Here is a 286425-nt window from a genome sequence, read left to right as displayed (position 1 = left end):
AACAGTGTGCTTTGAATGCACTTTATAGTATGGTGTGGACACAACCTTCATCACACTGGATACAGAGGGACTTACTTCTGAGGAGACGAGGATTGTGCTACAAGTTACATCAATGACCTCCCAGGATGTTTTTCTGTGGGCCACTTAGAAACCTCAGTGATTTAAGTAGTATATAAATAGCTTAAATAAAGAAATAAATAGGCATGCCATCATTGGATGTAGAAGCTTCACAGAAAGTAACATCCTATGCAAAGATAAGATAAAGCTACCAGGATTATTCCCAATGAGGCCATGGCTCAGTTATTCACACAACTTTCCATTAGGGTCCTCATCCACAATTATCTCTCAAATTGGAGTGGCTTTGTACACACCACCAAAAAGAGGCAATGTATTACTAAAACAAAAAAGACATTGATTTGAACAAAATTTGCCTGTGCTGATTTTATATATATATATATATATATAAACAATTACTATAATGTACCTAGAAGTGCATCTCACCACAGTGCAGCAGAAAAGGCTGTGACCAGGTGAGCTATGTGCCTGCAAGGTCCTCACTTTTCCTTCTTATGGCTTTTTATCTTTAAACCAGACTTGGATCAGACAGGCCTTCAAACAGAGGACTGTTCTCTGTCAAGTAGGACACACGGGCAGCCTACCTCAAATCTGAAGGCTCTGCTGTCCCCCCCCCATGTAACAGACCAATAGGGGTACTGTTCCAGAATCCGAAACAAAGAACACTTTTATTTTCCTTTTTTGATATGGATTATCTCAACTGTGGTTTTTTTATGGCATAGTACCTAAAGCTGTTTTGGTAAAGACAGGAATCTTTTAAATATATATTTATATTTTATGCATTTGAACCCAAATCTTGTGGCATCATGCTAGCAGTTAAGTAAAGAAAGATTAAGTGTGTATGTGTGAAAGGGTCCTGAAGCTTATTCACCCTCAAATCAGTGGCGACCATATAGGGGGCATGGGGTGTGTGGTGCATCAGGGCCCACAGGCTCACCAAACCCAGAAATCTTCTTACGTTTCTTTTTGAGAAAAGTTTAACGTTGTTAATGTTAAAAAATTAAATTGTTGTAATATTATAATATAACTTTTTCATGTCAGTTATAATTATGTATAAAGGTGCATCTTTAATTTCTATACTTTCTGAAGATATGTGCTTCATACTTAATTAAATGTCTTATAACAATAATGTTTCATCTTCAGCCAGAAGGTATGTAATTGGATATAGATGTATAATCAAACTGTGGCCCTATCTGCACTATACTTTTAAAGCAGCATTATACTGCTTCAGATAGGCATGGCTTTCCCCAAAGAATCCTGGTGGTGAGAGTTGTTAGGAGAGACCCTATTCCCCTCACAGAGCTACAGTTCCCAAAGTGGTTTAACAATCAATCCCTCGTTCCAGGGAACACAATTGCTTATAGGGGCCACTTCAACAAACATCATTTGTTGGTTAACAAATGATGTTCCTTTTCCCAGATTCAAACAGCAAAAGAAACCTCACCTGGATTTCTCTAAAAGATATAGCAACAAGAGACAAAGCAAGTTTAATATTTTCATTTTTCTTCCAGAGTAATGTATAACATGGGGAAGGTTGGGTTGTGGCGAACTTCATATTCTATTGTAAGCTAAGTCATTTAAAATGAGGTACCTTTTTGATTCAAGAAACAAATGTATAAGTAATATGTACATGCCGGTAGATTCACAGTAATAGGGATTTGCCCAAATTAATTAGTTTTTGGCTGACAAATGCTATATTGCTGTTTTGTACTCTTTTTTTAAAAAAAATCTGATTAAATTTATATTAAAATATACAACATGGTAAATCAGCAATTTATCCTATAATAAATATGAATACATAATTTTAATGATTTCTTTTTAAAAATCTTGTAAATATTAATATTGATGTCATTTATTGGTTTTCAAAAGTTAACAAGTGATTGACACTATTTTGCCTTCCCATCCCCACCCTGCCCCACTGTGTTGTTGCTATTTGCCATATATTGGCAACCCATTTCTTGATTGTGGGCACTTCAGGACTATGCCAACATTTTGCAATTATCATTTTTGCAGCCATCAACAATTCTGACAATGCAGGAGAGTGCATATTTGATTCATAGTCATTTATGAATCCAGGCAATAATGCTTTGGGAGTTAATGGCAAATTATAGTTTGTCATTCTATTGATTTCTGTTAAAATTCTTTCCCAAACTGTTTGGACAACAGGATGTGACCACTTGCATTTGTAAATAATCTGCAGTCTGCAAGTCACATTTTCAGTAGTTATAATTGTCAACATGATATATTCTGTTCAACATATAATGAGTCAAATACCAGCAGCATGAAATTTTTACAATTATTTTTATTTTAGGTTAATACAAATAGCTGTATAGTTGCTAAGAATGTCTTATTCCAACTGGATTCCTTAATTAATGACTTAATTCTCCACCTCACCATCAGGATTTGAAATGATTTTGTGAATTCAAATATTTCATTATAACTAAGTGGTAGTATTTTTGTTGCTGTTAGTGATATCCCTTTTGAGATTTTATTTGTGGAAAACTTTTTATAGCCATGTTGCTTTTCTATTGGCAGGCCTGTTGCATGGGGGGGGAGGGGTGTCAGAATGGATATGGTAATTTCACATGAGTTACTTTCATCACTGCACAACCCTTTGCATGTTTACCAAAGCAAATCTCACTAAGTTTAATCATATTTACTCCTTAGTGCAAGGGGTGGACAACCTTTTGTTTGTCAAGGGCCACATTCCTTTGGGGATAAACTGTAGGGAGGTGTATACCAATGGTTGGCAGGGCAAGAGCCAAAAGCAGGCAGGGCCACTCCCCCTTTTTTGTCTTTCTGCCATCACCCCTTATTCCTCTTTCTCTTCACCCCCTTCTTTCTCTGTCCTTGCCTGTGGTATGGGGTGGGGTGGAGAGATATTAAGCTATTGGTCTAGCCACGGTATATGTACAAAAAACAATAGCCTAGGTCAAAAGCCTTCTGCAACCTATTGGTTGCAAGATTGCTTGCTTCTGCTTCCCTAATCAATGGATTGGGGATTGCAGCTTCATTGTCTGCAATGGGTCTGCAGTGAAACTGCTTCAGCCCATCTGCACTTGGACTGCAGTTGCTGTATTGCAATGTATGGTGTCAAAAATAAAATGTATCATCTTCCGTTTTGTCCACACAGCAACCCTTTGATATAGGCTAGGCCCAAGGCCATCTAGAGAACAGGGATCTGAACATGGATCTCCCTGGCTCTCGTCAAAGAGTCTAACTACTACACCACACTGGCTCTCAGTTACATAGTAGGAAGCTGCCTGATATCAGGTCAAACTATTTTTATCCAGCCCAGAATTATCTACTCTGCCTGACAGCAGTTCTGCAGGGTATCAGGCAGAAGACTTCCACATCACTGACCCTTTCACAGGTGGAGACACCAAGGATCAAACCTAGGATTTTCTGCATACAAAGCAGTGCTCTATCACTGAGCTTTGGCTCCTCTCACATTTCTCCCTGTTCTATCCCTTCATGTTCTTTTTTTCAAATGTATGTGATATTTAACAGTTGCAAATGATCTAAAAGGAAAAGGAAGATTTTAAAAGATATGGTTAGAATTTGAGACTTGCTAGAATGAGACTATCAGTCGGTACAGCTGAATCTTGTCAGTGTTGATTTCTCCATTTCTCATTTTTCCAGTCTTAAATTTAGTTCTCTACATTTGCATATCAGTTTGCAATTTTTTTAACAAAGAAAGCTCTCATGAATATACACATTTATATGCAATTTTACCCAACATACAATTTTTTGCAAAGAAATTGCCCAAGATAAAATGCATTTTTGTATGTTATTTTCATCAATGTACACATTTTATGTACATTTTACACTAGTATATGCATTTTTTATATTACTTGCTGAAGAACTGCACTGCAAAATTTGAAGAGCTGCAAAAATTTTAAAGATGGTTGTGTTTTGGTTCCCTTATTATTTCAGAAAGTACAGATTAGGTAGGTTCACCTTTAAATGCAAACTGAATCAAATTCCTCCCCCATCCTTAAATGTCAGTACTATAGAAAATCACCTTGTGGAAACCTTGCCTATGAGTCAGGTACCAGCTGTTGGGCCTTATTCAAGACTTGCTGCACTTTCACAAAACTGTTTGAGATGGACTGTACCTACAGTTATGCAAGCATTATGTCCCAAAACATGTTACATTCATAAAGCATAGTGAAGCACTGTTACAGGTTTAAGATCTTCAGTCTTATTGCCATATATTAAAAATGGTAATCAATTTCTGGACTGGTGTTCACAATGAGTATACCTCAAATATACTTCATGGTTTATACTAAGTGTTCCCATAGGCACTATTGTGACTGTCAATACCTCCAACGGCACTTGCAAAAGATCTCAGTAAATATCCCCTCAAAAATCCACAATGCATGAGAGTCTGCGCTTCCTGTTTAGTTCCTATTTGTATTTGTACATGCCCCATTAAGCATAACCCACATTTAATTATATGCTTGGATACCACACACCCCATGGCATCCATTTTGTGAGTGGCACTTGACTCAAAATTCTAAATGTGCCTACTGGCTCTAAAAGGCTGGTGGCCTCTGCTTTATACCAGTGATGTATGTTCAGTAACATGATGTAACATTTATTTTATAATAGTTAAAATAATAAAAATACAATCATAAAAAGAAGAAGTTTTGTAAAAAGAATTTACATTCAGTCATAAGCACATATACAAACAATAGTTCACATTTAAAAATGACTACATTTTTTCTCTATGTCATTGGTTTAACGTGTTGGGAAAATAAATTGCATTTAAAATTATCAAAGGGGAAAGAAAATGTTGGTGAAATTCTTATGGCTTGGCTGTAGGTTTTTATTGTTCTCACCTTACTTTTGAGGTGGCTGAAGGTTTTGTGAATGTCCTTTCTTTCACACTATAAGACATCTCTCTGGTGGTCTGCATTCTGCAGCCTTCCTCAGTGCCTGCACTTCCTGAAAACCCTGTGATGTCCTTGGCTGTGCTTTCCTGTAAGTGCAGGAAGGCAGTGAGGCTGTCAACTGTGCTCCTGACATCTGTTCATTTTTTTTTTTAAAGTTAAGGTAGGGAGGTTGAATACTGAGCATCTGAGAATGGCGGGCTCACTGATTTTGTTTTTAAAGGAAGTCCATCCTTTGACCTTTTTTAAAAAAAAAACCGTTCAACACTGATTTCTTTTAAAGTAAAATCTGTGTAGTTTTCTTTAAAGGTAAAAGGAGTGACTTCCCTCAAAAACAAAACCAGTGAGCGCATCAATCTTAGGTGCTTGGTAGCCAGCCTCCCTCTCATCCTGCACTTTAACTAAAGCCCAAAGGAAGATGTCATGAGGGAACATCTCCATGAGGTTTTTTTTTAGATCAGAAAGCAGGGGCAGCTAGGAGGCTGCAGTGCTTTAAAAATGTTTAATGGAAGGAAAATGCACACACCACTCTCAGCTGCCTTGCAATGATAAGGTAAGGTGAAGGCCTTCCCCACTGAAATTCTGAAGTGCCCTGTCAATGAGGCAGAGATACAGAAACCTTTCCTGCAGGGGAATAAAACTGCAGATTTTCAACCTATATTAAAGCTGCAAACATATATAAGCATATTTGTTCAGGTCATAAACTTTTCCTGAAAATTTCATACCATCATAAAGTGGAAGGAAACAAAATATATTTAGTCCCCTGCTCCCAAAAATGGGGTTATCCATCAACCATTTCTCTTCCCCTTCCTGTTCCAATCCATCTACATAATCCCAATTACAGTGGCTCATAAACTAGAGGGTGCTTGAGAGGCATATAGCTCTGGAAATTAACGCAAGCTAGTGAAATCACGCACTGCAGGGGAAAGCACTATCAACCCACTTGTTCAGAGTTCTTTGGACAAGCCAAAATATTTAAGAGAGGAAAGGAGGGCATCCTCTTTCTCACTGTTGCCTGTAACCTCCGGCAGAATTTGTTAGTATTTGGGTGGACTGTATTGTTAAGGTCTTTCACAAACATGCAGGGTGTGGGATAAGCCCTTTTGATTACTATCATTAAGAGATAAAAAGGAAACAAAAAAAATTCACTCCATACATTTAAATTATAGCAATTAACTTTCACCTCCAGCCTATCCCTGAAGTTCACATTATTGAGTGTTGTTTCCAGGTGTGAAAATAAGGACAGAAGGGAACTTTGAGCATAAGGGCACATACTGAGTTGGCTGCAAAGTTTGGAATGGAATCTAAAGACTGTAGAAAGTCTTAGTAGCAAGAATGTATGTAGTATTAAAGGTACACTCCTATAATGACTTTCCTGTGAGTACGTCTCTGTGCAAGCCTTTGGTTTACTACCCATAGCTCTAGATCACCTGACTGGCATCCTTAGGGACTAGAGATGGAAAGATCTGTCCATTTCGGTTTTCTCAGTTTCTCCTTTTTCCAATCTTAAATACAGTTCTCTATATTTCTGCAGCAATTTGCAAATTTATCTTTTAAAAATCCTCATGAAAATTCTCCAGCATTTTAATGCAAATTTCTCCTAATAAACATTTTTTGCACATTTTTACCAGCTATTTCTCCCAATATAATGCATTTTTGCATGTTTCACTCATATATTCATTTTTATGCAAACTTTCTCCTAATACATGCCTTTTTGTAAACACTGTTTGGTTGGCGAACTGCATCACAAAATTCAAGTAAGTGCAAATTTTGAAGGATGGCTGTGTTTCAGTTCTCACATTGTTTTGGAAAGATTGAACATGAAATGCCATCGTGGGCACCTACTGGGAGGAAGGGTGGGATATAAATCTAATAAATACAATAAATAAATAAATGTGAACTGAATTGAAATTCTCACCTATCCCTACTAGGGACAGATGGTGACAGAAACTGCACACTTCCTATTATACTTTGTATGCAGTGAAAAGCCACTGTGATCCCTTTACCCAATTTTCTAAACAGAAAATTTTGAGGGCAAAGGACCCCAAGTGTAACTTTCAGAAACATCATTAATGCAACTTAGCATTTGTTGAATTTTTGTCTCTAATTTGCTGAAGCTTTGTCCCTTGCTGCTATATCTGTAAGGGAGAGTGAGGTAGCTACCTCATGGAGCAGATGCCGAAGAGAGGAGAGGGGCCATAAGTGTGTCAGTCATCCTGTCCTGCTAGCCTGCTGCCCTTCAGTGTGGAGGAAGACTCTGTCCCATTGCCAGTATTGATGTAAGAGTCAATTACAAGATTTGGTTGGCTTTTGTTCATGGAATAGGAGAGGTGCTCTCTTGTCCTTTTCCTCAAGCAGCAAAATGTTTTGGACTGGCCCTATGTTGGATTATCCCCATGCACTACCAAAAGGTAAAGCATGCTTACATATCACCTACTGGCCAAGAATTAATCAACCAAGGAGTAACAACTAAAGGATCAGCCTTTAGTTGAGCAAAAGATACCCAGGTTACATATTGCAAGAATGTTATTTTTCGCACATGAGCAGAAAGAGGCTTAGGATAAACTCTACCAAAAAAAGGGCCAGCCTTTCCAAAGGGATAAACAAATGCACAAGAATGGGACTTAAATAAACTTTTTTGACTTGTATTGGAAGTAGGAAAGATAAATTGCTGTATAATACTTGTGTTCTGCAATGGAAATACATGAAAGCAATAGAGCTGACTGTTTTTAGGCTTCACTTTTTAAAAAAAGCAATATACTGGATAAAGGGAAATAATTCTGTGCCCATCTTTGCTTCAACTGAAATACCAAGAAACAATCGATCAAATGGAATTTAAATTATATTTCTCTGGTTCTGTTTGGTTTCAGGTTACGGTCATATCTACCCTGTGACAAGACTTGGGAAATACTTGTGTATGCTGTATGCTTTATTTGGCATACCTCTAATGTTCTTGGTTCTCACCGATCTGGGCGACATCCTCTCAGATATACTGTCCACATCTTACAATAAAGGCAGACAACTACAGTCAAACATATTAGCCAGACTTTCTCTTGGATCCTGTTGTAAGAAAAAGAGAGAATCAAAATCTGGATCATCATCATTCAGTCAAAACAAAATAGTCCTTCGTGAACCTTTAAACATTAAACAAGTGCTAAGACACCATTCTTCTCTGAAAAGAAAGACTGGACAATGCCGGAATGTTGAAATATTTGAAAAGCTTATTGCCAGGGAAAATCAGTTCCTTGCACCACCAAAACTTACCAGATTTGAACGATGGAGTTCGTGTCCTGAACTAGACACAGGGACGATAATGAATCACATGATTGACAATATAGACAATATAGGGAAAAGAGTAGAAAAGCTAGATGTGCCCTTTTGGTTGATGACTCTTATTGTCTTTGTGTACATTTCTTGTGCTGCTGCTATTCTTCCGCATTGGGAAAGCCGTTTAAATTTTGAGGGTGCTTTCTATTTCTGCTTCATCACCTTAACAACAATTGGCTTTGGCGACGTTGACCTGGATCATCCCAACTTTTTCTTGTTTTTGTCATTTTATATTGTGGTCGGCATGGAAATTGTCATCATTGCTTTCAAGCTGGGACAAGATAGGCTCATTTGTCTGTACAAAAAGCTGATCTTCTGCATCGGACGGAAAAATGTTCCACAGAAAATGGTATGAACAATATTCATCTAAAAAGAGACAGTAACATCAGTTCCAAAGTCACACTCACAGGGAGCTGCTGAAATGGATACTTTGCTTTTCCATCTTGGTTTCACTAATGGGAAATCATGATGGGGTGGATTTCTTCATTGAAGTGGGAATTTGTTGTAAACTAGTGGAGTGGTTATGTAGCTGCCAAACACAAATGGTTAGCAAGGGCTTTCCTCCATTTAAGGAGTAAAACTGATGGAATAAAACTATTTTTTTGAACACTAGACACTGAGATGGTACCTCTATATTGAACATGACTACTGTATTTACATTTGTGTGGATATATCCACCATTTGACTTTCTCCCCATTGGCAATGACAGATGTTAGCTAAAATAACTGAGAACAGCAGCCACACATTTAAAATATTCATATACCGCCCATTACTGGAATTGGCTCCAGAGCAGTTTACACAATTAAAATTAAAAAACAAAACAATAAAAACTGCAAGATAAAAACCCAGCAGATTAGACAATCAGCAAGATTTTTAAACGTCTAAAATTTAAAAGCCTGGGAGAATAAAAAGGGGTTTGCCTGTCACCTAAAATATTAGTATTATTAATAATTATTATTTAATTTATATACTGCTTAATACCAAAATAGGCTTCTATGCAGTTTACAAGTATAAAAAACAAATACAGAAACATTAAAATATAAACATCCATAATTAAAATACACAACAAAACAATCCCACTAAAAGATATAGACAATTTACTCTCTAATTAAGGTGTGATCCATAGCAGCAGAGACTTGTTGGCAGACATGAGTGGATAAAGAGGTTCATATGAGAGTTGGTTTTCCCTTTGCTATCCCTGATCTAAGCATGGCTAATGACACTAAAAGCCACTAAGAGGACCAGGAAAATTTACAGCATCAATTCCCCTAAGCTCTTCTATAGGTGGTTATCAGCCAGGGCAACCAAGGCAGTTTCAGACTGCAATGTTACCATCAAGTGAACTTCCTTGGGGATGGCATGCCACAAATGGCTCCCTGGCCATAAAGGCCCCTCTATAGTTATCTCATTCTTCACTAACAAAAACGGAACAAACAAGCTGATGATGCCCAGCTCTGTTTCTTTGTAACGCCTGAACCAGGAGTGGCTGTACAAGGCCTGGACAAGTGCCTGGATGCAGTGGTGGGTTGGATGAGGGCCAATAAACTGAGTTTGAATTCTGGCAAGACAGGGGCTCTGGGGGTGAGTGGTTTCTGTGGCCGGGAGATAGGCCAGTTATCTGTTCTGGACAGGATTGCTACTCAGAAGGTGTGCAGTCTGGAAGATGCTCTTACAAGTATCTCTGTGGCTGGAGGCTAAGGCACCTTTAGCAGCTAGAAGCACTTTCTACCAGCTCAGGCTGGTATGACAACACAGATGAAGCCATTCCTGGACCTGGATAGCTTAGCCACAATGGTCCCAATACTGGCAACCTTGAAACTGGATTATTGCAATGTGCTCTATGTGGAGCTGCCCTAAGATTGGTCTGGAAGCTGCAGCTAGTACAGAATGTGGTCGCTCATTTGCTGAGAAATGCTGAGCCTGTCAGTAACCTGCATCTAATGCATTTGCTGAAAGATCTGCCAATAAACCAATATGCTACCAGACCAAATCTAATATCTTCACATTATAAGAATCCAGTTGGGAGGTTACCAGGGCATGGGTAACTATGGCCAGACTATTCCTGTCCAGGGGAATCCACAGATGACAAATCAGCCAAAGCTGATAAAAGGCATGGGACCAGCCCAGGGAAGGCAGGCAGGCAGGCAGGCAGGCAGGCAACTAAATCAGCCCAACCAACCCCTTCTTGATAACTTTACCATAGCCACCAAGTGGATATCATTAGTCTTCTTTAGCTGTCTACACTAAAGAGCCCTTTAACTGGCACCGCTTACTCCTAATACCGGGTAGAATGGTATGGCACTTTGGGTCCAATCCTAAATCCTGGCTGCCAACTGGCAGGGCTCTGTGGAGCAACAGGGCCACTGCCACAGCTGCAACCTTGCTGCACATGGCAGCTGAGATAGAAGGGGGTGGGATGGCAAGCAAGATCAATGTGTCAGCCTAGAGCTGGTGCAGTGGCTGGGCATAATGCCATTGCACAATGGCAGTGAGACTGGCATGGGATCCAACATCCCCTTCCTAGAACATCCAGTTTCAGGGCCTTCCATTGGCTATTGCCAGAGAAGATCCTACTGGTAGCACTCCTGCCTGCCCACACATTCAGTAGGAGGAAGGGGGAGTGCTGCACTGACAATAATACTTGTGTCACTCTGTCAGTGGCAGCAGGTAGGAGGTTGGCTTAGGTAGGAGAGTTGAATGGAGGGACTTCCTAGCTGAGTGCAAGGAAGGTTTGGGTTACTCTGCCAGGCATCGAGTGAATAACAAAGATCACATCCTCACCATACATTGAAAACACTCTTATACTGCTTTTACTGTCACAGGTTCCCACAAAGAATTCTGTGAACTGTAGTTTCTTAAAGGTGCTGTGAACTGTAGCTCTGTGATGGGTCTCCTAATAACTTTTAGCACGCTTAACAAGCTGCAATTACCAGGATTATTTGGAGAAAGCGATGGCTGGTAAAGTGGCTTAAGAGTGCTTTCTTTTTTTTTTTTTTTTTTTTTTTTCAATAATTTTTATTCAGATTTTCATAAAACATACAAGACAAAATCATAAAACATTCAAAGACAAAAAACAAAATCAAAAATAGTTAAACAAAAAGAAAAAAAGAAAAAAAAAAACAAAAATAAAAAATAAAGAGTAAAATATTGACTTCCCATTTGTCAAAGATCAAATCAGTTATAAGTCTATAATATATAACAATCCTGTCTCTTAAGTCATATTATAAAATCACTTTCCTCCAGTAGTTATCTTACTTAATCATCAAATCTCATAAACATTACTTTATTCTTTCCACAAAAAGTCAAAGAGAGGTTTCAATTCTTTAAGAAATATATCTATCAATTTTTTTTTCCAGATAAGCATATCGATTAATCCATCTCATTACTAATTATGATAATCTTATTGTCATAACCATAGTCAAAATAAACATTTCAATTAATCCATCACATCAGAATCTGTTAGGTTCAATAATTTCAGTAGCCATTGTTCTATTATCTCTATTAGTTCCATTTTCCATCTTCCATCTTCAGTAGTCTTGTTAAGTCCAGTAATTTCAATATCCAATCTTCCATTATCAGTATTCCATAATAATCTTGCTGTCAAAGCCATAGTCATATAGTAAGAGTCTGATGGGGATTACCTCTATCCCAAATATTTTCTTGCCATCCATTCTGAATAGGTTGCTGAAATACTGCTGTAAAATCATATCTCTGTTCTTTTTTTCAAAATACACTGGGTCATCTCTTAAAAGTTTTTCCATTGTCACATGGCTGCAGATAATTCCATAGATTTTCTCTATATTGGGCTCCATCACATCATTCCAGTCCAGAAGATTATCCATGCCATTGATAACTTTATCTCTAGAATCTTCATTCATTTCTTCAGAGATAACATTGAGTTCCAAACAATAGATTTTATTTCTAAAGTCCATAGACTCCAAATCTTGTTCCTGTTCCACGTTGGTTCCAATCTCCGGGATCTCCTCTCTCACAGGGACCCCTATTCCAGTCTCCAGGGTCGCCTCTCTCACAGGGACCCCTGTTCCAATCTCCGGGGTCTCCTCTCTCACAGGGACCCCTTCCAGGGTCACCTCTCTCACAGGGACCCTTATATCTTTAATCTCCTGCTTCATTTTACTCAATTCAATTTTCATTATCTCAATCTCATCCATTATTTTCTGAAACATAGTTATTTCCAGATTTTCAGCCACTTTCTTAATTGCCATTTTAAAAGAAAAATATAGGAAAACCACTTCTTATTTCAGCAACAATTGGGTTAATACTCCAAACTTGGTGACATCACAGTATAAACAGAGCAGACAGCCTTATCTCTCCAATAGTTAAGTAAACAAAATGCAGTTCCCAGGATCGAAACAATTAATGGCAATCGTCAAGAAACAGATTCGTCAAAATAAAATAGACCAAAAAGAGAGTAGTCTCAAAACAGTATAATATTTTTCAAAATAAAAATCTGGAATAGAAATCCCTCTTCTGTGTATATCTTTAGAATGCAAATCCAGGACAGCTTTTTGCAACAAAAACAGAGATAAGCTATTAATTAGTGCGTAGCAGAGAGAAGTTATGGCTCCCCAGTGAGATGTCAAAAACTGATCAATCTGGCAAATCTCTTTTAAACAGCAACAATTTAAGTCAAGTAAAAGAAAAATATAGAAAGAAGGGTGCTTGCCTGTTAATGCGTTCTCTCTTAGAAGATAAGGTGAACGTTCGCTTTATCAGATAGAGCTTGCTGTTAAAAATCCGTCCCACCTTCGTCGGCTGGACCTCGTCCCATAAATTAATGAGATCTGGTCGTCCCAACAAAAATAGGCTTTGAGGTTAATCTCTTCGTTTCTCCCTACCCGGGAGAAGTTTAATCAGTCAAAAAAAAAAGAAAAAACTGACTGATATATCTGAATAAGCTTCTTTTGAGGCAGGAGCCCGTCTCAAAAGCAGGCACAGGCTAAGTCACCCTTCCCGGAAGTCCGCTTAAGAGTGCTTTCAATGTATGGTGTGGATATCACCACCAAGCTTTCCAAAACAGAGCACGGATTACTTAAGGTTTTAAGTAAGGCAACAAGGTAAGCAGTTTGAGGAAATTATTTTATTTATTTATTTATTAAACTTGTATACCGCCCCACAGCCGAAGCTCTCTGGGCAGTTTACAATAACTAAAAACAAATACAATTTAAAATACATCTTTTAAAAACAATTTAAAACCCAATTTAAAAATTTAAAACAATATAGATTTTTTAAAATGTTTGAATAACAAGTTACCCATAAGAATAAAAATAATCAGAGATAAACACATCCAGCTATATCTATTCTAAACTATTTTCCTAACCAAGCCAATACTTAACAATTTCATCCCTCATCTCAGCTTTTGGGTCTCTTCATGGTCCTCTCCTACTCTCTTAACAGCAGCGTTTCAGCCCTCTTGCAAATCTCCAATTCCAGTACTATAGTTTCTGACTTCACAGCTCTTTTCCTCTTTAGTTCTGCAACTAACTACCCTGTTTTCCAACTTAAATTGTATACAATTTTTTTTACTCCCCCCTCCCAACCTTTTAGCCAATCAGAACAAGAGTAGACTCCTAGTTAAGATTCTATTTCCGAACGTCCTGAGCACAATATCTCCTTTAACTTTTAACCTTCCTTTGAACTTTTGATGTTTCTATGCACAAGAGCCTTAAAAGAAAAAAAAATTGTTTTAAAACCAAAAATCTACAACCAGCACAAAGTGGCTGAGTCCTATTCCGTCAGAGGCGCTATATGCCACTGAGGCAAACTGAGTCTTAAGTGGCAAAGCTAGATTCAGGAGAGTCTCTGAACCCCTATTCTCATCTCACAAGGTGAGTGCAACCCCATCCAGAATGTCATCTTCCTGAACCGACAATTTCCCCACAGCACCTCTGTCTCTTCAGGATTGAACTAAATCTATGCCATCACCCATTTCACACATCTGTTGCTCATTTCTAGAGTTTTACCTGACCCAGATGACAAGGAAGAACGGAGTTCATTAAACAGACTTGAAGCTTCAAAGTAGAACTTGATTTTTTTAAAAAAACACATGAATAACCATCCACAAGCTATTACATTATACCAAGGATAGCCAATGTGATGCTCTCCAGTTGTTGTTGGACTACAACTCCCATCAGCCCCAGCCCATATAGCAATAGTCAGGGATGAGTATTGTAGTCCACAGCATCTGGAGGGCACCACATTGGCTACCCCTGCCTATAACTTTATTCAAAGCAGTTAAGCGCAGATTCGTTAAAGAGACTATGATGGAGCTTATTCCCCTGATCAATAGGGATCCTTCAGGAGAAGCAGTGTGTAGGAAACTGGTAAGAAAGCAAGCAGAAAACAATATAGGTTCAGGACCACAGATGAATAATTTAAAGACCCTAGAAGATTTTTTGAATGCTTTTCATAACGTGTTCCTTGGGCAGTATATATAGCTGAGAAGGATATGTCAGATCTATATGAGTCCGATAGGAATAGGTCCCCACAAAGTGGCAATATTGGATTTGTTTTTGTGTAGAGAAACCCTGTAGAGATTATAGCCATTTCTTATACTTCCTGGTCTTTTCCCATTTCTGGCATAGAGTCTTCGCTTCATTGTCTTTTCTGCCCTTTGTATGTGTGTTACTAATAACAAAGGGGAAGGGCCAACTGACCCTAATGCTTCCGGAGTCGGAGAAATGAAACATGGCTGAGAGCCAAAAAATAATAATTTGTCACGCCGTCATGAGCAATTAAAAACATTGAAAGTTTTCTTATGAAGCATAGTGAATGCATTTCTCCTATTTCCTGCAGTAGCATCACTAGAAACTTTATTTCATAATGATATACTCCAGTTTTAAAGCATATAATGAAAGCTCACCTTTGTATTTGCAAACAAGCAAATACTTTGCACCTGCTGCCAAAGATTTTAGCTTTGTATTAGCAGTCATTGTGAGTGTATGAGACTAATCTGAGATAATGTTCTGAATTGTAATTGCTAAAATATTTTTAGAGAGACAGACCTGACCATACACTGTCAGTGTTTATGTGAAACCAGAATCCATGAAGTGCTTTAAATTCTTATTCCATTTTTGCCAGTAACAGCGTGGCTGAATAAACTGGTCTCTTGTCATGAACTTTGTTACAGTGAAAGATCACCTTTCACAGTAGGGTTGTTTGAAGATTAAATCAATAATGTATATCTTGATCACAAAAAGCATAATAATCAAGGCATGAATATTTTATAAACGATGCTTACACTTGAATCATCTTGGAAGGGGCTATGATTCTCTTTGTCATACCCGCATATACAAATTCTATATACAAGTACATTTTGATTGTCAGAAAGTTTAGTGCAGAACCAGGTACACAAGTTCTTACAGTATTCCTGGTAGGATCACTACCCTGAATGCTTTTAAGACCTAGTTTCAACATTACAGGTGGGCAGTTTTGAAATATGTGTAATTTTATTATGCCGAACTCCTCTTGCCATAGACATATTCATATGAGCTAATTGCTTTTCTAGCATAAGAAGCAGGGGCATTGCTAGGTACTTAAAAAACGTAATTGCACAGGCCCATGTGACACATTTGTATAAGATTTGCATATGCTAATTTATTTGTATAGATGCAAATATAGGTTTCTGAGCAAATTAAGATGGTGAGCAGGTGGGGACTCACTGCAGCATCCCCAGCAGTCCAGGAAGCAAAAGACTTTAATTTTTTTAACAAATAGGGTGAAAGGCAGGTGACCTGGGACATAGCACAAAGGAACTGGGTCTTGTGGATGGCCTACTGGGCCACCCCTGACAACAGCCCTGATAAGAAATGAGAATGTAAAAATCAACAGTGAGATGAATTGTTTTAACAAGAGATGGATTGATTCCATAAAGGAAGCCACAGACCAGAACTTACAAGATCTGAACAGGGTGCTTCATGACAGATGCTCTTGGAGGTTGCTGATTCATAGGGTTGCCATAAGTCGTGGTCGACTTGGAGGCACATAACACTAACTATTAGCAATTTTTGTCCAGTATGTTTATTGTGAGCAAACAGTATTTAAATAAGCAGATCCCAATGACAAATGACGCCTCTCGGACATAGACCAACCATACACCTGGAGTTTGTTACCTTTTTTTTTGTTCTTTGTTTTGTGAACTGTAAGAACACGATTCTGCGTGATAACATGTCCTACTTTATTTTGTTTGCAAGATGCAAATGAAGGCAGAAAAGCTGTAACTTTCTGCATATATTGTACACAGAATTCTAGTAACCCCAATAATCATAACTAATTGCTAGAAATTAAGAATGTATTATTTGCTATATCATGTGCTAAGTAATAATAAAGAATATACCTGCATCACATCATTCTGACTGTTCAATTTTTTGTCTCATGTAGCAGTTATTAATTCTTATTCCAGAAATAACAACATTCTTGTTATGGATCATGAATTTCTTTCAGGTTGACTACAAATACCTCTTTCTTGCCCTGATAACTGAAATCCGATTCGCAAATATAGCAAATTAATGGAAAATTCGGTACCAAATCTGAATTGGGCAGAATTCTAGCACATCCCTATCTGCAACATTCAAAAAAGACTTCAGCAACATACAACAGAATGGCCAAACTGAGTTGTGTCAAAACCTGAGACTGGATTGGAAAGGAACATGCTCATAGTGGCACCCGAACTCTGGAATGGCCTCCCCTCTCAGGTACAAGCAGCTCCCACACTAAGGGAGTTTTGATGCCAGGCAAGAACATGGCTGTTCACTTAATCATTTGACTGAAGTGGTGCCTCTCTTTTGACTGATGGTGTTGCTTTTAGTATATTGTCTGTTTTGACATTAAGTTGCATTTAAATGAAAATTTGTTTTGTTGTATTTTAATATTGTTCCTCGGTCTGGGAGTATATGAGCAATAAAGGCCAGGTTAGAAATTGTTTAAATAAGTAAAAGTGCAGTATAAAAGTCTTTTTGTGCTAGAAGCAAAATGCACTGTAAAAGTGATTGTGTCCTAGGGAGGAAAAAAAAAGATAATCTGAATTTATCCATAATTCCATGGAAACAAGATCATGAAGAAATGCTGTAACACAGACCAACTTCTAAAAGCTGGTGTACTTGATTCTTGGCTTTAACTGAATTGCATGGCTCTTATACTGGCTGGCTCCATGCTGAGTGCTCTTAAGGAGCAACCCATTGACCTGCAGAAAGAAGTGAGTGTTGACACTGATGTGTCTTGCCATATATGATGTGAAGTCTAAAGAAACAATCACAGATTTGGAGGACTGTGCTTCCAGATGGCACATAGTACTTTTGCATAAGCTTGCCTTGCTATTCATTTCAAACAATGGGTCAAGTACCGAGGGACTAAAATGTAAACAAGGCCAGCAGTGTTCATTTCAGGTGGAGATCTTTACGTTTTGCAAGTTTATGTTTCATTTGTTCCTGCAGCTTGAGTACTACACAAACATACTTCAATACTGCACATCATAAGCAATAACTGGGAGATTCTGATTTCCTCTGTACACTGTATTTGAAATTCAACCAGTGAAAAACACCTATCCAAAATTATGATTCCACTTGAGTAAGATCTCAACATTTGGTGTGAGCTGTCTTATGAAAGCACATCAGATCCACAAGAAATTAAACAATTTCCCTTAGTGGCTGTGTGTGTAAAATGTTCAGATGTGGAAAGCTCTATGAATATTATCAATATTAAAAAGAGATGCTTTGATAAAAACACAATCTACCAAACAGGATTATTTAAACTGGTACTCTCCTGACATCAACTGCCTAAGAAATTTTTCTTTGCAAAAATGTTCCATATCTTTTCAATAGAAGGAATCAACACAATAAGGAGTTTTATCCAAGTATATTCAAATGTGGACATGTACCAACGTTTCTAAACTGGAACTGAAATCACAAATGATTGCATTAGAAGTGGTCCTACCTATATGAGAACAGCCTTCCTTTTTTATTTTTGTCAGCCAAAAAGCAGACAAATCCTCAAGAACATAAAAACATTTTGGCGTGGATCCTAAGTTAACTTAAGGAAGTTTATGCAATAAAAGTTGTCTTCTCAAATTAATTAAAGTTTATCTTAAACTTACATCAAACTGCAACATTTGGATGTTTTTATTTTAGAGAAAAATTAATTGGATCTCTAAAGATATGCACATAAAAATATGATTTTTAAATATTTGACTGGGCCACTATGATTCAAATGTTGCAATAATTGGAATAATATTACAGCAGCTTTTTTTAGCACAGGGAATTGTATTATGACGTCCGCACTGCAATTTTGTTTTCCTTTTTAGGTAATGTATTCATTGCACTTTAAGGTTCGGAAATGTTTACCACATTGAAAAGAAGCACATGATTGACTATACTTCATGTGTAGCTGGCTGATCCTGAATAAATAGCAAGATTGCATGGATGCTTAGCGTTAACAATGCTTCTTTTCAATTGCCAGAACAAGGAAAACTGAAACTAGGGCCAAACCATTTATGTAGCATTTGTTTCAGCCACAAAACAAAACATTGTTTATAATGAGATAATCAAAGCGTGTGTGTGTTTTCTTTCCCAATCCACCAAAGTAGGAAATTAAAATTGAATTATTCTTCAACCAATTTCAGTGGTAAAACTTGAAAATGGCAATACAGTTCTAGGTTAGGGTTACCATATTGCCCGGTTAGCCAGGTTTTACCCAGATTCTTGCAAAGCTACGTGGTGCCCACTTAGCCCATTAGGTGATCCGGATTCACAGCTTTCAGTTTTTTGAAAAGCAAGTATGTAGCCCTTGTGGATCCAGAGATACAAGGCAAAATGTGGAGGCAGTTTTCCGTCCATTTTGTGAGAAATCAGCCTATTCCTGCCTTCCATTGTTCTTAGCCAATGAGGGACACCACAGCTGTCCCGGGAAAATCAAGAATTTTAGTCTGCCTGCCGCATATGCAGAATCTAGCAGTTTAGAAAATTGCACACGCTCATTTGATCAACACATGCAGCTCCACCCCACCCTTACCCATAGACTTTCTGGTTGAGCCAGCAAGGAGGAGCAGCCTTCATCTCAATTGCCTCTGTGTCTCAGGATATGTGTCTTAAGTGGTGAATGCAATGCAAGGGTCTGCCTGCCATCATGGAGGATGGAATAAAGGGGTTTGAATCTACCAAATGTTCCCTCCCCTGAACAAACACAAGATATAAAACCAAGCCCCTGTAGAAGAGTCTGAGGTATTAGTATTTGCATTTTTTGACCCTGCCCACACCCTGTTAATTGATGCTTACTCTCAAGTAAAGTCACACTGGAACACAGCCTTGCTCATCCTGCTGCCCAGCAGAGCCTCTATTCAGCAATTCAGAAAAAGCCAAAAAGTATTTTTAAATACATATCCTCCTGCAAAATGACTGGCAGGCATCTCCTCACCAAAGATCACCCTATTTCATTTCCTCTCCAGGGATAGATGGATGGATGGATATGTGTGTGTGCACACGCACGCAGTGGGGGATGCAACCATTCCCCCCCTTAAGACCAATAGGAATGGAACAAGCCACCCCACACTCATCAGCTTGGGAAAAGTTATTTGCTTACTATGTGTAACACTTCAGGTTGTTTTGGATTACCAGAGATGAGATGCAAACAAGAGGTTTGCTTACAAAGAGTTAAAATTTATTGAGTAACTTACAGGCATACAGCCAAGTATTCCCAATAAAAGTGGAACAGTCCCACAGCTCTGCAGTAGCTGGGTCAGACTGAACGCCCCATTGGGCACACGCAACACTTTTATAGTATTGAAGCTAGCATGTGGCATTGGCATGATTACATACAATATTGGCAGGTTTACATACACAAATGATATTTTTTACGCTTTGAACGTTACAGCATAACACCAATAATTGGTTATTTGACCTTCTCACAGGACATCTTCAAAAGTCAACTAATTGCTAGAAAACTATATGGAAACACCCTGGCACTCCTTTGGCAAGCTATATGTTGGCCATATCTTCATCTCTATCTCTGCTAACAAATAATTCTTTCATTTGACCGTCCTTTGACTCGTCCACCTGGCTGCCTTAATGAGCAACTGCCTACCTTTTGGAATATAACCTAGGCTTAAATCATCTATAAAACACCTTACTGATAACATATTCTTGAATATATGCCTAATTGGGCTCCTTTGATGCCTCTCTAACTAACAAGGTACATTCCCAGCATTATACTGGGCAGGTCATCATGCCCTTTCCTATCTTAGGCTTTCAGGTGCTTATGAAATGCAGGGGCCTGAAAGGGGGAATACAAGCCTTCAGGCTCACTAGCAAATACATATTGAATCTATGCTTAACATAAGGCTACAATCTTGCTATAGGCCTCTACTTGCTTGCTGAAAATAACAGATTGGTACAGGGTATACACTATGCAGTTAGGATTGCCAGGTTCAGGGCCTGAGACTGATCCTGTACCTTTAGTAGAAGAGAAAGTCAGCCAGGTGCAGGTGTTCTTGCAACACTGTAATGGGAAAAACCACAAGGTGGAATTCTACCTTCCCCCTGCGCCAGCGGCGTCACTAGAGGGAGAGAGGGAGTGCGGGGGGTGCGGAGCTCCGGCACGCGCCCTCCCAGGTACATGGACGGGGGTGGCTGGCCGCGCGCGCACTCACCACGCACTCCAGGCTGACGGTGGAAGGCCCGTCCCGGCTTCACCGCCAGCGAGCAGGCACCTGCTTTTGGCGCCCACCAGACCGGGTGCCAGGGGGCCCTTGGCGAGCCCTCAAATCTTGTGTTGAGCACACGCATGAGCACGAGGCCAGCCACCCCGTCCATGCCCCTGGGAGGGCACGCGCTGGAGGGGCACCCAGCTGGAGAGGCAGGCCTGGGAATGCCGGCGCGCCTCCTTTGACCCGCCAACACTGCTCCCGGTCTCACCCACCCGCCTCCAAGGAGGAGTTGGCTGGTCCGACCGACGCCAACCTGGAGCGCTTCTCAGCTCCTTTGCCAGACAACGGCGCAGGGCAGGGCGGATCGGGTGTCACCCCCCTCATGGTGTCACCCAGGTGCAATCCGCACCCCGCTAGTGACGCCCCTGCCCTGCGCAACTTTTAAAGATACAGAAGACCTCTTGGAGGCCGGGCCTGGCAACCAAGAGGTCTTCTGCATCTTTAAAAGTTGTGCAGGGGGAAGGGAGAATTCCACCTTGTGGTTTTTCCCATTATAGTGGTGCAAGAACACCTGCACTTGGCTGAATTTTCTCTTCTCTTAAAGATACAGAATCATTCTCAGGCCCTGAGCCTGGCAACCCTATAAATGGTATATCTTGCTCTTGGTGCTACATGTCTGCCCCCTGGCAGTGGCTGAAATCACTTATTCCTAATGTCAAATTAACAGAGGCAAGCTTAGAATTTAGTGCTGTACAATGCACTCAGCACATATTTAGAGGAACCATTTTCTTTATTACTATTTCACATATTCAAAGCCCAATGTTTGTTTTTGCAAGGACTGGGGAGAATTTCCTTTATTTAAAATTTGAAATGAATATGACTGGTTTGTAGTTATCTTTTATACAGCCAAATTTCAAACATTATGTATTTTGCTAGGTAAACCACTTTGGGAACTTTTTGTTGAAAAGCAGTATATAAACATTTTTACTCCTGCTGGGAGGAAGGGCAGGAAATCAATTAGAAGAACTATGACTAGAAGCTAAAATGATGAAACTGAGGTCATCATACTTTGGACACATCATGAGAAGACATGATTCACTAGAAAAGACAATAATGCTTAGAAAAACAGAAGGGAGTAGAAAGAGGAAGACCAAACAAGAGATGGATTGATTCCATAAAGGAAGCCACAGACCTGAACTTACAAGATCTGAACAGGGTGGTTCACGACAGATGCTACTGGAGGTTGCCAATTCATAGGGTCGCCATAAGTCGTAGTCGACCTGAAGGCACATAACAACAACAAACTATTACTGTTTTGGGCAGGACTCCATATACCTTGTATGCTCAAAATGCTCCAAAGTTCAGGCAAACCTTACTGCACACCATGGTTCCGTTCTTTCTAGTGGCATATTAAATATCCTGAAGATAGAATACATCATTCCTATTTACTTGCTGATCTTCAATTTACTGCTCACCATAAGCACAAGCTGCGTGTCTTCAGGTACTTCAAATTTGTGCAGAAGTATAGTGTAGTGAATAGACTATAGTCTAGTATAGTCTATAGGATATGTATCAGAAGCCCTGCTATGCCAGCAGAACAGGAGATGTGTTGCCACCACAGAAGATAGGCTCGCACAACTGTTTGGATATGTGATGGCACAACTCTGCCAACAGGAGCATAGCTCAGGTGCGTGAAGCAGAACAAACCATTGCTTCACATAACACTCCACTGCAGCCTCTACAAGGGGAAGTGCCCTGTGCCTCCTGCCCAACAACAGCCTGGCGTGGGACCTCTTGCACAGGGCCTCCAGCACGGGGCCTCCTGCTCAACAACAGCTGACACCGCCGTCACATCCTTCTCCTCCTCCTGCTCCAGGCAAGGCCCAAATCCCCGAGCCCGAGCTGCTGCAGCCGCCCCCCAACATAAACCATCACTACCACCACCAGCAGAAGCCCAGAGAGCAGCAGCTGAACAAGCCTGAGGACATGGAGAGGAAGACAACGTTGAAACAGCAAACAGTTTCACTGTAACAAATGTCTGTTGCCCTTCTGCCTCTCGGGAGCTGCCAGCCCCGCTAACAGCACCTCCTCTTTCTTGGCAGTGCCGATAATGATAATGTTATTTGTTATTTAATTTTATTTGTTATTATAATGTTATTTGTTATTTAATTTAATTCTTGCAAATTGTATTGCTTTTATTGTATTTTTATATTGTATTTTTATACCTGTGTTTATTTTTCTTTGTAAGCCGCCTTGAGGGCCTTTGGCCAAAAGGTGGGATATAAATAAAATTTAATAATAATAATAGTAGTAGTAGTAGTGTTGAAAAGGATTCTATGATAGCACTGCTTGCTTTGAAACTAATTAGATAAGATTACTGACTGAACTGATAATATTGAAATCTTGATTTCTATCTGTGTTAAGGTTGTACCGTTCATTTCATATTTTCCTAATTGTTGCTAAGACAACCTCTCAATCACAATATTGCTTTTAATTGACTGATTATGTATTTTTATTTTTTTTGTAAGCTGCCCTGAGGGCAGGATATAAATCCTCTGAATAAATAAATATTCCAAAGCGTTGGAAACTAAAGTCTAGCCGTTTAAGGCTGAAAATGTAAGTAAAAAAAGATTCCTCACATCCTCCCCCAGTTTTTGGTGGTAATTACTAGGCACAAAAACAAAACAACTGGACAATGTAACCATTAAGATTAATAATTTGCATAATATGCAAATTAGCCAGCCTAGATTTGTGGGACTGGAATATGGCAACCCTATTCTAGGGGCAACAGCATTAGACACCTGGTTCATCTGACTGAAATAACATGCAATGTGCTTTTGTTTAAGTGGGGAAGATTTAAATATTTATTTCCCCCTTTCTTCTTCTCATTAGGCCTGTATGGCTGCTAGAAAATTCATCTTCACTTTGCACACTGAAAAAAATGGCAATGCAACTTCTCCACATGGAGAAAAGGTGGGCAAGTGCCTTTCCCCAAACTACTTGTCCCCATCTGCCCTTTCCATGACAGGGCACCATTTCCCTAACAACTTTTGCATGCAAAAGTGAGGTAGTCTGTAACAATTTTTCTAGTGCTGCCACCATAGTACTCATCTCATCTGTATTAAATGAAAATGTCTTTATGGCTAGTTAGCAAATATATTGCAGTTTGGGTCATTAAAATATGCCCACGTCACAGCTTTGTTCAAGTTAGTAGTATAAAAGAGTCTGGTGACATCAGCATTGCCGTATGTCTGTGTTCAAACAACACAATTAAAAAGCACTGTAAACAAAGCATATACAGCATGCAATTGTCAAATGGAAAGTGTTCAGCTGTACTGCCTTCATTCTGCAAATTAAAACTTGGAGCATAGCCATATGACCAGCATTTATTCAAAGGCCAATGTCTTATCAGAGTATTCATTTTTGTGTGCTTCCATTAATAAATACACATTATGATCATTGTGCAAACACACTGAAGCCTTCCCGCAAGCACCAGGGATAAGAATGCAAAGATTTCAAACTACAGCAGTTACTATTATGAGCCAGGTATCTTGATCCTCACAGGAGGGCAAAAGTGGGCTATATGAAAGGAGCAACAGAGCAGGATGAGAATACTTTTTTTTCCAGCAAGGGGGGAAATAAACAAACATAGTGAGCCTATTTGTGAATAATGCGCACCTTCTGGTATATGAACAAAAGCAAGGTTTGTAAAAAATATATACCCAACACTTTTGAAGGATTAACTAAAGCATTCTTAACAGATGGCCAGCATCATCCCGTATCTTCTTAAAGGCAGAAGATTCTTCAACATGACTTTTTTGTCTACTCATAGTTTGTTTTTAAGTGTTGGTTGTCTTTTATTTATTTATTTCATTAAATTTATATCCCACCCTTCCTCCTAGAATATGTATGTATGTACATATTCTTTTGTTATTGGTTTTAGAAATTGGTTGTTTATTAGTTTTACTTGTAATTTTACCGATTATATGATTTTATGCTGATTATGACCACGGTACAAGTGGGATCTGCAACAAAGCATTGCAGATAGGAGAGCTCCCATTTAGGGTTCTGGTCAGCCACATCTTACTTCAGGATACTCCATTCCACTCCATTCCTCCACTGCTTTTCTGTTATCCCCTTTAATTGTTCTGTGGCCACTGAGCAGGCTCACTGAGCTCTTTGGCCTGAGCTTTTTTTTGTCCCTTCCTTAGGGTACCCCACCCCAGTTATGTTTCTGCAAATATTCAGGTCTCCCTAAGCCTGCTGATCTTTCTGTCTTGTGTATAGATAGTGCTATCTTGCATTAGGATCAACACTCAGAATTAGTTCTTTACGAGTATATAGGGTTATTATTATGACTACACGACTCTCCCTTTTTGCAAACATCTACATTTTTAAAAATAAAGACAATCAATATTTTCCCTCTCTTCTGAGAATTAAAATATACCTTGATATTTCATATTGTTAAAAAAATTATTATACACACAATTATTATCCCCCAATTAGAAATGCTCAAATGCAGCTTGGACATTCTCTCTGCCTCTTTAAGGACGATGCAATCCCCACAGCTTCTCCCCATGTTTTCCTCCTCATCCTGTTATCCAACCCATCCTCCTTTTCCTCCTGCTCCTCTGGGGGTTTATAGGAATTACTTTTTCAATATTATTTATTTAGACAATTAATATACCGCTTATATTTAAATGAAACTCTAAGCAGTGTACAACATCAATTAACAAACCTTAAAGTACAAATACAAAAAACAAAACACAATATTTTAAACACATTTATTAACTGAACAAAACATCCCATTTAGTATCAACATTTAGTATTGCATATAGAAATTAACTACAAAAAGTACAAGAAAAAGTCATAACATAGCAGACCAAACAACTTAATAAAAACAAGTTAAAAATCAACCTTATTTTAAACATAGCAGATGAAAATCTGCTCATTTCTTAATCACAATATAATAAAAAGCAAAACAATTAAAACAACCAGCCCCTTTATAATAGTAAACAGAATTTCATCTAACTACAGTTAGAAACAGATATCATTCAGTTTACTCAAGCACACCCTTGTAAGATCAACACATTCATGTTCATAAAAAATATCCACATTCTAAACCAATGCACTGAAGCTTATTAGTTTAGCACATTTGCAAATCATGCTTTGCAAGCACTCACATAATTCAATCTCACATGCTAAACACAATAGCACACTCACATGTACACACCATGAGAACCACTCAGATCTAAATAGATACAAACAAGCAGCAGCAACACACACACAATAAACATTCATACCAAGCACTCCCACTTCTCTCTCAAGGGGGGCAGAAACTATTCCCAGTAGCATCTCACCCTTGGGGGCACAGACACCACTTTTCCAACATAGTAGGCTATGACACTTCCCTCGTTTCTCACCTGAGGAGCCAAAAGTTATTCAAAGATCAAGCTTTCACCCTCAAAAGGGGCAGGCAGGCATTCAGTCACAACCACCTATCAATTTGGCTGTCTCTCTCCAGCATTTGCAGAGTGTAGCAATGATTTCTGTTGAAAGGGATGGATTCCAAACTGACTCTAAGGGCTCGTCTACATGGAAGCATTTATTAGTAGGAAATATACTTCTTTTACCTTTAATTTTCATTTGTATCCATCTGTAGTTCCTGCTTAAAAGTTACCTGCCAATCGCTTTTTCCCATTCACATAAGCAGGCATTCCACTGGGAAGGATCAGTCTCACTTTTTCTTTGTGGTCCTGGCCTCGAATTATGCATTTCCACTCCCTCTGATCTATTGCAGTCTATTCTACAGCTGCAGTAGGGTTTTTAAAAAAAACAAAAAACACACCTGGAAGTACAAATATCTGTGTTTTCCCTGATAGGATACAACTGAAATACAAACCTTTGTTTCAGCAGTGTTACACTTTTGTGCACAAGTTGGGGGGGGAATTAAAGGTACCATTTGCAGCAATATAAAAAAGGCCAACACAATGGAGGAGAGTAACCAGAAGTTGCTTGCCAGCCTACAGGAAGCAAAGTGAACTAAGGAAGGAGGAGTGGGTGTTGAGAGGGGAACGATTGACACACCCACCTAAAAGCATTGGAGCAAAGCATCTGCAAGCACTAGAGAAAGAGAGTGAAGACTTTTTCCCCTTCCCTTTTCATATTATTAGTGGACTGGGTTAGTATGGATTTACAGGGGGAAAACTGTGTGATAGCTTCTGTTTGCCAGCAACATCATGTGAACCATGCAAATTTAAAGGAGATGCGAGTAGCACCAAACACACAGTAAATCACTGTGTAGATGAGCCCTAAGATGACTCCAAGAGTCAAGAGTTTGCCTCAGGCAAATTTTTATACCTGGAGCAGAAAGAAGGTATGGCAAAATTGTGGGCAAATGGCAAACAGCTGCAGCAGCATACAGAGTCCTTCTAAACACACACACACCCTGCTTCAGGCAGCCTCTCCCATTTATATACCTGGAGCAAAAAGAATATGGGTTTTGTACATTGAAGGGAGCAAGAGTTATCTTGTGCCTCACCTCAAGCAGCAAAATAACTTGGGTCAACTTTGCACTATTGCCTGAGGAGTTGATATTTGTTGGAGATGGATAGTAGTGTACATTTCTGCAAGAAGAGCAGCCTCATTGTCTCATAGCAATATTTTCTAATTTTCAGAGAATGCATGTTAAATTGCTTTCTGATCAAAACAACAACAATACATTTCAGTGTAATTCCATATAACCTTCATCTGGCTGCTTTCAGGCCAGACCAAACCATTATCTGTTTTCACACCAAACTGTATTCCCAATGTAATATCATTGGATACTCTTGAGGGACCTAAAGCTGACTCACAAAGTGTGAGCTTAAAAGCCCATATGAGGAAATGCAATGTCTTAAGTACTACTACTAATAATAATAAAATTTAATTTATGTGTCGCCTATCTGGCCGATGGCCACTCTAGGCGACGTACATGTAAACAGTTAAAACACAATGTGATAAAATACATTAATACAATATATAAACAATACAGCAGCAACAACAATATTAGTGCAGGGTAAGAGGCATTTCAGTCATAAAAGTTAACCCTCCCCGGAAATCCCAAAGGCCTGTTGAAAGAGCCAGGTCTTTAAGGCGTTACGAAATACATTTAGGGAAGACGCGTGCCGTAGATCTTGTGGGAGGGAGTTCCAAAGGGTGGGGGCCGCCACTGAGAATGCCCTCTCTCTAGTTCCCGCCAATCTAGCTGTTTTTGTCGGCGGGATTGAGAGAAGGCCCTGTGTGGCTGATCTTGTCGGGCGGCATAATTGGTGGCGTTGAAGGCGCTCCTTTAGATAAACTGGGCCGAGACCATATAGGGATTTAAAGGTTAATACCAACACCTTGAATTGGGCCCGGAAGACAACTGGAAGCCAGTGTAGATCGAACAACACTGGTGTGATGTGATCCCGGCAGCGACTGTTCGTAAGTAGTCGAGCCGCCGCGTTTTGTATAAGTTGTAGTTTCCGGACTGTTTTCAAGGGTAACCCCATGTAGACCACATTACAGTAATCCAATCGAGAGGTGACCAGGGCGTGTACTATCAGTGGGAGCTGATGAACAGGAAGGTAGGGTTGCAGCCTTCGTATGAGGTGTAGTTGATACCAGGCTGCCCGGCTCACTGCCGAAATCTGAGCCTCCATGGACAGCCTGGAATCAAGCACAACCCCAAGGCTGCGGACCTGGTCCTTCAGGGGTAGACTCACCCCATTGAACTTCAGGTCAACATCTCCCAACCTTCTCTTGTCCCCCACGAGTAGCACCTCGGTCTTATCAGGGTTCAACTTCAGCTTGTTCCTTCCCATCCATCCACTCACGGATTCCAGGCACTTGGACAAGGTCTCCACAGCCAACTCTGGTGAAGATTTAAACGAGAGATAGACTAGACTATAAGCTTTCAAGCAGGTCTATGTCTTTTAAAAATCTACTGTACAGTAATACCTCAGTTAAGGAATCCTTCAGGAACAAAGCTCATTTTAAGAAAGGCTTTTATTAAGATGAAACTGACTAGCTTTGCTTTGCTATGGATAAACTTTCAAGCCGGTAAGGTAAAACCTGCAAGCCTGTGTTTGCTTTGTATTAAAGAGATCTCTTGTTTTCTCCCAGGGCTGGGGAGGGAAGGATCCAGTAGAATTCAGAGGCGGGGTGGGAAGCCGGCTAGGCACCCTTTAAAGCCCCTGTTGAAGCTGCCCCCATCATCTGTGAGCTGGCGTAGGAACAAATTCCTGTTCTTTCCATGTTATTCCTACCTCCATGCCAAAGTTTCTGTTAAAGAAGCAATGACCAGGAATGCATCTACTTTGTTAACCGAGGTATTACTGTACAGTGCATAAATTATTGTATGGCACATTAATGAACATCACATCAGTAATGTGAGTGCACAGTGACATCAGAATGTGTCATATCCAGTTTACTGAACACACTGTTGTATAAGCTGTTAATTTGTACAGGAAAACAGGAGGCATCTGAAACAATATTGTTCGGGGCACATTCTCCTCCCCACCCCTTCACGTTCTTCCTTCTGTTGCCAGCTCTGGAGCAGAAATATAATGAATGTAAATTGATGTGATGGAGTGGGGTGTTGAAAGTGAGCATGTTGGAGGGGAGCAGGCAGAGAGGAAGAATAAAACCAAAGCTGGAGGAGAAATGTTAAAACATTTACAAGAAACAATCAAGAGTATTGACTCAAATAGAGAAAAGTGTCGCCCAAAAAAGGGAAGGGCTGTTGCACAGTGGTAGAATACATGTCTTGCATGTAAAAGGTTGTGGATTCAAGCAATGATACCTCCAGCTAGGATTTGATAAGACCCATCTGAAAACCTGGAAACAATACTGACAGTGTAGACCAGGGGTGGAGAACCTGTGGCCCTCTGGTTGTTCTTGGATTACAACTCCCATCACCCCAGACTATTGGCTATGGTGGCTGGGAATGATGGGAGTTATAGTTTAACATCTGGAGGCCCAAAGATTCCCTGTCCCCATAAGGCAGTATCCTATGTCCCTAGCTAAAAGAAAAAAAAGACTATTAAGGCTGCAGTCTAAATGGTTACCAGAGAGCACTGGAGCTTTATGGAGGGGCAAGGTCACCACCATATCCGCAGCCCTGCTATTCAAGCTGGGTGTGGTGGAAGGTAGAGAGACAGAAATCACTGCCCATCTGGACCTGGCACAGTGATCGATCCCAATGCCATCATGTGATGACAGTGGACTTGGCTCAGCCCCTCACTGTGCCTTGAATGCTCCTGGAACACCCTTGGCATGCGGAAAGGGGGGCTCTGTGCTGACAGAGTGATGCTGGTGGACAGAGGCTGGCAGAGGCCAGCAAGTCTGGGAGGAGGCCCAAGAGACATTCTGCCCAATTCAGTCCCCCCCCCAAACCCAGTGCAAAGGTGATTTGGAGTTGTTTGCTGCTTAATTTACAGAAATCAGTGAGAGTAAAGGTTTAACAGTAAATAACCTTTGTGCATGTGCATATAAAGCAGCAGACTTTGAATGCTCAATCTGCTGGAGGTGATTGCACACACACACAAACACACACAATCTCACTAAGTCTCACTGCACATTTACATTCTGGGGCGAGGGGGGAATGGTGCATGATATGTAATACTGCTGAGGATAGTGAGCTGATCAAATCTGAATTCCAAACCAGACAATTATTAAGAGTGACAATGCTACTAGTCAGAGCAAGTTCTTCATTTACAGTGTAAACTAAGTTGTACCTTTTTTTGTGCACTGCCTACATCTCCCCCAATGCCCTACCTTCACCTTTCAAAACATTCACAGATTTGTTTTTAAAAAATCCACTGTGGGGGTTAGGGAGAAGGTGATTTAGGATTGTCCTGGGCATATATGTGTCCTCCACAACCAGCTTTTTCCTCTTAAAGCTGAATAACTTTTTAAAAAAACCTTGAAGAACCAGGCTTTCTGGAGCTCACCCCAGGAAAAATAATGTTTATTTCTGCAGAGTAGCAGAGGCACTGTCAAGCTACCTCCATTACTTTTACATCTCTTTTCACCCTCTCTGTATGGCCATTTCCTGATGTCTCAACAATAATTACAATTGACCTAGCATACACATCACAACACTTCCCTTTCTTCCTTCCCCTTGCTAGCTCACCCACGTCCACATCTGTTATTTGTATAGTCAGTGGCAGCTGGTGTACAGTGGACCTGGTGGGGCTGCTAGAACGTCACAGAGGTGTGGCCAACGAGAAGTCACAGGGGCATGGCCAAGTTGTTGTGGTTTTCTCCCCATCTTCCTCCCTTGCAAAGACACTGAGGTCATTTATTTATTTATTTATTTATTTTGTTGCATTTATATACCGCCCATAGCAAGTAGCTCTCAGGGCGGTAAACAGAATAGGATAAAATACATACATCATAATAATAAAATCACAAAACATATAAGACACAATGAAAACAAAATACAATTAAACAAAATATAGGATGATAAAAGGATTAGTATTACAAGATTAACAAGATAAAAAGATTAAAATGATTAAAATGCCTGGGAGCATAAGAAGGTCTTTACCTGGCGCCAGACAGATAATAATGTAGGCGCCAGGTGTACCTCTTCGGGGAGGCTATTCCACAACTCGGGGGCCACCACAGAAAAGGCCCTAGATCTAGTAACCACCCTCCGGGCTTCATGATGGGTTGGTACCCGGAGGAGGGCCTTAGATGCTGAACGAAGTGAGCGGGTAGGTTCATAGAGGGAGAGGCGTTCCACCAGGTATTGCGGTCCCATGCCATGTAAGGCTTTATAGGTCATAACCAGCACCTTGAATCTCACCCGGAAGCAAATAGGTAGCCAGTGCAGGCAAGCCAGAACAGGAGTTATGTGCAAAGACCGACTGGTCCTCGTCAATAGTCTAGCTGCCGCATTCTGCACTAGCTGAAGCTTCCGAACTGTCTTCAAGGGCAGCCCTATGTAGAGCGCATTACAGTAATCCAATCTCGAAGTTACCAGAGCATGAACAACTGAGGCGAGGTCGTCACCATCCAGATAGGGGCGTAGTTGGGCTACCAAACGGAGATGGTAAAACGCGTTCCGTGCCACCGAGGCCACTTGAGCCTCAAGAGACAAGGAAGGGTCAAAAAGGACCCCCAAACTACGGACCTGTTCTTTCAGGGGGAGTGTAACCCCATCCAGAACAGGATGCGCATCCACCATCTGAGCGGGGAAGGCGTTCACCAACAGTGTCTCAGTCTTGTCTGGATAGAGTCTCAGTTTATTAGCTCTCATCCAGTCCATTATTGCGGTCAGGCAACGGTTCAGCACATCAACAGACTCACCTGAAGAAGATGAAAAGGAGAAATAGAGTTGCGTGTCATCAGCATACTGATGACAACGCACTCCAAAACTCCTGATGACCGCACCCAGAGGCTTCATGTAGATGTTAAAAAGCATGGGGGACAAAACCGACCCCTGAGGGAATCCACAATGGAGAGTCCGCGGTGTCGAGTAATGTTCCCCAAGCACTACCTTCTGGCGACGATCCGCGAAGTAGGAGCGGAACCACTGCCAAGCAGTACCCCCAACTCCCAACTCCGCGAGTCTCCCCAGAAGGATACCATGGTCGATGGTATCAAACGCCGCTGAGAGATCAAGGAGAATCAACAAAGTCACACTCCCCCTGTCCCTCTCCCGACAAAGGTCATCATACAGGGTGACCAAGGCTGTTTCAGTGCCGAAACCGGGCCTAAAACCGGATTGAAACGGATCCAGATAATCGGTTTCATCCAAGAGCACCTGGAGCTGGTTAGAAACCACCCACTCCAAAACCTTGCCCAAAAAGGGGACATTCGCCACCGGTCTGTAGTTGTTCAAATTATCTGGGTCCAGGGAAGGTTTCTTTAAAAGAGGTCTCACTATTGCCTCCTTGAGGCTACTAGGGACTACTCCCTCTCTCAAGGAGGCATTAACCACTTCCTTGGCCCAGCCGGTGGTTCCAGCCCTGCTAGCTTTCACTAGCCAAGATGGGCAAGGATCCAGAACAGACGTGGTTGGCCGGACCATTCCAAGCACCTTGTCCACTTCCTCGAGCTGCACCAACTGAAACTTATCCAATAATAATTTAAGCACTGCAGTTTTAAAGTAGCACCTAACTAAATTGAAAATTGTCTTATTTTGGTTTAGAAAGGATTTCTGCTGGCATAGTTGCTTCTATGCTGGGAGAAAAGTTTTGTGGCCCCTACCTGTTCTAGTTCTCTCCCTGTTGTCCTCATTTGCAAAGAAACAGTGGACACATAAATATTTGGCACCCAACTGTCTTATCTTGGTTCAGAAGGGGGCCACTGCTGTCACAATTTCTAATCTGACCCCATGCCACAATAACTGTACATTACTCAGTCCCCACTGAATTCCATGGGGATTGCTCCCTGATAAGTATGTGCAGGATGGCAACCTGAACAGGTTAATTTTAAACTTTTTTTAAAAAAAGTAAGTATCTAGATCTCCTAGAAAGCAAGTTACGTAGCAAAATGTGCAGGTACCCTTCTAAGCCATTTCTGTGTAATGAGCCAGCCTGGCTGCTCCTACCTGTCGGTGTTATTGGCCAATAAGTGAAGTCAGAGCTCTGACTAATAAGTGAGATATTTGGACACCAGGCAATAGGAATCCCTGGGATCCTAAAGAGCTGCTATTTTGCCCTCCCCTTTTGTGCATTTTTCCTGCTTCTGTCCTTTTTCCTAAGCCCTTGGAATCTCCATAGTTTGCCTTTCCTTTTTCTCTAGCAACCAGGATGCATCTTTCATGTGCTGGGTTCACCTGAGATCAGATAGTACCTAGAAACTATTTCATGCAAATACTATTACAAAATAAATGTGGGTGAATATTAAAGAAGCCAAATGAGAAAACTTTGCAAAGAGGCTTAGGTATGTCTCCTGCTCTGCAGGAGCTAAAGACCATGGACTCATTAAAAATTCACTGTATGGTTAACCTACAGTATAATAGTATGTATGTCTACTCAGGTCTTTGTGTTTACTGGGGCTTACTTCCAGGTAAGTGGGTACAGAATTTATTTATTTTTTATTTATTTTATTACATTTTTAAACCGCCCTATAGCAACAAGCTCTCAGGGCGGTGTACAACAGTATAAAAACAAGTTAACATACAAATGGGCGTGGGTACAATAGACTATAAAAGATATATAAAACAAGATTAAAACAAAAATAGATTAAAATTAAAATTTTAAATTTTAAAATTTTAAAATGCCTGGGCAAAGAGGTAGGTCTTTACCTGGCGCCGAAAAGATAACAAAGAAGGCGCCAGGTGTATCTCGTCAGGGAGGGCGTTCCATAACTTGGGGGCCGCCACTGAGAAGGCCCTAGCTCTAGTTATTACTCTCCGGGCCTCCCTATGCGTTGGAACCCGGAGAAGGGCCTTCGACATCAAGCGCAGTGAACGGGTAGGTACATAGCGGAAGAGGTGTTCCGCCAGGTATTGCGGTCCGGTGCCGTTAAGGGCTTTATAGGTAAGAACCAACACTTTGAATCTGGCCCGGAAACATATTGGTAGCCAGTGCAGCTGGGCCAGGACAGGAGTTATATGATCATATTTTTAGCCCCAGTAAGAACTCTGGCCACAGCATTCTGCACCAGCTGAAGTTTCTGAACCGTCTTCAAAGGTAACCCTACGTAGAGTGCATTACAGTAGTCCAATCTAGAGGTTACCAGAGCATGGATAACTGTGGCGAGGTTCTCTCTGTCCAGATAGGGTCGTAGTTGGGCTACCAGCCAAAGCTGGTAGAACGCATTCCGTGCCACCGAGGCTACCTGAGCCTCCAGTGACAGGAGCGGATCTAATAAGACCCCCAAACTACGGACCTGCTCCTTTAGGGGGAGTGTAACCCCATCCAGGGCAGGTCGGACATCTACCATCTGGGCAGAGAGCTCCCCCACCAACAGCATCTCAGTCTTGTCAGGATTGAGTCTCAGTTTATTAGCTCTCATCCAGTCCATTATTGCGGCCAGGCAGTGGTTTAGTACATTAACAGCCTCACCTGAAGAAGATGAAAACAAGAAGTAGAGCTGCGTATCATCAGCATATTGCTGGAAACGCACTCCAAATCTCCTTATGACCTTACCCAGCAGCTTCATATAGATATTAAAGAGCATGGGGGACAGAACCGAACCCTGCGGGACCCCATATTGGAGTACCCAGGGATTCTAGTAATGTTCCCCAAGCACCAGCTTCTGGAGACGATTCTCGAGGTAGGAGCACAGCCACTGCCAAGCAGTGCCTCCGACTCCCAAATCCGCAAGTTGCTCCAGAAGGATACCATGGTCGATGGTATCAAAAGCCGCTGAGAGATCCAGGAGAACCAACAGAGTTACACTCGCTCTGTCTTTCTCCCGACTTTGTTTTAGGGTTGGCATTGAGGAAAAACAGGGTTCTTGTGCCTTTAACAGCTGCATAGCAGGCAGAAATTCAACAGGTAAATACTTTTCTAGTATAGAAATACAGTTATGGGAAAAACTTCACCATAATTACTCTCTAATTTTGAGTCATGCCACGCTCCCATGTCAGTCATTTTGTGTTTGTGATTGGTGCCTTCAGGAATCTCTCAAAATTTGAAATGTGGCCTCTGGTCCAAAAAGGTTGGCGATGCCTGGTTCCAAAGGGACTGCAAAGGATTGTTAACAAAGGACCCCATAAGTTTCCACACCTATGGAAAAACATGAATGCCCTTCTCCAGCTTATTGACTTCTATATCTTTTTTCCACAATGTGAAATAAGGTGGAGGAATATTAAGTGGACTAGAACATGGGAGACCAGGGTTAAGATCAGCTATGAAACTCACTGCGTCTCCTTATGCCAGTCACTGTCTCTCAGCCTAACCTACCTCAGGACTGCAGTGGGGATAACATGGGGAAAAGGAGACCCATGAATGCCACCTTGAGGTCCTTGGAGGAAAAGTAGTGGATATAAGTGTAATAATGAAAAATAAGGACTAATCAATATAAAAACTCTCTCTTCAGCCTGCCCACCCCTAATTTTGAAAAAAGCCCAACCTAAAAACCAAAGAAAATCTGGGACACAACCAGTGCATTTAGGCTTACAAACACTGGACTTTGCATGTAGGTCCACGACAAATAAACTGTGTGGCTTTCTCCTGGGACAGGCTTGCCTGGGTGGGGTGTGCAGTCAGGGTGCAATCCATGCTCCCGTACTATTACATATAGGCTTTGCACACTGAGGTCATATCTAAACAATCCTCTGCACATTCCTACTTTTTGTAATAGCATTTTAGGTTTGCCAAAGTGTTTTTACAGTCTTTTTATCCTCACAGCCACTGTGTAAAGTAGATCATAGTGCAACTGTAGCAGAACAACAAAAAGAACAGTACTAGCACCTTCAAGACTAACACATTTTATTATGGCCTAGAATCTGCTTCACCAGAGGAGATGCACCATTCTTAGTAATCCATGCAAGTTTGTGCAGTAATACATTTGCTGGGCTTTAAAGTGCTACTGGACTATTGCTTCATTTATTGCTAGTTGGCACCTGCCTCCTCGATGCAGAATTTCCTAAGATGATTGAACAACAGTAACTTCAGCCTGAAATGTATACTCTTCATTGCCAGTTAGCTACATGATACATGGAATCACAGCTATTCTTTCAGCAAAGTGCTAAGGAAAAAACCCAGAAGCAACATATAGTAATCACTGTAGTGTTAAGGGAATCCAGTCTGAGCCTAGACCAGCTCCAGGCCCTGTTTTACCATAACAAAAACAGAAACACCAGGAATCAATGTTACACTCCAGGCAAAGATGATGTAAACAAATTACCTTTTTTTCCTTGCAGAACTATTCTTGCAGTTTAACAGTGGCCAAAAACAGGACTCAGCAGATAGGGTTGCCATATTCCAGTTCCACAAATCTGGGCAGGTTAATTTGCATATTATGCAAAGTATTTGCATATTATGTAAATTATTTGCATATTATTTGCATATTATGCATATTAAAATTTGGATTGTCCAGTTGTTTTGTTTTTGTGCCTAGGAATTACCACCAAAAACTGGGGAAAGATGTGAGAAATCTTTTTTTTTAAAGCAACATTTTCAGCCTTAAATGCCTAGACTCTAGTTTCCAACACTAGGGAGTATTTATTGATTGATTAAGAGAATTTATATCCTGCCCCTTTTGCTGTTAAAAACAGATCTCAGCACAGCTTACAAATATAATAAAAACAATAAAAATACACAATCAATATAAAAACATAATAAAAACACAAAATAGCAACAAACAAAGTAAGTCAGGGCAGCAGTACAGTTAACCATATATGATATATTTCAAAGATGTGGTGGGTGGAGAAAAACAAGAAGCGAAAATGTTAGGAAAAGGAGTCTTTCACACCACATGCTCAGTTCTAAATACTGTTGCAGCAAGATTTACAAGTTCCTCCAGTATTCCACTGGTGCAGGCACTCAGACATTCAAAGTATTTGTATGTTTCTTAGGTTTTATAAAAGCAGAGCTTTGCTTAACTCAAAATTTCTTTTCCCTTTGATCAACCACATCTACACAGGTTCCACCTCCATACTCAAAATAAAACTGGGCCTGGAAGTGTGCAACAACTCCACACATACCTTGGTAATTAGATTACCAATGCCAGGATGTCTGTCTTATCGACTACTCTCCTGCTCCCCCCCCCCCGAGCATCATGAAAGACCCAGTCCTGGGCTCAGAAAGAAAATAAATATCTGGTCCTCTTCAAAGTATTGATAAGCCTCTTGTTTTAATTGAAATAATAATTATAAATTCTTGTTCTTATCATTAATGGGAGTTAATTATCTTGCATATGCTGCTGTTGCTTCTATAGCTGTAACGGGGTGAAGTTAAAGATAAGTGAAATGCAAATAGGAAAAAAAAACACAGAAGGCAGTAACACTTTCCTAAATGTAATACCATACCAACCACAACAAGATTCCTATGAGTAAGGGAGAAAAGTCAGCATCCTACAACCAGTCAGGATTCATAACCAAAAACCCAAACTAAACAAATCCTAGCAGCCAGTCAGACAAGGTCACAGAAATCCCCATGCAGCACAACCTGACCTGGGGACTGCAGTTAATGCAGAATGCTGCAGCACAATTGCTGACATGAGTGAGATCCTATCAGCACATAATACCTCTGCTCTGAAATCTGCATTGGTTGCTGATTTGCTACCAGGCCAAGTTCAAGCTGTGCTTTCCATGTTACGGGTGCCACATAGTACTTGTTCTGCTCTTGTAAGAAATCAGTCCTGTAAAGTGGCAGCACCTACACTTTGGAACTCCTTGCTTATTGACATTAGGGGGACGCCTCTTTTCAGCACCTGCTAAAATCAGTTTTCTTGAGGCAAGCCTCTCCAGGTATGTGGAAGCTATTGTGTTTTTAAATGTTTTTAACTCATTGTTCGTTTTATTATTTTAAATGTTTTTAAGTATCTGTCAACGCTTTTGCCAATAATTTTATTGTTTTAATTCTTTCTGTAAACCGCTTTGAGATTTTTTACAATAAAGCAGTATATAAATGTCGTAAATAAAAATAAATAAATGTTGGAGTCACTGTGGCCCTTGAGTCTCTTCCCACTTTTAGGAACCAAGGAATCTGCCTTATACTGATTCAGGCCATTTTGTGCCATGATTTCTTAAATGCAATACCATACCAACCACAACAAGATTCCTATGAGTAAGGCAGAAAACTAAGCATCTCACAACCAGGATTCCTAACCAAAAACCAAAAATATGATAAATGAAGAAATATTTATATAACCATGACTATCAAATATATTTATTATTTACACAAACTGTAAAGATATTTATAGTGCAATCCTAGGCTTATTTATTCAGAAGCAAGTCCCAGTGTATTCAGTGGGGCTTACTCAAACAGGGACAGAAATGCAACCTCAAGTGATAAGCAACTTCATTCACACAACCCAAAATTCCGAATCATGCCACTTTACGCTGTTTTGCAACTGTTTATACTTGTTTTTATGGTTATTGGATTTTAAATGGCTTTATTTCTTGTTGTGAGCTGCCTTGGTTTCCAACCGTACCTCACAGGGTTGTTGGAAAGACTCTATATACGCACGCGCACACACTGCAGATGTATAAATACATACAGCCCATATAATAGTTTATTGTCAAACCAGTTGGTCATTGCAGAAAAATCAGTATTAGTTTAAAAAAAACAGTATTACTTTCCTACAGAATAAAAACTGTAATACCTAAGTAAACCCTGCCTACTTGCTTTAAAATAGGACTGGAGGGGGAGGGACAGAAAGAGTTAGAACACAAACACAATTCTTTTTTACATTCACTCCAAAGTCCCATTGATTTTCAGCACATTCATAACCATGTCTACTCAAAAGTAAGTCCTATTGAATTCAATGGGATTTACTCTGGGCATATGGGATTAGCAATGCTTTTACCCCCACAAAGGCAAGTATTGGGAAGGTTTTCAAACACTGCCCAGGATCTGACTCCTGCACACAAGAGGAAAAAAACTGAAATGTATATACTTACCCAATTTATGAGATTTTCAGATAAACGGGGGGGGGGAGAGACCACCATTTTGTTTTCTAGACACTGCCTCAGGTCAATGAAACTGAAACACAACCCTGGCTTCACTGATTGGCTGCAATCCTGAATGGGCAGGGTTAAAGCTATGAAGTGCTATAGTATACAGTACTGTTTAAAGAAAGATTTAACAGTCGGAGGGGCGGCTGACGTTTTTATGTATATCTCGAGAACCAGACCACCTAGAAGCTTATTTTTTTTTTAATTAAAGCTGAGAATCTGGGCCACCTAAGGGGCTAGCCTGGCGCCGGGTGGCATGCAAAGAATCCGGGTAAAATCCAGCTAACCGAGCAATATGGCAACCCTACCCTTTAGGGATGATAGGAGTTGTAGTCCGAGGATATCTGAATATAGGCTAGCCTCACCTGATTTATACCCTTGTCCTATGTACTCCCCCCCAACTCCTCTGACATGTGAAAACATCTGCCCTCCCTCTCCTGCCGGTCTAGATGTCCCGACCATTCAAGCCTCCCTAACTACCATAACCTGTTCCTCACCTTTCCTCCTTGGCAGCAAATGTAATCAAATTGCAGATTCCACAGTATCTGGAAGCTGTCCTGCTAATTTGAATGGCTGTATAGAACAGATTGATGATCAGGTAAGAGAGAGAGATGTTTAGGTAAGGATTGCTAGGATAGCTTCTTTGTCCTTCTAAGGGTATATCTTCCTAACACTAAAGAGGGTTCAGTGATTTCTTTGGATTGTAGCAGGGGTGTTACGGACTACAGTTAAAAACCTCAAAGGGCTTGACAAAGCCCCTTGTATGACAAATCTGTGTTGTGTTATCCAGGTAGCTTCTTCTTTCATCACTCAAAGGGCTCTCAAAGGGCTTAATAAGAGACCCACCATAAGCCCAGGAGTTGTGTGAGTTTTTACAAGTCCACACTTAGAAATTAAAGCAGATGGTAACATCATAGAAATTCCATAAGGGAGGAAAAAGTGGCTAGGTAGTTGGGCTTTTGCTGTTGGACATTAAATGTGAGCAAGCTTGCAGCACCATATGCTGGAATTGTCTAGCCTGGCACTTGACCCTCTTTTTCATGGCTTGTTACATCTAGCAGAAAGAGACTGGTTGGCTCAGTCCAGTAGATTATCTGTCTATTTAGCAGAGGGAGTGATCCCAGTTGCCTTGAAGGAAACCACTCCTGAAGAAAGATTTCTTGGACACATAGGATTGTCCTGTCAGCAGGTTGCAAATGTCGCTTTCTTGGGCAAGATGTTGGAGTAAGTGGTTGATGGCCAACTCTAATCACCATTGGATGAGGCTGATTATCTGGACCCATTTCATTCTGGATTCTAGCCCAGATTTAGAATGGAAGCTACCTTGGCCACCCTGACATACTGAGTCTAGAAGACCGTCAGTGTAGACAGACAGACAGATGTGTAACCCTGTTGACTTTATTGGATCTCTCAACAGCATAAGCATTCAATGCTATCAGCCTTACTTTGCTAGCCTGGTCAAGGCATCCACAAGGCAGAAAGCTCTAAGTGAGCAATTTGCTCTGACAAAAGGCTAGAGGAGAACTGAGGCCTTTTGGGCCTCTGCCTCCAGCCCGTCTCTCCTAGGCTCCACCTTCCTTTGTGATAACTACAGTTCTTAAGGGGCAACCTGTAGGCATGCAGATGGATTCTCTGGTCTCCTACCTGATGCTTCCTGTGCGGTTGGTCTGTGAGGTAGGTTGAGGGGTGCATGGCTCCTCAGACCCAGGAAAAGGTGCCTGTGAAAGTCCTTGCTCTGGCTCTGTGGACCCTTGTTCTATGGGATCTGGTACAGGCAAGATTGCCAACAGTGAGGTAGAAAGGGTAGGTTTTGTTATGACACGTGTCCATGGGGCCTGAGTGTGTGTGAATCTATCACCAACGTGTCCCATTAAACACACCTTCTTGAGAGGAGGGGGATCTTTTGCTAGGGATAAAACAAGCGCATTGCCCTGAAGTGTGCCTAAGTAGTCTGTGTGTATAACCCCAAAACTGCAGGTCCAAACCAGACTAAAGCAAAGCTTTCATTTATTAAGAGAAAAGAGAAGAATAGCATTACAAAATTACTGGGTGTCTGGTAGCATTAATCATTAATATCCTAAAGAGGGTTTTACACTGTGATCCATGACACCCGGTTTCAGGAGTGAATTGCTTCCCCGCCCCCCCGTGGCTACAGATTTTGCACTAAAGACCCCTGGTTTTTGCAGGCTGGATTTGTCTGAAAAAACCAAGCCTGGTTTTCTGGCCACTGTTCTCAGTTCCCAAATGGTGGCCTCCACATTCATTCCGCCCCATAAAGCTGGTGCTAACACAGTTGTGGATGGAGCAACAGGAACTGGGCAACCCTATGTTCGATCATGAACATCTTGTATGGCTTCCCTCTGCTCTTCTGAGCGAAGCTGGATAGTGGCTGTAGGAGCAGAGGGGGTGGAAACAGAAGAGGAGGTGGAGGGGACCATATTAGGAACCTGTGTTTGTGTTCTCATGTTTAAAGCATTCAGCAAAACTTCAGTGGGTTACTTGTAATATTGATCCATATTTTCTCCCAAATTTCTAAGCATGTACCAAAGCTGATTACGGATACGACCCCCAAAATACACTAGTTCATCCCCCTGTTGGGTCTGAGTAGGGAACGGAGAAAGGGGGGGGGAACCCAGGATGCCGTAGGAAGAAAATGCAGATAAAAAGGTTCCAATGATTTTATTTGAAAAAGTAAAAAAGCGTGTGCCCAACGCGTTTTGGCCACATAAACCTCAGCCTTCGTCAGGGGCTACAACAAATAAACATACAGTAAATCATTACTTAATCCATATCAAATTACTATACATATTTTACAACCAAACCATGAGTAGAAAAGGGAACAAACTGCTTACTCACATACCAAACTTAGAATCTGTCAACAAAGTTGTCTAGTAGTCAAAATGTACAAATATAGCAAATATACTGCAATATTACACAATGAAGAGAGTCAGGTAACTATTATGGTGTAAAGCACAGAGTTAAATACACACGCTCAAAACACCCTCTGTAAAACCTCAGTAGGATATCAAGCCGGGAAATGAATCACAGCTGTGAACCAGGGATCGTCTCAAAATGTCAGAACTCATAGAAGAGGAAGGAACTCCATCTCTCCATTTAACCCACTGGGGATAAGCATGTTTAGTTCCAGGACCCATGCAAGTCCTTTTCTCTATAAAATATGTGTGTCATGCATATAAATCTTTTCTACAGCCCAGAACTTAAACTCTGTTAGGGAATGTCCACATTCTACGAAATGCCCAACAAGGGGTGCACCTGTTCTCTTATGTTTGATGTTGCTTAAATGTTCACCTATCTGCACTTTTAGGACTCTGCTAGTTTGACCTACATACAATTTATGTAGGGCCATTACGCTGGTGGGAGCGAGAAAAGTTGCTGTGATTGCTGCTGGAGTTATTGAATCCAGGTCTCCTATCTACTCCTGTTGAAGCTACATTAACCTGATTGGAACCAGGAGCCAAGAAAGGGCGGTAATTTCCTCTTCCCTGGGGTCCACAATTTGAATAGGGTACAACAGATGAATGAGGTCCTTGATTGGTATATGTGACAGTTTGAATTGGCTCAAGCTGAACCTTCTTTTGTGTAGTGGCGGCTTTTCGCGCCCCTCCAACTTCCCAAAGGAGCTCAGAGACTTGTGAAATAGCCACACTCGGTTTCTAGCAGGGGCCCTGGACTCTTTTTTTTTAAAAGCAATTTTCTATATGCTTTAGAATGAAATCTAGACACCAAATTGTGAGTCCCCACAATTTCTGTGAAATGAACCTTCAAGTTTTTAGCCAGTGAATGAAGTCAGAGCTGTGGTTGATGTTGAGCACCAGTGAATCAAAAGCGGCTGTTCTCTCTGGCTAGTGGCTTGTCTCTTTTTAATCTTGGTTTGATAACCAGGTACTCCCTCCAGTTATTTTCTGCAGAGTCTACTACACAGTAAATGTGAGTGGGTGTTAAGGAATCCCCCAGTCCCACACAAAAAAAAGGCAAATACAAAGGTAACACTTTACAAAGTGACTTGCTTGTTGTAAAAAAACAGGAGTGCCATGTAGAAATCCAGGCATGAGGGGTGCCTGCTTTCCTGGCTTGTGCGTGTTTTTATTTGTAGTATCTTATCACCCCATTGAATTCAATAGGACTGACTTTTGAGTAGACATGGTTAGGTTTGTGTTGTAAGTCAATGGGCTTTTGACTAGACACATAGGATTGTACTGTTAATCTTTCTCTCCCCCCCCTATGTTATTTTTAATCAATTAGGCAGGGCTTACTTAAGTGTCCCTGCTGTGATTTGGCAGGAAAGTAATACTGGTTTTTTTTAAAAAAATTCTGCAATGACCAACTTGTTTTGACAATAAACTATTATATGGGATGTAAGTATTTTTACATTTCCAGTGTGTGTGGATGGCTTCTTTCTAACAGCCCTGTGAGGTAGGTTATGGTGAGAGATGGTTCACTCAAGCTTCACTTGCTTAGAGAGTTTTTTGTGAGTGCTGGCAAGGTTTTTTTATTAGTATTCGCTGTAAAATATCAGGACTGTGGAATGTTGCAGTTAAAGCAATGGGGGGGCTGCCTTTGTGCATGTCCCCCTGCTATTACATGGCCTGTGGATATGGCATGAATTAGGGTTGCCAGGTTCAGGGCCTGAGACTGATCCTGTACCTTTAGGAGAAGAGAAAGTCAGCCAAGTGCAGGTGTTCTTGCAACACTGTAATGGGAATTGGGAAGGGAGAACTCCACCTTGTGGTTTTTCACATTACAGTGTTGCAAGAACACCTGCACTTGGCTGACTTTCTCTTCTCCTAAAGATACAGGATCAGTCTCAGGCCCTGAGCCTAGCAACCCTAGGCATCATATATTTGTACTTTATACTTCCTGGGTCCTCCCTCCCACTTTTAGTTTTACAACAACCCTGTGAGATGGGGAGACTGAGAATGAATGAAAAAAAAATCAAGAAGATGGTGCTGGAAAACATGTTCCAAGTAATTCATGCATTATATGATGACATTTGATCTAGTGGTGCCACTTGGATAGTGCTCTTTTTCCTGAAAGATATGGGTTTTTTTAGTTCAACTCCATAGCATATGTTACCAGGTCCTCCAACTTGTTCAACATGAACATGAAGCTGCTGAATCAGGTCACCAGAGGATGTGGAGATGGGTATCATTAATATGCTGATGATGCTCACTCAGCTATATCTGTCTCTTCCAGCTAAATCAGGTGAGTCAAGAAAGTACTGGTTCAGTGTTTGGGGACAGTAACTGACTAGATGAGGGTTCATCAATTAAAACTCAAGCCTGACAAGATGGTGGTCCTGCTGATGAGCAGTTCATCTACTGTGCTTTTTCTGGCACAGGATGCCTGTGCCTTTAATAACTGCCTAACAAAACAGAAATTCAACAGATTTAGCCATTTTCAAGTTGAGGTCACACATGGTGGTCTGGAGATAACACACAAACTTCACCTACTGATCTACTTCTATCTGTTCTTCAGCTGTTAAGGTGCAGGAGCTTTGGCAGGAAAAAAAACTGACCACCCTAGCAATAACATACTTTCTATACATCCTTCATTGGAACCATGAAGAAACTGGGGTGGGGAAAACACCTTCAATATCACCCTGTTTTATTTCCTATTTCATGCTACACTTCAAGATAAGGTGGTTGCTTTCCAATAATTTGAAAATCCTTTTATTATTTTTTTGGCTGTCAGTATTTTATTGTGCGTTTCATAATTGCCTTGCTTTGTATTTTTCAAGTCGGGCTTCTGTTCTGCGTGTAATGCAGCTTCGCTCATTACCACTGACTTGTACACTATCTGTGAAAATCTCCCAAAGTAACCACAAGATGGCACAACCAGCCTGTGTGCAACAGCAGCAACCACCAGATGGTAGCACTGAAACACATAAATACAATTTGCAAACACAAACTACTTCTGGTCTCATTTAAAATAGAAAAACTGAAAGGAATCTCTGAAACAAACGGTCATTTTCTGATCCTTTGTTTCCGTATTCTTATTTCATTGCTACTTGTATAAGCAAAGAATGACATGCAAAGATCTTTAAACAGTTTTATTTTGCATGTAAAATACATTGTGTAGTGGTTTTCAAAGCCATTTCCATTACTAGGGAAAATGAAGAATATCACGATTTAAATGATGGGTCCAGAGTCATACTGCAGGTCAGTGGCAGCAAAATCTTCAATTTTCAAAACGTCTTGTCTAGTATTTTGTTATTCTTTCTATGTGCAAATTTTCATCAAGAATTCGTGTAGAAGGACCCAATATATTCTATCATCTAAAAAATTCATGTTTAGAGTCTGGGATATAATCAAAGCTATATTACAACATGAAGATGGGGAAAAAACAAAAGGCAAAAACATTTTAGAAGAATTAGAATTTAATTTTTATTACATTCTGAGAACATTATCAAGGAACTGATATACAAGTCTTAGGCTGCAATCTGTCGACACATATCAGGGAGGCTATTATTTAGGAAATTAAGTAGAACTTGTGTCATGTATATTAAATAGCATTTATGAAATACTGGTATATTGCATTTTAAAAATACAGAATTAGCAAGAGTTCAAAGAAAGCCTCCCTTGCCACTGAATGCTGATTGCCTCCTGCATCATAATCTGAGACTAGAGACGAGATTCTGTCAGATGTTGGGCTTCCATTCATGCTTAAGTATGTTCAACATTTAGGGCACAGCATCCAGTGAAAGTACAGCACTCCTACAGTCTCATAGATTTTAATGGTAGCTAAGCAATGGCTTGCTTCTTCCCCTGAAATAAAATGCTTTGGTTGGATCAGGCCATGAGCGATTAACCACTGACTGTATGCAATACCTGTCATATCTTATTAAACAGTTTTGACAAGTGACTTGTATATTTTTAATCAGTGCTTGCTATATAAGATATTATAAACTCTGATGCATGTAATAACATACTTATGATAAAACATACCCAACAAAAGCCAGTCACAAAAGCGGTGGCTAGAATGATGTATTGAGAAGCATATTTTTCATGGCAGCTTTTCTGGTTTAGTTCTGTGTTTCTGTTTGGGTGGCTATTTAAATAAATTATTTTTTTGAAAGAGCTCCTCCAGCCTTACCAGTTGTGTAGGAAAGGGGCCCTGGGACTGGAGGGACTCTGTAGCAAACCTGTTTGCAAGCTATTGGTCCCCCAGCTTGCTAGTCAAACCTGATACCACCTTTTCCTGTTTCTTGTAGGTATTTAGGGGGGGCAGCCAAAGGCTCTGTGTTGCGCAAAGTGTGCTGCTAAGTGGTGTTGCACTTGGGGATGCACAAGGGACATGTGTTAGATGATTTGGAGCTGCTTAACATTTATAATACGGTGTGTAAGAAGAAACATCAACTTGGTGACTGATTATTTCTTTGCTCCTGCAAAGAAGCAAAGTAGAATTGAAGATTTTTTGCCACCTCCGAATGCACCACATCTAATGATACTCAGATTCCATGACATCATCAGTATTCCTGTCTGAATGTTGATGCTCCAACATCCTGCAATGACAGTAATGGAAAGGAGAAACATCTGGGCGTGAAAGGGAAGAGATCTGATGGAACAGACTGCTTTGGAAAATGTGTAGGAAAGGGAATTTCAGCAGATATAGCTCTCTCTTCAACACACCTGTTAAAGGTGCAGGAGTCCTACCCCAATCTTCATCTGCAACCTAACCTCTATCTGGTGGTCTCATTTCTTCACTTTGTGACCAGCACAATGCTAATATAGTAGCCCTTAGCTACTATTTTGATCTGAATCCTTTTGCTTCCCAATTTATCTACTTATTTGTCAGAATTGTCTATACCACTCAACATAATCTGTGTGCAGTTTGAAAACACAATGTTCACTATAATATATACAAAATAAAATAAAGCAATGCATCATGTTGAGTAGTACAAGCATGATAAAGCAATGTGTCATGCTCAGTAGTACAAACATGATTGGATCACACTGCAGGGAAAGCATAGGTAAATATAAAAAAAAATCCTGAGCAAGCACCTAAAACACAGGGATGGGGAAATAGAGCTGGCAAATGGACTGGATCCTTCTTGCCACTACCCCTGCAGGCTAGTCCCCACTCACCTGCCAACCACTTGATGTCACAGTTACATCAGGTGATCCGTTTTTGCCCAGGACATTTGAAACCTAAAACATAATGCATGCCAGTAAGAGCTCAATTATGAGCAGATATACTCCCTAGTAGCAGTACAATCCTACGCATGTCTACTGAGACATAAACCACATTGAGTTTAATATAATTTACTCCCAGGTAGGGATGGGCAAATCTGTCAATTTCAGTTTCTTTCAATTTCTTTTTTTCCCAATCTTAATGTCAGTTCTCCACATTTCTACATCATTTGTGTTTTTTAAAAAAGTCCTCAAGAAAATTCACCAGCATCTTCCTGCAAATCTCTCCTAACAGATATTCTTGTATGCAACCCTGCCTAATATATACATTTTGCAAAGCAATTTCCCCTGTAAAGCATTTTGTATGGTAATTTCAGTAATATATGTATTTATATGCACACTTGATCCTAGTATATGCATTTTTGTACACATTACTTGGCTGGAGAACTGTACTGTAAAATTCAGAGAAGTGTAAATTTTGAGGAATGGTTGTGTTTCAACTTGTGTGTTGTTTGGAAAGTATAAATTAGGTAGGCTTACCTTTAAATGTGAACTGAATTGGATTCCCCACCCCCAGCCACTACTCCCATGTAAGTATGTGTTGGACTGCAGCCTAAGATTGCAGTCCTACAGCCACATACCTGGAGTATGCTCGGGTATATTATATATTCACTAATAGGCAAAAAACCCTGAGGTTTAAGAATGTACCTATAGCCAATAGATATTTCTATCAAACTTTAAAAAACAGCTAGCTATTGGGCAGGTTGGTCTTGCACAGTGCAATCCACTTCCTGTGTAGCTTGGAAGAATTTGGTAACATGTGTTTCAGCACATGGTGAGTGGTGGCAACACCTGCAATCAGGAATATTTATTTATTTTCTTATTAGATTTATAAGCCCAAAGATGGAGAATTACATTTTTTCTAGGTTTGTTGGTGGTGTTCTTGCTTTGCTTCTTTCCTGTGTTACTACTGATTCTATAGAGCATCTAATCTAGAAAACTATACTTCTCTTATTATTCATACTGGAAATCTGTGTCAGACAGAATTCTGGGAAGTCTAGTTTGTGAAGGGTGCTGAGAGTTGCTAGGAGAGGCCCTATTCCCCTCACAGAGCTACTATCCCCAGAAGAGGTGCTGACTGTTAAACCACTTTGGCCACTGGAGCTCTGTCAGGGAAATAGGAGTCTCCTAACAACTGTAAGCACCCTTCACAAACTACACTTCTCAGGATTCTTTGGGGGAAAGGCATGACTGGCTAAAGTGAAATAAAGGTCTGGTGTGGGGATGGCCCCCTGATTAGCCAAGCCAAACAGCTGTGAGTCTGGCTTTTAGAACCCTGACAGCTAGTTCTTACTGAGCATGCCTGACATAATAGACTTCAATATTAAATTTATTAAATTAATTAAAAATCAACCAGGCATTTTTTTAACTTTTAAACTGCAGAAGATGAAGGTCAGAGTATGGGGCAAAGTCAGTAATAGGATTACAGGTACTCTGTGAATGTGGCTGATTTTTAATTAATTTCAACCAGTTATGAGACCACTGACATAATTGTCAAATAAGTGACAAATACAGGGGTCTGGATTTTTTTCTCTTGTTTTTACACTTTTACACTTGATTCATGTATCGCCATGAAAACTTAGAGGGTTGTTAAGCAAGTGTTTCTGAGTTCAGGACTAAGGACTATAGGTTTTGTAAGGTTTTGTTTTGAAATGAGCTTATGGAAGGGAAGCAGCAGGATGGCATGGGGTTATTTTCAAGTTAACATTGTGGAATATGAAAATCCATGCTGGCTACAGTGTACAGCCCCTCTTGTGGCTGCATAACGAGGCATATATAGCATTGCACTGTGTGTTCAGGATTGCAGCCTAACAATGTAATTCTATATATGTTTACTTGGTGATAAGTGGGGCTTCAGTGGGGCTTACACCCAGGAAAGTGGGCATGAATTGTACCCTAAAAGTTTTGGGTTTTTTGCATATACAGGTGGTGTAGTGCAAATATATAACCTGAATGTATCATAGATTTTAAAATAGCTCTGTCCATGTTCGGTCCTTCATTGACAACATTCGCACCTGGCACTCATCGGGGAGGGAGGCATGATTGTGCCTTTTAGGTTCATGAGAAACTGCTGTTCATGATGGAGGCTATCATCCCTGGCATGTTTCATTGCTCCTGTCTGTAGTAAGCTGGGGTGCTTTTCAGATCTTTCGCCAACCATCTAATCAACATTGAACAAGCAACAAATGAGTCACATAATTAATAGTTTGTATTATGTGCAGATTTTTTCATTCAGTGGTGAATCTATTGGTTACCAGTTTCCTTGAGTTTTAAGCCTCGTGTAGTTTTTGATTTGTCCATTTTGTCTCAGATGGTAACATGATTCATTATCTTGATAGTACGCTGATTTTAACAGTCAGCAGTGCACCAGGCATGTAAAATGTCAGCTGTTGTACAAAGGTCTAATTGCAGAATGACAATGGCCTTCCCTCCCCTTTAAGTACCACTGTGACCATTGAACTCTTCCTGCCCTAAACACTTAAGAAAACACAGGAATGCCCAGTGATTTTGCACCTGCGAGAGAGACACATGATGGTTATTATTCTTTTGATATCCTGAAATTGAAGCATTTCTAGCATGGAAAATATTCTTGGAAAATAATTTTATTAGAAAAAGATGGAAAGAAAATGTATCTGTTTTACAGCTCTGATTAAAAAAAACACACAGCTTATAATGCTCATGACAGCCAGAAAGTGGAACTAGGAGAGAGAAATGTGCACCATTTACTCATGCCTATGTCTTTGAGGATCAGCTACGGCAGCTTTCCCCAACCTTGTGGCCTCCAGATATTTCGGATTATAACTCCCATCAGCACAGACTAGCCTTCTCATGTCATTAACAAGATTGGATTAGGTAACATTCACCTTTCACTCCCAGTTGGCTGGGGCTGGTTGCCTGGATCAGAGCTTGGAAAAGTTACTTTTTTGAACTACAACTCCCATCAGCCCAATCCAGTGGCCATGATGGCTGGGGCTGATGGGAGTTGTAGTTCAAAAAAGTAACTTTTCCAAGCTCCTTCTATATCTTTTCTCTCTTTACTGAAAAAGTGTGTTCCACTCCCAACAATGGGTGAGAGTTATTGGCTTCATGCTGTTTGTGGCTGCCAAGAGGCATTTGGCTTGTCACTGCTGGAAACAGAATGCTGAACTAGAAGAAGGATCTTTGGTCTCATCCAGTAGGACTCTTCTTTTGCCCTTGTATAATTCCACATGGATGATAATAAGCCTCTTCATCAGACAAATGGGTCATTTCTCATGAGAGATCTTCATAACAGGAGTATGTCCATTAAGCTGCCATCTCCTGGCACTAACAGCGATTCCATGGCAATAATTACTCAATGTTCCCTCTCGCCCAATATCCACCAGTGCTGAAAGTTTTGCCACTTCTGTGGCTGATGCTTACTGTATTAATAAATGAATATGCATGTGTCTTATGCTGAATTAAATCATTGGTCTGGTTAGCATGGTCTGACCTACTCTGACAGGCCATGGCTCTCCAAGATATGCCTTGTGATTTGGGCCCAATTCAAAATGTCAATTTTGAATTATAAAGTCTTGAATGACTTTGGACCTCATTAATCAAAACCTTCCACATAATTACCTACCTACCTAAGATAATCAACAGACGCTCTTTTCCAAGTGCCACCTCAATCGGAACTAAGGGTGTGAGTGCAAGTGAGAAGCCTTTTCAGATGTGGCGTCTCTCCATTCATTGAATTGTCTTCCTAGAGAGACCCACCTGGCTTCCATTTTAATGTCTTTTCAGCACCAGGCAAACATATTACTATTCTCCCAGGACTTTTAACATCTTTTATATTATTGTTTTAACATAATTTATTATTAGACTTTACCAATTAATAGAAATTGGTTGGTTTTAGCTGGTGGAAGGATGTTTTAACTCTTTATTTATTTATTTATTGTATTTATATACCGCCCCATAGCCGAAGCTCTCTGGGCCGTTTACAACTAACAACATTAAAAACAAATACACAAATTTAAAACACATATTTTAAAACCATTTTAAAACACAATTTAAAACAATTTAGGTGGTTAATACGATTTCTTTGCTTGTGCTGACATTTGTGGGGTGGCCACAAATCCACCCTGAACCGAACAGTTCATGACAACTACCACCCAGTTGAGAACACTCTCTTTGGGGGGGAAAGTACTCAAAAGAGTTGTAGCAGTGTTGCTGCATGATGTCCTAGAAGATTCAGTCTAAGTTTCAGGATCGAAACGGCCTTCGTCACCCTGATGGATGGCTTTTACAAAGAGAAGGGTAGAAGGGAGTGCAACTCTTTAATTGTGCTTGATCTGTCATTGGTTTTTGATATCATCAAACATGGTGTTTTCCTGGACTGACTTCATGGGCTGGGTGTCTGAGGCACTGTGTGCCAGTGGCTCCACTCCTACCTTCAGGGTGGGTTTCAGACGGTGGCACTAGGTGACTGCTCCTTGGCCCCTTGACAGTTGTGCTGTAGGATTTTGCAGGGTACCATGTTGCCCCCAATGCTGTTTAAAATCTATATGAAGTCATTGGGAATGGTCATTAGGGGATTTGCAGCACTCTGCCATCAATGATGACATCCAGTTCTATTTGTCTGTAACATCTAAATTGGGAATGACCGTGCAAATTATAGACTGGTGCCTGGATGCAGTGGTAGGCTGGATGAGTGCCAATAAATTGAGACTCAATTCTGGCAAGATGGAGGCACTGGATGGTTGATTTTTAAGTCCAAGATATAGGCCAGTTGCCTGTTCTGAATGAGAACATAGGAAGGTGCTTTATATTGAGTCAGACCGTTGGTTCGTCTTGCTGAGTATTGCCTCTGTACTGACTGGCAAAGGCTCTCTGGGATTTCAGACATTCCCAGTTCTACTTAAATATGCCAGGTTTGAACCAGGAGCTTTCTGCACACAGAGCAGATCCTCTGCCACTAAGCTTTGTCCCTTCCTCAAAGGAACACTTCCTCTGAAGGGGACAGGTTACTAGTCTGAGCCCAAGTGGCCTCAGTGACTAGGACTGCATTTTACTATCTGTGGTTGGTACACCAACTATACCTAGGCAGAGAAAACTTGGCCACAGTAGTCCAGGCATTAGTAACCTCAGCACTGGATTACTATAGCTGGCTTAGAATGCAACAGCTAAGTTTCTGAGTGGAGTAACCTATTGCCAACAGGTAACATTCCTGTTAAAGAACCTGTACTGGCTGTCAGTATATTACCAGGCCAAATTTAAGATTTGCTATTGATATATAAAGCCCTAAACAACTTGAAACCAGGTTGTCTGAGATATCACCTTCTCCTCAATGGACTTGCCTGATCACTGAGATAATCTGAAGAGGCCCTCCTAGCAGTTATTGTGTGCTCCTGAAACCCATAGTACAGAGGCCTGTGTTATGACTTTTATGATAGCACGTGCCACGTGGTATACTCACCTTGGAAATAAGGCATGCACTGATGATTTTATCATTCTTTCAAAGATTAAAATTCTGTGAATATGGATAAACCATTTTAACACAATTTGGATTTCATCAGAGCTTAGTCATATTACAGCTCCTAACGTTGGTGTCAGAAGGAGAGGGATGTAGCCCTGTGACTCTTGTTTAATTATGTTCTCCTGCACAAAATGTTTTACTCTGCAATAGCTCAAGGATGCACCATTTAGTTGCTATGGATGTTGAAATCATCCTCTGCTTTGATTCAAACTTTAAAGCTGACTTTGTCAGAACAACAAAGAGGTAGCATGATGTACTGAGTATGCATGATCATAAATTATTTCTTTTATCTCTAATTTGCGCCTTATTACTTTGCCTTTGTCCTTTTTATTTACCAAGAAGGGATTCATAATAATAATGTGAATTTTAGGATGTCGGTAATGAAGGCTGTCTTTTGAGGGGGTTGGTTTCTTTAGCAATCAAAGCAAGCTTTCAGCCAAGTTCAAGAAGACTGAAACCAGCATATTGAAAAGGAACTTATTTTCCAATATTCATAACATCAAAGTGTTTATAATCAGGGTTTTCTCTCTGTGTGTGACTGTACTCACTGGTATGGAGTACCAGCATCTCTGTGTTTTTCTGCCCATGTCAACCATTTTGTGCTGGCGCCCATTGTACTTTGATCAAGGTATAAATACCAGCACTTCATTTTTAACAAAAAACACTGTTTATAACATATATGATCCAGATACCATATATTTCACACACATTTACATAAGAATATATATATATATTTAAAGAGGTGTCACAGTTTACAATTGCTTGGAAGCCTCAATGTACGTGAGCTTGTGCGAATTGCTAATGACTCATTTGTGAGGGAAAGATACGCTGCTCATGCTCAGGTTTCTGAGTTTGTTTTTAAATGAGAACTTTAAAGGCTCTCTTTGCACACACAAAATCTCTGTTTAAGTATCTGAAATCTGGCAGGTATGCCTCAGAGAGGGCTACTATGCCTACAAATGTCATCCAATCCTACAAAACACACACATACACACACACATTAAAGGTATGTGTTGATTTCCCCCCATTATAGTTTATTTTTCCCCTGTGTGCTTCTTTATTTATTACCTCAGGGGCAGGCAATGTGGTGCTCTCCAGATGTTTGGAGTGCAAATCCCATCATATCTGATCATTAACCATGATGGCTGGGGCTGAAGGAAATAAAACATGTAAATATGCTTCTTGCTCAAAGACCATATAAACAGTTGAACATATGAAACTGTCTTATTCCACATCTGTCAAACCCACGGATCTTCCCGGCTGGCCCAAAATGTTGTGCTGCTGGAAGCAGAGCAACAACAGGTGCCCCTTCTCCTGCACAAGTCAAGGGGCATAATGCCCAAAGCCAGCCTAGTTATTTTGGCACCTGTGGCAGAAAAACCGCAAGCACCTCTCCCCCTACCTAGAAGTAAAAATACAAAAATAACAAATTAATTAACTAACAAGACACCTAAAATTAGTTGCCTGAGGTGGCCGCCTAACTCAAGCTAATGGTCAGGCCCACCCTGGTAACTGACTTTGACTCTAAAGAGTCTCAGGCAGAGGTCTTTCCCATACCATTACTTGCTACTTGCTCCCTTTAGTGCAAAGGCTGGGGAACCTTTGGCCCTCCAGATATTGCTGAACTACAACTCTCATCAACCCCAGCAAGCATGGTCAATGGCCAAGGATAATGGGAGTTGTAGTTCAACAATATCTGAGGGTCAAAGGTTTCCCACATCTATTTTAGCAGGAGTCACTGATGATTAAACTTGGGTCCTTCTACATGCCCCATGCTATGGTGCATGCCTCCCAATCTTCAACACAATTGAATTAGAATTATAAAGCTGTACATGTAGTCTTTGTTGCCTATAAGAGGCAAAACAAACAACCCTGTGTGTGTGAACTGTTCCATAATTAGCAATGAGAAAATGTCAGTTCTTCTAGTGGTGCTTGCTTGCAGGATCATGGCCACTGGGTGCTCTCCAGTAGAAGTTAATTCTACATCGGTCCCATTGAGATCCCTAACACTTAAGTATAGCTGAATGCTTAGCAGTACAACCCTGTGCATGCATTCGGGGGGGGGGGTTGCTCCTAGGTAAATGTGTATAGGATTACAGCCTTAATCCTATTGATCTCATTGTGACTTGCATAGTTTTTAGCTTCTAAAAAGCTTTGGCTCAGTCTGGCCTAGAAGCCATACCCAGATGTGTTGGGAGTATTGTATTTTTCTCAGTGATAAAAGTAGTATGTTCTGCACATGTTCAGAGGTACTTTCTTATTTGTTATCTTTTACAGATTGAAAAGAGGTTCAGAGGCTAAGCCTCCATTCAAATTGCATTCCAGTTCTCTTCTTCTTTCTGTTCCCCTCTTTGTTCAAATTGCATGGCAAGTAGCCAAAAGCTAAATGTCTTTTGCATCGAGAGATAAGAATTTGAAAGTGATAACTACTGTTGACTCAGCATTAGCAATGTGGGTCTGTTGCTAACATGTAGGACTATGATGCTAAAGATTTTCATTTATTTATCAAGACTACACATGCCACCCACTTCCCTCAACCCATCTTCATTTGTTTTTCAATCTCTGTCACAGGAAGAGGCTTTAAAGACAGCTCTTCAGTGCTACAAAACTTTTCTAATGGTGCTTGAAATAAATGGCATTTCTGTCTCTGTGGTTCCTCAGCAGTGGGCACTCCCTGGAAATCTAATGCAGCATTTATATTACCACTAGGACTGTGAAGCAATTGAAGAGTTTTCAATTGATAAATCTGCCTTTTTAATCAATGAATTAAGAAATCAGTTAAAATTAAACAAATGTGAATATTACCAAATGCCCAATAGTGAGATACTCGGGGAACCATAATGCAATGTAGAATTTAACGAACAAGAGCTGTTATGCATTGTTAGTAGAAAAAGTAACTGTTTGAGTTTTTTCTCCCTGTTACAGCAGAAACAAAATAGCTTCAGCCTCCCACAAAAAAAGGTGTGTGGGGGGAACATGTTTGACTCACAGCTCCACCAATTAAAATTTGCCTGGGTTGAGAATTGCCCCAATACTTTCATTAATGTAGGTGACTGAGTCTGCTATTGTTAGGTCCAAACCCAACATGCAAGCTGTCACTGTCTACTCAGCTCACAGACACCCAGGAAGGTGCGGAGTTGAGAGCAATAATCTATTGCCAGAGGCCAGGAAATAACACACAATATTACCTTTGCAAAGGGGTCCCAAGACCTGCGAGCGAATTGCCTTTCAGAAGTGGGAACCCCGTTTATTGATACACACAAGATTTATATAGTTTCCCCAATGGTTACAAAATGGGGAGCAGACGTCATAAAGAATAGAAAAACATTGCTAGACATAGTAACATCTTAGATATGGAAAAAGGGGTGCTTAGGATAACAAAGCCAGGAACATCTTGCCTTCCTTCAGACACAGGCTTGCATAGTTTATACGACCTTGAGATAAGCACTCAGAGTCAGAGGAACAAAGGATAGATAGGAGCAGGGAAGGTTCGGTTACAAGTGGGATCATTAAACTAAGAATATACTCAGGTTACATTTTCTACATTTGAAAGAGTATGCGTGTCAAGGCCTACAACCATGTAAATGAAGCACAGGCATTCGTTTGTGATAAAGTTGGTAACATTATACAAGACATTGAGTATAGATATGCACAAGGAAATGGGAGGGGAGAACATTTCCAGTTCAATCAGGCTTTTATTCGCTTAGCCGCTGGAATGTTTAGGGTCAGGTCATCGGGAAATAAAGCGATATCTACTTTATATCAAGTCAGTAATATTTCCATACCCAACACTATCCTGTTCATGTTTACTAAAGAGTAAATATATTTCTGAATTTTGGATCGTGCTGCACTCTACTGATTCACAGTGCAATCTAATACATGTCTACTCAGAAGTAATCCCAGGTAAGTGTGTATTGGATTGGAGCCTAAACCTATTAATGGCTGCAGCCTTAATTATGACTTTCAGCTTTGGGACCTATTGTTTGAATGGTATATTGTCACTCTATATTGTCACTCTATATTTCTGGCAATAAAAATATGTCATCTCTTTAAATGCTACATCATATGATAGTTCACTGACTGTTCCTTTCCTTTGTGGTAGATGTATAAAGGACAGGAATACTGTATCTTGTCCTAAGCAGATAACTGTCCTAGATTACCCTAAATAGCTGCTATTTGCCTTAGAAACAGGTGCCCACCCACCCATTCCCAGGTAATTTTCTTGGGGTTTTCTAATAACAATGCGAACATAATCTGAAAATGTCTGGAAGGGAGAAATTACTTGTACGTGCTGGGGACAGTGTTCCATTAGCAGTAATTTATCATCCTTAAGAGCCTCACAGGAGCATTCATTAACACAACAAAAAACAGACATTTCCAGTTTGTTGAAATATCACATTGCATGTGCCCATTCATGAATCAGCACCATATCACTCCTTTTATTCCTAGACCTATCTTTCTATTTCTTAAAGTCTGTTATAAATTCATAGGACCAATTGAAGGAAGGGGAAGGGAATCACACTCTATTGCTACTGTGGCAAAACAGCTATAACAGAGAAAGTACATAAACCAGGCACATAATATTCCTCTTGGTTTTAGTGCTTCCAGTATAATATAAATGGATGCATTTTTCAAAAAGATAACAGTCATATTTGATTAGGTTAAGGAACAATTCTCAGTTCTATGTAAACAGCTTTGTGAATTTTTCAGAAAGCAGTATAAATGTTCTATGAATAAGTTTGCAATCCTATACACTGATCTGAGTTCAGTAAGGCATAATTCCAAGTATACATGCATAGGACTGTGCTGCAAGTTTCATGCAGACCTTCCTGCAAAATGATTTGCACCCCCCAACAGCAACCCACTACTGTGTGGAAGAAGGGGCTCTCTGGGTGAATGCAATCATTGTGTATATTATCCAGACGTGTTGGCTTGGATCCTAAGAAAAGTGAACTTAAGGAAGTTTCCCCCTCCCCCCAAAGCCACCTTCAACACTCTTTGAGGTTGGGGAGCTGTCCTGAACAATGTGGCATGGGGTGTTGGGAAGGGGGCTGCTTAAGTGCAGAAGGGATGGGAAACTTTCCTTCTGTAAATTTATTTTAGAACCCAAGTCTGATTTTGAGTGATCTTCCCACACAGACACCACAACCCCACATTGTTCAGGAAAATCTCTGGGCCTCAATAGGCTTGTGAGGGTGCAGTACCTGCTTCCTGCCCCTCCCAATTTTTTATTTTAAAACTTGAGGGTTCCCCCCCCCCTTTGTTTGGAAGGGTCGTCTGTTTGGGGGGCGTGTACCTGCTTTTTTGTCTGTGTTTTATTTGTTTTGGGTATATGTACCCAAAACATATATATGTATGGAAGGGTTTGGATTTGTTAGGCACTGGGGAACATTTTGGGACAAGCCGGGCCTGTACAAAAGGGACGGGCTCCACTTGAACCAGAATGGAACCAGACTGCTGGCACTTAAAATTAAAAAGGTGGCAGAGCAGCTTTTAAACTGACTGAGGGGGGAAACCCGACAGGAGCTGAGAAAGGTCCGGTTCGGAATAAACCTCCCCCCTGGGATAAAAACCAAAGAAATGATGAAATTTTAAAAGGGGTAGGCCTAGAAGTAGGCATTGTGAGAGCAGGGGCACAGGATATAAATTCAGAAGATCAAAATTACCACAGGCCTAACCACAAGTGCCAAAGACACTTGAAGAGAGACACTGCTTACAAGTGCCTGTACGCTAATGCTAGGAGCCTCCGAATCAAGATGGGAGAACTGGAGTGCTTGGTCTTAGAGGAGAGCATTGATATAGTGAGCATAACGGAGACCTGGTGGAATGGAGAAAACCAGTGGGATACGGTTATCCCTGGATATAAACTATATCGGAAGGACAGGGAAGGACGTATTGGTGGCGGAGTCGCTCTATATGTGAAAGAAGGCATTGAATCCAGCAAGCTCGAAACCCCAAAAGAGGCAGACTCCTCCACAGAATCGTTGTGGGTGGTGATACCATGCCCCAGGAGGGACTTAATACTGGGAACGATCTATCGTCCCCCTGATCAAAATGCTCAGGGAGACCTTGAGATGAGATATGAAATTGAGGAAGCATCCAAACTAGGAAATGTGGTAGTAATGGGTGACTTCAACTACCCGGACATAGACTGGCTGCATATGTGTTCCAGTCATGACAAAGAAGCAAAGTTTCTAAATATTCTAAATGACTATTCCCTAGACCAGTTGGTCATGGAACCGACCAGAGGGACTGCAACCCTGGACTTAATCCTCAGTGGGGACCGGGACCTGGTGCAAGATGTAAGTGTTGTTGAACCGATTGGGAGCAGTGACCACAGTGCTATTAAATTAAACATACATGTAAATGGCCAATTGCCAAGAAAATCCAACACGGTCACATTTGACTTCAAAAGAGGAAACTTCACAAAAATGAGGGGATTGGTAAAAAGAAAGCTGAAAAACGAAGTCCAGAGGGTCACATCACTCGAAAATGCTTGGAAGTTGTTTAAAAACACTATATTAGAAGCTCAACTGGAGTGCATACTGCAGATCAGAAAAGGTACCGCCAGGGCCAAGAAGATGCCAGCATGGTTAACGAGCAAAGTCAAGGAAGCTCTTAGAGGCAAAAAGTCTTCCTTCAAAAAATGGAAGTCTTGTCCAGATGAAGAAAATAAAAAAGAACACAAATTCTGGCAAAAGAAATGCAAGAAGACAATAAGGGATGCTAAAAAAGAATTTGAGGAGCACATTGCTAAGAACATAAAAACCAACAACAACAAATTCTATAAATACATTCAAAGCAGGAGACCATCTAGGGAGACGATTGGACCCTTGGATGATAAGGGAGTCAAAGGTGTACTAAAGAACGATAAGGAGATTGCAGAGAAGCTAAATGAATTCTTTGCATCTGTCTTCACAGTGGAAGATATAGGGCAGATCCCTGAACCTGAACTAACATTTGCAGGAAGGGATTCTGAGGAACTGAGACAAATAGTGGTAACGAGAGAGGAAGTTCTAAGCTTAATGGACAATATAAAAACTGACAAATCACCGGGCCCGGATGGCATCCACCCGAGAGTTCTCAAAGAACTCAAATGTGAAATTGCTGATCTGCTAACTAAAATATGTAACTTGTCCCTTGGGTCCTCCTCCGTGCCTGAGGACTGGAAAGTGGCAAATGTAACACCAATCTTCAAAAAGGGATCCAGAGGGGATCCCGGAAATTACAGGCCGGTTAGCTTAACTTCTGTCCCTGGAAAACTGGTAGAAAGTATGATTAAAGCTAGATTAACTAAGCACATAGAAGAACAAGCCTTGCTGAAGCAGAGCCAGCATGGCTTCTGCAAGGGAAAGTCCTGTCTCAGTAACCTATTAGAATTCTTTGAGAGTGTCAACAAGCATATAGATAGAGGTGATCCAGTGGACATAGTGTACTTAGACTTTCAAAAAGCGTTTGACAAGGTACCTCACCAAAGGCTTCTGAGGAAGCTTAGCAGTCATGGAATAAGAGGAGAGGTCCTCTTGTGGATAAGGAATTGGTTAAGAAGCAGAAAGCAGAGAGTAGGAATAAACGGACAGTTCTCCCAATGGAGGGCTGTAGAAAGTGGAGTCCCTCAAAGATCGGTATTGGGACCTGTACTTTTCAACTTGTTCATTAATGACCTAGAATTAGGAGTGAGCAGTGAAGTGGCCAAGTTTGCTGATGACACTAAATTGTTCAGGGTTGTTAAAACAAAAAGGGATTGCGAAGAGCTCCAAAAAGACCTCTCCAAACTGAGTGAATGGGCAGAAAAATGGCAAATGCAATTCAATATAAACAAGTGTAAAATTATGCATATTGGAGCAAAAAATCTTAATTTCACATATACGCTCATGGGGCCTGAACTGGCGGTGACCGACCAGGAGAGAGACCTCGGGGTTGTAGTGGACAGCACGATGAAAATGTCGACCCAGTGTGCGGCAGCTGTGAAAAAGGCAAATTACATGCTAGCGATAATTAGGAAAGGTATTGAAAACAAAACAGCCGATATCATAATGCCGTTGTATAAATCTATGGTGCGGCTGCATTTGGAATACTGTGTACAGTTCTGGTCGCCTCATCTCAAAAAGGATATTCTAGAGTTGGAAAAGGTTCAGAAGAGGGCAACCAGAATGATCAAGGGGATGGAGCGACTCCCTTACGAGGAAAGGTTGCAGCATTTGGGGCTTTTTAGTTTAGAGAAAAGGTGGGTCAGAGGAGACATGATAGAAGTGTATAAAATTATGCATGGCATTGAGAAAGTGGATAGAGAAAAGTTCTTCTCCCTCTCTCATAATACTAGAACTCGTGGACATTCAAAGAAGCTGAATGTTGGAAGATTCAGGACAGACAAAAGGAAGTACTTCTTTACTCAGCGCATAGTTAAACTATGGAATTTGCTCCCACAAGATGCAGTAATGGCCACCAGCTTGGACGGCTTTAAAAGAAGATTAGACAAATTCATGGAGGACAGGGCTATCAATGGCTACTAGCCATGATGGCTGTGCTGTGCCACCCTAGTCAGAGGCAGCATGCTTCTGAAAACCAGTTGCCGGAAGCCTCAGGAGGGGAGAGTGTTCTTGCCCTCGGGTCCTGCTTGCGGGCTTCCCCCAGGCACCTGGTTGGCCACTGTGAGAACAGGATGCTGGACTAGATGGGCCACTGGCCTGATCCAGCAGGCTCTTCTTATGTTCTTATGTAGGTGTTTTGCCTGTTGTGGCAGGAGTTCTGAGCATCACCACTTTTTCTTCTGTGAAATGAGTATTGTGTGGTGCCTGTGACAGTTTCTGAGATTTCAAAATATGCTCCTAGGCCCAAAAAGGTTGGTGAATCCTGAGTTAACATCTTAGGATTCAGATCATTGAGTTTATATCAGTTTAACTGTTATGGCTCTCCCACAGAATCATGGGGGTTGAAGTTTGATGTGGGTGCTGACAATTTCCTGTAGGAGAGCCTCCTGCCACCCCCATATAGAGTCCATTAGGGAAAGAATAGTGGTTAAACTAACTGCCTTTAAGTCTGTGGGAAGAACTGTGTGACAGGACGAGCCCTGACCTGGACACTGACACCTGCTCGACTCCTGGATCTGGTCTGGGATGCTTTCTGGGGAAGGGTTGCTTTCTGCCCCATTGCCAAGACAGACAGAACTGCGGTAGATCAGAGCTTAGAAAAGTTACTTTTTTGAACTACAACTCCCATCAGCCCAATCCAGTGCCAATTCTGGCTGGGGCTGATGGGAGTTGTAGTTCAAAAAAGTAACTTTTCCAAGCTCTGCGGTAGATATAGGGTGAGGGAGTCTTGCTTCTTGCTTCTTTGGTCTGGAAGAGCTACATGTGGAAGCCCACACTATCTGACACTATATACAACTTTATTAACCATTTAAAAGCATGTTTCAAAGCCTCCATGGAAGACGGAAGTCACTTTGAGAACTTTTTTTTTTGTCGGGAATCAATATATAAACATTAAATGAATTTATTAACCAGTCACTACGGGAAGCAAAGTAAATCTTACGTGAGAATTACAATATTAGATCTTTCTATATGATTTTCTTATCCTAAAACAGCTGTTGGGCCTCAGATTTGAACTGGAACAATGGTGCATTTCTAGCATCATAGCTGCCAGGATGATTGTGTTTGTGATTTTTGTTTTGGCATTCCTATATTCTTCTGCTTTAACCTTGTTGTTTTGGCCTATTTTTCACTGCTCCTAAATCTGTGTGTGTGTTCGTATGCATGTGCATATATACTGTTTTCTCAGTCCACTTTATGCATCTGATTAAATACCCTCTTCTTCATGAAAGCTCATGTCAAAATAAATCAATTCATCTCTAAGTTGCCACTACACTTTCTGCCTTTTTTGATGCTCATGGAAAGTTTGCTTTGTACCTTTTCTTTCTACCTCTGTGCTCCCGCTGAGAACTGCTTATGGGCTGAAGGCAAGATGTGACATTTTCTTTTCAAAGTTCAGGCCTCAGGGGAGTACAGATGACTGTTTCCCTTTCGTAGCTTGCCCAGTACACAGTTAAGCTACACATGCCTGTCAAATGAACACAAAGGGGTGCACACTGATGTAGCCAATATTTAACTCTGAAGAAGAATATTGCAATTTTTTTTGTTTTAAAGGTGTATGCTTGAGCATGGGTCGTCATGCAAACCACAACATAATCACATTTAAAGCATAGATCTATAGTTACATCCATTTGAACTTCCGCCATGCCTGGAAGGTGGTATTTACGGCTTGGTGCTTAGAAGGCTAAATGCCAAAAGGTTTCAAGAGCAGGGTGAACAGTCAATATAAACACAATTTGCATTTGATGACTGGATTCCTCTAACCTCAAGGGATGGGGAAGATTATTTGTCAGATGCCTTTTTGTTAGAAACAAATTTCTAGAAACAAATAATTAGGTTTGTAACACTGCAGTCAGCGTGCCTTCTTATTGATTATGAAGCTAAAGCAAGTTCCGCTCAAGGCTGTGTCAAGTGTTAAAGGAATACTAGGGTTGAAAAGACAGATAAAACAATGTGTGATTTAGCCTGATTGTTAGCTAGCTTTTATTTTGCTTGACAGAGGCTCTTTTTTTGTTAGAATAACAAGACATGTCAATCTGAGCCTTTCCTTTCACTGTTCAGTGTGGGAAGTGTGTGTGTGTGTATATACTGTATATAATTATATAGGCAGCATTTACTGAAAGTATCAGCTGTTAATATTTCCCCATTTAATGGATTGCCTGACAAAGTTTAGACATTGTGTTTTAATTCCATAGAGCTCTTGTTGTTAGTGCTTGATATCATTTGACAGAAGAAAACTTTTTAAGGTATCAAAAGTAGAACTAGACCTTGTTAAAGCAGAATTTAACAGGGGAAAAGATTGACACAGGAATCCAGACAGGACTTCGAGGACAGAAGAAATAATTTCAAAAACACTGCACAGGTCAAGAGCACATTAAATTAGTACAGCATCTGAGGGATTAAATGAAAAATAGAGAATTCAGTTCTCTGAATGCCAGTCCTAATCTAACTAAAATAGCACCCAATCCACACAGAAGAGGAAAATTATGAACAGGGTTGGGGCAACTCAAAGATTTACAAAAGTTTTATAGATGCCTGACCTGTTTTGTATTCCCCTTATTTTTTTCCATATATGTGTACACATCCACACATATGGGAAACACCCAAGGGAGAGAAAAAAATGAAAAGCAACTCAGTGAGGACTGAAACATTTTTAGTAGGTGCATAGTGCTGACTAACTTTGGGGGGGGGACAAAGTGCTGGGAGGAGGAGAGAATGGAACTAGAACACTCCACACTGCAATATTCTGTTGCTGATCACACTTGTAAAGCATAATGTATGTAGGGATTATACAGCCACGAGAGTGTTGTAATCATATTGTAATCAATCTGATTTTACATCAAACTGCAGTTTCAGATTGAACTGTTAATGCACCCAAAATAGAAATAGAACATAACCTCCAATTTGAAACACAAAAGGCTGTCTTCACCATCATATGACACTGACCAATAAAAAGGCTTTGAAATTGATAAAAATAAATTTGACACAGGTTTCTAGGATGAATAATGAGGGAAATAAAATTTTCTAGTTTAGATTCTCTGTAGAAACAGTATTAACACAGGAAAGAAGCAAAGTAAGAAGAACACCAACAAACATACAAAAATATAATTATCTTTGGAGATGGCAGGTGTTGCCACCGCTCACCATATGCTCAGAGACACATGTTACCCAATTCTTCCAAGCTACACAGCAAGTGGATTGGACTGTGAAAGACTAACCCAGATTGTGTTTGCATTTTGACAAATTTGTAGGGCAGCACAGTATCTCAGAGAGGAGGCCAGGTCTCCTGCTCCCCTGGTGCATTCACTCTAGCTGCCCAATTTCCCTGCTTTTTAAACTTTGATAGAAAGATCGATGGGGTATAGGTATGTTCTTAAACCGCAAGGTTTTTTGCCTATTAGTGAATACAAATGGAGATATGGAGTGGGGTTCCTGCTGCCGCCTCATAATTCAACAGTTTTGTAAGGTCAGCCTTGAAAGTTGTTCTACATATTATGTAACATAGTGGAAGACTGAGGTGGTAGAATTGTGAATGGTACTATGTCAGACTGCAGATGGAACCAATGTTCTGAACAGTTCCCTATATCAACAGTTTATTGCTTATAGTCAATAAAAAAGCACATAAGCTTTTTTGCTCTCTGTAAGGAGACTAGTTGTTTAGGTTTTGAAGTGGGGGATCATTAAAAATTAAATCCCCTACAAACTAAATGTGTATGTGAGATTATGGCAACTTTATGCAGGTTTAATGGAACCATCAAATGACTTACACATCAGCACTAAACCACAATAAATTGTGTGGTATTTGACTTAACTGTATTTGGCTTAAATGTTATAACTTTTATGGGAAAATAAGTTTATCCCTGTGTTTTTAATTTTTCAAAGAATTACTCAGACACACAAAATGAAAACATTTAACAAATTAGCAAACATTTTCAAAACAATTATTTTACAATAGCCTTTCCCCAGAAAAGTGTTATAATCATGGTTCCAGTAGATTAAAGATAAGTCCTAATATAAATAGAAACAGGTCTGCTTAGTGGTTAATCAGATTTTAATTATCTGAAACATTCCTAAGTTAATGGTAAATGTCCATTAAAGGCTTATATAAGGTGAAACTTAAAACAAATTGCCTTGAAAATAGTAATTAAGTGCTGTAACAACAACTTGACTTAATTTCAGTGAATGCTAGATAGTGTCATACGGTAAGGATGAATGAAACTATAGGAAGAATTTGCCCAGAACCAAGCAACCAATTTCTGCAAAATAATTTGATGACTGTTCCAAGTTTACTCATGCCCATAATATCCTCTTTTCCATGGGCCAAGGACTTAATGCAGGAGAAGCTTGCCCTTAGCATCACATTAGGTGTGATCACATTAGTTACAGTCACATTGCTTACAAGTTCAGATAACCAGATCAGCACCTGAGAGAGCTCCCAGTGTGCCAAGCTTGCCTGAGGTTTCTCTCCTCATTGGACAAAACGGGAAGACGATAACACAGCAAGGAGTTCTCCTTGAATTTGAATGGTGTTGCAAGGCCATAGAAGAGTTCCTGTTGTTGCCACCTACTGGTTATAATGTTATTACTCCTCCATTATAATTTCCCATAAACTCTACAAGGAATTGGTGCCATATGAGGCCTTATAAAGATAGACAAGGCCTGTTCTGTTATAAGCCCTGCCCTCTGGAAAAACGCCTTAAAAGCCACTTGCCTGGTTTTGTAATATTAAACTTTCATGAAGCTGAGGAGATGGCTGCTCAAGACTACAGGAGACGACTTATGGCAAAAGACTTAAAATATTGCAGTAAATATGGAATGTTTGTTGCTCTTATATTGAAAGTCCTGTACCACTGAAAACTTCCTGAATAACAACTTTACTAACACCCATACTGAATTTCCAGAGCAGCATACTGCATGGATGGAGTCATAGAATTTGACTAGAATTCCACTATTGATGGATTTTGGCTATAGCCTATTATCTGTAATTTAGTTTACCAATGTATATATTGTGCGCACACAGAGAGAGTGTGACAGAGACAGAGACAAAAACAAAATAATATATTGCTACACAGATTTATTTTATTTAATTATTAAAAGTATTTATATACCGCCCTCTCGCAAAACATCAGGGCGGTGTACAACATAAAAGCATTTAAATACAATACAAAACAATCATTAAAATGACTGGCTATTCAAAAACATTTTAAACTGCTTCATAGGCCTGTTGGCACAAAAAAGTCTTCAAAACATGCCTGCAAGTCAAAAGTGAGGATGCTTGCCTAAAATACTATCTTTCTCCAAGACATTTCCAGTAATTCCATTTGTGTACTACAGGTGTGGACAAACTTTGGACTTCGTGGGATCTACTTTTTTTTTTTTTTACTAGAACTCTGATGACCACTGGCCAGATCCAGGTGGACAAGAGTGACTCAGAGGGTAAAGCCATGTGCAAAATAGTGCCTTAGGCCAGGGATAAGGAACCTTTGGCCCTCCAGATGTTGCTGAACCACAACTCCTATCAGCTCTAGCAGTCATGGCCAAGTGCTAGAGATGATGGAAGTTGTAGTTCATGAATATGTGGAAGGCCAAAGGTTCCCCACTCCTGGCTTAGGCAGTGAAACCAATTACCATGAGCCATACACTGTGACAGCCTGCATGTAAACACGCAAGTTTACATCTGAAATGCTACAGATCAGGGATTCTAAACAGCCTAATTTAGGAGAAAGAAAAATTTCTGAAACCTTTGCCAATCTATTACAAATTACCCAGCAATCTACCAGTAGATAGATACTGGTTCACTTCTACCGTTGAACTGAAGCACCAAACCAGGGGCACAGGAGTCATTGTCTAGGTCAGCCTTCCACAGCCTGATGTCCTCCAGATATTTTGGACTACAACTCCCATCAGCCCCAGCCAGCATGGCCAATTATCAGGGATGACTGGTGTTTTAGTTAAAATGTCTGGAGGACACCAGGTTGGGGAAGGCTGGACTACTGTAGATTCTCCTTACCTTAAGTTGGTAATGCAGGAATGTTTGTACAAACTCATATCCCATAACTAAAACTCTTAACTTTGGAATGATTTTCTATAGGACCCTTACAAGAAAAAAATGGATGTAAATAGCATCCAGGAGCTGGTAAGCACAGTTTTGTCTTTCCTGTGAGTAGACACATATCTGTGACTGTGTTGGGATTGCTTTTTAATATGTTTTCCAAGCTTTTTTTTTTTTAAAAAGATGTTTTTAAAGCTTTTTTTTAAAAAAAATGTTTTTAAAGATGTTTTGTTTTAATGTTTTTAAGGATGTTTTGTTTAAATATATTTTAAAGTCTGTTTTTATGAAGTTTCAAAGTGTTTTTTCTGCTTTTTTGCTGCCCTGGGCTCCTACTGAGAGGAAAGGTGGGATATAAATCAAACAACAACAACAACAGCAATAATAATAATAATATCCCTCCTCCCCCTTTAAAGATTCTAGTAATGATATTTATTAAATTTATATCCCGCCCTTCCTCCCAGGAAGAGCCCAGGGCAGCAATATTGTAATGAATAGCAGGAGCATTCATGTGACTCAAACCCTTAACCTGATGATCTTGGAGATTTTGGCTAACTGTAGCTGTTAGGGGAGGCCATTAGGAGAAAACTTTAACATACTTAATATTTCATTTTTAGCATCAAATGTTAAATTAACCATGTGAAATAAGAGCAAAATTATACTTCTCCCCTTAAATAGGCTAACTGCACTGCAAAGTGGCCAGGACAACATGCAGCTCCGCATGGAGGACGTGCCACTTCAGACAAGTCTTCACTCACTGATGCTATCCAGATCAGATTGCAATGAAATTAGCAGTGTATATTGTTGGCACTAGCACACACACACACACACTTCTTGAAATAGCAGATTAAACCAAGGGTGGAATCCCATGTGAGTCCTACGCAGAGTAGACCACTGGAATTAATATACCTACATTAATCATGTCCATCAATTCCAGTGATTCTCCTCTGTGAGTCTACACTGAGTAGGACTCGCATTGGATACTACCCTGAGTCTATTTTGCCAGTTTATTGGAATGGGATATTTTAACGTATTGTTGCCTATTTTCTTCTGAAACGTCAATTTGATCTGCTCAAAAAGGTACAGTGCAGGGTTTAAGGAACGATCCTGCTTAATGTCTTGTTCTTTTGTCTTCTTGGAGCCCATGCTTATTGTCCATGAACTCTGGAAGAATATTATTGAATTTAACACCATTTCTAATTTCATATTACTGTCATGATTCATTTTTATTTCCCACCATTTATATTTTTCTGCAATACACGGTTAGGATTTGTAGACCCAGGGCAGGGAGCTTACTTAAGATTGACAGCAAGTTTCAAAACACAAAATAAAATGGAGAATGACCACTAAATTTAGATTGCATAGTGTTGGCATGAAGGAGCAGACCAGTTCAGTCTCCTTAGCTCAGTCCTCCCATAGCTGTGATGATAAAATAACTGGGTATTTTAGTCCTGAATGCCAAAAATATTACTTGGATCCTCAAAGTCATGAGATTATTGTATAAATAGTGAAATTTGAAAGCACAGTCAACATGTTCTTGTTATATTCTTACTAACTTTTCAAACATACTGTCCCCCCTTTTAGCTTCCTTGTTAATTACAGTATATATTCCACTTTACAGATAATTGTCTCTTAAAGTGATTCATGTCAATCAAGGAAGGAGACCTTCCCTCTCAGACTTACAACACACACAAGTACACACTCACTCTGTGGAAAGAGATTATAGGGAAAAGGTAGAAGAGGGATATCAGTATGAAAAGGCCAGAATGAAGTGGTCAGTTAACAAGCAGGAACTAGAGAACAGGCTGATCTTCCTTTCCTGCTGGAGTTCTTCCTTTGATAGAGGTGATGCAACTACCCATTAGTTCAGGGATAGCCAACATGGTGCACTCTAAACTACACCTTATTTATTTTATTTATTTTTATTTATTTAATTACATTTCTAAACTGCCCTATAGCAACAAGCTCTCAGGGCGGTGTACAACAAGATAAAACCACAATTAAAATACAAGCAAGTGTAGATTATAAAACATATTAAAAACAAAATTAAAATACAACTTAAAAATAAAAATACAATAAAATTAAATTAGCATTAAACTAGCATGGCCAATAGTCAGGGATGATGGGATTTCTGGTCCAAAACATCTGGAGGGCACCACATTGGCTATCCTTGCAGTAGAAGTTGCTTGCCAATTGTGTTCTCCTTAAGCTTTGCAATCCCAGAGTAGCTCCAGTGCCATCACAGGGCAGAAGGTCACTCTAATGGAAAAGTTGAGGAGAGGCTAATGTCTTCTGAGGTGCTTCTCTTGCTCACAATCCTTCTTTCTACAGGGATAGGAATGGGGAACCTGTGGTCCTCCAGATGTTGATGGACTCCAGCTCCCATATCTTTGGTCATGGTGACTAGGGCTGATGGGAGGTAGAGTCTAGTAATATCTGCACTGACTAGAAATGAAGCAATATGATTGTCCCAAGACTTGGCAGGTGCAAATCATCGAGAGTGGGCTTGCATATGACTGCCCTGATGGCATCATGAGCACTAATCATCATGTATGCACAATAAAAAGGATGTCAGGAAGAGGCCTTAATTCACATAGATACTTATGGATGAACAGATTGTTCAAATGCCCCTGTATGTTCTCCTCTGCCTATGTGCAATGGAAACCTGACCATGTTGACCTTTAGATGCTACCACAATGTAAGTATTAATAATATATCTATGCACAAATAAGTACTCTCAGAACCAATTTCAGCCATTTGTGCCAAAGGTGCTGACAAGATCCCTTTTAATATATATTGGCTTTTGTATCTGGCAGTGAGAATGTCAGCTCCTTGGAGGCAGGGAGGGCTTGAGAGACTAAGAAAGCCAATGATTTAACTTGAGCAATACTAAATAGCCATTGTCAACATGGACTGCAACGAGGAAAAAAATGGTAGAAATGGAGGAAAGAATAATAGTTTATGGAATAGAAGGCCTTTCATGTCAAGATGTTTACATTCTAGTATATCCTATCATAAGCAAATTTGTTCTTCCCTGTTCTATGCACAAAACAGGTGGAAGTCTTTGGAAATACACTGCAGTACAGTGTATGCTAATTCTTGGAGGCTAATTCTTTTTTGATGTTTTATAAAGGTGCAATTCCTTTTTTTCTGATGCAGTATTTCTGTTGATTTTGCATTAAAATGCATTAATCATGTAATTCCGTCCTGTCACTAAAATGTTATTTAAATAACTATTTTTTGATGGAGTGGAACTTCAAACATAAATGCAGTTACACATCTGTTTGCAACTAAGCCTTCAACTTGAAAGGCATATCTATCTCCCCTGCCTCCCCCGTCCAGTCAGTTATGCACATAAAGAAAGCTTCAGAAGGCATTTAAGAATATATCATGATGAAAATTTTCTGTCCAATGAAATGATATTGAAACAAATTCTGACAGACTTGTCAGTGTTGCATTTATGCATAATGCTTTACAACGTAGACCTCATGTACCTAACCCCAAAATGCCATAACTGAGCACTGATTTTTAGTCTCCTTTTCTCCCTCAAGATACAGTGTGGGGTGATGGTTATAGTCAATAGTGGTCAGCAGGGCAGCATGGGCAGAGCTCCCAGCTTCCCAACAACAGGGGCCATGGCTGCTTACTGAGAGAGAGAGGCGCATGGCATGGGGAGCTAGGCATGGTGTAGCACAGTGAAGCCAATCCAATGCTCCTGCCGCACCACACTGTGCTGAGCTCCCCATGCCTTGCACCTCCCCCTTGGTAAGCAGTAATGACCCTGTGCTGGTCTGTGGCCACTACGGATTAGTGTTGGACTAGGATCTGGGAGACTAGGGTTCAAATCTCTGCTCTGCCATGAGGTTCAGTTCATTGAGTGACCTTGGGCCATTCATTGCACCTCAGCCTAACCAACCTCACATGATTATTGTGAGGATAAAATGAGAAGGGGGACAAACCATATATGTTGCCTCAAGCTCCTTGGAGGAATAAATAAAAAAGATATTTGGTCCTTGCTCTCCTAAATGTTTCTGCCCATCTAACCATTTTGAACACTAAATGTTAGTATACATACAGACCACCACATTCTGATTACTAGAAAAAGATGAGTATGGGATGGGGAACATCTTTTAAAACCCTTTCCTTGAAACTCGGTATGTGAAGGTTGCCTTCTCATGGACCTCTCTCCATCATGGAGCAAACCAAGGCATAGATGAAACAGAATGTTTGGCAATGGGAATTTTGACTTTACAAATATAAAGCAGCTTTGGATTCTGGAGAAGGGATTTTCAGTGGCAGCCAAGAGTGCATCTTTGTTTGCAAAATGCAAGTTGCAGGTTTACTAGTACGGTGACTGTATGCATGACATTAATTGAACTGGAGTTCCTACTGAAATCAGTATGATTTCATCCATGGCTAACTTGTCATCTTGATTTCAGTGGGACACTTTAAGTAAGTGTTGTTGTTATGTGCCTTCAAGTTGATTACGACTTATGGTGACCCTATGAATCAGTGACCTCCAAGAGCATCTGCCATGAACCACCCTATTTAGATCTTGTAAGTTCAGGTCTGTGGCTTCCTTTATGGAATCAAGAAATCTCTTGTTTGGCCTTTTTCTACTCCCTTCTGTTTTTCCAAGCATTATTGTCTTTTCTAGTGAACCATGTCTTCTCATTATGTGTCTGAAATATGATAACCTCAGCTTCATCACTGTAGCTTCTAGTGATAGTTCTTCCAATTGATTTGTTCTAACACCCAATTATTTGTCTTTTTCGCAGTCTATGGTATGCGCAGAGCTCTCCTCCAACACCACATTTCAAATGAGCTGATTTTTCTCTTATCCGCTTTTTTCTCTGTCCAACTTCCACATCCGTACATAGAGATCATGAATACCATGGTCTGAATGATCCTGACTTTAGTGTTCCATGATACATCTTTGCATTTGAGGACCTTTTCTAGTTCTCTCATAGCTGTCCTCCCCAGTCCTAGCCTTCTTCTGATTTCTAGACTGTCTCCATTTTGGTTAATGACTGTGCCAAGGTATTGATAATCATTGACAGTTTAATGTCCTCATTGTCAACTGTAAAGTTACATAAATCTTCTGTTGTCATTACTGTAGTCTTTTTGACATTCAGCTGTAGTCCTGCTTTTGTGCTTTCTTCCTTAACATTCATCAGCATTTGTTTCAAATCGTTACTGATTTCTGCTAGTAGTATGGTATCATCTGCATATCTTAAGTTATTGATACTTCTCCCTCCAATTTTCGCACCTCCTTCATCTTGGTCCAATCCCGCTTTCCGTATGATATGTTCTGCGTATAGATTAAATAAATAGGGTGATAAAATACACCCCTGTCTCACACCCATTCTGATGGGGAACCAATCTGTTTCTCCATAATCTGTCCTTACAGTAGACTCTTGTCCAGAGTATAGGTTGAGCATCAGGACAATCAGATGCTGTGGCACCCCCATTTCTTTTAAAGCATTCCATAGTTTTTCATCATCTACACAGTCAAAGGCTTTGCTGTAAACCATAGGCACAGGGTGATTTTATTCTGAAATTCCTTGGTCCTTTCTATTAGCCAATGTATGTTAGCGATATGATCTCTTGTACCTCTTCCCTTTCTAAATCCAGCTTGGATGTCTGGCATTTCTCGCTCCATATATGGTAAAAGCCTTTGTTGTAGAATCTTGAGCATTACTTTACTTGTATGGGGTATTAAGGCAACAGTTTAATAATTACTGCATTCCCTGGGATCCCCTTTCTTCTGAATTGGGATGTATATGGAACGCATCCAGTCTGTGGGCCATTGCTTAGTTTTCCATATTTCGTGACACATTTTTATCAAAATTTGGACAGATTCAGTCTCAGAAGCTTGTAGCAACTCTATTGGTCTGCCATCTATTCCTGGTGATTTGTTTCTTCCAAGTATTTTAAGAGCAGCTTTCACCTCATTCTAAATTTCTGGTTCTTCATCATACAATTCCTCCGTGAATGAATGTTATCCTTGCATCTCTTTTATAGAGTTGTTCAGTGTATTGCTTCCATCTTCCCTTTATTTCATCTCGGTCAGTCAGTGTGTTCTCCTATTGATTATTCAACATCGCTACTCTTGGTTTAAATTTCCCTTTAACTTCTCTAATCTTTTGGAATAGGGCTCTTGTTCTTCCCTTTTAGTTGTCCTCTTCTATTTCTATACAATAACCATTGTAATAATTCTCTTTGTCCCTACGTACTAGTCGGTGTATTGTTGCATTTAGGGTTCTAACCATGTTTCTATCTGCTTTTGCTTTTCTTCTCTCTTTAACCATTTTAAGAATTTGGTCAATCATTCATTTAGGTCTTTCTCTCTTTTTAACTAGTGGTATTGTCTTTTTGCATTCTTCCCTGATAATGTCTCTGACTTCACTCCATAGTTCTTCTGGTTCTCTAAGTTTAAAACCTCAAATCTGTTCCTTATGTTGGAATATATGTGGTTCAACTCCAACTTGTGGGTTGAGGCTGCATGGAGTTAAAAAGGGTAGCTAGTGAGGAGACCTCTTGGTTGCTGGGCTATACCTGTCATTTGATCTCCTGCTGTCTCTTCCTTCCTGCTAGACTGATATGCAAAGGATGTTGATCACAGTTCCTTCCCTCCTTCTTACTTCTTTCTCTCGTGAGGGAGAGCAGACATATTCCTTTGTCTCTCCCTCTCCTCCAAGCATGAGGGCAAGCACTGGGCTCAGTGTTTGCAGCTCCAACTTAGCTAGTTAGCTAGATATAGGACTCTTTCCTATCATGTATGTACTTCCAGAATAAACTAGTTATTTCTTATTTTAAAGATTAAAGTCTCTGTCTGACTAATTTGCAGGGAAGGTACTTTAGCAAGGATTCAAACACACACACATAAGCTCGCTCAGAACTCTCCGTTCCCAGCATTGCGACTCTTATTTGATCTTTATATTCTTCTGGGATGTTATTTAAATTGTATTTTGGCATTATGATTGCTTTGTTCTTCTTTAGCTTTACTCTGATTTTCGATACGACCAGTTCATGATCTGTACCGCAGTCTGCTCCTGGTCTTGTTTCCGCAGAAAGTATGGAACTTCTCCATCTTCTGCTACCAATTATATAATCAATTTGATTCCTATATTGTCCATTTGGTGATTTCCACATGTACAGTTATCTTTTTGGTTGCTCACAAAATGTGTTTGCGAGAAACAAATGAATGGTTTCACAGAATTCAATAAGTCTTTCTCCTGCTTCATTTCCATCTCCTAAGCCCCATTTTCCCACAATACCTAGTTCTTCTCTGTTCCCTACTTTTGCATCCCAGTCCCCCATGATTATCAGCACATCTTGTTTTGGTGTGTGACCAATTTCTTCCTGTACTTCTGCATAAAATCTCTCCAATTCCTCTTCTTCAGCATTTGCCGTTGGAGCATAGACTTGGATGATGGTTATGTTAATAGGTTTCCTGTTAAATCTCATTGACATAACTTGCTCAGACCTTGCGTTATAGCTCTTAATTGTTTTTGCTACATCACTTCTCACTATTAAAGCAACCCCGTTTCTTCTTGATTTCTCATTTCCTGCATAAAATATTTTGTAGTTGCCTGATTGAAAATGTCCCATTCCTGTCCATTTTAATTCACTCACGCAAAGTATTGTAATGTTGATACGTTCCATTTCTTGCTTGACAATTTCTAACTTTCCCTGGTTCATGCTTCTCACATTCCATGTTCCTATTGTGTGTGTTGTGCAACTCCGGACTCTCCTTTTGCATCTGTGCACATCAGCCTCTGGGCTTCCTTTTGGCTTTGACCCAGCTGCGTCATTAGTCACAGTGCTACTTGTACTTGTCCTTTGTTCATCCCCCGTAGCTCCTTGAGTGCCTTCTCACCTGGGGGTCTCATCTTCCAGCACTATCTCGTGTTGCATTTTGGATACTCTGTTCATAGGGTTTTCGTGGTAAGACGTGTTCAGAGGTGGTTTACCATTGCCTTCCTCTGAGTCTGGATGCATCTTAGTCTGGTGTCTCAGCTTTGACCATTCCACCTTGGGTGCCCCTGCTAGGAGTCTAGCCTCTTGCTCTCAGCTTCTTTAACACTCTCAATCCCCTCACCATGTTAAGGTGTGCATCCTAGAGGGATGAATCAGTTACAGCTCTGGCTCATCTATTATAAAGTTGATCCCTTATAAAGGGTCAATGAATGTAAACAGGAGGAACGTAAGGGTTTTAATTTTTTTTAATGTAAACACAACAAAGGCCTTATTTTCCTTGTGGTTCAATAATACAACTAAAGAACATATCAACCTACAAAATATTTACACAACTCGCTCTGTGAATGACAAAGGAAGGTGTTTTGTTATTAACAGCAGAGTGGAAGAGGTGAAGAGTGTCAGTATCCTGTTCACTGAGTCCCAGATGGAAACGCCTGCAAAACCCAGCTGGCTAAATGAGTTCTTTACACATTGTCTTCCCTAATATTTATCCCTGGCAGAGCAGCTGCAAGAGTAACAGCGGCGGCACCTGCACGACAAGGGATGGTTTTCATCTTGTGTTTCTGGACTTCTAAACCAGATGCTTGCAAAAGGGTTCCAGGGACTTAATCCGAGCACCCCCCCAGCGGGACGTATTTTCTTGCGCTTGATCCAAGCGCTGTTGCGGGGAAAAGCAGCGAAGTAACGGAAAAGAGGGTGCTGATTGGGGTGGGGGATAAGAGCATGAGAGTCAGGAAACGCTTTGGCTGACTTGGGTGGCTGCCTGCAGCACAGCGTGTCCTCAAGGAGTCGTTGGGAGCGATAAGGATCTGGCATGACGTCAGGGAGGAGTCTGGTAAGTGGAGCTGCCCAGAGGCGCTGGAAGCTCTTGAGTTTTGCTGGAGCCGAGGCAGCATTTCGCAGAGGCGGAGGGCAGGCAGTAGAGCTCTGGGGACAGCGGCTGGGAAAGCCGTGCCTGCCCAGGAGGGTAAGTGAAGCTCTTGGCGCGCGTGTGGACGGGGAAAGAACAGGGCGGGCGGCGGGCGGGTGCCGGCGGGAGGAATTAGGCGGGAAGGCTATCAGACAATAAGAGAATGGGCGGGAAAAGTGAGGACAAGTGGCACGCGCCAGAGGGAGAGGCGTTAGATTTGGCTGGGGCTCAGTAGGGGGAGTCTATGTGGAGAAGCGATAGGTTTTTTGTGGGGGAGGGGGAGGAAATGAAGGAGTGGAAGGGGAGTCATCAGTGCTGGTGCCAGGCTATTTTGCACCCTAGGCAAGGATAACTACTTGGACCCCCCCAAAAAATTGCTAACTTCAATTTTCAAAAACAGATGTCTTGCAGAAAAAATGAAAAGCACAAAATTTGAAACTGCTAAATTTATTTTAGTTGCATTTTTTCCAAGGGTTAAAAAAACTAATCTGTATAAAACTGTGCCCCTCAAAGGTCAGTGCTGGTCCCCTCTGAGGTCTGCGCCCTAGGCGGCTGCCTAGATGGCCTAATGATAGCACCGGCCCTGGGAGTCATGAATATATCTGTTTATATATCTGGCTAGGCAATGAGCGGGAAGTGTAGGGCAGTGAACATGGAAGGTTGGGATGAGGAAGCTGTGCCCCTCCCATTGTTGAACTAGAACTCCCATCTTCTCTGACTATTGACCATGCCGGCTAGGGCTGATGGGTGTTGGAGTTCAGTAACATCTGGAGAGCCACAGCTTCCCCGTCCTTGGTGTATGGGATAGTGAGTTCAAGAGAGAGATGGGGCAGTGAGGGCATGGTAAGGCAGGGAAAGTAATGGGGTGGTTAGTGAACGTGGGGAACTAGTGGGAGCAAGAGTTGAATGAAGGGGGAATGTTGCCAAGTATGACTTGTAAGAGTCTGCGCGTGGGAAGTGCTTTAAATCCTAGTGACACTCCCATCAATGTAAGGGAAGCTACATCTATTTCTTCCCCCCCTTCACTGTTACCTTTAAATGCACAGGTCCCCTATTTACCCTTTCAGGATCCTTGGCAGGATGCAGTCTTGAAGCAGCCCCTAACCCGGGGGATGGGGGACCAGCTAAAAGACCCAAAATGGAATTTAGTTTTGAACCCCTCTAAGCTGGTTCTTGAGAACTTTCCCAAACCCAGCGGATTTTTATCCCAAGACGACCACGTTCAACATATCCTTGGAATCCTGGTGGGTACTTCTTCAATCCGCTTTCTGGCAACTGATATCCAACAGGTGGAGTACCTGTTCTATAACGGCATAAAGGCACGTGCCGTTGTTTTGTTTTCCTCCTGGTCTGTGACAAATTCCGTCTTCTCCAACAACGGCGACCTGGCTAAAGTTGGCATAAGCATCTCAAGACTCTTCGAAAACAGGGCGCTCCCTGAAGCCCTATTTCCTCATCGTAGGCTGTGCCAACAGCCAGTAGAGGTGTCGGAGAATCACGCTGCGCTCATTGACTTTACATCTGAGGCTTTGTGCCCAGGCCAATGGGGGACTACGGCTGCCAGGTCTCAAGACACCGACCATTTGGCAGGAGAAATCAGGGATCCCTTCACTAATGAAGAACTGATGTTGATAGACACTTTTGGCACTCTCCCATTCTCGGGCCAATCCAAGATTTTGAGCAGATTGGAATACCTAAAACTCCATCTGGAAAGGCTATCTGTCCAGGAGAAACTTTCTCCTGACCCTGTTTTTGTAAGATCCATGCCAAATGTATGGCCCCCTAATGAGGGGCTGGGTTCCCCCAGGAGGGTGGCCAATGGCATTGATCCCCCACCTTCCCCACTTAACAGTCCCAGGGTACAGAGTAGGGGGGGATTAACTACAGGTGTAGGCCAATATAGAAGGGTGGTAGAAGAATCTCTTCTTAGACCAAATGACAATTCCCCCCCGGTCCTAAGTATACACATAATAGCACAGCCAGATACAGGAAACCAACGTCCCCTGGCTTCTGGCCTAGGATGAGGTTCCTGGAAGATGAGGAGCTGGGATCAACTGATAGCCCCCCTCGGAATAGAGGCATATTAAGTTCCCCTGCCCCAGTCCCTCTGGAGGTACTTTCTGTTCCTGTCAAGTCTCAAGTACACTGTACTATGATCCCCCAGGAGTCTAAGTTGGCAGTTAAGGGGAAAAGTACACAGGCTCTAACAACAGCTGCTAATACTAATGGTTGTGTCTGTGCTCTCAAGGATGTTGACGCAATCTGTACAGACTGACAACTATCTACCCTATCGTGGAACATTATGGGTTGGGAGAGTAAGCTGTATGATGAAGATTTTGTTGATTACCTCCGCAAATTTAAGATCATCTGTCTCCAAGAAACTTGGGTCATCAATTCAGACTCAGTGTTCTTACACGGTTATCGTGCCTTCTCTAGCCCAGCTGTAAAGCAAAAACTAAAAGGCCGTGGCAGCGGGGGGCTTGCTATCTTCATCTCGGTTGATCTGTCAGTCGAGGTTCAGCAATTACCTAACACCCTCCCACAATATGTCTAGATCCTTAGGATAAGGGGCAGATCCATAAGATCCCTTATATGTATAAATGTCTACTTCCCCCCCTCTCTTGCCAGGTCCCTGGGCCATAACAATGTTTGGGATCGGCTAACAGAAAGTTTATCGCAGGTAGAGGTACAATTCCCTAATGTTAGACTGCTTCTTTGTGGGGATTTTAACGCCAGATTGGGTGATCTATGGTTGAGCGGTGAAGCATCTACAAATTGGGGTTCTACTTGCCAGGCTCCCATGACCTATAGGACTTTGCAGGACAAAAAATCGAACAGACAGGGTAAGTGTTTGGTGGAGCTTTCATTTGTACATCACCTCGAAATCCTGAATGGTTCTGAAGTTGACACCTCCAAAGGCTCTTTTACTTATTTAACTAACCGGGGTGCAAGCACAATTGATTTTGCTTTGGTTTCCCACTCTTTGCTATCAGATGTCCTAGGATTTGTTGTTGGTACCAGGACGGAAAGTGACCACTTTCCTCTCCTGCTAAATCTGAGCCTTCCGTTTTCAACTCTCCCTCAATTCTTGCCACCTATGGAGGGATCAGTAGTTGCGGAACGGAGAGTACGTTGGTCTACCAATTTGTCCCTCTCTATAGTAAATCTCTTTGAGGGTAATACCCTCCAATCCCTTCGTCAAGGGGTTTTGAACTCTGAGGTGGACCCCTTGAAAGCCTACCAGACCATTCTGTTCTATTTAAAACCTAGATTGGTCCAGAAAAGACATCCTACGGCCAACAGGTGTTCCGGTAATACCTGGTTTGACCAAGATTGTAAGTTCGCCAAGAGAAAGCTGACGCGCTACCTTCACCTGACAGCTAGCTGCCCGGAGAATTACTCCCACGGTTTCTTCGTGGATTTGAGAACCTCATACAAGCACCTTTTGAAACAAAAAAAGGCTGCTTTCGTGGAATCTCAATGGCAACAATTAGCCATGACGGTGGTAGAAATAAAAGAACGCCAGTTTTGGGACCTTGTTGCGGCTGGTATGGGTGCAACTAGGCATTTAATTATAGGCCAGATACCAGCATCAGCCTGGCACTCACATTTCAGTAGGCTCTACATACCACTGTCAGTCTCTTTTGCGGCACCCTTTGACCTCGAAGTAATGTCCACGCCTCATTGGCCTTCGGTTACGCCAACTCAAATTAAGTCCCTCATCACCTCCCTCAGAACCGGTAAGGCCCCTGGTGAGGATATGTTTATTTATTTATTTATTTATTAAATTTATTAGTCGCCCATCTGGCTGGTTGTCCAGCCACTCTGGGCGACGTACAAGATAAAAAACAATACATTAAAACGTTAAAATTTAAAACCATAACAGTAAAAACCTAACCCACCCCAAAAGCCTGCCTGAAGAGCCAGGTCTTCAAGGCCCGGCGGAAGCTCATCATAGAAGGGGCATGTTGCCTCCTGAAATCTACAAACATTTCCCGGGCTGGTGGGCCCCTATACTAGCTAAGCTTTTTTCACAGATTAATGGTTCGGGCACAATCCCTGAGGGTTGGGGGCAAAGTATAGTTGTCCCTATTTATAAAAAAGGTGACAGGCAGGATCCCAATAATTACCGCCCAATCAGCCTCCTAAACGTAGCCTCTAAGCTTTATAGTAAGTACTTCCTCCATAAGCTGGAAGATTGGGAAGCTGAAAATCAAATTATTTTTCCGGAGCAAGCGGGGTTTAGAAAAGGCTTGAGCCCTATTGACCACTGCTTGACCCTTTACTATCTGGCCAGACAAAGTATCGCTGGGCCTACTAAACATCTATATGTCGCATTTGTTGATTTGGCAGCTGCTTTTGATTCCATAGACAGGAATCTTCTGTGGATCAAATTGGCCAGCTCTAATATCGATAGGCGCCTCTTATTTCTGTTAAAGGTATTGCATACCAACACAACCGCACGTGCGAGGGTGGGAACCTCTGGCTCCCTAACAGATCCTATTGCGGTAGGAAAAGGGGTAAAGCAGGGTTGCCTTCTGGCCCGCCTGCTTTTTAACCTCTACCTGAATGACATTGTTTCTGAACTATCTGGCCCAGAATTTCCCCCCCCTCCATTGGAAGTAGGAAAATCTCTATTCTTTTATATGCAGACAATATGATTTTACTTTCTATTACTCGTATCTTATGGAGAATTTTACGAAAACTTGAGGACTATTGTATTAAGGAAAAGTTACAGATTAACTATGAGAAGACAAAAGTGCTGGTATTTGGTAAAAGGTATCTTAAGTCTAAATGGGCAATAGCTGAGCACCAACTTGAACAATGTCGATCCTTTAAATATCTGGGAGTACATTTTTCTGATATACTTTCCTGGAAAAAGCATTTAGAAATGACCAAAGAATTAGCAGCAAGAACTTGTGGGGCTATCCTTAAATTTTATCATATGGTGGGTGGTAACCTAATCAAGCCCGCTTTAAAAATTTTCCAGAGTAAGGTTATTCCCCAGATCACTTATGGAGCAGCAGTATGGGGCTGGGACAAAATCTGTACTGCTAGCCTGGAGGTCATTCAAAATAACTTCTTGAGAAGACTTCTGGCATTACCCCCTGGTACTCCAGCTCCGTCACTCTGAGCAGAAGTGGGGCTTCCCCCTCTTAGAGCCCGTATACATAATATTCTTGTTAATCTACGGAGATCCATAAAAGAAACACCGGCCAAAATATTTCTAAATCTCTGCTTTGATCAGGCTGCTGGTGTTAGGCTATGGAGTACAAGCATAGACAACCTACTCCAAGTTTATCATATACCGCCTCAGGATCCTTCCCTTCTAGCTAATAAAACGAAGCTACGTGATGCTATTTACCAACATTGTGCCTATTTAGACAGATTGACTTTGATTAATTCTAGAGCCTCTCGCTGGTACTGGCTTTTTAAACTTGATCATGCCAGAGCAGCATATTTGACTCTGCCCATCCCTGTAATTCTCAGGCAGGCATTTACGGCGCTTCGCTTTTACACCATGCCAAATGTGGTAATGGAAGGTCGTTTTTCAGGGATACCATGGGCTCAGAGGCTCTGCGTATGCGGAACATTGGAGGATCTTGCCCACTATCCGCTGTCTTGTCCTATTTACTTGAATCCACGTGTAAAGTATCTGAAGGGCTTGCTGGCAAGTCAGTACCTGGTCTCAGACCGTGAAAAAAATATGTTACCTGATGTCTGATGTAGAAGCTTACATAACACATAGAGTGTCCTTATTTGCCCTGGCAGCTCAAAAACTACAAGCAAACTATATATCGAACTGACACCTCTGGGGGCCCTACGTGGTAACAGTAATCTCCATAAGGTCTTTTTTTAATCTATAAGGATCCTTTACCGTGAACTGTATTACTCTTTCTTAATTTTAAACAGACTGTTTTGGCATTTTAATATTAACTGTTTTAGCTCTGTTCATTTTAAAACTGAATGTGTGTTGGACTTGTGCGATGGCCTATGGCTCTGCAAATAAAGTGAAATGCAATGCATTTTTTTTAATGTAAACACAACAAAGGCATTATTTTCCTTGTGGTTGAATAATACAACTAAAGAACATATCAACCTACAAAATATTTACACAACTCGCTCTGTGAATGACAAAGGAAGGTGTTTTGTTATTAACAGCAGAGTGGAAGAGGTGAAGAGTGTCAGTATCCTGTTCACTGAGTCCCAGATGGAAACGCCTGCAAAACCCAGCTGGCTAAATGAGTTCTTTACACATTGTCTTCCCTAGTATTTATCCCTGGCAGAGCAGCTGCAAGAGTAACAGCGGTGGCACCTGCACGACAAGGGATGGTTTTCATCATGTGTTTCTGGACTTCTAAACCAGACGCTTGCAAAAGGGTTCCAGGGACTTAATCCGAGCACCCCCCAGCGGGACGTATTTTCTTGCACTTGATCCGAGCGCTGTTGCGGGGAAAAGCAGCGAAGTAACGGAAAAGAGGGTGCTGATTGGGGTGGGGGATAAGAGCATGAGAGTCAGGAAACGCTTTGGCTGACTTGGGTGGCTGCCTGCAGCACAGCGTGTCCTCAAGGAGTCGTTGGGAGCGATAAGGATCTGGCATGACGTCAGGGAGGAGTCTGGTAAGTGGAGCTGCCCAGAGGCGCTGGAAGCTCTTGAGTTTTGCTGGAGCCGAGGCAGCATTTCGCAGAGGCGGAGGGCAGGCAGTAGAGCTCTGGGGACAGCGGCTGGGAAAGCCGTGCCTGCCCAGGAGGGTAAGTGAAGCTCTTGGCGCGCGTGTGGACGGGGAAAGAACAGGGCGGGCGGCGGGCGGGTGCCGGCGGGAGGAATTAGGCGGGAAGGCTATCAGACAATAAGAGAATGGGCGGGAAAAGTGAGGACAAGTGGCACGCGCCAGAGGGAGAGGCGTTAGATTTGGCTGGGGCTCAGTAGGGGGAGTCTATGTGGAGAAGCGATAGGTTTTTTGTGGGGGAGGGGGAGGAAATGAAGGAGTGGAAGGGGAGTCATCAGTGCTGGTGCCAGGCTATTTTGCACCCTAGGCAAGGATAACTACTTGCACCCCCCCAAAAAATTGCTAACTTCAACTTTCAAAAACAGATGTCTTGCAGAAAAAATGAAAAGCACAAAATTTGAAACTGCTAAATTTATTTTAGTTGCATTTTTTCCAAGGGTTAAAAAAACTAATCTGTATAAAACTGTGCCCCTCAAAGGTCAGTGCTGGTCCCCTCTGAGGTCTGCGCCCTAGGCGGCTGCCTAGATGGCCTAATGATAGCACCGGCCCTGGGAGTCATGAATATATCTGTTTATATATCTGGCTAGGCAATGAGCGGGAAGTGTAGGGCAGTGAACATGGAAGGTTGGGATGAGGAAGCTGTGCCCCCCCCATTGTTGAACTAAAACTCCCATCTTCTCTGACTATTGACCATGCCGGCTAGGGCTGATGGGTGTTGGAGTTCAGTAACATCTGGAGAGCCACAGCTTCCCCGTCCTTGGTGTATGGGATAGTGAGTTCAAGAGAGAGATGGGGCAGTGAGGGCATGGTAAGGCAGGGAAAGTAATGGGGTGGTTAGTGAACGTGGGGAACTAGTGGGAGCAAGAGTTGAATGAAGAGCAGTAAAAGTTGTCTAGATGAATAAATCCCAGTCACCCTGGTTGCTGTGGCTCCTAAAAAGAAATTGGTGCTGGCACCCATGGGCTATTAGCTTTGTAAATTGGCTGCTCTCTCTCTTTGAAGTCCTGAAGTAAGGGAATTAAAAATGTGTAGGGTAATATTTATTTATTTATTTATTAAATTTATATCCCGTCCTTCCTCTCAGTAGGAGCCCATGGGCTTGTGCATTTGGGGACAGGGACAGTATGTAACAAGATACGTGGCTGTATGAGAGATTGAGCTGGGCTGCAATCATGGAGTGTTTTCAGTGCCAGGGCTCAGACCTGAAATCAGGAAAGAGTGCTTCTGAGCATGCACAAAGAACATTTCACTCACCACTGGGCACTCAACACATCTAGGTTTAGTAAGCAATGCTTATTGGACAGAGTGGCTTACTGGCTGGCTTGATGTCTGGCTCCTTTATTTCAGCACTTTTAGGGAAGGTCTGTGGTAGAAAACAAGGAACACAAATGTAATGATCTGCAAATGAAGTGAAAGATAGTTCATGGCAACATTAATTTACATTTCTGATTTTGTATTACAATGTCTCTTTTGGACAGTAGCAAAGATCCACGCAGATCTCATTCTTATCAATGGGTACTTCAGCCACCTACTATGCATCCACCACATGGCTGCTGGGGCTGAAAGCTGAAGCTTGTTGGGTAGGAAGTAGCAGGGCACACAGTAAACCCATTTTGTGGATCCCTGGCAAAATGGACTCCCCCCCCCCCAAAAAAAAGAACACAGGGAGAGAACTGCTTTGACAATGGGTACAAAGAATAAATGTTGGTCAGGGAATGTTCATAGTCGGGGTTTACGGGGGTTTGTAGCCACAGTGCCCCATTACGCAAACAGAATATTGACCTTGTGCCTTTTGTGTGATGGACACTGCTCCTACCTGTTGAGTAAAACAGGGTTGTCTAAACTTCTAGCATTTACTCTATTTGTAGGTTAGAAATGAGGGAGACATATCTTTCCTGGGAGGGGAGTTTGAGAGATCGATAGAGGTGATGTTGGAATCTTCCTTTGAAGCAAAATTGCCCCGTGATAATTGTCCCTTCTCCATTGTGCTGAGTGCCTTGTCCTTGCAGCACAAGTTGCAGCAGTAGAGTTAGGGTTCCTGGTCTGGAGTCCTGGGGTTCTGAGAAGAAGTTAAATGTTGGTAATTGCTCTTCCTGTATTGTTAACGTTGGCGGTTTATTATTTATGCAAATTTGCCAAACTAGATTAAGCAGTTAAAAATTATAACTAGAGATTTTCTGATATGTGGTTTGGGTGAAACAAAGTAAGTGGAAAACTGGTAGAACGTGGATTTTCTTTAACAACGTGTGTGTAGCATTTGGAGATCTGGATATTTATGATTAAAAGCTAAACAGACCAGTTTTGAGAATGCAGAAAGGATACATATTCATTGGATACATGCTAACTGTTCATGGTGCTTGGATAATATTGTAAATGAAGATATAAGTGCTTGATGTTCTTTGCCTAGGTGAATATGAACAGAGGGATTAATTAATATAGAAGTGGAAATGAAAGCAGTTAGCTAGAGATGTCTTACATCTATACCAGTTCAGTCAATGCTCATATTTGAATGCATCTGTACTGCCTATATTTTAATATGCTTGAATGCTGGTGGACTTAGTTTCTAGTTCTATCTCCACCCCCTGCCACCATATTATACTTAATTAGACTTTGCATAGTTTTTTTGGAGTCAGTTCTATGAGAAGGGCAAACAATTTCTTCTATATAGTAAACTGGAATGGTAACACTGAAAGCAATGGTGGCTGGGAATAATCATTTATGATTTCATTCAAGAAAAACATTCATTTAGTTAGAGGCTATAAATAGGTCCTAAATGCCAAAGTAGCCATGTTGACCCCTCCCTATTATGCCCAAGAATGAAAGAGAACCAAACATTTCTTACATTTTAGTGGCGTACTGGGAACATTGGGAATGTTCTTCCTCAAGAAGACTGCCTTGAAAACAAAAAGGGATGCTGCTTTTTAATTTTGGATTTGTTTTAAAATATACTTTTTATATTTGTAGTTAAGCCATTACCCAAGGGAAACTAAATTATGGCTTGGAGTGAATTCACTGTCCTTAGCTGGCTCAGAGAGAGTCGGCAATCCCGGAAACTAATCTTGTTGATTGTCTTCATTGCTCTGCTCTTGGACAACATGCTGCTTACTGTAGTTGGTATGTAGTTTTTTTCATTCTATATAATATTTATTTATTTATATTTATTTATTTAACAACCATTCAAGAATGTTGGCTAAAATGGGTAAGATTGCTCTGAAATTGCAACTGATTTACTTATAATTAAAGCCAATAATTTGTAACATATTCTTTAACCATTTAAAATTTCCTATTACTATGTCTATTATGTTTTGCTTTTATGGATATTTGCAAAAACTGCTTTGGATAAAAGGTTATTCATAAGACCAAAACAACAATGTCAACAACTTTTAAAAATTATTTCTACAGCACTTTCCTTCCTCTGTGGTTTTGCAAACCAAAGTGGCAGAGAAGATAGGACTTGAGTTGTGTGTTTCCTTTTGATAGTTTGGACTTTTTCTGTCTTCATGAGATTATTTAGGTTTGTAAAGCCACAGCATTTAGTCATTGTAGATAATGAAAACAGTTACAGATGTATTTAATTGGGACAACTGCTTTTCTTTAATAAGCATTGGGTGGAGAAATAAAAACTACATCCATACCAGTGCAGGATGGTATTTGACTTCAGCAATGTATCATAAATATCAAAATACATTTAGGGGTTGACTTCACATACACTAAACCAATAGTGAAATCCCCTTAAATTAGTATGATCCTGGATTTGGTTGTCTGCTCATAGGAGCAAGTGTTACTATATAGGAATAACACGAGCTTCCTGTTTTGACTCAACTGTGGTGAGGTAATTGTTATTGGCCATTTGCTCATGTAGCCATTACTGAGATTTTATCTTCTGTAATGAAGCTGCAAAAAAGGGGGGACTGTTAGCACAATACAGTAAAGTGATGAACCTGAGAAAGCATTGCAAAAAATGAAATTGCTAATACACAGCAATGACCTCCCATTGATTCCATCAGATCTGATGAAGACAATCTAATTGTGTACAGTATTTATGTGTGTGTGTGTATATAAATTAGGGTGTATAAAACTAGATGGTTTTGAACACTTTTAAAAAGTGTGATACAAGCAACTTAAATACATTTAAATAAAACAAACATTTAAAAAAGCAATTAAAATGTAAATAAGTTTTTTTAAAAAAACATATTGTATTTATTCCTAAAAATAACCTGGTTTAAAATGAAATTTCAGTTTAATGCAAACATCTAAAAAGCACAATCTCTTAAAACTTTGGCTTGGATTGAATATAATGTGAAACAGTGTTTGTCCTAATCATAAACCCAGAATATAGCTCCAACTTCTAGATGTACAACAGGAAAAGCATGGGTTAGAGTTGTTTGTTTGCTTTGTTTCCTATCTGCTTAGTACTCAGCTTTATAAGTTCACTCCTATGTCCATTGGTCGTTGAAGCAGAGTAATGGCCCTAACTGTGGTTTGTCTGTGTATTAAGACATAACAACAAATCATAGTTAACATAAACTATGGTATGTAAACCAGCTTCAACTGTGATTTCAGATCCTGGTTTGTCAGCCCCAAATAAATGGTGGACAAACTCTGCTTCATGTATTAAAAAACAAAGCATGGTTTCATGTTAAGTCTGAATCCAGCATTGAATTAAAAGCTGGTTTTTGTCTTAAAGAATACATTGGGTGACTTTCAAGGTCAATAATTTTAAATGCAGTATAACAGCTCATGCATGTTGAATTTATTAATATTCAGACAATAATATCTAAACTCATGGGCGGCATTTGGATGTCATGATACACTATGGTTTATTGTGATGGAAACAAGCTTGGACTCAAGCTTGCCACTTCTCTTTTTGCATGACTGCAAGGTGAGATAAGAAGCTTTTACTTCAGTTTTGATTAACCACAGTTTAGTATTATGCCCTAACCTGTGATTAATTTCAGTTTATGGTTTATTGAAATAAGCCAGCTTCATAACTCATGGTATGAAGTTGGTGTGGTTTAAGCAAACCATAGTTAAGATTTTCTACAGTTTGTTGGGTTCAGACCAAATGGCAAGCTCTAATGAACAGAAGGGAAAGTTCTAAACTCCTCCTTATGGACACACTAGAGGAGGAAGGAGCATAAGAACATGAAGCTTTTTGCAGCATGTTTCCTTTAGGATAAACTATGGTTTAACATGTTGTCTGCATGTAGTCAGTGAAAGAGCATGAACATTTTCTTTCCACATCACTGAGTAATCCTCTAATGGCCAGTAACAAACAACATAGTAGGGTGAAGATGCTTTCCTTGCCTCCTGGCAGGTGAGTTGCTGTTGCTTACCAGGAGATGTAGAGATGTGAAGGTCTAGAAAAACTTGGGGGAACTCCCCTCCCCTTTTTTCAATTTTTCAGGAAAATCCCAAAGTGCTTTCTCGGGAAAAAAACTGGAAAAAACACCAGTCCACCCCCCTAAAACCTTTCTGTTCCCCCCCCGGCTTTCACATCTCTAGGGAGGGGGAGAGGGCTGAGGCAGCAAGGAGTACATAATGGTGCGAACACACCAGCAGGAGTACTTGATTGGCTCTTTAGTGCATTTGCACTGCATCAACCTTACCACTGCCTTGCCTCTCCTGGTAAGCAGTGACTCACCTGCTGGGAGTTCAGGTATGCATCTCTGCCTCACATGCTGTCTACTACTGCTTATGCCTTCCTTCTGAAAACTTCTGGGCAATTACCTGAATACTGCTCAGTTCAGATGCTATGCTAAAGTACCGTTTACAAAGCTTAACTGTGTGAAATGACAAACTGTAGTTTGTGATTGACTAGCAAACCAGAACATAAAACTATAGAATGAAGCAGGTTTGCCGTGATGTCCAAATTGACATAAATGATTTTGCTTTGTGCTTACAGAGACAACTACAGAAATCCTTAATGTCAAAGCTACAGAAAGCCTAAATGTTGCAATTGTTCCACTCTCTCTAGCAGATACAAATTCTGTAGTGCAAAAGTCATGTGGCCTATAGAACCAGAGGCTAATACTTGGCAGTATAAATATTCTGTTTAGTTGTAAACCTATATGTTTTAATTGGTATTGCAATCAATTAATATATAGGCTTATTAAGAAAATATATAAAGTAGAAAATTAGAAGAGTGCTTTATTCCAATCATTTAAATTGGGCTTTTTTCTTGGTGATTTAAATCCACCATGTTCTATACTAGGTTTCATCAACCTTACACATTCCTTTTTGTTATGCAAACTATAGTTTACCAAATTAAACTGAAATCCATAAATTACAGAGTTAATGCTCGTCTGTGTTTTTTGTATTTCCCACACCAACACTTGTACACAGCCTAGATTTCACTGTGCTACCTATATTAGATGTCATCGAAGAGATTTGCTTAAAAAAAATCAATACATTTTTCTTTCCACTTGAAAGTACCAAGTAACTATTTGAGTAGTTATTTGAATAACACCTTTTACAGCCTCACATCACTGGGATTGCTCTAACAGCAGCAGCACTGTGAGTGACGCTCTGAGGCATTAGTATTCCTATATGTTTGATGTTATATTCTTTCGAATATATTTTTTTGTCCTGAAATAGAAAAATATCATTTTATAAATATATTGCCATATCACTTGTTATTCAGTAATGTACATGCTGAAACCCTTTGATATCTCAGCAGAAAGATCTTCTGAATAAATATAATTGTTGCCACAATAAATAGATTCAGACATTTGCAAGACATGATGCACATAAATGACTGTTGATTTTGTCACGATTGTTTTGTGATGAAACATGCTGCCTCACCTGCTCCTATTATTTTGAGTTCTCATTTCATTCTTTATACATTAAGACAGTTAGGTTGCAATTAGGATTTTAAATCATATGCAAAATTTTACTCGTCCCTTTCACTTTTACCATTTTTGCTCTGTCTCCTAACAAAATTAGGAATGGCTTGTGCTTTTCACTTAGGATAACTGAATTGTAATATAATGTATTAGCATATCTTCCTTGAGTTAATTGACCTTTTGCTGTATATATTTATTACTGCTGATAAAATAATTTCAGCCAGTATACTAAATTCTGTGTGTTGGATCCAGAATAATTTAGTTGCATTTAGGTCCCATTGAGATGAGAAACTGCACCTGCTGAAATTCCGTCTTCTCCACAACTATTGCAGGATGCCTGTCCTCGTTCATATGGTCATCCTGTGTGCAGATAGAACTTTTGGGGTCCTCACATCTAATTTATGCAGATCTGTGTTGATTTCAGTATGTGTGTCAGAAGCTAAATGGGCAGGAAAAGGAACTAGGTAGTAATGGTTTGTGCAGGATTCTTCAGCTTTTTTTTAAAGGATGAACATGAAGAACTCTGGGAAAAGGCCTGTAGAAGTTGAATATACTATTCTTCTTAATGGATACTGAATAAAACTTGTACTGGTTTCCCCAACCTTCAGATGTTTTGGACTTCAACTGACTGGGGCTGATGGTAGTAATTGTCATCTGAAACATCTAGAGGGCGAGGTTGGACAAGGCTGTAGTGTATTAAAAACAATTCTTACATTGTGTTGCAGACAATAGGAATTAAGTGAGAGAGGGAAAAATAATTACTATTCAGTGTAAACATTTCTTATTTATATTTGTTCTCCACTCCTGCAATATCAGTGCTTCCTTTGCCTTAGCAAATGAAAGATGTAAGCGAAATTAAGGTGCAATTCTATGGACCACATTATGAAGGGGAAGTGTATGTGTGCCATTGCTTTAATTCTTGGCCTTAAATGGCTAGAAATCATTTTCTTGTAATTCATATCAAAGTACCAGTGGGGTCTGTGTGATATGCAGGTTAAAACTATTGGTTTGTGTGAGAACTAGAAATCAGTTTAGGCCTGGCTTCCACTCACAGTTTCCCGTTTGTCTGTACATTCCCAAGCCCTATCCATCTTACTTTTGATCCTAAGAATCATCCTACTTTTCTGTCCATCTTGTCTCCTCCCAGGGAGGGAGTGCATGTATTATCATGATGTTTGTTGATATGCTGTGTTTCCAAATTATGCTCAAAGTGGTTCAAAAGAACAGTAAATAAATCACAATAAATCTGTTCAACCAAAAACAGTCATAAATATATTGAACACTTCAAATAAATATGATATCATATCAACTTAGTAAGCTCACAAAAACATTAGCAAGGTTATGAGACAGCAATAAATTAGATAGACATGTGCTTTCTGACAAAAAGTTCTGTATAACCTGAAAGCATGCATAATCTTTATTCATATATTTTGATCCAGCAAAGATACAACCTTTGTGTTTATTTTGATGATGGCATTTGTATTACCCACTATATGATATTTGTTCTGTTTGCTTTTTCAGTGCCAATTATTCCCAGTTACTTATACAGCATTACACATCAAAAAAATGTAACAGAAATTCAAACTATTAGGCCGGAGACACCTTCATTAAACCTGAACAGCTTTCAAAATATCTTCTCCTACTATGATAACTCCACAATGGTTACTGGAAATGATTCTGAACGAACAAAGCCGGGAGATTTTTATCATGCTCAGACAGAGCAAATGGTGGTAAATATGACTAAGGCATCATCATCCTCTGACTGCCCGAAGGAAGACAAAGACCTGCTAAATGAAAATGTCCAAGTTGGTTTGTTGTTTGCTTCCAAAGCAACCGTGCAGCTCCTTACTAACCCTTTTATAGGGCCAATGACAAATAGGTATGCCTTTTCTCTTATATACCAAAATGGCATTTAATACTGATTTGTCAGTTTATATATCTGCATTTCAGACAGATTTTCTTTTAATTATTTGCATTGCATATATGTTTTCATTGCATAATGGACTGCTTTCACCAATATACACATTTGAATAGTAAATCTTCTTATAAGCCTGCAGTATTTTCTAAATAACGGGCTTCTGTGAAGTAGCTGTTGCTTACTTTAAATGATTTTAAAATTTCATTCCTCGAATGACATCTGTTTATGAATGCTTTTATAGAAAGACTGAACTTCATTTGAGCCAGGGTAAATACCAGCATGTGTGAACTAGAAATGAAATATATGACAGCAGTAGTTACAATTGTAAAATTGATATAGTCTTTAGAACATTTCCTTTTTAATTCCTATGACGGCAAAATATAGAATCATAAAACTGAAGAGCTTCTGAATGCAGTCTTGAATGGTTTGGATTTTCACATCTCTGTATTACAGGCAAACAGGCCACCTTCTTGTTTGGTTAATGAAAAGTGGTTTGGAAGTGTGGGAGTGAGGGACCAAGACTCTCAATTTGAATAGACAAAATTGCCCTCAGGCTAGGGGATGGAATCTGTATCACAGGTTATAGGCTTGCCAACACAGGATCAGAAATGGTTGCAGGCTGTGTGCCCATCTTAGTCTTAAGGTGGAATTTTATACTTCAGTGTGATGTTGAACAATTGATACAACAGACAACTGAAACTGAAAATTTATCATTTGAAAAAGGAAGTCAGTCAAGCAGACCAATCTTATCCTGCTATGCTATGGGGCCACTACAGTAGCATCATGACAGAGTTACATAGTCAGAATCCTGTGCTTTCCCAGCATCAAAGTCAAAAGTAGAAAGAAAAGCTAACAATATTGAGATCCACTCCCACAGAGGCCCTAGCAAGTGCTCTACATACTTATTATGGTGACATTTGCTGGTGACACCCCCACATTAGTCATGCATGAAAGGCACCAATTGACACAGAGCAATGGATGGAATGCCAGGATGATTTCCCACCCACACCTACTGCCGTGCACAATGCACCTTTCTTGTAAGAACTTCCCATGGACAGTCTCCTTTTTTTCCAGAGAAGGATTCAAGTCCTGGTGTGTAATACCAAGGATACCACACAACACAAAAAATATTGCATACAACACATATGTACTGATGTTCGTGTGAAACTTGTTTGATGGAAATATATAGTTCTGAAGCAAAGAATTTGAAATGAATGTGGGATGAAAAGAACCTGCCTTATTTTGTTTTTAGCCATTTGTTATCTGTTCAAAATCCCCATCATCAGGTTCCCCCTTTGTGCTCATAGTTTTATAGACCCTGATTAGACATTGTGAGTGGCATTACACCATATCACAAATATTGATATATGACTTATGTTCCCTTTAAACCATATTCTCAAATGTGGCAGTTATCTGGGGCTTTCCATTAACATCAGTGGGATTGTTTTTACTTATATCACCTCTGTAGTTGGTTTAATGTGGTGTAATGTTGTTGATGATGGGATTGATGTCTGAGTGAGTGTAGGATTTGGATTTAAGTTTCACTTCATCCTTATTTCACTCACTCCCCCTTCAACACTGGCAGTGTCCTTCAAGTGTAAGGGATACCACAGTGATGGTCCAAGATTAGTGTAAATTTAGTATACCAGTGTAAATTCATTATGCCTCCAGTACAGTTGGATTTACAGTCAGATCCTGTGCATATTTACTTGGAAGTAAGAGCACTATGTTCAGTTACGTATACTTCCAGGTAAGTGTGCACAGGATTGCACAAAGTGTAACCCTAATCCTAAACAGCTCTGGTAGTATAACTTTAGAAATATTTTAAATAAATAAAATAACTAATATATAAATAAACTTAAGAATAAGATCACTCGGCAAAACATGAATTCTTGATAATGAATTCTCCCAGTTCGTAATTGTGTTAGGCTGCAGTCCTAACTTCCCTATGCTAATACAAAAAGATAATTTTTGTGAAGCTGTATTTATTTATTTGTTCATTGCTTTCCACAACCAAAGAAGCCTTGAAGCAACTTACAAGTAATACCAAGGATCCCACACAGCAAACATATCCATTAAAAAAAGTACTACACATTAAAAGTGTTTATCCACAATAGTCAGTTATAAACCAAACATATCGTCCATTGCCCAACAACAGGATGAACACTAAATTAGCCCCCAAACCAAAGCATTATTTTTGCCCAAATGCCTGAAGAATAAAAATGTGTTTGCATGGTGCCAAAAAGATGACAATGTTGGTCCCAGGAGAGATTTTCTGGGGAAATGTTTGGCAGATAGGGGATAACATTGAAATAGTCTGTTCTCTCATTGTCATGCTCTTTCTTGGAGGGGAACACAGAAAAGGGCCTGAGATGATGGTCTTAGCGTCTGTGTAAATTGGTATGGGGAAAGTGTTCATTGAAGTATTAGGGACTGGGCCATATAAATCTTTATAGGCTGTCATTATTTGTAGCCTTTATATTAATAACTGATCTGTATGGAAGAAGACTAATGCTTGCAAAGCACTCTGAACATTCACATGTGCAATTTAAATGCTGTTGTTACTGCTGAATAAAACAACATTTATCGAAAATTATATTTTTAAAAAAGGGTTAACTTTTGCTTAGTCTGGTAGCCAGGTCCACAGAACATGGGGGACTGGCTCACCGTATGTGTGTGTCCACGCACTGCCATGTTGTGAAATTGTCCAATGTGCTGATAAGGGCAGCCAGATGAAAAAGAGAACCGGGCTCTTGCACCTTTTAGGTATAGTATAGAAGAGAAAATTTCAATAGGTGTAGCTTTCCTGCAATTGCAGTCAATAGGGCAGCAAACATGGGGTGGTATGTATCTGGCTTCTGGATGCCAAGCGTTGCTGCTGTTTACTGAGATAGGGAGGGGAAGGGAGCAAGGTAGGGCAGCTGCAGTGGTAGTGTGGCAACAGGAGGGTTGGATTGGCTCTGCTGCTCTGCCCATGCCTCTGTCACCCATGACTCCCCCCTCTCCCATCTTTTGATAAGTGGAAGTGATGTTTGGTGTCTGGAAGCCAAATATGCAACACTGCAACACCTTTGCTGCCCCACTGACTGCTACTGGCCGCATGACAAGCTGTACCTGCTTGTACACAACTTCCCTCTTCTATGCAACTATTAAAGATGGAGTCTTGTTTTTTTTTTCACTTGGCCACCCTATGTGCAGATAGAACTCTTGAGATCCTGACATCTAAACATGGTGTACTAGAAGCAGGTTCACATTGATCTTAATATGTGGACAGGAACCTAAATGGGCAGGACAAAAAGGAACAGTTCTTAGTAGTAGTGGAGGAGCCAATGTTGTGCAGAATTATCCAGCATTTTTTAATGAGAAAAAGCTCAGTGTAAGGAACCTGGGAGAGAGGACTGTAGTGAAATGTTGCCTTCTTTCTTTGATGCCTGAAATGGACCCCTGAGAATCCCATGCAGTTCCAGTGCCCTACAACATGGCATGCAAGGCTAGTGCAGAACAGTTTGTGCCAACCATCCTGTAAGATCATACATGAACCTAAACTGCTCCAGAAGCTGAAGCTTTTGCAGTACTCTGTGGCCAGATCCTTGGGTGGAGCACCTGGATGCACACATATTACACCTGTGCTGAGGAAACTGTACTGGCTGTTGATCACCTACTGGGCTATGTTCAAAGTATTGTTACTAACATAACAAGTTACCTGACAGACTGCCATTACCTGTATAGACCTATAAAATCAGGTTCATCTGGAAATCTTACTCATGGCACCACACCCAGAGTTTGGAAGTAACTAGTTGCAAAAAGCAAATTACTTGTAATTCATTGCTTTTTTGAGGAATGAGTGGTTAATTTCTTTACATTTTGATTGTAATAGAATGAGGAATAATTTTATTACTTTTGAGGAGTAATTGTAATGTTTCCAGCATTACTTTGGGACATTACTTGGGGGGGGGAAGCAAGGGAAGTTTTCTACTCCTCTGATCTGTGGATGAAAATTATGTGTCTCAAACTGGGCTGCCGTGCAGAATCACTCTTCCCTTTTGCTCTGTGGGTGGGTAGGAGGCGACAAGGGTGGAGGTGGAGAGCGAGACAGGGTGGAGTGGAGAAAACAATTGTTTAAAAAAATGGATGGCGGTGGAGAAGAATGGAGTGGTGGGAGAAAGGAGCTGGAGGGCAAGAACATGGATAGAGGAGGAGGAGGAGGAGGCAGCAGCAGAATGGAGATAAAGAACTGTGGAGGTGAAAGATGACAACGTGTTTGTGTGTGTGTTAATACTGTGTTTGCATTTGGTATGCAAAGCAGTCTCTGCTGCCCTCCACGGATACTTTGCTGCATTTTCAGTGTGTTAACATTTTTGCATCTCAGGGGAAAATGTTTGCTTGGGTGTGTGTCCCTTAGTCCGGGAAGTGGTTAAGTGAGAGAGAGGCTTGCTGGCTGAGTGTGTGTGTGTATGGGGTTGCACTTGGTTTGATGTGCAAAGATCGGAGTAGTGGCCTCTGCCTCCTTTCCTGCCTCCCTTACCAGATATCTTATGGATAAAAAGAGTTATTCTACTACCTGTGTGTGTGTGTGTGTGTGTGTTTATTTTTAACGTTGTTTTAGGCGACTGCAGCAGCCAAGGCCAGCACCTTCTGGGCACTCTAGGTTTTTTTAAAGTAACTGTAATTGTAGTTATTACTTTTGAGTAATGGTAAAGTAATCAATTCCTTTCAGAACAACTGTAATGGTAATGCATTCCTTTTTGGGGCCGTGTAACAGTAATTGTAATTTCTTCCTTTTTAAAAGTAATCTTCCAAGCTCTGACCACCCCTACAGAATATCACAGGGCAATGACCTGAATTTAGGCATTTTCCACCATTGGTCCTGCACCTTGGAATGCCCTTATCTCTGCCATATGTGAAGCATCATCCATCATTTGCTTCAGATATCTTGTAATAATGTATCTTGTCCAAGATTTCCCTGATCCATATGATTGTACCCTTTTATTACGGAATTTCTGCTTTTGTGATACTGCTCGTCTGATTTTATGTTGTATCTTTGTATAAGAGATTTTAAAATATCAAGTGGCTTAGAAGTGCTTTTAAATGTAAATAAATATGATGCAAGCAAAGTACATTTTTATTGAATGTTTTTGTAAATGGTACAACTGTGTGGTGGGTGAACAGTAAACTTAATTATTATGCTAAGAGTTTTGAAACAAAGTGATCTCTGAGCAGTAAAGCTAGGCTTGCACTTATAGACAACTTTGTGAAGCAGCTGTGCATGAAGGTCAATACCTGAAAGAATTGTTTTTTATGAAAATGAGCAACAGCGTTATGAAACCATTTTTATAATGTTAAAATATTGCATTAATAAGTAATGTGCATTCTCCCTGAACCAGTTTCTTCAATTTCTTTATAGAATTTAATTGTAGAATAAGATTACACATTTACAGTTTGTTCTGTATTTGATTAAAACTGATTTGCAGTGCAATCCTATGTTGATGCTTACTCAGAAGTAAGTTCCATTGAGGTAAATGGGAGTTACTTCCAGGTATACACATTCACTTGGGAGTAAAGTCCACTGAACTCAGTGGGACTTGCTTCCAAGTGAAATATATAGGATGTTACTATAAATACTCTAACTTTCAAGATGTTAATTTAATATTTATAAGATTTTCTTTAATATATACTGCACTGTATCTGGCTATTTTTATCTGACTATTTTTACATGTTGTTAACTTCTCCAAGGTTTTTGAATAGGCTGGGCTAAAAGTCTAAATTTGAAAAGGTCTGTGAAAGAACAGTGCATTTTAATAATACAGCATTCTTTTTATCGTGGTTCAGAAGTCGCCTTATGCTAAGAGAGAACAGTGGTCCATCTAGCTGAGTTTTTTCACTTGGTTTTTCACTTATACTAAGAGAGGCTTTAATGTGTACTTGTTATAGTAATGTTTTCCAACATCTAGCCAGTAGTATAGAGGCAGATTTAGAAGTGCAGGGTCCCTTCATGAGTCATGCCACGCCCCTCACAACCATGCCCCTTCTCAGCCTGTCATTCTCTCTCTCACACACACACTACTTGAGCAAACCCCTTCAGCAAGTAAGCACACCTGCAAGTGATGGGATCTGCAGATGCTGTGGATTCGATGCTGATCTTCTACCACCCCTGCCATCATGGAAAAGGAGGCAGGAGAGAGCCTTCTGGGCCAAACAATATAGTGGAGACCTCAGCAATAGCCTCTGCAGGGCTAGAGCACAGAGGGAGAACAGGAAGAGGAGGCACCATACCGTGGGGCAAGAGACAGACTGCAGGGTGGGGTGGGGGGTATCTGCCTAATTCTGATCCCTTTGTGGTCAGAATTAAGCAGATTTTTTGCCCATCCCAGCCTGCAGCCTGTCCTTGTCCCATAGTGTCACTTCCTGTTCCTCTTCTTCCTTAGTGGTCAGGCCCTGCTGGAGAGGCTGTTGTTGAGGCCTCCACTCTGTTGTTCAGCCCAGAGGGCCCTCCTGTCCTAACTTCTCTTTCTCCATGATGGTGATGGGTGGCAGATAGTAGGGGCTGGGAGGGGGCCACCTGAAAAAAAAGATGGCATTCCATCACATGCCAACAAGACTGCACACCTGCATGTAGCTCAATATTATCTATGCCAGGGTTAGCCAACATAGTCATGGTGTAAACATCAGCATGGTTCAAACACACCAGCAAAGCCAATCTGGCAATCCTACTGATGTGTATGCAGTGCACCACCCTTCCTACCATCTCCCCTTCCTGGTAAGCAGCAGCAACTCACCTGCCAGAAGGTCAGGTAAGTATCTCCACCCCGCCGCATGGTCCACTACTGATACTTGATAGAAATGTGTGCTGCCCTACCCTATTGCCAATAACTTTTAGTGCTCAGTGAGTGGTCAGATAGCACTTGATTCTTTAGTATTGGTTACAGTTAGGGCCTCCTGGAGAAAAATTTGATTCAAGTCGTGTGTAATGCTGACCCTATCTCATTCACAATTTCCAAAACAATATGTGAACCAAAACACAGCCATCCTTTGAAATTTGCACTTCTCCAAATTTCGCAATGCAATTCTCCAACCAAGTAATGTGTACAAAAATGCATATACTAGGTTTTCATATAAATGCCTTCAGTTAGGGAAAATTGTGTTGGGAAAATGTGAATGTAGGGGAAATATGGAAAAATAAAAATGTGTATGATAAGAGAAATTTGAACTAAAATGCTGATGAATTTTCATGAGGACTTTTGTAAAATTGCAAACTGATGTGGAAATGCGGAGAACCAAACTTAAGATTGGAAAAATGTGAAACTGCAAGAAATCGAAATTAACATATTCACGCATCCCTTGTTACAGCTAAGTAATCAGGGCCTAGAGAGGAGACCACTGGGAGGCCCATGTAACAATTATTTTTCTAAAGGAGCTTCTAAAATATATTAAGATACAGGAATGCATAAATAGTAAGCCAAACTATTGTTTGTTCTTTTTTCCAGAATAGGCTACCAGATCCCCATGTTTGCTGGCTTCTGCATCATGTTTGTCTCAACAATTAGTAAGTGCTTTCCCCAACCTGCCTATATCCCCAAGTATTATAGTGTGAGGGAGGGACAGATGGGAAACATACTCTTATGTTGCAGGACCTGTCAATCTCACAGCAATCACATATCCTATGTGATTCGAACTATGTCCAGAGAAATGGGACCCCCCTCTAGGATGAACACCTTAACGTGGTGAGGGGGTTTGAGAATGTTGAAGAAGCTGAGAGCAATGCCGTCAGGAATCTAGACCAAGAGGCTAGAAGAAAGGGGATCTCAGGGAATGCAGTAATTATCGAACTGTTGCCTTAATACCCCATGCAAGTAAAGTAATGCTCAAGATTCTACAACAAAGGCTCTTACCATACAGGGAGCGAGAAATGCCAGACATCCCAGCTGGATTTAGAAAGGGAAGAGGTACAAGAGATCATATCGCTAACATACATTGGCTAATGGAACGGACCAAGGAATTTCAGAATAAAATCACCCTGTGCCTATAGTTTACAGCAAAGCCTTTGACTGTGTAGATGATGAAAAACTATGGAATGCTTTAAAAGAAATGGGGGTGCCACAGCATCTGATCGTCCTGATGCGCAACCTATACTCTGGACAAGAGTCTACTGTAAGGACAGAATATGGACAGCATATGGACAGAATATGGAGAAATTGATTGGTTTCAGAATGGATGTGAGACGGGTGTATTTTATCACCCTATTTATTTAATCTATACGCAGAACATATCATACGGAAAGCGGGATTGGACCAAGATGAAGGAGGTGCGAAAATTGGAGGAAGAAATATCAATAACTTAAGATATGCAGATGATACCATACTACTAGCAGAAATCAGTAACGATTTGAAACGAATGCTGATGAGCGTTAAGGAAGAAAGCACAAAAGCAGGACTACAGCTGAATGTCAAAAAGACTAAAGTAATGACAACAGAAGATTTATGCAACTTTACAGTTGACAATGAGGACATTAAACTGTCAATGATTATCAATACCTTGGCACAGTCATTAACCAAAATGGAGACGGTCTAGAAATCAGAAGAAGGCTAGGACTGGGGAGGACAGCTATGAGAGAACTAGAAAAGGTCCTCAAATGCAAAGATGTATCACGGAACACTAAAGTCAGGATCATTCAGACCATGGTATTCATGATCTCTATGTACGAATGTGGAAGTTGGACAGAGAAAAAAGCGGATAAGAGAAAAATCAGCTCATTTGAAATGTGGTGTTGGAGGAGAGCTCTGCGCATACCATAGACTGCGAAAAAGACAAATAATTGGGTGTTAGAACAAATCAATTAGAAGAACTATCGCTAGAAGCTACAGTGATGAAGCTGAGGTTATCATATTTTGGACACATAATGAGAAGACATGGTTCACTAGAAAAGACAATAATGCTGGGAAAAACAGAAGGGAGTAGAAAAAGAGGAAGGCCAAACAAGAGATGGATTGATTCCATAAAGGAAGCCACAGACATGAATTTTCAAGATCTGAACAGGGTGGTTCACGACAGATGCTGTTGAAGGTTGCTGATTGAGAGGGTCACCATAAGTCGTCGTTGACTTGAAGGCACATAACAACAACAACAGCTAGTTTGAAGCAATCAATAGCAAACTGAGAAACTGTCCTCTTTATATAACCTAACTGTTCCACAAACAATATAGTGCAAACATGATCACTCCTTGCTCCATTTTTTTTTGTATGCTTGGATCCTAAAATGTTAGCTCATCTTGTCCAATCAAAAATATTGTATCTGAATTACTCTTTACCACCAGCATAGTCGGTGGGAAGAGAAGGCTGTTATTTCCACTTTCCCTTCTTTCCTTTGCCAGTCTGTAAGGAGCCACAGAAAATGAGTAGAGGAATCTCAGCGGATGACCCATCTACTCATTCATTAGAATGTCTCGTGTGTCTTCTCCCCATGGACGCTTGAATCTAGCTTGGATTTTCCTAGTGCTATTTTCAGCAAAGAACTTCTACTGGGGAGTTTGAACCATATCTGGGTTGGGGCACTTCCTGTGCTATTTTTCATGGTAAATGCCTTATGAAATGTCTGTACAACAGCATTAACGAAGAGGTCTCACAATGCTTGCTTTTGTGTATTGTTGTGTTACCAGGAGGCCTAGCCAGAGGAAAAACAAATATAAATGCAACAAGAGAAAATAATGTGGTTATCATTGAAAGTGTCATGACAGTCACAGAAAATGCTTGATTAAAATTTTGGTAATAGTAACAATGACTTTTAATTTTAAATCTAGTTCAATACAATTTTTTTTAATATGCTTCTCCCTTTCCCACAGTGTTTGCATTTTCAGAAAGCTACAAGTTACTATTTATAGCAAGATCCCTTCAAGGAGTAGGTTCTTCTTGTTCTTCTGTAGCTGGTAGGTACTAATATGTACTTGATTACTGATTGCTAGATTTTTCATTTTGAGCACCAACTATATTCTTGACTCTGTCTTGTGTATCATTTTAATAACTGATTAGTTCTTTAGGTAAAATTATTTTTACTTTTAATTTACTTTTATTTAATCACATAAATATTCTCCATCTTGAGACAAGTATAGCTTCTTCGTGTTCTTTACAAGTAACGTGCTAAAATAATCGGAAGACCCTGTGGTGTTTTGAGAATTATGACAGCATTTTATTTTGATTTTAAAAGTTTTAAAATTCAGTTTTATAGGTCAGATGGTATTAATACATTCTGTGGGATGTATTTTACTGCAGGTGTTCTAGACCCCTGGGATTCATTTTCATTCCGCTGTTCTATTTTCAAGAGGCACGCAAAGCCTACCTTTTGGGGTGTGGGAAGATATGAAGCCTGTTCTTGTGCTTCATATGAATATGACTGTTCATACCACTGTGCAATTTCCTTTCTGATTTCTTAACTGAGAACAAACAACATTAGCAACTTTCCCTTTTTTGTTTACTGCTTATGCAGGTATGGGTATGCTGGCCAGTGTGTATACTGATGATGAAGAAAGAGGCAATGCAATGGGGATTGCCTTGGGAGGCATGGCTATGGGGGTATTAGGTCAGTATGATGACATATTCATTGACACAATGTGCAGTTTTAGAAAAATCAATGTGTATCTCATACAGTGATGCTATTATGTCCCAAGTGCATAATAAAACCATGCTTTAGAAATTAAATGTGTATCTCTTTCATACTGATACCATTATGTACCTAAAGTACAGTAAATGCATGCTTCAGTTTTTTTAAATCATCAGTGGTTCATGGGGAGCAGAAACAATCCCCGTCCTGATGAATACAGTGCTGCCACCAGGAGAACACCACTACCTTTGATCCTTCATGAGCCACCACTGTGTCTAATAAATTAATATAAATTTCTCTGTTATGATATATATTGGAGAAGATATACATATGACACTGTAACTTTTAATTCTTTCAGATGTATATAATTTAATCTGAGTTTTTTGCCTCAAGATTGTTCATTTCTGCTAGGTGTAAAATAATACAATTATTAATATACAGACATTTCTTTGTTCTCTCTTATAATTCATTTTAGTGGCATAGATAACAATTATGCTGCCTATTTTAACTTCAGAGGATTTGCAAGTGTTAAGGACAATGCTCACTACACATTTCTGAATTTCTAACACGTGGTTTTCTCTCTGTAAATACAATATATGCCTGGGATCTTCAAGGGTATGCTCAGTCCTAATTTCATTTAAGGCAGGCATTTTTATTGACTGTCTTGTGGATAACAACTACGTGTTGCAATATTTCTGCAGTAACCTTTATGCTCTTTGCTTAAACGTTTTTTCACTGGCCATCCAGGAAAAAATTCTGGCTTGCTTTATGCAAGAAAGCAATACCCTTAACGTCACTGCAACTTTTCTCTAATGCAAGTGTGGAGAACCTTTGGTCCTCCGATGTTGCTGAACTACAACTCCCATCAGGAACACATTTGCCCTAGTGGATTAAGAGATTTATATAAATAAATCTAAATACCAAATAGATTGGTTTTAATCCATAAATAATTACTGTTAAATATTATCGGTGGTTTTGCCATTAGTTTTAATATGATCCAAAACAAGACCAAGAAAATTGACTCTGTAAATGATAACTTTTCTCTCATAGTGGGCCCACCTTTTGGAAGTGTCATGTATGAATTTGTTGGGAAGGCAGCACCTTTCCTGGTGTTAGCAGCATTAGCTCTTTTAGATGGTGGTAAGTGAAATTCTTATATCTTTGACCGGACCAATGGCTTTTAATTGTGACATTGTAACCATCATTATTGAAAAACACCCCTAAAGTATGATATCTTTTCCTGTAGCAATACAGTTGCTAATTCTACAACCATCTAGGATACAACCAGAAGTAAGTACCAGAAAATGAAATTATTCAACTTTGTTTTAAAAAAATGTATGCTTTTATTACACTTTTCCTAATCTTGAGACTTATCTATTGATAGAGTCAGAAAGGAGCATCACTGTTAACACTCTTGAGGGACCCATACATCATAATTGCTGCAGGTATTTACAATTATTACATCATTGCATTTTTAAATTGTGCCCACTTCTGTTCTAACATAATCTAAATATTTTTGTTGTGACATTTGTTAAATGGAAGCCGTACAGTACAAGTAATGAATTCTTGTCTGAATCCTCTTCAGAATACAGATGTAGGAGAGTACTATATTTGTTCTTGGTGCACTTCCATTTCATGCTCTGTGTGTGTGCGTGTGCATGTGTGTGTGGTGAGAGAGAGAGAGGTGATAATGCTCTAGTGTGAACAGTTATTGAAGGACGTCTATGGGTAACAGAGCAGCAATTATATAAAATCGCTCTTATGTCATAACATAATTATGCTTTAGCAGAAGCTGGCAGCTAAAGAATTGGCTGGTTAGTTCAAATTGCCAAAATGCAGCCCCTCTGTTCCCTGTTTTTGGCTCTTGTGTTAGGGTTGATGGCTCAGAATACTGCAGTAGCAGTAGAAACTACAACTGGCAGAATATCCTGCCAGCAAGGCCAGCCATAGGATACATAGTGCCCTGATTGAGGAGTGCTTATGTTCTTATAATTTGCAGGACCACTCAGAGGGTTTATGTTGGCAGCCCTGCTGCTGGCCCCTACAAGGGCCCATGCATTCTCTGTGGCGGCCCCTAAATTGTGGAACTTCCTCTCCACCAAACTGTGTCTGTCAATGTCACTGTACAGTTTTAGGCGAATGCTGAAGATACACCTCTTTACCCTGGCCGTTGACACCTGAGACATGTATTTTTAGGACCCACCCTATTTTGGGATTTTAGGTTGTTTATAAATTGTTTTAAATGTTATATTTCAACATTGTGGTACCCTGACCTGGGACCTTTGGGTGAAGGGTGGGTAACAGATAATGATAATGATGATAGGTGTACAAAGCTGGGGGCCACATGTGAGAATTATTGCCTGTAGCTTCTCCTTGGCCTGGGATCAAGCAGAATGACAGATGTGCTTAATTTTTTCTTACATGGAGACAGGAAAATAGAGATCAGATTGGCTTTTCCTGAGTACCTCCTCCAAATTCCAAGCCCCTTCTGACAGAGCTTCTTTTTGCTTCTTGGGAATTGGCCTCATAGGTCTTCTGGTTCTGGCCTGCTTATGGCCTTCTCCACTTCTCACTCAGGAATAGGGTTTTCAGGTCTCCAGTTTTTCCTTGGAGACTCCAGTTTTTGGGGGTCCTCTCCAGGTCTCCGGGTGAGTCACTTTAATCTCCAGTTTCTTAGCTTTCATTTTTTAAAAAATTACGTTTCTATGTGGTCTGGTTCAAGAGATGCACACCAAAATGTCAGCCACCCCCTGCAACTTCCATTAGAAGCTGGCTGCTCTAATCCCCACCCTTTCAGGTTTTTAGCCAGTAAGTGAAATCAGGGTTATGATTGACAAGAGTTTCACTAACTTCCAGAAAAGAGCTAGAACCCATTGCAAATCTTGAAAACAGTTTCCATTTCCTGTTTGTCTGCACATCAGAAGTTGATTGAGTGTATAATATGTTATACTTTTCTAATTATAAGGACTGAGATCTATAATAGATGGTCAATAAACAGACATAGGATTGAACAGATAAATATTTTTAAATACCTGGGTGTGGTCTTTCGGGCAAATGGAAGCCGGAAAGCTCAAGTAGAGTACCCAGACAGCCCAAAGGTGTGCTTCTGCTATACTAAATTTTATCTGCACTAGAGAAGGATTTTATGTACCATCAGCAATAAAGTTGCTTGAAACCAAATCATTAACCCAGCTTCTATATGGAGCATAAATCAGACCTTATTTTAAGGTTTTAAGCCTCTGAAAGTAGTACAATCCAAATTTTTGAGGGCTGTCTTCCAAGTACCTCACTGTGTTCCAAACCTTGCTTTACAACTGGAGGTTGGCTTCCAGAATGTCGAAACTAGGGCCTGGCTCGCCACCTTTAACTTCTGGCGGAAACTAATCTTTTTTCCAATTGATTTAGCTCCACTAACATTACAGGATGAGTTCCAGTCAATATGGAAGCAAACCTTCCCTCAAAAACTCCGGTTATATGGACTCTCCTTGGGTTATCTTATCTCCCAAGGATATGATACGGCTAGAATTATTCTGAGGCAACCTATTGCTGATGTTGAATGCCAATATGATCTGAGCTTAACCTCCAACTACACGTCAATCGACACAGCACTCCAGCCTTATAAACTTGCAAACTACCTTTTTGTACTCTCGGTTCAAAGACATCGCAGAGCTTTCACAATGGCACATTTTAATGTCCTCCCTTTAGCAGTTATGGAGGGAAGATATAAAAAAATCCCTTACCATAACTGTAAGTGCCCTTGTGGCTCTGGAGAGGTGGAAATGGTGACCCATGTTCTGATTTACATAGAACTCTAATTGAACCTCTCCTTCTGAAACCCCCAGAATGATCAGAGGCATTCTGTACTTCTTTACTCCTTTCTTACCAAAATATATTTATTACTTTTAGTGTTGCCAAATTTTGTGCTGCAGCGAATAAAACTCACTAGGAACTGACACTAGCCATCTTGTAACCTTTTCTTTTTTCTTTTCCCTCTTGGAACTTTATAATCTTATGTCTTAACCAGATGTGTTTTGCAGGGGGGACATGTTGGGTCTTCATCCCGTTACTTTTTCACAGCTGCCCACCTGCCAGCCCCCTCCAATCTACTACCCCCACACACATACCAGGGTGAAGGAGGAGGCAGGAGGGGAGAGGGCTCCCCTGCCAAACCATACAGCAGAGGTTTCTGCAAAGCTTCTGCGAGCAAGTGGAGGAGGAAAAGGAAGAGGAGGTGCAACACTGCGGGGCAAGAGACTGGCTGCTGGCAGAAGCCCATGAAAAATCTGCTTAATTCCAATGTGGGTTTGGAACTAAGCAGATATTCTCCCACCCCAGCCTACAACCTGTCTCTTGCCCCACAGTGTGGCTCTTCGTTTTCCTCCTCCCTGGGCTAGCACTCATGGATGTGCTGGGGGTGTCATGCCTCCTTCTCCTCCGTGATAGTGGGGGTGGCAGGTCTGTAGTGGCACAGTGTGAATGTATGTATGTGAGGGACAGAGGTGGTGTGAAGGGAACCTGCATTAGAAAGAAGTTTATGTGGGAAAGTGGTGGCGAGGATGACGGAGGGTGAGAGAAGGAGTTTACACAGGGGGCAGTTGCAACCCCAGGAATGATTATTTGGACTTCAGATGACCCAGCCTAGAAAGGAATTGGATGTTGTGCTTGCTTCTTGGGTTTTTTACACCCTACCAGAGGTGATGGATCAGTTCAGGTTTCAGAAGAGGAGGAAGGGCACATTAGTAGCAAAGCATTCAAAAGGGATGAGGAATCCTGCCCTTTCTCTCTCGTTCTTAAAAAAATAAGCTTTGGAAGCTTGTGAGATCTTCCTGCCTTCTCCCCCTTCTTATTACCTCCCCCCCTTCACTGCTTCTGAAAGTATTCCTGAGGCAAAGCATTATAATTTGCAAACACAGAAGGAAAAGGGTTGGGTGCTTCTTGCCTTGTTCTGTTATTCAAGCGACAGATTATTCAAAGCAATATCTACCGTTCTCTGACAAATTCTGCCCAGACAAAATTGGTTTCCCTCTCCCTCTCTCTCTCTCTCACACACACACTCACTCACTCACCCACTCACTCACTCTCTCTCTCTCTCTTTCACACACACACAATCAGGATGCAATCCAATACAAGCTTACCTGGGAGTAAGCTCAATTGAACCCAATGGAAGCTTACTTCTGAGTAGACATGTATTGGATTGCAGCCTTAATCTGCTCCCTGTTGGGAATGGATGCTACTGCTGTGGGAGGAGCATACGAGGAAGCAATTTTCTAAGCTAGGAAAATAGCAAAACTGAGATGTTAAAGCTAAGTTGGTTTACTTGGGAGTAAGCATCATTGATCACAGTGGGGCTTGCTTATGAGTAAACATACAAATAATTGGGTTCCATGACACCATAGCAGATTTATTTTGATAAACTAGGTTGTTAATTTCTTTCTTTGGCTGGATTGTATAACAAGATTAGAGACAAGAAGAATGATAGTTAAACAATTCATGTGAGTTAAGGTCATTTTATTTTTCTAGGTACATAACCTTGGGGTGGAGAAGGCATGGAAGGATTTTTCAACAAATGAGCTTCTAAAACCACAAAAATTCCTTGATGAAAACAGGATTTAAATGGGGAAGGGCCATAGCTGAGTGGCAGAGCATCTGCTTTCCATGCAGAAGATCCCAGGTTGAAGTCCTGGCATCTTCAGGTAGGGCTGGGAGAGACTCTTACCTGAAACCCTGGATTGCTGCTTGCACAGTGTATACTGTGCAAGATGGACCCAGGGTCTGACTTGGTGTAAGACAATTTCCTGTCTTCCTATCTATCTTTTTAAACTTCCTAAACTTCTTTCTTTAATAAACTGAGAAAGTTGTCTACAAACAAGAAAAATAAAAGTTACCTGTAGTAGTCGCATCTGACACAAGCAGGCTAGCCTAAGAAGTCTGTGACCAAAAAAGCCTATTGCCGTGTAGGGTAGTTTGTCAGAGACTTGACAAAATTCTTATTTGCTATCTATATGAAATTGCAAAAATGCAGGTTGTGAAGTACTTGCAGGCCACAATGGCAGTAAACCCCATTGAATTCAGTAGGGCTTACTTTTGAGTAGACATGATTAGGATTGTGCTGTAAATCGATGGGACTTCTAAGTGAACATAGCAAAGGGTTGTGTTATAAATCTTTCCCTCTCCAATCCTTTTTTTTTTAAATTAACTACGCAGGACTGACTTAGAATTATTATTAGAATTAGAATTTATTACCTGCCCTTCACCCAAAGCTTTTATTTGGTAGGAAACTAATAGTGATTTTTAAAAAAAATGTTTTGCAATGACCAACTGGTTTTGACAATAAACTATTATATGGGGTGTATGTATTTTTACATCTGCAGTGTGTGTGTATATGGAATCTTTCCAACAACCCTGTGAGGTAGGGTTGGAAACCAAGGCAGCTTTCAACGAGAAGTAAATCAATTTAAAATCCAGTAACCATAAAACAAAGATAAACACTTTCAAAACAACTTAAAAGTGGCATGATGCTGAATTTTGGGTTGGATGAGTGAAGTTCCTTATCACTTGACGTTGCAGTCCTGTGCATGCTTCCCTCTTTGAATACATTGGGATATATTGTTGCTTCCTCCCTGCTAAAACAAGATCAGCACAGCACATTTCTTGTTTCTGTTATCTGGGCTGATTGCAGGAGTTGCCACCACTCACTATGTGCTCAGAGGCACGTTACCAAATTCTTCCAAGCTACACAGGAAGTGGATTGGACTGTGAAAGCCAACCAAATTGTGTTTCCATTTTTACCAATTTGCAGGGCAGTCCAATATCTCAGAGAGGAGGTCAGGTCTCCTGCTTCCCTGGTGCATTCATTATAGCTGCCCAATTTCCCTGCTTTTTAAAGTTTGATAGAAATATCTGCTGGTTTATAGGTACATTCTTAAACTGCAAGGGTTTTTTTTGCCTATTCATGAATTTCTCTGATTTTTAATCTGGGAGGTAAGAAATGGAATCCTGTGCAAGTTTGCTTAGAATGGATTGATCATTTGCATGCTTATTGAGTTCAGTGGGATATACTCCTCTGCAATCATGCTTAGCATAGGTGAAACTGACCATGGGGAGGAGGAGAAGAGGGAGGAAAGGAGAGCTGGAGTGGGCAGGGGTTGAAGAAGAGGGGAGAGGGGAGGGAGAGGAAACAGAGGGAAGGAGAGGAGAGAGGGAGGGGAACAGCAGGGTTGATCATTTGCATGCTTACTGAGTTGAATGGGATTTACTCCCATGCAATCATGCTTAGCATAGGTGAAACTGACTACAGGAGAGGAGGAGGGGTAGATGGGAGAGGAGAAGAAAGGAGGGGGCGGGAGAGGGGATTGGAAGGGGAGGCTGAGAGGACAGTACAGGAAAGGAGAGGGGCAGGAGGGAGGGGATAGGAGGGACAAAGAGAGAAGGGTAGGTTTGATCATTCGCATGCTTATTGAGTTCAGTGGGATTTACTCCTGTGCAATCATGGTTAGAATATGTAAAACTGACCATGGGGGAGGAGCAGAAGGGGAAAGGGAGAGGAGGAGGAAGGGAGGGGAGAGGGAGGGGATTGGAAGGGGAGGGATGGAAGATCCAAAGTAAGGTGGAGGAAAGAGGCAAGAGGGAGGGGATAAGAGGAGAGGAGGACAGGTTTGATCATTTCAGTGCTTTTTGAGTTCAGTGGGATTTACTCCTGTACAATCGAACTTAGGATAGGTGAAACTGACCTGTGGGGATTTGAACCATAGTCTCCCAGGTCATAGTCCAACTCCTTAACCACTACACCACACTGGCTGTAAAATATATTAAAATAAAACACCATGAAAACTCATTAAAACAAAACATCTTTTTTTAAAAAAAGCTTTAAAAACTTCTTAAAAAGTAGTTCTAATACAGATGCAGATTAGGATATGGTCTCTACTTGAAAGGCTTGTTGAAAGAGGAAAGTCTTCAGTAGGTGTTGAAAAGATAACAGAGATGGTGCCTGACTAATACTTAAGGGGAGGGGATTCCAATGGGTAGGTGCCACAACACTAAAGTTTTGCTTCCTATCTTGTCCAGAACGGACCTCTTGATTGTTGCTGTGTGTTTGTGCTACTAAATTTGTTTAAAGCAGCACAGCAGCAGCAGAGAGTAACAGTGGATGTTGAAATGCGAATGTGTACCAGCTTGTGCGTGAGTTTACGTAAGAAAGCAGGCTTTTACCCTGCATCAGGATCACTGAGACTTGAGACTTAGTAAAAATAAGAAAAGCTACTTTATTTATCCCCGTTTACAATGCACACCTTAACGTGGTGAGGGGGTTTGAGAATGCTGACGAAGCTGAGAGCAATGCCGTCAGGAGTCTAGACCAAGAGGCTAGACTCCTAGCAGGGGCACCAAGGCAGAATGGTCAAAGCTGAGACTAAGATGCATCCAGACTCAGAGGAAGGCAATGGTAAACCACCTCTGAATACCTCTTACCATGAAAACCCTTTGAACAGAGTATCCAAAATGCAACATGAGATAGTGCTGGAAGATGAGACCCCCAGGTCAGAAGGCACTCACTGAGCTACTGGGGAAGAACAAAGGACAAATACGAGTAGCGCTGTGACTAATGACGCAGCTGGGTCAGAGCCAAAAGGAAGCCCAGAGGCTGATGTGCACAGATGTGAAATGAGAGTCCGGAGTTGTACGACGAACACAATAGGAACGTGGAATGTGAGAAGCATGAACCAGGGAAAGTTAGAAATTGTCAGGCAAGAAATGGAGCATATCAACATTACAATACTTGGCGTGAGTGAATTAAAATGGACAGGTATGGGATATTTTCAATCAGGCAACTACAAAATATTTTATGCAGGAAATGAGAAATCAAGAAGAAACGGGGTTGCTTTAATAGTGAGGACTGATGTCGCAAAAGCAATTAAAAGCTACAATGCAAGGTCTGAGCGAGTGATATCAATGAGATTAAATGGGAAACCTATTAACATAACCATCATCCAAGTCTACGCTCGAACATCAAACGCAGAAGAAGAAGAATTGGAGAGATTTTACACAAGTACAGGAGGAAATTGATCACACAAGACATGCTGATAATCATGGGAGACTGGAATGCAAAAGTAGGGAACAGAGAAGATCTAGGAACTGTGGGGAAATGGAGCTTAGGAGACAGAAATGAAGCAGGAGAAAGACTTATTGAATTCTGTGAAGCCAATAATTTGTTTCTTGCCAACAAATGCTTTGAGCAACCAAAAAGACGACTGTACATGTGGACATCACCAGATGGTCAATATAGGAATAAAATTGATTATATAATTGGAAACAGAAGATGGAGAAGTTCCATACTTTGTGCAAAAACAAGACCAGGAGCAGACTGCGGTACAGATCATGAACTGGTCGTATCAAAAATCAGAGTAAAGCTAAAGAAGAAGAACAAAGCTATCATAATGCCAAAATACAATTTAAATAACATCCCAGAAGAATATAAAGATCAAATAAGGAACAAGTTTGAGGCTTTAAACTTAGTTGACAGAGAACCAGAAAAACTATGGAGTGAAGTAAGAGACACTATCAGAATGCAAAAAGACAATACCTCTAGTTAAAAGGAGAGAAAGGCCTCAATGGATGACTGAAGAAACTCTTAAAATGGTTAAAGAGAGAAGGATAGCAAAAGCAAAAGGAGATAGAAACACAGTTAGAACCCTAAATGCAACTGTACAACGACTAGTACGTAGGGACAAAGAAAACTATTACAATAGTTATTATATAGAAATAGAAGAGGACAACAAAAAGGGTAGAACAAGAGCCCAATTCCAAAAGATTAGAGAAATGAAAGGGAAAGTTCAAGCACAAGTAGAGATGTTGAATAATCAACAGGGGAACACACTGACTGACCGAGATGAAAGAAAAGGAAGATGGAAGCAATACACTGAAGAACTCTATAAAAGAGATGCAAGGATGACAGATTCATTCATGGAGGAACAGTATAATGAAGAACCAGAAATTTTAGAATGTGAGGTGAAAGCTGCTCTTAAAACACTTGGAAGAAACAAATCACCAGGAACAGATGGCATACCAATAGAGTTGCTACAAGCTACTGAGACTGAATCTGTCCAGATTTTGACAAAATTCTGTCAAGAAATATGGAAAACTAAACAATGGCCCACAGACTGGAAGCGTTCCATATACATCCCAATTCAGAAGAAAGGGGATCCCAGGGAATGCAGTAATTATCAAACTATTGCCTTAATATCCCATGCAAATAAAGTAATGCTCAAGATTCTACAACAAAGGCTCTTACCATATATGGAGCGAGAAATGCCAGACGTCCAAGCTGGATTTAGAAAGGGAAGAGGTACCAGAGATCATATTGCAAACATACGTTGGATAACGGAACGGAGCAAGGAATTTCAGAACAAAATCACTCTGTGCTTTATAGATTACAGCAGAGCCTTTGACTGTGTAGATGATGAAAAACTATGGAATGCTTTAAAAGAAATGGGGGTACCACAGCATCTGATCGTCCTGATGCACAACCTATACTCTAGACAAGAGTCTACTGTAAGGACAGAATATGGAGAAACCGATTGGTTCCCAATAGAAAAGGGTGTGAGATGGGTGTATTTTATCACTCTATTTGTTTAATCTGTATGCACAACATATCCTACAGAAAGTGGGATTGGACCAAGATGAAGGAGGTGTGAAAATTGGAGGGAGAAACATCAATAATTTAAGATATGCAGACGATACCATACTACTAGCAGAAACCAGTAATGATTTGAAACGAATGCTGATAAAAGTTAAAGAGGAAAGCACAAAAGCAGGATTACAGCTGAACGTCAAAAAGACTAAAGAAATGACAACAGAAGATTTATGTAACTTTAAAGTTGACAATGAGGACATTGAACTTGTCAAGGATTATCACTACCTCGGCACAGTCATTAACTAAACTGGAAACAATAGTGCAAAAATCAGAAGAAGGCTAGGACTGGGGAGGACAGCTATGAGAGAACTAGTAAAGTTCCTCAAATGCAAAGATGTATCACTGAACACCAAAGTCAGGATCATTCAGACCAGGGTATTCATGATCTCTATGTATGGATGTGAAAGTTGGACAGTGAAAAAAGTGGGTAAGAATAAAATCAGCTCATTTGAAATGTGGTGTTGGAGGAGAGCTTTGCGCTTACCATAGACTGCGAAAAAGACAAATAATTGGGTGTTAGAACAAATCAAACCAGAACTGTCACTAGAAGCTAAAATGATGAAACTGAGGCTATCATACTTTGGACACACAATGAGAAGACATGATTCACTAGAAAAGACCATAATGCTGGGAAATACAGAAGGAAGAAAAAAAAGAGGAAGGCCAAACAAAAGATGGATTGATTCCATAAAGGAAGCCACAGACCTAAACTTACAAGATCTGAACAGGGTGGTTCATGACAGATGCTCTTGGAGGTCACTGATTCATAGGGTCGCCATAAGTCATAATTGACATGAAGGCACATAACAACAGTAACAACTTTATTTGTAGAAATACATTGTAGATAGAAAGGCATACCTAGTTCTAACTAACTAGCTAAGTTGGAGGCGTAACGCCCAGGTGTGGGAGTTACCCTCATGGCTAGGAGAGAGAGCAGAGAGAGAGGGTATCTCCTCTCTCCCGGACAGTTGGAGAAGAAAGAAGTGGAAAGGGCAGACAGAGGAGGAGCAGGTAAGCTTCCCTAAAGACATAACAGTCCAGTAGCCGGAAGTAAGTCAGTCAGTCAGCATCACAGGTAAAGGTAAACAAGCCTATCTATCTGGAGGACCCTAACTCTATCTCCCTTCTGGAACATAGACAAAAGAACAAAACAGGAGTTGCTCTTACCCCACTTCCAACACTGATAAGATGGTATCTGCAGGAGGCCCTCACCTGCAGAGCACAATGATCGACTGGGTATATAAAGGGTAAGATGATCTTTCAGGCATCCTGGTCCCAAGCTGTATAGAGCTTTGAACACCAAAACCAGAATCTTGAACGTGGCCTGGTAGCTAATGGGCAGCCAGTGCAATTCTTTCAGCAGCGGGGTGACATGTTGGCAATATCCCATCCCAGTGAGCAGTCACACCACCACATTTTGCACCAACTGCAGCTTCTGGACCAACCTCAAGGGCAGACCCACATAGAGCACATTACAGTAATCCAGCCTGGAGGTTACCAGTGCATGGACAATAGTGGCCAGGATATTTCCCAGTCGAGAAATGGCTGCAGCTGCCTTAGCAGCTGAAGCTGGTAAAAGGCGCTCCTAGCCACTGAGGTCACCTGCGCTTCTAGTGACAAAGATGGGTCTAGAAGCACCCCCAAATGATGAAGCTGCTCTTTTAGAGGGAGTACAACCCCATCCAAAGCAAGCAACTCCTCATCATCACATATACATGATCCAGGTTGCAAAGGGTGCAGATGAATCTTTGCCAGTCTCATTTTGAGTGAGTTTTCTGGTTTTTAGAGTCTTACAGAGAAGAAAAGAACAAAATAAATGTTTGACTTTTGTTTGTTTGACTTTTTCCACAAATAAAAATTGAATGTTATAAGTCCATATATAAGTTCATGGCATATAATTTACTACTCTCCATTTTATATTGAACCCATAGAGCTTTGGCTCCGAGGCTGTATATTTGTCTCTCAAATTAGTTCTTAGATTATACCCTAGTACTGAGGTAGACATTGTCTGGCATCAGCTTGCAGAGTATTTATATTAAAAGATTATTCCTGTTGATTTGGCATTTCATCTATTATAAAAGCAAATATTCATTTAAAATTCAGTAAGAAAACATGCTAAACAGTAGCTAAATCTCTGTTTCTTTTCTTCTCTGCAATATGTCTGGGTTTTTTATTGATTAAAAATATGAGAATCTGAAAACCATTTGAACCCTAATATGGTGCAAGATTAACAGTAAACACAGGTGATTTATGATAATGGCTTGCTGCATTCAGCACAATGGTAAACTATTCTTTGCCAAGAACTCAGAAGTGAGTTCAGAATTAGTAGTGTGTGAAGCAAGGAAGGAGGGACTGTGCAAACAGAAGTCTGTGGCTATTCATATACATAGTACAAGCCCACAGTCTGGTATTTATTTATAAGTAATATATTTAAAATATATCTATATTTATATATTAAATAATGTATTTTATTTATTATTTGATTTATATCCCGCCCTTCCTCCCAGCAGGAGCCAGGGCAGCATTTAAAATATTTAAAATATTTATTATATGCTCTTCATTGGGATAGCAATCCCAGAGTAGATTGTATAAAAAAGTTAAAATACAACATATGTTTATTCCTGCTGTTTTTATAAAACATATTACATCACTCTCAACAACCAGAAAAACTAACATAATAAAAAGAAATGGGCATATGCACTAATATCTAGCAAATGCCTGAGCAAAGAGATGTATCTTCAGCTGGCATCTAATAAGAGTCAGTGCCAGACAAATCTCAGAGGGGAGGGAATTCCATAATTGTGGCACCACCACCAAGAAGGCTATCCTCCATGTTGCCGCATAGCATATCTTAGATGGCTGTGGCACTGCCAGGAGGGCTTTCCCCATAGATCTTAATACACAAGCAGATCTGTGTGGGAAGATGTACTCCAAGTAACTCCAATGTTCTTCAACTTTGGGCCAAGATATGTTGTTGGACTACAGCTCCCATCATCCCCCGCCAACTTAGGCAGTGGTCAGGGATGATGGGAGTTGTAGTGCAACAACATCTGGGGATCGGAGGTTGAAGAATACTTATATAGGGCTATATAAATCAGCATTAAATCTGGCTGCACTCCAAAGACCAATCCAAAGAAAATTCAATTAAACGCTCAAGTATGCTATTTTCTGCATTATAGCTGTGTCAGTTAATAGGATGCTAATATGGTCAATGGGCCCTGATAGAATATGTAACTGTTCCCACATCTGACTATAGTATTCTATACAAGCTGCAGATTTTAGATGATTTTTTTACTGTCTCTGGAACAGTTTCCTTTTTTGCTTGGTTTTCCCAGTATGAAGAGTGCACATAGAATAAGACTGACACTATTGTTTAAAAAGAAATTATTGATAAGGGTCTCTGTGCCTTTACTAGTTGCATGACAGGCAATAATTAAACAGGCCCACCTATCTCCCTGCAATTGCATATGGAAATCATAAAATGTAGTCCTGTACTCAGCTGGGTTGGACTCCTGGTGAAACTGTGATGCTCTGTGCTGATGTTTATATCTGCTTATACTCCTCCCCACTCTAAAGTTTATTAAAATTGAAAGTCTTTTTCTGTGACTTAAGACAAATTAGACTTGGATTTTGGATTTTAAAAATAAAGAGGTCTTTGAGTTTTAAATGGCTGCAGAGCAATTTTGATTGTCATGGAAAGCGTGTAAACACGTTCTAAAAGTGTTGGATAAAGTGGTGTTGGATAAATTGGAGTGGCAATTTATAGATTCAGGACTTCTTTACATAAGACAAACATCTTACATTTCCAGGTAGTAAAAACTAGAACTTTCAAACATTATCTCTTATCTTTGCTTAATTTAGGACAGCATTCTTCTATAACTGTCACATTTGGATGTATCATTAACTTAATCTATGTGATTTGTTTTAACCATAATGTGCATGAACTGTGGGTTGGAGCACAGTGCTGAATGGTTGGCTTCACATTGTGTCCAAACCATGGTCTGAATCTAAGGTTTGATCTTGGCTTCCCCATTGTGGATTGTTTGGGAGAAACAGACCATGAGTGGTGGTTCTGATGTAATACTAAGCCAGTTGTTTTCTCGCTGACTAAGGAAGGAACAAAGAGGGATCACTTGAGCAGCATGCCACTTGTGCACATTATGGTTAAAACAATAATGTGTAAACACAGCCAATTTTTTTTTTAAGTATTGGTTCTTTTCTTGCAAAAGGTTCAAGTATTCAGTTGTTTTGAAAGGCAATTTGTACTTGGTGCTCATAGTCATATGAGTTCTTCAGGTACAGATTATAGTGGAAAGATTACATTAGGCATAACGTTTTATCTTTCTTTGTAAGAACAGTGCTGAATTCCAGCTTCTTGCACTCAGGATCACAGCACTGGTGAAACCACAAGAGTGTTTTAGTGTGTACATACAGAGTCTAATACATCTTGGCATATTTGAACAAAGAATGACAGCAGTGGTTGATGAACTGTGTTATACGAGAGACTCTTCCCAGGAGAAATCCTTTTCTGTGACTTAAGTTAGATGTGGATTTTAAAAACAAAGAGATCTTTGAGATTTAAATGGCTACAGTGTGTTTTTGATTGTCATGGAGAGTGTAAACGCGTTTTAAAAGTACATTCAGCACTGAGTGTGGTGTTGGACAAATTGGAGTGGCAGTTTATAGATTTGGGGCTTCTTCACATAAGGCAAACATCTTACATTTCCAGATAGAAAAAAAATTGCATGTACACATAGTATATGCTTGATGAGTCCACATCTGCCTGTTTTGCCACAAGTACAATCCTGATTCGCATGCCAAAACAAACACAGGTACATTTGTTGCATTTGACATAGTACATCAAAAATACCAAACAGTCCCCACTTGAAAGACAAATGTGTGTTTACCAGTCCTGTTTAGCCCGCATCCCTTACATGGATATCACAGAATATTTTGAATATATGAGGTGTACCCAAGACTTTGGGCCATTGTCATATTAAATTATTGATTAGGTGGGACCAGGCATCCTGTTAAATCAGTGGTGACCATTTTGCCACAAGGTAAAAAGCAGTGGAGAGTGAGGTAGCCCTCATGGGAGCATCATATATATCATCCTTTTGGGGTCAAGGATTGTAAAGTACCACACACTGGACATGAATGGGATCTTGGACCAAAAGGGGAAGGAATGTATGAACTTTGCCAGCTTTTCATGATGGAAAAAACACACAACTTAAGGTGAATGGGGATGTGCACTTACAAAACTGACAATACAGTTGTATACATGTTTATGTGGAAGTATGTCCTCCTGTCTTGAATGAGGCTTACTCCCTGGTAAGTATGTTTATGATTGCATCCTGAATCTGCTTATTTTGGCAGGCATTTAAAACATAATATGCCATATGGTGAATGCCATCCGGTGAATGCCATCCATACACATCAGCAGATTTACCAAAGTGCACATTTGAATCCACTCATAGTTTTCAATAGCTATATCTCTCGTATGGCAACAATTCAATCTTGTTTCAAGTGATCAACAAGAGTTCAGTTCTCACAGGAACAAAGTCTTCAGTTTCCTTCTTGTACTCCTCTTTGAATGCTTGAGAAATGGTGTTTTTAAAAAGTATGTGTCCATCAAAATTAAGTTTAATTCTGAAAGAACAAGATCCAAAACAAAAAACATAAATGTAGCCGTTCTGTTACAAACCGGAATGTGCAAGTAGATGCCACAGGGTCACGGCAAATCTCCTGCTGATTTGTGTATTGATCCTACTAGGATTCACTTTCTAAATGTAATCACATGCTGAAATCTTATGTGTTTGTGCTTTGAAACACAATGAAAATAGGGAAACCCTTTATTGTTTACATTTTTGGACAACTGGAACATATATGAATTTACAGGATTAAATTACTTTCCTCCCACACTAGCAATTTAGAAGTAATCAGTGTTGTATTATTTGACAAGCAAGTCTTCAAAAACCATTTTATTTTTTGTCAATGTTGCCCTTTCAAGCGGTTGATTAGAATTTAAGTGAAATAATTCCAGCAATCTGTTTTCCATCTCTTTTCAAGGATCAATATGTTTTTCAAATATGGCAATTGCTATGCTGGAACCAGCATTGCCCATCTGGATGATGGAGACAATGTGTTCAAGAAAATGGCAACTTGGTAAAGTGTTTTCTTTCATTTATTGTTTTAATGATCCTGAGAATGTTTGTGATTGTCATCTCAGAACATGCAAGTGATAAATGGTAACATTTAAAAAAATCTGTCTCTAGTTAATTGAGTGACTATAGAATGCTAGTATAGTATTATACAGTACTATTGTTTATTTCATTTGTTAGTTGCATAATACCAAACGGACTCTAGGCGACTAAGAACAGATAGGTGACTTACAACAGTATATACTGCACATAATCAAGAGTCACTTTCATTCAACCTATTTATTGATCATTTATCCTGATTTTGTGTGGAGGTATATGATGTCTATTGAGCATTCATTCTGATTTGTTTGTGGAAAGGTTATATGATGTCATATCAAGCATTTTTATCCTACACTTTCCAGTGCATTTCCCCGTCACTTACCATAAAAAAATTGGAAGTGGGTTTGTCGCAAAACACTGCCAAATCCACTTTAAGTGTGCAATGTGGATTTGTCAATATACAATTGAATCCCACCCATAAAATACCAGCAGTCAGGAAGCGGCCAAGGACAGTGTACAGATTGCTTCAAGATACATTTGTATAGTGCCTGGGCTCAACAAGGGGTGGCTTAACATGAGATAGCAGAGTTCCATCAGCAACTGACAAGAATTGCCTAAATCAGCCTTGCAAAATCAATTTTAGGACATTCTTGCCAACCCCTTTTAATTCACTTGGACTGCTTCTTTTTCTCCTTTCCCTCTTTTTCACAAATACACAAATGACACAAATAATTTTGTGTATGGTTTTATAAATGATAACACAAATAAGATGGAGTTCAGAAGCATGGGAAGAACGTTTATATCTACAGCAGCCATTTTCTGCTCTCAGATGGTGATAATCAGATATGTTCACTTCAATCCAGTGGTTCCCATAAGGGCTGGCACCAGAGGATGGCCAGGTTGGGCCCTGGCTGAGGGCCACTGCAGCTCAGAGGGGCCCCTTAGGGTGAGAGGACAGTGCTCCTGTTCCGCAATCCATGGCAGATTGGGTCCTGACCCTGCTGCAGATTGTGCAGAGGGAGCTCCCAGGCACCCCCTCAATAAAGACAGTAAGCCTGCACGCATGCCCCACCTATCTCTCCTGTCTTTGAGAATGCCACATGCGCTGTGTGCGCATGCCTGCCATCAACCAAGATGGTGGGGGGGCTTCCATAAGGGGCTGATGCCCTGCCACCATATTGGTTTATGGCAGGCATGCATGCTAAGCATGCATGTCATTCACATGAGATGATGTGAGACAAGGTAGGTGGGACATGCAGTCAGGTGCTATGGGTCCGGGGTAGGCTGGTGCCCAAGGGCCCAGTCATGCCTGGCACTACCCTGGCTACTATGTGGATGTAGAAGGCTTCCATATACACACAACTGCTCCGTCCTCCTTGATATTTGGCGGTAGTCTTTGTGTGCAATCCCTGTCTGGTGACATGGAACTGGTCCTTCAGAGAATGCAATTATTTTGTGTTCTTACATAGTAAGACATTTTTTTCTCCATTACAAAAGAAGAATTCCAATTCCAACTGGAAATCAATAAGAGGTTATGAAATTATTAAATTTACCCTTTGTAAAAAAGTTTTTTACAAACCCTCAACCACTACACATAGTTTTCAATTAGAATGAAGGATGTACATATAGGTATAATTCTGTATAATCTATATACATCTGCATAATTCACTTTTCACTTTAGTTTTTGAGCCTGTTTTACAAATGTATGTGAAGGAACAAGCAAGTATTTATATATAATTTATTTATTTGCAGGGGCAGTTACTTCACATAATTTTTCTCATTTATCTTTCTTCTTAGTTAACATATTTTTTAGAAATTGTCTTTTGATATTTGGTACTTATGCCAAACACTAGATGTATACGCATACACATAATTAGAACTACTGAAAAAGACTTGAAAATCCAAACATGTTTATACTTAGTACAGTTATACTTAGTACAGTTTTTATATGTTGATTATTTATTGATTTAAGGTGTTTTTTAAGTTTATCTATCATGTATTAATTATATACAAACTGTGTTGGATCCATTTAGTGTATGAGTTTGGGCCTCGCCCCAGGGACAAGTTCATTGCTTCCCCTCCGTCTGGGGATCAAATGAAACACCAGAATCTTATCACGCCAATAAAATACCTCCAGATGATCTGGGCCATAGAACCAGTACCAAAATCAGACATCCATTCAGGGGTCTACTCCATAATTTTCTTGGTGCCCAAGGAAAGTGGGGACATACGAACAATACTTGGATTTGAAATGCCTTAATAAGTGCATGAAACATCTCAACATGGAAATGCTCAGATCCATAACAAAGTCCATCTCAAAGAGGGAATTCTTGGCCTCTTGTTGATCTGTTGGAAGCATTCTTTCACATTCTGATCAGAATGTGACCTTTCATGCTCTGATCAGAGAGGCATGGTGGAAGTACTTCTCCTTCTGCTATGACAGCAAACATGTCCAAACAGTGTATTGCTATTTGATCTTACATCAGCACCATGAGTCTTCATGAAGGTCCAAGTAGCCCTGGTGGCCTACCTCAGGACACAGGGAATATACCTACATTCCTATTTATTTAAGTATTTATTCAAAAACAAACTCAAAAGGAAACTAGATTGGTAGTTGGAACTGTCAAGGCTGGAAATCAGAATGTTCCCAGCAGAACCTGACTGGACCAACATAGCAACAGTGTAATGGCTAAGATGCACATCCCTTCAGGAGTCTGAATGGATACTTAAATCTCAGGTGTTCCAGTAGTTGATAAACAGCTCTGGGCAACTGGAGATGCAACTGTTCACCATAATGGAAAACACACAGGGTATAAGCTTCCTTTCATAATATCCAAGCCCAGGGGCTGCATGAACAAATGTGCTGGAAGAAATCTAGCTAAACATACTCTTTTATGTGTTTTTCCATTCCTACTGCTACCCATAGCCATTCAGAAGATCAAAAAGACTTCATCAGAAGTTATCCTCATTGCACCACATTGACACATCAGCATGATAGTTCAGGGTCCCTGCCATCTTCATAACTGGAGCCTGCTCCAGGGCTCTCTGTGATATCCTCATTTGCACCCAGGTAACAGCCTGGAGGCTGAGAAGCAGTGGCTGATAAAACTGGGTTAGCACTAAGAAGTTCTGAAAATGTTGTTTTCTTCAAAACACAGCATTATTAAAAGGGTTTACACAAAAACATGGAAAACCTTTTAGTGTAGTGCAAGGTCAGTGGGGCACACCTGAATACAATGGATTCATGGAAGTTCTCTGCTTCCTACAACTGGGATTGGACAAGGGCTTAGTACTAGCACCATCAAAAGCCACAGATCTGAGAGCATCTTAGGTTCTGCAGGAAAGACAACCATTTATTTCACCTCCATATCAAGAAATTTTGAAAAGGAGTGGCATTACTTACCCCCCTCCGCAGTGGTTTACAGTTTTCTGACAGCCCTGATGAGGATGGACAGTCCAGAGAGATATGTCATTTCAACGAACTAGAATGCCCTTCAAGAGACTCAGAGAACAGAAATTCAAGAAAATTTAGGTTTCTATATTGATATCTATGGCAGCTCTCAGTCCCATCCCTGGGGATATTTAAAAATAATTTCTCATGTGAACCAGGAAGTGACCTATCCAGACAATGGTTTCCTACACTTTTTATATCTGTGTGTCTTCATTCCTTTTTTTCCAGCAAATCCTTTCCATTCTACTTGTTTTTCTATTTTCCTCCCACCCACCATTTTATGTCAGCATTCTGTGTGCTGGGTATGTTTAGTCCTCTTCATTGCACTGGTTTTGGCCCCTCTCTTTTGGAGTTTGTTCAAAAGATCTTTTGTATTTCTATACATGTGTTAGAACAAATTAAACCAGAACTATCATTAGAAGCTAAAATGATGAAACAGGTTATCATACTTTGGACACATAATGAAAAGACATGATTCACTAGAATTCACTAAAAACAGAAGGAAGTAGAAAAAGAGGAAGGCTAAACAATAGATGGATTGATTCCATAAAGGAAGACCTGAACTTACAAGATCTGAACAGGGTGGTTCATGACAGATGCTGTTGGAGGTCGCTGATTCATAGGGTTGCCATAAGTCGTAGTCAACTTGAAGGCACATAACAACAACAAAATCGGGGTCTCTGTGAGTGGTGATGTTTCATTCTTGCACATGAGTGGGATGGTTTTGGCTACATATATGAACAGCTGAAGTCTTTCGAGATTATTAGTATATGTGGTATTTTACTTTTATCATAGTTCAAGTTCAGTGCTATGAAAAAACAAATATACTTGATTATTATTGCATGTGTATCCCATCTTTCCTCCAAGAAGCTCAGGAAGGAGTGGGGCTGAGTTTAGGATCTGATGGATTCCAAGCTGGCCTCACTGCCATCACACAATGACATCAGGCCTCACTGTTGTCCCAGCTCCAGGCTGGCACAACAGTTTTCATGCCTCCCTACCGGCTGGTATGAGCAGCACGACTGTGGACACTGTCTGTCTCTGCTGTTCCATTAAGTTCCATCACTGCCCAGCCAAAGTTTCAATTGCAGCCTTAGTCAGCACTCTTCATCTTAATTCATCTCCTTCTAACAAAGTTTATTGTGTTTAATTTGGAATATATTCTTCTTTTGTTTTATACACATACACACTACTTACACATGGACACAAAGACACTTGTATCTGACAGCAAGTATTATTTTTAAAGCATAATAATAGTTTAAATTTGATGGATAATCTTGCTAGATCCAACAAAAGGCTTGAAACAAACCGGATATTAGATTTTTTGGTTCAGGCTGTAGACCTTCATTAGATGTGTTGTAATCAAAACTGCTGTGTCTGAATTTATTACTTTTTCCAATGCTTCACTGAAACTAGTGTTGATAAGATATCTAATTCATATTTTTCAGGCATTGCTTTCATTCCTGCCAGTGTCTCTTATCTGATTGGAACTAATATTTTTGGGGTCCTTGCACACAAAATGGGACGGTATGGTGAATTTAAACATTATCTAATTCCTTAACAGAATTATAAATGTTTTCTATTTTTTCAGTGTTCATTCAGATAATTACTTGATGAAAAACATTAGCTCCTACATTTCTTGATGTCTAAAATATGTTTCTTCTTTCATAGGTGGCTTTGTGCTTTAATTGGGATGGTAATTGTGGGAATAAGCATTTTGTGTGTGAGTAAAAGTTGATATTTCTGTTCTTTGAAGAGCAAATTCTGTTCTAAACTTTGTTCAGACTTGAATTTTTGAATCTAACCCTTGAAAGGTGCTGTAGCATTATCACTCTTGATTTTTATGGATGATAGTATGGATAAGAAACTGCAGGAAGCTTATACTACATTTCTATTATTATCTGTGCTGCCTTTATTATCATATTATTGTTGCATACAGTATCCTCATCCACAGCAGCACCCAAGTAACAGCACCATCATTATGACCTTTTAACTTCCTTTGCCTTGAATCTAAATTGTTTCTTTACCTTGTAAGGTGTAGGGCTTCAATTCAATTATAAAAGGTTGTTATTAGATTTTTCTTAAGTGACACTAGGAAACAATTATATACTTCTTGGGAGGGCAGCTGACCCTGTGGATCTCTGTGGGTGGAGGGGTGTGCCATCAAAGGCTTTTCTGGTATGGCAGAAAAAAAAGCTCTGCCAGTGATGGGGCCAGGAACAGGACACATTGGGGGCATGTCAGTTGAGGCCATGGATCCATAGGATCCTATTCCCCCTTGTTCCCCCAATATTCCCTTTTAACAAGGCTCTAAAACTATGCCAGCCTTTCCTTAGAGGGAATCATACACTTAGCCAGCAGGGGTTTGGATGTAGTGAAAGCTCTGACACAGAGCTCTCCCCTGCCCCCCAGTAGGTGGGATTGTTCTGTTAGGCTTTGTAAATTCTGTTGAATGAAGTGGGATTTCCATATAAACACGCAAAGGATTAGGCTACCAGAAGTACATTTGAGCAGTTCTTTTTTGTGTGTGTGTCGCACTAACATGGGAGATAATTCAACACACACAAAAATCAGAATTGAGATGAGGCACATTTGATGGGAATGAAATACTTTACTATTTTTGTGTCAGTGAAATGTTAACACAGTTAGGGTCTCCACAATATTTGAAGACTTCTTAAGAGTAAACTATGCAAAGAGTTTTCTTGAGGTTAAACAAGACAGAGATTGTAAATGTCATTGTTCACTAAAAGCAGTATAATATTAGCTAAATTATATTTCTGTATGAGTTGACCAATTGTGCCAGAAACAGAAAGTGAATAGATAGATGAAAGAAGCACTTGCCAGTAATTGAATGAAGTTCATATGGTACAATCTAGCCTGATGTTTCATTTTGTTTCTTTTTTTTTCCAGGTACCACTTGCTAAAAATATATATGGACTGATAGCACCAAATTTTGGGGTTGGATTTGCCATTGGTAAGGAAAACACGTAAGATTTGTTACTGGTTTTTGATATTGTATTTTAATATTGCAGTTGCAGAAAATGTATGTTATCCTGATAACAGAACTACATTTTAATATATTTGTTAATAGATTGGTACAGATTTTCTCTGGATAGTGTGAAAAGGCATCCATCCATGAATGGGTTAAGCCCTCCTCCTGCTTGGGAGAGGCAAGGAACCATGTGACCAGATTTTAGGTAATTTCCTGCTCTTGCTGGTCCCTTTGCTGTTTAGATTCTTGCCCACCAGGTACATATCTCTCTATTTTTTATTCTGTGTTCTTCTCCTTCTTATAGAGGTGGAAACAGACCTTCTCACTTTTGTGGAGATTCATCTCTTCTCAGTCTCAGCCCAACACGTCCAGTGCATCTGCAGTACATAGGCAGGTTTCCTCAGCAGAGTAAGGAGTTGCACCAGGAGAATGGCCCCTGTCTTAGCTAGCATTTCAGACTATCACTTCAGGACTCCAATGCTGGACCTTTTTGCATCCTCAACAAACCACAAGCTCCTCTATTTCTACACAAGGTTTCAGTCTCCTCAAATGAAGAGGGAGAAAGCTCTCAACCATCAGTGGCCCCTGAGATTCCTCTATGCCCTTCCCGTTTATCAGAGTTTGCAAGATTCTGTAAGAAAATGTCACCTACATCCTGGTTGCCCCCCATTGACCCCAGAGGCCTTCATTCTTGAAGATCCTGGCCCTCACATCAGGCCCTCTCTTCCTGCCCATGTCTCCAGAGCTCCTCAGCTAGGGTCCAAAGCTCCAGCCAAATACTGAGTGCCTTCGCCTAGCTTTCTGGCTACTGAAAAGCAGATCTTTCTCAGCCTAAGATATACCACAACATTGTGGATATGATGCCAGTTTCCTGTTGGCCATCCATAAACAGAATATATGAAGCTTCATGGAGAGCCTTAAAGGGGTGGGGCAACAGGAAGAAACTTTATCCCTCTTCAGCTGGCATCTCCAGGTTCTTTTGCTTCCCACAACAGGGTTTTGATATAGGCCTGAAGCCCAATACATTTCTCAAACAGACATCAGCCTTATCCATCCTTTCAAAGGGAAAGATAAGGCGCTCTGGTTACAGCCCCTCACCTCAGACCAGTGCCGGTGCCAGGCTATTTTGCGCCCTAGGAAAGGCTAACTACTTGCACCCCCCAAAAAAAATTGCTAACTTCAATTTTCAAAAACAGATGTCTTGTAGAAAAATGAAAAGCAAAAAACTTGAAACTGCTAAATTTATTTTAAATTGCAAGAATAAGTAATACAACAATCTTTGATTATCTTTCTCAGATACAAAAGAAAATGTTTTAGCACACAAATCATTTTGAATAATCTTGTGAATTGTGATGTTAAAATTTAAGTCTTTGAAAAGTTTCAATTTCAGGCACATCAAAACCTCACTTTGCGTGCCTTTTCCTTTGCAAATTTTGTCACCAATTCCTTCAGATCAAGTGCTGATGATTGGGCATGTTCAATTGATATACTTGCCAAGCCAACTAGTCTCTTATGCAGCATTGTTGAGCATATGTAAGTTTTTATAAGTTTGAGCTTTGAGAAACTGTGTTCACCACTTGCCACTGACACTGGAAGTGTGAGAAGGATCCTTAGAGCAACAGAAACATTAGGCACATTATCCAGGAGTTTTTGTTGTAGAATGAAGAGAAGTACTCCTTGTGGTGGCATAGACTTTGGAAGTCTTCGAACTATCACTCTAAGTTCACAGCACAGTTCTTCAGCATCAATATCTCTGTTTCCATTGTGCATCAGTTATTTTTCCAAATTCTTGCAGGCCTTAAGTACATCTTCAGTAGATTTTTTGTTGATACTGTATATATCATACAGGAAGCCAAATAGGGAATTATATTGTTGTAGCTGCTGGAATCTCTCTTCAACAGATTGTATGGCCATGTCTAAGACAGCATAGTAGAAACCTACTTTGAATTTCTGCTTTGGATCTTGCGGTGCCTATTCTTAGGCCTCATACTCAAACTGCTGTTTCTTTCTCCTTTTTCTAACCTGTTTTGTCTCAAAGTTTGGTAGTATTTCTAGCTCCTTTGCAATCTCAGTAGCATCTATCAAAACTTGTTGAAAACCCTCATCGCACCTGCAGCCCACAAGGTAATTCTTGGTCACTTGCAATTGACTTGTAGCTGAATTTAAATCAGCTTCTTTATTTTGTAGTAGCCTGCTTGCAAGATTGACTTCAAAAAGGATGTTGTACCATGTAACAAGGGATACCACAAACTTGAACTTACAAATTGCATCAGCAAGGGCCTTAGCTTCAATTCGGGAAGTATTTCCAGATAAACCTTTTAGGCTTGTGTCATCAAAGATCTCTATTAAAGCATCATATATACTACCAAGATGATATCTCAGTGGTTTCAAAGCATCGATCCGACTCTCCCATCTTGTTTCGCTCAATGGCTTAACAGTTATGCCTGATACATGGCTAGTTAGAATTTGCCAATGCTGAGTCGATGCAGAGAAATAATTATAGATCTGTTGAACCAAACTGAAGAAACTAGTTGCTTCCAGACAACACTTAAGCGGCATCATTGACTACCAAGTTTAAAGAGTGTGCATTGCAGGGCACAAAAAAGGCATGTGGGTTTATTTCCGGGACTCTCTTTTGTATGCCATTTTCTTTGCCTTTCATGTTACTCCCATTATCATAACCTTGACCATGCAGATTCTCAATTGGTAATCCCATTTGCTCAAGCTGTCCAAGAAGAGTTTCTGTCATAAAGGCACCTGTAGTCTCCTTTAGCGGAACAAATCCCAAGAAATTTTCTCTTACGATAACCTCAGGCTCAGACATCTCATGATCTGATGGTTTGATTACATCAACATAATGTACAATCATTGTCATTTGTTCAATATGACTGACATCAGGTGTGCAGTCCAGAATAATCGAGTAGCATTTGGCTGAGTTTGCATGTGCTAAAATGTCCTGCTTTATAGTACCTGCTAGAAGTTGTATAAGCTCATTTTGGATATCTTTTCCTAGGTAGTGAACCATTGTTTCTTGATCTTTAACTATGCACAAATGTTCATTCATGACAGGATTAAAAAGGGCTAGATTTTCTACAAACTTCAAAAAAGTTCCATTGCTAGCACTGTACAACTTTTCAGTTGTACCACGGAATGCCAAGTTTTGCATGCCAAGAACTCTGACCAAAGCAATCAAGCGTTCCAAGATTTGTCGCCAATATTGTTCTTCTTGCCTAATTTTCTGCTGGTTAATATCATCAATAGTTTTTCTTTTATATAAGTGCAATTCAAGTTCTCTCCAGGTCTGATAGTTTTCTAGATGGTCAGTATTCCTCTCATGTGAAGACAGAATTGCTCCAATGTTCTTCCAGTCTTTTGAACCTGTTTCTTGTAGGGTTGATCCACTATTGTTTTTGCTGAACAACTTACAGCAAAAACAAAAAACCACATCTTTTGAGGTTGAATATATCAATCATTGACGGCACACTTCTTCACTATTTGCTAGTCTTCTGTTGTAGTGTATAGGAGAAAACCTGTTTTTTGAGTCTTTGGGAAAATAATGTGATACAACCTGCTGTGGTCCATGTTGTATTATAAGCTGTTGCAAATTATCATTGCAATAGTTAGGCCAGTTAGCAGGGTCACTGTAATTCAAGTCAGGCACAATATCATCTTCTTTTGCAGACTTTGCAGTACTCTCACTTTTCTTGACATCCTCTTTTTCTTCTGTGTGTTTTCCAGAAATATCTCCAATTTGTGAAACTTCTGTCGTAGAGTTTATATCATTTGTAGTAGGAGCAACACATTCAGCTCCCTCAGTGCTAGTTTCAACAAGAGTATAGTAATATTCTTGTTCTTCAATTGCTTTCTGTGTACAAAGGTATTTCAGGAAGAACCCCTCTTGCTTTGCTTGCTCCTTAGCTTTTTCTGCCTTTCGTCTGCGGTACTGAGCTCCAGATAGTCTTTTTTTATCTGCCATAGCTCACTAGGAAAATGAATACATTTTCTAAATAAGATTAAGATGTGACTGTAAGATTAAAAATTAAGTGCATTTTCACTTTGTGTGTGTGTGTATTACATAACCTCCAATTAACTCTACCGTCTATTTCATATATACATAAAAAACAATTCTAATGTATGAATTACTTCAATAATGATAAAATTCTTCAAAATATAAAATAAAACTAAAATATCAGAAATTTATAAGATATAACAAAAATTATGCAAAAATTGCACAAACAATCTAGCCTACTTGCTTTAGGCAAGAAGGGTTTAAGTGCCTTCAGGCTAGGCCAGTCACCAGAAGGCCTCTGTAGGAAGAAAGGAGCCTAGTGTTTTAAAGTCTGTTTTTATGATGTTTAAAGTGTTTTTAGTGCTTTTGTTTGCTGTCCTGGGCTCCTACTGAGAGGAAAGGCGGTGTGCTCCCTCCGCAGGGTTTAGAATTGTATATAGAGAGACTCCTTCTGTTGTGCTAAATAAGGCATTTATTAGGTTAGAGTTATGGAACTCTAGCGGTCTGTCTCTATGCTCCCTTAGCCTTACAGTAACTTCCTGTCAGGTGACATCACCCCTCTCTTTAATTGGTTAGTTAGTTTTCCCTCCAAAACCTGCCTCAGTTTGTTTCAGTCATGAGTGAAGCTAGCAGCAGGCCTAGTAGCCTCAGAGGGACAGCACTCCTTTTTTACCTATCTCTCTCTCTCAGAAGATATTTCTCTGCCAGAGTTCACCATCCCCAAAGACTGTACGCTTTCTTTGAAGTTTCTGTGTACCTTTGTGTTTTCTGGTTTAATAAAATAGTTCTGATTAAAAGAGAGAGATTGAGTTGACTGTCTGGCAAAGTGGGTTTCAGAACCATGGGCTCAGAACAGGTGGGATATAATTCCTAATGGAGTTCAATGGAGTTTACTCCAGGTACATGGAAAGCAAGTATTGGATTAAATACTTTCATATTGCAAAGGTTTTCAAAGCACTGCCCTCTTCAATAGCCCCCAGGGTCTGACTCATAAGTTGCACACAAGAGGAAAAAAACTGTAAGCCATATTCTTACAATCTTACTTACTCAAACTGAGAATCTCGGACTTTTCTGATGTTGCAATGAAGTCTAGGCACTGCCTGGCTCAGCAAAACACAACCCTGGCTTCACTATTGGCTACAATCCTGAAAGGGCGGGGTTAGAGCCACAGCTTGGAAAAGTTACTTTTTTTGGACTACAACTCCCATCAGTGGCCATGCTGGCTGGGGCTGATGGGAGTTGTAGTTAATTTTATTCCATTGCACTGTTGTGGTATTTATCTTAAAATAAAAAATATAAATTGTCAGTTGCATTTTTACAAAGGTTAAAAAAACTAATCTGTATAAAACTGTGCCCCTCAAAGGTCAGTTCTGTGCCCCTCTGAGGTCTGTGCCCTAGGCGGCTGCCTAGTTGGCCTAGTGATAGCACTGGCCCTGCTTCAGACACTTCCTGAAGGGCGCAGCTGCTCCGAGTCCATTGATGATGTACTTTTTTCCTGCATGGAGCCTTCAAGCTGTTCTTAAAGCTCTTATGGCTCCACCATTTGAACCAATTAAGGATATCTCACTCTGTCTCAGACAGTACCACAACCTGGAGAGTACCTAAGCTGAGAGTCTTACTGGTGGATAAGCATATCAGCATTTTCCACAAGGACAGAGTCGTCCTCCAGTTGCACCCAACATTTCTGTCGTGCCCGGGTTGGGACTCAAGAACAGAATCACTTGATGAAAGCAAATCAGTTTTTATTAGAGTAATTTCCAAACATAGGCTTCTCCGCCTCATGAACTCTTAACATGAACCAAAACCCGCGACATGGAAGAGAGTTGATAGAACAGAGTATCAAGCATTCCCTGTCCCTTATCAAGGGGGCTTTCGGGCGCGAATTCTCTCGCTCCGCCTCAAATTGCCCACATCTACGCCCCTTCCCTCCTCTTTTCTTTTTAACTGTCTTCGGGTGCGGGGCGATGGGGGGGTGGCTACCTCCTCCCCTTCTGATTCGGAAAGGATGGTAGGGAGTGGGGGGGTTGCCCCAACACTTCAGGCGATTTCTCTCTACCCTTCTCTGCAGCCGAAGGGCCTTGGTCTCCCTCCTCCTCCCCCTCTGTCTGTAACTGCTTCACATTCCTAGGGGGGGAGTGCGTGGGAAACGAGTCTGTTGCCTGTTCAAGGTTTTCCCCCTCTATCTGGGAAGCCTCCTCCTCCCCTCCAGACGACTCAGCCCAACTGCCCCCCTCTCCTAGCTCATTCTCAGAAACATCAGAATCCCAACCATACATCCTGACAATTTCAGACAAAAGTGGACAACTTCTTTCACTGGCTTCAGGAGTTACATCTGCCTTTTTTCTGCTCCAGACCCTCCCATCCTTCAGAGAGGACGTGGCATAGCCTCAACGTGCAGAGAGCTCTTAAGGCTTATGTTTCTTCACTCCGTCCATCCAACTTCCTACTTAGAGTCATAGAATAGTAGAGTTGGAAGGGGCCTATATGGCCATCGAGTCCAACCCCCTACTCAATGCAGGGATCCAGCTTAAAGCATACCTGACAGATGGCTGCCCAGCTGCCTCTTGAGTGCCTCCAGTGTTGGAGAGCCCACCACCTCCATAGGTAATTGGTTCCATTGTTGTACTGCTCTAACAGGAAGTTGTTCCTGGTATTCAGCTGAAATCTGGCTTCCTGTAACTTGAGCCTATTATTCCGTGTTCTGTACTCTGGGACAATTAAGAAGAGATCCTGGCCCTCCTCTGTGACAACCTTTCAAGTATGTGAAGAGTGCTATCATACAGTATTCTTCTCAGCTTTCTCTTCTCAAAACTAAACATACCTAGTTCTTTCAGTCTCTCCTCATAGGGCTTTGTTTCCAGTCTCTTGATCATCCTTGTTGCCCTCCTCTGAACCTGTTTGTTTGTCTGCATCCTTCTTAAAGTGCAGTGTCCAGAACTAGATGCAGTACTCAAGATGAGACCTAACCAGTGCTGAATAGAGGGGAGCTAGTCCTGCATGTGATTTGGAAACTGTACTTCTGTTAATGCAGCCTAATATAGCATTTGCCTTTTTTGTAGCTGCATTGCACTGTTGGCTTATATTCAGCTTGTGATCAACAACAATCCCAAGATCCTTCTTGCATGTAGTATTGCCAGCCAAGTATCCCCCCATCTTATAATTGTGCACTTTAGTTTCTTTTTCATGGGTGTAGAACTTTGCACTTATCCCTGTTAAATTTCATTTTGTTCTTTTCAGCCTAATGCTTCAGCCTGTCAAGATCACTTTAAATTTTGTTTTTGTCCTCCAGGATATTGGTTTCTCTTCCAGTTTTGTATCATCTGCAGATCTGAAAAGTGTTTCCTGCACCTCCTCATCCAAGTCAATAATAAAAATGTTGAAGAGCACTGGGCCCAGGACCTAGCCCTGTGTCACCCTCCTTGTTACCTCCCACCAGTTTGAGAAGGCAGCATTGATAAGCACTCTTTGAGTGCGATTCTGTAGCCAACTGTGAATCCACCTGATAGTTGTTCCATCCAGCCCACATTTAGCTAGCTTGCTAATCAGAATATCATGGGGCACTTTGTCAAAAGCTTTGCTGAAGTCGAGATATATTATGTCCACAGCATTTCCACTGTCTACCAGGGAGCTTACCCGACCAAAAAAATGAGATAAGATTGTTCTTGACAAATCCATTCTGGCTTCTCGTAATCACTGCATTGTTTCAAAGTGTTTACAGATTGCCCGCTTTATAATCTGCTCTTGAATTTTCACAGGGATTTTCAGGCTGACCGGTCTGTAGTTGCCAGCATCCTCCTTTTTGCCCTTTTTGAAGATAGGAATAACATTAGCCCTCTTCCAGCCATCTTTATGCACTTCTTTGTATCTTTCCATCCTAGGTCTTTGGGGATGAAGGCCTCCAGTTCCACTATTGCTACCTAGATTAAGGCCTGAATTCACTTGGTTTATGACATCTTAAATATGCCTAAAACCAGCATAGTCATAGATCACTCTACTAGATTGTCATCTGCAACATTCTTTGAATGTGCTTCCTTGGGTGACATTTGTAGGGAAGCTATTTGGAAGTTCCCTTCCACATTCACCTGCCACAAGGCTAGATACATTTGCTTCTTTGGAAGCAGTCTTTGGAAGAGTTGTTCAGCAAGTTCTCTCCCCCACAATTTAGCAACACAGGCACTTCCTACTCCACACAAATGAGCTTCATCCCATTCATGGATGGATGCTTCCTTCACCCCATCCAGAGAAAGGAAGTTTGGGTTCTCATTGGGAAAGTAGTTCCTCTGGTGCCAGTGCTTCCTTTTCTAAACTCTATTGCACATGTTCCTTTCACTGCTATTGTCAGCTTTGGTGAGGGTGTGCTGTGCCATAGCTGAGGGAAGGTTCCATGCACTCTTTCAAGCCCAGGCCTTTTCCTTCCTTGATGGTCTTTCTAAGTTGCGTTTCAACAACTTCTTCCATTTGGCCACAAGTGGAAACTGGTGAGGGACCAGCAGGAGCAGAAAAAACTGGTCATATGGTCCCTTGCCTCTCCCAGGTGGTAGGAGAACTTAACCCATTTGTGGATGGAAGGCTCGTTAACCTCATCAGAGAACTTTCACAGCAAGTACCCAAATTTCTTTTCTATTACAATTGTATCACCCAAACTAATAATGGCCAGGATTTTGTTGGCATGAAGCCAGCTAAACAATACTCTGCTGAAGTTAAGTGGTAAAACCATGAATATGATTAATTCACCTATGTCTGCAGATCCACCCAGTCCATTTGTGTGGGTGTGCACAGGGGCGGTACATTCATGACTCTCATTTCAAGCAATGGTTGGCACATATGCTCTAGGTTAGTGGCTGATGGGAAGAGGGAAGGAAGGAAAAAGAACTGTTCGTCCTGTGGAGGCTGCCTCCCATACTTTGCCTTGTGTTCTAGATTTTAATTATTATATTACAGTATATCACCCCAACCAGTAAGGCCAGTCAGCAGACTTTCATGTGTGAATCTCCTTCCCAATCAAACTCTATGTAGGTGTGTATGTATGTGTCTAAACATTCCATGGAAGCAAGCTCCCCAGACTCTGGATGTGGAGATTTTTTCTGGATTGGGCCTGCATGTGTGCATTTCCTAACAGATGATTGCCTTAGGGGGATGGTGGCTCTGAATCCAGAATCCTTCCCCCTCCCACTGCTAACAGGTGATCAGTGCTGTCAACGCTTGCACTCAGCAGTGGGCAGGACTTCCGCTATATGTGAAGACTTAGCCTTGGGCTTTAGTTTTTGAGGTGTCAGAACATCTAAAATCCTTTGTAAATTATACAAAATATTTTTTTGTATAGGTTTTACATAAATTTCCTACTATTACATTCCTTTCAAAGGCAATATTTTGTATTACTTGAGATGAACACGAGGAATGAATAGATCCAGGTTTGTTTAAGTAAATACCGTATATTCCGGCGTATAAGACGACTTTTTAACCCAGGAAAATCTTCTCAAAAGTCGGGGGTCGTCTTATACGCCGGGTGCAGCAGCAGCGGCAGTCAACTAGCCTCCCAACAGCTGCGGTATGAGCAAGTCAGGGAGAGGCGCCCTCGCCTCGCTGGTCTCCTGATCCCGAGAGTAGCAAGGGTGGAGAAGCCGAGGACATGAGTACCGCGCTGTCCCAGGGAAAAGCGGATCTGGCAGGGATGGGGTTGGCAGTGACTTTCCTTCCTCCGCGGGAGGGGTTCTTCCTTTGCAGCAGCGGCGGTGCTGGTGGTTGTATCCCCTCCCGGTGTTATGGCACTACGACTACTTCAGCACGGCGTCGGTAGTGCCTCCTCCCTTCCAAACTCTTGTCACTCAGAAGACGACGGAGGAGGAGGAGGAGGATCTTGGCCCCCAAACCCTCTCTGCAGTCCCCTTTCCAAGGGGGAAGAGGAACACCCCGATTGTTGATAAACTCTCCGGTTTCCATGCCCTCTGCCTTTTTTAGACTCGGTTGGGCCCGATTTTGCTTCTGTCGGTAACGCTGGCTGGGCTCTCGTGCCATTCTTTTCTTTGATGCCCCGCGAAAGTTGTTTCTTCCGTGGGCGGGCCCCGCCGTGCTTTGGCCGACGGCGTGAGGTGGAGTGTGGAGAAGCAGCTCCTTCAGTTGCAGGCGAGGGAGGCTCGAAGATATTGGGGCAGCCGGGAGCTATTAAACGTAAGAATTAGTTGTTCTACCTCCCCGGCAGATTTGCTTGCTGCTACTAAGTTGCAACTGGAGGGGAAGGGGGAGGGAGAAAAGAATTCAAGATTTTTGTTTTATAGCCCTGGGAGTCAGGGGGGTGGAGTAATGTTGGGTGTTAGACATGCACTAGGGGAAGGCGGTGTTGCTGGATGCCTTAAGCTGGATGTGCTAGGCAGCTGTTGGGTGGCCCCCTCAGCTTCTGCGGCTCCTGGCGGAGCTAATGCGCTGGTAGATGATGCGTCTCTCATTCTTCCGCCTCCTGTGCAACTTTTGCACAACTCGTACATCGCCACCGACTTGGCACGCGGCGCTGGGTGCTACTGAGCTGTGCTGCTTCCCGCGGCCCGGCTCCATCGCGCTCAAGACAAACCCTCCTCTGGATTTTTTTTTATTCCGTATATTCCGGTGTATAAGACGACTTTTTAACCCAGGAAAATCTTCTCAAAAGTCGGGGGTCGTCTTATACGCCCAGTCGTCTTATACGCCGGAATATACGGTAGACCAAATATACAAGCTAGCTACTTATTTATTTATTACATTTATAGCCCACCTTTCTTTTCATCATAGAAACCCAAGGTGGCTTACATATGGTACCCAGGCAGTTCCCCATCCAGGCACTGACCAGACCTGACCCTGCTTAGCTTCAGCAGGGAGCTGGCCTCGTGTGCCTTCAGACCATAGCCTGGCAATAGCATCTTATTTCAAGCAAGCATGTATAGACTGTGCTGATCACAGTAAAGTTAAATAAGTATATTATACAGTGCAGGAGTTGACAGGTGACATAATAATTAGATATTCAGCAAAAAACAAAAACTTTTTTATTAGTTACCCACTGGTATTTTGACACAATGAATAAGTTGAAAAGGCCTCTTTTGAAGGTCTTAAAAGATCTCTGAAGATAATTTTTCAAGTTCTGGAGAAAAGGGCCAGGGGAAGGTGAGTTGACTGTTCAAGATTATAGTTTTATTAGGTACAGTAGGGCCCCATTTATACGGCGGGTTACGTTCCGGACCCCCGCTGAAAAGTGAAAACCGCTGGAAAGCGGAACTCATTGAATAGAATGGCATGCAACGCCCGAAAACCACTGTAAAAGCGGAACAAGCGCCGTATGAATGGGGCTTTAGTCTAATTGCATCTAATTGAGACCGCCGCATTAGCGAAGTGCCGTAAAACCAAGTGCTATAAAGCGGGGCCCTACTGTACTGTAGAGAGGGTGGTTCAGCAGTTTTTGGAAGATCTTTTGTTTAGGACAACTGCACCCTCCTGAAATAAAGAAAACTCACACATTCTGTGGCAATGTAAGTAAAACAGAACACAATATATTGGCCATAAAAATGAGCAATTAGTTCACTATTATCTGTTCATTCTGTACGCAGGCTTTTAAATAGTATTATAAAATGTGGAAAGAGAAAAATGGAAGGTCTTGCTTAAAATAGCATTTGTTTTCTCCCCATCTGATAATCAGGAATGGTGGATTCTTCAATGATGCCTATTATGGGTTACCTTGTTGATCTGCGTCATGTTTCAGTCTACGGAAGCGTCTATGCGATTGCAGATGTTGCATTTTGTATGGGATTTGCTTTAGGTAAGGGCTTGATTTGCATCTTGTAATGCATCTAACATTACCAAAAATATACTACAAAGGCTTTGGAGCAAATGCTGGCAATGCCAACTGCCTAGCAGGCTACAGGATTAGTGTAGCTTTGCTGCATAGAATATGCAGGTGCTAAGAAGGTGTAGAAGAAGTATCCAAGATCTTTTCCTTTTTTTTTTTTTTCAATAGTTTTTATTCAGATTTTCATAAAACATACAAGACAAAATCATAAAACATTCAAAGACAAAAAACAAAATCAAAAATAGTTAAACAAAAAGAAAAAAAGAAAAAAAAAAACAAAAATAAAAAATAAAGAGTAAAATATTGACTTCCCATTTGTCAAAGATCAAATCAGTTATAAGTCTATAATATATAACAATCCTGTCTCTTAAGTCATATTATAAAATCACTTTCCTCCAGTAGTTATCTTACTTAATCATCAAATCTCATAAACATTACTTTATTCTTTCCACAAAAAGTCAAAGAGAGGTTTCAATTCTTTAAGAAATATAGTATCCAAGATCTTTTCCCATTGACAATTTTAGCTGCACCATACAGAGCTTCAGTCATGCTGTACAGGCTATCTGAGATAAGGTTATAGAAAAAGAGAGGAAACCAGAACTGACTTTTAACTTGTGGCTGATAGTGGAAGGAAAAAGGGGTGAGACAGAAGAATGCCTTTATATCCCTTCAGTTTCCAAAATTATGGGAACTACTCTTAAGCCTCTTGCTTGGTAATGAAACAAGAACATTCTAGGGACCAGTTTTAAATCCATGTTAAACCAGCAATGTTTTCACTGTCTTTAAAAGGCATTTTTAAAATCAATTTTTCAACACAGGTACTCAAAAAAGTAAAGGTGGCCCCGCACTTGTAGTGCAAGTCGTTTCCGACTCTTAGGGTGACGTCTTGTGACGTTTACTAGGCAGACCATATATATGGGGTGGGATTGCCAGTTCCTTCTCCGGCCTTTCTTTACCCCCCAAGCATATGCCGGGTACTCATTTTACCAACCACGGGTGGATGGAAGGCTGAGTGGACCTTGACCCCTTTTACCGGAGATTCGACTTCCTCCTTTTGTTGGAATCAAACTCTGGCCGTGAGCAGAGCTTCGGCTGCGTTACCGCATATATTTATTGTGCTGACATAATTAATAGTATTTTAGGTTACTTTCTTGTGCATGTGCCCTCAAACTTTTTTTAAAAAAAACATTTTCATTTCCCAAAGGTCCATCTGTTGGTGGTGCCATTGCAAAGGCAATTGGATTCCCATGGCTCATGACTATTATAGGAATTATTGATATCCTCTTTGCTCCTCTGTGCTTGTTTTTGCGCAGTCCACCTGCCAAGGAAGAAAAAATGGTAAGCACAAATATGTTTTCTTACTTTTCTGGATTTGATGCACAGCATCCCAACTATTATATTTTCCATTTATGTAGTTGCTGCGGCAAAAGGAATAATCATCTTGATTGGGTGATTGCAGGGATAGAGAACCTATGGCCTTCCAGAAGTTGCTGGACTGCAACTCCCATAATCCCTGACCATTAGCCATGCTGGCTGGGGCTCATTCATTGATTCAATTACTAGGCAATCAACTGACCAAACTCTAGAGTCATTTACAAAAAAATGTAATTTAGACCTTAAAAAGTCATTTGATTCTGTTAGAAAACGATAAGGTATTGTGATACATGAAACAGAAAAATAGTAGTGGAAACGTGTACTAATTCAAAGAAAATGTGTTACAAGCAGGAAAAAAAGTGACAGCAGATATGTGAATTGAATAAGGGAAGCATAGCAGGTGGCAGTGATGCAAGAGTAGTTTGTGTTTAGACTTCAGATGGGGGAACCTCCACTTCATGGGCAAAATTAGGCCCAGAAGAGGTCCTAATTTGGTGTGTAACACTATTTCCCCCAAACCACAACCACCTGCCCAACACCTGACATATATATGACCCTCCTGATTGTTCCATGGCAAGAGAAGTTCACTGTAAGCACCGACAGCTGATTGGCTTTTACAAGCCCAGAAGAAAAAAATCTTCCTTTGCCAGTGTAGAAGCAGAGTATGCAGCTGGCACTGCAATGGTTGCTGCCTTTGCCTATGTAGTTTGAAATCAAACCATGCTACCAAATGACTATTTTTCTTTGCAAACCGGCTTGAATTCAAGCCAGTCTGCAAAGGAGAATGCTTCACCTGACCTCATGGTGACACCCATCTAGTTCCCCACCTGCTTTATATTATAATTTAGTACACAGCACAATTTCATTTGTACAGATGTTCTGGAAGAACATTTAATATATGTGTGCTCTTTATTACACAGGCAGAAAAATATGGTTTGATATCAATATTGTTTGATATGAATATCCAGAATAATGCAAATCAGGAGTGGTGAACATGTGGCTCTCAAAATGTTGCTGGATTACAACTCCCATCATTCTCGACCATTGGCCATGCTGGCTGGGGCTAACAGGACATCCAACATCTGGAGGACTGCAGGTTCCCCACCACTAGCATAAGCAACTATGCAGGTCCTACTATGTTGCTATCTCTGAGATGGTTTAAGGAACACTTGAAACTATGCTCTATAAGTCAACATGTTTAAATAATTTTTCATTTCATGAACTGCTATTGAACCTTGGCTTAGCTTCTGGTTTTAACAAAAGCTATTTTCATATGATTTGGCACAACCATTGACCCTTCCATTTATATTTTCCAACAACATCTGGAGGATCATAGGTTCTTCAACCCTGGTGTACAGCGTCTTAACAGATTTATATTATTTATGTGTGATCCTATATATGTCTACACTGAAGTTAGTCCTCTGAGTCACTGGGTATCTCAAGACTGCTGTTGTACACTCTCTGTGAGAACAGGATGCTGGAGTAGATGGCCATTGGATTGATCCAGCAAGCTCTTCTTGTGTTCTTAAAGCCCTACTCTCTGATACTTCATACAAATTAGCCTTTCATTTATGGCAGAGGAGGGGACGTTATGGCCCTCCAGCTTTTGCTAAACTACAATTCAGTATTATTCCTGACCATGGGACATGTTGGCTAGGGCTGATGGGAATTGAAGTTCAACAACTGGAGGGCCACAGGCTCCTCCACATGATCTATGACTCTTATTTCACAGAGGATGGAAAACATGTTGGCACTTATTCCAGGTGAGGAATCAAAAAGAATTCTTTTAGCTCAAAAGAGAAGATTCAGTAAAATGTATACCTGCAGAAGATCCTAGCTTCAGCTGTAAGGAAAAAAAGGGGGGGGAGGTGAAATGTTTGATCTACAGATGGAGGACTAAATTTGAAGCTAGGGAAGAAAAGGCCAAATTGGACTATATGTTCCCAACAGTGTACTGTAGAAGGTGAGAGCATCTATGAACTGTCCTTTCTCTGTTATGACCAGATGTGTAAACAGAGGTGTAGTGTCCCAATAGGTTGTACAAATTTTGTAAGTTCCAAGGGCCCAGATTTCAGGGATCAGTTTCTGGATTTTATCTGGGTTAGGGAGCATATAATCAAGTGGACTTTTGAAAAAGAAATAAAATCTCAAACTACCCAATATGGCATTAAAAAACTACAAAAAAATGTCATTTTTGTTCTTGCTGACTGAAAAAAAACAGAACATGTTGATTACATGATTTTTACTTAGTTTATCCATGAGAAAACACATAGGTAGAATTAATGAAGAGGACAATGTTAACTCAATGTCACAAATCGTCTAATACATGTCAGTGTTTGAACATGGGTTCTATCTTTTCTGAAGCCCTTCAACACCATGCTGATTGGTATAGCTGGGGATTTTTTGCTTGTAGAGTGTGCATCTTGCTTCTGCCTGAAGAATCTGTGAATAATGACAAAGAGCTATAAAATATTCTTTGAGAAGAAATATTAATCCCTTTCTCACACTTGCCATCTTGTATAATAAAAAAGTCCAACTTTGTGCTCTAAAAATTGACCAAGAAGGCAGTAACGAAGGCAGAAATGGAACTGTTGCTTGTAGAGCACATGTCTAAAGTCTCAGCACCAGAGACAGTACTCCCAGTGGGGTATGACTAATCTGAGGATCATCTTCTGGCAGCAGCTGATCACTCCCAGAACTCACAGTCCTGTTGTAGGGGTCTTACAATCCCAAGAGGGAAATCAGATCCATAATTTGTGAAACTAGGTGTTAGTCATTCACTATTACATGTTTACAGTAAGGGTCTTTTCAGCTGATACAGGTTTTTTTTATGATGATTATGCCCTAGCATGAGCTGACATTGATTTATAAAAGCTTTCAAACAGCTAAATGTTGTCCTCTCCCCCCTTCCCCCATCACTCCAAGAAAGGCGCTGTTTAGAAACATTCCAAGACTCACCAGAATGTTATGGATTTTATACTTCGGTATTTTAGCTCTTCAAACTCCTGCAATAGCCCTATTTACATGAGCGTAAATCACATGACAAGGCCCTTTGATTTCAGTTAACAGAGCAGATTTGTACAAAGCCATGCAAGTATGTATTGGCTCTTGCAGTTAAGATGAATAAGAAAGCATTCCAAGGTATGGGCACCTATGCTTAGAAAGATTGGTGGATAAGAATACAAGAGTGCAGATGCACACTAATGTGAGCACCTTGAATTGGGTCCAGAAACAAACTGGCAACTGGTTGTGTAAAACAAGAATGCTGAGGACCAACAACTAATTTTACACTGAATTCAAGCCTCTTCCAATGAATTTTGATAAATTTTAGTATGCAAACAATTAAAGAGCTTTGCTGTACTGTTGTATTTCATTAGCTGAATTCAGTATTTTGCATTGAGATAATTTGGTTTGTACAAGATAAAAAAATTACAAGGCTGGCTTAACCTTGCCACTGCTGATTTCAAAAGATACCATACTTTGGTGCAGTTTGAATTATGCTACAAGTTAGACATCTAATTTCAATTATCTTTTTTCTGATGTGTGAGATTTTGCCATGGATAGATGCTGGAATTCAAATAACTCTGTGGGGAGGGTATTTAAGATTAATTCCTTCACTGTACCCTCATGCTGACTAACAAATTATGTCCAAAACTTAAGGGAACTTCTGAAATGGCAGAATATCATGAGAACCCTCACGGATGCTGCAGTGCATGCACAGAAGTTGTTGCCACAAGTCAGGCATTCTTTGATACCAGCCAAGTTCTGAAAGGAAGTGCCTTCTTTTGTTGACAGCAATAAAATGGCTAACAGATATACTAACACCAGATCTGTTCTTTCATAGGCAATACTTATGGACCATAACTGTCACTTTAAAACCAAGATGTATACACAGAACAACATCCAGTCACATCCATTAGGCGATAATGAAGAATTGGAAAGTGATGAGTAATGTCTGAAAGCGCTATCAAGGAATTTAATATATGTTACCTGTGAAACATCTTGTTAAAAAGTTTTTGTTATACTGTACATTTAATGGTGATAGTAAAACAAACAGAAAAAAAAGCCAAAGGTAGATTTATTTATTGCCCTTGAAGATAAAGCAGATTACCCACTGCCTTATAAAAGGAGGGCAAAAAAGCTTTTATAGGAGTTTGTTATAGTGTCAAGACTTTGTGTATTTAACATTATGCACTATATTTTTGATTAAATGAGTAGTGTAAATGTGTAAATCTAAATCCAGAACTATGCTTTTAAAACGTCCATTCATGAACACTTTATTTATTCCGTATTTTTTCATTTGATTAATCAGCAACATTGAGTGCCTGAAATGATAAATTATCTGAATGTATATTAAGAAATGACAATTAACATGTTGCACTTCTCAAATAACTTTCCTTAAAACCATAAACTTGAATGCATAATCCCTCTAATTACCAAATATGGATCTTGTAGTCAACAATATTTCCCTATTATTCCTGGAGGAAAAACAACTGAAAAACAGAATAGGGCATTTCTGAAGGATGCATTTGACTGAACTTCTTGGTTCCTCTTTATCTACTATTTATAAACAAAAAGCAGGCACTACACCAAAAATGGCTGTGTTTTATGCATGCCAACACTTGCTTCTGCAACTTTGGTTAAATCTGTTATCTTCCTACAAATATTGAAGGACAGTGCATCATATGATGCTATAAGTTTCAAACAGGTGTTATTAGATGCACTCCATACATAAAATCCAAAGTATGCAGTGATGATTTACTTTACATCTTTTTAGGATGCATGCAGCTAGCAGAGCAACAAGCTCTCCCATAACACAAGAGAAGACAGTTTAGGCAGATATGTGATACTTTGCCTTAGAAGCAAAACTGGCCAGCATTTGAACAATTTCGTTTAGAGCTGAGATGAAACAATTCTGAGAAAATGTGTTTTTCTTTCTTTTACACTTTCCTCCCCAATATGTTTTATCCTTTTGTTCTAGAGCATTGGGAGGGGGGTTAGAATGGTAGCTTCCACAAAAAATGTGGAGAATATTTGAAAAAATAATATTCAAATATTCTCCACCATTTTTTGTGAAGCCTACTTTTCTCCCCTCCCTTTCAAATGCCCCAGAACAAAACAATAAAATCCATACTAAAAAAATAAGCTGTGGTACTCCTAATGGCAAGGCTCATTCCTGAGGAACTGTTGGAGAATTTATCCTTCCCTTGGAGATATTTGATAAAATGGCTCCAGTTTCTCTGCCTGCAAATAAGGGAGAATTTTGAGTGACCATTTGTGTATAGCTATTTTTAAGATAACTTATGTGTGACCTTTGTCAAAAGCATTCAACACCCCCACCCAAAGTCTAGGCGCTGTATTTTTAGTACAACGTAAAGCCTATTTATTTAATTAGGAGAGTTGCAAGACACCAATGTCTTTTAACATCTGCAGAGGGACTTTTGTTTCTAACCAAATAAAATAAATGTAAGATTTATCCATTACCTCTGCAGTCAGAGTAGTCAAATAAAGCCCTATTTACTCCTGGCTGGTCCTTGGGTATGGGGAGTCTGCAGTGACTTAGTCCCTTCCCCCAAACCACAGCCTTAGACATTATTCCCTGCTCTAGGAAGAGTAACTGCCAGGATGGAGTTTGTAAGAGGACTGGGTAGACTGCTACATGAGAGGCATGTACAGCCCTGCCCCTTGTAAATAATAGGCAATATTCTGCAGTTCATTGAGCCCTATCACCATGTTTTCCCATGATATAGACATCAGCTCATGGGAGGCTGTGCTATCTCCTTAGTTGTGAATATAGAATTCCATGTATAAATATAAAATGCATAGTGTCATATACATGTCATGTTGTTTGTAAAACATGATTTCTGTGCCTTCTTTCATGTATCAACAGATGGTTTGTGTCTTAAAGCAGACACCCTGTTTACATAGTTTTGTAAAGTATATATATATTGGTCAAAGTTAATGATGCTGTAGTTGAATTATTATTGTTAATTACACAGAAAATAACAACGTGGAATGTTATCTCTTGAAAAAAACAAAATAAAAGGTGACAATTTGATGTTTTGCTACAAGTCATATACAGGTTAGTAGAAAGACTCCTACTTTATTTTCTACTGGGAAAAAAGGCTATGATCATGCCCTTGTACTCTTGCTGTGATAGCTCTTGATATAATCATGCTAATGTTCAGAGGAAACTCTTTCAATTCATGTTTGTTCCCAGATGCAATTTCTGGGAGGAAAAGAGAGAACAGTGCTATTTCTGGTCTATAGACCCACATATTTAACTGCCATCTGAGCAGCTATAGTACCATTTCCATAGTACTAGAGGGTATAGTGATTGATGGCAATACATGTTTCTGGAAATAGAAAGAGGCTTTCAGGTAACTGTATTGGTCCAAAAGTCATTCTTGTCATTCTCACAGTAGAGAATACATATGTCTTCATACAAGAATTCAGATCTGTATGTATGAAATACTAAGCAAGAGATAGCCCTAATATTATAGGGCCTTCTACAAAAGAACTTACATCACTTAAGTATAAGAAGTCTGCTAATTAAAAGCCAACCTAAGACAGTATTAAGAGAACTAATATTTTACTCTCAGATAAACTTGTTTCATTCCCTCCCAAGTTACCATTTAGATTTGTGATTTTCAAACTGGTTCCTCAGAGGATTATCAAGTGTTTTTCAATCAAGAGATCAGAAATAGCAGATAAGAGTATCTGAAAGAGAGCTTACTTACACCACTGCTCATCTTCCCCAGCAATGTGCAGCCACAGGGGAACATGTTCTTTGGCTTAGGTTCAATCCACACAAGAGGAAAGATGGGCCTTAAAAACTATCTCTCTTAAAGGATGCATTCCTGTTTCAGGCTATGTGACAGTTTAGGACTATGATGCCAAATTGCTATATGTTAGTAATTCATACCAATTTGATATATCAGTTTTTTATCTATGTATCTTCTTTATTGTGTATACAGTTTTGCAAGAGCATAGTCCTGATAGGCACCCTATAAATACTTTCAATCAATCTCCTACGTTTGTTGAAGCCCCAAAATGGAAGGAGAAATTTAGCATGCTACCTAGAATACATTCTTGATCTTTCTAGAACACAGAGATATTCTCTGTGGCTACACAGATGCTCCTTAGCCAGCAAGTGTACGGAAAGGAATAGAGGAAGCAGTTGTTATACCACTGGCCCATCTAGCTCAGTATTGTTAGACAAGTGCCTTTCCTAACTCTACCTAGAGATGCCAGGGAATTAACATAGCACTATCTGCAGGCAAGACATGTTCTCTGTCACTGAGCTCCAGCCCTTTCCCAAGGACTCACTGAAAGAATTCATGTGCAGATAGAAATTTTGGAAACCAGTTCTTAAGAACATGCCCTAGACATACCTTTGCCTGCATGGATGAGAAGGCAACACTTTCTGATAAATATATCCTATAAATATAACAGCTTGCAACACAGAAACTGAGAATTTATTTTAAAAAATTTATTAAAGCTTGTTTTCATGATAAAATCATGTCTGACAATCATCTCAGGCAGACTTTCCATAAATATGTGCAAGTGTCAAGTAGTTACATACCACTACATCAAGATATTCTTGCTTTCAGTGGCTTTTTTTTAATTTTCAGCTATGTACAGTAAAGCACAGAAGCAAAGAATAGGAATGTATTAATACAGCTCACCTCTCAAGATCAGTTTTTTATAATTGTTTTGTTTTTCTTGCTACCATACAATTATTTTGCCGCCATTCTCACGCAACATTCAGAATATTGCACTACATTTAATTTATTTTATACAATAATTCATGCCCATTTTATTAACTGATAAACTACAAGGTGACATTTAGAAAAAACCTAATGCCTATATTTCAGCAGTTGCTTCCTCACATCAGCAAGTGTTTCAAGGCAGTACCTGGATATAAGCTAAAAACTAATTGAGAATTATTCCAGATCACGTCTGCTGGTAAGCTACCCAGAAAGTAAATTGAGAGAGAAAATTAATTAAACACAATGTTGAACTTTTCAGAGGGATTTATTTTTGGAAATATTTAGTATAAGTTATGAAGCAAAATTTGTTGAAAGAGCAGAGCTTTACCTTTTTACTAGTATGCATTGCACTCTCAATTTAGCAAGTATTTGGCTTGGTTATGTTAAAAAAAGGAAAGCAAAAAGAGGTTATTTTTAAGGTCAAAAAGTTTGGGTAGATATTGTTTATTCCCACGCTAATCACATAGCAGACTTAACATAGTAAGATGATCGACTACTTGCCAGTCAAAAAGAGTGATTTAGGTGTGCTAGCCTTACCAATTCCTATAGAGGTATATGTACTACAATAAAAATATAGCACACTGCTTGAAATAATGATATGCACATGGAAAATGGAGCCTTAAAAGATACACATTTCAAGTCCCAACACCATTTTTTCACATCAGATCAGTTAGGGCTTTCCAAAAACGAACTTTCAAACTTCTTAATTTCTGGTGGGCTCAGGATCCAGTGGAAAAAAACCTACATGCTACATTAAAATGAAGAGCATCTATCATTTTTCTGTGCATGATGGCATCACAACCAGTGGAAAGTGAATTATTTTAGCATCTAGTTTAAATTTTACCCTTTTAAACATTAAAACACTGACACCAGATTCTGTGACAAAATCAATGCTTAGGTAAACAAAATGCTGCAACTCAACTTCAGGTGTTTAAACATTATACAGTGATAAGTTCTATAAGGCTTCCATCTAATTTTTACATTAACATAAATACCTTTTGCTGGCACATTCCCAAGAAATTGCTATGCAACATTGGTACAGCTCATGATCAAGCAAACTTTAATGTCTATGGTCTTTAAGGAGAAGAGAGGAGATTAGCACCTACTGAGGGATATTTGAAGAGTTTTGAACTAGATGTGCTTTAGGAGTCCCTCCAAGTTAAAAATACTACTAAGCCCAAAGAGGAAAAAATATTCAAGTGCAGATTAAATCTGTGACTGAACAAAAATCATGGAAACCAAGCATCATGATATGTAGTAATAACCTTTACAAAATAATTGAGAATAAAGCCACAGTGTTGGCTATGATGCATGATTGGCAAAAAACAAAAAAATATGCTCTGAAACCAACACACACAATTGAAATAAATCACAGCCAAATAATGAGACACAATGAAAATCTTCAGAACCTGGTCCCATAATAGCTGCTGTGGTGGTGTCAATTTCAGCATGCAGTAAAAATTCAAAACTTTTAAACTTAATGATGGAAGGGAACAAAAAGAAAGCCACTATATTAGATATTAAAATGAAATTTCAGAAAAAGTTCAAATAAATTAATCTTCTAGTATTAACTTAAAATGTTCTTTAAAAACAATTTGGATCAGCTACTTCAGCAAAAATATGAACTATACTTGGAAATGAAACTCTAACCAATTAAAACTCTGTATTCTTACACAAGTAAAATAAAACTGTGGAGAAGCATCATGTATACATTTTACCAGTGTTTAATTACATTTTGATATATCTGATGTGGTTTGGATTAAGTGCAAAGTATTTCCCCAGTTTATCATTCTCAAGGCCAAATGTGCAACCTCAGTCTACTAAGTTATCAGATCTTTCAAGTCCTTCTTTCAGTAACTGTTCGAGTACTGGTTCCATTACTAGAGCATTCTCAACTTCATTTTCCATTTCTTCTGTTATGTTCTCATCTTCATATTTATCCTGCTTCCTGGATTCCAGGTCTAAAGTAGCATTTTCCAATGCTTCTATATCTTCAATGCCTGCTCTGTAGTGAATCGTAAGAAGTGTTAGGGCTTGCAGTCGTTCACCTGATTTAGCCAGTGCAGCGGACAACAACATTTTTTTCCTCGTATCTGTAGTTTCTTTCTTTTCTCTTATTAAAGAATTATTATTCTCCAGTTCTTGGTCTATTTCATATTGCAGTTTTTCCAACATAACTTCTAATTTCTGGATTCTTTCTTCTGTAGGCAAACTTCTATAAAGGTCTCGGCCAATTTCTTTAACAGCAATGAAGACACTATCATCTAATCCTCCTTCCTTTCTTGGTAATTTTATCCCTGTACCAGATGCTTGTTTGGAAGGGCTACTTGGACCACCAGTTTCTGTGTCACTACCTTCATTATCAGAAGCATGTGGTGTGTGCTTTGGCGACGGTTCTACTGCATCAGCCCCTTGCTCACTAACACGAACTTTAGGTACTTGACGAAGATTTAACAATCGGGTGCTTGTATTGATGATGTGTCTTGTTAAGCCTGTTGTTTTGTTTGCAGTTTTCAATTCTGCATCGGCACGAGATGCTGGTGTGCTCTGAGAATCATGGCTATCAAATTTAAAAGTGCGTAGATCTCTCTCAAGCCGTCTTGCAGCTCCTAAACAAAATGGGCTTTCAGTTAGACATTTTTCTTGACATTTTTTGTGGCAAACGTATGCACAAACCACACACTGTGATGCTGCTTTTGTCCAAACTTTCTTTTTGCAGTAATCACACCAAGTTGGATTCTGAAACTGAGTGTCTTGAAAATTATGCTTGTTTTCGGTGTAGATTATTTGTCCAAAATAAGGGTCGTCTTTTGGAAGAATGGGAGCTGCTGCTTCTTCTGAAATATATTCTTTTTCTTTTTCCAGAAGAAAGCTGGAGTCTTCTGGTTCACTTTCTCTTAAGTATTTAAAATGTATAGTAATATCACCATAACAAAAATTTTCACTGAAGCCTTTGTGTGAGATTAAAGCACGCAATGCAGTTCTACTTACTGCAGCCTTAGGTGCAGAAGGATTTAATCTAAATTGTCTAATGAATTCCATGGAGGATGTGGCTATACAATCTAAAGCTATTTCTTCAAGTTTTATGCTTTCATATCCTAAACAGAGAAGTCCACCTAATTTAAAAGGGTCCCTACACCAAATGGCAACATTTAGGTACTTGTGTTCTTTTTCTACTTCAAATAAGTAGGAACAGGCCTTTGTCCTTGCCCATTTACCTAATCGTTTGCGATAAGGAATTTCTGGTGATTCCCATGAATTGTGGTTTTCTATAGTTGACCTAGAACTCTGTGACGATTCTGAAGGTTCTTTTATTGCTTCTAGTTTGTTTGTAACTGGTTTGTTTGTAACTGTTTTAGAACTCTGTGATGATTCTGAAGGTTCTTTTATTACTTCTAGTTTATTTGTAACTGGTTTGTTTATAACTGTTTTAGAATTCAATGAGGATTCTAAAGGTTCCTTAGCCATTTCTGGTTTGCATGTAACTGATTTGGATCCTGTAGGGTCTTCCTCTACATCAGTATTTTTTGTTAGCTTTTCTGAATTTTTATCTCCATTACTTGCAGGAATCGGCAGCTTCTCTGATTTCTCAGAAGATAAATCACCAGTTTCTAGTATATTTTGAACTTCATTAGGAACTGGTGCAACTTTAAGCTGTGGCCTGGGTGGTACAGGAGGTTTAGTTGTACTTGTCTGTGAATGTTTGTCTGTTTGCTGGGTTGCATCTAGATTTTCAGAATTTTTGAGTACTACTTGCTTAGCTGCCTCTCTGAAAAGTGCCCTTCCAGATGACTGATGACTTCCAAAATGTAACTTGCGGTTTAGAATTGGTGATACAGTTCCAGGTGGTTTAGCTGTAAGTGACACTGATGTATGCTTGGGACTTGTTGAAGAATCATCTCTGGATTCACATGACTTTAGTTCATTTGCCAAATCCTCAAACTGTAAATCCAGTTCTTTGTTATCTATCTCTGTTGATGCATCCTCATCTGGAAACGCTGAGTTTACAAATTGTGCAAGATTATCTTGCGGTAATGAATTCTGTTGGTTATAGCCAACAGGCCTCTCATAATGTACGATGACTCTGTCACCAGCCTGTCTGATGAGCTTTAGCACATGTATTGTTGATGTAATTTTCACTCCTGTTAAAAAACAAACAAAGAATTAACAGTTATGAAAAAACATTATAAAAAAACCAGATTCTGCTGATTTGGAACTGTGTGCACAGAAAGGCCTGCACGTGAATATCCTGGCAACACTTGGGGCTGAATATCCTGTTTCCATACCAATGAACAAGACAAGATGATCAGATCAGACAGCACAAATTACATTTAGAGGTAAAATGAGCCTGAATCGAGACCTCTCCTGCTGGAAGGGGGGGGGGGAAGGAGCCTGCATTCAGTTCCCAAAGGTGATCAGTACTATCAAAGGTGGCATTGCAAAGCACTTGTTCAGTAGCTAACCATGTGAACCATTTCTGAATCAAGGGATGAGACACCCAAACTATTAACACAAATTTGAACAATTGAGATTATTTTCATTATTGTCACTCCAACTGATTATAGAGAAACAGAGATGATCTTACATTTATTTTTCTAAGTTGTTAATATTCATCAGCCTTTCCCAACCTTTGGATCCCCAGATGTTGTTGCACTACATCTCCCATCAGTACCAGCCAGCATGGTCAATGGTCAGGAATTATGGGAATTGTAGTCCAGCAACATCTGGGGACCCAAAGGTTGGGAAAGGCTGATACACATGAATACCACATACAGAAAGCCTTCAGGCATCTGTTTCTTGGACTCCTAGCTACTGGACATTGTTGCACTGGAACCCAGAATATTTCCTTAACTTCACCCAGGGTTGTTGTCTATTAATATGATATGGGGCTCTAACATATTTATATATTTTTCCAGGTTTCTAGATAATTTAATTATAATTATCGATTTATCAGTGCACAGTGCCTGCAACAACCATGATCCACATTTAGGTACTGCTGGAGTCTATCCAGATGCAATGGACAGGGAAGTAAAGTTGTGTGAAGCAACAGCTGCCGGAAAAAATAATGGAACTTAACAGGATCAGAAAAAAAAAGTGAGCATTCATACAAAGTTTTCCAGGAAGTATTTCTGTTCCACCAAAATCTCTCTGCAATCAGAAAATCAAAACAAGAATATTTGGTATCACCTAATGAAATTTACTACTAAGTCTTCTATGTGTGTGCCTTAGGTGGTTGTGAAACAACAAATAAATGGCCAACATATAGATGGCCGTAGCACACATTTGCTGTGGTGCTATGTAGTAGCAGGTTACAAAGAATGATTTTGACTGCAAACATTTGCATGCTAATAACTCTATAAATGTATAACATGTTTTGGTTACAAAATTTAAAATACTATTAAAGGAATTCTGATAGCTGAGAATCTGCTAATAGGTTCATCTAAGTCGATGAGTGTACAGCTTTAATCTTATTTATAATTCCCTTCCCCAAACAGCGGCCACATGAAATACTGAGATCCTTTAACACAGGTGTGGGGAATCTTTGGCCCTCCAGATGTTGTCAAACTACAATTCGCATTAGCCGCAGTAAGCATGGCCAGTGATGGAAGTTGTAGTTCAGCAACATCTGGAGGGCAAAAAGTTCCCCACACCTGCTTTAATACTACAGCAGATTCAGTAGGCTATATTATGACATATGGTGTTTTCTGCTTTGTTCATTGCCTTGAGTTTCTTTTTGAAAAATAGGCAGGACATATGTTTTTTAATTTAATTTTTTTTTAAAGAAAGAACTGGCTCATTGACAGTGCAATCCTATGCAAACTTATCTTGTTGTGAGCCCCATTAAACACAGTTGTCTTAATTCCAAATTCACTAATAGGCAAAACATCTTGCGGTTTAAGAAGGTACCTATAGCCCACAGATATTTCTATCAAACTTTAAAAAGCAGGGAAATTGGGCAACTATAGTAAATGCACCAGGGGAGCAGGAGACCTGACCTCCTCTCTGAGATACTGTACTGCCCTACAAATGTATCAAAATGCAAACACAATTTGGGTTGGTCTTTCACAGTCCAATCCACTTCCTGTGTAGCTTGGAAGAATTGGGTAACGTGCCTCTGAGCATATGGTGAGTGGTGGCAACACCTGCCATCTCCAAAGATGGAGAATTATATTTTTGTATGTGCTTAGTGTTTCAATCTTCTTTGATTCTTTCCTGTGTTACTAATGTTTCTACAGAGAATCTAAACTAGAAAATTTTATTTCCCTCACTATTCATCCTAGAAATCTGTGTCAATTTTATTTTTATTAATTTCAAAGCCTTTTTATTGGTCAATGTCATATGATGCTGAAGACAGCCTTTTGTGTTTCAAATTGGAGGTTGTGTTCTATTTGTATTTTGGGTGCATTAACAGTGGAATCTGAAACTGCAGTGTGATGTAAAATCAGACTGATTACAATATGTTGCTACTTCAGGAATGACTCTAGCTGTTGGAAAAAACAAACTTAGCTGGCCCAAGATGCATGTTTTCAGCCTGCTATGTTTAAACCACTTGATTTAAAGACAGGTGGGCATGGTCAATTAAAAACATAGAGCACACCTAGAATTTTGCTAGAATATATTTCACCTCCCACTGTTTTATCTTGTGCAAACTGAGACACTCCTGATGTCCATTGGAGACTAGTCTGCAGAATAGTCTGTGCCATTATTCCACAATTATTTTTGGAGTTGTTTTGGTGTAAATTGTGCAAAATGTCGCTGTACTTCACATATTCACAGAAATAGAAACAAAAGAAAATGATTTCCTATAGGAAACTTCATTAAAATTGCGAAGTAAATCAGACATATTTAAAAAGTGACCATTTGAACTATATCAACTGTCTTAATAATATGGCTTCCTCCCTGCTAAAACAAGATCAGCACAGCACATGACTTCTTTCTATTATTTGGGCTGATTGCGGGTGTTGCCATCACTAATCCAGGAGGTAAGAAATGGGATCCTGTGCAAGTTTGCTGAGAATGGATTGATCATTTGCATGCTTATTGAGTTCAGTGGGATTTATTCCCCTGCAATCATGCTTAGGATAGGTGAAACTGACTACAGGGGATGGGGAGGGCAGGAGGAGATGGGAGAGGAGGAGGAGGACAGGTTTGATCATTTGCATGTTTATTGAGTTCAGTGCGATTTACTCCTATGCAATCAGGGTTAGGATAGGAAAAACTGACCATGGGAGAGGAGAAGAGGAAGGAGTGGATTGGAGGGCTGCAAAGGAAGGGGGAGAGGAGGGCAAGTTTGAAAATTTGCATGCTTATGGAGTTCAATGGTATTTTCTCCCCTGCAATCATGCTTAAGATAGGTAAAACTGACCATGGGGAGGAGGATGGGGAGGGAGGGGCAAGAGGGAGGGGATAGGAGGGAGAAGGGTGGGTTTGATCATTTGCATACTTTTTGAGTTCCATGGGATTTATTTCTGTGTTTGAAAATGGAAATGGACTGCCTTCAAGTTGATCCCGATTTATGGCGACCCTATGAATAGGGTTTTCATGGTAAATGGTATTCAGATGTGGTTTTACCATTGCCTTCCTCTGAGGCTGAGAGGCAGTGACTGGCCCAAGGTCACACAGTCAGCTTCATGGATGTGTGGGAATTTGTACCCTGGTCTTCCAGGTCATAGTCCAACACTGACCTGGGGGAGGGGAGGGGGAAGCCGCTTTCCTTTCCAAAAGGAAAACATTGTGAACAGTATCATTGCTTTTCAGCATTTCCTCCAGCTTTTTATTCTACGGCAGGCACATGTAGCCTTCCACCCAAAGCTGTCCCTGGCCACATCCACACCAGGCCTTTATTTCACTTTAGACAGTGATGGCTTCTCCCAAAAAATCCTGGGAAGTATAGCTAGTGAAGGGTGCTGAGAGTTGCTAGGAGACACCCTGTTCCCCTCACAAACCTTCAATCAGAGTGGCTGACTGTTAAACCCATCTGGCCACTGGAGCTCTCTCAGTGGAATAGGAGTCTCCTCTCAGCACCCTTCACAAACTACACTTCCCAGGATTCTTTGGGGAAGCCATGACTGTCTCATGTGAAATCAAAGTCTGGTGTAGGTGTGGCCCTGTGATTAGGCAAGCCCAGCAGCTGTGAGTCTTGCTTTTAGAACACTGACAGTTGGTTCTTATTGAGGATGCCCAACACTATCAATTAGTTCAATGCAAAATTTCTTAAATTAATTTAAAAGCAGCCAGGCATTTTTGTAACTTTTGAACTACAGAAGATGAAGGTCAGAGTATGGGGCAAGGTCAGTAATACAATGATAGGTACTCTGTGAACATTGCTGATTTTTAATGAATCTCAACAGATTATGAGAACTCTGAGAGAAAAAAGTCCAAAAGAGCTCTGGGTTTCTCTCTCTCTTTTTAGACTTTGAACTCTCTATTCTCTCTGACTGTTTAGTGTATCGCCATGAAAATTGAGAAGGTTGTTAAGCAAGCATTTCTGAGTTCAGGACTATACGTATTGTAAGGTTTTGTTTTGAAATGAGCTTATGGGAAGCATCGGGATGGCATGGGGGTATTTTCAATTTAACATTGTGGAATGTGAAAAATCCACGCTGGCTAATAAACATACATGTGATTATTTTACTTAGTTTAATTTAGTAATACACAAACCATCAGATTTACTCTTGCTGAAGCTCACTGTTTTCTTATAATGTATTACTGCTTATCAATAGTGACCAGTGGGGTGGTGCAGGTGGGGTTCTGTTGCTCTCCTGTTCTCTCAACACCGTTGACTGAGAGAAAAAGAGGAGTGAGGTGTGCTTGGCCCTGCCGCCACACATTGCACCATGCTGAGCTTCTTGCACTTTGCCCCTTCCACTCTGTGGCAGCAACCTGTGGTGTTGGGAAGCTGGGAGAGCAATGCCATTTATTGTAATTTCCAATAGGAAAAGGACTTCAAGGACCAAGCAAACTATTTATTACTGTGTTTTTAATCTCTTCCCACTCATCCAAATACATGTGTTAAGTTTTGCTCCTATAAAAATTTCCTCCATACTCCAGGGAAATTTGTATGATTTCAGTTTGAATTTGTACCAGTCCGGGCCCTCAAATAAGTGACTCCCCCCGCCCCAATATTAATAATATCACTAGTATTGTAAAGTAATAGTTTATAAGTTAGCATAATCAGCAAACATCACATTGATTTTTATAAACACTTATTTATTTATAACCTAAAGTGTCCATAGTCTTAGTGACCAAGACAGAGTTTATACATACAAGTTGATCACTCAATCCCTACAATATAAAGTGATGACTTCTGGGTACGTGAAATTTGTAAACCTTTGCTTGCAACGGAAGGGGGAGAATAAACAATGCCAGCTCCAGGGCTGGCATAGTTTGTTCCCTATTTAAGTGGTATGTTGGGGGAATTGGAGGAGCTCTTCTGGCACATCTCTGGCGTGCCTCCCTTTTGCCTCTACTGACATCAGTAAGTTTTATTTTGATGACCAGCGGGCTCACAAAATCAATCATCTTTCGCAAGGGCAGACCTCTCTCTTTCTGCTCTTGCAAAAAGATATCGAGAATATCCTGTGGCCTCTGGGATGCCATCCCAGGGACTGTAGGACTACAGCAATACATATATATTTTTTAAATTGTGTTATTTATGAAAAACACAATTGTACCAAAACAAAGAAATGACTAATGGGAAGATGAAACATGCCTGTCTTTAGATAGGAACAATATTAATGTAGTTATATTGATTTTCAGATGCTTTCAACCCTATTATGCAGGTCAGATGTTAATTAAGGGAGCTTTAAATCTACCGCCCAATTGTAGCAATAAGCACAAAACAATGCGGTTTTGATTTAAAAATAAAACTGTAGGAGTAACCTGGAAGAACAGAGAATAGAAAAAGGTTTAAAGCAAAATTGTAGAGTGGTTTTTGTACAGCCAAAGAAGTTATGCAATGACTTCCCTTTAATCATCTCTAGTTAGAATCTAGTTCTAATTTAACCTCATCAGCTAGGGCACTTGGGACTACAGGTTAGCCATATGTTCTCTAACCCTAATTAGTTACAATAGGAACTGAAAGTGCACCACGTGTATATATTTATGCATAGTATGTGAGGGAAGTACAATTCTGTGAGTGTGAGGAAGCCCCAGCAACAAAACACTACGAAACGGAAACATGTCGCAGAGGTTAGGACAGCAAAGTCTACCTTAACCCTACCACACACCCTATACTACAGTAAGCTTGAAAACAAACTTCCCCCACCTCACAACTCTAGGGCTTCTTCTTTGTAAGCTCTTCACACACAAAAATTAAAGGCAAAATTATTTATGAAACTAGAAAGACCATGCTGGTTATCCAGTGTTTGCGTATGTATGATGTCTCTGCCTGCTTGGCAAAGGTTGTGGGTGTGTGCTCTGTGCAATTAGCTCCCAGCTCTTCAGAACTAATGCAGTCCATTGAGGACAAAATGACTCACCTGGAAAAGCTTAAAGGTGCATGTCCATGAGACAGTTAGGACAATGGTAGAGAGGTCCCATGTACATAGCAGTTCTGCTGCAATGGGAAGCTAATCTCAGGCCAAGGGGCCATAATGCTGAATAAGAGGGAGATGATTCTTAGAAGAAGCCAATTTCTCAGGTGATGAACCAGTATCCTCTTGTACAGAGGATATGCCTCAGAGGCTGGGCGTGGGTCTAGACAGTGAAAGATTCAAAATTTGGAAGAGAAAGAGAGACTGAGTTGTAATGGGCAAGTTGATTGCATAGGAACCTTGCCTTCATGGTTGTGGTTGCCTTTTACTTTGTTTAAAAATGACATCAGATGGGAGACGTGTTAAAACAGAAATGGGAAACCTGAGACCCTCTGGGTGTTGTAGGTCTAACTCACATCAACCTAAGCCAGCATGGTCAATGGTCAGGAATGACTGGAGTTATAGTCCAGCAACATCTGGAGGGCCACAAGTTTCCCTTGTGATTAAAGTTTATAAAATTATGCATGATATGATGGAACAAGTGGATATAAATCCTTCCCCTGCCAACCCTTCTCATGCTACAAGAACTCTGCATCACATAATTATAAACTGGCAGACAGTGTACAGATGAGAAGTATTTCTTTACACAACTACTATATAGAGTTTGCTGCCAAAATATGTCATGGTGGCCATTGACTTTGCTGAATTTAAAAGCAAATTAGACAAACACATAAATCTACCTATCAATGGCCATTAGCCATGACAGCACTGCTCAGAGGCCAAGTACTGTTTGCCATTAGCCAGCAAGTGAGGGCTGTTTTCTTAAAGTCTTAATGTGTGCCTCCTGGAAGCATTTGGCTGGCCACAGTTGGAAACAGGAGGCTGGCACTACACAGAGACTTGGCTCTTCTTGTGTTCCTAAGGATACATTACTGTACAGAGGACAAAAATATTTATTTGAAGGAGACAAAGATAAAACAATTGAAAATAATTTCCCCATATTAGTGTCAGCAGAACTACAAGCATCTTTCCAAAGGCAAACTATATTGCACTGTTCCTGTGGCATTGAAACTTCTGCCACCAAATAATGGACATGTCAGTCATGGAATGCTTTTGTGAGGAAAAGGGAAGTTGACAGTTTGGCTGGACTTGAAACCTCATACACAGGCAGGCTGAGAACTGGGAAGTGGTTTCATGATGTAAAAAAACCAGGGACAGGAAGCACAGTAGGTAGGATGCTGATGCAACAGTACAGAGTACGACTTGAAAAAAGAGGAGTCCAAAAGGAAAAGGGCAAAGGCAGCAGAGAAAAAAGGAAGAATGAGAGGAGTTCTAGCAAAACCTCCCATAACTTAAGGTCAGAGGACAATATGCCATGGGTGGAAGAAGGACAAGTACAAGGGAGTTGGTCAAGAGACAGGGTAGTTAAAGACAACAGAAACCTGGCAGTATATTCTCCTGTGCATGGAAAGATGATATCAGATGGGTAACTAGCTCCACCTAGTGGTTGAAGGCAAAAGAGTACTGCTGACGTTTTACTGTAGCTCCGTCCCTGGTCTGCGCCTGCTCCGTGCTCAGTTTCTCTTTTGCCTCACAGAAAAGTGGTTGGATTCTCTCTGACTCCGTGATTCAGGCTTGTAGCGTTTTTGTTGTTTGGATCTTCTGTGTGAGTTCGTTCTTGCTCTTTCTCTCCAAGTTTTCTTATTCCTTCTGTAATAGTTTAAACAAACAAACAAACAAAGGGGTTCCTTCTGTCTCTTTCCTTCTGACCTTCCCCCATGGCGAGGAACAGCCAGCCCCTCCCTGCGGCTCTGGCAGCCGTCGACCTATTCAGACTCCCTCTTTAACTAATTTCACCAGGCTGCAGAGTCGGCGGTTTTCAACCTTGGCAGCAGCCTTCCCAGGGCTCGATACCCAGGCTTACATCCAGTTATTTCTCGCTCTTGGCGAGCGGCTTTCGTTTTTACCCGCTCTGTAGCGGGAGAGGAGGTAGACGCGCAGAAGCAATAGAGGGGAAGATGCTGGCCGCTGTTAAATTGCAAGCTTCGCCCGGTCGTTTACTAGCAGCATTTATTAACCCTATAACTCCCGCAGTGTGTGCCCGCAATGGGGAAAGCCACGCACAAAACGAAACACCTCTCAAAGGGGTTAAAGCCGCCTCCCCGCATGGCATCAACAGGCGCAGTATCAGAGCCCCTTCCCACCCTGGGATTGGAGCAGTCTCATTCCTCGGGGGATCATTCTGAAGTAGCGGCAGCCCGCCCCTCTACCGTCAGGCACGAGGTGGCTGAGGCTCAGATTCTGGCGGGCAGGGTGACTACAGAAGGCAGGATATCTGCCCCACATAAGCGAACTTGTAGAGATGGTCAAGCTTCTGTACACCATACAAGGGACCAGAGAGACCTGGAACCCCTCTCTGATGACGAAGGCAGCCAGCTCCAGCCTCCCTTAGATGCTATTTTTTCTACTACCTCCTCTCCTGACGCATTTGCTGGGTTTTTGGATGAACCAATCCCTGTTCAACAGGTTCAATCTGCTGAAGGGCATAGGCTCTACTCTTCTCATACTCAGGCTTGCCCTGTTCAGTTACATCTGTCAGCGCATTCAATTCAACAGCTTAAGGAGCAGCTTAGAGAGGCTCTCTTATTGGATCTAGCCAGGGACTTGTCTTCTCAAAATACTTCAGGCTCCCACCCCTCGAGGTATCCACTTACAGATCACTCGAGGACAGATCTTCGCCCTCCTCCTGGCCGCTTATCTCCAGATCCCCATGCGGCATCTCAAGGCAGACATCTACAGCTCCCTGACCAGGAGCCTATGGACGCAGAAAATGAATTGATTGTCTTGGATGAGGAGGAATGGAGTGGGGAGTCGGAATCTGAGGAGATTCTATCTACCAGGATATTTCAAGAGGCTCATTTTCTTCCTCTGCTGTGCAAGGCGATGGAAGCCCTTACCCTCACCTCTACAGAGGATCCTCCTACTCCATCCACCTCGAGAGTGTCAGCAGTATGTCCGGATCCAAAACCTAGGTCGAGAGTGTTGAAGCTTCCTTTTCTTCTTCCGAAGGTGCTCAAATCAGAATTCGACCTTCCTTTACAATTCAAAAAGTCAGTTTCCATCGCCAACAAGTATTATACACTAGAACAACCGCTCATGGATCAGTTGAAGGTCCCACTCATAGACGCGCCTATAGTCAATCTCCTGAACCCATCTTTGAACCCGAAAGACTCAGATGCTCACCTCAAGGATGCCACTGAGCGTAAGATGGACCAGGGGCTTAGAAGAGTTCACGAGGCTAGTGCGCTTTCCATCAGGGCAGCAGCAGCCTCCTCGGTGTTTGCTCGAGCTTCCCTTCTCTGGTTGGAGGACCTGCTGGATGACCCACAGCAAGATCCAACCCGAGTGCGCAAATCTCTGCTGAAGGTCTCTCGGGCGGTTACCTTCATGGCAGACGCGTCCATGGATGCTATGCAGTTCGCAGCAAGGTCACTGACGGCAGGGGTCTTCACGAGAAGAACCCTTTGGCTTCATCACTGGGAAGCAGACCCTGTAGCTCGCTCGAACCTTGCCTCGGAACCCTATGTGGGAGGCAAATTATTCGGGGACACCGCCCTCGCGCATGTCTTGGAAACTAAGGAAAAGAAAAAGTCCATGCCATCCACCAGGAAAAGGGATGACGGCAGAGCCTTTCGTCGGTCATTCCATCCATATTTCCCGTCGCACTTCTTTCGGGGCTCACGTTCCTTTGGAAGACAGAAGGACGCCCGCTCCAGCCGTCCCTTCTGGAACAGACAGCGCAGCCAGCTTAAGTCCCAACAACACCTTTTGGGTTGCTATGGATTCACATCCCAGTCATGTGGAAACAGAGATCAGTTCTGACGCCTCCGCCTCGCCGGTGGGTGGCCGTCTCCAACAGTTTACTCACCGATGGAAGGACTTGTCCTCCGATCGGTGGGTCCTACACACTCTTCGATACGGCCTTCGCCTGGAATTTTCTTCCACCCCTCCGGCGATATTCATTCCATCCCCTCTATCAATGAATCCACACAAGAGAGACAAAGTTTTGCGGTCAGTTTCCCATCTTCTGCACATAGCAGCCATTGAGAAAGTTCCTCCAGGAGAGAGGTTCCTGGGAAGTTACTCTCTGTTCTTCACCGTCGGGAAAAAAGACGGTTTGTCCAGGCCTGTGTTAGACCTCAAGGGTCTAAACCGCTTCATAAAATACCGCAAGTTTCGTATGGACACCTTGCTTTCAATCAAGGAAGCGCTGAGGATAGGGGACTTCCTCTCCTCTATCGACCTGAAGGAGGCATACCTACACATACCAATCTTTCCCCCTCACAGAAGGTACCTCCACTTCGCGGTGGGACAAGAACATTATCAATTCAAGGCCATGCCCTTTGGCCTGTCGTCTGCCCCCAGGGTATTCACAAAGGTCGTGGTTGTCCTGGTGGCACACCTCAGGACTCTGGGGATTCATATATTTCCTTATCTGGACGACTTTCTGATTCGCTCACCATCATTGCACAAGGCATGGGAAGACCTCCATGTCACCCTGGCCTGTCTAAAGGACCATGGCTTCCTGATCAACGAGGCCAAAAGCCATCTCTTTCCGTCCAACCGCATTACACATTTGGGAGCGACTATAGACTCTCTACATGGCCTCCTCACTTTGTCCCAAGACAGAGTCAGCAAGATTCGACAAGTAACATTGGATATCCTATCATCCCCCTCGCCGGACCTGATGAAATTGGCAACGCTTCACGGCTTGATGATGTCCACGTTCCAGATGACGCCTTGGGCACGTCATCACTCCCGCACACTTCAGTGGGCACTTCTGCCCTTTCAATCCGACATAGCGTCCAGACATCACCGCAGGATAACTCTGTCACCACAGGTTCGACAGTCACTGTTTTGGTGGACCCACGAATTCAATCTAACGAGAGGCGTTCCCTTCCAGGATCCACTACACACCCTGATAACATCAGATGCCAGCTTATCAGGTTGGGGAGCCATATGCGACAGGCAGGTGGTTCAAGGCACATGGTCTCCTCTGGAGTCCACTCTGCCGATCAATTTCCTCGAACTGCGTGCAGTTCGTCTGGCCCTCAGGCACTTCGCGACCTCCAGACAGTTGGAAGCAGTGCTGGTCAGAACAGACAACGTGTCGGCCAAATCTTATTTGAACCGTCAGGGGGGCACACGCTCCCTTCTTCTTCAGAAGGAGGCCTTTCTCCTCTTCCAGTGGGCAGAGAACAATGTCGACTCGATAGCGGCAGAATATCTCAAGGGAGAGGACAACAGCCAAGCGGACTGGCTCAGTCGGGAAAAGCTACTTCAAGGGGAATGGACTCTTCACCCAGAGGCTTTTCATCAGATAGTGAAACGTTTTGGCCACATTCATGTGGACCTCTTTGCCACCAGGCACAATCGACAGGTGAAGAGATTCTTCTCCCGGTATGTGACACCAGGCGCGGAAGGGACAGATGCCTTAACTTCCCGGTGGCCTCCGGGCAGACTGTATGCCTTTCCTCCGATTCCAGTTATTCCCAGGGTGATCAAAAAGCTTCGGACCGAGAGATCGGCATTCCTATTAGTGGCTCCATGGTGGCCACGGAAACCTTGGTTTCCAGCCCTTCTCGACCTGTCGGTGGAACCACCATGGCAGATTCCAGTACGAAGGGACCTACTCTCTCAGGGACAGCTCCGCCACCCGGCTCCAGAGTGGTGGGCGCTTCATGTATGGAACTTGAACGGAGGAGACTCTTGAAAAAAGGCATCTCTCCCCAAGTGTTGGAAACTATGATGGCTTCTAGACGCCCTTCCACACTCAGAATTTATGAGAGCACATGGAAGGCATTCTCATCCTGGTCACAGAAGAAAGGAATTCTTCCTCGGAAGGCGGGGGTCAACCAGATCTTGTCTTTTCTACAAGACGGATTATCTTTGGGCCTCAGACCAAATACCCTGAAGCGCCAAGTTTCGGCCTTGTCGGCAATCCTCTCCAGATCTCTGGATAATCCAATCGGATCTCACCCTTTCGTCAAACGTTTGCTCAGGGGTGCGATGGTAACAGCACCACCTACGGTGCACCGCTACCCAACTTGGGATTTACATAAAGTTTTATCAGCCCTTCAAAGACCTCCATTTGAACCTCTGAGTCAGGTTTCCCTCCGTCTTCTCTCCCTTAAAGTCTTGTTTCTCGTGGCCATCACTTCGGCCCGTAGAGTGTCTGAGTTGAATGCCCTATCCGTCCATAAAAAATTTTGTATGTTTCATAAGGATAGAGTAGTCCTACGTACTGTTCCTTCCTTCCGTCCCAAAGTGTTGTCTACTTTCCATCGCCAGCAAGAGCTGGTATTGCCGTCCTTTTGTCCGAATCCTGTCCACCCTTTAGAGAAAGCCTGGCACTCTCTTGATGTGCGAAGAGCGCTTAAAGTTTATATTTCAAAGACAAAGCCAATTCAGAAAACAGATAATTTGTTTGTCTCTTTCCACCCTACCTCCCTAGGGAATAAGGTGTCCACGTCCACACTAGCCAGGTGGATTAAGGCATGCATATCATTAGCTTAATGCCTCTCTAAGATTAGCTCACCCTACCGGAGTAGTAGCTCACTATACCAGAGCAGCGGCCACATCAGCGGCCTTTTCCCGTAATGCCCCTCTAGCGGAGATTTGTAGACCAGCCACATGGTCCACTCCCAATACGTTCATTAAGCATTATAAAATAGACTCCTATGCTTCATCGGAGGCAGCCTTTGGGAGGAGGGTGCTACAGCACGTCCTCAAGGATCATTCGTGACCACAGCCCAGCAGTATTCCCACCCTACATGGGTCAGCTTTGGTATGTCCCATCTGATATCATCTTTCCATGCACAGGAGAAGAGACATTTGGTCTTACTGTGAAATCGGTCTTCTCTGTGCATGTCAAAGATGATATCAGGGCCACTCCCTATGAGTGCTGGGCTGCCTTTATAAGCACGGTTAGCCCTGGAGCAGAGAGTGTATGAGTACTGTTTTCTTGTCTTGTTTGTGGCGTCTATTGGCCTGATTTCGTGGGCTTGTCATTGGAAACTGAGCACGGAGCAGGCGCAGACCAGGGACGGAGCTACAGTAAAACGTCAGCAGTACTCTTTTGCCTTCAACCACTAGGTGGAGCTAGTTACCCATCTGATACCATCTTTGACATGCACAGAGAAGACCGATTTCACGGTAAGACCAAATGTCTCATCTGGGTTGGAGACATAGGATTTGAAGACTGGAGAAGTCAGTGAGAAACTGGGGCTAAGTAGTACTGGTAGAAAGGGAATGGCAGGCAAAGACCAGGTAGTAAAGGGGCAATTCTGCCAGTTGTACCTTCTAATGTTACTACAGCATTGTGACCTAGCAACCCAAAGGGGATAGCAAGAGCCAAACAAGTTGAGGCTAAACTTCATATATTGATTTGAAAGAACCAGCTAAGTCTTTGGCTCCAGGCTGAATGCAGTCCAGCAGCCCTTTTTTGCAGCCTACCAAGTGATCAACAGCCAGCTCTGTAGCCAGCCAGCCTTATTAGATGGGGCAGCCACATTTCTAGGTGGGGCATTCTGAGGGGTGAGAACTGCACCAGCCAATCCCCCCTCTCCACTCACTGGAGAGAGTGTGAGGACTAAGTTTAGGGAAGGGCAGAGAGAAAATAAATATTTTAGGGAGTGTTTGCTAACTCCTCCTTGCGGGTCCCTCCTTCTAGTCTTGTTCCTGACCTTTACATTTTCCTTCCTGTCAGACAATCAAGGGAAACCCTTTTAACTGGTTGCTATATAAAGGACTAACTAAGTGACTGGAAACTAATTGTGGAAAGCAATTTTTAAAAAAAGAACTGGTTGCTGGGTTGATTTTTCTGCCCAGAAACCTGGAAAGAGCATGCTGAGCTGCATCCATTGGGAAAATCAGAAATTAGCCCTGAGTTACATTCTAGGTGGCCAGCCAGCTAACTGTAGTATGCACAGCAGTGTTTCTATTCCTCTAGGGCTATTTTCATTCTTTGCAATCAAAAAAAAAATAGCCACTATGATTGTAAGTATAGTGAGTGCTTTAAAAGAGTAAAGGGTAACTTAGATTAGGGTTTTTTCATATCATTTCAAGTTATCTCTTTATTTCATGCTTTAGCAATAAGCACTCAATCCTTCTCTACTCATCATAACTGCAGAATAAGCAAACTCTTACTTCTTACTGCAGGCAAACAAACATGCTTCTTTATTGCTGGCTGGGTAGAGAACACAACTGAAACTGAAAGCAGAGCAAAAGAAAGTCCAAGTTCTATAAAGTCTAATTCTACAGACTGTTTTTTTCAAGATCACTTAAGTAATTATAGGGAGGTTATGATAATGAAAAATCCACCCTCAGTCAGAGAAAGTCTTGAGTGCGCAGACTTTTGGGGGCTCTTCCAGATGAGACTTTTCTTGTGTCCTCATCCTGCCTTATTCACTGGATTTTTCAGAGGGTTCAATTGCTCCTGTTTTTAAAACAAGCTTTCATTCTGTAAATGGAGGCTGTAGTTGGCTGCTTTCATACATGAGGCTGATTGCATCAGTTTAACGGATTAAAAAGTTAGCGCTTCTGTCCGATTTCTAAAATCCCTTCCACACCGCAGTACCTGTTGTTAAGGAACAGCAGTTCAGCCGATATACCAGCATTTTGCGCAAATGTCTTTCACACAGCTTGTTTTTGTCCCTCACCATTATACACATGCACACTATTCCCCACTGTGTAGGAGGTCTAAGATCTTGTCCTGTCACCATGCAAGCCCTCTCCCTTTAGGATCTGACTTTTAAAAAAATTAATTGTATAGGCACAGGGGTGTGTGTAGGAAATGTCCTCCTATCTGTGCTGATTCTGGAATACCGGTACAATTCTCATCAGTAAAAAAAACCCCTCGCGATTAAGGGGCAGGAACGCACTGCATGCTGGGATGCCTTGTCATGTGAGCAGCTGCAGCTAGTGAAAAACTCCCATGATTTTCTGGGTTCCCAGCCTTGCTAATGGATTATTTCTGATATCATTTATCATGGAAATTTGCACTAAACTTGCACTACATTCTACTAAAATTCCGGAGCTAGCTTGTATGTCATATGAAAGATCAAATATAATGCGCAAATGACCAGGTAAGAAATCGTCAGAATAACAGAATAAAGCACTGTGTGAAAGCAACCATTGTCTGTTATGTCACAAATTAAAAAGCCCTAAGGGAAGCGGTGCACCTATTTGCCCCACCCTGGCTACAGGGCTGTCAACAGCCTGCTCTCCATTTCTGAAGTGCCAGGTAGCAAAAAGAGAAGGCTTACTGAACCCTGGTAAACTGGTACATTGAGTTCAGCTTAGTATCATGCAGCCTGATGTAGAATTTTACCCAAATAGTTTTGCTACTTACCTCCAATAGCTATAAGTCTATCCCCTCTCTGAAGATCAGCAGCTGCAGCAGCTGAGTTTGGTATGACAGTCTCAATAACAACATGCCCTGTTTCCCCTTCCTTAGCTTGTACTTGGCGGAGAGTGAGTCCAACACCTGGTGAATTTCCTTTTATTAGTTCTGCCTGGGAAGAAAGATAAATATAAACAAAGACCTTCATGGTATTATTAACGTCAGATTCTATCAACAAATAGAATTAAATACTTTAGCATCTTATTGTTAAATGAAATGAGATTATTTAATCTGCTATCTGATGTGGATAAATATTTAATTCATAAAGTTGCTATGTTTTCCCTAGTGGCACAAACAGACATAAATTTGTCTTACAAGATGTGCTATGTTGTACATCAATGATAAACTGTACTACAGTACTTGTTTAAGTTGTAGCCTATTATCAGAATAGTGTATAAAATGCCATTTTCCACTGATGTTTGCAAAGCAAAATGTTTTTATCAAATAAACAATATTACTTTATTATTATTTATCAAATCTATTAATTGCTTTTCTTTATAAAAATGAAGCCAAGGTGACATATAATAATAGGTACAAGTTATGTGAACTATAGCTCAATTCTGAACTATGTGGTTGTGACTTTAACCAAGCCAATTCATAAAAAAAGAAAAGTGAATTAAGATCAGCTCCACATATTCAAAGCCATTAAGCAAATGACCTGCTTTCTTCCAGTACTGTCAGCCTTGGCTGACCCTGGAACTCAAGTAGTGGTCAAGGTCTCAAGTTAATTTGAAATGCTGAAATTGGACATATTTTGCATTCTGAAAAGCTATTTTAATGAAAAGGAAATGATTCTGAAATCATGGAACATTTACTGTGATAGAGTAGGGGATGGAGCAAGCTGGTACCTTTTCCCATTTCTCTTTAACAAGCCTCATATGCACACAAGTTCATTCTTTATATTGTTAAAAAATAAACTGCAAACTGCTTGGGGAAGTGGGGGAGGGACTAAATGTTGCTTTGGGCATCTGTGGAGTAAGTCTGTCTCCATTCTCAGAGGAAAAATAGCTTTTATTCCAGCTAGGGCAGCGGTTTCCAAACTGTCATCTGTGAACCAATGGTCTGTGAGCTTCATTCAAGTGGTCCATGGCATATATAGGTGGATGACACGGAATTCATTTAACAACTGAAGTTAATGCAGGCTGAGGGGCTGGGATGAAATCTCCACATGCATCACCAGGGAAGCAGAACTGGGCGGGCATGGGACGAGATGGGCCCTTCTCGGGTCGCCGCCACTGTTCAGCCCGCCATGACTGCAGAAAGCCCCACCACCACCAGCGACTGCAATAACGCGACCTCCATATTAGATCACGGAAGCATATATGTGGATTTGTGGTTGGAGATGGGAAACAGCACATTCATCACATTAAATATCCATGCTGATTTTTAATTGTATTTTTATTGCTTCTTTTGAAATTCAAATTGTAATACAATAGAATACAATACATAAAAATGAAAGAAGCAATACAAATGCTATTAAATATCATGCAGCATCTAGCACAGTGCATTACAATTGCTATGACAGGGAGAAAAATCATTAAATGGGCAGCCAAGACCTTTGGCAATTTTCAAGTGGTCTGTGGGGAAAAACGTTTGGGAACCACTGAGGTTGAGAATGAAACAAACTGAAAGCCTGAACAACCAGTTTGCCCAGAGACAGTAGTGGGGCAGAAAAAGATATACATTTACTGTGGGCAATGATGGAGCTAAATACTGTCCCCTCCAGAACTAAGAACAGTCTTTCCTATGTGCATTTTGGATAATAAAATATTCTGGTTTTGTTATTATTTATTAATATTGGTATTTACTCCAACAAAATGCATAGGCAGTAGACAGTTGGGATATAATGAATAAAAATTTATTAAGGTCAAAGACCAGCATACAAATACATATCACCAAAACAGCAAAATGTCAATAAAATTCGGACATTGACAAATCTAAACAAACTCTATTTAAAAGTCAATTCTAAAGCCTATGTGGACAGTTGAGTTGTCAGTGCGCTTCAGCATACAATGGCTGCAGCACAAAAACTGACTACCTTAGCTGAGACTTGAGGGATTCGATCAGACAAGAGGTATTCCACATAAAATGCATCATCCCTGCCAGGGATTTTTTGTAAAATCGAGGTAATTAGAGCGAGTCAAAGGTCACGGTAAAAAACACAATGAAGTAAGACATGGCCCACAGACTCTACTACCCCCGCATCACAAGGCCATACTAGCTCGGATATAGGGTTCTATCCAATTGTGCCCATGTATGAGTGGACCTCTGCCTCCTTTCCAGAGCTTGGAAAAGTTACTTTTTTGAACTACAACTCCCATCAGCCCAATCCAGTGGCCATGCTGCCTGGGGCTGATGGGAGTTGTAGTTCAAAAAAGTAACTTTTCCAAGCTCTGCTCCTTTCATCCCCTCCCCCTGTTGGAGAATTTTGTATTTCTCCTGTGGGTACTTTTGCTGGGGGTCCTTGAATATTTTGAAGACACAGGCTTGGAGCAAAAAGGTAGGCCTTTATTGGATGACAAGTGTACACTTGGTCAATCTCCTAGTGAGTGGAGAACTGCGACTTGGCACTGTTTGCCTGGGGTTTTTATACATTTCAGGACAAAGACTTTAGCATCTACAAATCAGGATTTAATACATCAGAATGACATAGACATGACAGTATTACGCAGGTATTACACAGGCATTTGCATAGGCATTGCATAGGTACTGTACTTCTCTGCATTGTGTTCTAGTGAATTTGGCAATGTTCAGTACTTCACATGAAAGTACATTTTCAGAGTGAGCCAAGCACTCCAGCTAGTGAGCAAGCAATTTAGTTACGCACTGTATTACTGCAATTATTTCTTTCTACATCTCAGGGATACTGAGATGTTCTGCACAGTGTTATCTATTATTTTGAGTACAAATAGTGCCAAACAAACCAGTACAGTAAAGGGAGACAGCTCCAAAGAGAAAAGGATCTGGCTTCCAACTAAACTATTAAAATGTTATGAACCTTTATAGCTTTATAAAAGCATGTTTTTGCTTATTGATTATGTATATTGAGTTCCCCATTAGCTATATATATATAAAATTCCCCATCACCCCAATGCAGTCTGCTTCCACAATGTGGGATTCAACCCAGAAATGTTTATTTCTACAAAAAATAAACCTTGTTTCCCTCTCCAGAAAATAGTTGCTCAAAGTTGTTTTAAAATAAAAGGTAAAAATAAAACACAAAAATAATTGAATCATTAAAAACAAAAAAAGCAAGAACACAACTAGCATTGAGCAACAACTGAATCAAAAGCTTGTTTTAACAGGAAAGCTTCTGATAGAACACAAAAAGGTAAACTAACCTCTTGGAGCAGGGAGTTCCAGGTAGAAGGTGCCACCAAAGAAAAAAACTATTAAGTGTTGCCACTAACCTTACCTCATAAGGCACTGGCACATGCAGGAGGGGTTCAACAGCTGATCTTAAACGTTGAACAGATTCACATAAGGGGATATGGTCCTTTATGTAGTTTGGTCCCAAGGTGATTGGGCCTTTTTAGGTAATAACTAGCACCTTGAACAGCACTCAGAAATGGACTGGGAGCTATGCAGCTGATGTAAGAAAGAGGCCCCATAACCTTGCCCCAGGCAAGATTTTAGCAGCAGCATTCTGCACCAATTGAAGTTTCCAAGAGGTTTTTCAAGGACAGCTCTAGAGCATTTTACAGTAGTCTGGCTGAAATATAACTAATCCATGTAGGACCCTGAGCCAGGTCTGATTGTACCAGGATTAATAGATTAAAAACTTGTCTAAGATCTGAACAACCACAACCCCAAAACAGATTAAAGCTGGGCAACGTATAAAATAATAACCAGTAATTACAGTTACAATAAAAACCACAGGCAGCAGCAACAAAACGAAGCATACTCAATCTGCCAGTGCACCACACCCCTCCCCAAAGGCCTGGACAAAAAGGTGCATCTTGTTTCCTGCTGGTGAAACAAAAAACCATATTAGAGTGTGACGCATCTCAGAGAGGAGTTCATTCTGTAGATGTGAAGTGCCTGCAAAGATTACTCTCCCATGGGCCCCTGCACCACAGACCTAACTAGGTACAGGAACTACCCAAAGAGTTTTCTCTGCAGGTCTTAAAGCTCTGGCAGGTTAGTATGAGAGGAGGCCTTTCAGATATTTGGGACCCAAGTTGTTCAGGACTTTAAATGTTATTATGAGTACCTTAAGTTGGGCCTAGAAGACAGCTGGCAACCAGGCAAATCTTTCAAAATGGGTGTCACAGATATACATCCAGCTACAACCCACTATCATCCTGGCCCAATCTGCAATTTACTAGAGCACGGATAACTATAGTCAGGTATCCGTCCAGAAAAGGCCATAGCTGATAGCCAGCTGAAATTGGGACTAGGCACTCCTAACCACTGAAGCCATCTTGGAGGTACTCATGGAGCCATGACAAAGATGCCTTTATGTCTACCACCAGAGGGTGGCCATGTTGGGCCCTGGCCAGGGGCCCCTACAGTCCAGAGGCGCCCCTGAAGGGCCTCTCCTTAGGATGGGAGAGTAGTGCTCCCATTCTGTGATCTGTGGCAGCGTTGACTCCTGACCCCGCCACAGATTGCAGAGAGAAAGCTCCCAGACACCACCCTATACAAACTGCATGGGCTTCAATAAGCCTACATGCATGCTCCAACTACCTCTCCTCTTGCTGTGAATGCTGTGTGCGTATGCCTGCCATCAACCAAGATGGTGGTGGAGGCTTCCCCAAGGGGCTAACGCCCCTGCCACCATCTTGGTTGATGGCAGGCATGCACATGCAGCGCACACAGCATTCACTTGAGGCAACAGGAGAGGTATGCGGGGTGGGTGCCGCGGGCCTGGGGTAGGCTCAGTCATGCCTGGTGCCATCCCTGAGTACCACCAAACTATTAACCTGTTCATTCAGAGGAAGTGCAACTCCATCAAAAACAGGCTGTCCCACCAAATCCTGGATCTAGGATCTCCCCCTCACAGCACTTCCATCTTATCTAGATTCAGCTTTAATTTATTGGCCCACACCCAACCCATTACCACTTCCAGGCATGTTTTTCATCTCCTTTGACTCTCCTGATTCAGATGATACAGAAATATAAAGTTGGGTATCATCAGCATAATGATGACACTTCAAACCCCCTTATAACCTCTCCTAACAGCTTCACATTGATAAACCCATGGGACCTCATGGGTCAACTTCCATGGGGTTGAAGTACATTGTTAGTATTTATTAAAATTCTTAGTATTATACAAATTAGAATATCATAGACAAACACCACAAAATCTTTACACACGCATCACTTTTAAAGTCAAGAGCTTGTGTAATATACTGGCTTTCTGTTTTAATATGTCATAGATCTATGCATTTAATCATTCCTTTCCCATCCATTGCTTACTCTTAATATATTTAACCTTCCCTTCTCTAACACACGCTATATGTTAACTTTCAACATCAGAAGACCGCACGGCACTTTTTCTCTTATCACCTTTGGAGTTGTATCCAATTAGTCATACTCAGAGTAGACCAAATTAATTTAATTGGCTAACTTGAGTAGATTTATTTCAGTGGATCTACTCTGAGTGTAACTTAAGTTAGAAACAACCCTCAGTTTCATTCAGACTGTACTACTAATATCCTAGCAATTATTACCAAACGAAAATGTAATGAGTACAGTTACAAGTGCCTAAACTGATTTATAAAGTCCTTGGCAGTCTGCTTTATCAACAGCTCATTAGGGGTTGGGTTGATTGTGCATCTACCCAGTGTAGCTTCACCTTCACTTCCAGTTGGGGCTGACAAAACTGGGCTAGATGGACCAGTGTCTGACAGCTTAATATGTACAAACATTCATATAGAAAATATTATGTAGTCATAATAAATGATTTATATAAAAAGAGGTTTTTAGCATACTTGTAATAGCTTATGCTTATCTTAAGATAGCAAAGCAGTAATTTGTGATAACACTCAGAAATAACCAGTTACTGTGACATGCAAGCAGTAAACTCTTTAGCAATTAGCATAAATTGCCCAGGTATTCCAAGTAATCCTAATTATGGGAGCAGAACAGAGAAGGTACAAACAACTACAACAGAAGGCAATCAGCAACTAGGAGGACAAAGCCTGCACAACATAAAAAGGAAGCCATTGGTTTTATATGCAGCTCTGCTCCTCTTCTAAAGAGAGTAATTTAGCAAAGATGCTGATGTCACGCCTGTTGAATTGTTATTACTCATTGACTTCAAGTCATTTCTAAATGCAGCTGTGATGTTCTTTTCGCCCTGAAAAAATGGAAAATAATTGATTTTTCACCCTTCAATTCTGATACCCACTAAAAGAAAAGATTCCTCTAATCTGGTACTTGAACATGGATCAGCCATTGCAAAATTTGTAAGACCAAGCTGAACAATCTCACACAGACAATACTTGGAATTTGATCTGGTGGAGGAACTATGAGATTCTTTTTGGATGATGGTGATACAGAATAAGAATTGTCTAAACCTGGTTCTTTAATATATTTCAAAAACCTCTGTTTCCCACACTACAGTATAGAGACCTTTTCAACTTTTTGGAAGTGGAAAGTATAGTTAGCACAGAATTATATTAAGAAGGGCCTTTCTGGCCCTTGAGGTTGAGCTATGGGGGTTCGTGGGATGGAAGAGATTTTTGTATTAGCTTGGGGGTTAGTTTTTAAATATTTTTGCTTTGGCTTTGTTGTTGAGCTTTATGCTCATTTATGCTTTGATGTATATATATATTTTTCTTAATGTAGTGATTATACTTTTTAGTATGTGTTGTGCTATTGCATTTGGACTATTTGTGTGAACCGCTTTGAGCACATGTGTATTTGTGGAAAATGTGGTATATAAATAATAATAATAATAATAATGTGAAAAATTAGAATTTTAATTTAATGGTGGAAATTTAGTGAAGTACTTCTATATTTCATGTTAACATGTCTACTCTGCCTCTGACCATTTAAGTCAATTTATAAACAAAAGACCTGGGGTAGAGGGGGAATCAATATTTGTGTATTTTGTTCTATTTATGTTCAGAAAACCAACAGAAAGCTTCACAGGTGCAAGTGTTCCCTTAGCAGTATGTGCTTGTGTTTTAGGGATTATCAGGGCAGGTGAGGATCTGCAGAATCATAAACCTCCTTGTTTTCACTAATGTGTCCCGAAAAGGAGCCCTCAAGTATGCCAGTATTGGAGCTGGCATAGTTAGTTCCATCCCACTGATCTCAAGGGGGGGGGAGAGAATGGCCAAAAAAAAGCACCACCCCACCACCTCCCATCCGGGCTACAGAGCACATGCAGGGCTTAGGAAGTCATAGCATTGCTCTACTCTTCTCTAAATTGCTAGCAGTTCTTTTTCTTCAATGTAGTTCCCTCTGTCAACAGTTTACTTCCTCACAGAATTTCCACTTAAGCATTCAAATTAATATTCAGTTTTTCCTTGCTTAAATCTCTATATTTAGTTAATAACTTAAAAACTGCTACTGGCCGAACTTGGACACAACCACCTGGATCCAAAGAACTAAGAAGGAAAAAAACACTGTTTATACTGTTCCACGCAAGCTTCTGCAAGAACTTGAGCAGGTTTGTACAATATCATAAAAGATAGGTTCCGCAGCAGTTCTTATGATCCTGCTTATGCAAGCAAAGCACCTATTTTAATATAATTTTACTTTTATTGTACAATGCTGTGGCAGAAGGTGCAAGACAGTGTCTCTATAATCAGAAGACACAACATATGAAATAACATATTTGGATTGCATCCCTTGCTTATGGCTTTCTAAGTGCCAGTCCCTTCTGTTCTTCCATTTCTTTTTCCTTAGACATAAAAATGTTTCTACTGGTTTGTGTATATTTTTCTAGGGGACTATAGCGCAACACATAACACTGCTATATTTTTTGTCCATTCTCTTGAAAATTTGCTTTTGGTTCAGTCTGTAGCAATCTTTTCTTTCATTAAGTTGTTTCCCTTGCAAAGCTGTGAACTGGTTAGCTGCAGTTTTTCAAATTTAACACACCTACTTTCACTTTCCCAAATTTCTAATTGTTTCCTTAATGCTAAACCAAGTTTCACTGAAATATATATTTTTCTTTGGTACACTGTCCTCCTATTGCCCTTCTCTGTACCCAGTGTTGCCAACTTCATTTGTCCCTCTGCACAATCTATAATATAAATTTGTACAGTTCAGATTTTCTGACAGTTGTCAGTTTTCCCTTTTTCAAAATCAGTCAACCTGCACACTTGTCATGCAGTATTGTCAGACAGCAGCATGTTTTTACATTCCATTCAACAGCTCTTGCTCCAGCCCATGTACATTGAGTCTGAGCAGCATGAGACTGAAGTAGCCATTGTCACTTGGTATAACTTCCCCCTCAAAACAGTGTTATCTCTCCATGTACCTGTGCACAGCTCCCACCTACACTTTCTCATCCTCCGTATCACCTACACAGGACAACTATTTCCCCATTTTTGTTACTTTCAACAGAGTGGGTTCCTCAATCCCCAAATCAAATGATTTGGTAATATTTACTGGAGGAGAAGGGGGCAGACCAGGGAGGATCCTCTTGTCTACAAGCATTCACTTCTTCCCTTGCCCTAGGCCTATTTTGGCACCCAGTGGATCGACACAAGAGACACCCACTTAACTCTTAGGGAGTGTGATAAATAAGAGAATGAATATTTCTACTGCTGGATAAAATTAAATTAAATTAAAAGCTTCATGTGTTTTTGAAGTGTGTATCTGACAATAAAAGCCCTATACTGGGCAGGGGGGCATCTAAACTTCAGCCTATCACAATTAAGTGAAATAAAATAGGAAGCTACCATTCTGAAATGCATACAGGAGTGCATTTGTTTTGTCTTCTACAGACTCCACAATACAATACACCAAAATTGCTTTTTAAATGGCTGCCCTGTGATTTGAAAGTTAGTTTGCGATGCTTTTATAAGAGGCAACAGCTGCTGTTTGAAAAACATTCTACTGCATAAGCACAATCCCTGTGCCATCTCACACACTCCCAGTAAGGATGATCTGTAGTAAGTGAAACACGATCTCTGCCACTTGCATTAGATCACTCTCATAGGTTCGTCATAAATACGATTAATAGAGGGTCAGTACAGTGCCTGCTTTTGGAGAACTGTTAATAGAGATTGCTGTAACAGAAGGGGAGGTAAAGAATCTTTTTACTCCCTTCCTTCCTTGACTGCCTCTTGAGGTAAGCCAGTCATGCCCAAGTCCAAGCAGGCTGCTGCCGCACTCCCTCAGTACCCTGTTGCCCTGGATGAGAGTGCTTTCCAGGGCTCCAAGGCAAATACTAGAGGAAATAGGGATAGCATCCAGCATAGCTGCCCCTCTCCAGGGACCAAAGTAGCTTGCTGTTCTCTGACCAATCCATTCAACATTCAAACCCCAATTTATATGCACACATGTAGCACGAACCAAGTGGCCAGGAATGTGAGAGGCTGGAGTACCCTGAGAGAGACTGGCAGAAATGCGCCCAGGACTCCAACAGTCAAATGGTATGAAGCGTATTAAGAATTTTAAAAAGGGAAAGAAGAGGACAAAGGGAAGAGGCAGAATGCTGTTTAAAGAAAACAAACTAACCTTTTAGTTCAAGTCTATCCTGTTCTTAGCTACTTACAGTCTGGCTTCGTATCAGAGACATGATAGAAGTGTATAAAATTATGCATGGCACTGAGAAAGTAGATAGAGAAAAGTTTTTCTCCCTCTCTCATAATACTAGAACTCGTGGACGTTTAAAGAAGCTGAATGTTGGAAGATTCAGAACAGACAAAAGTACTTTTTTACTCAGCACATAGTTAAACTATGGAATTTACTCCCACAAGACGCAGTAATAGCTACCAGCTTGGATGGCTTTAAAAGAAGATTAGACAAATTCATGGAGGACAGGGCTATCAATGGCTACTAGCCATGATGGCTGTGGTCTGCCACCCTAGCCAGAGGCAGCATGCTTCTGAAAACCAGTTGCCGGAAGCCTCCGGAGGGGAGAGTGTTCTTGCACTCGGGTCCTGCTTGCGGGCTTCCCCCAGGCACCTGGTTGGCCACTGTGAGAACAGGATGCTGGACTAGATGGGCCACTGGCCTGATCCAGCAGGCTCTTCTTATGTTTTGGTCTCCTCACATGTGAAGTAGCAGTGTCAATGGTTGCAGAAAAAGATGGAGATTGAGGTACGGCGAGGGATCAAGATCGTAAGGCAACAATTGACTTTTAAGGGTTTGGGAACCCTGGTGGGATTTGACTGACAGCTGGCTATATTCATCCAACTGCAAGTCATGCCCTGTTCATCAGGTAGGATGTCTTCTAGAAATTGGGGAATGGCTATCATTGTTAACCACCACAAGAGTTCTCGCTGTTACTGCCAGACAGAACCTATCCTATCAGATCTATAAATCAGAGGAAGACATCACTTGTTTGCTAAGGCAAAATGGAGAATGAGACATCAGGGCCTCACAACTGTTAGTGTGAAATTTGGTGGAAGGGGTAGTATGCAAACTAAATCAATAAAATCTTTGAAATCCAATACTGTGCTAGCATGAGAGCCTACAGTTGTCAGCACCATGTTCAGCATCTAGCATCCTCTTGCCTTCTCTTTTAGAGGCCTCCTACTACACACACAGCCCTGCTCCCTTTTAACTGGCTTGTGTTCCAGCACTCTGTGCCAAAGACGCTGACACAAGATGAACAAGTAATAGTGCCGTGACACGGTATCTTCAAGGAATGTGGTCATCCCACAGCCAGTCAAGGAAACAATATATTTGTTATCTAGAAACAGAATTCCAGTCTGCAAACACCTAATTCCTAGAAATATAAATATAATTCCTAGAAATATAAAGTCAGACTGTTATTATTATTACTATTATTCATTAGTTGCTTTACCTGCAAAGCAACCCAAGTGACTTACAATAAGATTGAAACCAATTATATTAATTGGTTTATACATATTATACATATTAAAACTATAAACACAACACAACCTAAAACAGATCAGTACAAATAAAGACAGGTTTTGCAATACAACTGTCCTGCCCAGAGTCCGAGAGACGAGACTGGAATTAATTCGTGTTTTATTAGACTAACGGTTACATCAAAAGCAGTAAGCTTCATAGACCTCTCTATGCTGACTCACTACTGACCCTAACTAGGCTACCTAAGCATGCTCTGCAACATGTGGAGTAAGTTGACTCAGCACCCCAACCAGGGAGGCACCGCCTTAAATAGGAAAGGTCTTCGCCCGTAATCCCTGACTCCTTCGAAGTTCCACCTTCTGACAGATCTGCTTCTCGCGGCATCTTGTGCGGGATAGGGGGGGGGCGACAGCCTCCGACGGCTCATCTGACAGGACAGGCTCGCTAGGTGCCCGGCTCAACTTCAGGGGTGGGGAACCCACTGGTCGGGAAGCATTTGAAGTGCCAGGCGGGAAGTCCTGGGGGGTGCAGTTGGCACATGCACGAGGTAATCCCCCAACAGCTCTGTTGGGGTGCTTGTAGGTGGAGCGAGCTCTGCGTTGACAGGAGGACTGTCCGTGGGAACTGGCGGGCTGTCGACTTCACCTCCTCCCTCAATGCCCTCAAAAACCTCATCCACCTCTGGCTCCTCTCCCTGATCTATCTGGGGAAGCTGGGGCTCAACCAACTTCTCTCCCTGCTCCTCCTGGGGGAGTTAGACTCAACAATAACAAATATATATTTCTGCAGTGGTAAAAAATATAGTTTCAAATACTGCAGTATGTTTCTGTTTTTAGTTATTGGACTAGATGATCATTCAGTTGTACCATTTCGTGTGTGTGTGTGTTATGCACCTTCAAGTTGATTATGACTTATGGCGACCCTATGAATCAGTGACCTCCAATAGCATCTGTCGTGAACCACCCTGTTCAGATTCACTAATAGGCAAAAAACCTTGCGGTTTAAGAATGTACCTATAGCCGACAGATATTTCTATCAAACTTTAAAAAGCAGGGAAATTGGGCAGCTATAGTGAATGCACCAGGGGAGCAGGAGCCCTGACCTCTTCCCTGAGATATTGGACTGCCCTACAAATTGGTCAAAATGCAAACACCATTTGGGTTGGTCTTTCACAGTCCAATCCACTTCCTGTGTAGCTTGGAAGAATTTGGTAACATGTGCCTCTGAGCATATGGTGAGTGGTGACCTGCCATCTCCAAAGATAGAGAATTATGTTTTTGTATGTTTGTTGGTGTTCTTCTTACTTTGCTTCTTTCCTGTCTTACTAATGTTTCTACAGAGAATCTAAACTAGAAAATTTTATTTCCCTCATTATTCATCCTAGAAATCTGTGTCAATTTTATTTTTATTCCAAAGCCTTTTTATTGGTCAATGTCATATGATGCTGAAGACAGCCTTTTGTATTTCAAATTGGAGGTTATGTTCTATTTCTATTTTGGGTGCATTAACAGTGGAATCTGAAACTGCAGTTTGATGTAAAATCAGACTGATTCCATTATGTTGCTACTTCAGCAATCACTCTAGCTGTTGGAAAAAAGAGGATGGATGTTTTCAGCCTGCTATGTTGAAACCACTTCATTTAAGGCAAGGTGGGCACGGTCAATTAAAAACATAGAGCACACCTAGAATTTTGCTAGAATATATTTCACCTCCCACTGTCTTATCTTGTGCAAATTGACACACTCCTGAGGTCCACTGGAGACTATTCTGCAGAAGACAGTGCCATTATTCCACAATTATGTTTGCAGGGTTTTTTAGTGTAAATTTTGCAAGGTGTTGCTGTACTTCACATATTCACAGAAATAAAAACAAAAAAAAATGATTTCCTACAGGAAACTTCACTAAAATTGCAAAATAAATCAGACATATTCAAAGTGACCATCTGAATTACATCAACTGTCTTAATAATGTTGCTCCCTCCCTGCTAAAACAAGATCAGCAAAGAACATGTCTTCTTTCTATTATTTGGGCTGATTCATTCTTCTTTATTAGTGTGATAATTAGGCAAGATGGGACTAAGCAATGGATAGATAAGGATTTAAAAAAATTTCTTTAGGCAAGCATATCCAGACACATCGATGTTGATGTGTTTTAATTTTTTTAATCTGTTGCGGTTTTAAAAATGTTTTTAATTACTTGTTTTTAACTGTTTTAGTGATATTTTTAATATTTTTTAAAACTGTTTAGAGATCTTTTACAATCAAGTGGCATATAAATTTTGTTAAATAAATGAAAATAAAGTGGTAAGAGGCTGAAATGTGTTTACTACTGCGCAGGTGATAACTGTACAGATGACAATGTATAAGTCATTGTCATCTGTACAGTCATACTTATGTACGAAATCTGCAATGAAAAGTGGCCCTGGGGCAAAAAAAGTTTTTTTAATGAACTGTAATTGTTGAATTGGTAATGTTACAGTGGAATATAACTATTGTTATTGTACTTAAATTGTCTATCATGAACTCCTTTGCACACAATATATTCATGAAAAATATACTATACAAATAAAGTGATATGACTATTATCACTCTGCATGCAATAATTCAACATTTTATCTTTATGTATGCAGCTGAAAACTATCCGATTCTGATTTTTGAATCATTTGTCTTTTATGTGAGCTTTCCAAAGAGTAAGGAAAGAGCGTTCTGGAAATGCTGCAAGGACTAAAGTTGTTATAGAGACACTAAAAAAGAGTGCCACATTATTGTCCTTTTTGTTCGCAATTGCGAAACAAAAGGGATCTATGTTTCCTTATCATTTTAAGATCACTCAGCTCTGTCAATTACCATAATGCATCAATAAGGCAGTTTTATTTCCTACTGAGGAAATTTGTTAGCCTTCAAATGTCAGCAGAAAATCATGAAGAGTAAACCTCTATTTTCGTCACTGAACTCTCGTGGCTCATATCCTTTGACCTATATATTTTAATATCCTCTAAACACCAGTGTGGTAAAATAATTAAATGGGAAAGGATTCTACAGTACACTGGCATTTAAATTATTTGATAGTTTGCACAGGAAAAAAGTAAAGATGGAATTAGGTTTCTGTGTTATTAACCAATACTGCTTGGAGAGTTTTACTATATAAAAATAGGTTTAATTTATGGATTTGTCTAAATGCCAGTTTCTCTTCAAAGATGATTAAGCACTGTAGCATAGAACTGAGAGTGAGGGAACAGCAGTGCAGGAAAAAAGAAAACCTCATAGTATTTAACATGGGAATTTTGAACAAACATTTTTTCAACAGCCATCTGTACTAATTCTGCTACTCTATGGTCTGCCACTTGATAGGGTCAAAACAGACCGAACATTTCCTGTTTCGCACAATAACACTAAGTCATGGTTTGTTTAACAAACAAGTTAACTACGCCATAATTAAACAAACCATGTCTTCGTTTTCCAGCTGCTCTTGCCCTACACCTTTATAGTTTTGTTGGCATCTGGATGGAGTGGACAAACAAACCATGGTTAAGGAGGGATGGTAGGTTTGCAAGTAACACCAAGTCATAGTCAAAACAAACCAAGAGTCATAAGCCAGCAACAAGCCATGGACCACAGTTTGTTGTCATTTTCTTTTTAAAAACAAAACAAAACACATAATTAAGATAGTGAGCAGGATCTGCACATAATAATGGCTTAGTATGTGTGAACCAGGCTATTGCTTGTGCATGTTCAGCACATGGAAACAGTATTCCAGATTCTTTAAAAACACTTTGATTAAAAGAAACATACAACTTTAAGTGTCACTACCAGCATTACTAGTTGGTAACACAGGGTATTTTTCTCTAATTCTTTTATGTATTCTTAGAGAGAGAGAGAGAGAGAGAGAGAGAGAGAGAGGGAGAGAGAGAGAGGGAGAGAGGGAGACAGAGAGAGACAGAGACAGAGAGAGACAGAGAGCTCCAAGTCAATTATGACTTATGACAACCCTATGAATCAGCGGCCTCCAGTAGCATCTGTTATAAACCACCCTGTTCAGATCTTCTAAGTTCAGGTCTATGACTTCCTTTATGGAATCCATCCATCTCTTGTTTAGTCTTCCTCTTTTTCTACTCCCTTCTGTTTTTCCCAGCATTATTGTCTTTTCTAGTGAATCATGTCTTCTCAATATGTGTCCAAAGTATGATAACCTCAGTTTCATCATTTTAGCTTCTAATGATAGTTCTGGTTTAATTTGTTCTAACACCCAATTATTTGTCTTTTTCGCAGCCCATGGTATCCGCAAAACACCTCCAACACCACATTTCAAATGAGTTGATTTTTCTTTTATCCACTTTTTTCCCTGTCCCCACTTTCACATCTATACATAGAAAATGGGAATACCATGGTCTGAATGATCCTGATTTAGTGTTCAGTGATACATCTTTGCATTCAAGGATCTTTTCTAGTTCTCTCACAGATGCCCTCCTCAGTCCTAGCCTTCTTCTGATTTTTTTACTATTGTTTCCATTTTGGTTATTGACTGCACCAAGGTATTGATAATCCTTGACAGTTTCAATGTCCTCATTATCAACTCTGACGTTACATAAATCTTCTGTTGTCATTACTTAAGTCTTCTTGATGTTCAGCTGTAGTCCTGCTTTTGTGCTTTCCTCTTTTACTTTTATCAGCATTCATTTCAGATCATTACTTGTTTCTGCTAGTAATATGCTATCATCTGCATATCTTAAATTATTGATATTTCTCCCTCTAATGTTCACAACTCCTTCATCTTGATCCAATTCCGCTTTCCATATGATATGTTCTACATAAAGATTAAACAAATAGGGTGATAAAATACAGCCCTGTCTCACACCCTTTCCGATGGGGAACCAGTCTTTTAGCAACTCAACTGGTATGCCATCTATTCCTAGTGATTTGTTTCTTCCAAGTATTGTAAAGTGCAGCTTTCACCTCACATTCTAAAATTTCTGGTTCTTCTTCATATGGTTCCTCCACAAATGAATCATCCTTGCATCTCTTTCACACGAGTTCTTCAGTGTATTGCTTCCATCTTCCTTTTATTTTATCTTGGTCAATCAGTGTGTTCCCCTGTTGATTATTTATCATCTCTACTATTGGTTTGAATTTCCCTTGGATTTCTCTAATCTTTTGGAATAGGGCTCTTGTTCTACCTTTTTTATTATCCTCTTCTATTTCTGTACAATAATTATTGTAGTAGTTCTCTTTGTCCCTACATATTAGTCGCTGTATTATTGCATTTAGGGTTCTAACCGTGTTTCACTCTTCTTTTGTTCCTTCTCTCTTTAACCATTTTAAGAGTTTTGTTGGTCATCCATTGAGGTCTTTCTCTCTTTTTAATTAGTGTTATTGTCTTTTTTCAGTCTTCCATGATAATGTCTCTGACTTCACTCCATAATTCTTCTGGTTCTCTATCAGCTAAGTTTAAAGCCTCAAATCTGTTCCTTATTTGATCTTTAAATTCTTCTGGGGTGTTATTTAAATTGTATTTTGGCATTATAATTGCTTTGTTGTTCTTTGTTTTGTTTAAATATATAGATACACAAAAAGTTATTACTCCTTTTCCGTCTTCCTCCCCATAATTCATATTTGGGCTTATGGATTTGTGGAAACTGAACATAAATACTTTGCCTAGCCATATGGCAGCATGAGAAGCAGTGACACTGAGGCTTCACTGTGCTCATTCTAGCTTGTTCACTTGTTGCTAAAACATGGTTTAGTATTACATACAAATCAGCTCAATGTATCCTAAGAAATTAGACTGCTGGTGCTATAAGATCAGCACTTGGCTTCAGAAGAAATGGATTCTAAGAAAAGCAGCAGTAGATATGAACCAGAACACCAAGGATGACAGTTGGCACTTGAACCCTTTCAAACCTCCCTTTTAACTGGATATTTATGAAATTAAAAAATACATTGAGTGCAGGGCCAAGTACAGATGACTGTTCTGCAGCCTTTTTATGGACTACATGAGTAGAGCTCACAGACCACAGTTTGAGAACTTCTGGTCTGAAGCAGGGATGCATAATTAAATTACAACACACACACATAACTAGGTTATGTTGGACACTTGTAACTAGGTGGCAACACTTCACTGCAGTACACCATACATGCTTTAGAAAGTCATTCAAAACCAAGCAAATTACCTGGAAACCACCTTGTTTAGTTGGGTTAAGAGAACAAACACTGTTATCGCTCTAACAAACAGGCCACATTGTTTATACAAAGGATTTGCTTTCATGTTGAGAGCACCTCTAAAGCTGAAATCACTTGTCACTGTAAATCAATTTCTAATGAGAAACAAGGTTGACTGCAAATAATCTTGAAAACTACCTTGTGTCCGATATTTATACAAGCAATAGAGCAGATTATTATGTGAATGGCAACTAGATTGTCAGCACAGTGCATCTGTGAAAAATAAACACTCCCTTTCTTTATTTCTATAGGATTTGCAGCTGTTCAAAGAAAAGAACCCAATTACATTTATATCCTAAGTTAATTTATATTATGTCACAGAACATGTTTTACTGTGCATTGAGCCATCATTAATTCATCATAATAAGCCACCCATATAATACAGTGTTCAATTATAATATAAAAAACCCTGCTGGTTTAAGATCCAAGTTAAGGCTATATATAGTGTGTTAGCTAAAGCTCCACAAGGCCAGGAAATTCTAAGCCAAAGCTGATGCCTTAACAGATTCATCATGTGATCAACAATGATGTTCTGCAATGGGACAAATTGTGCTTATTTAAATCAAGACCCAAATCAAGATGGACTGTCTGAGACCACAGGTGCTCACTTTGTCCTGGTCCTGTACTGCCTTATGAAGGATCTGAGTCTTACTGTATTAGAGGAATCCTCCTATGACTTGACCCATCCCTGTTTGTTGCTTACACCAGTAGCTGGCAAGATGGGCTAAAGAGAGGGAGATGGAGAACTCCTTTGATGCAATACTTGTGAGAGTGGTACTGCCGCCAATGCCTTGTCAAAATCTGTCCAATCACAAAATGGCTGCCAAGAGAGAGCCACCTCCCCAATTCCTTTCCAATCAATCCCTGTTTAATTAACTCTCAATCAACCCATTTCTCTCCTGCCAGCACCCCCCAATCATCACTCATACATCTTATCCCCAGGTTCATGCAAAGACACATGCATACCCTTTCTCTCCTAGAGATGACTGTGGCAATCTATTCCTGTGAACCATATGCCATTTGTTCAATAGTCAAACCATTGCATCATAGTGCCTCTTCATTTTTGACAGGAGCACTGCAGTGCTACAGTGCAACAAAAGTGGCAGGCAGTGTGGTCTAGTGGTTTGAATATTAATCTGATTAAACACCACAGCATATGGTTCAGAGGAGCACATTGTTACAGTTGCTATCTCTCCACATGACCTACCTTACTGTGTCATTATAAGATTAAATGCTGGAAAAGAATCGCATCTATCATTCAAGTGAACCTCCCAGAGGTGGCCAATGTGGAACAGGGTTCAAGTGAGAGGTGGCAGTTAGTGTGGGGTGGTATGTTTGTTAAAGGGGTTTGGTGTGGGACAAGGTCTCTGGGAGTGGGTTTCAGCGTGGAACAGTGTGTGAGGGATTAGGGTTGAGGTTTTCAGTGTGATGTGGAATATTTTTATTTATTGATTGATTTATATCCTGCCCTTCCTCCCAGCAGGAGCCCAGTTGTTTGCAGTAAACCATGGCTTAATAGACACATGTGTAACAGGGGTCTCTAAATATGTTGGAGATAACTAAGAAGATTTATTATAAATGAAATTGCTTTGGCTTAAATAAGCTTTCATATAAAATCCACCACCAAAATTCTGAATCCTGACCTCCCCATCCCATCAACTTCCCTTCCAGAGCTGCTGTCCTACCTGCATCATTCACAATTGCTCAACATCACCTCAGACCTCAAGAGGAGACAATGGGAGCTACCCTACCAACACAGTCTGAAGTCCTGTTCCATACCAAGCATAATTTCTTTAATCCCCTCCTTGACACTTTCCCACCCCTCCATATACCACATGATCTTGTAGCTGGGGACTTGTATTGGAAAATATGTGGAAGACATATATGTATTTCGAGGAGATAGATGAAATCCAGCGATTACCCCTTTGATGCCCCATGTGAGACCCATGCAGGGGCCAGAGTCTGCCTAATAATATACTTTTATATGAAGCTGTGCCATTGCAGTATTTGAATCTCCTTTTAGGCTGTGGCTTGTACAGGCATACCCCGCTTTAACATACACAATGGGACCGGAGTGTGTATGTAAAGTGAAAATGTACTTAAAGTGAAGCAATTATCTATGCATGTACTGCACTGCAGTCGCCACTAGATGGCAGAGCGGTGTCATGCCATTAAGTGTCCGTAATTGCGAAGCACGCATGCGTTAAGCAGGGTATGCTGGCGTGTGGAGCATGTACGTTATTGCAACGGGACGTTAAGTGAAGTGACATTAAGCGGGGTATGCCTGTAAAGAATTAAGTCTGTGTAGGAATGTATAACACAAAGTACGAGAGGAAGGGCTGTGGTCTTCAGTTTCATATATGTCAGTTAAGAAATCATAAATATTTGATAATACAAACAGAGCTTTTCCAAGAAGTATGTTTTACTTATTTTTCATTGCATCTTTGCCTATGGATATATGCAAATATAATGGTTTACCACATATCTTTTCATTACCCTTTCTGTTATAATGTAATATTCATTTAGCTATTTATATTTTATGGTATGGGGCCTCTGAATCTTTACATGGCTTAGAGCCTCAGCATGTCTTAATCCTGCTGCCCTGGTTGTGGGATGTGGTCTCCTATAGTGGTTTGACTGTTGAACCGGTTAAAAACATGACATACACCTCTCAGGATACATTGACACAGTAGCTATTTACCTGCATTGTCTACTTCAAAGGGTTATTGCAAAATTAAATACTAGAAGAGAATCACTACTCTTCTCCTGGCAAATCTCCTGTGGGGATATGGCGGTTCAGTGTTGGGCAGAGTGTTTGTAGTGTTTACTTAAGGCAGGGTGCATGGGGGTAGCAATGTGAAGTGAGATATGAGGGAGTTGCAGCGAGGTAGGTGCATTCATGGCTGTGGGACATGTGGTCTCCCATGACAGTTTCTCAAGTTTTGAAATGTGCCCATGGATCTGAAAACGTTGGTGACCCCCTAATCTAGCCACTACACGACCCTGATATTCCATAACTAAAAGAACAGGAATTTCACATAGCATCCACTAAATGGCTCCTTCTCCAAACACTGCAATACCGACAAAAAAATTACCTTCACTTTTGCTTTCAGTCATAAAGGACACTACTATGGCAGTACTTATTTTCCATAGGCTTTAAAGGGGGAGGAAAAGCTTGAAAGCAACAAATCTAAATGGTTTTCTGTAGTTTTCACCAAAATTGGGGGGAAATAATAAAATAAGGGGGGGGGAATCAGGTAAAATCAAGTTAGGTTTTGTGAATTAAAAGTTTTTAAACAGGAATCTTTCTCAGGGAAGGAAGGAAGGAAGGAAGGAAGGGAGGGAGGAAGGAAGGAAGGAAGGAAGGAAGGAAAGAAGGAAAGAAGGAAAGAAGGAAGGAAAAATTCCCCAGCAAGTTAATCCCCAGTCAACTCACCACCCATCGTCTACTTAGTCAACAAATTGACAGGGCTAGCGCCAGACCACTGCAGACCCTTGGGCTCCAGACTGCCACACACCCCATGTATGCAAATGAGCACTTTAAAACACTGGTCATGCTACCTATTGCTTTGCCGCTTCAGCATGCAAGCCTGCCTTCACCCAAGATAGTGGCAATGATCTCAACAGCCCCCTGTTGCCATCTTGAGCGATGGCAGGCATGCGTGCTGCCATGTTGCCACTCCCACTCCCATCTGGGTGATGGCAGGCATGCAGCGATGCAAAAGGTGGTGCAACCAGGCATATTTAAGTGTGTGTCAGCTGAGCACACATGTGGGGGTCATGTCCCTAGGATCCTACCAGATCCGCACTCAGGGGGACAGGGATTCTGCACACGGGCAGGGCGAGAGGGCCTCTGTGCATGTACGCTCTTGGGGGGAGAAGGCCTGTGCGTGCACATGTTCTTGGGGGGAAGGCCTGTGGGGGGAGTGCCTCTGTGTGTGTGTGAGTCCCTGGGGTATATGTGGGTGGGTAAGTGGGGGTACCTGTATGTGTGTGAGAGAGTGTGAGTGAGAGAGCCTGCGGGTGTGTTTGGAAGTGCCTGGGATGTGAATATGTATGTTTGGAAGTACCTGGGGTGTGTGTATTTGGGATTGGCACACAAGCCCCTAGTATATGTATATATGTGTATTTATACATGTATATACATAAACACACACACAAATATAGGCAACATGCAAGAATTTTGTCTTTTTTTTGGCTTTCCCTTACTTTCACATAAGACAAAACTCTAAAATTCTATGGTGAATTGAGTGACCTGTACCTTCTTGTACAGAAAAGCAGAAAATTAGATATGCTATCTAGAGCAGGAACAGCAGCAACATGTAAGGTAATCCATTTCTCATAAGCTGTAAGGATCAAACATCTGTTGCCAGTTAGAAATGTAAGTATCCGAAGGACTTCCTACTTCCAATGCCTGTCTCTTCAAATCCTCCAGGAGTACTAAACCAAGGTTTGGCTTGCTGAGTCATCAGAACCAGGCCACTGTGTTGCCTTCTGCACTTGTTTTGATTGGCATGGATCCTCAGACAGATGAACAGGAAGAAATGTTTTCCATTTCTTCTGCCAACCTGTAGCTCCCCATGCTCCCCATAATGCCTCTCCATAGGCAGAGGAAGCCTCCTGAACTATGTATGTGGGATGGGGCACAGCAATCTTTTGAAGGGCTGGAAATTGGGCAGGCGTGCCTAATTTTGAACTCACTTCTCTTCCTCAGCAGTCTCCTCTGTCCCATTCTACATTGCTCAGGAGGTCTCTCCAACCTGTCAGGTATGTTTTAAATTGGATTCCTGCACTGAGCAGGGGGGTTGGACTCAATGGCCTTATAGGCCCCTTCCAACTCTATGATTCTATAATCTTCTAGACAGTATTATCAGAGGGATGCAGGCATCAGCAAAGGACGAGACAACAGAAAACTTTCTTTCCACTAACCTCTTTACGTTCACTCATCTTAGGCTGCAAGCCCTTGTTTTTGGTTCTATTGTTGCATTTCCCCAATATTATTTTACTGTAGTTCTAGCATTTTTAACTGCTGTTTTATTATAAGCTTAACATGTATTTCAATAAGTTTTACTTTGTTATTGCCATTTTGTCTTTTGTTGTTAGCCAACTTGGAAACCCTTGAATTGAAAGACAAAATTAGAATTGAAGTAAATAAGAATTATTTACCTTTGGAAACAACATTTGCCCTGAAAATAACCATTTAAATTGTGACTGATTTGGTCAAAGGAGAAATACACATTTGAAGGCTAAGCCAGAAGTACTCACTTTTCATAAACAATTCTAGTGGTTCAAAATACACCCCTCCTTTCAACCATGTTTATTATAATCATTTCAAAAGCATTAGTCTGTTCAGAAATCTTTATCATAGTAAAATAGGAAGCTGTCTTGTAACAGCTTAGACTATTTGTTCATATTAAATTATACTGATGGAATAATTTTTGACAATTTAGGCTGAAATCCAGGTCTCACCCATCCACCCGGCAGCTGAGGCAGAAGGTGAAGGCAGCAAGATCACAGTTCAACAGCAGTGAGACTGGGATCTAACAGTGGCACTCATACCCACCCAAACATTCGGTGGGCAGAAGGGAGAGTTCTGCATTGATGAAGTGGAACTTCTGTCATTCCAGTGATGGAAGGACAGCTTAACTTAAAGAGCTGGACAAATGGACACCTCCACGCAATCCAACCTCTCCTCCAGCCCAGTGCGGAGGGTACGGGTTGGATTGCTCTGCCTAGCAGGTTCACCAGCTGCAAACCTATCTGGAGAAAATGAAAGCGACCTTAGCTGCACACACACTAGTCACATCTAGACTAGACTCCTGTAATGCTTTCTACATGGGACTATCTTTAAAAAATGTCCAGAAACTTTAAGTGGTACAAAATTCAGCTGCTAGAATGCTCGTATGGGCTTGGTGATCTGATCATATTACTTACATTAATGAACTGCTACATGTTCTTTTCCAGGTTCAGTTTTTAAAAGTTGGCATTCATCTTTAAAATCCCCAATAGTATGGGACCAGATTAGCTTAAGGACTATAAAAGGCCCTGTTATCTGGCCCATCACAAAATAGAATAAAATAAAATAAAATAAGAGTAGTGGATAACTGGTAGAGTAGTGGGTACCAGGGGCATAATTATTTCAGTGTGGCTCTACATTTTTGGAACATTCTCTCTACAGAACTTCAGTTCACTGCTCTTTGATAAATTCTAAACCCCTTTTTATTCTACCAAGCTTTTCCTTGATTTTTATTGCTGGTCCTTTGTGTGTTGATCTAATGTAGTTATAGGGATTGTTTTATTAATTCTAATTTTGTAAATTGCCTTCTGAGGGGTTAACCCTAAAAGAATAAAAATGATATTATGGGTGGTATTCAACTAAAGCATCCTGTCTGTGCAAGGATTACTGAGAGTGTGCAGGGTGAGGAGACGGGGAAGTCCCATTGTGTTAGCGGTAATCCTTATGCTAACGGGACATTTACTTAGTGCTATGTTGGATACAACCCTGTCTGCTCCAGCTAACAGCTTCTCTCAAATGGTTTCAAAAAGAAGCACTTCACATCACCTGCTACACAATCCCTTTAACTCAAGAAACTATGGATTGAACCTGGGACCATCTGCATGCAAAGTATGCACTCTACCAGTAACTGTGGTCCCTTCCTTCAGAGTCTTCACTTTGTAATGAACTTTGGCTAGGTGGTGATGTCAATAAGGGCAAACAACAACATCTGGCTATGTAGAATCAAAAAGTCATCATGTTCACCTGATCTTTAATCACAGGAAAAAACAGTAGTGGCAAAGTAGCAGAAAGGGGAACTGTGGAATCTAACAGGATTGGGAACACTTCTACCTTTCCCCGCCCAAAATAGCAAAGTTCAACTCCAAGATCTTAAAACAGGAGAATATTTGGTGCATTCCTAATATGCACAACTTTGTGCAATCCATGTTTTTTGTCATGATAGGATTTTAGGGACAAAAGACAGATGTCATATAAATGCAAACATTATTTTACTAATATGAACATCAAGGCAACAGTTACAGTTTCTGCAACCCAGCACTGTTGCAGAAAGAAAGATATATTTCAAAAGAATACAACTTAAATCCATGTCAAAATGACTAAGAAAGCCAAATATTTCATCTTCAACATGAGAATGCAGACATATTTACATATACATGCAATATGGATTACAAAATGTTATGCAGTTCTTAAATCTCAAAATAACTCCCCCATATTTACAAATGCTAAATTTTACAAGACTTGATATTTTAATTAAAAGTGACATTTTCAAAAAGGGTAGGGCTTCCTGAAGTGGTTAATATTGAGCCCCTGGGGTCAATGGGCTGTGCAGGGGATGAATAAAGGCCTAGGGGTTGAAACAGGTTTGAAAAGGGCCTAGGAGTGAAAAAGAGGTTTATGAGGTATAGTGCAAAAAAACTAATTTGGAATTATGATCCTCATAAATAAAGAGCGTGGGCATGTACAGAGTACACCTCCTTTGCCCATCCATCTCATTAAAGATAAAATGTGTGATATCATTTTCATTTGTTTTACTTCCTTATTTTTTACATTTTATGATTCCTAGCAACGGCAATTGATGATTAATCAATGTTGATTATATGTTGATATTTCTTGAATTTGGGTTGGGGGCCGATGACAACTTTATAAGGTCATCAAGGGGGTCAATGAACTCAGAAGTCTGGGAAACTCTGCATTAGAGTACATATCATGTCACATCTACTGCAATTTCTTGTAATGAAAAAAATGAAATGATAGCCCAATAAAGCTAAAGATTTTGATGCACTGATTATACTAGTCATGAAGATCAAACATACGCCAACAATGAGCCAAACTGCAGCACAATGTTCCCCAATTGTTTTTTTTAAGCTATCTAAATAGCTGGACGGCTGCTTTCTCAAATACGTTCAGCACTGTGCACTAATGGCTTGGCTAATCTTCATATTCAATGCAAATACCACAGAATTGTAGGGCTAAAATCCAGATAAATTCTAGCAATCGTATTGCCTAAGCACCTAGAATTCTGATTTTATGATCCAGGAATTTGAAAAAAATTATTAAATTCTGTGCAAGATTGGCAGCTAAAATATTAAATTGGTTTCTAAAATATTTGTGGTACTTACAATGGTCTATTGAACCAAGACTACTAACTTTGAGCTTGCTCATTGTGTCAAAACATAAGAGAAACATTTATGTAAGGAACCATGCTAGAAGCAGGCCATTCGATTTAACAGGATGCTCAGTATTTGAGTGCACTCTCATCATGCACATACACCCCTCAACACCTAGGACATTTTACACATGGAGATCATCTCCAAGTAGTAACTAAATTTGCGTATCAGTACTTCCATAATTAAGAATTGCATGTGTTTGTTTTCTGCATTTGTACACACACAGACAGCGCAGTAGTAAAAAGCCTCTTGCACATTATGTGTGTGACACGAGCATATTTCTTCCTTACGCAGACATTCTCTCCTTTCAGAAAAATGTAGCAGCTCTTTAAACATTAGTTTATTGATAAGGCCAAGGCCAAGGCTCCCCTCCCCAAAACCTAGTTTGATTTGCCAGGATTAACTTTTAACAAACAGATTTCCAACTTGTTCAATATCACTTAATGGAGAACATCTAAAGTCTTTATTTCACATCCAGCTATTGATTAAAATCAGTGTAGTAATGGAGGAAAACTTGCAACCAAAACTACATTCTGCAGCCAACCTTGCATGGAGAAGGTCCAAGATTCAGTTCCTGTCATCTCCAGGTATGGCTGGGAAATAAATCCTCTCTGAAATCCTAGACCCCGTTGCCAGTCAGTGTAAATACAGGCCTAAATAACTCAGTATAAGGAAGCTTCCTATGTTCACTTCCAATGTTAATCTGGACTTTTAACTATCCATTCAAAAATCCGTAATTAGTGACCTCCCATGTACAGTATTCCATCTGAAGTACATAAAGTTTGCAGAGTTATATAATAGTATTGATTTTACCTGCAGCTTCAGTATGCTTCATCTCCCTCCATTTCAGTATCATCACTGTGGAACCACAACTATTTCCTCTATTATATTTGGTATTACTATGTAATGCATACAACACCAGGTCTGAGCTACAACGCAAGGTCTGAGTGAGTGATATCAATGAGATTAAATGGGAAACCTATTAACATAATCATCATCCAAGTCTACGCTCCAACATCCAACGCAGAAGAAGGAGAGATTTTACGCAGAAGTACAGGAAGAAATTGATCACACACCAAAACAAGATATGATGATAATCATGGAGGACTGGAATGCAAAAGTAGGGAACAGAGAAGAACTAGGAATTGTGGGGAAATGGGGCTTAGGTGACAGAAATGAAGCAGGAGAAAAACTTATTGAATTCTGTGAAGCTAATGATTTGTTTCTTGCCAACACATTTTTTGAGCAACCAAAAAGACGACTGTACACGTAGACATCAGCAGATGGTCAATATAGGAATCAAATTGATTATATAATTGGAAACAGAAGATGGAGAAGTTCCGCAGACTGCGGTACAGATCATGAACTGATCGTATCGAAAATCAGAGTAAAGCTAAAGAAGAACAACAAAGCACTCATAATGCCAAAATACAATTTAAATAACATCCCAGAAGAATATGAAGATCAAATAAGGAACAGGTTTGAGGCTTTAAACTTGGTTGACAGAGAACCAGAAGAACTATGGACTGAAGTCAGGGACATTATCAAGGAAGAATGCAAAAAGACAATACCTCTAGTTAAAAAGAGAGGAAGACCTCAATGGATGACTGAAGAAACTCTTAAAATGGTTAAAGAGAGAAGGAAAGCAAAAGCAAAAGGAGATAGAAACACGGTCAGAACCCTAAATGCAACTATACAACGACTAGTACGTAGGGACAAAGAAAACTATTACAATAGTTATTGTATAGAAATAGAAAAGGACAACAAAATGGGAAGAACAAGAGCCCTATTCCAAAAGATTAGAGAAATGAAAGGGAAATTTAAACCACGAGTAGGGATGTTGAATAATCAACAGGGGAACACACTGACTGACCGAGATGAAAGAAAAGGAAGATGGAAGCAATACACTGAAAAACTCTGTAAAAGCGATAACAGGATGACAGATTCATTCACGGAGGAACCATATGATGAAGAACCAGAAATTTTAGAATGTGAGGTGAAAGCTGCTCTTAAAATTCTTGCAAGAAACAAATCACCAGGAATAGACAGCATACCAATGGAGTTGCTACAAGCTACTGAGACTAAATCTGTCCACATTTTGACAAAAATCTGTCAAGAAATATGGAAAACTAAATAATGGCCCACAGACTGGAAGAGTTCAATATATATCCCACTTCCAAAGAATGGGGATCCCAGAGAATGCAGTAATTAGCGAACTATTTATTTATTTATTTATTTAATTAAGCTTATATACCGCCGGACTAGCAACAGCTCTCTGGGCGGTGAACATTAAAAATACAATAAAAATAACACAAAACTGTACACAAAACTGTACAGTCTAAAATCAAAATATAATAATTTAGAATTAACAGGAATTAAAATGCCTCAGAGAAGAGAAAGGTTTTAACCTGGCGCCGAAAAGATGATAGTGTCGGCGCCAGGCGCACCTCCTCAGGGAGACCATTCCATAGTTCGGGGGCCACCACTGAGAAGGCCCTAGATCTTGTCACCACTCTCCGGGCTTCCCTATGAGTCGGAACCCGGAGGAGGGCCTTCGTAGTAGACCGTAGTGTACGGGCCGGTTCATATCGGGAGAGGCGTTCCGACAGATATCGTGGTCCCGCGCCGTATAAGGCTTTATAGGTAAGTACCAACACTTTGAATCTGGCCCGGAAGCATATTGGAAGCCAGTGCAAACGGGCAAGCACAGGTGTTATATGCTCAGACCGCTTAGTTCTTGTTAGCAGTCTGGCCACCGCATTTTGCACTAGCTGTAGCTTCCGAATCGTCTTCAAAGGTAGCCCTACGTAAAACGCATTGCAGTAGTCCAGACGTGAGGTTACCACAGCATGTACCACTGATGAGAGGTCCTCCTTACTCAGATAGGGACGTAGCTGGGCTACCAACCGAAGTTGGTAGAACGCATTCCGGGCCACCGAGGCTACATGAGCCTCAAGTGTGAGGGAAGAGTCTAAGATGACTCCCAGACTACGCACCTGTTCCTTTAGGGGGAGTGTAACCCCATCCAGGACAGGGTATATATCCACCATCCGATCAGAGAAACCATCCACCAACAGCATCTCAGTCTTGTCAGGATTGAGTCTCAGTTTGTTAGTTCTCATCCAGTCCATTGTCGCAGCCAGGCAACAGTTCAGCACATCGACTGCCTCACCTGAAGAAGATGTAAAGGAGAAGCAGAGCTGCGTGTCATCAGCATACTGATGACAACGCACTCCAAAACTCCTGATGACCGCCCCCAGCGGCTTCATATAAATGTTAAAAAGCATGGGAGACAGAACCGAGCCCTGCGGGACCCCACATTGGAGAACCCACGGTGTCGAGCAATGTTCCCCAAGCACTATCTTCTGGAGACGACCCGCTAAGTAGGAGCGGAACCACTGCCAAGCAGTGCCTCCAACTCCCAATTCCGCAAGCCTCTCCAGAAGGATACCATGGTCAATGGTATCGAAAGCCGCTGAGAGGTCAAGGAGAATCAACAGAGTTACACTCCCTCTGTCTCTCTCCCGACATAGGTCATCAAACAGGGCGACCAAGGCAGTCTCAGTGCCAAAACCAGGCCTGAACCCCAATTGAAATGGATCTAGATAATCGGTTTCATCCAATAGCGCCTGGAGCTGGTCAGCAACCACACGTTCCAGGATCTTGCCCAGGAACGGAACATTGGCTACTGGTCTGTAGCTGCTGACATCCTCTGGGTCCAAGGAAGGTTTTTTCAGGAGTGGTCTCACTGCCGCCTCTTTCAGACAGCCAGGGACCACTCCCTCTCGTAAAGAGGCATTAATCACTTCCTTGGCCCAGCCAACTGTTCCTTCCTTGCTAGTTTTAATTAGCCAAGAGGGGCAAGGATCCAGTACCGAAGTGGTCGCACGAACCTGTCCAAGCACCTTGTCCACGTCCTCGAACTGAACCAACTGAAACTCATCCAACAAAACATGACAAGACTGTGCTCCAGACACCTCAGTAGGATTAACTGCTATTAAATAGGAGTCTAAGTCCCAGTGAATGCATGAGATCTTATGCTGGAAGTGTTCAGCAAATTTATTACATCGAGCTACCGATGTATCTGCCGTATCTTGTAGGCCTGGATGAAGTAGGCCACGAACCACTTTAAAAAGCTCCCGTGGGCGTGAGAGAGATGACTGAATAGTGGCGGCAAAATGTTGTTTTTTTGCCGCCCTCACCGCTCCTACATAGAGCTTAGTAGAAACACGAACCAGCTCATAATTGCATTCGTCGGGAGTTCGTCTCCATCTCCGCTCAAGCCGCCTCCTGTCTTGTTTCATCGCTCTCAGCTCCGGAGTATACCAAGGAGCTGTATGAGCTCTACATAGGAGAGGGCGCGCAGGAGCGATCGTGTCAACAGCCCGGGTCATCTCTGTATTCCACAGATCGACCAGGGCTTCGACAGGAGCGCCAGTCTTATCAGCCGGAAAACCCCCCAGAGCCTTTTGAAAACCTTCAGAATTCATTAGTCTCCGGGGGCAGACCAATTTAATAGGTCCCCCACCCTTGCAGAGGGAAAAGGCTACTGAAAGTCTAAACTTCAGCAAGCAATGATCTGTCCATGACAACGGGAGAGATGTAAAACTCCCCATGTCCAGTAGCAAAGACCAGGTCAAGAGTATGCCCCGATGTATGTGTTGGGCCACTAACATATTGAGACAGCCCCATGGTTGTCATAGCGGCCATGAAGTCCTGAGCTGCCCCAGACAAAGTAGCCTCAGCATGAATGTTGAGATCTCCCAGTACTAATAGTCTGGGGGATCTCAACAGTATCTCCGAGACCACTTCCGTCAGCTCAGTTAGGGAAGCCATTGGGCAGCAAGGTGGGCGGTACACCAAAAGGATTCCCAGTCTGTCCCTCTGGCCCAGCACAAGGTGCAAACACTCCAGACCAGTGATTGCATGGACATGGTGCTTGGTGAGTGAGATGGAACTCTTATAGACCACAGCAACCCCACCTCCCCGACCCTCAGATCTACCATGATGCTGAACCAGATACCCCAGTGGGCAGAGCTGGGACAGACTAACTCCTCCCTGTTCGCCCACCCAGGTCATGGTTATACATGCCAGATCGGCCACCTCGTCCACAATCAAATCATGGACGAGGGAGGTTTTATTATGTACCGATCTGGCATTAAAAAGCAGCAACTGGAGATCTGAGAGTTGGCTGATAGGACAACCAACAACCCTGCAGGTATGAGAAGGACCAGAACGCGGCACAGCCACTACATGTCTGGGCCGCGTTCTCCTTACCTGGCACGTCCCTCTCATATCACCATACCTCCCTCTACCCGTCACTACGGCAATTGGGGCCCCCTCAGGTCTCCCCTCTTGATGATAAAATCTCTTCCCGAGGCACATGATAAACTATAAATACAAAAAACTCATATACATAAAAATACACATTCACTCACAACATACACTCACATAACACCCATTCATCCACTTCAAACCCACACAGAAGACACAGTCCCGTATTCTGTGCGCCCAAACGCCAGCTCTAAGACCGTTCTTCTTCCCACGTATAACGCCACCTGGGGCCTGGTCCTGCAAGGTGCCCACGTACAGAGCAGGAGCCCAAGAAGGAGAGAGCAGAGATGTTGGCCAAGCAGCAGCAGCAAAGCAGGCAGATGGCTCTCCCTCCCTGGGCGGTGATGGTCCTCTTCCCTTGCAGGCACTGGATCTCCCAAGCCCCCTCAGCCAGCCAGCTTATATATCCCCTCCAGAGAAGGGACAGGTGGAACAGTATCAGGCACAGCTGGCTGAGTACCTGGGGCCTGGTCCTGCAAGGTGCCCACGTGCAGAGCAGGAGCCCAAGAAGGAGAGAGCAGAGATGTTGGCCAAGCAGCAGCAGCAGCAAAGCAGGCAGATGGCTCTCCCTCCCTGGGCGGTGATGGTCCTCTTCCCTTGCAGGCACTGGATCTCCCAAGCCCCCTCAGCCAGCCGGCTTATATATCCCCTCCAGAGAAGGGACAGGTGGAACAGTATCAGGCACAGCTGGCTGAGTACCTGGAGCCTGGTCCTGCAAGGTGCCCACGTGCAGAGCAGGAGCCCAAGAAGGAGAGAGCAGAGATGTTGGCCAAGCAGCAGCAGCAGCAAAGCAGGCAGATGGCTCTCCCTCCCTGGGCAGTGATGGTCCTCTTCCCCTTCCCTATTGCCTTAATATCCCATGCAAGTAAAGTAATGCTCAAGATTCTACAACAAAGGCTCTTACCATATATGGAGCGAGAAATGCCAGACGTCCAAGCTGGATTTAGAAAGAGAAAAGGCACCAGAGATCATATTGCAAGCATACGTTGGATAATGGAACGGAGCAAGGAATTTCAGAAGAAAATCACCCTGTGCCTATAGTTTACAGCAAAGCCTTTGACTGTGTAGATCATGAAAAACTATGGAACGCTTTAAAAGAAATGGGGGTGCCACAGCATCTGATTGTCCTGATGCGCAACCTATACTCTGCACAAGAGGCTACTGTAAGGACAGAATATGGAGAAACCGATTGGTTCCCCATTGGAAAGGGTGTGAGACGGGTGTATTTTATCACCCTATTTATTTAATCTGTACGCAGAACATATCATACGGAAAGCAGGATTGGACAAAGATGAAGGAGGTGTGAAAATTGGAGGGAGAAATCAATAATTTAAGATATGCAGATGACACCATACTACTAGCAGAAACCAGTAATGATTTGAAACGAATGCTGATGAAAGTTAAAGAGGAAAGCACAAAAGGACTACAGCTGAACGTCAAAAAGACTAAAGTAATGACAACAGAAGATTTATGCAACTTTAAAGTTGACAATGAGGACATTGAACTTGTCAAGGATTATCAATACCTTGGCACAATCATTAACCAAAATGGAGACAACAGTCAAGAAATCAGAAGAAGGCTAGGACTGGGGAGGGCAGCTGTGAGAGAACTAGCAAAGGTCCTCAAATGTAAAGATGTATCACTGAACACTAAAGTCAGGATCATTCAGACCATGGTATTCCTGATCTCTATGTATGGATGTGAAAGTTGGACAGTGAAAAAAGCGGATAAAAGAAAAATCAACTCATTTGAAATGTGGTGTTGGAGAAGAGCTTTGCAGATACCATGGACTGCAAAAAAGGCAAATAATTAATTGGGTGTTAGAACAAATTAAACCAGAACTGTCACTAGAAGCTAAAATGATGAAGCTGAGGTTATCAGACTTTGGACACATAAAGAGAAGACGTGATTCATTAGAAAAGATAATAATGCTTGGAAAAACAGCAGGGAGTAGAAAAAGAGGAAGGCCAAACAAGAGATGGATGGATTCCATAAAGGAAGCCACAGACCTGAACTTACAAGATCTGAACAGGGTAGTTCGTGACAGATGGTCTTGGAGGTCACTGATTCATAGGGTCGCCATAAGTCGTAGTCGACTTGGAGGCACATAACAACAACATGTAATGCATGTTTCTTTACAACGTTATATTAAAAAAGGCTTCCTCAGTGTATCAAAGATAATGTGCAAAACTGCAGTCTTGAGCTTATCATAATGAACCAAGTACACAATATTATGAATTGGCTTGAAATAGATACATCATGGATTGTAACTGACATTTTAAGTGATGTACTGGACAGGTTTAATAACGTAGAATCTTGGTTCAAAACCAATTATATACCAATATGCAAAGTGATATTATCTGCAATATGATCTAGCATTAATTATTGTGTATCAATCTGTCTAATTTATTCTCATTGCTAACATAAAGAATTAAGATGTGACATTTTAAAATTAAGATGTGACCCAAGGCAGGTAAGTATTTACTTAAATGAAAAAATAGAAAGAGAGCAAAATTTTTAAATTGCTTTTTTAAAAATGTGTTTTTAAATTTGTATATTAGTTTTTAATGTTTTTAATTGTTGTATACCACCCAAAGAGCTTCGGCTATGGGGCGGTATACAAATGCAATAAATAAATTTATAGTAAAATGAAAAAACTATTTTGCCATAAGCCTCTGAACAAATTTAGATTTTCCTATAACCTTGTAAAGCAACCTTGTTCAAAAATATCTTGACCTGTGACATTTAGTTTCTTAGATTGCCATTTAGTTTCTAGGTCATGAAGGGACATTATTCATTATAGGGACATTATTCTAACACCCTGACCCTTTATAATTCATTGATTTCAATGGGACAGAGTTCTTCAATGGGAACAAGTTCTACATGAGTGTTTTTATATTTGCAGTTTAAAGTTTAATATTAGCATGTGAAAAACAGAATGTTTTGCATTAGTCTACTTTCACATCTCTTATTGTTATTTAAGTTGAAATACTACAGTAGTCACACTACAGATGAGCATGTACAGCATACAGAGAGCTGCTGAATTAAACAAACATGAAGTGCCCTTCTGCATGACACTGCATGACAATGACATGACCTATACAAAATCATAATGATCAATCAACTCAGCTATCCGTTACAGAGGGTGCTTCCAGATGGACAGTTTTAGTACTGCCCAGTCATTGTTCTCCCACTATAAGCTAGATAACTTTCCACAGGTACATCCCACTATCTTCTGTCATGTCAATGTTACTTCGCTTTTTACAGGACAAAGAGTAGCAATTCCACATTAACACACCTAGTGTTTAACACCTAGTGTTAAACCCAGACAAGAGCGTTTTTAGAGAAACAGTGATCCTTAAAACCAATAAAAAATCAAAAGGAGAAGCAGGCAACTGAAAGGAGGGCTTAATTGAACAGCATTATATTGGCAACTCTTTTATCATAGAAAAACACATAATTACCAAAGGAAACAATGAACTCTTATCTGGACGTGATTTAACAAAGGGATGGGGAACCTGTAACCCTCCAGATTTTTTGGACTGCAACTCCCATCAGCCCCAGCCAGTATAGCCACTGGCCAAGGATAATGGCAGCTAGAAGGCTACAGGCAGGGGCGTCACTACCAGGGTGCACAGGGTGAGGACCGCACCCGGGTGACACCCTGAGGGGGGTGACACCCAGAGCCGCCCCGCCCCACACCGTTGGCCGGCAAAGGAGCCGAGAAGTGCTCTGGGTCGGCACAGTCAACTGCTCCTTGGAGGCGGGCGGGCGAGACCAACAGCAGGCGCCCGCTCACTGGCGGTGAAGCCGGGACGGGCTTTCCACCACCAGCCTGCAGAGCGTGGTGTGTGTGTGCGCGCGCAAGACCAGCCACTCCCGCCCATGCCCTGGGAGGGCGCGCGCCCGAGGTCCGCACTCCTGCTAGTGACGCCGCTGGCTACAGGTTCCCTTGTCCCTAATTTAACAGTTTACTGAATGTTCTGGATTACACTGCTGTGGACTTGAGTTTCCATATTTAAGTGCCTCTTCACCTTTTTCTTCTTCTTAAGATAACCAAGTCAGAAAGGGTTTAGAGCACACTGCTCCATTTTGAAAGAATGAAGAATATGGGAAACAATTATTGGTGTGCATTCTATAACTAGAATGTGGAAGGAATGATCAATGGCTTTCATTATATGGAATGCTCAGTTGGGATCTTCAGTCTTGTTATGGGATGGGACCTTTTGCTATGTAGGCAGTGAGACTATCATGCACCCATTCCTCCATTCCAATAATCCACCAATCTGAAGTTGTCTCCTTCACAGTTGCAGCAGAGACCTCTAAACAGCATCCACATACCAGAAGGCAGGGAGGTGATGCTTTGGACACTGAGAACTTGACTGCAGGGCAGGATAGACATTCTTATACTAACTGGCATCATGGATTATAGGGTTTTTTCTTTGGTCTTGGCAGTAGACTTGAGGATGGCTTGTTCTCTGAATCTCAGGATTGCTCTACCTTTAGTGGCTGAAGAAACATTCACTAATAGGCAAAACCCCTTGCAGCTTAAGAACATACCTACAGCCAACAGATATTTCCATCAAACTTTAAAAGGCAGGGAAATTGGGCAGCTATAGTGAATGCACCAGAGCAGCAGAAGACCTGACCTCCTCTCTGAGATACTATATTGCCCTACAAATTGGTAAAAATGCGAACACAATTTGGCTTGGTCTTTCACACTCCAATCCATTTCCTGTGTATCTTGGAAGAATTTGGTAATGTGCCTCTGAGAATATGGTGAGTTTTTTGCATTGACTATCTCCAGATATTCCTACTAGCTACCACTTTGGATGCTATGCAGTTAGATGCTAGGGTTGTCAAAACTTTGCTAACCTATCAAAGATGGAGAAAGTCAAGGAAGCATTTCATGCAGTAGCATTTGTGTCAAGATCCTGTTTTACTCCTACTGCCAGTTATTAGAGTACCTAGACAATTCGTTACTATATAACAGCCTTCACCAACCTGTTGCCCTTCAAATGTTTGAACTACAACTAGAACCAATAACGTTGCTGCTTCCAAAAGAAGAACTGTAAGGAAAGACCACCTGCCATCAAGGAATGGCTGTTTCCACCTGCACTGCCCGTCCTCCAGCCCTGAGAGTCTTCATAAAGAAGCGGCTTCCAGAAAAACTCTGAGGGGACTTCCTAGCCTTTTAAGCTGAGGCATAAAAGATTGGGTGGTGTTAATAGATACTATGTCCTCAACTTTGGGGGCTACTATTGGATGTGAAGTTGTTGGATAATTTTACTTGACCTATTGGTGAGCTTCATGCTCACTTAAATGTTGATATATGTTAAATGAATTGTTGATTGATTATTTTTTAGTGTTATACTATAGAGATATTACACATATCTTCCTATTGTACTAATATAGGTACAGTATTTGCTTTTTATGTGAACAACTAAGTAAGCTACTTTAAACCCAGATGTATTGGAAAATGTAGAATATAAATGATTTTTTTATGACTAATAGAAGCTGTGGTCCAAAACTTCTGGAAGGCACCAAGTTGGTGAAGGCTATTATATAAAATGTACTGCTAATTCAGAAAACATGATGGCAATGGGAACATCCACCGTGGCAAGAAAGAGAGATCCATATATGATCTCTGGATAGGCTGCAAAATTTGCCAGGTGATTTTGGCTTTTTGACTTGATATAGTGAGCCCATTCATTTTTTGAACATTAGATAAAAGATTGCAAGAAAAGGAGTTTCCAGAGAAGTCTATGGCATATCATGAAAAAACTTTTTGAAGGCTTTGTTGCAGGATTTTCAAAACTTTACCTGGAAGTCTATTAAAAAGCCTGAGTAGAAAAAGGCTGGTCTGCAATTGCTGTTTAGATTTCCTCTCCCCCGCATCCTCCAATTTAAGCAAGTTACCCTGTTTCCTTTCTGGTGTTCAGGGATTCACCATCAGAAATCTTCATGTAGATTCAAGGAAGGCCACATTTAACAATGCAACAGTCCTAGTTCTGAAACAACCACAAGGCCATTCTCTTTCAGCAAGATCAATCAGTATAGGAAGCAAGAGTACACTGGATGTCTGCATTTAAGGGAATGTTGTGTCTCCATGGAGTACAGAAAGGTACAAGCCCAGAAAAACAGGTGTGTGTGAGGGAGCCACAGCTGGCTCCCCTCCAATGCCTTTTGTTCTATTGGGTCTTGTATACTTCTATTTATGGCCCTATATATTGCAGTTTTTGCATCAACAAACCACTTCCTATCAGGACACAACTGAGAGGAAGACGAAGAGCTATACCTTACCATTAGGAGCACTGGGTCCTATGGCATGATTGGGACTCATACATGAAAAGATTCTGTAAATTCCAGGATAGTATCCTGAAGTATCAGGAGCTTCCATGTACAGACTTCTCCAAGTCTGTACCAGCTGAAGGCTTGGTAATGGTGTGCAAAAAAGGGAGAAGTCCTTTGGTATGGGCTTCTTTAGCAAGACTAGTGTTATCACTGCTGCCCAGTCCCACATCCCTTGTCCCAGGGAGGAGGGAGCATTAGCATTGGTAGAGCATTAGGAATCTTCCTTCCCAAGCAACCTGTTCCTTACTAAGCAGCTATCTAGCTCACTTCCTTTCCCTTTCCTGCCTAACTTCATTAAGGAGATACGGTGAAGTGAGATATGGAATGGATGTTCTGCAGTTTTCTTGCATCATATCTTTGGGGAGTTGAGATCAAGAGGCACTTGAACAAGAGAAGACTAGCCTCAGAGGCAGAAGATTGACCTTGCAGGGAAGTTCTTCCCTTGATATGAAGCTGTCAAACTTAATATTGTGCCTTGCCAACCCAGAAGTAGGGGCTTCCCAGCTGTCCAGACAATTCTTCTGCTACTAAAAGAGAATCTGAGTACTTCCATTAACAGCTTGATCAATTTCAAACATTCTTTCAATTTAAGTTCTATTGAAGTAAGTGATTGTGGTATAATCATAATGCCAAGAATAACCATCTTGTAAATTAATAAACAAAACACATATATCACTAACTTACTTAAAACATAGTTCTATCTCTTGCTGTTCTAATTCTTATTATTCTGCTCTCTGGTCACATGTATAGCAATACTGCCATCTGGTGTTGAAATGTAAATAACTACTGTGTACATCAAGGGGTGGGGAACAGATGTTTGGAAAGTATGTAATCGGGTTGTGTGCAGATGATGTTATTTATTTGGCAAAAAATCCAGAATAAGTCTCCAGATGTGTTCAGATTACTTCCCTCTTCTGGCTCTCTGTGGACAATTTAGTTGGTACACAAAATGGTGAAGACAGATGTGTCTCCTGAACTCTCACCAAGCTGCTTCTTCCCTGCGGCCTCTACCCATTACTCAAAATTGGTATTCAAGTAATTTGCAGACGAGGGGTGTATAGAAAATGCACAAAAGCCTCTCCCTCTGTATACTGTCTGTCACAAGAAGGGGAGGGGAAGTTCCCATTGAGACCTACATAATCTCTCACAGAGAGAGACTTGGATCTTGCCTTTAATGTTTAGAGGCTATATTCATAACACCCCTTCAGTGCTGTATATTTGAATAAAATTGTTGAACTAACTGAGTAACAGATTATATATACATCTCACGTGCATATTTTTAAACCTGCAGAGGCGGCCTTTTGGTCATATCTGATGAACCTCTCAAAAGTGGGTACTTCATCTTTGTACTTGCTGGACAAGTTATTAAGTGAAATGGGGGGCAATATGATCCATCAAATAAAAATGATATGAAACAGTACATATAATTTACCGTCTTGATGAAGGATCTTTCTTTTTCTTCCCAAACACTGTCACTCAATTCAAATGTGCAGTGAATAGTCACTTCTCTCTCATAGGATCCAAAAATAAATAATCTGAAATACAAGATTATGAGCATTAGCACTTTCCTCTTTCAACAAGCCTTTTAAGTTGAGACCTTATCCCAGTCTGCGTCTGTGTTAGAATTGCTTGTTGCTTGTTAATATGTTTTTTTAATAATGTTTTTAACTCTTTTTTAAAATATGTTTTTAAAGGTTTTTGAAAAATGTTTTTCACATTGTTTTGTTTAATGTATTTTAAGGTCTGTTTTTATGATGTGTTCAAGTGTTTTTAGCGCTTCTGTTTGCCACCCTGGGCTCCTGCTGGGAGGAAGGGTGGGATATAAATCAAATAATAAATAAATAAAATAAATAAGCATGTATTTCAAACCACCATTACATATGATTGGTTTAACATTTGCTCATATTAACCTGAATATATACCTATGCACATATATATCTATAATTGAAACACAGCACATATAGTATCAGAGGTTAAATAAAGCATTTGCACCCTCTAGTGGAAAACCAAGACAAATGGAATTATTCAGATGCAGAGTTTCGCCATTTGTCAAACATACAATATATGCACGAAAGTAGGCGGAAAGCAGCATCTTGCATTATTAAAACATATGTAATAATGACAAGGACTATCATCTGACTGAAGAAAGTTGATCATATTATTTTAACTGATAAATTTCATATTAACAGCATAGTTCTGAAGACAAGCATACTTCCTTATTTTGACATACAAGCTGGCACCATCGCAGAAGAGGTGTGATAGGAATACCTATAAAAGATGGCATCTGCCACCCATGTTTTGTGAGTAGTTGTATTAAAATAATAAATGTATCTGCTGCCAGATTAGTTGGGGGTACCTTTTTAATCAAAAGGTTTAAAATTACTAACTCTAATCAGATGAATCATGAAAAGTTGCACAAATATATATAAAGATTGTTTTTTAAATATAAATTATGTCAAAACGGTCTGATTTCAAGATTCTCAGCAGCTATTTAACATGTTGATCAAATATTTTCATTATTGTGCTTATTGCCACATAAAATGGAAGGGGTAAATTTGAATTAAAGATTTGTTTAAAAAGTTTGCTTGTGTCCTGTACCATGTGCTCTTTGATCTTTTTTGTAATCTAGATTCGTTAAACTTTATTGTTGTTGTTATGTGCCTTCAAGTCGATTACGACTTATGGTGATCCTATGAATCAGTCACCCCCAAGAGCATCCGTCATGAACCATCCTGTTCAGATCTTGTAAGTTCAGGTCTGTGGCTTCCTTTACAGAATCAATCCATCTCTTGTTTAGTCTTCCTCTTTTTCTCCTCCCTTGTTTTTCCCAGCATTATTGTCTTTTCTAGTGAATCATGTCTTCTCATTATGTGTCCAAAGTACGATAACCTCAGCTTCATCATTTTAGCTTCTAGTGATAGTTCTGGTTTAATTTGTTCTAACACCCAGTTATTTCTCTTTTTCGCAGTCCATGGTATCTGCAAAGCTCTTCTCCAACACCACATTTCAAATGAGTTGATTTTTCTTTTATCCGCTTTTTTCACTGTCCAACTTTCACATCCATACATAGAGATCAGGAATACCATGGTCTGAATGATACTGACTTTAGTGTTCAGTGATACATCTTTGCATTTGAAGACCTTTTCTAGTTTTCTCATAGCTACCCTCCCCAGTCCTAGCCTTCTTCTGATTTATTGACTATTGTCTCCATTTTAATTAATGACTGTGCCGAGGTATTGATAATCCTTGACAAGTTCAACGTCCTCATTGTCAACTTTAAAGTTACATAAATCTTCTGTTGTCATTACTTTAGTCTTTTTGATGTTCAGCTTGCTACGAATGGACCTTGAACTTCCTCATGAGCATAGCTCACTAGAAATCCAAGTTCCCTATTGAAGCAGGATCTTTTGCTGGAGTTACCCGCACGTCATCCCCAGCGCATGTATAATTTTACCCTTAACCCAATGACACATACACAGAAAGTAAAATAAAGAGTGGTTTTATTAAGAGAAGAAACAAGGAAAAATATTGCTATGTACACTTACAATTTTAACAATGAGCAGCTTTCTAGTTCATTCATTCAGCAACACTGGACAGACTAAAGTAAAGAGACTAACCCTGTGAACACTCACATTAAGGTCACCCACACAGAAAGAAAAAGGAAAGAAAGAGGCCCAGAAGTTGCATATACCTTTCCTGGAGAGTTGCTGCAAGACTAAGGCTGAGAGAGACTGTTTGTAGTCCAGTATGTAGTCCAATGAGCCAAAAGCTCCACCCTCATGGAACCAGCGCTAGATTTGAAAGATCTCACTCAAAATCCTTAGCCCTGAAGTTCTGCAAATTGTCCCAAAGATGCTAGGGTGCGTTGGCAAGAAAGACAGCTGTTGAGCCCTCCAGAAGAGGAACTGCTGACCCCTTTCAACCCTTCATGTTTTATATCTTTTTCTCACTAAACTGACTCCAATGTAAATGTGACCAGGAAGATGTGGACCAACCCATTCCCTGATAAGTTCCCAGATAATAGGTCTGCTGTAGATTCCTGATGATTCCTAAAGGTTACAAATTATCCTAATCCTTACGTAAAACCGTTCCTTTGTTTGAAAGGAGCGCCTGATTCTTCCTGGGCAACATTCCCCAAAAATCCATAGGAGACAGGAAATCTATACCCTCAGGCTTTCACAATATGTTCTCAGGGGTCACAAAGAGACTGTTTCCCAGGAATCTTTGCTGTTGCAGGTTTTCCAAACTCTGGTTCACTGAGGTGAATCAAAGATTAAAAATTGCCAATATTTGATTCCTTACAAACTGTAGTCCTGCTCAGGGCCGGATTATCCATTAGGCTTAATAGGCTGAAGCCTAGGAGCCCGGAGCTCTTGGGGGCCCTTGCATAAGCTAAAAAACATTATAATATAGATTTTTCATTAGGTACAAAAAGAAAATGTTTGCACTTTGCAATCACATTCATAACGAACTGCCCACCATCCCCCCGCTTCACTTACCTTTTTCTCCACTGTTTTTTGCGGTTTGCCATCAATCAAGATGGCGGCCGAGGTTTCCCTAAGGGGCTGAAGCCTCTGCTGCCATCTTGGTTGATGGCACGCATGCATGCTACACGCATGCATTGCTGCCATCAACCAAGATGGCGGCAGAGGCTTCAGCCCCTTAGGGAAACCTTGGCTGCCATCTTGATTGATGGGAAACCTGCGCACGCAAAAAAAAAAAGCAGAAAGGTAGGTGAAGCGGGGGGGAAAATATTGCCTAAGAGGAGAACGGGGGTCCAAACACCAATCAGCCTAGGGGCCCTCCTCAGCTTCATCCGGCCCTGGTCCTGCTTTTGTGCTTTCCTCCTTAACTTTCATCAGCATTCGTTTCAAATCATTACTGGTTTCTGCTAATATTATGGCATTGTCTCCATATCTTAAATTATTTATATTTTCCCCTCCAATGTTCACACCTCCTTCATCTTGGTCCAATCCCGCTTTCCGTATGGTATGTTCTACATACAGATTAAACAAATAGGGTGATCAAATACACCCCTGTCAAACACCCTTTTCTATTGGGAACCAATCGGTTTCTCCATATTATGTCCTTACAGTAGCCTCTTGTCCAGAGTAAAGGTTGCGCATCAGGACAACCAGATGCTGTGGCACCCCCATTTCTTTTAAAGCATTCCATAGTTTTTCATGGTCTACACAGTCAAAGGCTTTGCTGTAAACTATAAAGCACAGGATGATTCTCTTCTGAAATTCCTTGCTCTATTCCATTATCCAATGCATGTTTGCAATATGATCTCTGCTACCTCTTCCCTTTCTAAATCCAGCTTGGATGTCTGGGATTTCTCGCTCCATATACGGTAAGAGCCTTTATTGTAGAATCTTGACCATTACTTTACTTGCATGGAATATTAAGACAATAGTTCAATACTGCATTCCATGGGATCCCCTTTCTTTGAAGTTGGGATATATATTGAACGTTTCCAGTCTGTGGGCCATTGCTTAGTTTTCCATGTTTGTTGACACATTTTTGTCAAAATGTGGACAGATTCAGTCTCAGTAGCTTGTAGCAACTCTATTGGTATGCCATCTGTTCCTGGTGATTTGTTTCTTGCAAGAATTTTAAGAGCAGCTTTCACCTCACATTCTAAAATTTCTGGTTCTTCATCATGCTGTTCCTCCATGAATGAATCTGTCATCCTTGCATCTCTTCTATATAGTTCTTCAGTTATAGAGTTTTTCAGTGTATTGCTTCCATCTTCCTTTTCTTTCATCTCGGTCAGTCAGTGTGTTCCCCTGTTGATTATTCAACATCCCTACTCGTGGTTTAAATTTCCCTTTCATTTCTCTTATCTTTTGGAATAGGGCTCTTGTTCTTCCCTTTTTGTTGTCCTCTTCTACTTCTATACAATAACTATTGTAATAGTTCTCTTTGTCCCTGCGTACTAGACACTGTATTGTTATATTTAGGGTTCTGGCCATGTTTCTATCTCCTTTTGCTTTCCTTCTCTCTTTAACAATTTTAAGAGTTTCTTCAGTCATCCATTGAGGTCTTTCTCTCTTTTTAACTAGAGGTATTGTCTTTTTGCATTCTTCCTTGATAATGTCTCTGACTTCACTCCATAGTTCTTCTGGTTCTCTGTCAACTAAGTTTAAACCCTCAAATCTGTTCCTTATTTGATCTTTATATTGTTCTAGGATGTTATTTAAATTGTATTTTGCCATTATGATTGCTTTGTTCTTCTTTAGCTTTACTCTAAAAATTTCAATACGACCAGTTCATAGTCTGTACCACAGTCTGGTCCTGGTCTCGTTTTGCAGAAAGCAAGGAACTTCTCCATCTGCTGTTGCCAATTATATAATCAATTTGATTCCTATATTGACCATTTGGTGATATCCATGTGTATATTTGTCTTTTCAGTTGCTCAAAAAATGTGTTTGCAAGAAACAAATTTTTGGCTTCAAACAATTCATTAAGTCTTTCTCCTGCTTCATTTCTGTCTCCTAAGCCCCATTTCCCCACAATTCCTAGTTCTTCTCTGTTCTCTACTTTTGCATTCCAGTCCCCCATGATTATCATCGTATCTTGTTTTGGTGTGTGATCAATTTCCTCCTGTACTTCTCCGTAAATCTCTCCAATTCTTTTCTTCTGCATTTGCCGTTGGAGCGTAGACTTGGATTATGGTTATGTTAATAGGTTTCCCGTTTAATCTCATTGATATCACTCACTCAGACCTTGCATTGTAGCTCCTAATTGCTTTTGCTACATCAGTTCTCACTATTAAAGCAACCCCGTTTCTTCTTAATTTATCATTTCCTGCATAAAATATTTTGTAGTTGCCTGATTGAAAATGTCCCATTCCTGTTCATATTAATTCACTCACACCAAGTATTGTAATGTTGATATGCTCCATTTCTTGCTTGACAATTTCTAACTTTCTCTGGTTCATGCTTCTCACATTCCATGTTTCTATTGTGTGTGCCGTACAACTCTGGACTCTCCTTTCACATCTGTGCGCATCAGCCTCTGGGCTTCCTTTCGGCTTTGACCCAGTGGCGTCATTAGTCACAGTGCTACTTGTACTTGTCCTTTGTTCTTCCCCAGTAGCTCGTTGAGTACCTTCTGACCTGGGGGTCTCATCTTCCAGCACTATCTCGTGTTGCATTTTGGATACTCTGTTCATAGGGTTTTCATGGTAAGACATGTTCAGAGGTGGTTTACCATTGCCTTCCTCTGAGCTTGGATGCATCTTAGTCTGGTGTCTCAGCTTTGACCATTCTGCCTTGGGTGCCCCTGCTAGGATTCCTGATGGCATTGCTCTCAGCTTCTTCAACACTCTCAAACCTCCTCACCACGTTAAGTTGTACATCCTAAAGGGGGGGTTAAACTTTATAGCTCTAATTAAAACATGCCAGTGCTAGATAGCTTTCCTTTGCATAGTTTGTTCACCTGTAACTGTTCTTCAAGCAGTCTTCCACTTTCCATTCTACAGAGATGTGCTGGTTTAAAATATAACCTTTTCACAGACTGGAGGTTCTGCCTTGCCCCTTATCCTCACATGCCATGCAAAAGCAGAAAGCAACCTTCAGACCACTAACTGATAACAGTGGTCTCCAATGGAATGCATGGTAAGTGGGTTCAAGGATTGCACAGAAAGGACAAACCAAAGTAACAGTTACAGATAAACAACTTTCCCTTCCTCATCGTGGTCCTGCACAACCTCAATAGTGAGCATAGAGTCACACAAAGTGTTCTTGTTGCACCATGTGACGCCCTTCCCTGGCTCTCCCTGTCAGGTTCCTACCTGCTCGTGGCTACTGCCTTTCACTAGGCACCACCAGGGACTCCACCAGTCCGGACTGTCCTTTTTTATGGTTTCTCTCTCTGCTCTAGCACAGATCTCAATAGATCCCCCTGCTAGGCAGCACCACCAGTCACGTTCTACAACCAATGTTCCCAGAGACCTTGCCTGAGTCTCTCTATATGGTTACATTCGTGACTGCGTGCCTATGCTGTTCCCAACCCCCTTGTATCAATGCAGATAACTCATAACTCGGGGTTGCTCTGGATACTTATAATGTTATCTTCTCCTCTTCACCGCTGCCACCATTTGTTACTGTTTCCCTTCAGCCTTGGTCATTACCTTACCCTCCTCTGGTCTGTGAAACCCCAGCCAAGGATCAGGCCTTCGGTAAACCAAAATAGTATTTATTAAATAACATTAATAACAAGGTAACTTTGATAATGATCTACAAGCTTATGGTTTCATCTATTACTGTGATATTTGACTTATTACTAATCCGAACTCCACCTCCCTCTTTCTCCACACTCTCCTGACATACACCAACTCACACCCACCTCCAAACTCCACCAAAACAACCCACTCACGTCCACCAAACACCTCTCAAACCACCCACTCAGGTCCACCCAGATTCAACTGTCATCCTTCCATTTATACTCTCAGCCATCCAAACACTCAGCCAATCATCCAGCATTCTACTGCTCATTTACTCCCCCCTCCTCTTTCATTCCACTTACCACATATCTTCTATACAAACAGCACTTACCATATATACATTAATACGGGAACATCACACACCACTCTTCTCACGGCCACATCAGATCTCAACTGAGGCCAAGGACAAAATGTTATATTCACTATGGGGTTCAGCATCCTTACAAAAGCCTTTCAATTGTAAGCTGTAGCATCAAGAACCATCTTCTACACAATTTGATGGCACTATGTAGAGCAGCCTTTCCCAACCAGTGTGCCTCCAGATGTTGTTGGACCACAACTCCCATCAGCCTCAGCCAATGGCTGAGGCTGATGGGAGTTGTGGTCTAACAACATCTGGAGGCACACTGGTTGGGAAAGGCTGATGTAGAGGGTACAGGGTAACTGATGGACTTTTTGTTGTAGGCAAGAAATGTTCTGAAGATAGGATGATGTGCATGTTCCGGGTAGGAACCACTAGACCAAGGGCAACCAACATTATGTCCGCCAGGTATTCCAGTTCCCATCAGTCCTACCAGCATGGAAGATGGTCAGGGTGATGGGAGTTTTTGTCCAACTCCATCACTCTGGCTCTCCCTGATATAGATTCTAGTTTAGTGCTGAAAAAAGTATTTGCATTTTTTACATTTTTTAAAATATCACTCTTTTCTTGCTTAATGTTTTTGCCGAGCATAATCCATATGCTTTACTGCTTTTAAAAAAAACTCTGCTGTTTAAGAAGAGGAAGCCTCTAACACTTTTTAGTAATACTGTATACTGTATGTCTAATTTCTTGTTAATTCCAAATAAAACACTGGAAAAGGAAGTGATAGCTCTAGGCTATCAGCTATTAGGCTAACAATAATGATGAAATCAAATAAAAAGGAATTCTGTTTGAAAAATCCTATTTGTATTCTGCCCTTTCTCCAAAGACTTCAGGATGGTATGCATGGAGCTATCTTAGTGTAACTTAACCACTTGTGAACCACATTTAAGAACTGAATCCAAAGTTTCCTTAGCCAAATTCACAAGACACTACACCAAGTGTTTCTATGCAACAGAATAATTTGACACAATATAGATATTTGAAATGGAAACATTCAGAAGCTAACGGGGAGCATTTCTGCATCCTGAGACTTTCTACTGTAGATTCTTAATTACCATACAACAAGAGATTCAGAAGAAGGCACGGAACAGAATTTGCTGTTAAAAATTAATAAGCAAACATTGCTAAAGAATTCCACTAATAACAACATCTCAAAGACTAGAAGTGGCTGCCTCACTACAGACAGTAATTGTCACATATTATCTGTTTTAAATGATCAGTCTCACTATACTAATGTTAGCAATGGCTGCTAGTTGGGTCAGAGTCAAAACCAACCTGATATGATCCTGCATTCATTTGTGCTCTGCATAGCAGTGAAACATACCTACTGCTACTTGTTCCCTTGATCGGTGTTTTGGTCCCACTCAGTAATGTTTCTCCTTCTCCAAGCATCACTTGTCTAACTTTGAGATCATGTATCTGACAAATCACTGCTAGCTGACATAAATATATGTCTGACTATATTTGTTAGTCTTCAAGAAGCCACAATACTCTTGTTTTGCTGCAATACACAAGCATAGCCCTCCATCTGGAATTTGTCACTATACCACACTGGCTTTCAGTAAACAGAAACAAAACTGAACAACCTTTAACACATTCCCTATACATAGGGCATTGGTCTTCAACTGATGGGTCAAGCCCCACTACTTGGCCATGGCCTGATACAAGGTGGGTCACAACAGCACCACTACCACCATACAAATATATGGTAAAAAAAAAAGGTCCCCAAATGCATGCTTGGGTTAAAGGAAAGCCTGGATCTGAAAAGGTTGGACACAGCTTCCTAAGGAACCACATGTTTTGGTTGGCCAGGGTAGGTAGCAACAATTTGTTTTCACCATGACCAAAGGCAAGGCGGGCAGTGCTGATACTACACTGAGCTCAAGGCTCACCATGACTATGGGGGTGGGTAGGCTTCTTCCTCTCCGTCTCCTAATGTTGCTGTACTGAGACCCAGAGATGCTCAGAAAGCAGCAAGAAATTTCATTGTAAATCCAATACTGAGAGTGATATCAGGAAGAACTGCCACACCTCTGTGTCTGGACAAATATGTGGGACTCTCCCTAATGCTATGGGATGAGTTATTTTTGTGCATTTCCAACATCAGTGCAATGCGAGGGGGAGTCACTGCTTTGTTTACAGAGCAGAAGGGCACACACTCTTGTTTATGCTGCACTCTCATCGAAGCAAAAGGCATACTTGAAAGCAGCAAGCATGGACCCTTGTACTTCTCCCAGATTGTCTCAGTTGTTTACCTTGGCTTAAATTTTGAAGTTGTTTACACTGTACTAGTCTTAAAACTGCACTATCAATTTTGAGTTGTAGTTATGTAAAAAAAGTTATAGTCATGTCAAAGCCCTGTTGAGATCTATAAAAGGCAACAAAGTTAAAATATGAAAAGAGGCTTACAAATGTTATGTTAGTCACTACAGAATTACTCTATTACAATACTATATTTTAAAATACCTTATTTTCACCATTGCTAAGGTTCAAGTCATATACATGCCATGTACAGTGCCTTGCAAAAGTAATCAGACCCCTGACCAATGCTCTGATATTACTGAATTACAAATGGTACATTGTAATTTCATTCTGTATACTTCATTTTTAAACATTGAAACTCAAAATCAATTACTGTAAAGTGACATTGGTTTTATGTTGGGAAATGTTTGTAAGAAACATAAAAAACTGAAACATGTTGGTTGCATAAGTATTCAACCCCTCCGCTGTGGAAGCTCCCAGTTTACACAGATGAAGTTACCCTATTGAGGACACAGTTACCTTACCATTGGACTCCACCTGTGAACCATTAAAGTTGCTGTCATATTGTCAGGATAAAAACCCCACTGTTGAAGGATCATTGGCCATACTATGGATCTGAAGGAAAATGAAGACCAAAGAGCATTCTACAGAAGTGACAGATAATGTAATACAAATGCATAGATTAGGAAAAGGGTACAAAATAATATCCAAGTGTTTGGATATCCCAGTGAGCACAGTTGGATTAATAACCAGGAAGTGGAAGTTGCATCACACCACCCAGGCACTGCCAAGAAAAGGCCATCCTTCAAAACTCAGCGCTCAAACAAGAAGGAGACTTGTGAGAGAAGCCAGAGAGGCCAACAATCACTTTGAAGGAGCTACAGAGTTCAGTGGCTGGAAGTGGAGTAATGGTGCATCAGTCAGCCATATCAAAAGCTCTGCATTAACATTGGCCTGTATGGGAGGGTGGCAAGAAAGAAGCTCAAAAAGTACCATTTGAAAGCATGTCTGGAGTTTGCCAGAAAGCATGAGAGTATCCCAACTACGACGTGGGAAAAGGTTTTGTGGTCAGATGAGACCAAGACAGCTTTTTGCTAAAACTCAAAGCACTATGTGTGTCGCAAACCTAACATTGCCCAAGCCTCAAGACACACCATCCCTACAGTGAAGTATGGTGGTGGCAGCATCTTGCTGTGGGGATGCTTCTCATCAGCAGGGACTGGGCATCTTGTCAAAATCAAACGAAGAAAGGTTGGAGCAAAATACAGGGAAATACTGCAAGAGAAGCTGCTTCAGTCCACTAAAAAACTGAAGCTTGGAAGGAAATTCACTTTTCAGCAGGACAAGCACCAGGCCAAAGCAACATTGGAGTGGCTCAACAACAAAAAGATGAATGTCCTACAGTGGGCTAGTCAAAGTCCTGATCTCAATACCATTGCGAATCTGTGGCGCTCTTTGAAAATTGCGGTCCACAAGTGACATCCAACCAGCCTGAACAACCTGGAGCGAATCTGCCAAGAAGAACATTTCCCAACATAAAACCAATTTCACCTTACAATAACTGATTTTGAGTTTCAGTGTTTCAAAATAAAGTATCACACAGAACAAAATTACAATGTACCATTTGGAACTCAGTAATATGAGAGCATTGGTCAGGGGTCTGGTTACTTTTACAAGGCACTGTACAGTAGGGCCCCGCTTTACAGTGATTTGCTTACAGCGCTTCGCTAATACAGCGGTCTCAATTAGACGCAATTAGACTAAAGCCCCACTCATACAGCACTTGTTCCATTTTTATGGCGGTTTTCGGGCATCGCACGCCATTCTATTCAATGGGCTCCGCTTTACAGCAGTTTTCGCTTTTCAGCGGGGGTCCAGAACATAACCCACTGTATGAGTGGGGCCCTACTGTATACTGTATATGTTGTCAAGCTTGCCCACTTAGATCTGAAATATGTTTTCGGTGGGTATTCACTAATATTCTGAAATTAAAAGTTTTGCTTACTGAGGTGACTGTAGGCCCAACTAGGTTAAAGAGAATTAAGCTGATAGAGGAGGTGACAGTCCCAATTGAAATGCAGGCTGGCAGAGCAATCCAAACCCCCCTTATGCTGAAATGGCAGAGGGATTTGACTGAGCAGAGGTCGTCTTCTGCTCACTTCTCCTGACTGAGTCAGCTTTCTGATGGTGGTTCTTGAAGTGTCTACCTCCCCTGCTGCCTGCCAAATGGGTGGGGGGCCTACTGGCAGTATTTCTGTCAGCAGAAAGCCCCAAAATGGGGTATTCCTAGTGTATGGCTAAGCCAACCGTGGATCTGCCGGATGCTGAGCCAGTCTCACTGCCTTCTTGGGATAGCATCAAGGCCAGTCCTTGGCCTGGAGCTGGCACAGTGATCATACCCAATAGTCTTCCCTCTCCCCGTCTGCCGCCATGAGCTATCAGGCTGAGGTTCCTCTGCTTTGCAAAGTCCTGCCAGCTGGGGGGGGGAGATTTGGATTGCACCCTAAAATATTAAAATACTAGAGGACAACATGCAGTCTATATACTGTTGTATGTTATCTTACCTTACATTTCAATCAGGGAATCCTCCATATTTCACCTGCTTCATTGCTCCCACAACTAAACCTGGCATTAGAATCTTTCAGCTACCCAAATTTAAAGCTTCCAGACACCAGAGGTAAGTGCTTTCTATTAACAGTACCCAGATATTAATATGTTTTTAATAATGTTTTTAACCCTTTTTTAAAAGTTTTTAAAATGTTTTTAACACTGTTTTGTCTTAATCATTATTTCATCATTATTATTTATTTCGGTTGTAGACCAGCAAAGTTTTGTCTTCATGTATTTTAAGATTTTTTTTATGATGTTTAGTGTTTTTAGTGCCTTGTTTGCTGCCCTTGGCTCCTGCTGGGAGGAAGGGCGGGTGTCGGAAGGCAGAGCTGGGGTCCCAATCCCGGGGAGCTGGATCCCGGAGAGTTGGGAGAAGAGTATTCGGATGGATGGCAGAGGGAAGGGGGAGGAACTTCCCCCCTTTGGAGCGAAGACGAAACAGAGGAACTGCCAGTGATAAGGTCGCTTAGCAACGGGGAGCCTGAGCCCTCCCTGGACATTCTCACACCTCCCCCTCTTTCAGGCTCAGAGCAAGAGGGGGAAGAGGGAGGGCTGCTCACAGCCGAAAAGCGGGGAGGCAGTTTACCATCAGCCCCTCCCCTATCCCCCATCCTGGAATCGGAAACTTCAGAAGAGGAGGGGGTGATGCTTCCCCCCTCACCGCGCACACGCAGACAGCTGAAAAGACAGGAGAGAAGGGGGGAAGGCGGGCAGTACCTGAGGGGCAGTTAAGGAGGAGCGAAAGATTGCGCGCCCGTTTGGCCCCTTCTTAAAGAACAGGCGGGAAGAAGTCCCTTGCTCTGTCAACTTTCTCCCAATGCCGCAGGACCTGTATCCCTGTATTGATTCATGAGAAAACGCAGTCTTTGTTTGGACATTACCCTAATAAAACACGAATTAACTACAATCGTTGGTCTGGTTCCTGAGTCACATCCTGGGCCTGACAGTGGGATACAAATCAAATCAATCAATCAATCAATCAATCAATAATATTTCATATGATAACTTGCTTATCAAAAAACAAAATTAGTGTTATAACCTTAGCATTGTATGTATCAGAGCAAACAATCTGAATTTTATTCTGTTATATAAACCCCCTGCCCCCAGAACAACTGGCCTTAGATTTCAATACACCATGCCAGTGACTGCAATTGTCAAGAAATCTGAGGGTTGGCAACATATTTTAAATTTAAATTCTTCTCTAAAGATTTGATTGACAGAGTTTTTCTATACAAATGTACATGGCAGCCCCATTGACCATGACAAGCACAGGATTGCATTAGTAATATTTTAACCCAAAGCAGTGTTACAGTCACTTTCTGTGTCATTCATTGGCGATCACTCGTGATTGTCTTCCAAGGTAAGGTCTTTAACAGTGGGTCCGTAAGTGACTGTGGAGGCCAATTCTGGATCCACACAGCCTCCCACAGTGAGGACATAGGTTTCCAGATGGAAGATGGTCATGATGAGGATTTGCTTGACATGCCTTCCGCTTAGCTCGTTTGTCCCTTCGCCCTGTACTCGTGCTTCTTCAAAGTCCATAGCGCCTTTGATAATGGCCGACCTCCAATTGGGACGCTCATGGGCCAAGGTTTCCCAGTTCTCGATGCTTATGTTACATTTCTTTAGATTAGCTTTGAAAACATCTTTAAACCTATTTTGCTGTCCACTGATATTCTGTTTTCCATCCTTAAAATGGGAGTAAAGTAGCTGCTTTGGAAGACGGTGATCTGGCATTCGAACAACATGGATGGTCCAGCAAAGTTGATGTTGGAGGATCATTGTTTCAACACTGGTGGTCTTTGCTTCTTCCAATATGCTAATATTAGTCCGCCTACCTTCCCAAGTAATTTGCAGAATTTTCCATTTTTGGTGGAATCTTTCAAGAAGTTGGGAGTGCCGTTTATAGATGGTCCATGTTTCACAGGTGTACAGTAAGGTTGGTAGTACAATGGCTTTGTAGATAAGCATTTTGGTCTCCCTGCGAATATCCCGATCTTCGAACACTCTACGCTTCATTCGGGAGAATGCGGCACTCGCAGAGTTCAGACCATGCTGAATTTCAGCATCAACGTCAGCTTTTACAGAGAGAAGGCTGCCAAGTTAAGAAAAGTGATCGACATTCTCCAGCATCACACCATTAAGCTGGATTGATGGTACTACAGAGGGATTGGTTTGCACTTGCTGATGAAGCACTTTGGGTTTTTTGATATTAAGCGAGAGGCCAAGCTTTTCATATGCCTCTGCAAAGACATTTAGGATAGTTTGAAGATCTTCCTCTGAATGTGTGGAGACTACATTATCATTGGCATATTGAAATTCTATGACAGAGGTTGTAATTACCTTTTTGCTTTCAGCCTACTGAGATTAAAAAGCTTTCCATCTGTTCGATATGTGATTTCCACGCCAGTGGGAAGTTTCCCCTCAACAAGGTGTAGAATCATGGCGATGAAAATAGCAAATAAGGTCGGAGCAATGACACATCCCTGTTTGATGCCTGATCCCACTTTGAATGGATCACTTTGAGAGCCACTGTTATCCAAAATTGTTGCCGTCATGTTGTCATGGAGGAGTCGCAAACATCCACAAATTTATCAGGGCATCCAATTTTCAGAAGGATGGTCCAGAGAGCAGTTCGATTTACAGTATCAAAGGCCTTAGTCAGATCAATAAACGCCATATACAGAGGTCAGTTTTGCTCCCTGCATTTTTCTTGAAGCTGTCGTGCAGTGAAGATCATGCCCATTGTCCCCCTGGAAGGGTGGAAACCATTTTGGGATTCAGGGAGGATGTCTTCTGAGATAGGTAGGAGGCAATTTGCGAGGATCCTTGCAAGGATTTTACCTGTGGTAGCAAGAACAGAGATGCCTCTGTAGTTCGCACAATCTGTTCTATCACCCTTCTTGAAAAGAGTGATGATTATGGTATCCCTAAAGACTTCTGGGATCTCCTCCCTCATCCAGATTTTTTCGATGAGCTTATGAAGTTGTTGTGTAAGTTCAGGCCCACCTTCTTTAAAGACTTCAGCAGGAATCCCATCAGGTCCACTAGCTTTGTTATTCTTCATTTGATTAATGGCTTTACTGACTTCATCCAAATTAGGGGATGCTGCAAGCTCATCTCTAATTTGTTGTTGCGGGATTTGCGAGAAGACCTCATCAGCCACAATAGAGTTACGATTAAGGAGGTTGTGGTAATGCTCTTTCCAACGCAGTGCAATAGACTGTCGTTTAGAAGTTTGGTACCATCTATTGAACGTAAGGGATTTGTTGTAATTTGTTGGTTCATAGATGGCCTTTGTGGCATTAAAAAAGCCCCGTGCATCATGAGCATCTGCAAAATGCTGGATTTCTTGAGCTTTCTTTATCCACCAGGCGATCTTAAGTAGTTCTCTAGTTCTTCTTTGGACCTCAGCCTTTGCACTGGCATATATTTTTTTTCTTAGCAGCACAGTTAATGTCTTTTTGCCATATCTCGAAGGCTTTCCTTTTCTTGTCAATGATATGTTCAATCTCACTATCATTATGCCACTCTTAGTTCCCACTCGATTTAGAATACCAACAAAATTAAAAGATTAAAATTTTGCTCTGCATTTTTGAAGAGATGAAAAATCAAGAAGAAGAAAATGTGCTAATAGCAACTGTGAGCAGCAGCTCATACAGATCACTGTAATAAGGAAAGATTAAACATTCACTAAAAGAAAAGCAGACAGATCTAATGGAAAACTTATTTTAAAGGTAGCTTTACATGTGTAGGTTAGCAAAAGTACACGAAGTGAAGACATTCAGTGAAACCAAAAGTGCAGAGAGTACCAAGGACATACCTTGAACATTCTATTAAGGAAACTTTCAGTCGTCCTTCTGTTAGTGAAAAATCTTGTATACTGAGACTCCGATCTCTATATTCTTCAGGTGGCACAACTTGAAATGGAAAAAATGGCTTGAACCTAGTCAAAAGAGAAGTACAAATGTTTTAAAATCTTTCCCCATAGGTAAAAAAGGAAAGAATACACAGTGCAATGAAGAGATGCAAGGCCTAGTTGTAAGAATGAAACAACAGTGTAAATAACACTCTATTGAATTGTAAACTAACATGATTTAGTCAGATTTGCACAATTGTTTAGGAAATAAATGAAATAGTTATCAATGGGAAACTTGATTTAAAACAGCCTTTTTTCTTGCCAATTTAAAATCACTAATTTAAATTAATCTACCCGGTCATCACTCTCTCCCAATAAGATATTTCTCTGACATGCAGATTGGAACTGAATTGTCCTGTCCCTATTCCCAGGGATTGAGACTGGTTTTTGTTGCAGCAGCAAAAGCCACTTTTTGCCCTGTTATAAATAAAATCAATCTGTCAGCCTGTTTATGTTATAAATGGCTAAAGTACAAATATCCATTTCTGCAGGCAAGGCAGTTACAGTTAACAGGGGGGTTTCATCAATACTATTTGGTATCCCTACAAACTCCCTGTCGGGCCTTGAGGTTCAGCAAGTTCAGACTAAGTTTCCAAGTCATCTACAAAGCTCAGTCTTAACTGAGTAACAAATTATATACAGCCAATCAGACCCTATTGTCTCTTCAAGTCATCTTATCCTTTATAAATGACAGTTTGAAGTAGGCTTGTTTCCATAATCTATAATTACCACAATTTTTCTGAATTCAGACCCATTCCAATCATCAGGCCTGGGTTTGGCACTGACATGGCCCTAGTAACCCTATTTGATATCTTATAACAACAGAGGCAGGGGGAATGTGACCTCGCTGATTCTCCTTGTTCTCTTAACAGCTTTTTGATACCACTGAACACAGTTTCCTCCTTCAGGTTGGGAATTGGAGATACAATTATTTAGTGGTTCTGCTCCTACCTGTTGCACTGTTTCCAGAAAATAACACTAAGGTACTTCTTCTAAGCCCCTTGACAGTTGTGTTGTAGAGTCCTGCAGAGCACCACTCCCCCCCCCCCAATGCTGTTTAACATCTATATGAAGCCACTGGGAGAGCTGTTCCGGAGTTACAGAGCATGGCATCACCAACATGTAGATGACACACAACTCTGTTTTTACATAATCAAATGAGATTGTGCTGGACCAGTGTGTGGAGATGGTAATGAGATGAATGAGGACCAATAAACTAAGACTGAATCCTGACAAACTAGAGGTGCTGCAGGTTGGTGGCTTTCACATCCAGGAATTGGGGGATGGCCTGTTCTTGTGGAGTCTAATTGTCCCTAGCAGAGCCACTACATAGCTTGGGGGTTCTCCTAAATCAGAATTGTCACTAGAAGCCAAAGTGGCTTCAATAGTTAGGAGTGTCCATTGGCATCTATGGCTGACTGGCCAGTTATGGTCATTTCTGGACCAGGATAGCCTAGCCACATTAATCCATGCCCTGACAACCTCCCAATCAGATTACTCTAACACACCCTACATGAGGCTGCTCTTGAACCCAGTCCAAAAACTGCAGGTAGTGTAAAATTCAGTTGCAAGGGTCTTAAGTGGTGTTATCTAATTAGACTCATAAAACACTGATCCTACAAGATTTGCACTGGTTGCCTGTATCTTACTAGGATCAATTCAGGGTGTTCATGTTAGCTTCTAAAGCCCTAAACAACTTGGGGCCCAAATACTTGGAATGTGTCTGCTTATATCAACCTGCCTGTGGCCTTAGATCTCACTGTCCTACCAATGAGCTTAGCTCATTCAGTAGTGATGCTAGAAAGGGTTCTCTGTAGTGGCACCCATTTATGGAATGAAAATTCACCAGGGAGACAAGCTGACCATAATCAGCTTATTGCATTAATGTGGCTGGTTTTAATTGTACAGTATTAATTGTTTGGAAAAATGTTTTGGAATTCATTTTTGTTGTTTTAATGTAAACTGTAAACTGCCCTAGGATCCTGTCAGATTAATGTAAACTGTAAACTGCCTTAGGATCCTGTCAGATTATGGGTGGTATAATTTTTAAAAAAAATCTTAAACTGTGGTTAGCTAAAAATGGAAGTGAAAACTTTCAAGCTCCTTCTTATGGTTGAACTGGAGGAGAGGTGAGAGGGAGCACCTGGGCTCATTCATATAATAAGAACAATTTTTTAGTTGTTGTTTATTGTTCATCCAAATGCAGCCAGTAACTGCCAAGATATAAGATGCAATCACTACAAACTTCTACCCCTCTGTTCCTTGACAATCATATTAGTTTGGTTGCATTTGCTAACATGAGGTCTATGAAATGTTAATTGATGCAGATTTCTTAACTGATGCAATACTAGTATGCTAGTATTGGACTAATGGCTGAAGAAGAGTTTCCTCAACAGTGACACCATAGAGATACTATACCTTCCTAATGAAATAACTCCTAACACATTCTAATTTCAACTGTGTGTCTGTCATATCATTGAAACCATCACCTCATTCAAGTTCTTTCAATGACCTCTAGGACAAGGGGAATATCAAATGACAGGATTGTGCAACAAGCCTTTATTGTTTCCAGAGCAGTAGCTGTGTTATACTGTTGCAGCAAAAACAACAGTGTTTTGTAGCAGCTTAAGGTCTAAGCAATTGTATTATGGCATAATAAAGTGATGCAACAAAGAACAATTTCCTCCTTCTCATACGGAACACTGTTTCCCAAAAAACAAATTTATACTGTAATATGCTTCCTCGTCTTTTAAAAAGTTAATGTTTATACCCTATTACCAAGGCAATAGGTTTATACCAGGGCCTTCTAAAATGCCCCAGCATGTGACTACTGTAATGCATTTTGCATGCAGCTGGCTTTGATAACAGATCAATATTTGTTGCAGAGATTATATGTGTGGTTGACTAACATTCACATGCAGAGTACATTTTCTTGTCAAGATGCTCCAATATATATTATTAAAGTTTGAAATCACCGACAGCAAAATGGAATTTGACATTTTTCAGTTTGGAACTTCCCAGAAAGAATTATTGCCCCATGAAGCAGCTTGTGAAATTGAAAATATCCAAACCTTGCTTAATTTAGTTTTTTAGGCATGAATGAAAGAAAGAAAAAGATTTGCAGCTTCAGGCAGATCCATTTTCCACCCAGCGAAAGATACAGAATCTGTTCTACAGCTAAGTTTAGCTGAATTGTAGCACTTAACATCACCACATAGGACTGTTCCAAGAATAGGCAGGCTTCAACAAGTCCACTTGTGTGGCATCACCTTTTGGGAAGTATGACAAGTGATAAATCTTTGTCCCCAACTTTAAGGTAAGATGAAAATTCTTAGAATTTGCTCACCCACCCACCATGAATGCTATCTTTGGGTGGATGTCAGCTCACTACCATCCCCCAAACCTACAAACTGGGCTGAGCTGAATACTTCAGTCAAGCACTAGGTTAAATAGAATCATGACCTTTAGTTTATTACTACATTTTCACCCTTCCAGAGTGTTCAGGATAGTGTACATGAACACCCCATTTTCTATTCATAACAACCCTGTGATGTATGTTAGTCTTGGACACAGTGACTGGTCCAAGATCAAAGCTTCATGGCAGAGTGGAATCTGACTTAAGCCTCTCCAGCACTAGTCCAACACCACCACACTGGCTAACTAGTTTATAACTGCTGTTTACCTATAGTTAATAAAGAAGCAAATCAGATGCAGTCCAATCCTCTGCAGATATGAAAGTCCTGTATTAAATGGAAATGGACTGCCTTCAAGTCGATCCCGACTTATGGCGACCCTCTGAACAGGGTTTTCATGGTAAGCGGTATTCAGAGGTGGTTTACCATTGCCTTCCTCTGAGGCTGAGAGGCAGTGACTGGCCCAAGGTCACCCAGTGAGCTGCACGACTATGTGGGGATTCGAACCCTGGTCTCCCAGGTCGTAATCCAACACTCTAACCACTAGAGCTTCCTAATTAAATGTACTTATAATTGCTGCCATTTTGCAGGGGTTGCACTCCCCCTGAAGGAACAGGTTCGTAACTTGGGGGTTCTCCTAGAACAGCCTTTCCCAACTAGTGGGCCACCAGACGTTGTTGGACCACAATTCCTATCTTTCCTGACCATTGGCAATGCTGGCTGAGGCTGATGGGAGTTGTAGTCCAACAACATCTGGTGGCCCACTAGTTGGGAAAGGCTGTCCTAGAACCGCCTCTGTCACTTGAGGCTCAGATAGCCTCAGTGGCACAGAGTGCCTTCTACCAACTTCGGTTGATGGTCCAGCTACGCCCCTATCTGGACAGGGATAACTTGGCTTCAGTTGTCCATGCTCTGGTAACCTCCAAGTTAGATTACTGCAATGCGCTCTACGTGGGGCTGCCTTTGAAGATGGTTCGGAAACTGCAGCTTGTGCAAAAATGCAGCGACCAGATTGGTAACAGGGACCAGACGGTCCGAACATATAAAACCAATTCTGGCCCGCTTGCATTGGCTGCCTGTATGTTTCCGAGCTCAATTCAAAGTGCTGGTTTTAACCTATAAAGCCTTACACGGCTTAGGACTACAATACCTGATGGAACGCCTCTCTCCCGACACAAACCCACCCGTACACTATGTTCAACATCCAAGGCTCTCCTCCAGGTGCCTACTCCAAGGGAAGCTCAGAGGATGGCAACAAGGGAGAGGGCCGTGGTGGCCCCCAAATTATGGAATGATCTTCCTGACAAGATGCACCTGGTGCCAACATGGTTATCTTTTTGGCGCCAGGTCAAGACTTTCCTTTTCTCCCAGTCATTTTAGCATGTGTTTTTAAATTGCTTTTTTAAAATGTGTTTTAAATTTGTATATTTGTTTTTAATATGTTTAATTATTGTAAACCACCCAGAGTGCTTCGGCTATGGGGTGGTATACAAATGCAATAAATAAATAAATACATAAAATTTTAATATGTGATGTGTGGCCAGTCAAATTTTCAGTTATGTGTGCCAATACCATCGTTATATAAACAAATATAGCTTCTTAAATGAATCTGCTACTTTTAGCTGACACCCCAAAAGATGTTTGCCATCAGACTATTAAAATTAAATGAATTTCCCTGTCCCTATTCATTTCAGCATATATAACTTTTTGAGACACAGATTCAATGCAAAGTTTTCTAATATTCTGTCCCATATTTTCTACATAAAACATCTTTGAAACCTCTTACGTGGCTGAGTTCTTAAAATATATCACAGAAAACAGAAATGAAGTAATGTCAACATGACCTCAAGTAAGGCTACAAAATCAGGTGTCCCAATGAGTTCAGTGGGGTTTACTCTCAGGTAACAGGAATGAGATAACGCTATAACAAAAACACATTAATTAAGGTATCACAGCTCTTAACTGTTGGCTAACAGAGCAGTGGGTTGGATCCAAAAGTTGCATGAGTGGAAGGCCACTCATGCAATGGATCTTTTCTATCCTCTCCCCCTGCCCCGAAAAGCTTGGTGAGAGAGTCATGAGACCCTTTTGAACACTGTGGACTGTGTCACAAGGGGCTGCAATAGAGGGAAATTGCCAGGAATTGGGCAAAAGCACCATACACTAGCAAGGAGATGGATAAGATCTATTGTGCAAGCAGACTTTTACTTGTGCAACCTTTGGATCCAGTCAATGGTGATATTCATGTACTTTCATGTAGTGAGGAAATATTGCAGAAGGCAGGGATATGTAAAAACACATAAAATCTGAAAACAGACTTGTTTGTTCTTTCAGACAATATGCAAGATACATATAATAAAACAGATAGATGATCTGTGTCCTTGACAGACACCTCTGATAATTCTCAAATTACAAGCATGCTTCTGTGGAACAGAAGTTTGGAGGTTTGCTGAATGTATATTCCAAACACACTTCTGACCTCTTTCAAATTCTGAAGACACCATCTTGCCATTTCTGTCATGTCATTTAAGAACACATGAAGGAAGAAATCTGAACTAACCCTAAAAAGGATAACACACACACACAAGAACAGGGTTTGAAGTAGTGAGGAAGAGAAGTCACAAGGGGCTATTATTTTGAGCAGAGGGCGGAGTTCAGAAGAGAATGCTTATCAAATCTCAGCATTCCCTCCTTGCAAGGTTCTATATAAATATTTACAAGAATAGTTACATAACAGGACTCCTGTGATGGAAAAGAAGTTTGGAGGAGACGATTTTGAGCAGATGGCTGGCAGGGGAAAGGGTTAAATACATACACAGGCATACCCCACTACTGTGCTCAGAATCAGCCACCAGAAGATGCTTTTCATTTTTAAAAATTGCCAGGAATTTATAATACACATTTGCATGTGATATGCAGTTGCTGCCTTCTCTAGGATGCACACCTTAACGTGGTGAGGGGGTTTGACAGCGTCAAAGAAGCTGACAGTAATGCTGTCAGGAGTCTAGACCAAGAGGCTAGTCTCCTCGCAGGGCCACCCAAGACGGAATGGTCAAAGCTGAGACACCAAACTAAGATGCATCCAGACTCAGAGGAAGGCAATGGTAAACCATCGCTGAATACCTCTTACCACAAAAACCCTATGAACAGAGTATCCAAAATGCAACACGAGATAGTGCTGGAAGATGAGACCCCCAGGTCAGAAGGCACTCACCGAGCTACTGGGGAAGAACAAAGGACAAGGACAAGTAGCACTGTGACTTATGACGCCACTGGGACAAAGCCAAATGGAAGCCCAGAGACTGATGCGCACAGATGTGAAAGGGGAGTCCAGAGTTGTATGACGCACACAACAGGAACATGGAATGTGAGAAGCATGAACCAGGGAAAGTTAGAAATTGTCAAGCAAGAAATGGAACACATCAACATTACAATACTTGATGTCAGTGCATTAAAATGGACAGCAATGAAGCACTTTAACCAGGCAACTACAAAATATTTTATGCAGGAAATGAGAAATTTAGAAGAAACAGGGCTGCTGTAATAGTGAGAAGTGATGTAGAAAAAGCAATTAGGAGCTATAACGCAAGGTCTGAGTGAGTTACATCAATGAGATTAAACAGGAAACCTATCAACAAAACCTTCATCTAAGTCTACATTCCAATGGCAAACACAGAAGAAGAGGAACTGGAGAGATTTTACGCAGAGGTACAGGAAGAAATTGATCACACACCAAAACAAGATGTGCTGATAATCATTGGGGACTGGAATGCAAAAGTAGGGAAGAGAAAAGAACTAGAAATTGTGGGGAAATGACGCTTAGGAGATAGAAATGAAGCAGGGGAAAGATGTATTGAATACTGTGAAGCCAATAAATAACTTGATTCTCGCAAACACATTTTTTGAGCAACCAAAAAGATCTGTACACATGGACATCACCAAATGGTCAATATAGGAATCAAATTGATTATATAATTGGTAGCAGAAGATGGAGAAGCTCCATACTTTCTGCGAAAACAAGACTAGGAGCAGACTGTGGTACAGATCATGAACTGGTAATATCGAAAATCAGAGTAAAGCTAAAGAAGAACAACAAAGCAGTCATAATGCCAAAATACAATTTAAATAACATCCTAGAACAATATAAATAAGGAACAGATTTGAGGCTTTAAACTTAGTTGATAAGAGAACCAGAAAAACTATGGAGTGAAGTAAGAGACACTATCAGGGAAGAATGCAAAAAGACAATACCTCTAGTTAAAAAGAGATATAGACCTCAATGGATGACTGACAAAACTCTTAAAATGGTTAAAGAGAGAAGGAAAGCAAAAGATGACAGAAACATGGTCAGAACTCTAAATGCAATAATACAGTGACTAGCACATAGGGAGAAAGAGAACTATTACAATAGTTATTGTACAGAAAAAGAAGAGGACAACAAAAAGGGTAGAACAAGAGCCCTACTCCAAAAGATTAATTAAAGGGAAATTTTAAACACAAGTAGGGATGTTGAATAATCAACAGGGGAAAACACTGATTGACCAAGATTAAATAAAAAGACAGAAGCAATACACTGAAGAACTCTGTAAAAGAGATGCAAGGATGACAAATTCATTCACGAAGGAACTGTATGATAAGGAACCAGAAATTTTAGAATGTGAGGTCAAAGCTACACTTAAAACACTTGGAAGAAACAAATCACCAGGAACAGATGGCATACCAATAGAGTTGCTACAAGTTACAGACACAGAATCTGTCCAATTTTGAGAAAAATGTGTCAACAAATATGGAAAAGAAAACAATGGCCCACAGACTGGAAGCGTTCAATATACATCCCAATTCAGAAGAAAGGGGATCCCAGGGAATGCAGTAGTTATTGAACTATTGTCTTAATATCCCATGCAAGTAAAGGAATGCTCAGGATTCTACAACAAAGGCTCTGACCATACATGGAGTGAGAAATGCCAGATGTCCAAGAGGAATTTAGAAAGGGAAGAGATACCAGAGATCATATTGCAAATATACGTTGGATAATGGAACGGAGCAAGGAATTTCAGGAGAAAATCACCCTGTGCTTGACAGATTACAGCAAAGCCTTTGATTTTGTAGGTCATGAAAAACTATGTGATGCTTTAAAAGAAATGGGGGTGCCACAGCACCTGACAGACCTGATGCGCAACCTATACTCTACACAAGAACCTACTGTAAGGACAGAATATGGAGAAACCGATTGGTTCCCAATCTGAAAGGGTTTTTGACAGGGGTTTATTTTAAACTCATTTGTTTAATCCATATGCAGAACATCATATGGAAAGCGGGATTGGACTAAGATGAAGGAGGTGTGAAAATTGGAGGGAGAAATATCAATAACTTAAGATATGCAGACGATACCATACTACTAGTAGAAACCAGTAATTACTTGAAACGAAAGCTGATGAAAGTTAAAGAGGAAAGCACAAAAGCAGGACTACAGCTGAATGTCAAGAAAACTAAGGTAATGACAACAGAACATTTATGTAACTTTAAAGTTGACAATGAGGACATTGAACTTGTCAAGGATTATCAATACCTTGGCACAGTCATTAACCAAAATGGGGACAATAGTCAAGGAATCAGAAGGATAGGACTGGTGAGGGCAGCTATGAGAGAACTAGAAAAGGTCCTAAAATGCAAAGATGAATCACTGAACGCTAAGTCAGGATCATTCAGACCATGGTATTCCCGATCTCTATGTATGGATGTGAAAGTTGGACAGTGAAAAAAGTGGGTAAGAGAAAAATCAACTCATTTGAAATGTGTTGGAGGAAAGCTTTGCGCATACCATCGACCGCGAAAAAGACAAATAATTGGGTGTTAGAACAAATTAAACTGGAACTGTCACTAGAAGCTAAGATAAACTGAGGTCATCATACTTTGAAGACATGATTCACTAGAAAAGACAATAACGCTGGGAAAAACAGAAGGGAGTAGAAAAAGAGGAAGACTAAGCAAGAAATGGATTGATTCCATAAAGGAGGCCACACACCTGAACTTACAAGATCTGAAAAGGGTGGTTTATAACAGATGCTATTGGAGGTCACTGATTCACAGGGTCGCCATAAGTTGAAATTGACTTGAAGGCACATAATGCAGTTGCCCCTGTAAAGATGATTTTCCACATTTCAAAAGATGTGATGGGAAACAAGATGTGAAATCCAGTATTCTACTCCATTACTGCCCTCACCACCTCTGTAAGATCAAACGCTGCAACGATAGTACAAGCAATAACTGGCAGAATTCTCCCTTCTGTGCAATTCCTAAAGGTACAGGAGTCCTCTCAGGATCTATATGTGGCAACGCTTATGACTCTTGGCTCCCTAGCCCACATCCCCAAAGTTTTTCTTCTCACATCTTGTCTCCAATACCTACCTTCACTGAAACTATGCTTAATAGCTGGAAAATAAAGATGAATATATTGACATGGACAATGTCACTTAACATTAATTCTGGCACACTATCTCTGTTTTTACATATGGTACCAGAGGGTGGTGTGGCACAGGACTTTTTCATATAAAATATTTTTATGCAAATTGTGGTCTTATTTCAGAGGGGGAGATAAGGAGTAAGTTGGGAGAGATTGACCATCCATGGCTACTATGGAGACAATTAAAAACTTTTTAATAACTAGGGGAGTAAAAGAAAATGCAACAAGGAGATTGACTTGCTTCAAGGAATTAGTGATATTCACAGAAGGTCACTCAAAAGGGTTAACCTCAGCAATACATAAAATGTTAAATGCATCCTACAATTCCATGGAAAGTTTGAAAACATATTTGGAACATGAATTAGAGATCGAAGTAGATCTGGGGACTGGACGACACAGTAAGTAAACAACCCCATATTGGTCCATTTCCGTTAGAAATAAGGAACTTTCCCTAAAAATGCAAAATGCAGTGGCAAGACTGCTCACTGGGGCAGGGTATCGCCAACATGTCACCCTGCTGCTGAAATAATTGCACTGGCTTCCCATTTGCCACTGGGTCCAGTTCAAGGTTCTAGTTTTGGTGTACAAAGCCCTATACAGCTTTGGACCAGGATACCTGAAAGTCCGTCTTACTCCTTATATATCCAGTGAGGGCCTCCTGCAGATACCATCTTATCAGGAGGTCTGTTCTGTACAACACAGAAAACAGACTTTTAGTGTGGCAGCACCTACCCTGTGGAACTCCCTCCCCTTAAATATCAGACAGGCTGTTATCTTTTCGGTGCCTACTGAAGACCTTCCTCTTTCAACAAGCTTTTTAAGTTGAGACCTTATCCCAGTCTGCTTCTGCATTGGAATTGCTTTTTAATATGCTTTTAAACCTTTAAAAATATATATATATATTTTTAACCTTAAAAAAAAAACCTTCAAAGCTTTTTAAAAAAATGTTTTTAAAATTGTTTTGTTTTAATGTATTTTAATGTCTGTTTTTATGATGTTTGAAAGTGTTTTTAGTGCTTTTGTTTGCTGCCCTGGGCTCCTGCTGGGAGGAAGGGAGAGAGAGATATAAATCAAATAATAAATAAATAAAAATAATTTACCAGTGGCACTTGACCTCATGAAAATTATCATTGATTAAACTCGGGTTTGTTGAAAAATGGTTGGAGGGGCTGTAATATAACGGGTATGTATTTACATCTGTGGTGGGAATGTCTCACAGTACAAATATTTTGGACCAACGTATTCCAGGAAATAAACAAAATAATGAATCAACAAATTAATGCTACTCCACAATTGACAATCTTAAATTTGTTCGTAGATGATGATTCAAATCTGCAAAATAAAGCATTGGTTACACATTTACTGCACATGGCATGTTTTACAGTGGCACGCTTTTGGAAGGACCTATCTGAAGCTAAAATAGAATACTGGTATAAGATGGTCTGGAATGAAGCATTGTTAGATAAACTAACAAAAACTTAAGAGACTCTAGAGGTCAAAGTAAGAGAGAGACATTTATTTTGACTTGGTATGATTTTGTACAATACACGAACCAGGAAGAATATGATCAAGTTCCTTTGCCAGCATATAAATGGATACAGTTTCTTTAAGTGGGTCTTTTCCTCTCTCTTTTCTGGTTTATCCAATACCCAAAAAAGAAAGGAAAAGAATAAGCACAAATAAGATAAGCAGTATACTGAAAATTGTAAATGAAAACATCCTGGCTTTAAAAGTTGAATTCCATAAATGTACTGCAACACCACCCAATATGAGTTTATTTTAAATTATTTTTGAGTATTTAAGTTTGTTAATGTTGTATGATTTATATATGTTTTGATTATGTATGATTATGTTTAATAGTGGTATAAAATTAATAAAGATTGATTAAAACAATACCTGCCTTTCTCTCAAGTTCATGTTCTCTCCTGCTTTGCGTTTGGGTGGTCTACCTCACCCCACGTAGCTATTCTTTCAGGAAGGCCTGTATGCTGTTTTACACCCAGGCAGACATGTAAGTATCCCTTTTTTATAACCTAGATAATTAATCTTTTTTTTTTGCCAGGTTCTTGGTTCTCTGAGCAGTTGGAATAATGTTCTATGCCATCACACCTTCACAGCAAACTGATGTCTGCGGCATCACCACAAAAATCACATTATGGCACAGAAGCTGATTATGTTCAGTATAATTTCTATGATAAAGAACCACAGTGGAAGCTTGTGATAACGCGGGAGTCGGATGTACCTGCGTTACAGGGGTTCTGTGTTATAACGACAGCCATGGTATGTATACAGCAGTGGTTCCCAACCTTTATGAGTAATGGGAACCCCTTTATAAGCTAAAAACATTTCATGACCTCCCCCCATGCTAAGTGTAATTTTAGCCTCTGTTAATGAAAAAAATGGTGCATGGCAGCATCACATCTCCAAATATCCCTTTCCATAAAAAGCTACCTGATGGTGTTGCCTTCTTAATGCAAAGGTTCATCAAATTGATATCCCCCTCCCCCCCCACATGGTCTAAAGATGTGCAGTCCTGTCTCCCAACACCAGTGGGTTACAGTGTTAAACTAAGATCCAGGTTTAAATCCCCATCCAGCCATGAAGCCCACTGGCTGACCTTGGTCCAGACACAGTCTCTCAGCCTGACGTATCTCACAGGGTTGGTGTAAGGATAACATGGAAAGTGGGGGGGACTATGTGCACCACCATGAGCAACTTAAAGGAAAACTGGGATATAAATGCAGTAACAATTAAATTCATTTCAGCTGCAGTATGTGGACCCCAGCCTCAGCCAATCTGCTGAACTTTCTCTAATATCAATAATAATAACAACAACAACAACAAGCAGCAATGTGGTAGTGGTGGGAATGCTAGATTGTGAAGACAAAAGGATGGATAGATTGAGTTAGTGGGTTAGTACTTTCAGGCCTTGGCATTATCATCAGAACTGATGACTTGGTTAGCATACACTTGGGGAATGAGAATGGAACAGAAGACAGATCAGCACATGCACACACACAAACACACCTGCCCCTCCTGCAACCATTTGCAGGCATGCATGTGTTTGGTCACAGGGGGGAAGCCCTCAACTGGTGCAGCATCTTGGAGAGAGAGATTGGGGGGCAGAGTGTAGATGGAAGAACGGGGGGGGACGCTGGCACACACACTTAGCCTCAGATACGGGAGGCGACCAAGTCCTGAGCTTCCTCACTGCTCCTTGGTTCCGCATGGGCTGCAGGCGAGATCTGGGCAGGTTTGCAAATAAAATAATTTTTAAAAGAAGATGGCAGTGAATCAGGAGCCAAGGAAGGCAGGCAGGTAGCAAGGGGGAAGCAGCCTTTCCTTGCAGCCTTGCTTCTTTTTGCTCCACGAAAAGCCCTCTCCTCTCATTGTGAGTAAGGGTGTCGTCAGCAGCGGTAGTGTGAGGAGACAGGAGTCATTGATAGTAATCCTCTCTTCTTCCTGGTAGCTCCACCTTCAGCCTCCTTTGGCATCTGCCATGTGTTTCATAGGCAGATGCCTGCCTTCAGCATGCCTGAAAGATGCTGTGAGGCTTCAGCAAAGGACCTCCCCTCTTGTTTGGAGCAAGGGGGAGGTGTGGTCTGCAGTGGCAGTGGGGAGCAGCCAGCATCCAGGGAATGAAGACTTTTTTAAAAAATTAATAATTTGTTTCTTTACTGTTTGCGGCCCCCTCTGGATTACTTCACAGACCCCCAGGTTGGAAACCACTGGTATACAGTATTGTACTTGAGGACATCATCACACCTGTGGTATATCCAAATCTGCAGTGCAGCAAACTGTTATCACAAGCTTCCACTGTATCTCAAAAGTCAAGAATGCAAACTATGTTTGTTAATTATGCTTTCTGGAAAATATACCAGCAATTTTTAGAATGTAGTAAGATACAGGATTAACATAAGAGTTTCTTATTGGTGGTGAATTGGTGGATGCTTGGAGATATATAATTGACAATGCAAAAGAATTTACTTATTTTTCAGAAAGACATAAAACATTCTCGAGGATTGATATGATTTGGATGTCTAAAAGCCTAGTGAAAGACATTTCCAAAATGGATATATTACCAAAAACTTTTTCGGATCACAATCCAGTGATATTGACTTTAAAAAAAAAAAATCTTGGATTTAGATGGAGACTAAATGAATCTTTATTACAGAATGATAAAATAGTGCAAGAATGTAAGAAGAAATTAAAAGAGTTTTTTGAACACAATTTACATAAAGGAACAGATGAAAATATTGTTTGGGATACAAGTAAAGCATTTATGAGGGGATATTTTATTAAATGTAACTCTGAATTAAAAAAGAAGAAACAACAGAAAATGCAATTAATCTTGGAAGAAATAAAACAAAAAGAGGAAGAATTGAAAAAGAATCTAACTAAAGTTTCTATTGTAAATCAAATTAAAATGTTACAGAAACAAGTGTCAATGTTGACAGTTAGAGAAATTGAAAGGAAATTAAACTTTGCCAAACAAAGGACTTTTGAATTTGCAAATAAACCGGGGAAATTGCTAGCATATAAATTAAGAAAAGAACGACAAAAAAATCTTATTTTAAAGATACAAGAAGGAGATGAGATGTTGACAGACAATGTAAAAATCCAAAGGGTTTTTCATCAATATTATTCAACTTTGTACACGTGTCAGGAAATTCCCTCTGAAAAAATAGAAGAGTATATATCTAAACAGAATTTGCCTAAAATTACAGATTTTCAGAGACAAGCTATTAATGGTCCTATTACGTCAAGAGAAATATCTGAGGCTATAAGTAAAATTAAATTAGGAAAGGCGCCAGGACCGGATGGAATATCAGCAGTGTATTACAAATGCTTGGAGGAGGAACACTTATTACCTTTACAGTATACAATGAATTCTATTTTGCAAGAGGGGAAGATACCGGATAGTTGGAAAAATGCCAATATAACATTAATACCTAAAGAGGAGCAGGATCTAACCAAAACAAAAAATTATCGGCCGATATCTTTATTGAATAATGACTATAAAATTTTTACAACGATTTTGGCAGAAAGAATGAAAATAATATTGCAACAATTTATTCAGGAAGATCAAGCAGGGTTTCTACCTAAAAGACAACTACGTGATAACGTCAGGAATGTTTTGAATGTGTTGGAATACTTAGAACAACGAAATGATAAACAAGCAGCTTTGATCTTTTTAGATGCTGAGAAAGCATTTGATAATTTGAATTGGAAATTTATGTTTAAGGTCTTGGAGCAAATGGATTTTGGAGATAACTTTATAAAATGGATTAGATCTATTTATACATCTCAGAAGGCACAGATAATTGTTAATGGAGGGTTAACGGACTCATGTGAAATACAAAAGGGTACAAGACAGGGATGTCCATTATCTCCCCTTTTATTTATTTTGGTCTTGGAAGTGCTGCTTAGAGATATAAGGCAAGATAAATGGATTTCGGGAATAAAGGTAAAAAAAGAGGAATATAAATTGAGAGCATTTGCTGATGATTTGATAATTGTATTAGAAAATCCACTGGAAGGAATTAATGCATTGATGGACAAATTAAAAGAATTTGGACCATTAGCAGGATTTAAGATCAACAATCAAAAAACAAAGATGTTGGTGAAAAATTTATCTTCAAGGGAACAAAAAGAGTTGATGGACAAGACAGATTTTAAAATAGAGGAAAAGTTGAAATATTTAGGTATTATTATGACAAATAAAAATTCAAAGTTGTTTCATAATAATTATGAAAAACTATGGACAGAGATTAAGAAAGACTTGTTAAGATGGGATAAATTACAATTGTCATTAATGGGAAGAATATCCGTGATAAAAATGAATGTACTACCGAGAATGATGTTTTTGTTTCAAACAATACCTGTAATATCCTCTGATTTACCTTTTAAACAATGGCAAAAAGATATTTCTAAATTTGTTTGGCAGGGAAAAAAACCAAGAGTTAAATTTAAATTATTACAAGATGCCAAAGAAAGAGGAGGACTGGGATTACCGAATTTGAGACTTTATTATGCTGCCTGTTTAGTCTGGATAAAGGAATGGTTTTTATTGAGGAATAAAAGGCTATTGGATTTGGAGGGCCATGACCTGAAGTTGGGATGGCATGGATATCTATGGTATGATAAAGTAAAAGTTAATGTGGATTTTAATAATCATTTTATAAGACGTCCTCTGTTGAAAATATGGAATAAATATAAACCAAGGTTTTATTCGAAAATACCATTATGTGTCTCAAGTCAAGAAGCGTTTTACAGAAGAGAAATGGCTGGAAAAGAGAAATGGTTAACATATCAAGAACTATTAGAAAATGTACATGGAGAATATATAATGAAAGAGAGAGAACAACTGATAAAGGAAGGATATAGTTCTCAATGGTTTGCCTATTTACAATTGTTAGAAAGATATAAAATGGATAAGAAAATGTATGGGTTTGAAATAAATAAATCTGATTTTGAAATAGGTTTGTGTACAAATGATGAGAATATAATTGCGAAAATGTATAAACTCTTGCTGAAAATGGATATGGAAGAAGAACAAGTAAAAGAGTGTATGGTAAAGTGGGCAAAAAAAATTGGTTATAATATACAAATGGATCAATGGGAAATATGTGGAAAAAAGGCTTGAGATTTACATTATGCTATAATCTTAAAGAAAATTTTTATAAAATGATGTATCGTTGTCAAAAATGTATAGTAATGTTTCTAATGCTTGTTGGAAATGTAAACAACAAGAAGGATCATTTTATCATATGTGGTGGTTGTGTAAACAGGCAAAATCATTCTGGGCACAGATAGGTAGGATGATGCAAAAAATCCTAAAGATAAATATTCAGTCAAAACCAGAATTTTTTTTATTGGGTTTTATGGATAAACAAATAGAAAAGAAATATGGAAGAATAATATTATATATGATTACGGCAGCAAGTTTATTATATGCACAAAAGTGGAAAATGGAATCAACACCAACAACGAAAGAATGGCTATTGAAATTAATGGACTTAGTAGAGATGGATAAATTGACATGTTTACTTAGAGAAAAATCAACAGATACATTTCTTAAGGAATGGAAGCCTCTCTTAGACTTTTTGTTGAAAGATAAAAATGAAATGATGATAATGGGATTTGACGATTAATTAAGATAGACTATGGAGAACAGTGATTTTGTATGTATTAAGGGACAGGTTTGATATATATTATATATTTATAGCTGATCTGTGACAAATCGGAAGTCAAATTTTTTATTTTTATTTTTAATCTTATTGTGTTATTTTTTTATTTTGTTTTGTTTGTTTTATGAAAATTTGAATAAAAAATATTGTAAAAAAAAAAGGATTAACATAAGAGTTTCCAGAAATAATTTCTCCAATTTCCTAGAGTTTACTTGAAAATATCAATAAGTGTTCATAGAATCATAGAATAGTAGAGTTGGAAGGAGACTATAAGGCCATCAAGTCCAACCCCTTGCTCAATGCAGGAATCCAAATCAAAGCATTCCTGACAGATGGCTGTCCAGCTGCCTCTTGAATGCCTCCAGTGTCGGAGAGCCCACTACCTCTCTAGGTAATTGGTTCCATTGTCGTATGGCTCTAACAGTTAGGAAGTTTTCCCTGAAGTCCAGTCGAAATCTGGCTTCCTGAAACTTGAGCCCATTATTCTGTGTCCTGCACTCTGGGACGATCGAGAAGACATCCTGGCCCTCCTCTATGTGACAACCTTTCATGTACTTGAAGAGTGCTATCATATCTCCCCTCAGTCTTCTCTTCTCCAGGCTAAACATACCCAGCTCTTTCAGTCTCTCCTCATAGGGCTTTGTTTCCAGTCCCCTGATCATCCTTGTTGCCCTCCTCTGAACCTGTTCCAGTTTGTCTGCATCCCTCTTGAAGTGCAGAGACCAGAACTGGATGGAGTACTCAAGATGAGGTCTAACCAGTGCTGAATACAGGGGAACTAAGACTTCACGCAATTTGGAAACTATACTTCTGTTAATGCAGCCTAATATAGAATTTGCCTTTTTTGCAGCCACATTGCACTGTTGGCTCATATTCAGCTTGTGATCAATGACAATTCCAAGATCCTTCTCACATGTCATATTGCTGAGCCAAGTATCCCCCATCTTATAACTGTGCATTCAGTTTCTTTTTCCTAAGTGTATACCTTTGCATTTATCCCTGTTGAATTGCATTCTGTTGTTTTCAGCCCAATGCTCTAGCCCAGCCTTTCCCAAACAGGGTGCCTCCAGATGTTGCTGGACTACAACTCCCATCTTTCCTGACCATTGGCAATGCTGGCTGAGGCTGATGGGAGATGTGGTCCAACAACATCTGGAGGCACACTGGTTGAGAAAGGCTGCTCTAGCCTATCAAGGTCCCTTTGAATTTTCTTTCTGTCTTCCACAGTATTAGCTGTGCTCCCCAATTTTGTATCATCTGTAAATTTGATAAGGATGCTCTGTACCTCCTCATCCAAGTCGTTAATAAAAATGTTGAAGAGCACTGGGCCCAGGAACGAGCCCTGTGGTATCCCACTCGTTACTTCTGCCCAGTTTTAGAAGGAACCATTGATAAGCACTTTTTGAGTACGATTCTACGGCCAACTGTGGATCCACTTGATAGTTGTTCCATCCAGCCCACAATTAGGTATCTTACTAATCAGAATATTGTAGGGCACTTTGTCAAAAGCTTTGCCAAAGTTGAGATATATTAAGTCCATCTTTCTTTCCTAAAGATCCTGACAGCTCCCAGATAAAACTGATACGCCATATTCAAAATGGTAAGGAAACATACTGACAAATTGTTAGCTTAGGTTTACAGGATCCATGCTAACAGCCCGATTGCAAAACAAGTATATTTCAGTTTAAAATTACTGTACATGCAGGTTAAAATAGTATATCTCAAGTGCAACAAAAAAGTAAAGAATTTTCTCCCTTTTATGTTACAGATTAATGCCTTTATTATATACGGAACTCCCTCACTGATTAGGTATCTAATGGATGAATTCGCAAGACCTTGAATTAGGAAACACAGCAGCTGTCAGATTTTCATATTAGTACTATAGAAATAAGTTCTCACAGAACCAGCTGCAAAAGGTGACTGAAAAGGAGAAATCAGTGCCTAAATTGCAAAGTGCTTTTTGGCAACTGCATGTAACAAGTATTGTTGTTGTAGACCACCCTTCAACAAAAGTTCCCAGGGCAGTGAACAGTTTACAATGAAACACAGAAAAACATGAATAAATGATAAAACCACAAATGTCATGATAATCATTAGTAACTACCAACAGCATAGATAATCATTACACAGTGATGGTGCAAATGTGAATATTTCATTAAGCTCCAAAGGCCAGCTGGAACAGATACATAATCAGCAGAGGGTGAAAAAGACATCACCAAAGGGAATAGGTATATCTCCAACTGGGAGAAATTCAACAATTGGTGAAGCATAACTGAGGCATTAAGCAGTAACTGTTTATGAAGGCAGGGCTGAGAAAGGAGACAGAAACAAGAGTGACAACATGGTGACTCTGGACCAGACAGCCAAGGTGATAAGAGATTACAGGATTTCCCATACTAACTCAAAATAAACAGCATTAGCAAGCCTCTACTCATGTTTGCAACAAACACATGGATATATGTTGTAAGATACTGGTGCTGGAAAACCAAATGCGATTAGGCTTGAAAAAAGCCTTCTACTAAATGCTGGTCCCACAGGACAAGTGAAGAAGCCACACACTGTTCAACATCCTGACCAAGATTTTTCAATATTTCTCAACAATGTAATTATCTGTACTATTCTTTACCCTCAACATATTTATTTAAAATATCCTTTCCTACAAGTCCAAAGTGGTTAAAAAAAGGGAAATACAATTACCACCAAAGGTTTTTTTTTTAAAAAAACCTTCAAATACAATAAAACGAAGGCAAATTCAACAGTAGTCTACAAATAAAATTTCTTATGTGAAATCATAATGTGATAACTTAAAAGGAAAAGATAACAATAAATATAAGCAGCAGATATACCCTTACCCAGTGCTTTTTAGTTGTTAAAAAAACACACACAAGGTGTTGGTACTCACATCTTGATAGGTTTTAGAATGCTGCTCCCACCCCTTCCCTCTTCCTGTGCCCTCAGTGCTATGTCCTGCTAGCAGTGTTAGTGGCAATCGCACAATACTGATTTTCTACACAGACACACACACATATGTATGTGCACACACACGAGTTGCCGTCGTTATCTAATAACAACAGGTAACATTCTCCAGAACTAGGGAAAGTATACAAGGTGGCCACACCACAGTTGTTCTTGCAAGCACACAAAGTACAGACTTACAGATCACAAGCACACATATATCTCCCAGTCTCTGTCTTTATCACTCTTAAACACATATAACACACATTCCACATATACACAATCACCCTCTCTCCCTGCCCAAGTGCATCTCCCCCACACATACCTCCTTCTCTCTTGTATGCACACAGACAACATAAAGATCTCTCTCTCTCTCTTTCTCTCCCCCCCCGGCACACAAATATACTACTTGAGCACACCCACCACCCAATTCAGAAAAGCTTCTTCCTGGGTCAAAGGAAGCACCCACCACTAGCTCCACCTTGTTGGTGGATGTGACGCCCTTCCCTGGCTCTCCCTGTCAGGTTCCTACCTGCTCGTGGCTACTGCCCTTCACTAGGCACCACCAGGGACTCCGCCAGTCCGGACTGTCCTTTTTTATGGTTTCTCTCTCCGCTCTAGCACAGATCTCAATAGATCCCCCTGCTAGGCAGCACCACCAGTCACATTCTACAACCAATGTTCCCAGAGACCTTGCCTGAGTCTCTCTATATGGTTACATTCGTGACTGCGTTCCTATGCTGTTCCCAACCCCCTTGTATCAATGCAGATAACTCATAACTCGGGGTTGCTCTGGATACTTATAATGTTATCTTCTCCTCTTCACCGCTGCCACCATTTGTTACTGTTTCCCTTCAGCCTTGGTCATTACCTTACCCTCCTCTGGTCTGTGAAACCCCAGCCAAGGATCAGGCCTTCGGTAAACCAAAATAGTATTTATTAAATAACATTAATAACAAGATAACTTTGATAATGATCTACAAGCTTATGGTTTCATCTATTACTGTGATATTTGACTTATTACTAATCCGAACTCCACCTCCCTCTTTCTCCACACTCTCCTGACATACACCAACTCACACCCACCTCCAAACTCCACCAAAACCACCCACTCACGTCCACCCAGATTCAACTGTCATCCTTCCATTTATACTCTCAGCCATCCAAACACTCAGCCAATCATCCAGCATTCTACTGCTCATTTACTCCCCCCTCCTCTTTCATTCCACTTACCACATATCTTCTATACAAACAGCACTTACCATATATACATTAATACAGGAACATCACAGTGGACAACAGAGGCCTGTGCATGTGGGGATACCCCTACCACTCCTTTCTTTCCCCAAATGTAAACAAAGAAGCAAGCCTCAGCACAGGGTGAAGGAAGTGCTTGCTAGGCCTCAACATGTTAAGATTCCCCCTGTTCCCTCCCTCCCTCCCTCAACAAGGAAGACCCAGCATGGGGCAAAGGGGTATGTGGGGGGGTATTACTCACTTTTTCTCACCTCCAATGGGACAAAGGAGGTGTCTGCTGTTGACAGTCAGTCAATAGCAGCCTGAGCATGCAGGGTTAACCCCACTGCTCCTTCCTTCTCCCCCCCCCAAAGTTAACCCCAGCATAGGGCAAAAGAGGCACTTGCTGCTGGCTGGCAGGCAGCAGCAGCAGCCTGAGAAAAGGTGGCAGTACTCCATTCTGGAGTGTTCCACCAGAAAAAAAGCACTGGTCTTATCCATGAATGACCAAATAGATAATTAAGATCACTTAATACAGATAAGCACCTGAGTTAGTGTAGCATAGTGGTTACAAGGAGGCCAACAGTGCAATTTTATGACATTTACTCAGAAGTAAATTCCATGGGGACTAACTGGGCTTGCTTCTAGGATAGGATTGAAGCCTGAGCTGTTGAACCACAAAAACAATACATTAATGGAAGTCACTGCCACAAGATGTTGAAGTATTTTGACCAGCGTAGAGATATTTTGAAAAGAGGATTAGACATCATGGAGGATAAGTGAAACCACCATGTTCAGAGGCAATATGCCACTAAATATCAGCAGCTGTGAAACAACAGTGGGAGAGGCTTATTAGTTAGCAACATTAACCATTAGTCTGACTTACAACTGGCTGCCCATTAGCTACCAGGCTAAGTTCAAGGTTCTGGTTTTGGTGTACCAAGCCCTATACAGCTTGGGACCAGGATACCTGAAAGATCATCTTACCCTTTATATACCCAGTCAATTGCTACACTCTGCAGGAGAGGGCCTCCTGCAGACACCATCTTACAAGGAGGTCCATTCCACGCAACACAGGAAGTGGGCTGTTAATGTTGTGGTATCTACCCTTTGGAATTCCTTCCCCCTAAATACTAGACAGGAGCCATCTCCGTTATCTCTTCGGCGCCTACTAAAGACCTTCCTCTGTCAACAAGCCTTTAAAGTAGAGACCTTATCCCAGTCTGAATCTGTGTTGGAATTGCTTTTTAAGATGTATTTAAAGCTTTTTTAAAAAAGCTTTTTTAAAATTTGTTTTGTTTTAATACATTTTAATGTGTGCTTAAAAACATATTAACAAGACAAATTCAAAGATATATAAAAAAAGAAACATAATTATAGCTTCACTTAATTTAGAAATGGAAAATACCAAATCAGGGCCAATACTGTTACAAAGCAAATATTAATTCACTAACAGGCAAAAAACCTTGCGGTTTAAGAATGTACCTATAGCCGACAGATATTTCTATCAAACTTTAAAAAGCAGGGAAATTGGGCAGCTATAGTGAATGCACCAGGGGAGCAGGAGACCTGACCTCCTCTCTGAGATATTGGACTGTCCTACAAATTGGTCAAAATGCAATCACCATTTGGGTTGGTCTTTCACAGTCTAATCCACTTCCTGTGTAGCTTGGAAGAATTTGGTAACATGTGCCTCTGAGCATATGGTGAGTTGTGGCAACACCTGCCATCTCCAAAGATAGAGAATTATATTTTTGTATGTTTGTTGGTGTTCTTACTTTGCTTCTTTCCTGTCTTACTAATGTTTCTACAGAGAATCTAAACTAGAAAATTTTATTTTCCTCATTATTCATCCTAGAAATCTGTGTCAATTTTATTTTTATTAATTCCAAAGCCTTTTTATTGGTCAGTGTCATATGATGGTGAATACAGCCTTTTGTATTTCAAATTGGAGGTTATGTTCTATTTCTATTTTGGGTGCATTAACAGTGGAATCTGAAACCGCAGTTTGATGTAAAATCAGACTGATTCCAGTATGTTGCTACTTCAGCAATCACTCTAGCTGTTGGAAAAAAGAGGATGGATGTTTTCAGCCTGCTATGTTGAAACCACTTCATCTAAGGCAAGGTGGGCACGGTCAATTAAAACATAAAGCACACCTAGCATTTTGCTAGAATATATTTCACCTCCCAATGTTTTAACTTGTACAAATTGAGACACTCCTGAGGTCCACTGGAGACTACTCTGCAGAAGACAGTGCCATTATTCTACAATTATGTTTGCAGTTTTTAGTGTAAATTTTGCAAAGTGTTGCTGTACTTCACATATTCAAAGAAATAGAAACAAAAGGAAATGATTTCCTATAGGAAACTTCACTAAAATTGCAAAGGAAATCAGACATATTCAAAGTGACCATCTGAACTATATCAACTGTCTTAATAATGTTGCTTCCTCCCTGCTAAAACAAGATCAGCACAGCATATGTCTTCTTTCTATTATTTGGGCTGATTGCAGGTGTTGCCACCACTCACCATATGCTCAGAGGCACATGTTACCAAATTCTTCCAAGCTATACAGGAAGTGGATTGGACTGTGAAAGACCAACCCAAATGGTGTTTGCATTTTGACCAATTTGTAGGGCAGTCCAATATCTCAGAGAGGATGTCAGGTCTCCTGCTCCCCTGGTGCATTCACTAGAGCTGCCCAACTTCCCTGCTTTTTAAAGTTTGATAGAAATAGCTGTTGGCTATAGGTACGTTCTTAAACCGCAAGATTTTTTGCCTATGAGTGAATTTCCCTGCTTTTTAATCCGGGAGGTAAGAAATGGGATCCTGTGCAAGTTTGCTGAGAATGGATTGATCATTTGCATGCTTATTGAGTTCAATGGGATTTACTCCCCTGCAATCATGCTTAGGATAGGTGAAAACTGATGACAGAGGATGGGGAGGGGAGGAGGAGGAGAGGAGGAGGAGGGAGGGGAGGAAATGTGGAGGGGAGGACTGGGAGGGGAGTAGGCAGGAAGGGTGGAGAAGGACAGGTTTGATCATTTGCATGTTTATTGAATTCAGTGCGATTTATTCCCATGCAATCATGCTTAGGATAGGTAAAACTGACCGGGGGGGAGGGAGGGAGGGCTAGAGTGGGCAGGGGAGAAGAAAGAAGGAAGAGGGGAGGGGAGGAGGAAGGGAGAGGAGAGGGAAAGGAGGGGAAAAGCAGGTCTGATCATTTGCATGCTTACTGAGTTCAATGGGATTTACTCCTTTGCAATCTTGGTTGGGATAGAAAAAACTGACCATGGGGGAGGAGGAGTGGGAGTGGGAAGGGGAAGGAGTGTATTGGAGGGGGGCAAAGGAAGGGGAGGGCAGGTTTGATCATTTTCATGCTTATAGAGTTCAATGGTATTTACTTCCGTGCAATCATTCTTAATATTGGTAAAACTGACCATGGGGAGGAAGGTGAAGGGAAGGGGCAAGATGGAGGAGAAGGAAGGGAGGGTTTGATCATTTGCATACTTTTTGAGTTCAATGGGATTTATTTCTATGCAATCATGTTTGAAAATGGAAATGGACTGCCTTCAAGTCGATCCCCACCTATGGTGACCCTTTGAATAGGGTTTTCATGGTAAACGGTATTCAGAGGTGGTTTCACCGTTGCCTTCCTCTGAGGCTGAGAGGCAGTGACTGGCCCAAGGTCACCCAATCAGCTCCATGGCTGTGTGGGGATTCAAACCCTGGTCCGCCAAGTCATAGTCCAACACTGACCTGGGGAAGGGGCAGGGAGGGGAGGGGGAGGAGATTGGGTGGGTGAGCACTGGGCAGAAGGGAAGCCCCTTTCCTTTCCAAAAGGAAAACACTGTGAACAGTATCATTCTTTTTCAGACTTTCCCCCAACTTTTTATTCTACAACAGGTACATTTAGCCTCCCACCCAAATTTAAACCAAAGCTTCCTCTGGCCACATCCACACTAGGCTTTTATTTCACTTTGGACAGTCATGGCTTCTCTCAAAGAATCCTGGGAAGTGTAGTTAGTGTAGGGTGCTGAGAGTTGCTAGGAGACACCCTGTTCCCCTCACAGACCTTCAATCAGAGTGGCTGACTGTTAAACCTGTCTGGCCGCTGGAGCTCTCTCAGTGGAACAGGAGTCTCCTCTCAGCACCCTTCACAAACTACACTTCCCAGGATTCTCTGAGGGAAGCCATGACTGTCTCAAGTGAAATCAAAGTCTGGTATGGGTGTAGCCCCGATTAGCCCAGCCCAGCAGCTGTGAGTCTGGCTTTTAGAATTCTGACAGATGGTTCTTACTGAGCATGCCCCGCACTATCATAGGCTGCCAGCCAAAATTTATTAAATTAATTAAAAATCAGCCAGATATTTTTTTAACTTTTAAACTGCATAACATGAAGGTCAGAGCATGGGGCAAGGTCAGTATTAGGATTACAGGTACTCTGTGAATATGACTGATTTTTAATGAATTTCAACAGATTATGAGAACTCTCAGAGAAAAAAGTCCAAAAGGGCTCTGGGTTTTCTCACTCTCTCTTTTTAGACTTTGAACTCTCTATTCTCTCTGACTGTTTTGTGTATCGCCATGAAGTTTGAGAGGGTTGTTAAACAAGCGTTTCTGAGTTCAGAACTATAGGTTTTGTAAGGTTTTGTTTTGAAATGAGCTTATGAGAAACATCAGAATGGCATGGGGGAGTATTTTCAATTTAACATTGCGGAATGTGAAAAACCCACACTGGCTATAGTATACAGCCATTCTTGTGGCTGTAAAATATTCTAACTCCCTTTTCCCCTCTAGGAAGAGAGGGGTCAATTTTAACTAAAAAGAGGCACACACGAGGCATAAATATTGAACCCCATGTGAGAAACTTTCTACTTATAACCTCAAAGTTACATTTTAAAACCAATCTAAAGTTTGGTATGATAGTTCAAATTAGACAGAACCCTTCTTTATGAGACAGTACATCAGTCCAGTTGGGTCTATTAGTACTTCAGAAATCATCTGAATGGCTACCTTACCAAATTCAGACTGGAATCTACATAGGGGAAACAAAGATAGTGGGCAAAGCAATTCAACTCAGTGGAAGCTGGCGTAAGTTGTGCTGGAGCAAGAGATGTGGGGTAAAGTTCTGTCAGATCCAATTGACATTCAGGAGCCTCTGGGTTGGCTGAACACCGGCTCTGCTGGGAGCTGATCACAGAGACCAGAAAGTAAAAGCCTGCTCTCACAAATACCACTACTGGGGAGTAAGCCATCTCCACTGACTTCCATTGCAATTATTTTCTTAGACCTTCCTTTTTCCTGAAGTAACTTTTGCCGGGATTGGGACTTGCAGAAGTGCTCTGAACACAAGTTGGATGTGGCCTAAGTCCCCACACCTTAGCCCCTCCTTTGACACGCCCCCAACATGCCCCCTTTTCAGGCCTTGCACCAGCTTGTGTTAGTCTTGGCTCAGATAGAGATCTGCCGCATCTAACTCCCCTCAGCCCAGCAAATATGCAAGTTGGATTGTGCCCTATATCTGTGAAAATTATCTATTACCCTTTGGTTTTAGCAGGATTGATTAGACAGTGGCCATACTTGAGTTAAGAAAAACACCAATATTAATGTATGGAATAATCATAGGTCTATTTTGTCCACAGCAACACCCATTCAAGATCAGCCCCTGTGAAGAGCAAAGATCTCTACTTTCCAAAGCCACTAGAAAAATAGAAAGTATTATCATAAAGGAAAGACAGAATTCTCTCTCCCTGTTACATTTCTATTCTTGTTGACAGGTAATGCACCTGTGAGGATGGAAGTAGAAAGTTTTTTAGGATATTTCATCCCTTTTGGGGGTTTTCTTCAATCAAAAGTTCCAGCTTTTTAAAACAGTAGCAAGAAATAATTGCAATCCTAGTCACCGATACATACTTCTCTAGAAGTTCTACTGCACATAGCAGGACTGACTTCTAGGTAAACATGCAAAGAATAAAAAAAAATAAGAATTGGTATGTTAATTGTCCATTTTCTGCCTGCATTAAGTCACTACTTGATTAATGAAGGAGGTCACTTTCACATTGTAGCATCTTGAAAAGAACTCCAGACTAGGCCTGGAACAGACCTGCCTCTAAACTTTATATCATCATAGTGATTTTACTGTCAAGTTTACCAATTTTCTCCATAGCTATATTAATCCAAGCGTTTGCTTGCACAACAGGGTTTCTTCTTCAGCCCCCCCCCCGCCCTGAAAACCCCAGAAATTTGCTCTGGAAGATAGGGGGACCCTTCAGAGCAGATTTTGTGGATATAGGGGGCTACAGCGAGAAGAAAATAAACTGCAAGTCTCACATGCATGCAGATTTCCATTGCGCAAGTGGGCAGACATCATTGGGTATCACTCATCAGATCTCTTAAGTTTCGTAAGAAGTTCCTCAGCCATGAAACTCAAGATATTTTATACCTTATTCATTTTTTCTCCAAACACAACATTATAAAAAGCTGTTGGCCAATGAGCAAGCAACCCATAAAGTGTATTTTCTCTATTATAAAGTAGTCTATAAATTGAACCTTTTTTTAAAAAAATGGGCAGCTTATTCCTTGGAAATATCACGAAGAGTAAGAGACATAATGCTGATGCATGAGCAAGCTAGAATGCAAGCCATGGAAAATACAGATACAGTAGGGCCCCGCTTCTTGGAGCCCTGCTTTTCAGCGTTCTGCTAATACGGCACCAGCGGGGTGATCAGCTGGAGGGGGGGCTGGAGCTCCCTGCTCTTCAGCTGATCTCGCAAGGAGGGGAAGATCAGCTGTAGAGCGCTACAGCTGATTTCTTCTGGGGTGATCAGACTCCCACTCGAGCTGATCTTCTCCTCCTCCTGCACGATCAGCGGGTTAGGTCCCAGACCCCCGCGCTATAGATGATCCGCTTTTTGGCGGTTTTTGCTTTTTGGCGGGGGTCTGGAACCTAACCTGCCATATGAGTGGGGCCCTACTGTAAATAGCAAATCCTATCGAAGAATTAACATTTATTTCTCATGCAATGAGCCAGTGTGGTGTAGTGGTTAAGGTGTTGGACTATGACCTGGGAGACCAGGGTTCAAATCCCCACACAGCCATGAAGCCCACTGGGTGACCTTGGGCCAGTCACTGCCTCTCAGCCTCAGAGGGGGGGAAATGGTAAACCACCTCTGAATACCACTTACCATGAAAACCCGATTCAAGTCGGAATCAACTTGAAGGCAGTACATACATACATCTTGTGCGATGGTAGGTCAGCTCTATATGATTACTTTTTCTTGCTTTTACAAGCCCATCTCTCCCTCCCTCCCATGCTCCATACTCATGTTTTATGTTTGCAAAGCATTAGTTTATACTCAAAATGTCTAAAATTGAAAGCATTAACTATTTTTAGAGCAGGAACCAGTAATGATTTGAAACTAATGCTGATGAAAGTTAAAGAGGAAAGCACAAAAGCAGGACTACAGCTCAACATCAAAAAGACTAAAGTAAAGACAACAGAAGATTTATGTAACTTTACAGTTGACAATGAGGACATTGAACTTGTCAAGAATTATCAATACCTTGGCACAGTAATTAACCAAAATGGAGACAATAATCAAGAAATCAGAAGAAGGCTAGGACTGGGGAGGGTAGCTGTGACAGAACTAGAAAAGGTCCTTAAATGCAAAGATGTATCACTAAACACTAAAGTCAGGAACATTCAGACCATGGTATTTCCGATATCTATGTATGGATGTGAAAGTTGGACAGTGAAAAAAGCAGATAAGAGAAAAATCATTTGATATGTGATGTTGGAGGAGAGCTTTGCGGATACCATTGACTGCGACAAAGACAAATAATACTGAGGTCATCATACTTTGGACACATAATGAGAAGACATGATTCATTAGATGAGATAATAATATTGGGAAAAACAGAAGGGAGTAGAAAAAGAGGAAGGCCAAACAAGAGATGGATGGATTCCATAAAGGAAGACACAGACCTGAACTTACAAGATCTGAACAGGGTGGTTCATGACAGATGCTCTTGGAGGTCGCTGATTTATAGGGTCACCATAAGTCGTAGTCAACTTGGTGGCACATAACAAAATTATGCACTCTTGCTTGAAAACTTAAGGGGGAAGTGTCTTACTGGATGAGATCAATTTATTTATTTATTAATGTTCAATCCATGCAAGATTCATTCAAATAACTCCCACAACATTAAGCACTATGTGGTCCACCAGAAACTGGCCAATTACACTATCTTCTGCCCAGTCCAGTTCTAGGAAACAGGAAGATAGGGGGATTATGTGCCAATTCTTCCATTAAATATGTTTTGTATATGAACAAACTGGAAGCAAAATAATTATGAAGTAGGCACACTACTGAAGTATGGGGGAAGTATACTACTGAAGTATGGGGGAACTGCAGGCACTATATAACGATACAAAGCACCAACAGGTTAATATTTTTCCAGGAGAAAGACTCAAAACTATGTTCAACAGTCTTTTTCACATACATATTAACAATGTCCAGCATCCACAGACACCCACGTGCACACACAAAGCATTTTTGTGCATACACAAGAATGGCAGATTTTCACTTCTGGTGGTAATGTATCACATCTCATGAGATGCTCCTCTAGAGGTCCTCTAACCTACGGGCGGGGGTAGGGGAGACAAAGAGCTGCTTCTAGGAGAAAGAAGCTGTAAAGCCTACATGTAGAACAGGGGAAATTACTGCTTTGAATTCCAGACACTAGAATCAACAGGGTCAAAGAGTGAAATAATTGCTGCATTGTCCTCTTTTTTAAAAAAATGTGAAAATGTGATTTATCAGATTCATATAACTAGAATTGGACACATAACCCAAGAATACAACTCTGAGCAGATTTACTATAGAGTTGTCAAGGAAAAGAGTTGACAATTATCGTTTCAATGTGATTTCTGTTTAAACTCTCTGGTATGACAACTATCTTTGAGAGACAACAAAAGGAAGGTATTAGCAAGACAATGACTTTATAATTTGCTCATTTTCTTTCAGGTGCCCTGAAGAGTCTCTCTTTTTTAATCAAAGTACAAAAACATTGGCACATTCAAAAAGGAGCCTAGCATCCAGCTCTTTCCTCTTGCAACACTGCAGCTGTAGAAGAAAACAGTCTTAAGTAATCAGTGAGAAGGAGTCACTACTCACTGGACTCTTTCTTCAAATTTCAAGATAATCAGGGAGGATTTGACAGTGATGCAGGCAGGAAGAAAAATCATCTTCTCAGTTATGCTCTCCTAGCATTGCCTTTCCACCCTCAATTTCCTGAGTTAGTACAGAAAGTTGAAAAGGCAGAAGCTGAGCCCTAGACCACCGGCAACAGCAAGCAGGAGGTGGTTCACTAGTTTTACTCATCCACTCCTACATGGAAATAGGGGGAGCAGGATTAAAACTGCTACACATGCATAACATGATTTTCCCAGCTTTTGGGAATCCCTATAATTTTCAAAATTCTCACATGTCATGGTCTATGTCAGAAATGTACCGGCTCAAGGAGCAAGTAAACAGCTGGGATGGAAAGGTAGGCAAGAAGTAAGTGCCCTTTGTTAGCAAAAGCAACACCTGCACCATTTGTTCCATTACAAAGCACTTTGCAGTATGCAACCAACACAATCACTCCTATGGTTAGTTAAATACTACAAGACACTCCCACCACTGAATGAGGGGTAAAGATTTTGCTTTTGATAACAGCACAAGAACTTTTGTAGACCCAAGGAGTTTGTTTCTTCTTCAGAGGATGATGGAAACAATCTTCTAGTGCACAGAACAAGATGCTATGAGAAAAACTACCCAACCTTTCCCATCACTGTACATGGTAATTACTGTTGCATTTAGAATAAATGGAAATACTTTATTATTATACATTTTAAAGTTCTAAAAACAGTACTTGGGATTGAGATATGTATATGCAGCTTTTAAAAGCCTGCGGGAACACATTCACAGTCTAATATTTAAGACTCTGTATAACTAAAAATCAGGATGATAAAGGGGGAGAAAAATTAGAAGGGGGGAACACTCACTTCAGTACAGGTCCATGGATGCAAAATAATTTCCACCTGCATTAGTGATTAAAAGTACAAAATCAGATGTGAGAGGTAGCTGATCTGGACTAAATGCAAAGTATGTGATCTTTTGAATATGGCGTAGATGTTTCAAAGCGTTAGAAGAAAACAGTGTAGCCAAGAGAGGAGCTGATAATGAACAGACAGCAACCTTTTATGTTACTTTGTAAAAACTCATGTAGACAATAGGCATTATATACATAAGAGGGCATTACAACCATGCCTTCTAAACATTCTAGCAAGCTTTTGAAGTCTACAAAAATGATGCACCCTTCCAATTTGTAATCAGGGTTCCATAAATACACTCCTCTGCTTGCCAGTTGCGAGCATCTTTGCCTTACACATTCTGCACAAAGATAATCCACCCATCTCAAGTTATCGATAAACTGAAGATTGAGAGAGAGGTAACACAAAGTTCTCTGCAGTTCTAGGAGTGAGTGAGAGAGATGTTGTTGGCACTTGTTCTTTTCTCAAGTTATCTACAGAGGGAAGAAAGAGGTTCCTTTCCTTCTAGTGGGGTTTAATCATAGAGTTGGAAGGGGTCACCTAGGCTATCTAGTCCAACCCCCAGCTAGATCCAGGAAATCCAGAGGTAGAATATCTCCAACAGATGGCTGTCAAAACTCTACTTGAAGACCTCCAGCAAAAAAAGCCCAACCCCAAACCCCAAGTAATTGGTGATTGGTTGCATGTTGAATTGCTCTTACAATTTTTTCTAATGTGAATCAAAAGTCTACTCTCCTGTAACTTAAACCTATTAGATCTTATATAGTTCTCTGGGATAGTAGAGAACCATGCGACAGCCCTTCAGGGTTTATTCTTGACAAATCCATGTTGGCTTCTACTAATCACTACATTTTGTCAAGTTATTTTCAAATTTATTTCTGTTCTGAAGCTCACTGGGTGACCTTGGGCCAGTCACTGCCTCTCAGCCTCAGAGGAAGGCAATGGTAAACTCCCTCTGAATACCACTTACCATGAAAACCCTATTCATAGGGTCGCCATAAGTTGGGATTGACTTGAAGGCAGTCCATTTCCATTTTTTCATCTTCCCTGATACTGAAGACAATTTGATTTTCCTCTTCCCCCTTTCTGAGAATTAGGACAACATTTGCCTATCTCCAATCCTGTGTCACCTTACCCATTCTCCAGGATATCTGATTGACAGAGATACTCAGTGTATACCAGCAGGTTCCCCTAATACCCTAGAATGCAATTAATCTAGTCCTAAAGGCTTGAACTCATGTAAGGTAGCTAGGTATTTTCTGACCAACTCCTCAATCTTAAATTGCAGTCCTGATCCCTCAGTAATTACACCGCTTAAGCAAGGCTGCACACCATTGCTCTTTCAGAGAAGACAAAGCAAAAAGTTGTTGAGTAGTTCCACGTTTTCTTTATCGCATGTTAACATTTCACCATCCTTACAAAGCAGTACACCCAGCGTTTCCTTCCTCTTCCCTCAAACATACCTGAAAAAGCCCTTTTAGTTACTTAGTATCGCTTGTCAGCCTTACCTTATTTCAAGCTTTAGCTTTCCTAACACTATCCTACTACAAGTCCAGGCTACTCATCTGTATTTGACCTCTGTGACCTGTCCTTCTTTCAATTTCATGTATGATTATTACTATTATTATTACTATTATTACTATTATTATTATTATTTTGAGCTCATCACCAAGCTTTCTGTTCAGCAAAATCCACTTTTTAGATGTATCACATTAAAATTGTGATTCACCTTCAGTAACTCCTCTTCTCCAGTATTCCCACTAGTCTTGGGCTCCTTTCCCTATTAGTACATGCAGCCATGGAATCCTACCTAGCATTTCTCAGAGCTGTTTAAAAACAGCTTTCCCAAAATCCAAGGTACAGATTTGTCTATATTCACCTTTAACACCTCAAGACTTCCAGCAGCCTGTCAGAAGGCAGTAGTGATGTGTTGCTTGTACTTTCTTCACAACGAGGGGCACCATGAGGGGTGCAATGGAGAAAGTAGATCAGTAGTACTAATAAGCCAACGAAATACTCCGGGGATTCATAGATGTGAATATAAACCATTCTCAGCATCCTTTTTTATCTGCACCCTCAGAAGGCATTTTTGTGAATGTTGTTTTTTTTACAATGTTTCAAATGCCCCTACAGTATTTAAGATTAAGACAACAGAATGATCTCCTTCCAACAACCTCTCCCTGACCCCCCATGTTATGTTATTTAAGTCTAGCTCCCTTCCACATAAATCCCAAGTAGCTTACCTGATTTTATAATGAGGTAAAGTATGCTTGCGCCTAATGACTTTCTTAAATTGGTTGACAATAATGGAAGTCAGTTGTGGCAAGGGCCTTCCTTCAAACTGCGACTTGACTTCAAGTCCTATCACAGGCTCATCAACAAAGGCAAAGGACCAGTGAGTGAAGGGTAAACGGGTGAAGACCAGCCTTATTCGACCCACCACTCTAGAGATCTTAGCAAAGAGATATGCTGACTTGCCAAAGACAAGGTCAGCATCAATGGCCAAGTGGAAGCCACCATTGTACTCAATGTCAACCTCAAAGTCCAGTTCCTCAGGGCAACCTTCCTCGCTACAGGTCACTGGCCTGAGGATCTTGATGTTCTTGAAAACGGGAACGACATTACCAAATGAGACATCCCGCAAGCTGAGCCCCTCCAACACCTTTCCTGTCACTTTAGTCTGGAGCAGCTCCTCAAATTCCACCTTGACCTTTCTGGTGACCCAGTGCCTGACAAGGGTAGTGTCCTTGAGCTCCCTGAAGAGAAAGATACAGATGGCATTGAGCCAGTAGAGGGTCTCCTCGGTAGCCTCCACCACCGAGGAGGAGGAAGAGGAGGAGGAGTCCTGGGATGGCACTGCCTGCTTGGGGCTCTGTTCGGTTTTGGAAGGGGACTGGTTAGAAGGCAAGGTAGCTGAAGAAGTCGCCTCTTGCCCAACTCCAACAAAGCCTGCGAAGTACTCCTTAAGGCAGGAATCAGGCACTACCCTGGTGGTGTAGGCGCCGCTGCTGAGAGGAGAGGACGACCCCTCGGGGGCTTCCGGCTTCCTCCGGTAGAAGAACAGGATCTGGAACAGCAGCGTGAGACAGGAGCCGAGCAGAGCGGACAGCAGTATCCCATACACCGACAGCATTGCCTCGCCTCGCCGCCTCAGGCAGACGCGCCGCGACTCTTACTAGCCCTCTTGTGGCCCTTATCACCTCACAGCGCGCCCGACGGCGCCAGCGCCACTATCAGTCCCACTACCTCCATCTTGTGGGCAACGACCTGAGAGAAACGGGCACCACAGCACTCCGTCAGAAGGACAGGTAGCTCTCGGCCGCCTCCTCAACCGGCCCCAGACAAGCCGCCGCGCTCACAACTCCTTCGTTCTGTGGCCCGCTCCGCCTCTCATAGCTGCAGCGGAGGAGGCATCCGGGTCTTTCCTCCTCTGCCTTCCACCGCCCCCTTCCTGAAGAGAAGAGTACCAACTGCTACTTCTCTCCCTTTGCTCTCCCCTCCTCCTCCGTTCTCTCTGGATTGGAAGAACTGGGGCGGTTTGGAGGGTTACATCATAGCGTACGCCGTCCCGTGCGCTGACCTCATAATACTGCGGAGGGAGGGAGGACGGGGAAAAAAAAAATAAGGCGATAGGATGTGCGCGTGCGTATTTTTTTCTTGTCCCTCCTCCTTTCTTTGGCATGCTCTGTTCAAGGCTGGTTGAGAGGTTTCTGGTTTGAATAATTATTTAAAAGTGTTACTACCTTTCACAACAAGGTAATTGTGTTGAAGTTTCTTTCATGGGTAGGGTGAGTCCTGTCTCACCGCTGTGACGCACTGTTTATACGCAGACATTTGGGTGGGACTGGTGTTTTCTTTCTCAACATAAAATGCAAACAATGCTCGAAAATCATAGAGATTCTGAACACTTTCCACACTCGCACCCCGTTTTGCTACCGTAGATTTTATTTTCTCTTTCCCTGCCTCTCCTTGGCAAACCCCCTTCTGACATAGTAATTACAACCAGCACTGTTAATGTATTGAATGTATAAGTCCCTTCCCACAACAGAATGTCTCGAAGCGACTAACTAGAACAAAATACATCGATACAGTAAAACATAAATATATTAAAACATAATTATAGTAAAAACACCCAATCACTGGTGCTGCCCAAATACCTGGAAAAACAAAAACATATTTTTTGTTTACACTTAACTGGCATGCTCTTTACCTCTTGATTCAGTTTAGGCAACTGGCTGATTACAAACACTGTCAAGAAAATAAATGGAAAAGATTCTAGCCAAGATACTGTGGTGTGCAACATAACCATTTCAAGCAAGAAGATGGATGGACCCTGGAGGGTTGCAATGACTTACATCTGTCTAATCAACAGGAAAGATGGTTTTTCTAATGGAACGGTCAATCCAAAAGGATCCTTTAAACTTTTTTCTCCATGCAGAAACAAATGCAAAAATACAACAAACGAGAGAGGAAAGCAGTACTGGGTGTGTCATTATGCCCTTGTGGGCATGACAAGAAGCCAACTACAGTACAGGCAAAAGGGCCTTTAATTTACTTTTTTAAAACAAGGCCTTTAAGAAATATGTAGTACGTGTGTCTCATTATAAATGCAGAACTCAAGTCAAATCAAATTAGTCTCCAGACAAACTGCAGGATTAATGACTAAATCAGCCACAGCTTTCATTATGCTATCAGAAAATATAATAAACAGGTTTTCAATTACTCTGTTGCCCAGATTCAAAAGTGCAGTCGTTGTGGCTCTATTTCTCTAAAATAATAGTTACTGGCTGATATAAAAGAACTGCCTTTCTCTAAGCCTTAGAGCATAAAGGTAAGAGTCTTAAGCAATGCTTTAAGATTGCAATACAAATAACACTTATTTGAAAACTAGCCTCATTGAAATCAATGAAATCAACTTACTTCTGGGCAATGTATCAGATTGGGCTGCAAGAGTTTCTTGAGACATTTCATAAGGATTCATACTATGTTAGCTTAGAAAGGGGTTTTTTTACCTATTTTCTACATTAATCCAGTATTGTAAGTAGTAGTTGTAGGGATGGGTGAGAATTTCAGTTAAGCTTGCATTTCAAGCAGAATTTTTAAAATTTGCAATTTCTGAAAACACAGCCATCCTTCAACATTCATACATATTCGTGCATATTTTAGGGGAAAGTGTGCATAAAAATGAATATATGAGTGAAAATAACATGCAAAAAGACATGAAATGATGAGAAATAGCTTGCAAAAATGTGTACCTTTGTCAAAACTGCCTACAAAAATGTGTTTATTTGGAGAAATTTGTATTAAAATGGTGGAGAATTTCCATGAGGATTTTTTTAACAAAATTCGCAGTTTGCGGTAGAAATGTAGAGAACTGAATTTAACATTGGAAAAATGAGAAACGGAGAGAGCTGAAACAGACAGATCTTTCCATCCCTAAGTAGTTGTAATAGTATTAGCAGTAGTATTCACATGTCCACTATTCCAAGAGGCAGGATTTGCCTGGAAAACAAATCATATGTGTGATGCCGTACCCCAGATATAGTTTGTCCTGCACATTGCAGAATACAGTAAATATAGCTGTAAGCTGCAGAATGAGACTCCGGACTTTCTATAACTTAAAGAATGATTGTGTTGCTGGTGACACATCTCCGAACCCATTCATGTGTTTGCAGAACTGCTTCTCAGAGCCCAAGTATTGAAAATGCACTCTTTGTTAGGCTGAAAGATGCAGAAATCTTGAACAGCGACCCATCAAACTGAAATGGGTCATTAGAACTAAATTATACCAGGTCTCCAGGGTCTGTAGTAGCTTCCCGGCCCAAGTTTCTGGGCTTATTTCAGTGTGCTAATTTTGGTTCTAAAACAGTCTGAGCCCCATACATATTTCAGACTCCTTGGCTTCCAATCTCTACAAATTAGCAGGAGTGTCATCTGGATAGCACCCTCTGTGTATAAGTACATATAGCATACGCACAGAGATAAGCATTCTTAGCAGCTGCACCGAACATCTGGATTGCAATCTTTCCCACAAGCTCACCAAAGTTTAAGCCTGTGCAATTTTTCCAGTAACAATTGGGGTGGGGAGGAATTGTTAAGTAAGGCATTTAATTATCAGTAGTGAATGTAAAGTTATTTTAACTGCCTGTTTTAACCTAGATATTATGTGTAGAATTATTTTAATGGTAGTTTTTAGACTTATTTTGTCCATACATTTTAATTACCACATGTATCCTGCCCTGAGTTTTGTGTGAGGAAGTGCAGGATACAAGAAATAATATTTTTTTTTTCAATAATTTTTATTCAGATTTTCATAAAACATACAAGACAAAATCATAAAACATTCAAAGACAAAAAACAAAATCAAAAATAGTTAAACAAAAAGAAAAAGAAAAAAAAAAAACAAAAATAAAAAATAAAGAGTAAAATATTGACTTCCCATTTGTCAAAGATCAAATCAGTTATAAGTCTATAATATATAACAATCCTGTCTCTTAAGTCATATTATAAAATCACTTTCCTCCAGTAGTTATCTTACTTAATCATCAAATCTCATAAACATTACTTTATTCTTTCCACAAAAAGTCAAAGAGAGGTTTCAATTCTTTAAGAAATATATCTATCAATTTTTTTTTCCAGATAAGCATATCGATTAATCCATCTCATTACTAATTATGATAATCTTATTGTCATAACCATAGTCAAAATAAACATTTCAATTAATCCATCACATCAGAATCTGTTAGGTTCAATAATTTCAGTAGCCATTGTTCTATTATCTCTATTAGTTCCATTTTCCATCTTCCATCTTCAGTAGTCTTGTTAAGTCCAGTAATTTCAATATCCAATCTTCCATTATCAGTATTCCATAATAATCTTGCTGTCAAAGCCATAGTCATATAGTAAGAGTCTGATGGGGATTACCTCTATCCCAAATATTTTCTTGCCATCCATTCTGAATAGGTTGCTGAAATACTGCTGTAAAATCATATCTCTGTTCTTTTTTTCAAAATACACTGGGTCATCTCTTAAAAGTTTTTCCATTGTCACATGGCTGCAGTTAATTCCATAGATTTTCTCTATATTGGGCTCCATCACATCATTCCAGTCCAGAAGATTATCCATGCCATTGATAACTTTATCTCTAGAATCTTCATTCATTTCTTCAGAGATAACATTGAGTTCCAAACAATAGATTTTATTTCTAAAGTCCATAGACTCCAAATCTTGTTCCTGTTCCACGTTGGTTCCAATCTCCGGGATCTCCTCTCTCACAGGGACCCCTATTCCAGTCTCCAGGGTCACCTCTCTCACAGGGACCCCTGTTCCAATCTCCGGGGTCTCCTCTCTCACAGGGACCCCTTCCAGGGTCACCTCTCTCACAGGGACCCTTATATCTTTAATCTCCTGCTTCATTTTACTCAATTCAATTTTCATTATCTCAATCTCATCCATTATTTTCTGAAACATAGTTATTTCCAGATTTTCAGCCACTTTCTTAATTGCCATTTTAAAAGAAAAATATAGGAAAACCACTTCTTATTTCAGCAACAATTGGGTTAATACTCCAAACTTGGTGACATCACAGTATAAACAGAGCAGACAGCCTTATCTCTCCAATAGTTAAGTAAACAAAATGCAGTTCCCAGGATCGAAACAATTAATGGCAATCGTCAAGAAACAGATTCGTCAAAATAAAATAGACCAAAAAGAGAGTAGTCTCAAAACAGTATAATATTTTTCAAAATAAAAATCTGGAATAGAAATCCCTCTTCTGTGTATATCTTTAGAATGCAAATCCAGGACAGCTTTTTGCAACAAAAACAGAGATAAGCTATTAATTAGTGCGTAGCAGAGAGAAGTTATGGCTCCCCAGTGAGATGTCAAAAACTGATCAATCTGGCAAATCTCTTTTAAACAGCAACAATTTAAGTCAAGTAAAAGAAAAATATAGAAAGAAGGGTGCTTGCCTGTTAGTGCGTTCTCTCTTAGAAGATAAGGTGAACGTTCGCTTTATCAGATAGAGCTTGCTGTTAAAAATCCGTCCCACCTTCGTCGGCTGGACCTCGTCCCATAAATTAATGAGATCTGGTCGTCCCAACAAAAATAGGCTTTGAGGTTAATCTCTTCGTTTCTCCCTACCCGGGAGAAGTTTAATCAGTCAAAAAAAAAAGAAAAAACTGACTGATATATCTGAATAAGCTTCTTTTGAGGCAGGAGCCCGTCTCAAAAGCAGGCACAGGCTAAGTCACCCTTCCCGGAAGTCACAAGAAATAATATTTAAAAAAGATTAATTATAATAAAAATAACATTGATGGCTCGGTGTTATTGTAAGGGTCAGAGTGGATCACAAGCCTAAATGAAGCCTAAATAAATAAGCAAATTACAAAAGTTTCCTGAAGTGAAGAATAATTTTTATGTACTTAATCTAAACAAGGCAAAAGTCCAAATCCATGCAGATTTAGAAAATACTTCATTTTAAGCTGCAATCCTAAACCCACCTACCTGGGTGTAAACCCCGCTGAATTCAGTGGGACTTACTTCTGGGTAGACATGATTAAGACTTGTGTCTTAGTGTCATTATGTTGTAATTCATCTAATGCTCTATGGCATGCTGTAGCATGCTTTCTAATAGTTTATCCAGTCCTAAATCACATAGGAAAATGAACAATTTTGCTTTTCTACTTAGTTTATTAACAGAAAAACTTTTATTTTGTATGTCGCCCAGAGTGGCTGGACAACCAGCCAGATGGGCGACTAATAAATTTAATAAATAAAATAAATAATTCTTTTTTTATCATTAATTTTTATTCAAATTTTCAAAGACAAAAAACAAAACAAAACAAAAATAATTAAACAATAAAATAAAATGTTGACTTCCGATTTGTCGCAGATCAGTTATAGGTCTACAATATATAACAATCCTGTCTCTTAAATTATATTATAAAATCACTTTCCTCCAGTAGTTATCTTAATTAATCATCAAATCTCATAAACATTACTTTATTCTTTCCACAAAAAGTCAAAGAGAATTTTCAATTCCTTGAGAGATACATCTTTCAATTTTTCTCCAAATAAACATGTTGATTAATCCATCTCGTTCAAATCTGTTAGGTCCAATAATTTCAATAGCCATTCTTCCATTATCAATGTTAATTCCATCTTCCATCTTCAATAATCCTGTTAAGTCCAGTAATTTCAGTAGCCATTCTTCCATTATCAATAATCCTGTTAAGTCCAGTAATTTCAGTAGCCATTCTTCCATTATCAGTATCCCATAATAATCTTGTCATAGCCATAGTCCAAATAAACATATAGATTCATCCATCTCATCAAACCTGTTAGATCCAATAATTTCAATAGCCATTCTTCCATTATCAATATTAATTCCATCTTCCATCTTCAATAGTCCTGTTCAGTCCAGTAATTTCAGTATCCATTCTTCCATTATCAGTATCCCATATTAATCTTGCTGTCATAGCCATAGTCATATAATAAGAGTCTGATGGGAATTTCCTTTATCACAAATATTTCCTTGCCATCCATTCTGAATATGTTGCTGAAATATTGTTGTAAAGTCATATCTCTGTTCTTCTTTTTTACAAAATGCACTGGCTCATCTCTTGAGAATTTTTCCATTGTCACATATCTGTAGTTAATTCCATAGATTTTTTCTATGTCAAGCTCCATCACATCATTCCAGTCCAGAAAATTATCCAAGACATTGATAACTTTATCTCTAATATCTTCATTAATTTCTTCAGAGACAACGTTGAATTCCAAACAGTAAACTTTGTTTCTAATATCCATAAACTCCAGATCTTTTTCCAATTCCACATTTGTTCCAATCTCCAGGGCTTGTATCTTCCCTTTAATTTTTCTTTTCTCATCTCTAATCTCATCAATCTCCTCTCTCACAAGATCCCCTATTTCTTTAAGCTCCTGCGTCATTTTGCCTAATTCAATTTTCATCTCCTGTCTACCCTGTCTCAGGGTTTGTTTCGTTATCTCAATCTCATCCATTATTTTCTGAAACATAATTTCTTCCATGGTCTCAGCCACTTTCCTGATTGCCATTCTTAAAACCACGAAAACAAAAATTATTTCAGCCACAATTGGGTTAATATTCCAGGCTTGATGACATCACAGTGTAGACAGTACAGCCTGCCTTATCTCTTATTTGTTCAGGAATACAAAACAAATTTAGTTCCCAGCTTCAAAACAGTTAGTGGCGTCGTGAACAAGCAGGTTCGTCAAAATGAAATAGACTAAAAAGAAAATAGTCCCGGACATATAATACTCCAAAGTTCATAAATCAAATTTATTTATTTTTTTCCCCTCCTCGAAATAGAAATCCCTCTTCCGTTTGTATCTTTAGAATGCACTTCCAGGCCAGCTTTTTGCAATAAAAACAAAGATAAGCTTTTTCAATTTCTTTCCTCCTTAATTTCGTGAATAAAAGAGAAGAGTTATAACTCACCCAGAAATTCTTTATAGCTGATTCATTGACAAATCTCTTTTTGCTGCAACGATTTAAACCAAGTGAAAAAAAATAGAAAGGATGCTTGCCTGTTAAAATCCGTTTTTCTTTGAAGAAAAGATAAACGTGTCGCTTAATCAGTTAGAGCTTGTTGGAAGTCCGTCCGGCATTTGCTGGCTGAACCTTCTCTCATAAATTAATGAAATCCAGTCCTCCCAACAAAAACAGGCTTCTGTGGTTAATCTCTACGTTTCTCCCTGCCCGGGAGAAAATCTTTACCAGTCAGAAAGAACGTTCTGACTGATTTTAAAACTGAAAAAGCTTCTTCTGAGACGAAAGCTCGTCTCAAAAAGCAGGCACAAGCGAAGTCACCCTTCCCGGAAGTCAATAAAATAAATAATTCTGATACATTAAGAATATTATTTTTCTCTATAAAAAGGAGGGGTTCCAGGGGAGCTACTTTGCAGCCAGTAAAAGACTCCCAGGAAGAATTCCAATTGATTTAGCTGAAGCCATCCATTTGTACATAATTTATATGCACGTTCAGTTTGAAAGTTAACTTTAGGATTGCCAAATACTCTACCTGTGACAGCTCAGAATGTGAGCGATATATAGAAATGAAGGAACTGGCCTCTGGCAAGTGATGGAGAAATAGTGATGGGCTCTGTTTCTGCAACAATCGGATTTACCACTGGATTCATTATTATTTCTGATATTCTCTATCTTTACGGAGAGAATTTTGAAGTAGCAGCTCCCCGCACCTGGATACCAATTCATTCTTATATTTTCCCATTTTTTAAAAAAAATCACTTTGAAATCATCAATAGTGTGAGTGATAATTTTATCAATCTACTTTCTATGAACTCTTCAAATGAGTATTCCTTTTCACTGATGTCAATGAAGTGTTGATTGTAACTGACAGACAGAAAGCACCAAGGGGAATGAGGTGTTGATTGTAACCAGTAGGGCACCATTTAGGCACACTTCAGGGCAAAGCGCTTGTTTTATCCCTAGCAAAAAATCTCCCTCCTCTCAAGGAGGTGTGTTTCATGGGACACATGGGTGGCAGGTTCACACACTCAGGTTCCCAAGGACACGTGTTGTAACAACACTGACTTGATTATTTCCCTTAATCTGGTCTGCAGTGCACTTGAAAAGAAATGTAAATAGGCAATAATCACAGAGTTCAGAATAAGGATCGATACTAGTGGAGACTCATTAATAAACAGTAATTAAAATATGGACAATTCTCTGCAAAGCAAAAACAAAATCAGAGGAGATCGGAAAAATGGAAAGATATTGGAGGAAAAAGGATCATTAATGACCACCAGGGGGCCACACTTAAAAACCAAACATAAAAAAGGAGAGGATTCCATCCCTAGGGAGGACTTAATTTAAGGAAGGAAATAAAAAATTTGGATATGTCTTTCCTTCCACTTCACCCTTCTTCCCTTTCTACCAATGTTTTACTTGGATCAGTTTTCCAAGCTAAACATGGCCAGGGATGGCTTACTGCTGCTGTATAAAGTAGAAAGGGAAGACTGGTTCTGGTCTTTAGAATCTGCATGTGCCACTTTGAAGGAAAAGCCAGGTCTAAAAACTGCCACTGCCGCTCTGTTTTCACCTTCCAAAAACATATACCCCTCTGTGGTATATTGTCATGATGACAATCAGTATATACTAAAGCTTAAAAATATTTTTACCATGTTCCTTTGTTCTCACTTTTGTAGGGTATAAGTTCATTTTCACCTAAATATTCCCTACACTTTTCTGAAACAGCCATGGGGTGGCGAACCCGTGGCTCTCCAGATGCTGCTGGCTCCAGCTCCCATCATCCCTGATTACTGGCCATGCGGGCTGAGGATGGTGGGAGTTCGAGTCTAACAACATCTGGAGAGCCACATGCTTCCCACTCTTACCATATACTCTAAAAGAACGTCCATTTATCTCTCTTAGGGCATTTTCCCAGATCTTCTTTTGTTGAGTCAAACTTATTTATTTATTAGATTTATATCCTGCCCTTCCCCCCAGTAGGAGCCCAGGGCAGCAACTTGTTTTAATTATTTCCTCTAATATATTTAAAGTGTAATTATACTGTGACTAATAACTTTTAATGTTCCACAGCCTTAGATGTTTTCCATATTTGGCTCCCTGGACTGGTACTGAACAGTCTCTGTACACACACACACACATATGTCCTAATCAAATATTCTGTTCATGTGTAAAGAGGCTGCATACGAGTAGGGATAAGAGCACTACACTCTTTAAAGCCCATTTTCACAGCCCTGAAGACTAGAAACTTTTCAAAATGAAATCTGAGATAATTAGGACATTAAATGATGTTCCAAAGGAAATCCTTCAGCAGCGTGGTGCAATTTTGAAAACACAGCTGTGGCTCATGGTGTTAAACCATTATAAAACTGCCCCAGCATGGAGATTTTAGTTTGGATTATTCCTCTTGGTGATTATTTAATTGTGGGCTTAGTAGGCATAAGAACTTGTTCCAGAATTATCAAAATTGCTTGCGGAATGGCTTCTTCCTAGAAAACTATTATATGTTTATCCGGCAACAGTTGATGTGACTCCTCACAAATATACCTTTGGATGTGTACTTTTCTGAAATCATCAATACTAATTTAATGATGATCTGAAATGTATATATTTATATTACCTGATAAGTGAACAGAATGATTACAAGATCAGCTAAGCCCCAGTATGTCTGCACTGTGTTGCCTTGCTGTTTGATGAAACAACCACCTCAATTATGTAAAATTCGTATCTGTTTGTGCCATTAACACTTACTCAGTAAGAAGCACTGTGCATATTTTGTATATTGCCTGCCACACATTCATTAGTTAGGATATCTGCAATACATTTGTATACACCCCACTCCTTGAAATATTTGTTTAATGTCAATCAATGCTTTCAGCAAAGGGGCTACAGCTGAATTATATCCAAATCCCTTTTCTCTATAACTCGGATAATTTGTAAAATGTGCAAGAATTCTATAGACACACAAAAAACCTATTTGCTGCTTATTTATTTATGTATTCACCCAAGAAAAATCTTCACAAACAACAAGAGTCCTGCTGGATCAAAGCTATGGTTTATCTCATCCAGAGCTAGGGCGGGGAACCTTTGGACTGTAGACCAAATGTGGCTCTCCAAGCCTCCCTATCCAGCCTTTGGAGTTCTCCCAAGGCTACACCATTCATCAGCCCTGCTTCACACAATCGTTGAGGGCTTTGCTGGAATTTGTCCTTGAATTGTGATAATGCCTCTTGCTTGCTTAGATCATGGAGACATGGGGGTGTATATATAGAAACTCCTAGCTTTTGCATGGCTGGAATTGTAGAAGGAATCACATTTGTTGCTCCACTAATTTTTACTTCCGGCCCCACCCACCACTGGCATGTGGTCTCCAGAAGGTTGTCCTTAAAGGAATGTGACCTTTGTGTTGGCAGGCTGCTAGCTAAACGAGCCTGGGAAACACTCCACCCCAGTACTGCTTATAATTGTTCAAAATGGCTTCAGTTTAGTTTCCTGCACAAGCAAAGCAGGGAGACCGGAAGTGTCATGAAAAAGCCATCTAAACCATTCATTTGATCACATCAATGAGGGTGACATCATAAATCTCCTTAGCTCAGGAAATGTAATCCAGTCAAGCCAACATTGCAAAGGGTGACCCTCCTGGAGATGGGCCCATTAATTGAGAGTCTAAATTTAATCATGCTGGCCAAAGAATTGCTCCTTCTAGGAGGAAGGGTGGGATATAAATGTAATAAATAATATTGTAACCTTCCCATACTCTAGTTAGAAAATACAGTGTTAAGCAGTACATAAATTGCTGAAATAAAATAATAAATAAAACAAGAGTAGCCCAGCAAGCGGGGGGGGGGGAGGACTGCTCCATCCAGCAAAATACTGTCCCAGCTATACTAGTGCATGGTTGTCCAGGAGGACACCTTCCTGTCCCACATTCAGTATTGAAGCTTTTGTTAGGAAAAGTATATATAAACGTCAGGCTTCAAAGCCTAGCTTGCTCTGATCTCAACCTGACTACGGTCCCATTTGCTTCTGAAACTTTGCTGAAATCACTTTGCTGCCTTAACATCATAGCTCCAGCAGAGAACCCAAGCTCTGACTCCATTATCCCCTCCCAACTTTCCCCTCATTTCCTCTGGTATCCTGTCTCTCTTGATCCCTTCTTACTGAAGCAGAGATCCTTTTCTCAGCTGCTCAAAAGTCCATTTCAGACCTCCGGCCAAACTGTGAACCCTTAAGAACATAAGAAGAGCCTGCTGGATCAGGCCAGTGGCCCATCTAGCCCAGCATCCTGTTCTCACAGTGGCCGACCAGGTGCCTGGGGGAAGCCCGCAAGCAGGACCTGAGTGCAAGAACACTCTCCCCTCCTGAGGCTTCCGGCAACTGGTTTTCAGAAGCATACTGCCTCTGACTAGAGTGGCAGAGCACAGCCATCATGGCTAGTAGCCATTGATAGCCCTGTCCTTCTGTTTCCTCCTGACCCAAGAGTTTCAACATGTCCCAGTTTTATTTCTCCAGGATTGCCTATCAGGCACAGGACAGGTATCTTTTACTCTCTAATCTTCTAGAGGTACTTTCCCTACAAATTGTAGCCTTAACCTGTGCTCTCTCTTCCCATCTATGAATGTTTGTGTAAGATTTTATTTTAGATTGATTGAGGCTTCATATTTTTGAGTGTGTGACTTCTTTAGAATCCAACCTCTGATCCTCCCCTAACCCAGTTCACTGAGCTCATGTCAGCTGCACATGACTGAGGCCTAGTCTGTAACGTGAGCCCAGAGAGAAAGAAAAGACTAGTATGTCTCTTGAAGTGATGCTGAACACATCTTTCCTCTGAAACCCCACAATGCCATACTGCAACACCTCCACCCTACCTTCATCTCCTCTTATGCCTTGTGTGTTTGCTCCTTCTAGTATGTATGTTATGCATGTTTTGATTTAGTTGTAGTTAGAATTATATCACTAATTCTCTCAAATCAAATTTACTGAGCTGTTCCCCATTGCCAGTACAGTTGTGTATATTTTGCTAGGCTATTTCCCATTGGAGTATTAAATGTGTATTTAATACTGGGCTCCTACTGGGAGGGAGGGTGGGATATACATTTAATAAATAATAATAATATTTTTATTTTGTGTATGTATTCAATAAACATCCCTGTTTTAAGACCTGCATGAGTGTAAGCTACTGGATAAATCTGCCAAGAAACATTATTGCCACTGTTCAAAGATCCTAATACACAAGACTTAGACCGCGTGAAACACGTGTCCACTGAAGTGCTCACTGACACCTAGGCTGAAAAAGTTTTGCACTGCTGATCTAGTCCATGTACACATGGAAGTGCATGGGATTTGATGCATCCCACATGTGCATGTGGTACATGTCCTTACAAAGTCCTCATCTAAATGGCAGCCTGCACTCCTCCCCACAACTAAATTTGGATTTGCCCAGTCTGTGGAAAATGTGATAAGGAAAAAAAATCCAACATAAAACTGGATGTTACACAGCTGTGAATAGTAAGTAAGTAAGTAATTTATTGTTACAGCCCATTGGCCAAGCATAGATAAAAACAGTACAAACATTAAAATCATATTAAGAAAATACATTGGTCAAGAATAACTTGTTAGTTCTTCAAATTCTAGATTGGGTTCAGTATCGGAATATACACTATTCTAAAATTTATTTAGAAGTATTATTATTATCAAGTCTGGGTATATTTTGTGAGTTTTTCATAATATTAGATCTAAGAAGTATAGCTGCTGCAGAGAATTTTGCTATTGAGAGTGATATTTTTGGAGAGTGATCTTCCAGAAGGTATTGATCCAAAGCTATCCATGGTTTATGTTCTATATTTGTGATTGAGGGTAAAATGAATTGTTGTCGAATAACGTTATAGAACGAACAGTAAAGCAAGACATGGATATTATTTTCAGCCACTCCCTCTCCACATGGACAGTGACGATCTATGTAAGGGACCTTCGCATAGCGCCCTTCCAGGAGAGCCGAGGGAAGAACATTTAATCTTATCATGGTAAATGCCTTACGGTATTTGGGAATATTTAGATTGGACAGATATGGCATTGGAACAAAACATCTGGGGTTATATCTTTGATTTTTAACTAATAATAATTGATGTTGAAAATCGATATCTTTCAAACGTTGGCGTATATTTCTTGAGGCATTTTCGAAACCAAGTTGTTGAACAGTATGGAATGAAAAGCCTAATTTTGAAAGTTTATCAGATATTAATTGCGCCCATGGCGAATGAAAGTTATCTTTTAAAATATCAGGGGATAAACCTATTGGATTGAAAAATAATTTTAGCCATGTATTAATTCTATAAAACCAAATCTTAGATTCAATAGTTGGAACTCCTGCCTCAAGTCGAAGTATGCAGTTAAGTATGCATTTAGGTAGGGCCATTATTGTTCTTAAAAATATATTTTGGACTACCTCAAAGTCATTAAATTTTATGTTTACACTTGCTTGAGCGCCATATGTCATTTGAGGGATGATCTTAGTATTAAAGATTTTGAGGGCTGGGATAAAAGCTTGCCCTCCTTTAGTATAGTAGAATGTTAGAAGCGCTTTCATAGTTCGACGGGCATTGAGAGTCATTGATTTGCTATGTAGGTGATGCGAGCCAGAGGATTGAAATACTAGGCCAAGATATTTGTACGATTGAACTTGCTCAATCGGCTGACCTTCAATTTGCCATCTATGCTTTGATTTTTTCTTAGTAAAAGCTATGATTTTAGTTTTTTGGTAATTGATTGTAAGGTATTCAGCAGAGCAATATTTTACTAGATTCGCTAAGAGCCGTTTTAAGTCTATTGGTGACCTAGATAATAGTGCCACGTCATCTGCATATAGTAGAGTGTTTCTTGGTTTGTTGGCTAACATTGGGGGATGGGAAAAAACTGGGGCTAAATTTGAAACTATATCATTTATGTACAGATTAAAAAGCATTGGAGCTAGGACACAACCTTGCTTGACCCCTCTTGTTGTTGGAACAGTATTAGAAAGGTGCCCCTTAGTACTACATCTGATCTGAAGAGAGGTGTTTTCATAAAGACCGTGAATCAATATAAGTAATCGTCTATCGATTCCCATACTATTAAGTTTACCCCATAAGCGAGGTCGTGATATAGAATCGAAAGCGGCCTTTAGATCAACAAATGCCGTGTAAAAGGCCCCTCCTTTTTTTCCAGCATATTTGGCTATTAAATGATGTAATACGAGGGAATGGTCAATTGTCGATCTTTTTGGTCGAAAACCCGCCTGTTCGATTGCTAGGATGTCGTTTTGCTCTATCCAGGTAATTAGTTTAGAGCGGAGATGCGCTGCATAGAGTTTACTTATTATATTGATGAGACTAATTGGTCTATAATTAGCCGGGTCATTAGACGGTCCTTTTTTATAAATTGGGACAATCGTAGTTGTACCCCAATCTTCAGGAATTCTAGTTGAAGAATCGATGTAGGTAAAAAGGGAGGCTAATACCGGTGCCCACCATTGCTTATTGGCTTTAAAAACCTCCGGAGGGACATTGTCTGGACCCGGGGCCTTATTAGGTTTGAGCTCGGTAATGAGTAAAGTAACCTCTTCGGTTGTTACCAGGGGCCAATCTTGTGTTTGAGAGGTAAGTAAGTATTGGTGAAAATTTAGATCAGTTTGATCTAAAAAAAGATCGTAAAAATACTTTTCCCAGACACAAGGGGCAATAACAGAATTAATTTGAATATAAGATTTTGGCCAGTGTTGGGCAATAAGGTGCCAAAAGATGGTTGAGTTATTTAGTTTAACTGCATTTATTATTTGTTGCCATATAAATGAGTTTTCATGGACTTTCTTTCTTTTAATTAGTTTTTTATATCCTTTTTTTGTGTTACAGTACACGTGAAGAGATTCTTTAGTCCCTAGTGCCCTATAGCTCCGATAAGTATTATTTAGTTGCTTTTTAAATTTGTAACATTCTTTATCAAACCATGATTTGGATTTAGGATATTGGTGTTCAGGATAGTGTTGTGAATTTTTGGTAACAGTTAATTGTAACATTGTCATAAGTTCACGGAACTGCACAAGAGGGCTATTATCATTGGATGCCTGAATAATTTCCTCTTTGATTAGGAGAGTTTGAGGCAAAGTCAAGAAATTAAAAATCTCTTTTTCTAGCTTTGGAATCCATTTAACTTTGGTTGGAAAAATGTCTACTTCCTTATTAGAGAAGGTCTTTGATTTAAAATGTATGTTGTTCTGGAGGCTCTCAATCTCTATAGCAGTTGGAAAGTGGTCACTTTCTGGACTATTGATAATATTAATTTTTTTTATCAGATGATAAAGTTCAATCGAGATAAAAGTAAGATCTATAAGAGACGAGCCGTTTGAAGAGAGGTATGTTAGTTCTCCGGCTGAATCCCCCGGAGCACGGCCATTTAGGAGGACAAGATTGTTTCTAGATGTCATTTTCATTAATAATAGTCCTGCACAGTTTATCCCTAGATCTTTTGATTGTCTCGATGGAATATTTGTGAAATCATCTGGTATTAACATTGACTGATGGTATTTCCCATATAGTGATTGGTCTGAGGAGCCTATCCTAGCATTAAAATCACCTGCTAGAATTAAGTACGTTTTAGGGTATTTGATCATAAGATCCATTATATGCCTCTAAGAGAGTAATTTTTTCCATAACCATTTTTTTATCTCGTATTGGAGGTATGTATACATTAAGTATAATTAATGATACCTTGGAAAATTCTACAATAAGTGGGAGTGCAATATCTTGAAGGGGAGCTAGAGAGGAGGTTTTTGATTTTAGTGCAGTTGAAATAAAAAAGCAGATTCCACCTTTTGGACGACCCCCTTTGATACTAGGACGTGCTGGAAGATGAAAAGACAAATAGCCTTCTAGTAGAGGCTGATCAATTGACCAGGTTTCTTGCAGTAATATAATGTCATGAAGAAACAAGTTGTCTTTTATATTTTGTGAAGTGGTTTTGGAGTTCCAGCCCGCAATATTCCATGAGGTAATTTTTAATGTTCCATATAAAGAATTGGTTCTTAGTCAGTTTGGGCACTGTTGTGGATTTTTTTCTCGATAATTTATTAGCTCCAGTGGATCGGTTTCTTCTGAAGATTGAGAAGCTAGATTTTCACTTTGGTCCGCTGAGGTTTTCTGTTGATTCTCTTTAGATGAGAATGTTTTTGAGTGAGATGTCTGCTTCTGATCCCTAACAGTTGTTTCAGGGCAAAAAGAAGAATTATTTGAAAACTTCTTACTTTCGAGGGCAGATAATAGTTGTTTTAGTCTGGTAATTATCTCTGACTGCTCAACTAGAGTAAAATCTTTGTAAGATTCAAGGAGAAAGAACTCTTCAGGTAAGATTTCATTTTTCTTGTCGTTAGGAACATTGTTGGAATGGGATTCCATGTTCAGATTCTCAATGACTTGCATTTGGTGGAACTTTGCTGAAGAGGTATGATTTTGGAAGTTTATTTGAGAAGATTTATCAGAATCGTCATTTATCTTAGATGGATGAAGTGAACATAGATTTACAGGAGGAGTATAATTGTCGAAAAATCTTGTTATCCAGACGTGATGAGTAGCTAAGGACGATCTTTCTCGATATAGAAGTTTTGCAGCGGCAGAATCATGAAAAGTTACTAGTGCTCTAATCGATGTATAATTATAAGATAGATACTGAGTTGACTTGATTGAATTAAAATTAATCTTACCCGGGAGTAAGGATTCAATAAATTCCCAAAGATGATATCTTCGTGCTTTGTAATTGAGCCAATTAGCAGGTCTTGGTAGATTTAGTATTACTAGTTTTTCTTTACTTAATACCAGATTCCATTGTTGGATATTTGGATTTTTTGATTTTTCATGGTTAATAATTTGTTGAGTATATTGAGAGGAATTAGGATGTTCCAAAAGTTCCTTTGATGAAGTTACTATATGAGCCTCATAACAGTCTTCAGGAGAAGAAGAGTTGATAACAATTTCAGGAATCAAGTTGGAGTCCATAAAATCATCCTTCTTAAGTTGTTCCGAAATTTGTATTGGTGAAGGTAATGGATGTAATTCCTGATAAACATCAGTAGAAGGGGGGTTAGTATCAATTCCAGGTAGAAAGTTAGAGTTCATAAGTTTGTTCTTAAGTTTCTTTTTCCTCTTTTTCTTTTGTTTTTTCTTTTTTACTGAAGTTTGTGAAGCATCTAGTAGGTTGAAAAGTTTCCCAAAATTAATGTGGGATTTACGTTTAAGTCTATAGTGCTTTATGTTCTTACTCTTTTTCTTTGGTTGAAGTAAATATTGTTTATTGAGTGAAGAATTCAAACTTACAGCTGTAGTTTGAGTACTTTGTGATATTTGAGTTGGGAAGACTTTTTGTATCTTTACCTGAGAGTCAACTTTTAAAATGAGGTTTGTTAAAGTTGTTAGGAGAGAAATTGATTCTGTCATAAAGTTAGAAATTTGTGAGAGAGATTGAGTTACTGCTGACGTCCAAGTCCCATTTGCATTGCAAATATTTTGTACTGAGGGTATATCATGTTTACATTTGTTTCCAATAAAGCTAGAAGAGAGAGCGCTGTCTACTGCTGTTTCTTTAAATATGTTTTCAATGAACTGAGTGAAATTGAAAGCATTTGTGTTCATAGAATTTTGTTGCAAGGATGACTCTGTATTGTTTCTTGTGTTTTCAGTCTCTTTTATGTGTGGTAGTGATTCAGTCATTAGATCGTTATAAGATGGTTCCAATGTAGGCATGGAGCTGGAAGTAGAGTAATCATCAATTACTTCCTCAGTAGTTATGTCAGCTCCGGAGAGATTAGCCTCTAGTTCCTCTGCAATTCTTATCTCCTGAGCAAGATTTAACGAGGGCATTTCATGAGTTTGTATTCTTAAAGGAGAAGTTCCTTCCATGGCTTGTGATTGTATGGGAGATTCAGTTAAAATTGTCCCGTCCCATTTGTCTCCCAGCCTCTGGTTACTAGTTGGGTAAGATGATGTTGGTACTTCTTCTTTTTTATAGAATTGAGTAATCTTAAGTTGGTTACAGTTTGTCTTAGGTTTCTTCTCAGAAGTAAGTGCAGTAGAAGGAGTAGGTAAAATGCCCATCTCTCTATAAGATTTCCTGGTTAGAACCATCCTCTCTGCTGAGGAAGTAACTCTCAGTGTTTAGATCAACCACTACAATGATTAAAAGTTCCTTCGCCACTTATCATTAAAGGTTGAAAATTTAATTACTTGGCAAAGGAATTAGTTTGTCTTTTTGCTGGCATGAAGAGATAGTTGAATATAAAGAGAACACTTTCAAAGCGTCCTTGGGCGTTTATTGGCAGTAAGTAAAACACTTAATCTTATATCTAGGACAGTTTCAGCTCAAATGAAAATTTCTTCAGCTTTAGCAACAACTAAATGAAAAGAGCTCCCAGTGGCTAAAGAGTTGTAGATAGTATTAAGATCTTAAAGGTTGAGAACATAAAAGGCACTCACGAAGCTTAGTAAAATACGTCTGTTGGTAATCGCCATCTTGCCAAGACCACCGTTGCAGAAGTCCAAACAGGAAGGATCCTGGAGAAGCAAAGCACATTGTGTGTAGTCCACAGCTGTGAATGTACTGAAGTCTATTTTAATGAAGTCCGTTTTAATATGTGTGATGATGTTTTGCTAGCTGCCATCTATCACCAAACCCCCTATTTCCATTGGTGAGATGCTCCTTAGTGGGCTTCTGGTGGGGCTGGGCACAACACACTTTTTAAAAAGCTTGCTATTTTGTGCAAGTCTGATATATCAGGAAACTTGTATTTCAAAAATAAAAAAGGCTGCCCTCACAAGTAAACAAATAACTGCACGCATGCCCAAAATGGACAGGTTTCCGGAACTTGGGGAGATTGAGAAATACTAATTGAGGGGAGGGAACAACAACACATACAATGAATACATCCCATCAAGCAGCACCCACTAGAGTGGATGGGAAACAATGAGACAAAGTTAAATGGAAAGTGCTTATGTGTGGACAAGCATGCACAAATGCGCACATGGAAAATCAGGACTGTGTGTGAACTACATGCTCATTAGCACGCTGATGTGCATCCTGTTTCCAGCAGAACCTAGCAAGAACCTTCTGGGGAGCCCACAACCAAGGCATGAAGGAAACTACCATCTCCCAGTGGTTTACCTTGCAGCAGCTGGTATCCAGAGGCATATTTACTTTGAACATGGAAGTTCCATTTAACTACCATGACTTGTAATTGCAGTTGAAAGGCCTATCCTCCATGAATTTATCAGATCCTCATCTTAGCTATTGATAATCAGTAAATCTTAAATTTCATTCAGGGTTGCACAATACTCTCTATTTTAAAGACTGACCTTAAAATGAAACTAAATCTGAAATTGCAATTAATGTAAACTTGAAATTATAAATAATTTATTTTGAACGATTGCCCTCAGTTCCCAACACCATATTTCTACATAACATAAAGTTTGTTCTTTATTTCCAACAACGGCTCTTGAACAGCCTTCCGTTTTTGAAATTGGATCTGGCAACCCTGTCCTTGCATAACCACTTTACGGAAGGAAGACAGGTGCAGCTGTCTATCCCTCCAGTGTGACATGACATACCTGGATAAAATCACCATCTGGTACATGACACAAAAATTGACAAGGGATGCGATTTGCAGAACACATTGCTGCAAAAGAGGAGATGCTTTCTCCTCTTACTCTATCTGTTCTTTGAAAGGGAACTTGGGCAACTGCCAAGGATAGGTAGCAACTTTAATTCCAAATTGTTATTTTTGTATGCCAAACATTTCTGATTCCCAGTCCCAATACAGTCATCTTGCAACATAAACACTGACAGCTTCCCAGTGATGTATGTCCTAACAAGCTACCTTTTTTCATTGTTCTTTCTTTGGTGCAGAGAAAGTGAATAGGGACAAATTTTTCTCCCTCACTCATAATACTAGAACCTGGCACTATCCAATGAATCTGAATCTTGGAAGTTTCAGGACAGACCAAAGAATGTACTTCAGATGGTACAAACATTTAAAGCACATTTCCCCCTCCCCCCAAAAAGAATGGGAACTGTAGTTTGTTAGTGGTGCTGGGAATTGTAGCTCTGTGAGGGGTAAACAACAGTTCACATGATTCTGGGGAGGAGTGTGTGTGCTTTAAATATACAGAGTATATGTGGCCATAGTTAAACTATGGAATTTGCTCCCACAAGAGGTAGCAATGGCCACAAACTGGGATGGCCTTAAAAGAGGATTACACAAATTTGGGGGGATAAGACAATCAATGGCTACTAGCCATGACAGTCATGATGATGGCTGTGTTTCTGTTTCCATTGTTGGAGACAATATATCTCTGAATACCAGTTAGTAGGAACCACGAGTGGAGAGCGTTTTGTTGTACTTGGTCCTCCTTGTGGGCTTTCCATGGGCATCTGTTGGCCACTGTGAGAACAGGACATTGGAGTATAGTGGGCCTTTGGCCTGATCCAGCAGGCCTCTTCTTATGTTCTCCTTTACTGATTGGAAAATGTATAGTTAGGGACCCTTACTTTTATATTATATGAAATCCACAGAAAGGGAAAATGTGGAGTCCAGTCAGGCAAAGTGTGTGGAGCTCAGCTAAATCAACAACCATTCTTACTATGGCAGTTTGATAACTTACCTGAAGGAACATGCAACTATGATTTCAGAGTTGTAACACTTATGGGATTAATATTCAGGGCCATTAACATTAATTATATTTGCACACTACTCAGCAATAGCACAGATATTATGTGTACCACAGAAGGAGGACATGTATTTATCTGTATTAATAATATCTAAATACCAGTTAATGAAGAGTGGGGGACAGACAGTTGTGTTAATTGACTTTCTGAGAAGCTAATCTGTGGCTCATTAGGTTTAAACATGGGTCTTGCAACACTGTGCTATGTAGAAATAATGTACTTTAGCTGGAAACACAGCATAATAAATGCAGCCTGATGTTCATCCATTATTCAGTCTCTAAATGTATACACACCCCTGTATTTGTTCTCTCAAGAGTTTTAGGAAGCAGAATGATTAAAGGCAAAGGAAGAGAGGTCTGCAGATAAACATGCATAATAAACGGCTGGAGAGGAAAGACCAGGCACTAAGTACACAGGAAGAACTGTTGCCTAAGCTACATACCAGGGTTGTAATAAAAAAGCAAATAACCCGTAAAGCAGAGGTAGGGAGCCTACTGCCCTCCAGATGTTGCCAGACTAAAACTCCCATCAGCCCTGACCAGGGCCAGCCCGATAATAAGACAGAGACAACTGTCAGAGGGAGGCAGATTGGCATTCCCCAGGCCCCCTGCTCACCTCATTATTAGGTTGGCTAATTTAAAACACTTCTAAGTTTAAAATAGTCTTTCTAGCTGTCACAACAAACCACAGGAGAAATCCAAGCATTCTCCTGGTCACCTTGCCCAGAAGGCCTTACTCTGAAGGACCCAAAGGCCTTTCTCAGAGTGAGGTAAGGCAGGAGCAGAGAAACCACCAGTACTGCTGCTTATGCAGGGGAGTGGGGAAATTAAGTGAGGGAACAGGAAGAGGAGGAATGGGAGTCGGGGGGGAAGAGAAGGAAAATGCAGGCACCACAAAGAGGAAGATGGAGGTGTGGCAGCAGGGGTGGGAAGAACAGGAGTGAGAGGCGGTGCAGCACCTTGCATTGGGCCTGCCCCAGACCATGGCCATGCTGCCTGGGGCTGATGGAAGCTGGAATCCTGCAACATCCGGAGGTGTCATACAAGTTCCCCTCCCCTGCCATAAAGGCTTATGGCCAACCATTTGGGCTCCCGCTGGGAGGAAAGGCGGGATATAAATAAAATAATAAATAAATAAATACTTGTCAGCCTAGTTCTCTCACTGTGGTAGTGAACTTGCATCTAATGTTTCTATGTGGAAGTTTTTGTTTAATGGAGAAGTCAGGCATGTGGCCTCTTCCCATATCAGAGACACAATCTAGGTTTACCATCCCAATAAAATGATGATTTAGGCATATGTGAGTTCCTTGGAGTTTTACATTAGTTTCTTCCCATCTCCTGTCATGTTGTCCTACCATCTCTAGTCTCCCAGGCATACCTTCTCAACATGATTCCTCCCAGCCAATGATATCTTACCACATTCTCCTAAACCGTGGCCTCATCCATTGTTCCGCGTATGTTTGCCTCTGTGGTCTTGAAGTCATTCATCTCAAGTCGAGTTACATGGCTAACTTAGGGTTATTTCTAGGACTGATGCATGTCCTACTTTACAGTAGACAGTCCTCTGTTTGACAAGCTGTCTGGTCTAAGTCCAGTTTAAAGATAAAGAAGGGAGAGCAGGAGGGGCCTTGAAATTGCCCATCAGCAGTAGCACCTAGGCAGCAGATTAAGCAGGGATAAAATTCACCTGACCACAGTCTTCCTCACTATGGTGAGATGTATTGCATTTCTATTTAAATTAGTAAAGATTTCTAAATTTGCACCAATACATATATATTAGCATATGCAAATTTTAAGCAAATTTATCTATTCTTTTTAAAAATAACTTTCTTGATTTTATAAAAGAGGTGACATCAAATAAAACCCATCACAAATAAACACTTTCAATGAGTATTAAAAAACATACTCATAAAAAAATAGAGAAATACATTCTTAAACTTGCAATCACCAGGAAAACAAGACTATATCTCATCATTAATATATGACTTCATGGAAAGCGCCTAGGGGAGCATGAAACAGAATAATACCTTTTTTCTTTCATCCAGTCACAGGGGTAAGGGGGAGGACTGACAAATTACAAAGGAATCAGTACACAACACAAGCCTAATATTGTAACCAAAGCCACTTGTAAGCCCATAGTCAAGCTTGGACATATTCCATCTAATTAGTATACAGTAATACCTCAATTAAGGAATCCTCTAGGAACAAAGCTCCTTTTAATGAAGGCTTTTTAAAAGGTGAAACTGACCTGCTTTGCTTTGCTGTGGATAAACTTTCAAGCCAGTGCCTTTGCTTTGCTTGGGTGAAACTGGCAACCCTTTGTGTTTGTTTTGCTTTAAAGAGATTTCTGGCTTTCTCCCAGGGTTGGGAAGGGAAGGATCCAATACGATCCAGAGGGGGAGAGGGAAGGTGTGTGTGCTGGTTAGACACCCTTTAAAGCTCCTGTTGAAGCTGCCCCCACTATCTATGAGAGTAGGAACCTGCCCCTATTCTTTTTATGTTATTATGTTATTCCTACCACTAGTACCAAAGTTTCTGTTAAAGAAGTAATGTCCAGGAATGCATCTACCTTGTTAACTGAGATATTACTGTAGTCTATAAAGTCAAGCCATAATGCAACAAACTTGTCCCCCTTACTTTGACCTCTTATAATCCTGAGTTTACTTGTCCATTTTTCTAACAGTGTCATCTCCCAAAAGACCCACTACCAATATTCCATGTTAATCCTGCTCAAGTTTTTCTAGAACTGGGCTATAGTGACTCTCGCAGCTGTCAGTAGTAGACTAATTGGTTCTTTGTTTCTAAAGTCCTTATCGCTATTTGTAAATAGGTTCAATAGTCCAAGTTCTGGGCATAATTTGTTTAACTATTGCTCCTATTTCTTTGAAAACTTGGGACCAAAATACCTGGAGTTTTGGGCATGCCCCTTTGTCCTTTTTGGGGGAGGGTGATTAATTTTTTGGCAATGCATAAGTGGCTTTTTACAAAACATTAGACTTCTGTAGACATTGGTACATGCTCCCCAATCTCTGAGCAGTGAGAGATTTTAGGGTGTCAGTACATACGGTACTGGTGCAGACCACACCAGGTGACACCATCAGAGGGGGGTGATTCTCAGCTTTAATTTAAAAAAAATTAAGTTTCTAGGTGGTCCGGTTCTCGGGATATACATAAAAACGTCAGCCCACCCGTTAAATCTTTTTTTAAACTACTGTATAGCACTTCGTAGCTTTAACCCCGCCCGTTCAGGATTGCAGGCAATCAGTGAAGTGTTTGTTTGACCTGTGGCAGTGTCTAGTAAACCTCATTGCAAGGCCAGAAAATGGTGCCCCCCCCTGTTTATCTGAAAATATCATAAATTGGGTAAGCATATACATTTCAGTTTTTCCCCCTCTTGTGTGTAGGAGTCAGATCCTGGGCAGTGTTTTGAAAACCTTCCCAATACTTGCTTTTGTGGGGGTAAAAGCATTGCTAATCCCATATCTCCAGAGTAAATCCCATTGAATTCAATAGGATTTACTTTTGAGTAGACATGGTTATGAATGTTCCAGCTAGAGGTCCGGTTCCGGCTGGCACTTCCGGTAAGATGGCTTTTACAATCCCTCTCCGGCTCGTAAACTTTAAACACTCTTAATTTTGTCCAAATCTCTATTGGAGCTTATTACCTTGTGCACAAGCCGGACAAGAACTGTTGCCTTATTCTGTCCTATCTCCAGCTTGCCTTAAAAACCAACACGGGCTGAAGTTTATATTACCGAGGGCGGCACCCCCTCCTTTCCCCTTTGAACTGCACAATTTACGGTGGCTGTTGTTGACTAAATGACTCCTAAAATCTCGAATTTGCAATTAAGGAATAACATCACTTGGCACAAGCCTTAAATTCCTTTCTTTGAAAGAAAGGCTTATTGCCACGGAGACGAGCGAACCCCTCCTAAAAGCAATATAAAGCAACCCAAATACCAACAGCCAGTTTCAAATATAGGAGGCCACTTTGTTTTGTGAGGTTCAAGCTGCTTAAAGCCGAGCAAATGGTATATACAAGGAAGAAATGCCAGGAGCTTGGTATATCCCTTGGGGAGGGGGAATCCTCGCCAGCAAGCAAACAGGCAAAAATTACTCGGTATTTCTCTCTCAAGTCTGACACTTTGCACACTCCACAGCAAAATGCTCCAAAGAACATCTCCCAAATAGAATGCTCACATGAATGGTCGATAGGCCATCAACTGCCTTATAAATCTTGTGGAGTCATACCAGATGCTAAAAGCCTGGCTGAAGAATTATTTGATGCTGGCTTTAATTGTTCCTCAAGCCTGGAAACTAACGGCCTCCCTTCGGAGGTGATTACAATCGACTCTCTCCAGGAGTCTCAGGGGCTACCAGCGCCCTCACCCATGAAACCATTGAAGATGAAGCCCACCACTTACTCATCTCTATCTGAAGCCAACCCCTTCTCGGCTGGTGCGCACTGATGACGGAAGAATTGAGATTAGTTAAAACGTTTATCGCAGAGACAAACAGCCTTTTAACAATGTTAGTCCAGGCCATGGGGCCCCTCATAAGAGAGGAAACAAAAGATCTTGGCACATCAGTGGGCTCCTCATCCAACAGTCCACACCACAATCAGCCCCTTAGGGGAAAAGGCAGCAGCAAGGGCCGCACGAAGAACATATCCAACCATAGGAGGCCAAAAAAATCAAAGAACGTTAAAAACTTGAAATCTGGCCCCATAAGGAAAATGAACTTTAAGCCACTTTTCAAACTGCTGGACTCTCCAACGCATAGGGTCACTCCAGCTCAACAGCCCCATGCCAAAGCTCACAAAAATGCGATACCAAAAAGGGACCCAACCAAGGCGGAAGGGATTAAAACCCCTCCCTACGCCCATGGAAAATCTCCTTTTGGGGACACCTCTTCGTCTCCATCGCCTGCGCAGAGTGTAATCCCTTTTGCTTCAACAGCCTCAACAAGCTTACGCAAACCAACTGCGTGGAAACTCAAGCAGTGCCCAGAAAAGCTTGCGGTTATGTGCCTTCCCTGGGCACCTGGATATTGGCCCTCTTTTCCGAGCATATCGCACCTGGACACTTGCCTCAGCACGCCCTTATCTGCTCCATACTGTATGAACTATATCAAGCATATGATCAATTTATCTTCCACCCTAAATCGCTGGCATCTTATAGTTACATTTCAATCTCCGTCCATTGCCAAACAGATCTATCAAGAAAGGACGAAGTTAAGACTCTCTGGCATGGTGGTACAGCGTTACTTCGTTAACGTAGCCCCTCCTACGCCGCTGCGTTACCACCCTCCTGAGCATTCTAGCCAAGCCTGTACCATCTCAGAGATGTTTCTTAATCACCCACCTAACACCGAGTCCACCCAGACCAGAGACCTAAAAACCATAAAAGTCCTTCAAACTTCTCCGCCTTCCACTCCTGCAAAAGAGAAACCATCTTTACCACAGGAACTTGAAATAGAAGAAATGCAATTGCTGGACTTGTTCAGCAACTTGTCAAACCCAGAGCGGGCATCTACCATCAATAGACTATGCCAGCTGATAGAACGTTTAGCAGAGGTCCAACCAGACACAAGCCCGTCGAACTTTCCTTCACCTTCAAATACAAATCTAGAGGGGCAAACTGAAATGCCACCACCACATCCAGACAACCTATTTTTTCCAACACCACAACCTTGGCTTCAGGCCAAAAATCGCCCAGCAATGGGTGGCATGGAGGAAATAGATAGATGCACCTCTTGCAAAGCAGCCTCAGTGAAACCGAGAGACCCTACTTGGCTCGAAATGTGCTACCTAGAGCCAGAGGAATTAGGCTCTCTGAATAAGTCAAACCAGGTAATGTTACACTTGCCAAGCTCGTTATTCCCGGCCACCCAGGTCATCTCTAACGTGAGTACTATAACACCTGAAATAAACACCATCTCCCCATGGTCATGCTCGACATTGTCACCTGTCAATCGGAGTCCCCCCTTACCCAGCGCTGAAGCACAGACAATGGCCCTGATGCAGGCTCTTCCTGAGGCCAACTGACCAAATGTGGCTCTAGCACACTCCAGCCCCAATTCCAGTCTTAGGGGGCCCTCCGCACCTCTTGACCACCGCCCTGGTAGCCAAACATCCTCTACAGTGAATTTACTTTCATGGAACATAGCCGGTTGGAGGAATAAGATGAACGACCAAGAGTTTATAGATTACCTCCACCACTTTGAAATCATCTGTTTACAAGAGACTTGGCTCCTGGACTCTTTCCCTCTTACCCTACAGGGTTACAAGGTATGGGAAAAACCAGCCAAAAAGACCTGTGCCAGAGGCCGAGGGAGCGGTGGCCTAGCAACCATGGTTATTACAACCATGGACAGCAACATAGCCACGCCGCTTGGCACACCCCCAGATATCTGTTTACCACTAATTCTTTCTCTCCCTGGGTTACCCACCATTATTTGCCTCAATGTTTATTTTCCTCCTCAACCCTATTGTCGCGCAGCCCATTTGTGGCTGGAAATGGAAAATTACATTGAAGGCCTGCTAAGCCAATATCCCCAATACCAGTTACTCATCTGCGGAGATTTCAACACTAGAATGGGCATTTCTGCCCTGGATCCTGGTACCCCCTATTGGCCCCCTAGTACTCACTCAGTGAGGAAATCCTGGGACAAAACTACAAATAGGAAGGGGCAAGTGCTAGCGCACTGGTTAGTAAATTTCCAATTGCTGTGCCTGAATGGCTCAGCGCTTGATGTCTCAAGGGGCTTCTATACCTACGTCACCGACAAAGGGGCGATTGTCGTGGACTATGTCCTGGGATCCCCATCCTTGGCCCCATTGGTCAAGGAATTCTCAGTTAACCCTAGAGCAGACAGCAATCACTTCCCACTCAGGCTAGCCCTTAACAACAACACCTATCCGCCCCCACATACGTCCCCAAATTCCCAAGTGGGCTCTCTTATTGGCCGAACCTGTCTTAAGTGGTCAATTAAAATTGGGTCTAATGTAGCCCAATACCTGCGGTCGCAGCATATGATAGATATGCGCCTGGCAGCCACGGCCAGCGCACAGACCATTTTTGGAATATATGACCAGATCACAGTAGATTTAAAGACCCTCGTAACCACCCGAGGCAAAAAAAAAAGTCAGCCAATCCTAGGACATGGTTTGACGTTGAGTGCAGAACAAAGAAAAAAGAAATCCAGGCCCAAATTAGACAGGTAAAACGCAACCCAATACCCAAGACGGTAGAGTCCCTGATATTAATTAAAAAACAATATAAAGAGCTGCTCAGGGACAAGAAACAAGCCTTCATCGCCAACAACTGGCATGCCCTTGGCTTAGCCTTTCTTCAAAATAATGACATAAACTTCTGGAAGATAATCCACGAGGGGCTCTGTCAAAATTCGTATGTAAACATCCCCCCCATTCTCCCGGAAGCCTGGGTGGCGCACTTCCGCGCCATCTTCGAGACCCTCACTCCTCTTCCCTACAGCCCTTCCAAAGATACGTCTCCCATCCCCCTTCCAACTTGGCCTCCAGTTACCTGATCTGAGATCGAAGAGTTAATTGCAACCCTCCGGACAGGCAAGGCCCCGGGAGAGGATATGCTGCCCCCAGAGATCTTCACATTAGATCCCTCCTGGTGGACCCCCATTCTAGCCACCCTTTTTTCTGCAATTAATTTTACTGCTAACATCCCAAAAGGGTGGCGCACTAGCATCGTAGTCCCGATATACAAAAAGGGTGATCCAACTGACCCCCGGAACTACAGGCCAATAAGCCTACTCGATGTAACATCTAAATTATACGCCCGCTATCTATTAAATAAACTACTCTCATGGGACACCCACAATAACGTAATCCACAAAGAACAAGCTGGCTTCAGGGAAGGAAGAAGCACAATAGATCAAGCGCACATCTTATACCACTTAATTAGGAAGTCAGCATCGGCGCCATCAAATTCCCTTTACGTGGCTTTTGTGGATCTCTCAATGGCCTTCGACTTAATAGACAGAGACCTTCTTTGGTCCAAGCTGGGCCAAACAAATGTGGATAAGAGGCTCCTTTGGTTAATAAAGGCACTGCACCAGGATAACTATCTGCAAGTACGCCTGGGACTTAGTGGAGCTCTCTCCCATCCAATCCCCATGGGAAGGGGAGTAAAACAGGGATGTGTATTAGCCCCCTTTCTATTTAATTTTTATCTGAACGGGATAGTTCCCGCCCTATCTTCCCCAGCCCACTTTCCCCCTGCAGTTGGCGCCAGGAAAATTTCCATCCTGTTATATGCAGATGACCTAGCGCTACTGTCCATAACTGAAATCGGCATGAAAAGAGCATTATTGCGGTTGGCTGATTATTGCAAGGAACATTCCCTTGTGATAAACCACTCTAAAACCAAAATTTTGGTGTGTGGGAAGAATAGGAAGGCCACCCCTAGATGGCAAATAAATGGACAACGGCTAGAGCAAGTTAGGTCCTTTAAATATCTGGGCCTACATTTTAGCCACAACGCCAATTGGAAGAAGCATTTTGACGAAACCAAACTCCTAAGTGTCAGAACCTGTGCCCAAATTCGCAGATTTTTTTATTCTCGTGGGGGCCAACTGGTTAAACCTATGCTAAAAGTCTACCAAGCCAAAGTACTGCCAAAGATTCTCTATGGTGTAGAACTTTGGGGCTCGGCAGTCAAGTCGAAACTCGAGGTTCTCCAAAACTCTGTAGCGAAGCAGATCACCAGGCTTCCGCCTAGAGTGCCCTCAGCCAACATGAGAGCCGAGCTAGGCCTCCCCTCCTTGTCGGCCAGAGCCAACTTGGCCACATTGAGATTCTGGTACAAAACCCTTTTAAGGGAGGATGCCACCATAGCCAGGCTCTGCTGGCAGGAGCAGCTTAAACTGGAGAGCCAACGCTACCAAGCCCTTTTGGCCACATATGAACTCAATGGGGAGGATCTACTAACTCTCCCTCCCATTGCACTCCGGAATCGAGTTTTTGATCTGGATGCAAACCAAGACAGGGCCACGATCACTACCTCCCCCTTCTCTCCATGGTACCCAGACTTTAAGCCAAACCATGTTCTCTGTCAATATTTTGAGACAATCACGCGCCCCCCCTCCGGAAAGCTTTTACAGAACTTCGGTTCCAAACAATGCCCTCAGCTTTCCTGGAAGGGCGATACCAGAAGATACCCCACTCTCAGCGGCTTTGTATTTTAGGCTGTGGGGCAGTTGAGGACATCATT

General features: G+C 40.6%; 2 protein-coding genes across 8 annotated transcripts; one reads left to right on the top strand and one right to left on the bottom strand.

The window, feature by feature from the left end:
- The first annotated feature begins 42955 nt into the window (after nucleotides 1-42955).
- On the top strand, nucleotides 42956-145458 carry SLC18A2 (solute carrier family 18 member A2). 7 transcript variants are annotated; one of them, XM_061635877.1, is made up of 16 exons: nucleotides 42956-43044; nucleotides 86489-86638; nucleotides 91891-92248; nucleotides 99772-99830; nucleotides 102123-102206; nucleotides 102764-102856; nucleotides 103928-104017; nucleotides 104124-104167; nucleotides 104262-104322; nucleotides 119634-119729; nucleotides 124664-124742; nucleotides 124887-124938; nucleotides 126126-126189; nucleotides 137877-137996; nucleotides 139231-139364; nucleotides 143245-145458. In XM_061635877.1, exons 2-16 carry the CDS (start codon nucleotides 86518-86520, stop codon nucleotides 143350-143352), a joined length of 1563 nt encoding a protein of 520 aa, XP_061491861.1. In that variant the 5' UTR covers nucleotides 42956-43044; nucleotides 86489-86517; the 3' UTR covers nucleotides 143353-145458. The 7 variants fall into 7 exon arrangements, with proteins under 7 accessions (XP_061491861.1, XP_061491864.1, XP_061491862.1 ...); XM_061635880.1 differs by lacking the exon at nucleotides 42956-43044 and adding an exon at nucleotides 43490-43560; XM_061635878.1 differs by lacking the exon at nucleotides 42956-43044 and adding an exon at nucleotides 67904-67987.
- Nucleotides 145459-146877: 1419 nt separating this feature from the next.
- PDZD8 (PDZ domain containing 8) lies at nucleotides 146878-256504 on the bottom strand. The gene is made up of 5 exons (XM_061635875.1): nucleotides 255151-256504; nucleotides 221455-221577; nucleotides 205598-205700; nucleotides 167060-167222; nucleotides 146878-151314 (listed from the first exon to the last, which is right to left on the bottom strand). Exons 1-5 carry the CDS (start codon nucleotides 256038-256040, stop codon nucleotides 148985-148987), a joined length of 3609 nt encoding a protein of 1202 aa, XP_061491859.1. The 5' UTR covers nucleotides 256041-256504; the 3' UTR covers nucleotides 146878-148984.
- Nucleotides 256505-286425: the final 29921 nt, after the last annotated feature.

This window comes from Rhineura floridana, chromosome 7 (assembly GCF_030035675.1).
Source record: "Rhineura floridana isolate rRhiFlo1 chromosome 7, rRhiFlo1.hap2, whole genome shotgun sequence".
Lineage (NCBI taxonomy): Eukaryota > Metazoa > Chordata > Lepidosauria > Squamata > Rhineuridae > Rhineura > Rhineura floridana.
The sequence above is the reverse complement of the archived record's forward strand: the minus strand, read 5'-3'. Positions and strand labels throughout refer to the sequence as shown.

Excerpts from the sequence above, each read along its gene's own strand:
- SLC18A2 (XM_061635877.1), top strand. The coding sequence starts at position 86,518 with ATGGCTTGGAGTGAATTCACTGTCCTTAGCTGGCTCAGAGAGAGTCGG. Across the intron at positions 102,207-102,763 it reads TTCTTGTTCTTCTGTAGCTG|GTATGGGTATGCTGGCCAGT; the intron begins GTAGGTACTAAT and ends CTGCTTATGCAG. Across the intron at positions 137,997-139,230 it reads TTGTATGGGATTTGCTTTAG|GTCCATCTGTTGGTGGTGCC; the intron begins GTAAGGGCTTGA and ends CATTTCCCAAAG.
- PDZD8 (XM_061635875.1), bottom strand. The coding sequence starts at position 256,040 with ATGCTGTCGGTGTATGGGATACTGCTGTCCGCTCTGCTCGGCTCCTGT. Across the intron at positions 205,701-221,454 it reads TCCTTAATAGAATGTTCAAG|ATTATTTATTTTTGGATCCT; the intron begins GTATGTCCTTGG and ends CTTGTATTTCAG. Across the intron at positions 167,223-205,597 it reads AAAGATCCTTCATCAAGACG|GCAGAACTAATAAAAGGAAA; the intron begins GTAAATTATATG and ends CTTTCTTCCCAG.